The sequence below is a fragment of the Xenopus laevis genome, chromosome 6S (genome assembly GCF_017654675.1).
Source record: "Xenopus laevis strain J_2021 chromosome 6S, Xenopus_laevis_v10.1, whole genome shotgun sequence".
NCBI classification, from domain to species: Eukaryota; Metazoa; Chordata; class Amphibia; order Anura; family Pipidae; genus Xenopus; species Xenopus laevis.
Window position 1 is genome coordinate 83,024,068 of NC_054382.1, and position 216,794 is coordinate 83,240,861.

Sequence of the window (216,794 nt, forward strand, 5' to 3'; positions counted from 1 at the left end):
ACATTTAAAAGGAAAGCACAGAAAATTTGTTTTCTATGGGTTTCTAAATCTTCCTCACTCTGCTAGTTAATCCCGTGAAGAGATCAAAATCCTGCTTTGATGTAAACATTGGTTTTTATATAGGATCTCAAACCACTGCAGTCTTAATACACTGTAAAGATAAGAAGAGTTTCAGCCACATTGCTTCAAAGAAAGTAGTAGTTTTATGAGTACAGCTCATAAAATTCCCATTGTATGTTATTGACAGGGTCACATCTTGCCGTGCCTTTATCACTCCTTATACAGAATCATGTTCAATTCAGCAAATGTTTACCAAAGTGCGAATGTAAAAAAGGAACAAGACAGGCAGCTTATAAGCAAGATGTTGGTCTGTTCATGTCAGTAAATATAGAGACAACAGACTTGAACTTGTTTAGGGAGTTTGCTGTGTACAACCTTGTGCAAAGTTCTTGTGCACTTCACTAAGTCATTCAGTTAATTCTAGGGGATTGATTAAAAACAAAAAGTAACTGATTTATCTTGTAAAAACAGACATTTTATTGTTCCACAAAGAAAGCAAATTTGACAGCAACATAACACATGCACCTTCAATATTTTGGTACAGTTGATCACAGTACTCTAAAAGCTTTGCAACATTTACTAATTAAGAACATTGTTCCTGACTTTGTAATCATGTTTCTATGTTTCTAAGCATTTTATAAGAAGGAAAACAGCCTTGACATTTTACATTTTACAAACACACTATCTGGACCCTTCAATGGCTTATCACGTGTTCCAGACATTTCTGCAATATTCATGCATATGAATATATATGCTTCCATCAATCATCACTGAGACACAAATCATTAGCAGAACATGGCTACTTTTAAACCATTATGTCCTGACATGAAAAAGAAGTGAGTATAATATCCTGAAGTTCAATCATGGGTTTGATTTTAGACCAAGGCACAGTGCCAGTTCAGACTTCTGGATTTTCCCATCCTTGTTGACATCACAATGGTTTAATAGGATCTGACGGAACTTATCGAGGTCAACACCAGTGATGCTTGGCTATGGGAATAAATAAATATGGTCATTTCTTTTTTAAGAAATAAGCATTTGATACATTAAACAAGGGAAAGATAAATGGTATTGTATGTTAATATTTATGTCCACAAATACAATTAATAACTGTTCTAGTGGTTTCTTCTGAAAAAATCTCTTCTCATGAATGAAAGCCAATGATGAATTTTTTGATCCAACAGAGATACATTCTCCCAACACAGTTTTTTTTGGTAAGGTATTGGATCAATTATATTATACAGGTATGGGATCCATTATCCAGAAAACCAATAATCCAGAAAGCTCTAAATTATGCAAAAGATGTCTCCCACAGACTATAATTTAACCAAATAATCCAGATTTTTAAAAATGATTTCCCTTTTCTCTGTAATAATAAAACAGTCACTTTTACTTGATCCAAAATAAGATATAATTAATCCTTATTGGAAGCAACCCCAGCCTGTTGGGTTTATTTAATGTTTACATGATTTTATAGTAGACTTAAGGTATGAAGATCCAAAACTCAACAAGTACTCTAGAGGGGTAATTTATGATGCTAAAACAGAGGCAATTGGTGCATGCACTGACACAATTTGTCCAAAGACACTTATGGGCAGATTTACATATGGTTGAATATCGAGGGTTAATTAACCCTCGATATTCGACTGCCGAATGTAAATCCTTCTACTTCAAATATCGAAGTCGAAGGATTTACTGCAAATAGTTTGATCAAATGATCGAACGAAAAATCGTTCGATCGAACGATGAAATCCTTCGAATCGTTCGATTCCAAGGATTTTAATCCATCGATCGAACGATTTTTCTTCGACCAAAAGATTGCTAGGAAGCCTAGCTTATTGGAGGCAAAACCAGCCTATTGAGTTTATTTCATGTTTACATGATTTTCTAGTAGACTTAAGGTATGAAGATCCAAATTATGGAAAGATCCCTTATCTGGAAAAACCCAGGCCCTGAGCATTCTGGATAAAAGGTCCCATACTTGTATATATTATCCGGAATTAATGGGAATTGAGGTTTTTCATCATTTGGATCAAAAAAACTACTGCCACAAAATGCTACCAATATGGTTTTATTCAATTTAGTTACCATCAAGTAGGTGCTGATTTATTACTACAGAGAAAATAGAATGGAAACCATTAAAGAATACAATACTGTTTTTAATGGATTCATTGGAAGATGAGCTTCCTGGAGGTCAAATGGTGAAATTTTAATATTTTTTGCTTTCATGCAATTGCACAAAAGTAACACACAAGACTTAATAAATTTGTCCTATAGTGATTTTTATTGGCCTTTTCACGGATGCAAGGATAAATAATATAAGTAGCATTTTTAAAATATGGACTAAAATGTTCGAATTACACTTGAGGAGTGGACATGTCCTAATGATTCTTCCCTAGAAATGCTGTAGGGTGTGTGTTGTCAACCGCAACTCTGCTGTGTGCTGCCTATTCTCCAGCACAAAGCCTTGGACATCACCCAGCAGATAGCATGACAATGAAATAATCATTAAAGCATTAAAAAGGCCAACTTTTATAGAAACAAGCCTTCTATTGTAAGTAGTATATAATACAATGACAAATACTTATTTTTGACTGTAATGTGGTAATAAACTGTTACATTTGATACTTATTGACCAATCAGCAGGCAGCATTTACTGTTTAGCTATTTTAATATAATTTCTTTTAGCATAAGTTAGAGGTTTGTATTCTACTTATAAACATAGCTTATTTCTTACTAGTTCTATGTCTATAGAGCATCAGTGTGGCATGGTCTGTGGGCCTGATCGAAACTGCTAGCAATTATTATTTTACAACCCTGCTAAATTGGGAGATAATAACAGGCCAAAGAAGTATTGTATATACCAGTGCACTACCAAAGCAATCCATACACTGAGGGGCCGATTCACTATCTTCGAGTGAAGGACTCGAAGGAAAAAAACTTCGAATTTCGAAGTGTTTTTTGGGCTACTTCGACCATCGAATGGGCTACTTCGACTACAACTACGACTTTGAATCGAAGGATTCGAACTAAAAATCGTTCGACTATTCGATAGTCGAAGTACCGTCTCTTTAAAAAAAACTTCGACCCCGTAGTTCGCCATCTAAAACCTCGCAAACTCAATGTTAGCCTATGGGGAAGGTCCCCATAGGCTTTCCTAAGTTTTTTTGATCGAAGGATATTCCTTGAATTAAAATCCTTCGAATCGAACGATTCGAAGGATTTAATCGTTCGATCGAAGGAATAATCCTTCGATCGTTCGATCGAAGGAATAATCCTTCGATCGTTCGATCGTACTATCTGCGCTAAATCCTTCGACTTCGATATTCGAAGTCGAAGGATTTTAATTCCCAGTCGAATATCGAGGGTTAATTAACCCTCGATATTCGACCCTTTGTGAATCGGCCCCTGAGTGTATCAATCCTTTTTAAAGATGAATATACAGTACTTCAAATACAAGTGGAAAGGAGAGCACTCCAAAAAGCAGGTTAACTACTAAAGTGAGTATTTTGGGCCCAAACATTTTTCAAGTGTAACAGTGAATAGAACAAAGTGGCTATTTAAACCTACCCTCATGCCACACATCATTTGCATAACTAGTCCAAAAAGGGTGGGTTTAAATAGCCACTTTGTTCTGTTCACTGTTACACTTATTACACCAGTTTGGGGCCGAAACATGTTGTGTCAGATAGTCTGAAATAAATCTCACTTTAGCAGTTAACCTGCTTTTTGGAATGCTCTCCTTTCCGTTTGTATTAGAAGTTAATAAAAGACAGAAGAATATAACTGTATATTATACATTAAGATATATATATTATAATTTTTTTCAATTTAATACTATATATGTTTAGACCCAAAACATTTCTGTTAATCAAATGATTCAGTTTTTTCGAAAATAAGATTCTTTCATATGATACTTAATTTGAATTTGAAAATCTGTTGCTTAAGGATTCATTTTGGGGGTATAGTTTTCCGTTACGAGCAGGTAGGGGCACTATTATCTTTGTGAGTGGCATCAGTGCATGGTCCATTTTGCATCTATTTAAGCCACTTGCACTTGTAAATAAGCCTTTTTTGCATGTATTTCCAGAGTAAATCTTATTCACTGAACTGAGCACATTGTTTTTTAGGCAAAAACAGAGTTTTTATTTTGATAAGGCTATTGTTTTATACATGTCCATATATTGGATCAAAGTGCACTGTTTTGATTAAATCAGTTATTCACATGACTCATGCAGTTTCCCTGGTAATCATAGCGGTCACTACCCAAGCCATTGATATTATGCTTTACATCCTGCTGCTGTTATGTGAACATGTTTGAGATTGGCACCATGGCCAGCTGGCTCAGCTCTACTCACCTTCACAAGTTCCATCATATCTTTGACAAATCCGTCTACTTCTGGGCCCTCTAATTCTCCTGTTTTACTCTGCAAAAGTACAAACAATGATCTCTATTAATGACTTAAATCAACTTAAAGATTTGGATAGACATTTAAATGATATTAACAAAACCCCAACAAAATAGGAGCTCCTAAAACTCGTGTCTGTTCCCCTCTGAACCACTGGTTACATTGATGATGATGTACTTCCTCTTCATTCACCTCTAAATTGTGGGCATCATAAAATACATTTTTTGGGGGGGGGGTTATTTTATTTACTTCTATATAATTTTGCAGGAAAGTTCTGATGTCCTGTTACGTCAAATGTAGAAATCTGCCACTGATCAACAATGCCAACCTTCTATACTGAGACTCTTGGCACTTGGATCAATTCCTTGTGAGGCAACTTCGGACAACTTCGGAAAATGAAGCATTCTGAGTGCCATCCTGCAGTCGATTTACATTCTAGCCTGCGGGAAGGCATTTAGGGGAGATTAGTCGCCCGAAGAAGAGTCGATTTGTCGCTGGGCGACTAATCTCCCCCAGTAGCCTCGTCTGCCACCACCCTTATACAGCACAAAACCCCAGAATCGAAATGCTGATATGCTCACTTCCATATAGATTAGCTAATTATTTGTCACTAATGAGAAACGATTGTTTTTAATATAGATATTTTATCTATGGACTTGTGCAATGTATACAAAATCCATGCCCTTTATACAAACAGAGCTGCAGATAATAGATGTGATTTGATACTCACAACATCATAGTGTGCAAAGATGGTTTCAAAGTCTTTCTTTCTGTCCTCTTGGCTACTTGCCTAAAAGAGAATCACAGATCAATAGCTACACTAACAGATTGAGCGTTATGTCTTCTAAACGTAGTTTTTAAATAAAAGGACTTAAATAATTAATGCAAAACTTTCCCAGGTTAAGATTGGTGGCCGGCCTGATCAATACCAAGAACCTAAAATAGTTCAGATAATAATTTGATATTAGTTTATCTAGGTAATTCCTCTTAGCTTGAAGAAAACAATATATGTAAAAATAGCAGCTCTCCAACCATCTGGACTATCATGTATATAAAAGAATATGCCATTGCTGAATTAGGCATGCGTTAATACAGGATTTTTGAGGAGGTTTAGAACAGATTACCTAGTGACAAGTTATGTTTATTACTACTTGAAATCATTTTAATTAGTCAAATACCGTATACAGTAGGGTTGCCACCTTTTTAGTTCCTGGAAACTGGGCATGGGGCGGATAGCACCTGGGGGCAGAGAGGATGGCATCTGGGGGCGGATCAGCAACGTCGGGGGCTGACTGGTGATGTCGAGGGCGGGGATGAAGTCATTAACTTCCTTCAATGTCCTGTCCGGATTTCCTAATTCGGAAATCCGGACAGGCACTTTTTACACAAACAGCCCTTCCAAAAACCGGGCGGTCTGGGTGAAATCTGGACAGGTGACAACCCTAATCAAATACAATAAAGGAATAAGAAGAACCTCTTTAAACTGTCCAGTGAGCAGACTGCACAAGATACTGGCCTTTCATAAATGTGTGACACTGGATGCGATGCTAAATATAGATATAGATTATTTTTTAAAAAAACATGAACAGGGAATCTAATATAACAAAAGCAGGTTTCCACAGTTAATTTCAATTTGAAACAACTGGCACAATTAGTATTTATATGGCTGGTGTTGAAAAAAAAAGGACAAATGCAGTTCAACAGATTAATATGCAGTTTATCTACATAACATGGTTCCTTTCTCAAACGGGTCAGTTATGTCCTAGGCAAACTTTTTTTTTTGGGGGGTTTTCAATTTTTTTTAAAGTTGCTGAGCATTAAAAATTACAAACAGAATGGGATTTTGCTATGTTGAATTTTTTGCTGATCAACTTTTCAAGCTTTCAACACAAATTTGAATTTCGATAAACAGTGTGCGGTTTTTTATCAGCTCAAGAAATATGTGGCAACAAAAGTGTATTTTCTGAAAGATTTCTGTTTGCTACTTAATATATTGATGTTTCATACGACTCACATCCATTTTGAACTGAAGAAGGAAATTTTCTTGTAGAGCCAGGATCCTTAAAGAGAAATAATATATTGATTATTATCATTATTCTGAGCTCTTTTCTTTATATTGAATGCATCTATTATATATAATGGCTCATTAATTAATTCATGGGTGACCCTCCAAAACTGCATGTGGCCTCAAACAACATGCATTGTTGCCATTTATAAAATGTACTTATAAATGCTCCTTGCACTTGCTCGGGCTGACATTGGGCCGTCCAGTCTTCTCTGATGAATAGAGTGCAAGTGCAGATACTGATTCTGGGGAAGCCTGGAATTACAATATGTCTGAGCATGGTGGTAGTTCAAGGGTTCAAACAGTGGGTTGTGCCAATATCTAATATCAAGTAAAATGCAAACTAAGGCTGTTATTAATGCTGTCCAAAATGGTTGGCAAATTCTAGCCCATGTTAGCCCATGTTTTGCTGCGACACATGCAACTGCATCAGAGAAAATAATGTACCTACCATTATTATAGCTACATCAGAGCTACGTGACCTGTATAGCCTTCAGCCCTTGCTTTTATGTGGTCACATAACTCATTGGTGACATGTAAAAGTTACGGATTGGGGTACATTAATTATTATATAAATGCCATGTTTTAGCAAAGTCAAGGACATTTTTGTTTATATTGAAATAGTTTAAAATATGTTTTCCATTCATGTACAGTTCTCTGTAAAATAGAATATTCTATTTTAACACCTATACATATATGTACAAAGCGAGAAATGACAAGGTTACCAGCAATGAAAAGCATTTAGTCTACAGTTGTAAAAGTTTATTCACTCTCAACAATACACTGTCACAATTGTCTTTTCTCCATATAAAATAAAAGTTGTGCCAATAACCTTTAATAACGTTTATTATTCTCACTGGCTACCTACAAGTGCTGACGCAAATACACTATATAACCCATAAAGAGCACATTACAAAATTATAAATGATAAAATACGTACTTTGCCAAGTCATTCAGGTCTAGCCGGCCATCTTTATTTTTGTTGAACAGTTTCATCTGAAAGTAAAGAAATTTGAAAAGCATTTTGTAGTGTTGTTAATTTCAAAATACAGGTTAATATGTAATTATGGGAAATTCAGAAATTTGCAGGTATAGAGAAAATGTATTAATTCCCCATAGCAGCTTGGTTTTTCTAGGTTTGCATTTAATGAATATTTATAATTTTGCAGAATTGTATTACTATCCAGCCTGTCTTATCATACATTCTTTTGGTTGTTATGGAAGATAAAGACTCATCTTAATATGTGCTAAATTGCACAGGTGGAATTGGCAGTTGCAACAAGTCAGCTACAAGCTGTACAGTCTACTTCAAATTATAAGATTATAAAATGTTATTGTTGCAATTTATCACATAGTCAGTGTTGCAACATCAGGTGGGCACCAATTGTCCTTGAATAGTTCATAATTATTTAATAAGGGAAACAGTGACAAATTCACGTCACAGTAGTGTAAGGACTCATCCTGGTGGTCTAGTGGGCCTCTGCCGGGGGTGCCTGCTGCGTGCATCTGCTTGCCTTTGCTGCCGGTTCTCCTATGGCGCGCCCGGTTTTACATGATGACGTCATTGCGCATTGGCGCAAAATTCAAATGTATTTAAAGGGGCTTTTGAATGAAACTCATTGCCCTTTGTTAGGTCTAACTTGTTTAGTTCCTGGGTGCTTATTCCTTGTGAATCCTGCTTGTTTATACTGGTTTTGACCCTTGCCTGCCTGCCATATTATTCTGGACTCTCTAATCCTGATCCTTGCCTATCTGACCTTGCTTGAACTTTGCCTGAACCGACCGGGCCTATTCCGTTTGGTTCCTACTGAGTTGTGGACTTCCTTCCAAATTCCTTGGTAAACAATTGTGCCCCTTTGCTCGTCCAGAACTCTTGCTTTGCTCAAGTGCACAGAATACACTATTTTGGATTCGGCTGAACCCACGAATCCTTGGCGAAAGATTCGGCCGGATACAAACTGAATCGGAATCCTAATTTGCATATGCAAATTAGGGGCGGGGAGGGAAATCGCGGAAGTTTTTGTCACAAAACAAGGAATTAAAAAAAGTTTCCCCTTCCCTTGCATATGCAAATTAGGATTCAGATTCAGTTTGTATTCGGACGAATCTTTCGTGAATTAAGGAATTAAGACCTGCATGTCCTGAAGACTGTGATTTTGACTGCAGAAATGTTGCCCCACTGGTGTATCATATGATTTGGTGTTGATTTTATGTCTGTGATGGTTCATCCTTGTGCGCAATTTTTGTCCTGTTTCATCAATGTATATGCCTCCAGTAAAGCACCTAGTAAATGTAATCATGTATCCCACATTGGATGAAGAACACGAATATTGGTCCAGAATGGTGTATACTTTTTGTGTATTCGGTATAGCAACTTGAACTTTGCACAGGATTTATTTTACATCTTTTGCTGGGAAATGTACCAGCTTTAGTTGTTTTGGGAAGAGCACTTCTTACAATCATTTTACTCAGATAAATTGGTGGTCGATAAGACAATAGAGGTAGTTCAGGGAATATTTGTATCTGTATGGAGCATGGGTTGCAGGTCTCGGCTATTTTTCTACTAATGTTCAGTTGTAGGTTGTAGGTGACTACAATAGGTACCCTGTTGTTTTCTGTCTTTTCTTTGTAATCCAAGAGTGTGTCTCTGGGTATTTGAGTTGCTCTGTGGATTTGATCATCAATAACCTGCGAATGGTATCCCTGAGTTTTGTATTTTGTATTTTGCCTGACGAAGGGGCCCTGGTGTTCCGAAAGCGTGCAATTTATTTTTATTGTTAGCCAATATACTGTAAGTATCACTTCTACAATACTTTTTGTATTTGTTTGTTTTTTTATTTGTTAATTTAGCTACTGGCTAACACGGTACCACCGTTTTTGTATTATTGAAAGGTTAAATAAGGGGAGCAAGCATTAAAAATCACATCCAATTCATACGACAAGTCAAGATCTCCAAAATAGTATTTCTGGGATGAATCTTGCAAAATAGGGCCGTGCTTTCAAATTGGGGTTAGCGGGCAACTGGGAATGTGTTGAATAGATTTGTTCCATTTTTCCGGTCTGGGGAAACCCCACATTATCCAGTAATAGGTTTTACTGGTAGCAAAGTCACAATATCTTTATAAATCACAAATGTTCTATACACACATCAGCTCTGTTAGATTTACAATATTAAACACCATCAACTTTAAATAAAAACAATCATTTATATAAGCACACAGAAGCTTAATTGCTACAATAATTGGTACTTGCCATGGTGTCTGTATACTCATCCAATTTGTCACCTGTAAAATGTTTCTTGTGCTCTAAGAACAGATCTTGCAAGAAATTCTGAAACAACAAACAAACACAACACACAAGTATTTCCTTTATTTATTTTTATATATGTTGCAATACATTTAAAGGAACAGTTCAGCGTGAAAATAAAAACTGTATAAATAGATAGGCTGTGCAAAATAAAAAAATGTTTCTAATATAGTTAGTTAGCCAAAAATGTAATGTATAAAGGCTGGAGTGACTGGATGTGTAACATAATAGCCAGAATACTACTTCCTGCTTTTCAGCTCTCTAACTCTGAGTTAGTCAGTGACTTGAAAGGGGGCCACATGGTACATAACTGTTTAGTGAGTTTGCAATTGATCCTCAGCATGCAGCTCAGATACAAAAGCAACAGATATGACCCATGTGACCCCCCTTCAAGTCTCTAATTGGTTACTGCCTGGTAACCAGGGTAACCAGTCAGTGGAAACCAAGAGAGTTGAAAAGCAGGAAGTTGGGCTATGTTCTGTTATGTTACACATCAAATCACTCCAGCCTTTATACATTACATTTTTGGCTAACTAACTATATTAGAAACATTTTTTATTTTGCACAGCCTATCTATTTACCCAGTTTTTATTTTTACACTGAACAATTCCTTTAAATGTCCTTTTGCTAAGTGACCATATGCCTCTTCATAAAATGTAAGCTCAGTTAGTGGAGTAAGTGGTGAATAATGATTCGCTGTGTTTTTGTTTTCTTACACATTTACACAAATTGTCTTTTTGTGAATAAGTATAGATCAAAAGGGGGTCAAGCCTTTTCATCATCAGTGAATTATTGTAGCCCCATCCTCAGTTATGCAAAACTACCCCTGGTATCATGTTCCCTTTAACCATCTGGAAAACCGAAACTGGTTAAGGTGAGAAGGGCTGAAAGGAGCTAAAAAGCCCTTCACAAGCAATTACATGCAAATTGAACCCTTTGAAATCAGAAGGTATTTACTTGTCTTCGGGGGAGCGTTTGATGCTGGTTTTCATGAGGTTTTAAAGCCTATAAAGTCAGAAATTCAAGGTATTTAAGCATATAAACTCAAAAAAATTCAAGATATTCATAAAAACTTGACTCAAGGTCTTTTTAGATCAGATTTTTTCGAGTTCAATAAATAGTAAATTAGCCAAATTTTTGGATGGGTGTTAGGTCAAGCTTGTTTCTGGTAAAATTGGATCAAATTATATACTAATCAGCCTTATACTGTGGCATCTATATTATATATATTCAGTATACTGGGAGTGGGTCCCTAAGCTCAGTAAGTGACAGCAGCAAAGAACATGTGCAGTGAATCAGCAGAAAAGAAGATGGGGAGCTACTGGGGCATCTTTGGAGACACAGATCTTTACTGCTAAAGGGCTGTGGTTGACTTGGGCTGGCAAAGAAGCCAAAAACATAATGTACATTTCTGCCCTACTTTAGTTAAGCTTTAGTTCTAGTTAGAATATACTTTATACATTATACAAATATGCAATAGAAAAGTAAATCAGACACAAGTGTTTCATACAAAAGTGAGATTTATGTATACTGCCAAAATCCCAGCTAATCTACTAATGTCAGTTAGCATCACACCTTTTGTCCATAAACAGGCATGGGACCCATTATCCAGAATGCCCAGGACCTGGGGTTTTCTGGATAATGTATTTTTCCATAATTTAGAACTCCAAAGCTTAAGTCTAGTTAAAAAAAAAAAAAAAATTAAAATTCAATAAATCCATTAAGATTGTTTTTAATCTAATAAGGATAAATTATGTTTTAGCAACGAAACAGAGATTTTTTTTTTCTAAAAATTTGAATTATTTGATTAAAATGGAGTCTATGGTAGATGGTCCTCCCATAATCCTGAGTTTTCTGGATAATGGGTTTCTCTCCCTCATCTAAATAGACAAAAGGGACATTGAGGGATATTGATTTAGAAATGGCTCTGCTGCATGTTGTTCTACATTCTTCCTCCAAGTCTGTTGAACTCCATTTATTTTCATTTGCTGATGGTTTCTAACAAACAGTGCACAAAGCAAACAGTAATAGGTCCTTTGGGCAATGTGCTTCTATTCCAAACAAACACATTAATTGAATTATAAGGGGTGTATACAGTATAGTATGGTAATGTAGTGTAATTTGATTAACCATTGCAAGTAGCACACCTGCTTTAGATCAAATATATAGATACAAATGCTACACATACGCTAATTAGAAAATATGTATTTTGGTGCTGGCTGCACAAAACACACATCCTCAGGGGATTTAGTGACAGAACTGGGCACTCTTACAAAAATAAGTTTGGTAATCATATGATTATAATTCTGGTTTTCATTACTTTGTCTTGATCGTGTATACATTCTTTAAATGGTTCATTTAGAAACGCAAGTACGAATTGCTAAAATTAACACAAAATTGGCAGTAAGAACAGAGTTTGCAACTAGGGGGTAGACAAAAGAGGCACATGCCTATGAAGCCTATGAGACAAGTACTCTTTCTGTTTGCCTGACCCTAATTTAGGGTCCAGGTGAAATGGCAGATGGATCTTTGTTGATTACACCACCCCCTGCTCATCACCCTCCTGTGGGAACCGGGTGTGATCTGCAGATTGTCTTGGATTCCCCAAAACACCAGTGTTTGGTGCAGGGTTCATTCCTTGGGGCATACGTCTTGTTAAGTAAGCGCTAATAGGCATGCTCTTGTTCCCCTTAGCGCTCTAACACTTGCACTCTGAGGATCAGTAAATTACTTTTGTTATCTTTCATAGTTTTCATAAATGAGCCATTGCGAGCCTTTGCCACTATTTATTATTTACCATCTACCATTAGTGGCTTCAGTTCTTGTGCAAAGATATGTGTGACTGGGGCATGGGGTTCAGTACAATGAGGTGTACAGAAGCCCAGGACTTTACACCTGGCCTCTTATAAATCGTGGCTATGTGTACTAGTGATGTGCGAGTCGAGAAAAACTTGACCCACACCAGACCCAAACCTGTGCGCACCCACAACTTCTGCCCTCCATTTATAGACCCGTGCCAGCCTGCCCACCAATGATGTCACAAAAGGAGTGGGGCATGCACACGCCTATAAAACTGTAAGTCAGCTAGTGTAAGGTCACGGGGAGAAGAGCTCAACCTGCACCCGCCCGCGACCTGCAAACGGCACAGTGGGCCTGCACATCACTACTACTACTTTTTTATGCCAATGAAATTGCATAGAACGAAAGGATGTCTAAAAAATGCCCAAATCCTGCCAGAAAACACTAATAACAATGCAGATGCATCTTAGGGTATTATTTACAAACAGTTTTGCACAGCATGCAAAATTGTGCATCTGCTGGTACAGAAAGACCGGCCTTACACTGGAGCTGGAGCCTTGACCACATGCAGACCTGCATCCTGCATTATTACTTGTTCAGACTGTCTACTCAACCCAGTCTACAGCAGCTTTACTCACAACCCAATCCACTACTTACCCCCTTTCCCTAAAACCAAGAAGTGATATCAGTATAAACAAGTGACATCATCTGAGGGTAGAACGAAGAATCAGGAGCTCGGAGAGCTAAATTAAAACACTACCTAACCCAACCCAACCCAACCCAAGTTGGACAGTACTGAAACCTGCACCCAACACACATGTGTATTCAACAACTTCATCTGGCTAATACAGGCACTACACTCTGCAGGTACCCACAGCTACATGACCCACTGCAGCTAAAAAGCTGCTTAATCTGCTATTTCTATCCCCTGCTGATGATATTAGTGATTGCTTTTCTAACATGCCAAGTATTTCAGTAGTCACCTTTGTATTTAAGAAGGTTGTTAATATTTGTGACAATGATGTTCTTTATAATTGAGAATACTTGCTTATCAACATACTGTTCCCTTACTTTTCTTACAGCTAATAAAGTATTTCTTAGGTGGCTATTGGGCTGTTTTAAATTGGCACATTACATCCTTACCCTGAGCTCCATGGCGGAGATAAATCCACTGCAATCCTCATCAAATTTCCTCCAAATCTGGAAAACAAAACATTTTCATTTGTTAATAGACACTAGACAGAACAATAATATCTAATTAGTTCATCTTAATAGGGAACACAGTGTTCGTTTACCAGAAAAGACTGATAATTTATCTTATTTAAACATTTGTTGAAATGAAATATATTGTAAATGTTTTTATTTAAATTTCACATTGATTAATTTTTCAGCACACATTCTAGAGCTATTGTAATTGCACATGTTGGAATAATGCCTTTAGCCTCTTCGAAAGTTCGAATGTCAAAAATTTGGAAAATTCAAGTTTTTTTTATGAAATCGAAATTTTTAGTGAAAAAAAGTGAATTTTTCGAGATTTATTATACCTTGAGGCCAGCAAAAGTCAGAATCCAAAAATCCTGCATCTGAGACCTGCTGAGGTCGTATATAAGTCAGTGGGAGAAGTCCCGAAGATATCCTGATCTGTGCTGGGTTTCGTGTGGTTTTCGGGCAAAAACATTTTTCATGGTTTTTACGAATTCTTCGGGAAAATGTTTTGATTAATAAGGGCAAATAACCCGTGCGGATTTGGTCAGAGTATATTTAAAAAAAATAATGAGATTAATTCAGATTTTGATAAATAACCCCCTACAAGAATGAAGATCCCATACCTGTACTTAATCCTATACAAAATGTTTATATTTATGTTTGCTGTTCCATGCGATCGTGAACAACAAGGTGTTACAGCTGGTCAGTCATGAAAATGAAAGGAAAACAATCCAGACCTAAAGGAAATAAGCTTTTATTGCTGTTTTGCCCATACCCGCATGAACTCCACGCTGTTATCCAAGGGAGTTTCTCTGCGAAACAGCAACAGAAAATTTTCATCTTCAGGCAGAATCATGTTTGCAAGCTGGATAATAAAAAAAAGAATCAGTTTAAAAATCAGCAAAGGAAAGAAGTAGATTGAGTTATGAAGAGAGATTCCAGTACATTGGACTATAACTAAGGGAAGGCAGCAACAACACAATATGTTTAATGTAGCAGCGCACTATTTGAACAGCTCATTGGTGTCAGCTGTTACTGCCTCCATCACAATGTTTTCTAGGCAGGAGTAATGGTGTGATGGCACAAACAATTTTCATACTAGGGAGTCTCAATCTCTACCTACTGCAACTGTATGAACTATGTACCTTATCCTAATTTAGCAAATGTGCTTTTTAAACATTTTAATGATTAAACAGTATTACAATATTGGGCTTTTCTATTTTGAAATCCTATTTGGAGTATCTGAAACATTGGAAGGGAGGAAAGATGAAGAGGGACAGTCTGAAAAATTATTCCATGCAGTAATTGTAACGATTGGTCTGTGAGTAGGAATTTATGCTAATTGGTGAAGGCTCTTTGAATCGATACCAATCTCTCTCCCCCCCTTTTTTAAACATGCAAATGAGATACCTATACCTACTTTAAAGGGGAAGTACACATTTTAATTACTTTCCAGCTGCGACACAGGGAGGGCCCATTTACCAAAGGTCGAATTTCGAATTCATGTGAATTTTTTTAATTCAAATATACTCACAATTTGACTGGGAGGTTAAGAAAAAATTCAAAAGTCTAATTCGATCGCATGGTTTCAACCCAAAATTTCAAATTGTATTAAATTCGTAAAATTAGAATGTGTGAATTTTGAAACTCGAAAATTTGAATTCAGTTTGAATTTACTATTCGACCCTTGATAAATCTGCCCCAGAGTGTTGTGTTGTGAATTAATATACTACACTATATAGTTTCCTGATTTCTCTGTTGCCATAGGTGCTTCTACTTGAATATTGTGGAGATTTTACACTGCTGCATATTGTATATTTATAGAAATTTAAAAAACTGCCTTATAATTTATCACCTATGATTTTTAAATATTGTTCAACCAACTATAGGAGCATTTGATTGTTTGTTGTACTTTCACTTGCTGGCCTTTAGTTTTTTTTTTACAATTCATTCATTTTACATAGTAATTTACTACTGCTATATTTTATTATTCATTCAAATACCTTTGTACCTCAGGCTTATAGTCTAACACTGGAGCTCATATTTAAAAGCCCCCTTTTGTTCAGTTTGAGTTCACTTTTGTTGGTTGTGCAGGAGAACAGCTGCCCTTGTTTATTCATACATCCTTCCCACCTCTTCCAATGAAAACCATTACTAAGCAGAAACATCTGCCAAGATATTAAAGAACTAAAACACTTATCCTGGCATAATAATCCTTTTAACAAACAGTTTCTTATTTTTGACTAACTCTATTTTACAGTATAGTTGATGTTAAGCTTACATGCACATAATATTACCTGGGCTAATACCATAAACACAGTAACAGTCAAATATTGAGACCAGTTATTTCAGTACTTGACAGAATTGGCATTGCTTAGTGGTTGAGGGACCCAAAGCAAAATCCAAATGTAGAGCAATTTTTCTCTGGCAACTTTCTAACTTAAAGGGGAACTCCACAAAAAAACAAAACTTTTTGAAAAGCAACTTTGCAATGTACATCAATTTAAAAATATGCAGACTTTTCATGATTTTTAATGGTTTCTGACAGTTCCCTAAGCCTAGTCCCTTGCTCTTCAGCTGATCTGTCTGACTACTTTGCTGAGCTGGCTGACTACTGTTACTTTGTACCAACAGTCATCTGTCCTTAGCCTGCATCCTCCAAACCCCACAATTCCCTGCACACATGATTTCAATAAGGAATGGAACATCACAGTGCAATGCATTGTGGGTTATGTAGTTCCTACATGCTGTCTGTAAACTATGGAGAAGTTGTTACAATTTGTAACATCAGTTTTTAGTCCCTCCTTCCCTGCCAGGATTTCAAATGATGCAGAAAGAGAAGAACTGTTAACCAGCTGGATTTCAGCATAGAAAATGGTATTTATTCATACTTTTTGAAGAAACTGAAAACTGTGGCCACATTTTGAGGTGTCATATTAATTGTGATGAAGAGACATTAATCACTAAAGGATTGTTTACCCCTTTATACAATAGCTAGCAGGCTACACAGGAAAGGTGTGCTTATAAGTATGGAGCATGTTGAAGGCTGACAATCCATTATATGTTACCAGAACAGAGACCCCAAGGGTGCTATTTATTAAAGTCTGATTTTTTTCTGGTCTGACTTTAAAAGGGGAAAAACTATTTTTTCTTAGGAAAAAAAACTCAAATTTTTCAAGATTTAACCTTGATGATGCTAAAAGTCAGAATAAAAAAGTACTCCAACTCAGACTTCATGTAGAAGTCAATGTTCCCATTTTTAAGATATCATGATCTGTGCTGGGTTTCGTTCAATAATACTAAAATTTTGTGGTTTTGGGTGAGTCAAAACCGAAAAAGCGCAGGTCTCGGTGACAAATCCGACAAAAATTGTACGATTCTGATTTTTCCCAGATTTTATTGAGTCTTTCCCCGAACAAGAAATTTTGGTGAAAATGTATTGATAAATGGGGGGGGGGGTCTGTACGGATTTGGATAGAGTGGTTTTCAGAAAATAGTGAAAAAAAGTATTCTTTATTCCGTCTGAAGGAACATATGAGGGACCATCTTTGGGAGATTAAAAAGACAAGTTTGAAAGGTCAAGTTGGCAAAAATTTCCAAGCTCTGTGTGGTGTTTGTCTATATAGGCAATGAAATGGACCTTTGTTACAAGGGAAATCGAAAAAAAAACATGCAAAAAAAAATACTTGACGATACCTTTCCATTCATTGCTATTGGAATCATGCCAATCCTGTGTAATTGTGTAAAGATATGCAGTGATTTTCTTGTGATTCAACTGCTGCAAGTGTTTTACATGCAGCGTTTCCAATAGCAACAGATTTAAAGGGTATTTTTGGGTGCCTTGTTGCCATATGAGAGGTGATTTCCCACAGGTGACAAAGTTCCTGTGTTTTATTGCCTTTGAGGGAAGTGAGCTTACTCCTAAAACCAGTAAGCGGCACTGATTGCTCCTCGGGAACAAAGTGCACCATATACTTGACCTGGGTGGCCTAAATTCTGCATTGGATGTGTACTCATTTTAATTAGTTCTATCACTATTTTTCTCCTCCAGCTGAAGCAACCAACCCTTTAGCTATAAAGACTTTGAACTCTTCTCCCTGGGACAGATCTTAAACAGTCCATGTCTATTTGTTGCAGAGCAGCCCTTTAAAGGGTTATATATTCATAAAAATTTGCATAGCACACCCTTAAGTGTATTTTTGTTGTGTATCAAGGCTGTGTGTGACCAGGCTAAAACTGCTTGTAGTGTGCCCCATACCCCAGTGTACCCGTGCAACTCACATAGTTCCTCCAGGGGGATAGTAAAGGTTTCAGAGTTTTCATACACAGTATAGATAAATGAACAGCGATGAATCAGTTTCACAGGATAATTACCCTCTCACTAGGTAAGATATCCAATATTACCGAAGAGCACTAGGTCTTGGGAACCCCAACCTGGGTTCTTGTGTCTTGGTGCCCGATATGGTCCTCTTCTCACCCTTCGGGGACTTGACACCCTATCTGGTCCTCAACTCACCCATGAATCCCTGATCTAGTGGCCCAAACACCACAGGGTCCTAGCCCCGCTAATCCTCCTCGTTGGAGCCATGGCTGCTCACTAAATATCCTGAGCTCCCTTTCACTCCTAGAGCGACTATCATAGAGTTAACTACTACTTCTGTCTAATGCCTGATCTTTCAGAAACCAGAGCCCTGGTCCTGTGGCCCCTCACTGGGAGGCACTGTCCCAGGGGGAAGACCCTGAGCATGTGTATCCTTTACTATTTATACGGTTACACACTGCCATCTAGTGGTGGCTACTCCTGAGGACCCATAAACCTAGCTGGCCTGGGGAATATACAGGACCACATTAGGTTGTCACACCTGAGTAAATAACCTGAACCTCAGGGTCCCTACATTTGATTTGAAAAAAATTACATAAAATTTAAGGTAATTTGTTATACTAATTTCTGAAATATTTGCATCTCTATGATAATCCGTTGCAATTTCGAATTAGGAAATAAAAAAAAGTTGTGTTATTTGGCCAGGATTGTAATGAGTCATCAATAAATAGATCGTTTTTTGCATTATAAAAATTGCAAATAATGTAATGAGATGGTACATTTGTTCAATATAAATTTCTTCTTGTTTTGGTATATCCCAAACAATAAATAAGCATTTTCCAAGCATTCCCAACCAAACTTCCACTTGATTTGACTTTGATTTGGGCCACATTTGTGTCCATATGTGACCAGGATCTGGTCTGGAAACAGCTGCAGAAATCACATTAAAACATGCTTATGCTTTTCTCTCTGTCAATTAGCAAATGTGGACTTTGTTCCTGGTCTTGAATATAGGTAAATGAGAAAATATCATTTTCAGAGTATACATAATACACAGGGATATGAATGCAGATATAGACAAGGGGTTTTCTTGCAACCCCTGGTAATAATCTCTAGTTTATTAAAGGTAAAGTTGTTTAAAATAAGTTTGCTTTTTCGCTAGGACTATAAGAAAACCTTTTATGTGTGTTGGCCTTTTAGGGGGAAATTTATCAAGGGTTGAAAAGTAAATTGAATTTAAATTCATATTTGAATTTGAATTTTCAAAATAATTTTGTTGCCAAAATTCACACATTTCAAATGTGATATTTATCACACCTCGATCATGGAAAGAGTTCTAATTCGAATATTCACCACCTAAAACCTGCCAAGTTCATTTACAAGTCAATGGCAGAGGTCCACCATTTGAAGATGTTAATAGGCTTCCTGACATTCAAGTTTCTTTCGGAGGAAAATTTGATTCGTATTTGATTCGTAATCGTATTGTATTTGCCCAAAAAGGCAAAACACATCTGCAAATGGTTAAAGGGACCCTATGGCAATGCCTTTTACATGAATTTGACTTTTGAGGTTTAAGTTGGAGTATTGTCTTATTTTTTGCTGCTTTGGGGGCATAATAAATCTTGAAAAATTTATGTTTTTTTCTCTAAAAATTCTAGTTTTCTTAGTAAAAAAAATAGAATTTTTAGAGAAAAACACAACCTTTAGGGGTCTATTAATTAAGTGGGTAATTTATCAAGATTTGAATTAATGTCAGGATTCAAATTTTTTTTACACAAAAGCTCACAAATTTGAATTATATTTTCAAAAACTCAAATGTCTGGTATATTAAGCAAAAAAACCTCAAAAAAGTAAATGTAAAATAATCAGCAGCTAACGGCTGGCGAGTTCATGTAGAAGTCCATTGGAATTGTTCTAGGCAAAAATTCAAGCCATATTTTTTCATTTGTTTCAAGTTTTAGGGGGTTATTTATAATTATTTTTTGTGGTCAGACTTTTGAAAGGGAAAAACACAATTTTTTTGTTGAAAAAGAAACTAGAATTTTTAAACCCCGATGGTGTTAAAAGTCAGAATAAAAAAGTACTCCAACACTGACCTGCCGAGTTCATGTAGAAGTCAATGGAAGATGTCCCATTGATATCCTGTTCTGTGCTGGGTTTCGTTAAATAATCCAAAGATTTCATAGTTTTCGGGCGTCAAATCCAAAAAAGTCTGAGTTTTCAAGCATCAAATCGACAAATCTGATTCAGATTTTTTCACAAATGTATCGTTTTTTTCCCGCACGAGACATTTTTGGAAAAATACATTGATAAATAGGTGAAAAGTCTGCGTGGATTTTGACATTTTCAGTATATTGAGAGAATTTTTTTGATTTTGATAGGGGACTTTGACTTTTAAAGGGGATAATACCATTTTTTCTGAGAAAAAAAAATAGATTTTTCAGGATTTATGAAAGTCCGATGGTGTTAAAAGTCCAATGAAAAAAGTTGTGCTGGGTTTCCAAAAAAAATCATAGCTATTGGGCAATTTTACCAAAAAAACATAGGTTTCAAATGCTAAATCAAAAAAATCACACAAATCAGATTATTTAACGGTTTTATTGTGACTTTTTCATCACAAGAAAAATTTGTGAAAATGTGTGGGGTAAATAGGGAGAACGTCCGTCAGGATTTGGTTGGAGTAGTTTTTAGAAAATAGTGAGAACTTTTTGGATTTTGATAAATAACCCCCACAAATTCAAGTTTTTAAGCCTATAAACTCCAAAATTTTTACTGTTTTACTATATTCGAACAAGTTTTTTACATTCACATTTTTTCATAAATAAGCAAAATTTGAGGGAGTAGAAAAACCTCACAAACCTCAAAAATTAGATTTTTTGATAAATAAGCCCATAAAGCTTGAGTTTTGTTTTCTCTAAAAACTAAATTTTTTTGAGAAAAAACTAATGTTTTTTTTGGATTTAGGGGCAGATTTGTTAAGGTTCGAATGGTAAGTTGTATTTTTGGTTTTAAACTCACAAATTCAAGTTGGAAAAAATACAAACTTGAATTCAAATTTGAATTCGAGATTTATCATACCTTGACCCTTGAAGTAACTCGAATTTGATAAGTCACCACCTAAAACCTGCTGTGTTCATGTAGAAGGCAATGGCAGAGGTCAGTTGACCCATTTGAAGATGTGAATAGCCTTCCTGACATTCAAGTTTTTTTCGCAAAAAAACTATTCTAATTGTTTTCGAATTTGATTTGAGTTTTCAGGTTGGTAATGTTCATTAGAATTTTAGACGTTTGAGTTTTTTCTTAAATAAGATACCATTTGATTTGCGAGGAAATTCGAGTACATTCGAGGAAAAAAAAAAGCTATATCACTCAACCCCTAATAAATCTGCCCCATATTATGCCCTAAAAAAATTGAATCCGATAATACTCCAGCGAAAACTGTTGAATTCAAGCAAAAGTCAGTGCTAGAGGTCCTTTTAATCACCCAAAGATTTTTATGCCTTGATGATTTTTGATTGTTTAGTTGATTCTAGGTTTTTGAGGGTTTTAAGCCTATAAACTCGAAAAATTTGAGCTATTTGTAAAAACTCAAATGTTTTGAGTTTTTTTGATCCAAGTTAAATTATTAGTAAATTAGCCAATTTTGTGGAAGGGAGTTAGGTTGAGTTTGATGAAAACCAAGTTTTAGTTAATAATCCCCATAGTGCTATGTACTGTATAGATAATTACCTCTTGTATTTGTAGACGTCCATCAGTGGTAATGTCATACGCAGACATAAATCGATCCTTCACCCTCTGAACCTTCTCAGCTGTTATTGCATTCTACAAAGTAGGCAAAATAAATATTTTACTTAAGACCAACACAAAGGTATATTTGTCTTCAATGTCATCCCACTAGTCTTTCATTTAGAAAAACTAATATCCCAGGACTAGTTTTGTCCTTGTACAGGGCTAAAAGAAAATCATCTCCAATGTGTAAAACTAATCAAGTAAAATAAACAGGTGCCAAAATCTGTACATGCACATGACAATAACTGCATATGGTAGAACTTATATGAACTGCAGGAATCATTGGTTGGAAAGCATAGAATAAAACTATATTTCTAGTATTATAATTTGTTCTAAGAATCTATGGAAGCACAGATTAGAATACATTGCTAGAATGAGTAGACTGCCAGGTACAGAGTGTTAAAGGGCGGTTTACCCTTTGGTTAACTTTTAGTATGTTATAGAATGTCCTATTCTGAGCAACTTTGCAGTTGGTCCTTAATGTTTATGTTTTATTGGTTTTTTTTTTAAAGTATTTGCCTTTCTCTTCTGCATCTTTCCAGCTTTCAAATGGGGTTCATGTCTCCAGCAGCCAAAAGGCTATCGATTTGTGAGACTGGAATTTTATTATTAGTACTTTATATAACATATTTTCATATTAAGTCCGTCTTCTATTCAAATTCCAGTCTTTCATTCAAGCCACTGCCTGGTGCTAAGGTATACAAAATAATCATAACAACCCTAACAACCACATAGTTTCTAAAATTCCAGACTGGAGAGCTGCTGAACAAAAATCTAAATAGCTGAAAAACCACACAATAAAAAAATCAAAAAAACCAATTGCAAATGGTCTCTGTATATCACTGTCTATGTAGTGTCGGACTGGGCCACCGGGATACCAGGAAAAGTCCCAGTGGGCCCAGGTGTCAGTGGGCCCTTATGCTGCTAAACATTTGGCCTATTTCATGGTCATTCCCTATTTCTATGAGAACAAAGTGGCTAAATAGATGGAGAAATTGAGTATAGTATGTAAAGAAAAGACACTAGAAGAATAGAGGTTGAGTGAGTAGAGGAAGAAAATAGTACTAAGAGAGGGCCCCTGGTCTAAGATTAATTGGTGGGCCACTGGTCAAAGGTTTTTTGGGTGGGCCCCTGGTGTCCCAGTCCGACACTGTGTCTATGTTATACTAGCAATTCATTTCAAAGTGAACAACTCCTTTAAGAATAGATGTGACCAATTTAGGGGCTGATACCCTCTCCCATGAGGGCCTAAGTAATGCAGGGTTGGGGTTTGAGGATAATATGGTTAAGAACTGGGATGAAAAATTAGTTGTTGTCTGGGTTATTCTTGAACATATGTATAGGTGACCTATAAGGGTTCATTTACAAGCATAAACATGCTAAATAGCACAAGTGACATTGCCCATGGCAACCAGTTATCAAATAGTTTTCATAAGTAAGTTACAGGTTAGAAAAATAAAAATAAAAGCCCTATTATATTTACAATGTAGGTGACAGAATGGCTAGAATGATTACAACGGCTAGAATGATTACATTGTGTGGTGCTACTGAAGATTAGTATGTCTTGGACAGAATGTGTAGAACATTTGCAGGATATTATGTTTAGAATGGTATAGAATATTTGGTACAAAATCCTTAAAGGTTATCAAATTGCAATGTTAGAACAAAATAGGTATAGGAAATGTTATAAACATTGCTAGAATGTGCAAAGAGAATATATACAACAGAACTGCAAGAATCTATGGTGAACATGTGAGAAGCCTCTGGATCTGTAACTCTATAGGAAATCAATCGTATATCAATACTTGTCCACAAATTTTTCTTGTGCGAAAAAAGTCACAATAAAATTGTATAATAATCAGAATCCTATGATTTTTAAGGATTTTGTGCTCGAATCCTATGATTTTTTCATAAAATCACCCAAAAGCTACCGGAAACCGAGCACAACTCATCTGCCATTGACTTTTACATGTTCTCGGCGGTGACGAGAATACATTTAAATAAATAGTGACAGGCACTGTCAGCAATGGTAGAATATATGGGAGGGATTTATGATTAAAATGCGTGAGATATTATATGGATCAAAAGGTGATGAAAAGAAGGTAATGCTTAGAAAATGCAGGGTTCAGTGATTAGATTTCCTGGAACAGAATAATCAGTATGTTTTTGATATAATGGCTTGAATGGGATTAAATGATTAGTAGTGCATTAGGATGCATGGGACAAACAGGTTATATTGTGCAGAACAGATCACTTAGAATACCACAGATGGATCAGCTAAGAAACAAAACAGAAAGGTGTAGGACAGAATGGTGACAAGACATTTTATGGGATAATTACAATGTGGTCGCTGAATTTCTAGAATAAAGGGGACTATAATTAGAAATAAGTGATAAGGCACTGCTAACTGCTGAGTGATTTAGTCCAGCCAAATAAAGGAAAATAACGTACTTACTGTTTATCCTTAGAATTACAGAATTTAAAGACTTATGGAGAATGTAATATGTTTCATTAGCTCAAAAAACATTTGTAAACACCGTAGCAACCATGTTTGGGCTATTTTTGACTGATTAAAGATCTCAACGACTTTCTCGCAAAGTTTGCAATTTTTTTACGACCAAATTTTTAAAGAAACTCCAGAGCAAAATATGCTTTTTTGAGGGGGTTATTTATTAATGCACATTTTTTTCCGCAGAGTCCAATTTGATGCCAAAAACACGAAAAAGGTGCGTTAATAATAAGACACAATTTTTTTCACGATTTATTATGCCTGTACCAGGTCCGAATCCAAAAGTACTCCATCTAAAATCTGCCAAATTCATGTAAGTAAATGGCAGATGTCCCCTTCACCATTTAAAGATGTTTTAACCCTCAGAAAATGTTCGGAGTTTTCTGGGTTTGTCACTGGTTTTTCTATGGTTTTTTGGGCGTCAAACTCAAAAAACTATGGTTTTTCACGCAACAATCTGAAAAAGTTGTGGTTTTTCTTGATCCGTTTTCACTGAGTTTTTTCATTGATAAATAAGGGCAAATCGTGGATTCTAGTTTGGTTTGACTTTTTTTATTTAAAAAATCAGAGGAAATTCGGATTTTGTATTATAACCACCTAATGTTTAGAATTACTCGTACCCCATACAGTATGTAATAAAATGCCAAAGTTTGTCCAGGCACAGTAACCCATAGCAACCAATTGGATGTTTGCTTTAAAACAGCTGACCAGTATATACTACCTGCTGATTGGTGATTATAATTGTAGCAAGCATTGTACCACTTATTACATTACCCTCACAATTGGAACATTTAGCAAACTCTGCTTTTACACGACTACTTCAACAGAAACAATGCTAGTGATTAGCTAGCGCCTTCAGCTTGGTCTGCTTGAAGCTTCCTTTACTGTAGATTTACTTTTGCCTCTCTTTGGGGATCACATGCTGTTGCCACACACATGCCATTGAGAGCTTATAGGAGTTCACTATCACCTATTTTATTTTTGTGAGCTCTAACGTTCTTTGATCAGATACTGACTGGCTTCCAGCCTTTAAAAACTTTAAAATGGCATATTTGTTCTGCACATTTGTTTGTCAAACTTTGCACAAGCATTTGTACAATTTGTAAGTCTTTTCTAATGACCTGGGATCCATGTTATTGTATTATATTCAGTGCCACTGCCCAGGTTACTGTGACTGTAGGCTGGGTTATTTCTTCTTATTATTCTAAGCAAAGCTCAATGTTGCAAGAAATATTGCTTGTTATTAATCATAATAATATGTTTTTATAAATGTCATTATTATTTCACAGCGCTGTACAATAAATAAGTGTATACATTGATCATGCAGATTACATTAAAAAAACAACTAATGTAAAAGGTAAAGATGGCCTTGCCCAAATAACTTACATTAAAAAATCTTTTTAACCCCAGTTAAAAAGCTCTACTGTTCACCCTCCTGTTCATTACATCAGTACTTATGTGAATGAAATATCCTTTTAAAGGTACAATTACAGTTTGGGATGATTTCTCATTTTAAAAAAGTTACAAAAAGAACCGCTATAAAGAGAGAGTGAAACAGCACAAGAAATGTCTTTCCAACACAGCAGTTCTGTAGAGGAAATTTGGAAGCAGCGATGTTACTGACGATTATTGTACCTATAATTCTGGTTGTACTTGTACTGGGAGCTTTGCTTGCTGTTAACATTGTAGATAGAAAAATCTCCCATGATGTTGCCTGGTCTGGCAACATTCACCCCCCCACCCACCCATGCTCCCAACCCCCGGTAGGGGGGACGGGAGGGGGGCTGGGATGGAGGGAGAACGACGGAGGGATGGGTAGCAGAGGGAAGGAAGGGTAGTAAGACTGAGGGGTGAGAACACGGACTAGGGGTAGGCAGAAGACAATTTTAGATGTAGCTGCCCAGCACCCCCCTATCAGCGCCCTAGGCAGCTGCTTCTTCTGTCTACCCCTAGTTCCAGCCCTGATGCTATAGTCCTGTTCTAATACAATTCAGATACACACAGACATCTTTAAAAAATTTAAATGTTTTTTTCCCTAGTTCCTGCTACAAATATATTAATGCATGTTTATATGCATGGAGTCTCAGCCATTAGTTTTGCATAGCTGTAGCAATAACAATTGCACATGTGCACTAATTGTCTGTACAGAGACCATAAACAACATTTACACGGTATTCCCTTATATTAAGTTTACAGAGGCGATTTAAATTGTTATGATATACAGGTATGGAACCTGGTATACAGAATGCTCAGGACCTGGGGTTTTCCAAATAAGGGAACTTTCAGTCTACTAGAAAATCATAAAACAATAAATAAACCCAATAGGCTGGTTTTGCTTCCAATAAGGATTAATTATAACGTAGTTGGGATCAAGTACAAACTACTGTTTGATTATTACAGATAAAAAAAAAAATCATTTTTAAAAATTTGGATTATTTGTATAAATTGGAGCCTATGGGAGATGGCCATCCCATAATTTGGAGCTTTCTGGATAACAGGTTTCTGGATAACGGATCCCATACCTGTACGTTATACTTAAGATCACTGATATATACAGTATATACACATTTATTGCCCTGTCATGCAAAGAAAAGCATATTGTGCCTTACTTTGAATGCTAAATTATATATACTTTTACTTATATGATTGTTCATTCGTTTTTGCCGCCTAATCTCAATGCCAGGAAAATAAGACTCAGCAAATGACTGGAGATGTCAGACAAGTCTAGCTCTTGGCTTCCTAATAGGTAACTTCTGCATGGAATGAGAGAGACTGGAGGATGTTCAGTGTCAGACTAATGAAGAGGAGTCTTTGTTACCTGGGTGCACTGACAATGATTGGTAAAAGAATATAACAATGACACACAGATCCCGTACCTGGTAAAAGATTAGAAATAACTAATGTACAAACCTTGCTCTAGATATCAATGTACAACAACATTCTCATTAAGTTTTACATGGTCATATTTATGAGTCACTTTTACCCAGTGTATGTATGTCTGCCTGATTCTTTCCTTGTTGAGGGTTCTCTGAACATGCTACTAGCTTTATTAACAATATGGGGCATAGTTATCAAGGGTTGAATTTCGGTTTGAAAAAATGTCGAAATTCAAATGACCAACCGAAATCGAATAAGTCCGTATTCGGGCGAATTCAAATCGTACGAATCGAAAGTTATAGCGCATTCGATTCTAAGTTTTTCCCCAAAAAAACTTGCTAGTCCAGCAATTGACTCCGAATAGTTTCTAGGAGGTCCCCATAGACTAAAACAGCAATTTGGCAGGTTTTAGATGGCGAATAGTCGAAGTCAAATTTTTAAAGAGACAGTACATGAGAAATTTCGATATTCTAGTTTTTGCATCTTTTCAAATTCTAATCGAATTTGGACTATTTCCTAGTTGAAGTACACAAAAAATAGCTCGAAATTAGATCTTTTTTTGTTCATTCGAAAATTCACCTTGACCTTTGATAAATCTGCTCCTAAATGTCAGGGGAAGCTGATGGATATGATGGATATTGCACTAATTTGGGTATGAACTCCTATTCTTATCTTTTTAACTGGGTGGGACCAAATCTCAAATAACAAGGCTAAATGTGACTATTAATTAGTTTAGACCAACTCAGTTCAGTGTAACAACATAAAGCATCCTGTAGCAACATAAATCATCTTAATCCGTAATTGTAATATACTTAAATATAATTGTTTTATTTGTATCTGTAGGGCACAGCACATGTTCGGCCATGTAAAAGCACAAAGAACTAATCTGTGAAAGAATTAGAGTCAGTATCTGTATTACTGGTTTGTTTGTTTAGTGCATCATCATTATCCTTGTAACTCCTAAACAAGCTGAACTGCCGGGTTATATTTCAAACTAGTTTATTTTTTTTAATAAAATGACAGTAAAACATCATTGATTTGTATTTTTCTACCAGGACAGGATTTGTTTCTACCTTATTAACTTAGATCAGCACTTTTGGTAATTTCTGCAAATATTACCTCTAAATGAACATAGCATATTCATCAGCAGTATCCTTATGGAAATGAATTTGGCTGCTTACACCATTATTGAAAAATATATATGAGCTTCAGCCTCAGCCTCTAAGGTGTTAGGACAAAATGCAAAGTGACACATACAAGCATGGTCCTAGTATAATATACCTGGCCCAGGATAATAGTATGGCCCAGGCCATTAAAGAGCACATAGGGACTACCCTGGCTAGAACTCAATATACTCATTTTATTATTAGGTGAAGACTTTAGTGAATTGGATTTGGATCTATCCAGTGCTTTAATGGGGCACAGATGGAGCAATATGAGACAGCTTGGACAGACATAAAGCGGGCAAAGTGCATGTATTGATGCATGTAACAAATGCAGTCCCTCAGTGGAGCAGAAATAGTAATAAAGCCTTACATGTGAACTAATTGCTTATAAAAAAAGACAATTTCTTTGTTATTCTGTAATTCTGCTCTAAAGGGCCCCAGAAAGAAAATAATGTTGAGGTTTTAAAGGAGAAGGAAAGGTTAAAACTAAATAAGCCTTATCAGAAAGGTTCACCTAAATATACCAGTAAACCCTCAAAGTAATGCCCCTCCCTTCTATGCTGTAATCTGAACCCAGAGCTATGAGCAGAGAGAAGTGATGTCACACCAAGCTAATACTGCAGCTGCTATCCTAAACAAACAGAGAGCTTCTAGAGCTTTTTACTCAGGTATGGTAAAACATTCTACAGAATAAATATAGCATTTTAGCTTGCACTATTGTGGCTAATCTATTGGCAATAAAATGCCTCTGTAGCTTTCCTTCTCCTTTAAGCTAGATGTTCTCTGTAAACAATAATGTGTTCAAAATGTAATTACACTGCTTGATCTGATATTTGTAGCTTAATAAGTCTATTCAGCACTCAGTTATGATGCCTGTGTTCTTTGCTTCTGCTTTGATATCACAATACACTAATGTAATATCGTGAGCCAGCCAGTTGCATTTCCTCAATTACTAAGTAGGGGGTTGCTTTAGCATTTGTCATGAGCTAATACTGTCAGGCACTGATATAGACAACCTGATATATCCAACCTGATTTACTTTTTATACATTTGAAGAGCCGTTATAAGTACTTAGGAGCAGATTTATGAAAATGTGATATTAGAGCTCACCACACCACAAAAACTCACACTACTTTCTATTAATTCCTATGGGATTTTTAGAATTGTATTTCTCTATGGGTGAACATTAGAGTTCACTATTTGATAAATGCCCTTCTAAAAATCCCATAGGAATAAATAGAAAGTGGGTGAGTTTAATCTCACATTTCGATAAATCTGCCCCTTAGTTCTAGCCATAATGTAAAGTGTTATTTTAACACTAGAAATGTAAAAACTTTTAAATGAATATTTTATATATTGATTTAATAGCTCAATACAATTTGTAGGTGTATGATAGAATTATTTAGTAAAGCATACAGGTATTACATAAATAATATATAATCAGGTAAGTAGGTTTTATAGAAGCCTTCAAGTTCATGTACTGTAAAAGTGAGAGAACAATAACGGAGCTGCAGGGAACAGGAGGTGCTACTTACTGCGCCCAGTTTCTTAAGCAGATGGCAAAAGAATTCATCCAGCTCTTTGCCTTCAATGTAACCATTGTCTAAATACAAAGACAAATATTTATTATACCTCTGTGCGTTCACATAATAACACACAACAACAAATTTTTCACAGCAGTGATTACAGGCCAGTGCCTAAACCAAACCTCACCCAATAAAAGTTCTATTTCGTCTCATTATGTTAAAGGAACACATTATTTAACTATGTAGATTTGGGTTAACCATAGGAATGGCTGTGCGCCCCTTATGATCTATGTTAATAACAGTTTGGAGTTGTCCACTAATTTGCTTCCAGTAAAGTTTCAAAGCCATCGTATATATGTTGATGTAGTTCATTACTCTAGGGCAGATAATGTTAAATAAATCAATAAACAGATATGGGCAACTCCTGATAGTCTGTAGAGCTGCAGTCAGACAGGGTATAGTTATAATTCTGCGCTCTGGCTGAGAAAGCAGGAAATCCTTAATATGTGAGTTTGCTTCAAACATTGCAGGTTTCATACTGTCCTAAATGCGACAAGACTAATATGTCACTTTTCCATTGTCTATGGTCCTGTCCAAAAATTGATCTATATTGGAGGGATATCACTGGTTTTTTGAATTATCAATTGAAGATAAAGATTAAATTGTCTCCGTGCATCTAGATGATATATTGTTTTCTTCAGTTCCTAACACAAATTTTATTTCCCATGAAGATAAATCATTGACAGTTTTTTTCCTAGCTGCTTCCAAGAAAGCTTTATTTAATTCTTGGTTACAAAAAGAACCCCCCTCGTTAACAGATGCTATTTCTTTTATGAACCAGTTTAGTTGGCAAGAAGCCTTATTGTCCAAAACCAAAGGAAATAATTCCATAGACTCTTTTAAACTGATTTGGTCTCCTTATCTTGAAGCTTGTAACTCTAATACAGGTGAACAAATAGGACGGTTTCTCCAAGTGTAAGATGCGCTTTCAGACGTTCCAGTTGACGAAATGGACATTCTTCTTTCTTTCTTTCAATATGTGTACATCCACTGGCTTAGTTCATTTTAGTTAATTTCAGTTAGTTGTTGTCAGTCTCTTTAAATGGTATTAAGTTTTTAATAACACTATGTAATTGTATCGATTTCAACATGCATTTCTTCATCTGCATAATATTTGCTGTCATACTGTTATTACTTGTTTAACATGAAAATCAAATAAACATGGCAGGTGACAAAGGAGGGCTAACTTAAGTATCAGAACCTTGCGGCAGCTCACTATTTACTCACCATCAGCATCAAAGCGCTGCCAGATCTCCAAGAACTCGGCAGCGTCCAGTTTCAGGAAGGCACTGTCCATGGTGCTGAATTGCGCACAGCTGAGGAACAGAGGAGGCAGCTCCTGTCTGATTGCAGATAAATCCTTTGCTGACTCTTCTGCTACATTGACATTATATATATGTGTGCCTCACTATCCCTCCCACCCTCCCTCCCTCCCTCCCTTCCTCCCTCCCAAGAAACACTTGCTGCTGTGCTTGCGCAAGGCTGGGTCTCACTGTGTGTGTCTGTGTTTTTTGTGTGTGTGTTACACCCTCTGGCTTCTGCAGGCTTGGCTGCTGCTGTGACATCAGTAGTACAGTGAACTCCACAGAGATTGTTTGGGAACTTCTGCTGTTCAGGTTTCCATATAACTGGTCCTAATCATCTAACAACAATATCCAAACACCATTTACAATACCCACTGAGTGTACATCTCACTGTAGCACACTTTGTGTCCTTGATTTAAGACTGTAGCTAGGGTAGGCAGCTGCAGGTCATTTAGTGAACCTTATCTTAAACATGTGTATTATTTTACATACAGTAAATAATGAAATAAGACATTTCCTAAATATGATCATTTAAAACGTCTGCCTGTTTCAAATATAATCAAGTTACTTTTCACTATCTTCCTCTCTGCATCTGTGTCTGTTTATTCTCAAGATCAGAGGCTCCTTTTGCCTAGAAGTTGTATTAAAGCTCACTCTTTTAACATCATCAAAAATCGTTTCTCTCTACATGCAGAATTTGTGCCAAAGTCAGTCATTTTATTAGATTGTGTTTATGTTAGAATCTGTTACTTGAGTGAGATTTAATACATCTGCTAGAAAAGGAAGCCCCCTTTAAAGATATATTGGATCTAACTGTGAAGCAAAATCTGACACCCAACTCCTGCATGAAGAGAGACGGAAGTTGAGAGGGAGAGCAAATATTCGCTTGATTATTCCAGAAACAGTACCACATTTTTAACTGATTATATTAAGAAAGTTTCTTATATCTGTATGATGACGCGTATATTCCCTTTTAACATTTCTATATCACAGAAACAATTGTTATAGGGATACATGGTGTGTCCTTCCCTGCAAGAATAATGGATTGCAAGTTAAGTGCAAATACAGTATTATGTACTAATACAATTGACTGTAAATGCCTACACCATTTGTCTGTAAAAAGACCATTTGGGAATTTTGTGGTATGCTTTCACAAAAAAGTATAATGTTTAGAGTTTTAACACATTTGTGCTTGTGGTCTGATAAAACAAAGGGAGCCAAAGCAACTCTATTTTTCGCTTGCATCTGCTCTTACCTGCAGCCCACAAGAATGAATTATTAAAGTCACTATACTAATGGGTAGCATTATCCTCTAAGGCTTAAATAGTTTATGTATCATTTCAGGTTTTAAACAATGTACATCTGGTTGGAAAATTCACTAAGATCAGAGCAGAGTTTAGAAACATACACTATGAGTATAAATCTATAAATCAACATTCTTTAAAGGATAAGTGAATGTATAATTGACGAGGGTGTTATAATAAGCACTTTTGAAATTGATTATTTATTTTCTTTTAATTCCAAGAGATTAAGGGATAATGGAAACTGACCAGCAGGTGGCGGTGTTGTAACAAAATTTATTCATATTTACAGTACACGTATCCCTTTATATATTGGAATAAAAACAAAATAAATAATGAATGTACATTGAAAAAATTTTCCTAACAAAAGTAGTATTTTAGATCTTTAGGTACAGCCTTCTCTTTAAGGGGGGTAACTGTTTTGAGTCCTCAGATTCACCGTTTTGCAATGTAAATGCGGTTTTATTCCTTTTTTAGTTTGAAATCTGTGGAATTTTTTCCCTACAAATCGAAAACACCAATTGCAAGTTCTGGTGATTCTTCTCTCTACTGTATGATTATTTGTTTGCATTGTTGCTGATTTTAATCTCTGGGGAAGTGGAAGTTTCTGGCTGTGGTGGTGAGTTGCACCTATAACCCTAATACTGTATGTGCCAGTAGTACAGAGAAATAATCTGTTCCCAAGGATCTAATACAGGAATTGAACCCGACTACTTGAATAACAGGACTGACACATAAGGATGGAGCCTTTCTTCCCAAATTACATCAATTATTATTGTTATTTACTGTATAGGACAATCCTTTTCCATTACTTACATAGTCCCCTATTGATCTTTTTAAGTGCCATATTTTCAAACATGATTTCCAAATCTTCCACAGCTTGTTTGGCCAAATACCAAACTAAATCCAGTTATACTTATTCATATTATTATTAAAACACTTATTGATATTTGAAATAATTTTTTTAAAAATGGCATAATTTGTGAGTTAAACAAACCCTAGGTTTGTGACAACCCAAATCTTGCAAAAAACTGTTGGAATTCCATTGTATCCAGGATGAATCAATATATTTCGTCTCCTTCATTCCTTTTTTCATATTATGCCCTGGGGTTTGGGACGGATCACAGACACATGCGCTCCACCAATAAGGCGAGTTGAGGCACTCACCTCAGGCGGCAGCTCCCCCTGGTTGCCAGGGGCGGCAAAAATGTTGCTCCTGGTAAGTAAGAGCCGAATTTCCGCTTTTCAACATGGAAATTTGGCTCTTCTAGTGCAGAGAGCGCAATTGCACTAGCATCGTGGACCGCCCCCAACCCCCCCCAGGTTTGTTTTCCTCTGATAATCCATAAAAAACTCCAAGCTGCCTTTGAATATTTATTGTGCTGACACTGCTTCCTAAAAAGTTTGAGGAATGAGTGGTTCGGCCGAGGACATGTCATTTTAAATGGAGAGTATGGAAACATTTGGCGATATAGTATGTACAGTATGTATTAATGGATTGTACAATGAACTCTGCAGCACCTTATTTAACAGTAGATCCTTGCAGCCTATCCAAGGCAGTGAATATTGTGTACCTGTACTGTATATAGCAAGTCAGAGAAATCAGGGTTACCAAACTTAGCTCTGATGTGGCTGCATTAAACCTACCATCGGGCAAAACATAAGCCCATGGCTCCTTTACTTGCCCTTGCTCTCTTAAATGATGTAGAAGCTAGGGGTCAGGTAGTGGGTGGAAAAGCCCCACCCGCCAAATACAGGAGTTATTCATATCAGTCAGTTGCAGAGTCAGTTGCAGAGTCTTGCACTCTAATTGTGGGACAAGGTGGAAAGTGTAGAAAACATGGAACTTTGCGCAGATGATTTCCATTTTACACTTTGCCCTGGGATGTGCAGGTTGGGTATATGCTTCTCATGTGGAGCTCTGACTATGTTATTCATTTCTTCTACTCTAAATCATTTTAGAACCACTGAAGTCTCCTTCTATTTGCTGTTTAAGGGCAGAATGATACAGTTTATATTTTTGGACTCTTTTAAACAGGTCCGGACTAGCAATCTATGGGTTCTGGCAAATGCCAGAGGGGCTGCTGGAAGTTGCCATAGACAGCCACTATATATTGGGCTGCTGTGTGGCCTGTTTGGGCATCTGTGCACCTGAAATTCCAGGCCCTATTTTGAATCTCAGTCCAGACCTGCTTTTAAACCATCAGTACTTCTCTATCTATTGGTTTTTAGAAGTTCTGACCCCTTTTTTTACATCTTTTTTTTTCTGAGAAAGTTGAAGATCAGTAAGTGCCCAAATCCTTCAGTGTGTTTTTATCCTGTAAGTCATTTGTATTCCCTTCATTGTGGGCATGTGATAATGGGTTCTCTACGAGTCTATTCATCATCATGCAGAGAGGCAGAGCATTTCTAAATTGAAATTAAGTCTCTACATAATTCTTTTGCTTTTGTCTGTAAATATGCAAATTGTCTGTGTTTACATAAAATGTCACAGACAGTGTCGGACTGGCCCACAGGGATACCAGGAAAACTCCCGGTGGGCCCAAGTGTCAGTGGGCTTTTCTGCTCAGACAACTATTTGCCTTGTATGCCTATACTACAGCAATTGCCCCATTTCTATATAAGAATGAAGAGAAGAAATGGATGAGGAGACTGATGATAATATTTAAGGAGAAGTGATTAAAAGAATAAAGAAAGTGAATGACAAAGAAGAAAAATAATTTGGAGAGTGGGACTGTGGCCATAGGTTTTCTGGTGGGCCACTGGCATCCCAGTCCAACACTGGTCAAAGAACTCACACTCCTGAGGCAACGTGAAGTGTAAAATAGGCCTGAGAATGAATATTTCAAGTCGGACAATCAACATTAATGTAAAAATCGAGAATTACAATAAAGATGTAAAATTGTTTTATTGATACAAATATACATATGAATAAAACCCTCATAGCCGCAATATAAATGAGTATCTATTGTGTTTTCTTATTGTGTTTTCAAAACCATTTTTTTCTTTATTTACATCAGTTGACAACGTTATCTTTCAAAGTGATGTCATAAAAGCCAAATTAAAATGACATGTAATACAGGACAGAGCCACATAATATCCACAACCGACAATAACATTGTTTCTGTGTCTTTCAATTATTATTTAGATTTAACTCAAAAGGAGGCTCTGATAATATTCGGTCTCCAATGGCGTCTTATCCTTTGTGCTTGATGATAAGTGCAGGAACTGGGTTATCCCTATGTACAACTAAATAAAGGTAAAGTATATCCAAGCATCTAATATATATATATATAGAGAAAGCATTTTTTATATATATTTACCATTTATACAAATGAAACTTTCATTGGTGTGCTCTGTTAATATAATTACAATGTGCAATTGCACACATACAACTCATTTACTGATACTTTTGTATGAGTGCAGGATCTGGCACGTGTAAGTCTATAAGGACATGGACATATTATTTGCTAGCTCACTATTGCTCACACTGAAACCTGAAGGGATTTTACATGTATGAAGATCTCTAGACCCACCTTGAAAGCAAGATTGTTATAAAAGGTATTCAGTAGAAGGTGCATGGCACACAACAACCCCTTTAATACTTAAAGGAACAGTTCAATGTAAAAATAAAAACTGGGTAAATAGACAGACTGTGCAAAATAAAAAATGTTTCTAATATAGTCAGTTAGGCAAAAATGTAATGTATAAAGGCTGGAGTGACTGGATGTCTAACATAATAGTCAGAACACTACTTCCTGCTTTGCAGCTCTCTTGGTTTCCACTCATTGGTTACCAGGCAGTAACCAATCAGAGACTTGAAAGGAGGCACATGGGTCATATCTGTTGCTTTTGAATCTGAGCTGAATGCTGAGGATCAATTACAAACTCACTAAACAGTTATGTTCCATGTGGCGACCTTCAAGTCACTGACTAACTCAGAGTTAGAGAGCTGAAAAGCAGGAAGTAGTGTTCTGTTCTGTTAGACATCCGCTCACTCCAGCCTTTATAAATTAAATTTTTGGCTAACTAACTATATAAGAAACATTTTTTATTTTGCACAGTTTAAGTATTAAAGGGGTTGTTCCCCATTCAATTAAATTCTAGCATGATGCACAGAGTAAATACTCTGAGCCAATTGCAATTGGCTTTAACTTTTTATCATTTATGGTTTTTTTGAGCTGTCCAGTTTACAATTTCAGCAATCTCGTTCCTAGGGTCCAAATTACCCTAGCAACCACATTAGAATAACAACCCTAACAACACGATTTGAATAACAAACCGGATTATGAACAGGAGAGGGCCTGAATAGACAGATAACTAATAAAATGTAGCAATAATAATACATTATGTTTTTCTGATGGGGTCGGTGATCCCCTTTTGAAAGCTGGAAAGAGTCCGAAGAAGAAGGCAAGTAATTAAAAAACTATTAAAAAGAAAATGATGAAGACCAATTGAAAAGTTGCTTAGAATTAGCCATTCTGTAACATACTAACACACTTAAGGTGAACCACCACTTTAAAGAGACAGGCAGTCACTTTAATCCACATAGAACTCTAGCTCCTCACCTGAGGGTCTGATCAAATCTAAGATATACATTCTCCTCGTTCCCTTCTGCGGGGAGTATAATCAAAACCGATCAACTCATATATAAAGGTTTCTATGTTTCCAGAGCTTAGATCACTTTAGCTCCTTAACTATAAGTGGAAACATATGATTTGTATCCTTTCACAGAAACAAGTGCAGCAGTTCTGATCCCACTCAGTTCCCGGGTGCTGCGTATACTAATAGAGAGCAATTTGGGGTGTTTTGCCCATGGTGTGTGGCATGCACAGTGATGTTACAGTCAACCATAGAAGTCTTCAATAGAAGCCCATCTAAGACTAGTGCATCTGTACACTCTACTCTTTGATTCAGCTGGTATCAGTGAAAATCTAATAGATAGTAAGAAAGCCTTCACTTTCAATGTACTTGGCACTTTATGCACCCAAAAATAACATTGCTGAGCTAGCCACAGAAAACTGTTTGAGTAACCTGCATTTATACAGGGGATATATCTCAGACTTGGGGCTGATGGAGATTTTGAAGGACTGCTATGATTAGAGCTTTAAGTGCAACAGAATCGTGGTTTTCTTGGGCCAAGCAAAGAAATGTCAGACCTTTAGCCCTCCATCTGTTCCTGAATCCTCAGGAAGTAGTAGAATGAATGAGAATGCAGGGGCTTGTAGTTCAAAGAGTTAAATGGCTGGAAGTGTAACAGGTCTGGTACAGGAACAAAAAAAAAAAAAATTTTTTTAACAATGAGAAAAATATCTGAGAACACACATAAGACAAAATCAAATGATGCTAAGAAACACTGAACTTTAAAATAAACATACATCTAAATTTATTTTTATCTCTCTCTCTATATATTGGAATGTTATATAAAAACAAACTCTTTATCCACTTCCTCTCCCGAGTCACAGGATTTGCTTCGCTGTTGACCTTCTTTGCTTAAGGCCTTGGGTTTCTGCTCCGGACCCTCTGTTGGAGTTTGGCTCTGACCTTTTTTTGGCGATACCTCAGATGAGGAAGGTGGGCGTGCTGCTAGAAAATAAAGACAGTATTAAACCCCTCCAATGCACAGGACTTGTCTATAAACAACATTCTATGAGTAACAGGCATGCCTGCCCTTTGCATCTGTACCTTCTGCTGGGCAACTCACAAGTGGCTATTGGCTGTATTGTAAGAACAGAGAAACGGATTAAAGGAGAAGGAAAACTACCAAGGCAGTTTATTGCCAATAGATTAGCCACAACAGTGCAAGCTAGAACGCCATTTTTATTCTTTAGAATGTTTTTCCAAACCTGAGTAAACCTCTCTAGACACTGTCTCTGTTTGTTTAGGACAGCAGCTGCCATATTAGCTTGCTGTGACATCACTTCCTGTCTGAGTCTCTCCCTGCTCTGAACTTAGATTACAGCAGGGAGGGGAGGAGGGAGGGGGAAAGGCGCAAACTGAGCATGCTCAAGCCCTGCCCTTGAGGTTTAAGCTGAAAACAGGAAGTCTGATACAGAAGCCCATGTGTACACAATGGAAGGTAAGAAATGTGGGGGATTCTTTGAGTAGTATTACTTTTTTTTTTTCTTTCACAGAAACAAATAGTTGTTTGCATTTTTCATAAATTCAATAGCAAGAGAAAAAACAACAGAATAGACAAATAAAAATACAGGAAGTATCACAATACAGTAATGAAAATATCCTCCTCTTCCTTTAGTTATTCGGTATGAGCCGGGGGATTTGTACCATTTATACCTTATATCATATATGATATGCTATTCCTCACAGAGATAAGAAAAAAGAGAAAATCACTTGGTCAAACACCTGCCCAACATTACAATTAATTTATCTTTATTTATTCATGCTCCTAGTCCACATGTGGCTATTACTAATGTTGGCCCTGTTCCAAAAACAATACCCATGGAGACCAGGTCTTTATGAACACCTCGTGCTTCTCATGTGTATAACTAAATAGTTCCTCCATTCTCATAAAATTCCCTATTTCAATTAGAGTAGATAAAGCTTCCTTAGTTTTAACCTTTCCTTCTCCTTTAAAATGATGAATTTGGCCCTGCTCATAAGTGGGTACAGAATCTCAGCACAATCATCACCTTCCTTAAACATGAAGTGGATTGTATAGGACGGGAGTCCAAAGTACGGGCCGCGATCCATTTTTAATTGGCCCGCAGCAAATTCCTTTAGGTACCGCCTGCTGAGTCTTGATTGATGTTTCATCCTACATTAGTTTCGCTGAATACCTTGCTATTGACCAATCACAGGTTGGGAACCCGGTATCGTAGGACGGGATTGCCTAGACTGAGAGGCGCGGTTTGGTCTAGCAAGATAGGTTGCCGGTAGTGTTGTGAATGTATCCATGTGACGTCTGTGCTGCTACTGCAGTGATGGGGAGAGGGGCAGTGGCAGAACTACTGGGGGAGCAGGGTGTGCGAGCGGGCCAGGGCCATCAGGGCCCCCCCCCACTAAAATGCAGCCCGAAAATTGCATACGGAGGGGGGCCTGGCTGTGCGGCACGCACCAGGGCCCGTCCCCTCTAGTTATGTTACTGGAGAGGGTAGCGAGGCCCATGACCGGGTTACAGCGGGGGAGGTGGAGGCCAGTGATTACGTTGGATAGGCGTTTATATGGGTGTAGCCTGCTCTCGAATGGCCGTGCATTTTGCCGGGATTGGGGGTTCATAGAGGTGACCCCACCTTCCCATTTCATGAAGAGAAGAATCTGTCCTGTGACTGTCTCCTGCCGGGGTCCGGGAGCTTTGAGGTAAGAGACAAACGACACAGGCTGGCCTTATTAGCTGCTGCTTTTGTCCCTTTATAGGCCTTATATTGTATTGTGCCACCATTGTTGTGTGTGTGTGTGTATATGTGTGTATCTGTGTATCTATCTATATATATGTGTGTGTGTGTATATGTGTGTCTCTGTGTTTATTTATGTACTTTAACTCTAGGACCCTAGACCCAGGTGAGGCAATATGTACTTCACCTCGAGTGAGTGGCCTGGTTGTTTGTGTATTTTACCACATATGACTCTTGGTGAAAAAAGTTTGGACACCGCTGGTATAGGAAGCCTTTAACCAAGGAGAATGATGTTTGAGATAAAAGTGAAATATAGCTTTATAACCCAGCAATTGCGGAAATTGAAAAAAAAACAGGTTAAACAGTGAATAATATTATGTTCTACAGAGCTTATCTGCTGATCTGCTGTGTAACTTGAGCCTTTTCTACTTTAAATGGCTGCCCCCATTGCTATGCAGCAGCTAATTTATATAAACAATAGTAGTGTTTCTGAAGGAAACACAGCAGTTTGACCAGCGCAGGGCAACACTGCAGTATATTTGTATTACTTTAAAACACTTTCTTTTTTTTTGGTGTTACTGTTCCTTTAAAGAAGCACCAAAACAAACAAGAAATAAGTGACAAATAACTAATTAAGAAAATTACTCAAGAATAATGTTTACATTTTTACAAGGACAATCAATGTTAAATATGTGCTGGGGGTTGGGTGGTAGGATTACAGGAAAACTATACCCCCAAAATGAATACTTAAGCAACAGATAGTTTATATCAAATTGAATGAATCTTACCAAACTGCAATATATATTTACATAAATATTGCCCTTTTACATCTCTTGCCTTGAACCACCATTTTGTGACTCTATCTGTGCTGCCTCAGAGATCACCTGACCAGAAATACTACAACACTAACTGTAACAGGAAGAAGTGAGGAAGCAAAAGGCGGAACTCTGTCTGTTAATTGGCTCATGTGACCATACATGTGGTTTGTATGTGTGCACAGTGAATCTTACGATCTCAGGGGGCGGCCCTTATTTTTTAAAATGGCATTTTTCTATTTATGATTACCCAATGGCACATACTACTAAAAAAGTATATTATTATGATAACGGTTCATTTACATGAAGCAGGGTTTTACACATGAGCTGTTTTACTCAGTATCTTTTAATAGAGACCTACATTGTTTGGGGGCTATAGTTTTCCTTTAAGGAACTAGCACACGTGTCAAACTAAAGGCCAGCGGGCCAGAACCGGCCCACGAAGGGATTATATTTGGACCGCATGATAAATTCTAATTATTATTAGATCTGGCCTCCAGTATATTGCCTCCACACTATTAGAATTGCAAATCTCACTAGTTAGTCAATCAAAGGCGCGTGAGTCCCTGTTCTGCTTGTGTATCAGCAGTTTACCTGTGGAGCTAGCGTTACCCCTCTCCCTGAAAAATGGCAGCTAAATGGAAGGTGGACTCAGCTCAGAGCCTGACCCCAGACATAGATGAACTTGTATCCAAGATGAGACACCAAGGGAGTTATTTACTAAACTCCGAATGCAAAAATCACGAAAGGGGGTTTAATAAAATCAAAAATCATGAAAAATTTGTGATTTTATTTTTTATAATATCGGACTTTTAAAAAAATCACTAATTTTTTGGAATTGTTTTAACCCCGAGGATGGAAAAGTGAGAATCTGAAAATCCCGCATTTCAGACCTGTCGAGGATGCATATACATCAATGGGAGAAGTCCCAATGAGTTTTTGATGTGCGCTGGGTTTTGTGCAATACCCCAAAGTTTTCGGAGTTTTCAGTTGAAAATTAAAAAAAATGAAAATCAGATGGAAGAATCCCAAAAAATCGTGAAAATCTGTTTTTTTTCCCGCGAAGCAAAATTTTCGGGAATAATAATAAATAACCTTAAAAAACCCGAGAGGATTTGATCAGAGTGTGTAGCAGAAAATATTGAGATAAATTCAGACTTTGATAAATAACCTCCCAAATGTCTGGAGATAGTACTTTATTAAGCAGGAAATGTTTTCACTTTAAATTTCTGTGTGTAAACACTGCATAAAGATTTATGTTGTTTTATAGGAAATAACTTCTGTGCTGTGTTAGTTTCAGGTTCAATATATACAATAAGGTAATTTCAATTAACAGTGAACCTGTCCGGCCCTCGACTTGGAGCATTTTTTAAATTTTGGCCCAACGTGTATTTGAGTTTGACACACCTGGACTAGCAGACACATACTTTATCTATGTGTCTGTTATATGAGATAACAGAAAAATGTGAAATCACAATCAAGTTGCTTCTATACAGGTGGTTCAGCATGAGGGGCTGCTATATAAAGAAGCAATGCTCACATACAAATAATCACTGCTGTGCTTAGAGCGACACCTATTGTTTAAAAGGTGGAAAAAGGAGAAACTGAAAATCTTGCAATATCAATGTGGCATCAAGCTGCGAAAAGGATGTTTAGGATTCAGTACTTTTCAGCTAAATATGAGGATTATTTTACTTCTTTAATGCCAGGATTAAAAAGGGTGCTCAACTATAGACCTTTAGCCACACTTTTACTTTACTTTTACCATTTCAACCCTCGCATTGAACTGATGCACAAGAGCTTGTGCTCTTAACACTAACAGTTAACTGGCTGCCAGATCATCAATTTCATTAATATAGTTAGAACCTGTTTTCCCAATATATCTGTCCCACTAAATGCATTTTGCCCTCTCTTCAAGGCTGGCAAGTAGTCGGAGTGGGAATGGAAGTAATGGTGCTTTATGGGCTTCAGTACAAAAGGAGATAGTATTTCAAGGTAGTGCTGCCCCTAAGGGAGAATTGTCACTCTTACTGGGACATTAAAAAGGCCAAATGGTTTCACTGGGATAATAAAAAGGCAAAATGATTTCCCATGAAAGGTACCATGGGAATGAGAAGGAAGGATTTCTTAAAAACAAACAAACAAACCCTGCTGCAGTGCTATACACCATATCAATAGGATTTCCCTATCTGATAATAACACGTCATTCTATTAGACTGGTCTACGTTATGATTTCACACAACATCGTGTTACCCTTGGATGCACATGTACTAACCCCTGCTCACTGGTGGCTGAACCAACCAGAAGTTTCCAATATTGCATCTGCATTATAACCTTGCTTGGGCCTTGCAGCAGGCACAACATGATTGAATTTTGAGGAAAACACTGCATTGTGGGGAGAAAAAAGGAATGATTTTTGTCACCTTTTGGACACTGAGGAGCAAAGTCTTACAGCTAGATAGAGCCAGGCAATTGGTGTAACTGAAACCTGTCAGTACATGTATTTTAATGCATAACAGATATAAACCAATGTACATGTTAGGAAATCTGTTGCCTTATGGAAGGATTTTAGGGATCAGTACTTACATGTAAGGTAGTGGGTATTGCATCTAACTTGGCTTGCATTAAATATTATAAACAACTTTAACAGCTGAAACCATGCAAATATTCGATATCAGAAATGTTCCATTTCATATAAGCATCTTGTGTTACAGAAAGGTTGTGTAGTCAGGGTTAAACTGCCATTGTTCTGATGGTGGGTGTTCCTGCTCTCACAGATTAGAAGATTGATTGAAATTTCCAGCCTGGTATGTATTCAAAATACTGCCATTCTTACACTGATTAAATGCTAGCATCCATAGAGCAGTGCTGTCCAACATTTCCCATATATTCACTATACTACATGTTCTGACCAAATTAAAGTACAACGATGATGTCATACAAAGAGGTCAGATGAGTTGTGGGGGCAAATCAATTGGAGGGTCTCATCTGGCCCCGATTTAGAGAATAGACAAAGAAAACAACCTCATTATAAATACAGTGCTGAGAGATTATGGAAAAACATTCAAGAGTTGAAATTATTAATATGTTGTGATTATTAATACTTAGTATAAACATGTTTAAGTAATTAGCATGCACATAAATAATCCACTCCAATTATATCCTGTACATAAGTTCCTGACATTTTCTTTCATTCATACTTACATTCATACTCATACTCATATTTGGATCTTAATTACTTTCATGGCATTCGTGTTTTTAGTGAAATTTAGCGAGTTTAATCTTGTTTTCTAAAATCTCTAAAATTTGACCTTAAATATAAAGGAATCCGCGCTAACTAAAATAAAATTAAAGACCTCTTTATGCTCATCTCTAGTTCTCCCCATTATCCAGTCAAGCAAATATAATTAAAATGTGTTTTGCCTTTATTTGCATATATAAGTTAATATACGTTATAAATACCTGTATATTAAAAACTCTGCTATCCTGTTTATCTCCTGTTCCTATTTTTTTGCTATAACAACCAGACTTACTTCTGTTTTATGTCTGTACCAGCAAAACTTACACCTGCTAATTCCAAAAGCTGCTCCAAAACACACTTTTAAACCATCTGCAGTTTTATTTTGAAACTTCGATATCAATGATCAGTAAATGATTACTGACAGAACAGCTATTGGTTTCATTTGGAGAATGATGTGGGCTACATGTGTTGTAACTTTTTTGTTCCATTTAAAAAACTGGTATTCTGATATTTTAATCCTTTTAAATATTCTCATTGTATAGTGCAAATTCCAGCTCACCTTCATCTAGCAATGGCTTGGCAGCAGGAGAAGTGCTCATCTGTCTATCTCTCTCTTTGTCAGATGGAACTCTCTTCAGTATTGGAGGAATTAGGGAAGATTTTGGGGAACACAGCCCAGATGGAGATTCTGGTACGTCATCTAAAGATAAGTCAAATAAAAACAACATATATCACATGACTCTAAATACTAAAAGCCTTGTTATAATTCTAACAAAATGCATGCCCTCTTCTCGAATTGAGCAATCCTGGTAACTTTCTATCCTTTGGCTTCAATGTCAGGTCTAAGGTTGTGGGCACCCAAGTCAAGCCCTTGCTGAGCCCACAACCCCTGCCTCTGCTTGCACAAAGTTGTTCACCAAATCATTTGGACTTAAAGAGGGGACAAAACTAGGGGAAGGAAAAAGAGCTATGAGCCCCCCCCCCGGGACATGCCTTGTCTGCCTACCCCTAGTTTTGACCCTATCTAGCTCTTCAGATTCACTCTGTGCTTGGTGGGGTTGGGTCCAAGCCCCTTAATTTTGCTATGCTCCAGTATAATAGGAGATTATAATAAAAGCTGTAAAAAATATTAAGACTTTTATTAAGATAATGATTTTTTTCCAGTAAGTTATGTTATCACAAACTATAAACTGCATAATGTGTTCCTGCTGGTGGATAAATTGCTAAATACTTTCGGAAATTCTTAAATTACTTAAATACATACCAAAGAAATGTTGTTCCTGTAAATTAAATATAGTTAGTAAGGCACATATATTTTCCATTAAACTTTTAGAAGATTCCTTCATAAACTGGTTACTAAAGAGATTCTATGTGGGCCTTACGTGGACCATGAAAATCTGGGTGTAGAACCACAATTCTCTCTCTTTATTCCATGTACCAAGCAGCTGCTTTCATGTTACTACATAATGCATTGTTGAAACAGGCAATATATTTGCAAAGATTGTCACAATATTAAACATTTTCCTATTTTCTACTAATGCTCACAATGTTCTATGTTCTACAGAAAGCCCAATCCAAAGAGAATACTGGATGGGAACTATTGCGAAAATCATGTAATATAAGCTTCAGCATTCTGAAATAAGAAACTTTGTAAATACAATCAATTAAATATTCTGCATCGTTTCTGAAATAATCAAGCTTATGTTCACTATTCTTCTCTCAACATCTGTTGTTCTTCATTCTGTCTTCATGCAGCAGTTGGGTGTCAGATAGTCATTGGCAGTTAGATCCTATATATCTTATAGGGGGCTTCCTTTCCTAGCAGATTAATTATAGCTCATTCAAATAGCTGATTCCAGTACAAACAAAATCTAACAAAATAACTGCCTTTTGCACATATTCTGCATGTACAGAGACGGGTTTTCTGGTAAAGAGTGAGCTCTTATACATCTTCAAGACAAAAGGAGCCCCGCTATAAGATACATTGGAACTAACTGTCAATGAATATCTGACACCCAACTGCTGCAAGAAGACAGAATGAAGAGAAACAGATGCTGAGAGAGGGATAGTGAACATAAACTTGATTATTTCAGAAACGATGCAGAATATTTAATTGACTGTATTTAGAAAGTTTCTTATTTCAGTATGCTGAAGCTTATAGTACATTATATTACATTTTCGCGATAGTTCCCCTTTAATATGCCAATTGGTTTCCTAGGAGTGCTTAAAATATCCAGTGCAACAGAGACAGTCAAGGTCAGTGCATAAATCATAGGTGTGGCATCAGCTGACAGGTGTGAAGTCAGGAGAAAAACACAGGATATACATGTCAGCATGACTTTAGATAGATTAAAGGAAAACTATACCCCCCCCCAAACAATGTAGGTCTCTATTAAAAGATACTAAGTAAAACAGCTCATGTGTAAAACCCTGCTTCATGTAAATGAACCATTATCATAATAATATACTTTTTTAGTAGTATGTGCCATTGGGTAATCATAAATAGAAAAATGCCATTTTAAAAAATAAGGGCCGCCCCCTGAGATCGTAAGATTCACTGTGCACACATACAAACCACATGTAAGGTCACATGAGCCAATTAACAGACAGAGTTCTGCCTTTTGCTTCCTCACTTCTTCCTGTTACAGTTAGAGTTGTAGTATTTCTGGTCAGGTGATCTCTGAGGCAGCACAGATAGAGTCACAAAATGGTGGTTCAAGGCAAGAGATGTAAAAGGGCAATATTTATGTAAATATATATTCCAGTTTGGTAAGATTCTTTAATATGTCATTCAATTTGATATAAACTATCTGTTGCTTAAGTATTCATTTTGGGGGTATAGTTTTCCTTTAAGGGGATAATATACTGTAGTTAAATCCTTACCAGAAGGCTTAGTCCATTATTCAAACATGTAATACACATATATTTATATATATATATATATATATATATTGTTTACCAGTGCGAGAGCTGCTTCTGGGCTTCTGCGGTACAGAGGGACGTGCTGTCAGGGCTGGCTTTGTAGACTGAAGGGGTGGCTTTGGGCTGGTCGGAGTACTGGAAGAACTCTTGGACCTTACACTGCCTTCCGGCTTCACGTCACTTTTCAAGTTTTTGTCTGCAGTTAAGGCACTGGATTCTCCTCTAGCTAAAGGAAACCGGCTCTCTGTGGAATGCTGATGGAATTTGGAAACTAAAGAAAAGAAACACAGATTCAATGTATTACAAACACAATGTGCTGATAATTTAATGCAATGAGTGTTAAAAATTAAATTGACATAAGTGAAATGCATTTATTGTGTTGGACCATGTACATGAGACACAGTAACCATGTATGGGTAATCCCCCATAATTTCTGTGGATGATAAAATAAAGGTTTAGGACACTGCACTGCACGTATCTTAAAGCAAAAACACCCACAATTTTACCTGCCCCACTGCCTTCTAGTTTTTCTGTTATGATCAAACCGTCTGACGTGTCTTTGCTGCCAACATCGTTTCCGTGTTTCTGTGTATAATAAAATAAAAATGGATTTATTTTTAGAGACTTCCATGTCATAAAACAGGCATACCTCCATTCGTGCTGGCTAGGGATGGGCGAATTTGACCCGTTTCGTCGCGGCGAAATTTTTTTGACGCGCGTCTATTTATTTTGACGCACAACACCATAGAAGTCTATGGGCGTCATTTTTGTGGCGAAACAAGGCGAAAAAATTCACCCATCCCTAGTGCTGGCTCCTCTAGTAGCTGGTCTCCGCTCCAGTCAAAAGCAGTTTCAGAAAACAAAGGAGAGATGAGGAGTCTCCTCAGATCACGAGTTACAATTGGAAAAACTTTATTACCAAGTTGTATTGAAAACAGTTGGCAGGTATCATTTGTGAACTTCAGGAGATAAGTCTCACACATATATACCTGCCAATACAAGCTTGGTAGTTTTTAAATTTTAACTTGTGATCTGAGGAGACTCCTCGTCTATCCTTTGTTTTATAATAAAATAAACACGTAGGACACAGAGTTGCAAGTCATTTATGTTCCATGTACGTTTTTTTCCTAAGGCACAAGTGTCTATTGTGCTCCACAAGAACAAACAAATGTTATTGAATCACAGAGCATTTCTAAGTATTTTAATAGAGCACAAACAGCTGCACATTGAGCACAACCTGTACAACAGGGTAAGAGCACATTCTGTTTGGGGAGGCTGCCAATAGCCATCTTTCCATTGAAGAACCTAAATACCGTATATATATATATATATATATATATTTATTTAGACTGTAAGCCCTATGGGATAGGGTCCTCTAGCCTTTTGTTTCCTTGACACTAAGCACTTAATCTGTATTGTAATTATATTTTTTATATTTATGTGAATTGTATTTCTAATAATTGTTACTTTTTATTCCAATGACCCCTTGTTTGTTACTACTAATGTATTGTTTTGCTGTACAGTGTTTTGCCCTTGAGGAGCGCTTTACAAATAAAAATATACATATACATATATATATATATATATATATATATATATATATATATATATATATATATATATATATATATAAACTTCAACTCAAAGAACCGCACCATCCAGGACTTCCAATGTTCAATAAAGAGAAAAATTTATTATCAACGTTTCGGCTCTGTGTCTCGAGCCGTCTTCAGGATAAAAAAGACGGCTTGAGACACAGAGCAGAAACGTTGATAATAAATTTTTCTCTTTATTGAACATTGGAAGTCCTGGATGGTGCGGTTCTTTGAGATGAAGTTTATATGTTTTTTTTGATCCTGCACACAGGCACAAATGCAGTTTACTGTGTGCACCAGCAACTAGTTTTCTTATATATATATATCTATATATATTGGAGGTGGTCTATTTTTGGGGAATAGAGCTTTAATAGGAGAAGTAAATCAAACAAGGGTGTAATAACAAATAATCATTTGTAAAGTTCAGTGTTCTAATTTTTTAATTGTAATCGGTGCCACAAAGTTATTACTCTCATAGTTTCCTCCATATTTATAAGCAAAAAAAAGGGAGAACCCATTAGGGGAAGTATACCACCTCATCAACATTAATTCAGTAAATATACTTTTTACCTATTGTTTTCATTAGGAGATATAAATATATAACTGTAGGTGTATATGTTCATATGAGGGAAATCCACAGTAGTTTCTTCAAGCAAATTGTCAGCTGAAGTGGAGGCAGAAACATCTTACTTTATTTCATCACTTTATATTTCATAATGGCAGGATGACATTATGAAAAATGCGTAGTTAAACAAAGGCCAATGTTTTCTGTTGTAGGAAGCACTCCCATTTGGTTTCATGTCAGAATCAGGTTAAGGTTCTCTTAGCTTTGTGATAAAGAGAAAGATGCAGTTTTGTGCCTCAAGAAGTGTTTTAGAAGAGCAGGTATGATGAAGAAATGTAATATTTGGGTGGAAAAAATAAATGCAATAAAGGCAAAATGGTGTCAGTGTCAGCCCAGTTGCTCACTGGTTCATGCTGCACAGTCTACCTAAGGGAAATTATTTAGGGATTTATGCCAACCTATAACACTAGATGGTGCTATGGAATCATCAATAATTATATCAAAACCAGTATTTTAGCTACAGTGACCCTTTTATTTCATTTTAGGGGCAGCTTGAAAAAGAATAACAAAACATAGTTCTAAAATAAAAATTAAAACCAGTTTTAGAACAATACTATACTTAGGCAGATGGTAGGATTTAGGTTATTCAGATTTTCTTAAAAGCTTATTTCTTTATATCAGTAACAAGAATGCAAAATTTGAGTAAATGTAATTTGATCCACATAGCAGGCACAAAGAAAAATACATACACCATGTCCCAGATTCAGTTTAGGAGTCAGCTGAGTCCCAGTCTTTTTGCAGGAATGACTTTATGTCCGAAAGTGACAATTTTTGTTTTTTTGTATTTTGCAATTAAATTAAGGTTCAGATTCTGCAAAATGGTTTTGTGGTCGATTCAGTATTTGGTTGAATCCTAACAGTGTGGATTTAGTGCATCCCTAAAAAAAATGTGCTGGCGTAAGCCATTACCAGCTCCCATGATAACCACTGGTGTGTATTTAGCTGAGGTTTAAAGAACAGTATTTGTGAAACATCCTCTTGCCAATATTACACCTGATTAGGCATAATGCTCACTCCATAAATTGTAATTTACTGAAGAATTTCATCCAAAATTTAGGTATAGAAATGCATGCAACTGTGGAAGCAATACCATGCTGTACTACATGTAACAGCCCCTGACCAGGAAATAAATAGCGCAAGTTAAAAAAAACTTCACTCATGTCTGATGAAAACCAAAACGGAACATCTCGCACCCTGGCTCATATCTATGTGTGCTACACTAATAATCTATATATTAAATTACCTTAGTAGCTGCTCTTTTTTCCTGCTTAGCTTTCATCTCAGCTAACAGCCCACTACCCATCACTTGGACTCCATAACGCCTTCCAGATTGCGGACTACTCTTGCTGTCAGTTCGTTCATTCTTTGTATGATCATCAAGGTTCTCCTCCAAAGAGTCCGGTGTTTTCACCTCCTCTGATCTCTCAGTGCTGCTCCCAGCACTGGCACTGGAACTCACGGTCCCATTGCTCTCTGCCACTTTCTCTTTCTTTGCTGTATCAGGAGCAGGACTTTTAAGTGAGGCCTTCGGTGAAGACGGCTCCTCAGTAACTGTAACACTCTGTGATCGTTCTGACTTAGATCTAGATTTAATTAAATTGAGAAAGCCACTCTTTCTAGATTCTCTTCTCTTTTTTTCTTCCCACTCACCAGCATCTTGAGATTCTGAACTTTTAAAGGAGTGTTTCCTAACAGAGAACCAAAAAATGAACTGACAATTATAATACACCGTATACATGTTAAGCAACACAAACAGGGTCGGGTTCAGCAGCTGACAATGAACAAAATATAGAGAGAACAGGGCCAGGAAAATATGGTTAGCAATGGAGAAGAATGGAAGAACGTGTATAGATTGTGGGATGAAATGGAAGCAACTAGAGAAAACCCACACAGACAGGGTCAGAGTATTCTAACTCCATGCAAATATTGTCCAAGTCACGACTAAACCCAGATGACCAGAACTGCAATACAAATTCACGGTTGTTGGTCACCACTGTAACCAAGCTGCTTCTTTAGTTAATGATAGCTTTAATAAATCTCTGAAACCCACCAGTAAAAAGAATTCTAATGTACCCAGCAAAAAGGTGGCAAGGTTGTTTATAGGACAGTGGGGATCATTCAAAGCATATTAAACTTCAGCATTACACAGAGAAATTACCAATAACCATAATATGAAGATTATTATACACTAATTCACAGGAGCGCAGCAAAAGTGAAAGATTATACTAATGTTTATTTATACTAATGCTTTTTTAGCCTGGTCTTAATATCCTTCTATATAGTAAGCTACAATTTCAGAATTCTCTTCCTATGAATCCATTACATCCAGTCCATTATATCTGATTAATATTAAGTGCGTTCTTAGCTACTGTATAATGAAAAAACCATTGCTCATTAATTATTTAACAAACATTTTACTCCACACTAGGATTTTCCAATAATTCAACAAGTAACTAAGCAACAGAGCGAGAAGTCTTTGAGCAACAGTAAGCTCTTTTCATACTCTGTACCATTCAATATCCACTGTCAAGGTGCCAAATACAGGCCTACAACAAAATTGGGGCAGAATCGTGTATCATATGCACAGGGCTGATTTATATATTTTGAGTTATGTTAGACTTATAAAAATCTCAGCCTCTGAACTGGTTCCCCATATTCTACTGAGTTTACAGGCAGTCACCAACAGGAAAGGGACAGGACATTATTATTGTACCTCTAAGCAGAGCCCTAAGAAGAGGGTCAGTTTTTTCTAAACCTAATGTTTAAGTGACTTAAAGGGAAAGTTAAATATAATATTATATGGTTAGATTGCCTATTCTAAGTAACTTCTCATTTGGTGTTACTTTTTATGCTTTTGGGATTAATTTCCATAGTATTCTGCCTCTCTCCAGCAGTCTCACCACCACTAGCAACCAAAAAATAGTATTCTCTGTGAGAGCATTTTATTATCATGGATTATATTTCTAAAGAGGCTCTCTCATACAAATATTCTATTCTGACTGACTGGTTGTTAGGGTAAGCCGTTTTAACAGAAATTAAATAATTCAAAGCCACAAAAGACAAAATATTCAAACAAATAAAAAATTGTTTTAAAATTAAGTTTAGCATCTAGACAATATCTGTAAATGATCCTTTTCATTTTCCCTTAAAGGGATACTGTCATGGGAAAACATGTTTTTTTCAAAACGCATCAGTTAATAGTGCTACTCCAGCAGAATTCTGCACTGAAATCATTTCTCAAAAGAGCAAACAGATTTTTTTATATTCAATTTTGAAATCTGACATGGGGCTAGACATTTTGTCAATTTCCCAGTTGTCCCATGTCATGTGACTTGTGCCTGCACTTTAGGAGAGAAATGCTTTCTGGCAGGCTGCTGTTTTTCCTTTTCAATGTAACTGAATGTGTCTCAGTGGGACATGGGTTTTTACTATTGAGTGTTGTTCTTAGATCTACCAGGCAGCTGTTATCTTGTGTTAGGGAGCTGCTATCTGGTTACCTTCCCATTGTTCTTTTGTTTGGCTGCTGGGGGGGAAAAGGGGGGGGGTGATATCACTCCAACTTGCAGTACAGCAGTAAAGAGTGACTGAAGTTTATCAGAGCACAAGTCACATGACTTGGGGCAGCTGGGAAATTGAGACTATGTCTAGCCCCATGTCAGATTTCAAAATTGAATATAAAAAAAATCTGTTTGCTCTTTTGAGAAATGGATTTCAGTGCAGAATTCTGCTGGAGCAGCACTTTTAACTGATTCATTTTGAAAAATTTTTCCCATGACAGTATCCCTTTAAAGGCAATAGTAAACATTCTAAGCATTTCACCCCCATGGAGATTAGTATGGGCAGAGGACAAATTGTGGAACTCTCACTTATATGCAAGAGCAAGAATTGCTTGTTGGGTCATTGTGCTGCAATGAAACAGTTTGCATGCAATTACTCCACATGTAAATTTTGCCAAAAAGGCAAACCTACTAATTCCCTGAAGACAAACTCTGTGACCTCACTTAATAGAAGAACCAGGAAACAGAGAACCTGTACCTTTACTGCCAGCACTGTATATTCTATATGTGACACATAAAGAGTTAAGGCTGTAACAATTCTTTTTTAATGTTTTTCATTTACATATTACTTTCATTGCTACCTTCAGAAAACCATCTCCTGCACATTAATATTTTTATTCAACTTACTTTGACTCCATTTTAGTGACTTTCTTGCTGAAGAACTCATCTATACCTTCATCTACCCTGCTCATGAGTCCATTCTGCTCACCATCCGGGGGGGCTTCAGCACCAAGCTGCTAAAATAAATGATATGACGTGTTCAAGGCAGAAGTTCTTCAATAACAAATCCTGTTTTGATTCAAAGTTTATAACTTGTATTTCTGTGAGCATGTTGAAAGTTACTTATATAATAATATGAGATCTATGTTTGAGTTTAACAAACCACATCTTAGAAAAACAGCACAACAAATGTTGTACTGGATTGTTGATTCATGCCATGTAACAACTGTAGAAACTAAGGTGTGGCATACCTATTATTTAGAAAACTTCTAAATAAAAGAAATGCAGTTTTCCATAATATTGTCTTTTAACAAACTGTCTTCATTTCTGACTTATTTGCCTTTTCTCTGTAATGAGACAGCCTCCCTTTAGGTCATAACATGGTCACTCTCCTATATTTAAAGAAATATATAAGACAGTATAGCTGCCCCCAATTCCACTGGTCTGGGAGCCTTTTCCAAAAAACTTTGTTTGGACATTGAATGCCTACCTTTCTCCATACAGATCTAATCTGCCATAAGGTTTGTTAGGCGGGAGGAGACACATACATGCTCTTTCCGCTGTAGCACTTGTTCTCCCAGATATGGTAAATTATTTCTATTATGTTTTCTCTAGATTTAAATAAAGATGTGACACAGGGTTTAATGTGGGGAGTCAGACTGACTTTGTATTTCTAGATATCTTTCTGTGCATTGCTAAACAGCAGCTTTTCTTTGAACTAACACTGGACTTTAATAAGCTGCTTGTCTAATTGCAGCATACAGAGACTTATTATGTTGAGTTTGTGTTTCAGATGAGCTGATTTGCATACTTGTATTCAGATAACAATGGCTGCATTAGAGTAGAATATATTAAGATATTGCCAATTAAAGGGATGTTGTTTTTATGATCCTAATAAAAATAAATAGTTTGGTGCCTAATTTTACATTCCTGAAATAAACAGTGCAAAAGATCCACAAAAGCTAATCCTCCTACAATAAGATAATGCATTAAGAACAAGGCACTCTACAGAACAGTGCAGGATACGATCTTACTGTGGTTTTGCTTGGTTGTTGCTTCTTCATCCTTTTGGGACGTAGTTTTGTGAAATGTTCCAATTTTTTGCCTTCTCCTGAGGGTAGTTCTGCTATCGCACTAGATGTACGTTTGTCTGGCCTGCTGGATGGGTAGGGAGGGTCCTCAATATGTATCGGGACTTCTTTCAGAACTCTGTCCAAATCAAATTCCATCTCTAAAATTCAAATATCAAAAGTGATAATTAATCCTTATACTGCTTTTACACTAGCATTGGCCAAAACCAGGGATAAAATGGAGTCTATTGGAGACCACCTTTCCGTAATTCGGAGCTTTCCTGAAAACGGATCCTATACCTGTACTACATTGTTTGCCAAATGGGCTAAATAAGCACCAGAATTATTTTTCATCTGAATTAGTTGTGCGTTTCTCTCTCTCTAAGCAAACCCTATGCTATATGTGTGTGTGTGATGCTGTTATCTAGGTGCAGTAATCTAAAATATAGTATCCAATGTAAATATATATTCCAGACCAGAATCGTCAAGACAAGAATATTGTCAAATTCCTAATATGTATAAACATAAACATCATTTATTGCCAGACTAGGAAAGTTTTAAACCTTAAAGGGATACTGTCATGGGAAAAAACATTTTTTTCAAAATGAACCAGTTAATAGTGCTGCTCCAGCAGAATTCTGCACTGAAATCCATTTCTCAAAAGAGCAAACAGATTTTTTTATATCCAATTTTGAAATCTGACATGGGGCTAGACATATTGTCAATTTCCCAGCTGCCCCAAGTCATGTGACTTGTGCTCAGATAAACTTCAATCACTCTTTACTGCTGTACTGCAAGTTGGAGTGATATCACCCCCTCCCTTCCCCCCCCCCCAGCAGCCAAACAAAAGAACAATGGGAAGGTAACCAGATAACAGCTCCCTAACACAAGATAACAACTGCCTGGTAGATCTAAGAACAACACTCAATAGTAAAAACCCATGTCCCACTGAGACACATTCAGTTACATTGAGAAGGAAAAACAGCAGCCTGCCAGAAAGTGCAGGCACAAGTCACATGACCAGGGACAGCTGGGAAATTGACAATATGTCTAGCCCCATGTCAGATTTCAAAATTGAATATAAAAAAAATCTGTTTGCTCTTTTGAGAAATGGATTTCAGTGCAGAAGTCTGCTGGAGTAGCACTATTAACTGATGCGTTTTGAAAAAAACATGTTTTCTGATGACAGGATCCCTTTAAACAGGAAAAAAGGATTGAAAAATCTACCCAGCAAATGGAAACTCTCCAATGTGGGTGGCAAAGGTACTGGTGGGGAACTTGTGTACAAAGCACAATGTTTATTTCTGTAATTAACATAGCAGCATTGTGTTTTAGCTATGCAAGTGCATGATAAAAAATAATCATATTACATGACATATGCCTGAACTCCCTGACAGTTGCCAGCTTTCTCTGAAAGAAACTGTTACAGCTTTGCGACACTTGTCTACTTTTCAGAAATGATTGGAGAATGACCTTATCTCTGCTCTTTGTGAGTGGAATGCAAAATATATGTCATGTTTTCAAGACCAAGACACATCAAAGTTAGTTGGTTCCTGAATTATTTAGGCAGACATTTGTTCAGACTACTTACCAAAAGCTCGGGAAACTGGGCGAAGCATTCTGCTGTGAATGCTCTTTCTCTTTGACTTGGGCGTCATCTGGAAAAAGAACAGTAAACAGAAGCGTTACGCTTAGACCCAGAATCAATTTTGATGTTTTTTACATTCATAAAATAGCATTAATAAAAATAAGGCTACACTTACATAAAACTCTCACCCTCACGTTGGACACTTACAAAAAGTAATTACTGTGCTAACTGATTATCTGCCTCTCAGGGGGCGTCAGACTTGTGCACTAAGGTGACCAGGTTGCACTATTACTAAATACAGTTTATACTAATTGAGACCAGAGTGCTCTATAATCTAGGGGACATAAAAAATGAATAACATTCATAGTAGGCTGCTTTCTGTTGTAACCAGTTAATCCATGGAGAGTGGCAGGCTCACAATTGTAATGTAGAGAATTAATGCTAGTCCAGCTTCCATAACGTATATTGCTTTTACAAAAGAGCTCAGCCTGCCTAATTGCCTCTTATGAGCAAGGGATCTTATCAAACGTTTAATACCAATGTAAGAGATAGGCACGTATAGCTCAATTCTACAGTGGCAAATATCATCCACAGGTTCTGCCTTACTGGATGGTATTTTATGATTGGAACATATCTTTGCACTGTGTTAAAGGTGATAATTGTGATACCCAGTGGGTGGCAGCCAGTGGCTGACTGGAATTCGTTTTGGCCAAATTTTCCTTAAATTTGAATTGAAGATGTTTAACTTTAATGGGTGAAATGCATAAGAATTCAGAAATGAAATAGATATTTTCAAAAATATGAATGTATAATTGTACATTAGGCATTTGAAATTGTAATACTTGAATGTGACATAATAATTTTTGTCAGAAAATGACATTAGGAATAACATTATATAAGATGTTTGATTGCATACAGTGAGCATTGACACATTGAAATATGGTTTCCAGAGTTTTTTTGAATCTAGAAAAATATCTAGATAAATAACCCTTCTTTCCTAAATCAAACAAAGACCTATACAACAGAAATACTAAACATAGGTTTTTTTTACTCAAATTCAAATAATGCTTAACATTTTGTAGAGTCCCCTCAGACCTGACCGTGACGTTTTTACACAAACTAAACAATACATTTACATTATAAGAAGGTTCTTTGTGCTAAGATACCCCCTTTGGGCTAAAAAAAGCTTTGTACTCAGCACATTCATTTCTAGCACAGCCCTCTGCTCTCTGCTGTGCCCACCTCTAACTACTGCACTAAATGTTCTCAAAAACAAAAATGAAATATGCACATAAGAAAAACTGTTTACATAAACACATAAACATGTTTTATATATATATTCCCCCAACAGTCTTCCAATTGCCAGTGGTGCAATTGGTGGGGCATGGTTGTTTATATAAACATTTCAGAACAAACCATGAATTAACTCAGAGGATGAGAAACATTCCCCTTTTACGCATATTAACATTATCTATTTATTTGCACTGACCCATATATAGTACAGAGACTTAAGGATTTATTTACACTATTAGTAATGAAAGTAATATATTTTTCAGACAATATAACATTGTTTACCCTCTTATCCTAAAAATGAATTGGATAACAGTGTGCAATTTTAGCTTTGCCATATTTAATGCACAAGTTCATTGAAAAGGTTTTGTGATGCCCCTGAGGCCTTTTATTTTTTGTGTGAATCATTCAGGCTTCACAGACAGACTTTACTTTTATCCACAATCAGCACTGCACATTTGCATACTGTATGGAGTGGAATTTGAAGGGCAGAGATGCAATTTATTCCATTTCTAGGCTTAATAAATATGAATAGATGTTAAATGTTGATGTTAAAGAAATATTTAGTATTTAGTTATTTAGCCTACCATATTCAGTAAAGAGTGGGCAATAAGTACAATTAATTACTAAAAACAACAGAGCTACAGACTGTATTTGCAAATATTGAGAAAAATGTTATGTAAACACTAATAGTACAGATATGGGATCCGTTATCCAGAAAGCTACAAATTTCAAAAAGGCTGTTTACCATATTTAAATTTTTAAAAAACCGTTTCCTTTTTCTCTGTAATAATAAAACAGTACCTTGTACTTGATACCAACTAAGATGTAATTAATCCTTATTGGAAGGAAAACCCGCCTTTTAAGTTTATTTAATGTAATGATTTTCTAGCAGATTTAAGGCATGAAGAACCAAATTATGGAAAGATAAGTTATTCGGAACACCCCAAGTCCTGTGTTTAGTTGTAGCCTCCTATAATGTAGTCATAAGTGTATTTCTTTTGCTGTAATAAGAGTACTTTATACTTGAAATTTTGTAACTTTATGAACTTACAACAGCACTTTGACAAAGGTTTTAAACCAAAACAGAAACGTTAATGCAATGTAATTTTTTAACACTGGAATAAAAGGAGATTTTTTGAAACGGAGTTCAGCACCCGGAACCCGGTGGACAAAAATAGAGAATCCACCAAAATATTGTCACCAGAAAAAGAACTTGTGCTCTCTGTTAGAGGAGAAAAAATAAAACTTTTGGTTAATTGTTCTCATAAAACAGTCAGAGTTCTCCCCAGAAATATAATTATAGGGGACCTGACTGGTCTGTATGAAACACCTCACCTTCCCAAAGTTTATAATTGGCTAAAAAATTCCTATGAGTAAGTGCCCCAACAGGCACGAAACGCGTTAGGTTTTTGCCCAATATGTCCTAATGAATATTTTGTATTTTTTTTTTTACACACACTCACATCTATTGGTATGTCACATGGTCTGTCTGAAACACCTCACCTTCCCAAAGTTTATAACTGGCTAAAAAATTCCTTTATTTTTGGCCAGTAAAGCTTAACTACAAGTCAGAAGTGAGAAAATGTATGTATGAATAAAATGTATTAATAAATGTATTGAATATATCATATTTTCATAACTGAATTCTCTATGTGTTTTATTCACTTAGTCACTCTTCATAGTGTTCCGTTCCATCATGTCTTTCTTGTTTGCGGAGCTGAAAACTGCACTGAAAAGGCCTAACTGCTATCCTGTCATACAAGTTCATGACCAATTTAAAATAGAATTCCAACAGGTTACAAACCAACATCAATCCGACGCCTGAGGCCATGATTAAAGGAGTTACTCCCGAAAAGCGTCAGGTGATGTTGGTTAGTGACCTGTTGGAATAAACCACCTTTTTTTTATCTAACCGGAGTGCCGCCTTTCTATTCCTTGAGCAATTATTATTTCAGTGGGGACGCTGATGGCAGAGCACCCAGATCACAACAACTAAAAAATGGAGCTACACTAAGAAGATCACACAGGGGGTGAGTTTGGAGCAGCCTAAATCTTATTTGTACTGTGCCTATGTTATAAAAAGCTACAATTGTTTCTTTGCTTATCTTAAATTGTAACAAATGTATCTTTTTCTGGCATCAGTGCAGGAGATCTAAGAGAAACTTCGGACTTTTTAATAAAAATTCACAATTGCAGGCTGAGCTATCTAGAACAGATAGAGCCTTAGCCTACAGCATAATTCAGAACCATTACAAGATATAGGGTTGCGGCATTCCACTGACATCACGGGGGGGGGGCAATTACATTGTGGGCAGGACAAGGACATCCCACGGGTTGGTTGGTGGACGGAGCTATGACGTGGAGGTTGGCCAATCACCAAATCAATCCGGGTCAAATCTGGACAGGTGGCAATCCTAGCAAGCATGTAGCATGTGAACATCTGTTTTAAGATGGTTTTCACTGCATGTCTTGTATTAAAAAGGACTCTTCAGCTCTTTACCTCTTCTCAACCTAACTGTGATGATCTCAAAGATCCCTTCAGAAGCCATTTTGAATATCCTGAACTAAAGAAATAGGCTTTTGCAATTTTGAATATATGGCTCTAAAATATTAGAATGTATCTGTTCCATTACACCAATGGTTCTGAGGGAATAGTTGGCCACAGGAACATTAAGGAGTGATGTGAATGTCTTCTCCCAGGAGGGTTTAAGTCTCTCTTTTTGTGTGTAGCATGAGACATGCGAGTACATTCTGTTTTAAGATGACTTTCAAGGCATGTATAGAAAAGATTTACAAATCTTGTCTCACCAGTGACTTAAATCATAGCATTTTAACCAGTTGGCTGAAAATAGATGCTAGCTGCACACAATGCAGAAGGCTCCAAGACTCACTTGTTTTAAAAGATACAACCAATATATGTATTGCTCTCAGCACAAGATTCCTTCAAAAGCACAACCGTTTTCTGAAAGTCTATATTGATGAGTATTAATGGTGTTCTTTTAGTAACAGTGATAAAAAAAATGCCTTTGTAAAAAACCCAAGAGACAGACAGGCATGCAGCAGAAAGGCAAATAAAGCAGGATAGTCTAAAAGAAGAGACAAAAAAAACGCAAAAATGAAAATACTTACACTTCTACAGCAGAGAGTCTCCAAGCAGCAAAAAGAAAAAGGAAAGGATATGAATAAAAAGAAAAGAAAGCAGGAAACATCAATAAAGAGCAAAGAGAAGCCAAAAACGTAAAATAAAAATAATAAAATAACAAAGACATAGTAAGTAAAATGAAGGGACTGGGCTACTGCTTCTGGCCTTGTCAGAAATGATAATATTCTCAGACTCAGGGAGTATATGCCTTATGACCAACGCCACTCGTTAATTCAAACAGTCTGGCTAACAGATCTGATCTAATCAACACTGTACACACTATAATCACATTAAATAGCAGTGTTGTTATTATTCTGGACGTGCACCTGCATAGACTGGAACACACTGGCCATGACAAAGTGAGATAAAATAAAAAAGGCAGGCTTCTCTTTCTTTTCCCAACAAGGCAGGATTGTAAAATTCTTTGCTTCTTGTTTTCATTTACAGTCATACAGAATACAGAGGAAGCAAGGCAAAGTATTAGCAAAATCTCTTATGGACCAACAGAGCTTAAAATCAATTTTCTTCATCTGCCTTAGAGAATAAAGGCAGAAAACAGACACGCTACTTTGCAACACCTCAGAAACAAATCGTGCAATGATAATGGGATCACCATGCTAAAATCAAAATAATAACTACAGAACATTACAGATATATATCCCTTGAACTGTGGATTTTTCAATTTCTGTACTGGCAGCATTCTAAATTGTTCCAAAATTGCAAAACTAATTTATAGCTGATGCTAGCTTGTCAACGTTGTGCTGGCAAAGCTGGCAAATATTAAAGTATTAGTTGGCTAATAATACACTGGGTAAGAAATATTGCAGTATTAGTTGTCTAACACCAGCTTGGGAAAGAAAAGTTGGAAATACTTGCAGTATTAGTTGACTAATAAACCCAGAGGAAGATTTATCAAAATGTTGAACTCAATTTCTTGTTAACAGTAAACAAGTCCCCTCTTTTATATGGAAGGTGGTTTGCTTGGCATATCACACAAGTAATTACCGTTTTCAGTAACACCCTCCTTTGAAATAAATCACAAGGAAACTTACATAACCACAAAGAGTTATTGATATTACATACTGTTTACCTCGAGCATGTTTCGTAAACCATTACTTTACAATAGCCCTTTTATATCATGTGCCTTGCTATCTTTAAAATCACTAAAGGCATAACAACTAGGCTAATAACTATACTTTTTTATTTATATAAGTTATTATTTTCCTCTTGCTCCGCTTCTCTATCCACATCACCCCTACTCCGGAAATGAGCCCTGTTTTCCCAGTAGTTGAGGGCAGAATGCAGCACAGTGTTCCAATCAAATTAAAAAACTGCACGTCAAAATGTCAATAAAATAATTAAAAGCAGAGGCGTAACTAAAGAGAAAGCAGATTCTGTGGTCACAGGGGGGGCCCAGGAGGGGAGTGGGCACAGTGAGGTATTTATTAGAGCGCAATTGATAGAATAGGTCAACTTACCAATGTTTTAGAAACCTTAGTTGCATTTGCTATGGGAACCAATAACATCTAGTTATGCCACTAAAAGTACATTATTATAATAATAGCAGAATCAGGGCCAGAGCTAAAGGTAGGCATAAAATGCATACCCCTAGGGTCAATGGCCTGCACTGATAAGGATTTTAGAAAATACATTATTTCTTGTTTATTAGAATAATAATTATAAAATTCTTGATATTTTAGCCACTGGAGGGCACATTTCATTATAGTCTATGCATATGCCCCGGGTGTTCTGAATACATTAAATAAACAGAAATATTCACTTAGATTATCTTCCCCATGCGTAATAACTGTACACTTATAGGAATATGTATGAATGCCTTTAGCTATTCAGTTAAAAATGAAGCTACTTAACATCAATAAATAAAATGTCTTGTAAATGTAATTATGATGTGCTTTAGTATCAATCTCTCTGTTTAGAAACAACAAATACATTTATAGCAACTTAAATAGATACTTAAAAACTAAAATAGTCTGTAAAGAAATAAGCTCAGCTTTTGAGGCAGAGAGCTCATAGGACATAACTCATTGCACATAACAAAAATGCAAAAACAAGGTTCAAATGTCATTCATGGCTCTTAGGATGAAAAACCAGTAATACAAAAAAAATTAACTCCCACTGCAAATAAAGCTTTTCTTGTCAAAGCTATTTACACACACACATACTTCTGTTTTGGTGTTATTGTCCTTGTAGGCTGGGCTCAACTGAAATATTATACTGTGAACAGCCGATGTCATGCTCCATTTCAGTGCCCTACACATCCATGCACTTCCTAATTTATGATCTTCGTGGGACAGGAAGATAATGTGCTTAAGCCCTGCCTGTCAGTATGTATAGATCAATCACCGATGAGACACAACAGAGAGCAATTACATATTCTGCTTACCTACTTCTCCTTTTACAAATCCTTAATACATTTCAAGAAAGACCATCGCCTGCATTGTAGTCTATTCCCATTTAACTTTCTCGCTCTGTCCCTATGGTTTAAGAAATCTTAGAGCAGTTTCTCCAGCTGTCATTTGGGAGCATAGGGATTTGCTAATCATATTGCTTAATGAAATCATATACCCTGAGGCCATGCCACTGGCTCTATGGTTCCCTTTAATGTACCACAGCTGCCCTCAAGGTGTGAATACCATATGAACAATACATGGCACGGGGATTGCAGACAGAAATAAAAATGTTTTCATTCTGTTGCAAACTAGAAATGATATCTAATGAGATGACATTACATTGTTGAAGAGCAATATTATAGATCAGACCGACTACAAAGAAGCAAATATGCACCGAACAATGTGCATATAAATATATATATTATGAAATTATCACCCATAACTGGAAATATTCCATCTGTCCAGCTCTTAATAATCACAAATGTAATTCTGAGAGGGATTTATTCAAACATATGGTGCAATTTCTTTTAATTGTTAATAAACCTACAATTAACTATGGATGCTTTCAATTTATTTTTTTAGAGTATAAGAGGGTTATTAACTAAAATCCGTTTTTTTTCTCATTATTTTATTAAAACTATTTTGACCAAACTCCCATCCATAATTTTACTTTATTTATCAATAAATTAACTAGTAAAATCTGGTGCGGGAAAAGACTCAATAAAATCGTCAAACAATCTGAATAGTACGATTTTTTCTGATTTGACACCCCCAAAAAATTCAGATTTTGGTTTCTAACCAGACTATATTCTCCCAGAATTTCATAGGCTTGTCCAAATGTTGTGCAGCAAACTTTAAACAAAGTCTCTTGAAGTTGCCTTGCGAGGAAACTTCGGACGACTCGGAAAACCGAAGCGATCCGTATGCCATCTTGCTGGCAGGAAGGCATTTCAGGGAGATTAGTAGCCAGAAGAAAAGGAGATTTGTCGATGGGCGACTAATCTCCCAATCTCTTCAGGTGTGCCACCACCCTTATAGGCCATCGATTAGGACTAAACCAGCTGCTATTAATTTTCACTTTTTTTATATTTGATAGGGCACAAGGGGGTGGCTTTTTAAATACTGAGATTTCAGCAAGTTTCTTTGCTTTCCATGCCTTTTTGCACATCCTTTTCTTCATTTATTCAATACTTATTGCGTGTGTCACTTTATTACACATAACTTAATTTATGGATTTATTAGTTTTGAGTTATTTGTATGTGTGGATTATTTCAGTTGTTACCGACATCTGGTGTAAATTTCATGTTGAAGTTTCAATACTTCTTTTCCCTGCTGTAAATGCCACAATAAAAGGCCAGTGCAACGAGCATCATTATTTAATAATCAGTCTTGTAACATCATCTTATATTACAGGTCAACCTCATTTTCTGCTTGATAATTACAGACGACCCTTAAGCTTGGCTTCTCAACTGCTACTCAGAAACCACTGACCATGTGAGTGTCACAGACACTTTCCAAAATGGTGACCCCCTGTAACAAGTTTGAAGTTCTGGATTATTGCTGCTATTGAGACTCTGAAACCGTAGGCTGGTGCAATATGTTCGGTATATAAAATATGGCATATTTAGTAAATCCTATTCAATGCAACTGCCAACCCAGAGTCTTGGTTTCTGTGTATGGCAGCACACTACCTATGCACTTTACTCAATAAGAATAGAAGAGAGTCAGATTTATCAAAGTGAGATTACAGTTTGCCACAGAAAAACTCACCCACTTTCTATTTATTCTTATGGGATTTTCAAAAGTATATTTATCGATGGAGTTGACTGTTTTTTATTACTGAAATATATATTCATATATATATATATAACACCTTTTCCCATTCACCCAATAGTAATTCAGTTATATTCTTGTAAAACAAATCTATATTGTACTAAGCTATAGTTTTACAAAATCAAAAATTGGGATATACGCAATGCCTCAACTATTATAAAATAGTATGCATGAAAAATAACATATTTTAGATAAGAATGGTTTGCTTTTAATAGGTTTATGGTTATAGCATTACTGTAATTTTTATTAAAAATGTGGTCATAAAAACCAGAAACACTCACCATACATGTATCTAAATCCTCAAGATGGTCCATCTCACAAAAATCTTCTATTGTAATAGTGGATCTCTTGGCTGATCTTTCTTCAACTGTTTCGATTTCCATGGAATCTTGATGTGGAAGAGGCTTGCCACGTTTGGTCAGATGATCAGCCTTTGTATAATCAGAAATTTGAGGTCCTTCATTTATTAAGGTCATTATTTTTATAGAATGATTGTGTAAAAGGCTACTGAATAATATTCTCTGAACCAAAGGGGCGCTCCTTATACTACTTAGTAGAGTATCTTTGTGTGGCTAGCATATTGTTTTTGAATTATTTGACTTCCTATTATACAGCTGAATTCAGAATAATAGCAGTCCGACATCACTAACCTGATCAATCACTGTTTTTGATAGAAATTATATTTCTTCATGGCAAATAATTTACTATTAGGTGTAGTAGAGTAATATAAAATCAAAAGACCAAACAGTCATGACATGTTTGCTGCGGCTTAGCCTCCTCCAAGCCTGCTTATGAGCATCCATTGCTTACCAATTTATGATGGCTATTTGAAAGTGCATCTAGGATCTCATCAACAATCCGGTCAGAAAGGAATGATGCAACAATTAGTTTCACTTCACTGTTCAAAAGAATAAAAGAGATAGAAAGCGGTTTATTTGTGCTATCAATTAAAAAAAAAATCAAATTTCATTTTCAGATGCCAAAGGAAGAGGTAATACATTTTAGAGCTATGTTAAAGGGAAACTATATCCTGAACAAATTTAAAATAATATTGCATAAAACAGCCAATATGTAAAACACTGCTTCAAAATACAACATTTTTATAAATAAATACTTCTCTAGTAGTGCTATTGCTCATACAAAATCCAAGGCACACATACAAGCTAGGTTATTTCAGCCAAGGAATGGTCAGAGCACTGTCTTTTATGTCTATACTTATTCTTGTTACAGTTGAAGCTGCGATATCTCAGGTTCTCTCTGAGGCAGCACAGAGAATACAATAAAATGGTGGCACAAGTGAAAAGATGTAAAAGGGCAATATTTACGGATGTATATACAGTATGCCACTATGATAAGATTCTTTACTAAGTACCTAATTATAATATAAAGTATATGCTGGTTAAATATTCATTCTGAAAGCATAATCCTTTAATAATGATTACTGAAACCAAAAAAATTGTTTTTTGTATACTGTGCTTTCAGGAGACAAAAAGGCTTTCAGGTGGAAGAATGTTACTGCGATCAGCTAGTGTGACTTTTCCAGTGCATAATTATATTTAACAAGGATAAAACACAAATCACTTTCTTTAAAGGGTAAGGTAAACTGAATGTTATCTTTTAATGCAGGGATCCCCAACCTTTTGAACCCATGAGCACATTCAGAAGTAAAAGGAGTTGGGGAGCAACACAAGCATAAAAAATGTTCTTGGGGTGCCAAATAAGTGCTGTGATTGGCCATTTGGTAGCCTCTATGTGGATTGTCAACCTACATTGAGGCTCTGTTTGGCAGTGCACCTGGTTTTTGTACAACCAAAACTTGCCTCCATGTCTGGAATTCAAAAATAAGCTCCTGCATTGAGGCCACTGGGAGCAACATCCAAGGGGTTGGAGAGCAACATGTTGCTCACGAGCTACTGGTTGGGGATCACTGTTGTAATGTAAATATTTTGGCTAGAATCTCATTAACTAGTGAAATGCATACAATTTATTTTGTGTTTTTTTCTGGTAGCTTAACCCTTTTTTCAGTGGCAATAACTACAGCAAGCATCCTTCAGCCTTCTTAAAGGAGAAGGAAAGCTACGGAGGCATTTTATTGCCAGTAGATTAGCTGCAATAGTACAAGCTAGAATGCTATATTTATTCTGTAGAATGTTTTACCATACCTGAGTAAAAAGCTCTAGAAACTCTCTGTTTGTTTAAGATAGGAGCTGCAGTATTAACATGGTGTGACATCACTTCCTGCCTGAATCTCTCCCTGCTCTGGGCTCAGATTACAGTAGAGAAGGGAGGGGTGGGGGGAGAGGAACAAACTGAGCATGCTCTTGCCCAGGGCAATGAGGTTTAAGCTGAAGGCAGTAAGTCTGATACAGAAGCCCATGTGTACACAATAGATGGAAAGAAATGCAGTGTTTCTTTTGACAGGGGACTCAGAGCAGCATTACTTTGGGGGTTTACTGGTATATTTAGATGGGCCTTTCTGATGAGGCTTACTTAGTTTTAACCTTTCCTTCTCCTTTAAGTCATTCTTTCAACTTCCATATTTCATTTGCACAAATTGATGTAAATGTAGGAATTCTAATAAAATTCCTTTGTTAAGGACACTGTAAAAAGTACACTGTAATATACAGTACAAGCATTATTTAAGCCTTTGTTTCATCTGAATTTGACAGCTTAAGCTGTGATCAACCAGAGTCGTGGGTGCACTTAGCTCCTGATGATTGAATGGTTCTTTATTTAAGCCAAGGGAATATATTAGTTATATAGGGAGGAACGTATTCTAAAATAACCATAACAATTAATAATTGTTGTATCTTGCAGTGGATCTGTACAATCATACAAGCTGCAGCTGGCATGTGGAGAGGGAGTTAGGTAGGGGCTGCGTTGTGTGTCGGGCCCCTCTGAACAATTTTTGCGGGGGCCCAGCACACTATAGTTATGCCACTGCTTTCAAAGTTCAGAAATATGATACACATATACCCCAATACATTAGAACAAAGTTAAAGCTTAATTGTACTTTTAAGCACAATGAACTCTGAAGTTCTGTTTCAGTTAATTGCATTGCATATCTTATGTAACAATACATGCTCTTGCCCTGGGAAGAAAAAGACTATAAGAACATTTATCACGACATCTGAATTCTCCACTGCAGCATACCTTATTTTGTTTAGGATGTCTATTCCAGATTGTTCAAGCAAAACATTTTTTACAAAATTTCGAGGAATGGATATTTTCTCAGTGCTTGCTTGAATAAGGTCTTCCCGAATGTTGGACTTTTTCATAACATTTGGACACAGATTTTCAGCTGCATCAACCATTGATTCAAGAAGGTCCTGATATAATCAAATAAATAAGAAATCATCAGTATCACATGTGAGAGGGAATTTAAGGGTTTTATGAACTAAGGTAAAACGGTTTATACAACAGCTCAAAGTGCTTTAAATGTGTTTTAGGTGTCTTTTCACTATCAGCATCTACTGTTATTTATTTTTTTCAGCAAGTCTTTATGTCACCTAAGAATAAGGCTTATCTGGAATCAAGTGAAGTCAGCCTGATTATTACAATGGTTAAGGCATAAACTTAGCAGACACAGTCACCAAAAACAGTGTGTCAAACAGTACAACTAGCAACAGTTTATACCAGAGCATAGGTTTTTCCTTGAGAAAGGTCCTTGTGTGGGACCGAAACGTCGGATTAATAAACTTTTCTTTTTTTATCTCCATTTGTTTTTTCTAAAAATCCTGTGAGTGCCATCACTTTATACCTCCTATGATATTTTGCATGCATGAGCACCCAGGTTTCATCCATTTTCAGGGTGATATTGCAAATATCCAAACATTATATAAAGAGCTATAAAGGGCTAAATGATCATTTAGCCTTTATTGGCTAAATGATAAGCATAGTAATACTTCAGAATATTCCAGTGGCTTTTTTAATTTAAAAGTAAGTGGACTATTCACAAAGCAACTTGCAATAATTGTTATTTTAGTTAGCCAATAAAGGTATCCCCTTTATATCACTTTTGTTAATTTATATTTCAAATGGGGATGCACCGAATCCAGGATTGGTTTCAGAAATCATCCATTTTCGTCCAAATCCAAGTGCCTGGCCGAACAGAATCTAAATCTGCAATATCATGCGACTTTTAGTCACACAAATGTGCGAGGTTATCTTCACAATCACCTGGATTTGGTTCAGTATTCTGCCAAATCTCAAAATAGTGGATTTGGTGCATCCCTAATTTCAAAAGTTTTGCTCTTTAAAGTGGTAAATGTAGTTGAAGTGTGCTTTAAAAGCGGATTAGGCTCTTTAAAGTGGTGGTTCACCTTTAAAGGAGATTAAAACTCCCGTAAAAAGAGAAGCCCCATTAACTACTCTCCATCGGCCCTCCTCCTTGCTTCCTTCCCGCATAGAATATTACTTTAAAAAGTGCCCCTGGATGTAACACTGATTTATTGATGCAGAGTAGTGGAGCAGAGCTCATGGGTGCCATATTTGGTGTCTTTGGATTTCTTCACTAAGGGACCACTGACATTGAGCTTTTTAGTACATGTGCAATATTAGCACCAACTATGCATGTGCCAGAAAGCTCCATCAATTACCAAGGAGAAAGAATAGGATCCAAAGATAACGCCCATGAGCTCCACTATGTTACTCTGCATCAATAGATCAGGGTTACATCCAGTATACCGTACAGGAAGGAAGTAGGTGGGCCAATGGAAAGTAGCGGTTGGGGGCTTTTTTTTGTTCTCCTTTAATTTTAAGTATGTTATTGATTCCCAATATATATAGGAGGTATTCCTAAACTATTGGAATTCTGATGTGGGGGGGGTTATTTATTAAAGTCTGATTTCTGGTTTCACGGTTTCCGGTGACAAATCCGAAAAAAATTCAGTCAGTGTTGATTTGGAGTAGTTTCCAGAAAATAGTGAGAACTTTTTTTTTTTTTTTTTTTTGATAAATAACCCCCCTAGATTACGTGAGGCTCACTGAAATGGATATCAGTGAGAAGCAAGCTAAAGAACAGAACAGTTGATTTCATGTTGAATTTAGTTCATATGTCTGAGGAGAGCTATGGGCTGCAGATCCTTAAATTTCAGCTTGAGTTTTAACAGGTTGTGGGGGTTGAAGAACATCAACAAAGGAATTAATTTTTTTTTGTAAAACAAACCTTTAAAACACATTCTTAATAATATTTCAATGTTCCAGAACATGTTGCAGTCTCAAATTCAGTTTTGTGTGTGGTCTTTATAAAATAATTAATACTGTTATATAATTAGAATTTTCAATTATGTTTAGAGTGGACTTTCTTTTTTAGAATTAATAGAGACAAAGACAATAATATAGGTCATGCTTGCACAATTTTCTGTAAGTTAACCAAAGAGCACTGATGCATCATTTGTAGTGGGTTTTTGTACAAATTACAGCACCTGTAAGAGAATGATAAGACTGAAGGGCGCATGTAGGATATCTCCTATATACTGATTGCACTGTACAGCATATACAGTATGTAAAGTATAAACATATTAGGGTCTAGAATGGAAAGTCATAGAAAAACATTTAGCCGAAGGCTTTGCTCACAGAATCAACTATTAAAATAAATAAATAAAGAGTGACTACAGATCCATTATAATGCTGCCAGAATTTAATCAATAAAGGCACCTTTACAAAATGTCTGCCTGAGTTAAAACATCTAAACCTCTGCAGTAGGGCTGACACTGCATCCCACAAGACATGCAAAACGGCATCTAGTTTGCAGTCAGTTCAAGCCTCCTGAAAGCGAACGGAGACAGTATCGTCACGTACTATCCCTGAAACCACTGCAGAGAAACAGAAACCTGCATTCTTTCAGATCAAAATAACCAAAACTATTTTCTTTGAAATATGGCAGAAAATTTGCATTGCTTTGAAGAACCTCCTATTAATACATCCCTTTGAGTTGTCCTACAGTCTTATAATGTACGTGACCTGCATTGGCAATTCCTTAACAGATTCAGACTCTTGTTATCACATAAATATAGCTATATATCTGTAAGCATCTGTTACACAGTGGCTGCTCACCAAATATTTAACCACCTGAGCACAGCACCCTAATGGCTATCACTGTATCAAGAAGCTAAACACAAACTATACAGACTGCAAAATTATTTCCAGGAAAAATATGGGCAAATTAGTGCTCCCTGCCCTTGTGAAGAAAAACTTTTAAATTACACACCAAATATTGCAGTACCCAAAATTAATACAGTAACTCCTGTCTACAGCACAAGGTGTCAGAAGAGCTAAAAAGTTGAATTTAAAGTTACAGCAAAAAAAAAAAGGCCCTGTATACTGTTTACAACTGTACAACACTGGGCAAATCTGTGCAAACAGTATTCAGCTTTGTTCAGCAAGCTTTAGATTTAAAGCAAACATAACACTGGTTTCCATGTGTGAGTGAATGGTCCACAGTAACAGTAAAAGGGTTTGTTTGAAAATATAGACAAAATATCATGGCATAGCATACAGGCCCCTGTTGATAACTCTTAATTTGCATAATACTTGGTCCAATTCATCGAGATGCAAAACTGGAGGCTTCGTGGTCTTCTCTGCTTTAGAGACACTGGCACAGAGTCACAGAGCAGAGCTGGATATCTGTGTCTTGCCTGGTTTTCCATACACATTTCAAATTAGTCTCACCATAAGAAAAAAACAGTAGCTTTTGTGATGATATTTTTAATAAAGAAAGGTCAGTAATAGTGATGTATAAAAGAAGCAACAGGCACGTATGAAAGGGAAACACCTGCACACAATTTAGATCAAAGCAGTGCCATTTGTCACTGAAGTTCAAGGCCACAATGTTTAGGGTACAAAAGACTTTATCAGGTTAAAGGTTGAACCTCAAGAAGTGGCTATGTGCCCCATGTCATACCCTTTGTTTAAAAGATTACTTTTTGTTCAGAACAAACCTGTACAGATGCACTAAACATTATGTAGACATTTCACTCAGATGTTGTAGAACGTTTCACCATGTAATTTTATTTAAACAGATTGTCGATATACATTTTTTTAATCGTAAGGCATTCTGGGACATGCTATGCCATAATATGCCTTGTGAGTTGCGTGATGTTAAAACAATATATCCCCATCTGTACATTTTAGTGCATACAAGCCTTCTGTTTACTTTTCACTGGGTTTTGTGTTGTTCCTTTACAATTACAAATGCAATACAGAGCAGATCAGTAAAAAAACTAGCATAATAACACTGTGTGCACACTCTATTTATAGCCTGAACTTTAACACTCTATGCACCTTGAAGAACTGTAACGGCAGGTAATGTAGGTACTAACATAAGGCTGCCTTTGCAGCCCCAAACATGTCACAGGGGACATTAAAATGAAACAATGAGAAATTCCATAAAATAGTATACATACTTTTAGCTGCTCATCTACCACTCTTGTGACCTCCCCAGCCATCGATTCCAGTGTTTCTTGAATTGGAATGGGTAGACTGTTGGCCCCAGCCCATGCTGCACCACCAAGATGATATAAGTTTGGCAAAAGCTGGAAAATGAGAAAACATGTACAGGCTTTACAAAACTATGTATGAAGCTATTAACGATATTGAAAGGAAAGTAAGGTTTTTAGGGTATTATGAAGTATAGTTTTAGACATTTAAAGGGGGGATGCCATGTTTTGCAAAATGAAAGCAAATGTACATCTAAGCGATTTTTCAATATACCTTAACAACTGTCAATTAAAGTTACAGGTACTCACAAACCTAACTGTAATTGAAAGCAGTGTCTGTGTTTCTTTCTATTTTTGTTAGTGCTTGTTCTGACTAATAAGACTCCTACTGACTTCAGGCAAGACTCCAATCATCACAAAGCCTTGCATGTTCATAGCCCTGAGTAGAAGGAGAACAACAGAATCATGCAAGTCACTGTGGGAATTGGAATCTTGGCTGATGATTTTTGATTCATGGTTTCTGCAGTCAGGCAAGCATTTAAAAAAATCACAGGATAGAACAATATTAATAAAATAGCAATGCCAAGGACAATAACAAGAGCAGTTTCAGCTGCTACAATAAAAAAGGCTGTGTGTACAGCCTTACATTTCACTAACTTTTTATAGAATACCAAAGGGAAGTCAGCTCATACTTGCCTTAACTAACAACCAAACTTCATACAGCTAAATTGTCCTTGACAAATAACAATAAAGCTTACGGTTTTCGAATTCTTTGCATCTCGCATTATTCTTTCTGCAGACTTTACATCTTCCATGACAAAATCGACACCGCAGTTTCTCAAAGAGTTCAGGTGGTCTTGAACTTTGACACATATTCTGTCAATCATCTGTTAAAATAAGCACTTGAGTAAAAAAGAAGCAATAGCACCAGTGACAAAAACAGCAGTAATAAAAATAAAATCTTTATTGTCCTTCAGCACATATATTTTTAAAGCCTATACACAGAACATTACCAGCGCAATGAATCCCTGCTCTACAGAGCATAACGACAAAATGAAACAAGCTGAACTCTAGGGAAAATAGACAGAACTAGTAAAATTGCTTTTGTTCCCAATGGCAGATGAACACTTACTTGTCTAACAGACTATGATAAGAAAGTGGTTTTATACTACAAAAATGGTTTTGTTGTTGCTGTACTCTGATAACTACAGCTGATAAGAGAAGCTTTGTTTCACCATTTTTCATCTCCATGAGGCAGAACACTTTAGCTAGCGTAGCATAGACCTGTGAAACTTAGACATGCTTGTTGAATTAAATCCAATACTATTGTTACAAAAATAGAGTAAGATTATGCTTTTAGTATAGCCTTTGTCTCTCAAAGTATTAAAACTCTCATTCATGCAAATGTACTGCATATTATATGACCGGTAGTGATATTGCAGTTTTTGCTCATTGCCTTTCTTGCTACTCAAAGCTGCTTAAATTAAGGCACCCCACGCTGCCTGATAATGAAAATCAGTGTGGAGTCTTTATATTTCATATTGCCAGTAATGGGGGACTTTGGGTGCAATTATGCACTGTTTAATCCTATCTTTATAGAAGGGAGACAAGTAAACGCCATAAATCTTTAGATAATCTATAAAAAAATATTTCCAAACTGTGCTGTATTGTGGTATTGTGAAATGTATGCCTAATTCTCACTACACTGTTTTCCAGTCAGATTTCCTATTGATTTCTTCCACATCTCTGGCTTGAAAGCTAGGTGTTACAATAGGTGTTTTCTCAGCCAAATGGAAAAAACTGTGCCACCCCTAGTCCTCCCTATGTGTGTAGTAAGAGAGATCTATGGCATCCACCTGTCACAGTGCACATGAGGTGGATTTTAGCTTTTAACAAAATGCATTTTTCACTTGAATTCTGCCTTATGTGCACATTGCCAACCGACTGATTAAAGGTAAGCTTTACAAAAAAAAAATTGGATAGATGAAAATGAGAATATAATTTGAGTAACATTTGTGTTGGTTTAATGTATACAAGAGCAGGGGAATTTTGGATAAGTGAATAACCAATGGTACTAGTGAGTGACTAAAAATGCTCAACAAAGATGGTTGTGGTGAGAGGACATTTGTGGATTTGTGGTGTAGTTTAGAAGCTTTAAGTGATTAAAAGGATAAGGGTCCATTTGCAGTATTTGTGGAGGTAAAATGCAATATACAGTGCAAAAGTCTGTTAATATTTTTGCAGCTATTTTGTGTCAATTTGTTGTCTGTCGAAGGTACTATAGACAGGGGCCCTTTTGTTACCCCTATAGACGGGTTATAAAAAGTGTAAAAGGCTTAGAAGATAAAACGATAATTCAGTGTGAGGATTTCCTTTCATGCTCAACATTCTCTCAGTTGGAGTATGGATTGGAAAGGAAAAACAGGAGAAAACAGGGACCATTGAACACTAGATGAGAATGAATGAATGAAAGTGGGTAAGAAACATATCAACAAGAAGTATTTAGTCTAGAAGAAGGCGATAAACAGTTTGCCTTACAGATTGCAGCAAGTATATTTTGGCATCTAATGTGATTAATACTTTCTCTAGTTCAGTCTCTGGATGGTGATATCACCTGCTGTGTTGTACTAGTAACAATACTTTGTTGTAATCGATATGCCTGTTCCTGTAGGTACTTCCTTGTTTCATGGTTTCGCAGCAAATGGTTTTCTATCTGGAAAAAAATAGTACAAAATATCCAAATACTTATGGTATTAAAGTTACAGCATAAAGTGTTTTCAACTTCATTAGTAAGGGCTCAGTCATCAATGTGAAAAGCAAAAGGTTTTCAACATGCATGGAAGGCTTAAACAGGCATTTAATGACTTCCCAATGATTTCTCCATTAACAGTTCATTTCTAATGAAATGAAACAGCAAGTGGGCTTGGAACTGAACATAAATGTATTATTTATGCAAAATCTTATGAGGGACTGTATATTTGAGGATTCATACCAAAAGGACACCTAATAGCAACAGCAAATTAACTAAATCGTTGCCAAATTTAGTAGGCCATTGTTTAATCAACCGGAGGAAGTACATCCTAGTTTACTTTTATTGGGCGACACAACACTATTGAACCACTGGCTTAAATAAGCCAAACCAATCAAGATCAATGTAGTGTACATTTATAAAAGATGATTAATGAGCAGCAGCTTTGACATGGTGTAGTGGGGTAAACAATTGTTTTTGTACTGACAACATTAAAGTGGGGGACTTTAAAAACATTTTTGTTGTTTAGTGTTAACACTGTCCTCAGTGTGCAAACTCAACAGCTGACCTACAGCAGGGTTAAAGTGCACAGCTCCTTTCTATCCTGAGCCCACATGAGCCTAATAATGTGTGCCCCAGTTGGTTTAAAGCCACTTCAATACATGAGAAAGAAATGCTGCATAACCAAGATATTAAATCTAATGTGTAACGCCACCTGGTCAAACATAGGGCAAACATCTTATATACTTTAGTCAGATGTTTGTATATGATCTGGTGCAATTGCTGTGCAATCAAAATCGAAAACTAAGTTGGCTAACAACTCTTACTGGAAGTCAATGATGGACCTTTGCATTGTGCAAAAATCTGATAATCAACAAATGTGGCAGAGCTGTAATTGGGTAGATATTATAACAAACCTATAAATTGATACGGATGTCTGACCTTTTGCAGGGCTTCTTCTGTCTTTTCTGGGTTAGTTTTCAGAGCCTGGGAAGCATCATTCATAGGTATGGGCATATACCTCAGGGTATAATTCCTAAAATAATATTCAATGTTAACTAACATGAAACTTTATAATGTATAATAATGCTCCCTATGAAACAAGAAAAAAAAAGCAAATTGAAACTTTTAAAACCAGGAACACCATTTGGAAAACAGCTACCAATGATTGTAAAGAGATGCAAGTGAAATAGACACGAAGGAGGTTGTAACTAAATATAAATATACTAGAGACCAAGCTTTATATACAGAGATGATCCACAAAACTTACATAAATTAATTGTCTGTGCTAGATTTCAAGCTCCAAAAGAAACATTTGTTATTTCTGTGACAAACTTGCAATTCTGTCACCAACATTCCAATACAGATTTTGGTAATTCAGATTAAATTAAAACATCCTTAAAAATAAATCTGTGATAATACTACCAACAGGCAAATGAACTTGAACAAAAGAAGGCAAGCAACAAAAAAATAAATAATCTGTATTTACAAAAGTAGAAGTGGGATCCAGGAGCACCATCCTGGACCAACAGTCATGGTAGAGGATGAACCATAATAACAAAAAGGGAAATTTCAGAATTTCTTTTAAATGTTGTGCTACGGAGCATTATTAAAACATTTGGCCTCAATCTGTTATATAAAAGAAATGACCGGAATCCATTTGTGCATAGGCAGCAAAACAATTGATCCTGATGAAGTATAACCAGAACACACCAATTAAGACCAGGAATTGACAGAATAAACAGGAAAGATGACAGATTTGGCTTTGGACAGAGTAGTGTTAACATCAAAGTTCTAGGGGCCTATTTATTAAACCTCAAATTTTTCTGGTTGAATTTTTAAAGAGGAAAAACTCAAATTTTAGAGAGAAAAAAACCTTGAATTTTTCAAGCTTAATTATGACATGAAGCTGCTAAAAATCCATAAATGCTCCAGCTGAAAATCATGTAGAAGTCAATGGCAGATGGTCCCTATAACAATTGTAACATGTTTTTTACCTTCAGAATTCTCAATAAATTTGAGTTGTCACAGCAATCATTCGTTAAAGTCAAGTTTTCGGGGTCTCAATTTGAAAAAGTTGCACATTACAAATTAATGCACCAATTTTTCGTGAAGTTTTAACGGTAAATTAAGGGGATTCAAGTTATTATAAGGGGATGTTTTCAATTATAGTGAGAAAAAGTCAAGTTTTAGCAAATACCCTCCCCTAATGTCCGTCTTCAATAAATAATGTGAGTATCAATTATGTTCAAAGTTCATGGAACAATTTTAAAAATAGTAATGTTTAGTAATCCATGAATTTCATTTTCCCATAACAGTAGTATAAGGACCTTGCCAGAGTACTGATTGGATGGGCACAAAAAATAGAAACTTGCCCCTTTGTGTATAGTAAACTGCAATTACAGAATTGGCAGCAGGGCTGTTAAACCTCTACCACTATAAAAGATAAGGTCTTGTCTCTGTAGCTGGTGCAGCCCTATAGCTTATTAATGAATGAGTTAAAGTCCTGTCTCTGTGGAGATATTTTAATTGTTAATGACAAATGAAGTACAAGACATCAGCAATGAATGTCACATTGTGGATGAAATACCTTACTGAATTCTGGCTTTGAAAGTTTTTCCTCGGTATATGCTGCAACCTAGTAATTTATGTACAAATTGTGAATAGAGGTTATTGCCTTTTCAACCTATTTCCTTTGAGAGAGTGTCTCATTTATGTACTGCAACAAAGGAGTCTGTGCAGTTTGGGATGCCACAAGAATAATAGTCACCTGGGGACTCTGTCACATGAGATCTGTGAGTCTGTCTCTTTATGAGCTGTTAATGGAATAGGTTAATTTTACCTAAGGGAAAACTTACTCAGTTTATAAAAGTAAGATTTTCACATTACCATTGGAAATGGATATTCTTCACAGGCATACTTCTTTCATCTTTAAATTTGCCATAGCAGCAAATAGAACCCCAGCAAAAAACTGACCTCTGGTTGCTAGATTTTAATAAATAATGATTGATTGTGTTGTAAATTTTACTATCAATAACATTTTACCTAAGCAGCCTTTTGGCATATTAATACGAGTATTTAAACATTTATATGCCTGGCAATATGGAATATATTGCACTGATGCAAACACACCAGTGTGCCAGTAAAGTAAATTTACATTATATAGTACGAGGAATGGTGCAGAGTGTATGAAGTGGAAAAGTTAGAGAGCAGTGTTGGACTGGCCCACCGGGATACCAGGAAAACTCCCGGTGTGCCCAAGTGTCAGTGGGCCCTCTTGCTTCTAACCATTTGGCCTATTTCAGAGTCATTCTCTATTTCTTTATGGTAAGAAAAGGCTTAATAATGGAAGAATAAAGTATAGTAAGTAGATATAAAAGACTAGGAGAATAAAGAGGTTGACTGAGGAGAGGAGGAATAATAGTTTGGAAAGTTGGGCCCACCATCTAAGGTTTTCTGGTGGGCCCCTGGCATCCCAGGCCAACACTGTTAGAGAGGCTTCACAAACTTTTAATTCAATAAGCCCCATTGCCACCAGGATTATTCTCTGCCACTGTCTTTCAAGCTCTTTCATGCTCATCTGATTCTGTGCCTACTGAGAAACACTGGTGGAGAATACATCTGAGTAGAATGCTATACCTGCATCACCACCACTAAATTCAGGCGTGAGCCTATTTTATGCAAACATATTTTGGATCAAATGGAAGCAGTGCAACAATGTTTCAACTAGAAATGTACTAGATCTATCACTTATATAATTGGCTGACTACCAAATCTTCCACAAAAAAACAGCCAAATAAAATAACGTAATTTGCTTTTATTTGTCTGTTCAGTGCTTTAAATTCAAGCGGCTTTAAGGGGTTGGATTTGAATTGGCTAAACACATTGAACACACCGAATCTTGCAAAAAGTGCTAGGATTCAGCTAAATCACAAAGCTTATTCTGGACTGGGCACGTCCCTAGTTGCAATATTCAGTGGAAAGCCTGCCTATAGAAGAGTTTATGTAAAGGCAAAGCTTGGAAAAGGCTATTTTAGTATAAGAACCAATAACATATTGCTATGCTTGGGTTTGAAATAAGATAGTGTTCACATACCTATGTACACATATACTTTTGGTACTATTAAAGGAAAACTAACACCAAAAAATCAAAGTATCTAAAAAGTAACTAAAAAAATGATGTACTGTTGCCCTGCACTGGTAATATGTGTGTGTTTGCTTCAGAACCTCTACTATACTATTTTTATAAATAAGATGCTATGTAGCCATGAGGTAAACCATTCAAGATAGAAAATGGAGAATATGCACAGGTTACATAGCAAATAAAAGATAAGCTCAATAAAACATTTTATTCTACAGAGAGAATCTATTATCTTCTATGTATTATCTATTATCTTCTTTTCTCCAGCTTGAATGGCTGCCCTTATAGCTACACAGCAGCCCATTTATATAAACTATAGTACTGCTTATGAAGCAAACACACATTTTGCCAGTTCAGGGGAGCAGTACATTATATTTTAATTAATTATTTAAAACACTCACTTTTTGGGGTTACCGTCTATTTAAACTGGACATTTTGAAGGGAATACAACAATCTTCTGCATGGAGCAGTGCTTCTCCTTTCACCTAACCCCATCCCAAATATTTTAGTTTGTTAAGATACTTGCAGATGTACACTTTTTATTATAAATCTTAATAAAACTTTATTTAAAATTGTCAGCATTTAGCCTGAATGGCATGACTATACACACTATACACTACACATCTAAATCAACCACAGAACAGGATTGTATGGCATTACAATGCAAATATGAGCTGCATACAGACATGGGGGTCTGACAGGTCTACTAGCATTAGAAATTGTGATCCCTGGTCCTGGTAAATATTGCTCATTATTGTAATATGCAGAGCATCTTTATCAAACAAGAGCATTTGAAAGCACATTTGCCTTGCCCTATTATAAATCCACCCCATGCTGTTCTTTTCAGCATGAACTAAAACTACCACTTTGAAGAACTTAATGTATTATGCATAATAGTATCCAATTCAAATTTCCAAGATAAATGTCAGTAAGCTGTCGCTGGTCACTTTGGGTAATAATAAATAAGTGATATACTGCCAACCAAGATGTGTGTGTGTAAATATACTATATAAGCTATATACACTAAATATACTGTTTATACTATATATGTTCCTACTCTTGGTCATCTCTGCGTCTCAGCTCAATAAAGCAAAATTTAAATATTTCCATGCAATATGTAAATGTGCAAAACTATTGCTTGCATTTAAAGTTTAAGGCTAATGCCAGATCAGACAGTTTCTCTGGCAACATATTTTTGCTTGCAGAGATACCCCCAAACCAGGTCATGCTCCTGATGTTTTTTTAAACCCGTCACTTTTGTAAGAAGGTTTTTTTGGCCCAAAAGAAACTGTATGTTAATTTCTAGCCTTGATTAGCTGTGACAGATAATTTCCAAACTCAAAGGTGGCAAGCATATTTTTCTGGCATGTGTCCACCATTAAAATTACATCTGACATTGGCCTAAGCCCAGAACTTTCCCTTTTTAGTTATTTAAAAAGCACATTCTGAATATCATGCTGACATAGCAATAGGCTGTTTCCAATGCTTTATAAGAAGGACAAACACACATTTTCTTTTCCAGGGTGGCATTTAACCAATGTTGTGCACAGTAAGGAAGGCAAGAAAAAGCAGCTGGATGGCTGTTGGCATCCTGACTGAAGAAGAATATAGGTGTATAGGTGTACATAAAGTTTAGGCTATTGAAATAACAGGAAAATGCAGGATTAAGAGGAACAACAAAAATGGGCATATGTTACAGGGGCTTAGAATTGTATGCCCTTTCTAAAATGTCAGAATGTGAAAAACCTATTCAAAGGTTTAGCTCTATTACTGGTATAAGAATGTGCATGATATACACTTCTTAGAAAATTGCATTAGTTTATAGCATAAACACTGCAAAATGAATTAGCGGGACCCATCACCCCAAAAAATTATTCCAAATCCTATTTTATCATGTTAGTCAAGCAAAATGAACTTTAATTACACTGTATAAACTATTTGAATGTTGTTTCAATCAGTTTGGGAATTCATAATTATAGCAAGCAGGCAGGAGCCATTTTGTGGACACTGTTATTAAGGCAAGCCTTGTATCATCTCAGAATCTTGTTGTGCACCAGAATGGGGGACCTTATGTCCATCCCCATGCCCTGGCTACACAATTAAATGGTTAAGAGAACTACGCGAATGTGGGAGAGCAGTGACATCTAGGAAGTGCTGAATGGAAAGTGAAAGCAATTGCTTGCCCCGCCTCTATATGTACTCTGTTCTTTTACCAAGGATATAATGCCTTGTTTTGCCCAACATAATCCCCTTTGCCAACGGATTGGCAAAGGGGATTATAGTAAATCCCAGTTGTATGCATTATATCCAATGTCAGTTATTAACAAATTTTCAGAGTAAATGAACATGGGTCTATAAGGTACCAGAGACTTTTTGACAATTACTACCAACAATTTAATTTTGAAGGCCATTGAGCTTTTAGATAATGTTGCAGAAATGCTCAGATTAAGGGGCAGATTTATCAAAGGTCGAATTTCGAAGTTGAGAAAACTTCGAATTCAAAAAGACCAACCGAATGGTGGTCAAAGTTTTTTGGGGTCGAAGTGGGCCTACTTCGAATCGTACGTTTCGAAGTAGTACTATTTCAATTTGAAGTTTTTTTAACTTTGACCTTCGATCTCCCAAACTCCCCCAATTGCCTCCATACAGGATCTAGGAAGTCCCCCATAGGCTAAAACAGCACTTCGGCAGCATTCAAAAACATTTTCAACTTCGAATCAAAGTGGTGGTCGAAGTACCCAAAAAATTACTTTGAAATCCAAATTTTTAACTTCGAACCCTCACTTCGACCTTTGATAAATCTGCTCCTAAGTGTAACAAGTCCCAGAGCAAAATGCAAATCTTACACAGAACTGTAAGGAGTACCCTTAAGGTGAAATAATAGTAGTTTGTACCAATTACATGATATATTGCCTGTGCCTATCTAGAAGCTAATGCCAATGCAAACTTCATAAAAAGTTATGGACAAATCAGGCTAAAAAACCGCAGAAGCTTTGCTGCAAGGTTTATTTAACACAACATGTTTCGAGCATTATGGCTCTTTTTCAAGTGCTCATGTTGTGTTGAATAAACCTTGCAGCAAAGCTTCCGCGTTTTTTTAGCCTGATTTGTCCACAACTTTTTACGAAGTTACCCTTAAGGTGGCCATACACAGGCCGATAAAAGCTGCTGACAGACCCGTTCGATATCTGGCTGAAAGTCCCGAAAATCACGATGGATTGCGGACCGCATCTGAAATCCATTTCTCAAAAGAGCAGACAGATTTTTTTTTACAGATAATGAATTGAAATCTGACATGGGGCTAAACATATTGCCAGTTTCCCAGCTGCCCCCAATCATGTGACTTGTGCACTGATAAACTTCAGTCACTTTTTACTGCTGTACTGCAAGTTGGAGTGATATCACCCTCCCTTTCCCACCCAGAAGCCTAACAACAGAACAGTGGGAAGGTTACCAGCAGCTCCCTAACACAAGATAACAGCTCCCTGATAGATCTAAGAACAGTACTCAATAGTAAAATCCAGGTCCCACTGCGACACATTCAGTTACATTGAGTAGAAGAACTAAAAGCCTGCCAGAAAGCGGTTCCATTCTAAAGTGCTGGCTCTTTCTGAAAGCACATGACCAGGCAAAATGACCTGAGATGGCTCCCTACACTTAATATTACAACTAAAAAAAAATACACTTGCTGGTTCAGGAATGAAATTTTATATTATAGAGTGAATTATTTGCAAATCATTATAGAATCCCTTTATTCTGGGGCATTGTCTGCAATCTACACTTAATGTTGGATTGCAGTAATGTTGGGTGCTAGGTAGGTCTGTACTTCACACCAGCCAGGAAAGTAGTTTCATGGGGTTCTCCTGTGCCATGTGCCTGCTTGCGCTCCCTTACTTGTGCACCTAAATTACACGTGACCTTAAACATAGGCACATTTTCCTCCTGTTTTGCACTCTGCATCTTGCCTAGCAATAATAAAATTAGGTCTGTAATATTATATGGACCTAAGAAGCATGAGAGATAATATGTTCTGCAGTCATTAACGACCTGCCTTAAAAAATGCAAGATAACAAAATAACAAGGGGCCTTTAAATGTTATGTTATCTGAATAAAACTGAAGTTCCTCATTTATTAGCAGCACGTGGGTGACACTGCATGTATAGTAAAATGCCAGAACATAAGAAAAACATGAACAGAAAGAGATCACACAAGCATAGGCTATTAATAAAGCTATATGGAAATGTATCAGTCACCTTAGGAAAAACATCATAGCTAGGTACAGACATATAGTACACTTTTATATATTTTACAGAAGCCTTATTCTGTTTTTACTACATGAATAATGATGTATTCAGCTAAACAAAAACACTGAAAAGAAAAGTTGAGCAAAATGTTACTGTTGTGCAGTGGGATTCTGTTCTGAGGTATTCATATTACATTTGAGAATCAAACCTTAAAGAAATCTGAAAAATATCATTATACAGTGTAGATTTAATGCGGTCAACTTACTTTTCTAAAGCTACTGCAATATCCTGAAATCCCTGGGCAGTGATATTATTCTTGTCCCAGATCACTGTTCTGCAATAAAACAAAAATGAAAAACAAAAATCCACAACAACTTTACAAAGAAAAAGCAGAATATTGGAATTTTAATGACCTTGACCAGTGCTCAAAAGGATCTATCTTCAACAAGCAGCCCCTTGTAAGTCCAAAGTTTTTTATTTTAAAACAACTTTTGCTGTTCTAAAAAAAAAAGACTTGCATTCCAAATTCTCAGAGTGCCATAGCCCTAAACTAAGTCTAATACTGCCTACAGACATATCATCAATCTCTTAAAACAATGATAATTTAATAAAAAACATATTGTGAAAACTGCTGTAGATATACATAGTAAGGTTTTCTATTCCCATAGAATATGAGAAGTTGCCAAAATGTCCTTACATTTGCTGGCAGGTAATTTCACATATAGATTCTTAAAGGACAATATATTTTTTCTACAGTTTGCGTTCACATTTTCTTAGCAATATTCAGTAAGCACTACTGGCATATGTAATCATGCCATAGGATTTTCATTTATCTGCATATTTGTGTTTATTCAAATGTATCCATGCCATGTAGAAGTCACAAATACTGTAATAAGGTTCCATTATCAGCAAACACAAATAAAAAAGTAGTGCTTGCTCTGATTAGTTGAGTTTAACTTTTAAACAAAGCTACACGAGTCACCAAGTGTCATTCGATCTTGAAATTTAAAAATAGGGTTATCACATATTTTACGCAGCTGAGTTACATCTCCTCTTACCTTAACTTGGTATTTATCTGCAAAGCTTTGGCCAACATTTTGGCTCCCATATCTCCCATGCCATTTCCACTAATATCTACTTTCGTCAGGGACGTATTGCTACCAAGGGCATTAATGATAATTGTAACATCTGTCTTCAATTTAGAGTCGGCCAAAGAGAGTGACTGCAAAGGCTGTGGAAAGTACAAATAAATAGTCTCCAGGAGGCACATGTTTTGGGTATTATTTCATACACTGATAACAGAATGATTTAGTTCATACACAAAATACAAGCTTGGTTTATTGTATTAATATATGCAAGATACAGAGAAAGAACAGCTACTGTAGAATGAGATACTTGTTTTCTGTGATTTTGGACCTTCATCAGATTTTCATACCACATCAACATAATACTAAACTGTAGAATTAACCATTTAATTGCCACAAATGTGTTCTGACCAGGGTACTATTGAGAATGAGTCTGTATGTTCTACCCAAACTTGGGTATGGGGTTCCTCCCGTTTCCTCAATGTTAATTGGCTTTCGATGAAATTGACCCTAGTATGAATGTGAATTTAGATTATCTAAATACGAACATGGAGTTAATTGGAATGATAATCAATCTCTCTAAGAGCAATGACTGATGGGTTGCCATTGTCTGCAACAAAACTGCTTGAAAACCCTGCACTGTGGGTAAACTGTTGCTTTGTTACTTGCGTTATAACCTGGGCAACAAATTAACCTGTTTGTCTGTCATTGATGAATAAATGTATTAAACAAAGATAATAACTTAAAAAATAAAAAGTTCAGTAAACCATGTACACAAATGCATTGATATATCGGGTATGCAAAATATGTTCAATTTGGATTATGCATTATCAGTTCACTTCCAAGCATCCTGTTATTATTGTCTGATGTATTTTTACTTCACTTGTTGACATTTATAAAATATATGTCTCTCATGCACATCTATACACAAAACATTTTTAATTTCCTTTTGCCGCTTTGTGTTTTAGGCCACTTTCGGTTTACCATACCCACAATTATGCCAAATACCACATGCTCGGCTAATATGAACCTGCTGGTTTCTTGTAAGTGCATTATTATACTGACAAACGTTATACTGTATTAAGTAAGTATTAAGTAAGTTCCTTAGAAGGAAAATGGGCAGGGCCAACTTAGTCCATACAAATTCAGGAACAGAAAAGGTGCAAGCAAAGGCTAACAAAAATATTTTTTAAATACGTTTTAAATATTTCCTGAAAAAATGCAAATAAATTAAAAAATTATGGTATACTGGCCCTATAGAGAATATGAACTGTTAACAAAAAGAAACTGTAGAAAATATTGATGCCTTTTTTATACAGCACGTGGAATCAAGTTGTTCCCAACCAAAAATGGCAATACATATTCAATAGGTTGAGTATCATTTCAGATTTCAAAGGTGACAGCTGTCAACAATGCTAAGAAACTATAGTAGTCACACTCGGCATAGTGATCAAAATGCAATCAGCTGCTACAAACAGAGACAAGTCATGTTTAACAGAGATAGTTGGAGAGACAAGAATCAGCTACCAGAGATGGATAACAAGCATGAGTGTGCTTAATCAAATTCAAGTGACCATCTTCTTACTATCATATCTAGGCTGATCCCTACAACTTTCTCCAGCAGCCTTTCCAACATGTCAGTTTTTCAGAAAATAAACTATAAATATAAGCCTTCGAAACTTTAAGTTACACTCACCGATTCTTCATCTTGTATCATATGTACCAAGTTGTCCAGGACAGGGATTAAGTTCCTAAAGAATAAAAGACAATGGGGGTAATGTAATAAAAGGCACCACGTTTGCCCTGGAGCAGTAACCCATAGCAGTCAATCAGCAGGTAGAATTTACTGGTCACCTGAAAGCAATCATCTTATTGGTTGCTATGGGTTACAGCTCCTGGACAAACTTAGTGCCTTTTAGTACATATGGGGAAAGTCTGTTTTAGAAAAATGGCCAAATACATGAAACACTGAAATAAAAGGAGAAAATCTTACTTGGATTTCATGTTGTTTAAATTCTTTCCTAAAGCCAGATGCCTTATTGATCTATTTTTACTGAGCCAGACAACAAGGGTTGAGAGGTCTGATTCTAAACCTAAGTAAAACATTAAATAATCTATTAAAATGATCAAAGTAAAACTATGACACATATATATGATTCTGTTTTTTTTGCCAAAAATAAAGACAGTGGATATAAATGAGATAACTAGCTTTCCATGTGCAGTGACTTAGCAGTTCAGGTTCCCTATTTTTCATCTAGTGTATTAGCAAACGTAACCTGGTGAAATACAAGTGTTATGCTACTGGCTCTGTCGTATATTTATGTTCAGAACCACAATTTTTATCTCATCCAGCAGTTATACTCCATCCTTGAGCACAAGCTTTACATCACTGCAAGGAGTGAGGAAATGTAAATGCTATATAGCAATGCGGTTATAAAGATGTCAGAGAAAGTAAGGAAGAACTGGTACTGAGATCAGTAGGGAATATTGGAGAACATGGGAGGCATCTGAAGAATAGAGGAAAATGGAAGACATTCTGACATTTACCATAACAAACAAGGGGAAATTGCAATGAGAGTGTGATCAAAAAATGAATTAGATGAAAGTTGAGTGTAGGACTGGCCAGACCAGGGATGACTGACATAGTTGGCCAGCTTAGATATATTGCAATATATAGACAACCAATACCTGTTTTTATTTAAAGGGGAAGGCATTTATAGTAGCTTAAGGCACAAAAAATCACAAGGTCTTGGATATGTTGATAATGGGTTGAGTGCAGAGGACCTATTGTATTTGATTGTATGCTTTTTGTGGTTACAGCCTCAATGCGCCCCACTTAATGGTTCAAAAATTATTGGTCGTCACAACTTTCCCTGTTTGTTATAGTTTATACAGGAGCAGTAGACAGATCCATGTTTTCGCTTTCCAGCATAGTCAGGTGTTTCCAATAAAAGTGCAGCCATGTTTGGGAGTTTTAACTTTGAAAGCAAGCATGTTGCTGGTAAAATAGAATTCTTAATGAATCCGATGAAAGTTGAGTGTAGGATCTGGCCACACCGGGGATGACTTTGATATAGTTGGCCAGCTTAAATATATTGCAATATATCGACAAACAATCCCTGTTTTGTTTACAGAGAACATGTTTAGTAAGGCACAAAATGTCTCAAAGCCTTAAATATATTTATAATGGGTTGAGTGCAGAGGACCTCTTGTATTTGTTATTCTGGCATTTAACGCCATTTGTGCACCCAGAGCTACTATGACAGCCCACCCATGTAGCATTAGCCTTAGTGTCTCCTTCATAAAGCAGAACTTTTATTTCCTAAATCTCAGAGCTGCTACCAACTAATGTTTCATATAAACGGCAATCTCTTGGTTGCTCTTGGAATAAGCTTAAGGAATGATTTACAATTTACAGTATATAAAGAAAAGACACCATGTTAATGAATAAATTGAACTTGATAAATATCTGTTGCGCAGTCTCCAATGGAAAGTATTATTGCAAAACACAGAAAATATTGAGCTTAATGTTTCTCAACTCAAGAAACTGTTTTATTCACATAGATAGGGCATCCATCATTGAGGATTTAAATTTAGGATAATTTCTCTTTAAAAAGATCCTGTCATCGGAAAACATGTTTTTTTTTCAAAACGCATCAGTTAATAGTGCTACTCCAGCAGAATTCTGCACTGAAATCCATTTCTCAAAAGAGCAAACAGATTTTTTGTGCCCAGAATTATGCGAAACAAGTGAGAAAAAAAACTTTAATTGTATACAGTATTTATATATTTATTTACATTTTCCCTGGTTTAACTGACCCTTTAATTTAAATAAGTAAAAAAGACTACGTTTCAGTTGATACCAGACGCCAGAAATATTAAAGTCAGTTTTATATATGAATACATTTTTGTCGTGAAAACCTTACATAAATTTAATCTTTCTGTGCAATGGAATGTCGCATATCACTTACCATTGTCAGAAATATCAAGGCTTGAGATGTTATGAATTTCTGCAATGCAGCCTTCTAAAACCTGAGCTCCTGCTGATCTTAACTAAGAAAAATAAACATTTAGAAATAAAAATTACAAATGATTTACAACGATAGTAAGTATGACAGCACATCCTGGTACCACTCCCTTTGTGCACTAACTGCTCAGGTGTGAATTTTGTGCCACAAATATGCTGTGTGTGCAGTGGCAGACAAATGCCATTCATGTAATTTACTGCACAAAGGGTAGTAGCAGCATATGCGCCGCCAGTAGAATAAATGGATTGTGTGCCATTACCCTAATGCCTTAGCAATGGTTGTGCAACACAGACATCTTGAAAACTCTGTATGTACTTTGTATTACATTACAACATAATTAAAGACGCTAATGTCAAATAGAATAAATAATAAAATGTGTTTATTCATATTTGTAAACAATTTGTGAAATCGTGTGTAAAGTAGTGTAGTCTAGGGAAAAGTGAATGCAATTTTATTTTTTTGTGCTTGCTTAAGACAAGGATTTCCCAGTCAAGAAAGGAGCCAAAGTTGAAATCCTGAAGCCACGAGTTCAGTTCTACTGAACACCAATGTGTGTTTTTTTATTTTGTAAAAAACCCCTAGCCACCAATGTATTATTTTAAAACTCTATAGGCCCCTGCCACCAATGTTTTTTTTTTAAAAAACATATTCTCTGGGGCCCCAATGTTTTTTGTAAGGGGGGCCCTGGCGCCAATGTTGTTTTAAATAACTTTTATGGGGTGCCCTGACACCAACATTTTTTTTTTAACTTATGGGGGGCCCTGGCCACCAATGATTTTTAAAAAACTTTTATGGGGGCCCTGGTGCCAATGTTTTTTTTAAAAAAAAAACTTTTATGGGGGGGTCCTAGTGGCAATATATATTTTTTAAACTTATAGGGGGCCCTCGTCACCAATTATTTTTTATAACTTATAACCAATTTTTTTTAAAAAAAAAAAATTTATGGGGGCTCTAGCGCCACAGTTTTTTTTTTTAAGTTATAGGGGGGCCCTGACTTGTGTGTGGGGGGTTTTACCATTTTTAGTGCTGATGTCTGTGTGGTCTGTGGTGGGCAGGATCTGAGGTGGCACTTGGGGGCTGGGGCCCCTGAAAATTTTGTTGTACTGGGCCCTGTGATTTCTAATGGCGGCCCTAGTCAGTATACACGTGTAGAGCTGAATCGTCAGATATACAGCTACAAACAATAGAAGTCTACCTGTATTGGACGATTCAGCACAAACAGTGGCCAATGTTTGGGTGCCATCAAAGGCACTGGGCTGATCAATTGTCTCCCACCATACACGCACTGAAAATCGTACAAAGTTAGTTTCATACAATAATATCTGTGCATGTATGGCCACCTTAAGAGAATTTAACAGATACTCTATGAGCTCTCACATAAGTAGAACGTTTGAAGGCTTATGGCTATGTCACAAAGGGATATGTTTTTTTCTTTGGATCCACATTGGAAAGCAGACATTTTATTGACCACCTGCTTTTTCATATGGGCTGTTAGAGTACACTTAAATGCTAAGAATGTTAAATGCCAGCCGTCTCAAGCCAAGAAGTTGGTATTCATTCCAAAGGTAGGCTCAGAAAATCATATCTGTGTCATATAGGCAGTCATAAAGTGTATGTTGATGCAAAAAAACATGGTGCTAAATGTCTGAAAATGTTAGGTGATGTTTGAAAAAATAAAAATGGAAATGGTGTTGAGGCATGCCTGTGAGCACTTGTGGTACTGCAAGAATGGTACTTACACAGTGACCAAGCTTTGAATGCATTACAGGAAAAAGCAAATAAAATAAGTAGACCAAATACCTATGCAAATAAGCAGCACTTGATTCAATGGATTCCATGCATTCCCAACCCATAAAGAACCATCTGCTCATTAGCTAGCATTTATTTTTTTTTAATATGTAAAGGTAATTACATAGAAATCCTAAGAGGTAAATGGCAAGAACATGTTCACTTACTAAACTACACTCTACAGCACAAGCTTTATTAAAAATATATCTGCATTACACACATATTAACCCTCATTTAATTTCATTTTGGTTAACGAGATAACAGTGCTTTGTTAATTACACTCCTGTGTACACTTTTCTGTGTTTTTAAAGTTAAATGGTATCTCATTGCTTCAAAAACCCACAAATGCCTCAATGCAAGATGCTATCAATATGTACAAAAACATTGAAGATGGCTAGCTCAACAGTATGCATTTGCTTCCTGTTGGTAGTATCACTTTATCTAAACCTCATAAATTATATCAGTAGCAGAACTATATTATGTCAATGAGAAAATGTGCTTGGACAATGGAAAGTTCTGAGAGGTAGTTATTGAAACGACTGTATTCAGAGAAGGGAGGCTTTGTATTAATAAATCTAACAAATAAAAAAACAAAAATACAAAAAGTATTGTAGAAATGATACCTATATTGGCGAACAATAAAAAAATACATTGCAAGCTTTCGGAGCACCAATGCCCCTTCGTCAGGCAAAATACAAATGAAAGCTAGAAAGGCACAGCATTTATTCTGTTAGATCAGTGAAATGTATTCATGGGCAATAAATTAGGAAGTTACAGATAGATAGAGATCGAATGTACAGATAATACAATGAATTAGGGTGGGTTGTAAATAGTCCAGGAGTCTGGATTCAGTCAGGTCACTGAATACCTTTCACTGATCTAACAGTATATCCAGTATGCTGTGCCTTTCTAGCTTTCATTTGTATTTTGCCTGAAGAAGGGGCCTTGGTGCTCCGAAAGCTTGCAATGTATTTTTATTGTTAGCCAATATAAGTATCATTTCTACAATACTTTTTGTATATGTTTGTTTTTTTATTTGTTATTTTGCTACAGGCTAACACGGTACCACAGTTTTTGTTTTGTATTAATAAATCTAAAATGGATGTGTTCATGGTGGGGGTAATAGGTGTACCTCTGTTCTCAGTAAAGGAAAGAAAGAGACCTGTTTTTCCCCATGCGCATACTGGATTACTCTTATATTTGACAACATATACTACAGCCAGTCCTACTGTATGTAAGGGTCCTGTAAAATCTTGGACTATCATGGCTGCTGATGCTTCTTCCAGGGGGTAGGGTAGGGAACTGTGAGCCATGGGAAGTAGCATGTTCTTGTTAGCCATGGGTAATAACTACAAGTCCAGGCTGCCATTACTTGAGTTGTCAAAAGTATTGAGTGCAAAAAAAAAAAAATACAACTAAAATGTGATAACTTTTGAAAACACCAACTTTATCAATTAGTCACTCTGGGTAATTTCTATACTTTCAAGTGTGCCCTCTATTTTTAGACTAATTTATTGAATGGTGCAGTGCGGTCACAGAAAGGGTAGGGTAAATATGCAAGGTAGGACTAAGGTGCTATATTCCTATGTTCCAACTGACCAGGCTCAACCTACCTATCAGGCCTGGACTGACAGTCTGTGGGTTATGGCAAATGCCAGAGGGGCTGCTGGAATATCCAACTGAAAGTCACTATTTAGTGGGCCTATTTTGACTCCCAGTCCAGACCTGCTACATATTCACTGCTTTAGCAAAAGTCATAGCTAGGGTACTGCTGTTTAGGTGGAATATGTGTAGTGATAGATATATAGCATGCAAATCTGTAGTAGGCACATGCTAATGACACTGAAAAATGACATTAATGTCAAATCTACCATGTTAGCCAGTAAAAGGTATCACTTAAGCTGGCCATGCATGTACAGATAAAATTGGAAAACTATGTTTTGTACAAATTTTGGTGCTTGCATAGTGGCCTGCCTGACAAACACTGACATACAACGGATATTGCTTAGTTCATCAATCAGGCAAGTTTAAAAATCAGCAGATGAGAAGTAAAGAGATGCTGGCGGAATGATAAGAATATAAAAGGCAGCCATCACGTGTATCGTCCAACATACAGCATCTATCAGTTCAGTATGTGTAAGACGATCACAATATGTCAGATTACTGAAACTAGTTTTCCTGATAATATATCCCATACCTCTACTTTGGAATAGTGTTGTTTTTTAATCTGACAACTGCAATGAAATTTGTCTCTGTGAACATTTCAGAGGTGTCATTGTTGTCAGCTTGTCAAGAAGATGGACACAAGAACGTTACGCGATTTGTTCTTATGAGCTTTTATAACAGGTATAGTTTAATGCATCCCACCTCATGGTGACGCATTTATTCTGTACTCACAGTGGATACCAACTGTGAATAAAGGTCTGTTGTTCTCCAGATCTGTTATTCTCCATTAAGGGTTTGCATAATACCCATACTGCATGGCAAATGTACTTATAAATAATTGTGACGAGAGACATTTTCGTTACTTTGTTAATCTCATATCCCTTCAAGTTTCAGACAGTGTGTGGACTAAAACATTCCAATCTAAGAAAGATGCATCAGTAGTTTTTTCAAGTTTTATTTCGAAACAAAACAGTAGAAATGGAAAGTGGCCAACAGTCAGACATGTAATATGTAGGCGACTACATGAAACATCCATGTGTTGGACAGTACAGTGATCTGACAAATACTAAAACAGTTATATGGACGACACATTTGGAGTCCATGCAATTCTGCATGAAATAACAACTACATATTGCACTTATACTTCCTTATTATCCTAAATATTTATACAGACATAATTAACCATTTGTCTTTCCTAAAGAAATGGGACAAAAATAAAGGACTACTTTCCCCTTAAAGCTCTAGATTTCCCCTTAAACAATCATAGGGAAAATATTAATAACAACCTTCCAATCACAAGTGGGATTGGATAGCTTGCTGCTATGTTTATTTGTGCAGAATATCTCATACCTCACAGTTGCTGAGATCTAGAGACACCTCCTTCAGATTAGAGTTGCATGCCAGCCCAAGTAACAAAGCCCTGAAAGATATTAACATGGAAATCTGTCTGGGTGTTCTCAGTTTCACAGTAGTAATGGATAACATATGTCATTTACTTATTGGTAAAACAAACAGCATGTGATCTACTTTATACTTTATCTCCTTTACCCTTGAGAACAATAATTGCTATAATCCTGAATTTGTATCCTTTATGCCAGTTTGATCCATGACCACATATAACAAACATACATAAAAATACAATGATGGTATACTAAATGAATATATTTTGCATAAGTATACTACAAATTAGAGAACCTGTAGTGCTCTTCTGGACCTGCAACTTTCATTATACACCCAGCACCACAATTCATAAAAGCACACATTTGTTGTGATCTTGTATCACAGTGAAAATAAATTGTTTCCTGAAGAATTGTATTGGGCACAATCAAAACTGTGCTTTAGATGCAGCTGTAAAACAATAATTTCCTTTTATAAGTGAGGCTATTAATATTGACTGCATCTGTTAACAGTAACAGGAAATCACTACTCCTACCTCTGTTCTAGGTATGAAGGCTAACTGCTGTGTACTTCTCCGGGGTGCAAGTAATTGGTGAAAATGCACATTAATTGTGCCAGGACATAGGTGGTACCTCACTGAAGTAACCTAGAAACTAAATATGGGCTGCAAAGAGAACTGTCGCACAAGAGGAAAAGGGCTGGTAGCAGGCCTGGACTGGAAGTCAATATAGGCCCTGGCATTTCAAGTACACAGAGGCCCAACCAGCCCCCCACCATCCCACTCTACAGTGACTGTCTCTGGCAACTTACAGAAGCCCCTCTGGCATTTGCCAGAACCCACAGATTGCCAGTCCAGGCCTGGCTGGTAGTTGTTATAAATAGCTGAAGCACATAAATCCACAACACACTAAAGTCTGCGTGGTTGATGACCTTCACTGCCAATTTGGCCATCTACGTTCTGGGTGAAATTAGTCTGATCTGACTGTCCTTTGCAGGCCTGTCAGAAGAGTACATCATCAAGATGCTGCATCATTTCCTGTCCAATTGGATTTTTATACCTACACAATAGATATCTGGCCGTATTTTGTGCAGATATTTATTGGGGAGGCAAATGGAAAGGGCTTATACACAGGCAGATAAGCTGGCGACTCACTCTGAAGGGGTTTAATCAGCATCTTAAATCTGCCCTTGCATGGCCAGCTTAATAAAACCACATAAATCTTTAGCTCAGGCATAACAATATGCTTTCAATAACTACCATCTTAGGTTGATCCCAATTTCAAGTGATGCTGCAATCAAATGTCAGATTTTGTCAGATTTGGAAGGAAATTCCTACCCTCTGCTAATGGACATTTGCCTATAAAATGCTATTTTTTATGAACAAACTGGCTACTAATTTAATTCAGAAATACTTGCCTAAGTAGTTAATTTTTACGGAATACATTACAGATAAGTCTTTGAACAGGAGGTCCATTTTCTATGCACTAAAAACTTCCTCCTGATAAAACTTTCTGAGCCTCCAGTGGGTGCTGACACTAGTACTACATTAGTAACTGTGAGGTTAACAACAGAGACAGAGGAACCAATGTCTGTCTTAGTGGAACCAAGAGAATAGAAGGTCCCAGTGTAAATAAACTTGTGCAAAACAAATTATAATTTCAAACCCTTTCAACAAAATCACGACAAAGGAATAAAGGTTAAAAAAGAGAAAATAAATAAATAGCTTCACTGATACTAAAATTACATACTATCACAGCTTCTGGATTATATGCCATTTAAGGTTAAATTCTCCAAATCCCTCTGGGAATGCTACAGTACTATGGTTTCACTGTAAAAAGCAATATAACCATGAGACTAAATGAGGGCACCAAAGATCAAGCGTGATTTCCCAGAATTGCGCAAGCATTGATGATTCCTTGGGTCGTTTACTAATGCGATTACCATGGGACAAATTGCTTATGCAAATAAGTTTGATACAGATCTAATTCTGAGTCCATATGTAATTGCCTTTCTCTAAAATCAAGGCAGTTGACTTCTTTTGGTTGAAGTATTTTAATAGAATTAGGTACAATATAGATAATATTTCATTAAATGAGCATGCCAGTGTTTATATCTAAAATGAAACTTTCTCTAAAATGAACTTTTCTCTTCCAACATACTGTAGTTCTTGTCATTCATACACAATACTGCTTTATAGTAAAAATTCTTCCAAAATTATACTTAGAGATTATACAAAATTATACTTAAGAGAAAAGGATTCTAAAGCCAGAGTGCAGAAAATCATGAACTACAATTATGGATGTAAAAATAAAGAATGGCTCATTAATCAATGTCTCAGCTGGCAAGGGCAGAATTGTCATTTTTATCAAAGCCAGCACAGAGTACATAGGTCCCCTCCCACAGCAGCACATTTAGGATATTAACATAAACCCTTATAGAGTTGCTCTCAAGCAAATTGTTATTTATTGAAGCTGTATTGGATTTCTGCAAAAACAAAGCATAACACAAAAAATATTAAGGCATGACAATACATATTCTATCAAAATTCCGCTCATGTAATGCTTGCTACAATACAAAACCAACTCACTTTAGGGGCTCTGAGGACAGCTTGGTGCCTGAAAGGTTGATGTGTGTCAGAGCAAGTGAGCTGCTGAAAAACTGCTTGATTGATGGTGAAATCTCTTTTCCTTTTCTGTTGATCAAAAAATGACAAATATATGATACCAGTTACAACAGTGCACAATAACACATTATCTAGATGCTGGTGTAGATTAAGCAAGAGCAACAGAGCAAAGAGCAACACATTTGGGAAAGAGGAATACAATGTCCATCCAAAAAACTTCTTGAAATTTCTGCTTAAAACACATTTTAACTAAAAAGCAAATACATTTTGCCTAAGTGCCGTAACCCATTGCAGCCAATCAAATGTCTCTGCTGGTATGAAGGTGACCAGAAAATGTTACTTGTTAATTGGTTACAAAAGGTGACTATCTTTTATTATTGAAGTGCCATATGCTTTTAAATGGCATTTAATAAACGTGGATTTTAACTTACACAATTGTGCAAATCTACCCTACTACTGAACCAGCGACTTTTGAGTGCGCCTCCAAATGCCCTGTTTGTTACAGTCCACGGGACCAGAGTGGAATAGTCGGAATAGCTGGACGGAGGGTAAGAATTCTCATCTCACCTCATATGTGGAGCTCGGAAGCGTGTGAATGTTTTCATCTTTTATTATTGGCAGCGTATCTGTCAGTTCAAACTTTTCTTTAACAGCACTGTCACAACTTCTCAGTAATGGTATAAAAGACAGTTCCACAATACACATGGGCAAGTTAATATCTTGTGTTCTAAGTATCTATATTTATATGACTCTATAAGTATACATAGCATATAACAGGGCCTAACAAAATTAATCTCAAACTGTAAAAATTATTTAGGGTATAGGACCCCTAATCCAGAAAGCTCTGAATTCCAGGAAGGTACATCCCATTCATTTTAAATAAATAATTAACATTTTAATGTTTCCCTTTTTCTCTGTAAAAATAAAACAGTACATTGTACTTGATGGTAACTAAACTTAAAGGGGGGGGTGTAAACCCAGTCTTAAGGCCACCCCACAGCACCCCCTAGAATTCTATAAACTTTGGCAAAAACATCACCAAAATTCCAAACCAAAATTCACCAATCAGAATTCTACTGACCAAAAACTTCATTATAAATACAAAAGAACTAACCAATACGAATTCTGAATCCCAGCACCATAGCAGGAATCTTGCAGTTATCTTACATACAGAGATAATAATGTATGTTTTCTCTTTGTTATATGACACTGGAATCATACATGGGACTAAAGGGCAGACTTGTTTAGTTCTGGGAAACTAGTGTTAATGCTTCCAACTCCAGTTGCAAGAACAAAGAACATGGAGACAGATTTTTACAGTTCAACTGGGATTCTCATTGAAGGATTTTTTTGCATTATAAAGCAGTTGCTGGCTGTGGAGTTTTGGAAACGTTTCATTGTGCAATATTGCTTTAAGGATACAACCCTGCTGTTGCTGGACTACAGCTTCCACCATGCTTCAACATTTACGATAATGTATGTTACATTATTCTGGCATTTGTAGTACAGCAAGAACTGAGTAAAGTTGGTGAAATGCAGCAGGGTTTACTACCCCATTAATAAATTCATATTGGTGGCAAAACAATCTTATTGAGTTAATTTAATGTTTTAATGTTTTTTTTAGCAGACAAGCTATGGAGATCCAAATTATGATTAGAAGGTTCCTTATCCAAAAATCACCCGGTCCTATGCATTCCAGATGACAGATCATATGCCTGAAGGGTCATCTCTAAAAGCAAGCTTAAAGAGAGGAGTCATCACCAACTAATCAAGGATACTAAGAATTCAAAGTAGTTGGAATGCATCCCTAGTATCATAACAAAGAAGTTGAGTTCAAGTTAACATTTCTCTGAAATAATCACTATAGGCAAATTCTAGGCAAAAAATTAAAAAAAGGATAAAAAAAAATAGCCTGCAGAAGACAAGCCTGAACATTTATACTGTCCAAATGCAGCACAGCATGCCCTATACAGAACAATGTAATTTTATTCACAAAGCAAGGAAAGTAGGTTAAAAAGAGAATGTAGAAAACCAAATACAATTAGCATATCAAACATTTGCGAACACGAAGCTTATGTAAATTGAAGTACTGGACAAAAACCTAAACTAATACAAAAATAAAACATGGTACAGAGCATGTGAAAAATGTACAGTAAAGGGTGTAGTCGAGTTGTCTTTTAACAATGCATTGGTGCAAGATAAAAATGGTAATGCAAGATGGTCAGCGGAAGTCTGTTATTTAAGAGGTGTGTGTGTGTGTGTGTATGGAATATGATTTCAGACTATGCTTTTGGGTGTATGAATATGATAAGGACCTTAGACCATAAATACACGGGGCAGGGATCATAAATAAATGTATTAGGGCAGGGACTGGTGTACTTTGTAGTATGCCAGTGATATATCAAAAAATTATTTTAATATAAAGACGTATTAAGAACAAATGTAGGTCTATATTCTATACAGTACACTATTACGTACATTCTGAGTACATAAAGGAAAACAGACCTCTCTTAACATGTCCAGTGATAAATATCTAACAAACCTGTGAGAAAAAACGGTTCTTGAGAGGTTTAACTGAGCAAGATGCTGCAGGCCACCACGAAGAAGGGCTCCACATACCTATAACATAAATCAATAAAGTGTGAACTGCCACTGTATCAAGCTACACTGCACATTTCCACAGCTGCAAAAGTAAAGATCTCTATGACAAAACTAAGATAAACATATGACATTACAGGTCACTAGACCCTCTTTTTAACTTCTCTTTTGTATTTGCTTTATGGAAATATTACATTTTTAATATACACTGTAGTACATAGGCTATGTCACGTGTCTGACCACTCACCTACACTCTATGATGTTTCTAAACCTGTATACAGGCATTGGCCGTGATGTAGACATATGGACAGGAGATCGAAGCAAAATCAAGGGAGAATGTATTTTCACATTGTAATCTGCTCCACTGCATTTGACATTAACCTTATCCTATTTTTTTTTTAATATGACATTTGTAGCGGTAAAACTATACTAGCAGTGTTAATTTGCCTGTACTGCTGTTGTTTGTCTGGCCACAGTATTCCTAATTAAGTGTTTTTAATATATGCTATAGTACATATGCTACTTTCAGACATGGTCTGACTTAGGGTTGCCACCTGTCCGGATTTGACCCGGACAGCCTGGTTTTCAGAAGGGCTGCCCCGGTCAAGACTTATTTGGAAAACCGGCCAGGATCTCCCTTGATTTTGACATGGAAATCAGTCAATTGTTGATTTCTGAGTCTTAGCCCCACCCCTGTAATGTTGCTTGCTTTGTCCACAACGTCACTGGCCGCCGCTCTGATGTCATGGCTCCGCCCCTGCCCAGATTGTGGGCCACGGAAAGATGGCAACCCTAGCCTGACCATTCACCTCCACTCAGGTACGCACTGGCCTGGATGCAAATATATGGAGAGGATTTTGACACAGAATATTTTCAGGCTGACATTTGCTCCATCGCATTTGACTGTAGCCTTATCCTATTTTATAATACAATACCTTTAGTGGTAAAACTATATTGCCAGTGTTAGTTTGCCTGAACTGCTATTGTTTGGCTGGCCTCATTTACACAGCCCTGAGGCACATAGCTCAGGGGACGTGATTTGATATTACTAGAGTTTAGTCAACTGAACAAGGAGAGTAATCAATTTAGCCAGGTTACTACATTACAGAAGGTATGACCGAGTTTGTATTTGAAAAAGTTGCCAAATAAGGGCTGGGATATTTGGTAGTCATATGTCGACTGGCAGCCAACAGGAGTTTCTTTACGGTAGTACAAGTACACCTGGTTTTTGTAAAAAAATAAAAAAAAATTTGCTCTAAGCCAGGGATTTAAAAATACACACCTGCTTTGAGGTCACTGGGAGCAACACCCATGGGTTTGGTGAGCAACATGTTGCTCACAAGCCATTGGTTGGAGACCATTGGTATATACTATAGTGAGCACAAAATCATTATTGTATTGTTTCATACCTAAAACAGAAAATAAACTACACTATACTGTTTTTTCTAGTATTTGGGTGTGTATTGCATTCCTACTTTAAAATATGTTTGAATAACCAAGAAACTTACCATGTCAATGGCACATTCGGTGTTTGATAAATCCAGGTATACAATGGCATTTGGTTGGGCTAAAAAATTATACAGGTACTGTGGAAAAAAAGGTATAGCTGACATTTATTACTGTACTATACAATCAGGGATATACTGTACAGTTAGTTTTCATAATAAGATCTGGTTTTCAGGCTCATGTAGCACAGAGAGATAAAATGGCAATGTCACATGGCAATGCAGCACGTTACTAGCAGGGAATGATATGATTTATTACAGTAGCTTTCGTGCCAACGGCCCTTACTTAGCTTCTACTGCTTATACCACTGGGGTACATTATATATATTACAGAACATTATAAATATACTAAAACATCAAAGTTCAAACAACCAAACAAAACAAATATCATGGACAATGGCACACTACCTTTTTTATCTCAGCAAAAGCCACCGGGCATTATTTTTGGTCATTGTTCACTTGTGCTATCATAGCATCATAACCATTGAACAGGGGTATGTGCCTAAAAATTGAAAGCTAAAAAAAATAATTTGCAGTGGGCAGCCTGGAGGCAGGTTCCCTATAAAAAAAATTATATGACATTAAAAAAGCAATATTTACGGATATGTATATTCCAGTTTAGTAAAATTATATAATAGGTTGCTAATTATGGTGTAAATTATCTGGTTAAGAATTCATTCTGAATGTTTCAAAGAACTGTACCACTTTTTAAAGAGTGGTTTGAAGACATTGCAAACTTTAACCAGCTCCTTAAATGCTATTCTATCACCAGAAAGAATAAAGTCAATGTGCCAAATACAACAGATAAAGCACAAGAGAAATTGTCTGAATTTCATAGTTAAATGGGCAAACATACCGAAAGTTCATCCCCACGAAGAACATTCCCTGAGAGGTCAAGGTGTGTGAGGCTGCTTGCAATCGTCTGGTTAGCACTTAGAGACTGGGAAAGGCTATTCACCCCTAAAAAAACAGATATAAACTTCCTATTATTTAGAGCAGGACAAACTTCCCCTCTCAACCACTTTAATAATAATAGAGGTAGGCACTCAAATATAATATGGTGAAGTTCAATGACAATGCTAGATAATTGTTTCAATTACATCATTAATCGTCAAATCATAAATAAAGTATATATATATATATATATATATATATATATATATATATATATATATATATATATATATATATATATATATACACACAAAAACACACACAACTATGCTATGAAATGCTATTCAATCTTTATCTACATTGCCAATGCTGATCTGCTTTCTAAAGACTTGCAGGTTTCCCAAGAAATATTTTAATGTGTCAGTTTTACAGACCCCAGGGAGGCTGACAGACACTGAAAAATAGACCAGCAAGCTACCACTAGAACATTTTCTCCTCAGGGCTACAATTCTCTCCTGAGGATGGGTATTTGACAGGTTTTTGTTTTTTTTAAATTTTTTCAAGAAATTTACCTTTAGATGATAATGAGGTTCTGGATAAGTTTAAATGTTTCAGTCCCTTAGGGAGTTTGGCAAAATGAATACTTAAGCAATGCACACCTAAAAAGCAAAATACAGATTTGTGATAAACCAGTCTAGAACTTCATGTTAAATTCTATGAAAATGAAATACCAAATTTTAGGTTTAGGATATTTGAAAAGGCAAATGAAGTTAGTATGCTGAATTCCACAGAGAAACAAAAGAAAAGGTGTGTCTATAACCTCGCAGAAACGTACTTCTGACATCTGGATAAGAAAATAACCTTTCCCATTCAGCTGAAAGGGCTAATGTAAAATGATATGTGCGCACAGTAAAATTCTGTATCAGTTCAGTCTAAGACAAGGATATTGTTCTTCGCTTGACTGCAGAGAAAATTATTACTGTTGTATTCAGTGTACACAGCCCAGTAAAAAAAGTAATAACATGTTCTGTGCCCATCAGGCACAAGCAGATAAGCTGCATCAAATCACAGAATTTGTAAATGTTCACTGGGGCTGTAACCAAAATAATTATTTTACATCTATAGATCTGTATTTAAGCCTGATTTTCCCTGTCTATATCTCACAAAAAAACTGTAACTATAGGTGTAGGTGTAACTTATGGCTATTAGTGACATTAAGACTAAGGGGGTTATTAATGAAAGTCTGATTTTTTCAGAGTTTTAAAGGGGAAAACACCATTTATTGGAGGGAAAAAAACCAGAGGATGCTAAAAGTCAGAATAAAAAGAAACTCCATTACAAACATGCCGAGGTCATGCAGAAGTCAACGGCAGATGTCCCTTTTACATTTGGAAGATCTACTCTGGGTTTCGTACAATAATCTATGAATTCATGGTTTTCGGGTGATAATCCGAAAAAATCGTACTATTTGGATTTTTTCCCCACAATTTTGCTGAGTCTTTTTCGAGTAAATATATTGATAAATATGGTGAACATGTGCACGGGAGTTTGGTCAAAGCAGTTTTAAGGAAATAATGAGACATTTTCAGATTTTAGTTAATAACCCCCTTAGTGCCAAAAGAACTGAAACAATATCTTATTTGTCAGTTTCATTGGCTACACTGATGACGTCACTGGCATTTTCAGAATTACTATATACAGTTATCTATATTAATAAGCTACAGTGCTATGGTATCAGTACTGCAGATTTAGTCGAATCTGCTCGTGTGGACTGAACCTTATGCTGACTTCAACAGCTATTTCCCCAATTGCCATAACCCCATCTAGGGGGTATATTTATCAGAGTGAAGTCTGAGATCACAACAGTCCACTAGAGTGAAATTCTGCCACTCTCCATTCGTTTCCATGGGATTTTTAAAGGCGTATTTATCAATTGGTGAGAGTGAAAGTTCACCCTTATGCCTTTAAAACTCCCATAGAAACAAACGGAGCGGGCAGAATTTCACTCTAGAGGACTGTGGCAATTTCTAACTTCACTCTTTGATAAGTATACCTCTAGGTCCCTCCCTCATCAGTCCCATATCTCTCCTTCCCCAATCTCCACAAATCCACACACAGCTCATTCCCATATCTATTTGTGTCCAAACCATATTTTTTAAGTCACATTACTAGGCATCTCAGTGCAACTGCAATTAAGTATTTGCATAAAACATGCTCATTGCCCAGGGCACTGTCTGACTCTCTTTTGCACATAAAATTAAGAGGATCTATAAAAATCTCAGGGTAATCCCCCTCTCAAATGCCCCTATAACTCTGTCCCACTATTCATGAATTCATCCTTCTTCTTCCTCTCCCTGCAGATTCAGTGCAGATCAAAGTTTAGATGTTGATTTGATATATCAGATGTATGAGCTCTTATGCATAGGAATTTGTCTTTGTGCATCAGTTTCAAAATTTGCCAACCAAGTGGAAAAAAGAAAGGTGTTAAAGGAACAGTTCAGTGTAAAAATAAAAACTGGGTAAATAGATAGGCTGTGCAAAATACTAGTTTAGTATAACATAAACACCTCAATTACCTCTATCCTCAAGAGGGTTACTCGCAAGATTGATAGTATGAAGTCCTGAGTTTGGATTGTGTGCAAGGGCGCTGGACAGTTTCTGTGCAAAATCTCTGCAAAGGAGAAATACCTTTAATTAGAGTACACAAAACAATTACAACACTGCCATCAATTTATAATTTATTTTTCCAAATATTTTCAATACACCATCACACCTCAGGGACACCTGAGCTCTGCATTCTTCCCCCCCCCCCCCCCCAAAAAAAGAAGAAAAGAAAAAACAGTGCAGACAAGCATGAGAATTTTATTAGCTGTTAAAATAAAATCACGGGAAATATTCTTATTTGCAGTACCTCCCATTGCATGGCATTGATTTTGCTGCTATATGATGGCATGATGTATTTTAGACCAAACCCTGACAGCAACATTTTGATACACCTGCTGTGCAGAACAGACATACAGTATATATGGCTAAACACATGGATAACCAAATTGCACATTCACAGTAATATAAGGAGTAGATCCCAAACAAAACCAATGGGAGGCATTGGTTGGAATGGATTGACTAGGTAACCCTACTCTGTTCTAATGGATTATCAACAGCAAGCTCCTCCCCCACCCCCTGAAGTTTAGCATTATTTTAGATGGGAAATGTGAATGTATTTTGAGCCAGTTCAAGAACAAAGTGCAGAAGCATCCAACATTTACTATTTATTCATAATCGTTATAACTGAATAATATGTACTGAATATTACTGGGCATGTGCATATGAGAGTGCCCCATTTGCTTATTATGCACGTGTGATGCAGGATAGAGGGAAGCACCGACTGATCTACATCACATGCATATTATTATGGGTGAGTTTTGGCAACCGCTGTGCCTACTTGTGCCTCTAACAAGGTTAGAGTGCTTGATGGGACTTTTCTACTACTATACTACCAATACTACTGCCTGCAATCCCCAGAGTGCATGCACTATTAGCCACCATCTCTAGTATGGGAAACTATTTTTATTTAATGGGTGTCCTTTAGCACAATATTCAGTTGGATTACTATTATAAACAGTAGTTCTGGTTATATAGTGCAAAATCAGTATATAGTTATATGTGCAGAATAGCTGAGAGAATTATGATTATCATATCTTGTATCAAACAGATATAAATCATACCAAGATTTTTTTCACCATTAATTTATTTAATTTATTGATTTAATTTATTGATAAACTTGGATATTTTGTATAAAAACTGTAAAAATTGTACTTGCAAAACAATGTTTGGGGCATATGCATAGCATTTCCAAGGAAGTGATGTTGGGTTTCCTTACCAGATCTCTTTCTGCTTTGCATGCAAATAAGGAGAGGGTCTCCTTATATGAAATGCTTTTCTTGTAAATTAAATTTCCTGGTTCTACATTGGCTCATCAGAAAACTGTGCTCTGAACAGACGAGCCACAGTAAAAGTGAAACCTGTCTGTAGTTGCAGCTATGAGCAACTGCTCTGGCTGTATATTAAAACCCAGTGGGCACATTGTTAGGGTATAGCTTACAGGGTATTGCATGAAAATGGAAATTTAAGGAGCAATACCAGGTTTTCTTCCCAGAATGACCCCAGGTGTCTCACATTTTTCAGGCTTACATAATAAGTACCTACATGTACATAGCGCCTAATATACATACTATATAGCTATAGTTATATGTACCGGTATGTAATAACATTCCAGATAATTTATATTTTCAAACACACAGATAAAACAAGATTTAAGGACACACTATCTGAAAAAAATAAGTTTGTATTTGAGACTGATACATACATTTTATTTGGGACGGATACATAAACATAATGATAGAGTACTTAAGAAAGGTTTACTTAAACCATAAAAAAAAACTATGGTTCCTTTTGTGTTTATAAAATAATACGGCCTACTTCCTGTATCTAATAAAGCAGCAGTTCCATCTGTCTTTTTGACCGAGATTCTAGCCATCCTTATAAACAAAGCATTCAGACATTTGTCAAAGAATCCATTTCTAACATCATGGCCACTCTTATTAGTATTACTTAGAACAGTGAATGAGACAAAAAAAGTGTCAAAAGAGAAATAGAGACCACTCCATGTCTATGTCAAGCTTCATATATAATATATGAAATATATACAGAATGTACGTTCATCAATAGTAAGAGGTGCATAAAGAATTGAATACTAATGTTTGAAAAAAAATATTATATTTGAATATGTTGGCAGTATGCCAACACATAATATGAGAAATTATTAACTACCTCAATAAGCTCAGGTCTAACTGTACGGCACTTACATTCTGAGCCCCGCGTTTTCTAGAACCAATTCTTCCAACCGACTGGACTTGCTTACCACCCGAAGAATCTGATCACAGACATCAGTAGACTGGAATGCAAACATCAAAGAGACAAGGCAATGTGTGGTATCAAATGGACTATTAAGTTGTGCAATTGTGCAATACAATTTACATTCACAATTTACTCACATAAAGAGACACCAAAGGTAACTGGCATGAAACGTAATTTTACTTTCTTAGTGATTTTATGCAAGTTGTAGGCTCTTATGATGGCAATTTACCCATGGGAATTTAAAGGGGGTTTTTAATAAATTAAAGAGTGTAAAACCACTCCGTAACAGAGAGAATAGGAAGTGATTACTTAAAAAGAAGTCAAAAAACAGACAGATTGAAAAAAAGAAATGAAGTATGGCTTATTGTTACTAAGGATGACAATGAGGATTTAAAGGGATTCTGTCATGGAAAAACATGTTTTTTTAGGCATCAATTAATAATGCAACTCCAGCGGAATCCTGCACTGAAATTCGTTTTTCAAAAGAGCTCACAGATTTTCATTATATTTAATTTTGAAATCTGACATGGGGCTCGACATGTTGTCAGTTTCCCAGGTGCAACAAGTAGTCAGGTGACTTGTTCTCTGATAAACTTCAGGAGTGATATCGCCCCCCCAACCTTTCCTTCAGCAGCATATAAACAGAACTATGAGAACGTATAACAAGATAACTGCTCACTGACACAAGATAACAGCTACCTAGTAGATATGAGAATAGCACTCAATAGCAACAATCCAAGTCTGGCAACCCAAGCTGCGACTCCTTTAGAGTTGGGGCAGACTCGGGGAGATTTAGTCGCTTGTCGACTAATTGCCTCTTCTGCGGGGTGACAAACTCCCCGAACTTCCTTCCGCCTGCTTGAATGAAGAATTGCCTGTGCTAATACACTCGCAGCGCTTCGATTTCGGAAGTCGCCCCGAAGTTGCCTCACTAGGAAACTTTGGGCAACTTCGGAAATCTAAGCGCTGCGAGTGCATTAGCGCAGACGATTCTTCATTCAAGCAGGCGGAAGGCAATTGCCCCGGCGGAAGAGGCGATTAGTCACCAGGCGACTAAATCTCCCCAAATCTGCCCATCTGCCCCAATCCTTAGTGAGCAGGAGAAACAATAACCTGTCTGAAAATAATTCAAATATAAAGGGCTGGCTTTTCCTTAAAGCACAAGACCTGGCAAAATGACCTGAGATGGCTACCTACTCACCAATATTACAACTAAAGAAGAAGAATAAAATATTAAATGATAGAATGAGTTATGTACACAGTGTAATTCAGTAATAACAACTATACAATAAAATTCATGACAGAATCCCTTAAACGTTTCTTTAAGGCATGTACACATGCTTGCAACTAACTCGTTTTTTGTGCATTCACTTTGCAGTATGTCAGATTGTAGATTATACATGCCCCTCTAAATTGATGTGGAGATGGGGTGGGCACATAGGAGGTAGACTAAAATAATGTTCCCAAGTCAAATGCAATAGACATATCTTGTAATGTCCAAATGTATCAGCAACATATAGGGGGGAAGAAGAGACTTTTTTTCTAACTGTCTTAGAAGTGTATGAAAATCTTTGGGTGTGGCAGATGCAGGTGATTTTGGCTTCAAAATACAAAATGTGTGTGGTATTACCACCAAATGTTAGTCAACTAACATAAAATATAAAAGAAAAAAACATCCAAGCAAACAGACAGACGCAAATGAAGCATTTTTATTGATATTACCAATTTCAAATCCTTCGATGATAGCTTTGTAAACCATTGATTGTATTCCAGGGCAGCAACGATAGGTATTAAATCTCTATGAAACATAGATAGATATCTCAGTCACAACAACTCATCAGTGAATTTCACTCTACTTAGAATTAACAAACCATGGTACATTTAGTGCTAATGCATGCAGAGTAAAATCACACTGTAGGCTTCACATTGCATTCACAGATATATTCATTTGTATTGGATTGTACAAAACGCTGCACCTGAATGTGAAATAAAGTTAGCCTCAAGAGACACACAATTCATCATTAAAGAAACAATGTTAAAAATGGGTCTATCAACCCCAAATTGTGTCTACAGAAAAAGTTCATAGGTAGCCTTTAGTCCACATATATTACCTGGTACCGTATATACTCGTGTATAAGCCGACCCGCGTATAAGCCGAGGTACCTAATTTTACCTAGGAAAACTGGGAACCTGTATTGACTCGTGTATAAGCCTATACTACACTTTTGCCTGCAGGGTCACATTTTCCTTTCCCGGCACGGCTACATTTTACTAAAAGCTGCTCCCCCCTCCCTCCCTCCCAGACAAAAGCAGCCTCTGTAGTTTCAGGTCTCCCGTGCACGTTTCTTCATACATTCCTTTCCCTCTGTAACACCGCCTCCCACACAGACAGGCACGGGAAATAAAGGGAGACTGACCGTGTATTTGCTCCTTGCCGAACATTCTTTTCTATGCGCTGAGCACTGACACACGCGAGTATAGAAGGTGCTGTTTCAGGTGAATTAGGCTGCTTATGTGACATTTGCGCATTTGTCAGTGCTCAGCGCATAGAAAGGAATTAAGCCTACACTGAACTACATCTCCCATGATCCCTAATCAGCCAGAGGTTAAAAGCCCCACTAGACTAGATGCCTAGTTTGCGTCACATTCGCCCCAATAGCCATGAAACTGTCTGACCTTTCAGAGCCTCCTGGAGCCGGTCGACGTCCATTGCCGGAAGAAGAGGGTGTCACACACACACCGGCTGCCTCCCATTGCTCCTCGCTCTCAGCCCCATCCGTAATCGCTTCCTCCGTCACAGTGAGGGAAACCCACAGGAGGGAACGAGGTCCAGTCCCCTGCCTCCGGTGACCATGCTAAGCGAACTGAGATCCCAGAAGCCGCCGCGCAATAATGGCGCTCGTGACGTCACCAGAAGGAGAGGCTGGAGTAGGCAGCGGCTTGTCTGCTACTGGGCACGAGCACGCAGCAGCAGGGGAGAGACTCGGTACTGAGACCCGCGTATAAGCCGAGGTAGACTTTTTCAGCACATTTTCAGGGCTTATACGCGAGTATATACGGTAAGTCAAAATCTGATCAATGCAGTTATGATTTTTTTAAGAGATGCTAATGACAATACAATTCAGTCAGAGGCTGTACCTCCTGCAGTCCTGTCCCTCTTAGGGTACGACTACATGGACGATTTCCACGCAATCTAACGCACTGCGCAAAAACACAGGCGTCACGTCGCATGTGACAGAAATAAGGTAAGTAATAGTATTGTCGGATGGAGTCGCAGACGCTTCGTCTGCATCTGACTGTCGTGTCGTGTTGGATCAATGATGCCACTTCATCCGACATTTCCATTACTTACCTTATTTCTTTCGCATCAAACATGACGCCTGCGTTTTTGTGCACCTCGTCGGATCGCACGGAAATCGTCCATGTAGTCCTACCCTTACATTCCAAGTAGTTTAAAGAACAGTCACAATTGCCAGGGAGGAATTTGGTTGGGCCTTGCTAGGCATTATCAGGTGCTACAGGCATTACAGCGGAATGATTACGGTGTGGAAATTAGGAGGATGTGAAACCTTAAAGGGATACTGTTGTGGGAAGACATGTTTTTTTTCAAATTGCAGCAGTTAATAGTGCTGCTCCAGCAGGCTTTTGCACTGATATCCATTTTTCAAAAGAGAAAACTGATTATTTAATATTTAATTTTGAAATCAGACATGGGGCTAGACATATTGTCACTTTCCCAGGTGCCCCCAGTCATTTGACTTTTGTTCAGATAAACTTCAGTCACTCTTTACTGCTACACTGAAGGTTGCAGCAGTAACCTTCAGTGAGTGATATCACCCCTCCCCCCCATCAGAACAATGGGAAGGTAAACAAATAACAGCTCCCTGGTAGATATAAGAACAGCACCCAATAGTAAAAATAAATGGCCCACTGAATGGTCCAATGAAGCCTTGCAGGAAGTAATCAAATAAAATTAAATTAATAAAAATTGTGACAAATTGTCCCCATAGACTTAGAGCATCAGACCAGGATGTGTGGTAGTTGATGCAGTTACTATGATATTGAGTTTGTTTGTTCTTCTCTGACTGTGTGTTGTTTTTTTTTATACTTTGAAAACACATTAGCTGGCTCCTCAAAAAATGGAATCTAGGATGAGAATGAGATAGGAATCTTAAACTGTAAATTACAGTTGGGAAGGTCTGAAGTGTCTAATTAACAATCGAATATAAACCCAATGAAAATGCATCAGCACTATATAAGTAATACATATTGTTATTAAAAAAGAAAAAAAGTATGCTGTGTTGCACACTATTTTGTTCAATTGTCATGCTCTATGCTAAAGCAATATAAACAAAAGCTAACTAGCTTGGGTATGGTAAAGGAAACTACAAATTACAAAATGTAATCACTAAACACTGAAGCAAACAGCTGGTTTCTCAAAAGCATTAAAAGCAACCTTCCTGCAGAGCCTTCTAATCCTAATGTGTTCGCCCAAGATAGATCAGCTGTGGCAGGGAGCTTTAATATCTTCATCAGCACATGCACAGCATACAAATACCCTTATCTTAAGGAAGATTCAACAGAATGGGAGTTTCTGATGGTGTTTGGAGGAAAGGAATGCTACATAGATTCTCCTAATTAGGTAAAAAAACATATTTAAACTGCCAAGCACACAAAACAAAATACCAATAGATATGCTCACATCATGGCATCACACGTGTCAGTTATATTATAATTTGGCAGGAAAAGTAATAATTCAGAAATCGGAAAGCACCCAATTTGCTAATATGCTGTTATTTATAATAGCTAAAGAATGCATTAAAAATTATGAATACCATTACTTTGCTATTCTAGCAATATAAATCATATTTTGTCTGGTGTGGAATCAGTATCACCTCACTTGTATTTGTAGGTCACATGTATGTTTGATGTATATACCCTTTTGTTGTAAAGCACTGCAGAATATAATGGTGCTATAAAAGTACATGTTAATAACAATAATCAGACTGCTACAACCTTTACAGTCTTTTCACCTGCCTTTCGAATATAGCGGGGTAACGGAACTAGCCTCCCATGGACATTATTGATGGCATGCACAATGTTTCCTGCCTTTTGCTGGCCCCAAGGGGGTGCAGGACACCTCTGGTAGTTACACTACTTTAAGATACTTGCAGTAAATACAGTGGAGCTTATGGCATGGCTCAACTTATTAAAGTGCATACATGGACATGTTCTATAATCTGGTTTAGAGAAGAAATAGGCAAAATTCCAGTTGTTTCGAAGTAGGATGCCCATCTCAGTACAGGTATGGGACCTGTTATCCAGAATGCTCGGGACCTGGGGTTTTCCGGATAACGGATCTTTCTGTAATTTGGGTCTTCATGCCTTATGTCTACTAGAAATTCATTTAAACATTAAAAAAAAAAAACAATAGGCTGGTTTTGCTTCCAATAAGGATTAATTATATCTTAGTTGGGATCAAGTACAAGCTACGGGTTTATTATAACAGAGAAAAAAGAAATAATTTTTAAAAATTTGGATTATTTGGATAAAATGGAGTCTATGGGAGTCATTCCATAATTCAGAGCTTTCTGGATATAGGGTTTCCAGATAAGGGATCCTATACCTGTACTATTTTACTAACCAATCGGAGACACCCCTGGAACTTGCAGCTCTAATAAAAATCACAGTACAGAAAATACTGGCTCTTTTTTTGTATGTGTGAAAGCATACAATAAGGAAAAGCTCTGAAGGAACAGAAAATAAAACCAGTACAAGAAATAACACCTGTTTTTTAAATTACACAAGTGATTGGTTGCTATGGGCTAATAGATCAGGTGCAAGCTTTGCAGTTTTTATTACATTACCCACTGGGGAGGTACATTTATCAAGGGTCGAATTTCGTATTCATGTTTTTTAAAACTCCCATAAATTCGACAATTCGAAATTTGTTAATAAAATCGAATTTTTTTAAACTCGGACAAATTTAAACGATCCGAAAAATTTGAATACAATTCGATTCAAATTCGATCAAACTCGATTCGAGTCCAAATTGATCCCTGGGCCTCTCCCATTGACTTAAACAGCAATTTGGCAGGTTTTATGTGGCGAATAGTCGAATACGAGTTTTTAAAGGGTCAGAGAATGATAAATCTCAAGAATTGGATTCAATTTTTTTTTAAAAAAAACTCGAATTGAATTTGTTTTACTCCCTGGTCGAATTTGACAGTTTTGACCATAAAAACAAATTTCAAATTTGAATTTCAAATTCTCAATTCGACCCTTGATAAATCTGCCCCATACAGGCACATTTATCAAAAGTCGAATTTCAAATTCATGTGAGTTTTTAAAAACGCCCCTAAACTCCTATAAATTCAAAATTCAACCAACTGAAATTTATGAATTAAATATACCCAAAAACTCGAATCTAATTCAATTCAAGTTTTTTCACCGAAAAAAACTTGAATGTCAGGAAGACTGCAAACAACTCCAAATTGATCCCTGGATGTCTCCCACTGACTTAAACAGCAATTCAGAAGGTTTTAGGCGGCGAATAGTCAAATTCGAGTTTTTAAAGAGCTAGAGTGTGATAAATCTCAAAAACTGAATTCAAACTTTTGAAATTATAATAAAATTTGAATAACTCCCTAGTTCAAAAATTCAAATTTTCAATTTGACCCTTGATAAATCTGCCCCTAGTGTATGATTTTAATCATTTATCCCCTTTTGAATGAAGCATGGATTAAACATTTTACCTATGATCGAGATGGCTGAAGTCTTGCAAGTTTAACTCCCTGGTATCTTGTGTTAAATATATTGTGTCCACATCCTATAAATAAAAGGAACAGAATGTAATTAGGTTGTTACTGAAGAGAAATCCACTCTTGAAACCTTGAAAGAATTATGCTTACCCACTGCACTTCGTCTCTGTACGGCAACCCTAGCCAATCGCAGACACATGCGTACATCTGGGAAAAACCCCCTAGTGGAAAAATGCCAGAGAAATAATTACTTGGTGGTATGTTTGCTTGAGCCCTACAGTTATGCTATTCAGCCTTCTACAAATGGCAGGTTAAAATCCATCATTTGAAATCCATTTACAGTACACTTTTTCAATCATTATTATTAAATTACCATTCTAGTCACATACCACATGGGCCTACTTCTGTCACAGTGTGGCTGTCCCACAGAGCCTGCAGATTTGCTAGTCTGTCTGGCGGTTCCATGGTTACCTTTTTTATAATTTTCCTGAAATAAATGCAAAGGAAAATCCACTTCTTTTCAACTGTTTGATGTACATGTACCACTGTTTAAATCATTACTGAATTAATTATTAAGCTCTGTCATTATAAATATCATAAAATGCTTTATTACATTTCTGAACTCAGTATGAACAGTAGATTGCAAAGAACTTTCACTTCACAGAAGACATGCATATTTTTGGCCCTATTTTTTCTATATCTTCAATGCAATTTTTTCAATCTTTTGTTATTGTTTCATACTGTCTTACTAAGGTGTGTCCAAGTGGACAGCTGCAACCACCGTGTTCTACATTTTAGAGATAAATAGGTTGCACATGGTCTCTAAGCTTTAATTATTAGGCTGGTGTTCCAAAAACTGACTTGTGTTCTCTTGTAGGAATCGTCAATATTTATTTGACTCATGAGGCTTCAAAAGGTTGTTAATCGTCAAAACAGTTATTTTATTTACAGTATTTCTGGTGAAAACACCTGAATTGAATACTTTTATCAACTGCTTTCTACTTAATATTCTTGACTGTTTTATCTAATGTTGAAATTTAATTTTTCATGTCTTTCTGGAGCATCTCTGGGAGAGGGGTACATTGTTCTAATGTCATGCAAAGTTCCTGTAGAAGAGGCTGACATTATTTCTTGAACCAAAGGTTGCACCCTCCATGGTTTCTAATTAATTAATTTTTCTTACACTGGTGACAATCCTGGAAATATCTTTCGAAGACATGTGCCTACATGGGCTACAACTTCATTTACATCTTCTGAGGAAGACATCTTCATTGACAAGTTGCATTTTTCAGTTTCAACCACCAGCTGAAAGACACATGTTTAAGAATAGAGGCATTGATATGCAAAGGAATACTGCAACTTAGCTACCTGGGCACAGTCTCACAAAATATCATAGGTTAAAAATCCTACTGTTCTTTCTTACTGAAATTGGTGCTACCCAATAAGTATAGCATTTTCTACCAATAGAGTTTGATCTAGTCACAACAGTATCGTGTTGTTTAGAAACCATAGCCTTAGGTTACTCTTTATTTATCATTATAATCAATGTAACTTGAGGGATGTACAGGCATGTCAATTCAACTGACAGTAGCCACCCTCATTTAAACCTCCTCATCTGGTCACGCACAGAAATAACCATTTTTTCCTGATCCCCTGAGAAACGTAAAATGGGGGTTCTACTGTAATTTGCTTAAAATGGACTCTTAGGAGATGGTGTCCTGTAAGTTGGAGGTTTTTAGATAACAGGTTGAAAGGGATCCCTTACCTGTGGGGAATGCCTTTAAAAGTTGTTTGTACAGCTTTATTATTTTGCCAAAATCGTGCTAGCAGCAGAGAGCCATTTCACTTACTCCTGGCTGCTTTCTCAGGCTGTAGGAGACTGAACTGTTGAATGACAGACAAGGGTGATTCTGGCCTTTCTGCTGCCTGAGGGCGAAAGCATGGCAATGCACCCCCTGTGCCACGCCCCCACACCACGTCAGGAATGAAATTTTATATTGTATCGTGAATTTTATAAAAAATAAATAAATAAAAGGCTACTAGAAAATGAGGTGTATTCCAACAAGGCACTGCTTCCATATGACTGAATGCTGTGGCAATAATGCCCTACCCTTGACTTTCGTATGAAATAATGCCTATTATTTATTTAGAAAATTTCCCAAAAATGGCAAATTAAAACTTTTTTTAAAAACAACTTTTTTTTTTTTAGCAATGATTTTATTTGTAAAAGATTTCCATTCACAAAACACTATTCATTTCTCTCCTTCTATCTTATTCGAACGGGCAAACAGAAGTAAAACAGAGCTGTGTCATGGGACCAAACAGACAGCAACAATCAGCACAAGAATTCCAGAATAACGTACTATAAATGGGTATTTTTACTGTCAGTCATTAAGGCAGCCTGTCTAGCAAATCAAGACTTTGGGGAATAGTCTCAAAATAAAATGATTTTGTTGGAGGTGAAAATATAAAACGCCAAACACTGCTAGGTCTTCTGTTGTTTGTTGGAAGCCAAGAGAACTGAATGAGATTTGCATATTTTAGCATTTTCATCTTCATCATTATCATCCTATGTATTACTTGTTTCTACTGAGAAAGACTGACTAGACAACATTTTGTAGGAAGAGATAGGAGTAAATGCTACATATGGTTAGATTAAAATACACAAGGCACACAGACGAATTCAGTTTTAAGTACCGTTGTCTTTCCATTGGTTTATTTCAGAACAGAAGTAATGTCGATAGAAAACAAAAAGTTCACAGAGCATTAATTAAAGTATAACAAAGGCTACCAAATTGGGGTAATTTGGGCAGCAATCAAAAGGTAGAATTCTGGTGTTCACTGCTTAATTGCAGAGTTCCAGGCGACTGAAATATATAAAAGGGATTTATGTTTCATACATCTTTAAAGGAGAACTAAGGCTAAACTAAAGAAGAAGGCTAGAAATGTTGCACATTATGTTTTGAGCTTCTAAACCAGCCAAAGGCAACCACAGCCCTTTAGCAGTAAAGATCTGTGACTCCAAAGATGCCCCCAGTAGCTCCCCATCTTCTTTTCTGCTGATTCACTGCACATGCTCTGTGCTGTTGTCTGTTGCTGAGCTTAGGGATTGCCTCAAAATATACAATTCACATATGGGGGAATGTAATAAAAGTCTGTAACGGTTGTGCGAACAAATTTTTCTTTTGCGCAAATCTAATATTTTTGTGAATTAGGAAACTGTTTAGTGACCTCTTCCAACAGTGGAAGAAGATTTGTGGATTTTATATTTTGCCCCGTTGCGCAGTGAATGTAATAAAACTTCTTACTGAAAAAGTTTGCTCCAAAAGATTAGGACCCCTTCGACACTTATTAAAAGTGGGCACAAAGCGCAATTAAAATTCAGTTTTTAATAATAACAACAGTTTAAGGAAGAATACTACATTGCAAAATGCGAATTTTTATTTTTATATGTGCAAATTGTTTTGCTATTTGCAACTTTTATTACATTCCCCCAATAGAATATAAATGTCATACTATAAGGTTGTTTAGTAATTAATAAAGATAACTAGAGAGGTACATTTCCTGAAGAAAATGTGAGTGGTGCTTGCCGTGGCAAAACTCAGGCCCAAATCTGATTGGCTGTTGTTGCCCCGCCCCTTTTTTTCCTAATTGTGAACCACAGTCACTCAGTGACTAACATACCAAAGTTTGGGAATGCTGTCATTTAATGTGTAAAAATGGCAGCATTTCTATTTTTTTCTATTGAAAATCAATGAATGAAATTTGATTGGTTGTTGGTGGCTCCGCCCACTTTTTCTAAACTTGAAGTGGAAACCCCCAGCGACCACATTTGTGATATTCAAGGTCCCTGACATCAATACTGAGAGAATGGCAGCCTTCTTAATTTTTCCCATTAAAACCAATCAAAGAAATCTGATTGGTTGGTTTTGGCTCCACCCACTTTTCTTAATTTTAATCCCAGTCCCCCAGTGACCAACTGTGCCAACTTTGAGGAGGCTGCCATTAACCGTCTAAGAGCGGCAGCAGTTTAAAATTTTCCTATTTAATTGAATGGCTGAAATTTGATTGGCTGTTGTAGACTCTGCCCACTTTTTGTAAATTTTGGCTGCAGTCACCCAGTGACCCACGGTGCCAAGTTTGGGAGCTCTGGCTTTATTACTGTGAGAATTACAGCTGTTTACATTTTCTCATTGAAGTCAATAGGGAAAATCTGATTGGTTGTTTGCGGCTCCGCTCACTTTTTTGGGTCCCCAAAATAGGACAGAAAAGTCACAACACCCCATTCCCGAATAAGCTGAACGGTTTGACACCTCATTCATGGGTCTGCGACAAACTAATTATTCGATAAATTCCCCATTATAAGTCAATGGTGCAAATTTGGGGACCTCTCCTGCCCCGGGGGTAAAACTTATACCCTCGTGTGGGGTATCATCTGACACAGGTCGCAAACCTCTTCAAATGTGGTAAATTTAACGTTTCTACAAGATTCCCTCTCTGCGCTAGAATCCGTCAAAAGTTGGCCTCAATGTTAATCTATGGGACTTTTCGGGGTGGTTAATTGCCCCCGCAAGGGGCAATTAACCACCCACCCCTTAGAAAAGTCATACCACCCCATTCCCGATTAAGCCGCACGATTTGACACCTCATTCATGGGTCTAGGACAAACGGTGCGGGACTAGTTACGCGCCAAACTTTCATACGGAAGAAGAATAAAAATAAGTTTGCAAGATAACAGTAGTGATGCTTTGCTTCGCAAGCACCACTAATTAGTACATGACAGCACAGAAACCAGTGCAACTAGCATCAGAATTTCATAATCAGCCTTGTAACATCAGTTTATATTACAGACCAACTTCAGTTTCTGCTTCATAATTTTGAACGGCCCCTTAGCTTAGCTTCTCAACAGCTGCTCAGAGCCCAATGAGCATGTGAGTGTCACATTTTCCAAGATGGTGACCCCCTGTAACAAGTTTGAAGTCCTGGATCATTGCTGCTATTGAGGCTAAAATTTTAGGCTGGTGCAATAAGCTCAGTATGTTAAAAATTGCATTTTTAGCCATATTCATTTTTAGGGTTTCGTTTTTATTTGAGACACAACATGCAGTAGTCCTGTGAGTACAAGCAAAACAAGAATGGGCTTGCTTAACACATGCATTCCAGTGTGGGTGGAACACATTAAAACGTAAAATGTTATAATCCATTCAAAAATTAATAAAATTGGCGCAAACAGAGATGGAACGCACAATGTTTTATTATGTCAGGCATCCCAAATTTCTTATGTCAGAAAAGACAGCCTGACACACAATGATTCTACTGCTGCAAGAAACTCTACTCACACAATTTCAAACCATTCCAATTATCTATAATTGCCCAAAGCTTAAAACCGCCTGTCAAGCTACACAAAGAGTATGCCACTTAATACTGAAGTAGTCATTAATTTTTTTTTCATGGCCCCAAATGCCAATTAATTTAGGAAGCAAATACTTACATGGCCGGGTTTACTGCAAACCACCCCTTGAATTTCCAGGTAACTGAAGGTTAGTTCAAGCTGTTAAAGAAAAACACAGTTTAATGTTGAAAATGCAGCAGTAACCAAATAAGCTGTCAATATAATAAAAGGTTGTGAATTCTTTGGATAAATATTTGAGCTTATGTAAAAAAAAGGTGATATATATATATATATATATATATATATATATATATATATATATATATATATATATATATATATATATATATATATATATATATATATATATATAACAACATACCGGTGCACTCAAAAATCCTCAGATAGTTACTGCTTCAGGACTTCCTGAAGACGGCTTGAGTTTAGAGCCGAAACGTCGAAATAAAGATATTCTATTTTTGTACACTTGGAACAAGTCCTGTGAGTGCGGTTCTTTTTGCAGCTCTATATATATATATATATATATGTATATATATATACACGCAAAGGCAATCTTGTTAAGGTAATGGATAATTAACTCTGCCAACCTAAGGGGGGGAAAGATGGTCTTCTGAAGAATCATCTATCATCATCATGTCTGTGTAAAAACACAAACTCTTTTACATAAGCGTGAGGTCTTATGGATTTTATATTTACAGACACACATACCGTTGGAGATTTTAATTTTTATTTTAATTTTGTTGATGTGACTTGCTTTGTATGATCTGGAATTTTGTGTTCAGTGGCATAACAACATATACTGCAGACCCTTGGCCTGGGCATCAAGAGGGCCAGACCATAGGATCTGCAGTATCATTTTCCCTTCCCCCAACTGCACTCTTCACAACAGCGAATCGGTACCCTCCACCATTTAATTCACACTGAAAATAAGCCCAGGGGGATGGGCTGGGGAATTGGGTCAGCAGTTTATTAGGGAAATAGGGACAGCATGGGGACAGGCAAGTAGGTTCTCTCAAAATTACATTGAGGTATTCAAAATACCTGCTGATATGGAAAGATTACTATATAGAAACATAGAACATATGCCTTATTCACAAGTAGATCATTCGAGAGGACCAAGTATCCATTGAGATAAGCAGAAAAGACTGGGAATGTCTTAGAATGAGCTTTTACATTGAAAACTGTAGTAGTACAGGTATGGGATACATTACAAATTCGGTGTGTCAAAAAAAAACGTTACGCATCAAAATTGCCACTCTGCAAAATTATGCGGACGCCTGTCGACTTTAATGCATTTTCTCAAAAGAGTCTCGCGTGTAAAAATTGTTGAGCGCATAAAAATTGTCATGTGTCAGAATTATTCGCCAATTGACTTTAATGCATTCGGACAAAAAAAGTTGCATGTATAAAAATTTTCGCTAGCGTCAAAATTATTTTGACGACCATTGTGTTTCTCGAATTTTTCGAGTTTTGCAAATTTTTCAGCGAAGCACCCCACATACTTACCCGCTTGGACCGGCTACCCGACCCATACCTTTTCCGCAACCTGATGACCATCAAGAAACAGGAAGTGCTGTCATTGTAAACCGTTAGTGACATCATTAGAAGTAGGCATGATCAGAAAAAAAGGAGTAAAACAGGAAGCGCTGTCATTGTAAACCGGAAGTAACATCATTAGAAGTAGGTGTGGTCAGAAAAAAAGGAGAAAAACTCGCTATTGAGAAAACTCCCGACCCGCAAACCCGGAGAACCACGGACCCGCATCTATACCCACTCCCGAAACTTCTACCTGCAACCCGCAGGGTACCGCAGATTTTTGCGGGTAACCTGCGGGTACCTGACATGCTGCAAGACTATACCACTCTCCCATCCCTTCACTTTGATCTTCTCTGCACCTTTCTCTAAGGGCAACAGCACATGGGGTTGATAAAATGCTCAGAATGATACCTCAATCTTTTCCACTGCAATTGCATGACCCTGCCTAATAAAAATCACGTACGATTGCCCTAACCACCTCCCTATCTCCCTAACTTTGCAACACAAATGTACATGATGCAAACTAGACACAAAGTAAAGTACAATGTAATTAAATTGTGATTCTAAGGCATTATATTTATAGGGGATGTCAGTATGAAGCAGAAAACGTAACAAAGACAAACTGTAGGATAGGTTCATAAAACAAATGGTACCTTGCACAGAAAATCACATTGGTGCCATGATTTTCCCCTACTGCAATACTATGATTTAAATAAGCAGTCCAGTTTTAATGCTAACATTTTAACTGCTGCATTGCCTGGGTCCTGCCAGTAGTCATTATATTCAACCTGTGCTTGCATACACACTCAAAAAAAAGCAGGCAGGTTAATTGGCTCCTGATAAAACTGTCCCTAGTGTAAGTAAGTGAACGTGAGTGACCTCCATTAGGGAAGGGACTAAAGTGAATGTATAATTTCCAAATAATGAAGTAGCACTATATAAATAGGATAGGTATAATAAGATTTGATGCTCTGCCTAATGAAACATGTATTTGGATTAAAATTGTAATATGCCTCTTCATAATGTTATTAAACTAAGCTTGGACGACAAGCATTCAGAAATAGAACTAAAACAAAAGAACAAAGCATGCAATTTAAAAATCGGCTAATACTCTGAACTAAAGATCTGGCTGTACCTAAAGCTGGCCACAGATGTAAAGATCCGATCGTACGAATCAATGTACGATCGCACTTTTCCATCTCCCGACCTGCCACTAACCATTCAGATCAAAGTCTTACTATTCCGACCAAATAAAGTAGTTAAAGAACAGATCAGCCGATGTTCTGCCCCTGACAGCAATTATACGATAGACAAAGCTGGTGACAGTCTCCCACTGAAAATCGTACGATCGGCAATACACGCAGAGATATTATCGTCAGCCGCCAATTTTCTAACCTGTCCATTCAACCAAATGACCGATCTCCGCTGGACGAAAAATGAAGGGACTCTCCAAACACGTTCCGAAAATCATACGAATCCTCGATTCGTACGATGAGATCTTTGCGTCTGTGGCCAGCGTTACACTATGTTGTGATCTCTTTGCAAACTTTACCTGTACAAACTCAATTCTGTGACAGTAGAAATGCAAACAATGAACTGCACAAGGGCATGCAAGTTGCATTCAACTTTGCACAATTCCTTTGGCATCTGGCACAAAATGATTACAATGAGAATACAATGGATGCATTGCAGGTTAAAAACACAATAAACAGAGTCAAAGAGTTAACATGATGCAGATATAGTACACAATACATTTAAATGGGATCTAATCACAAAACATTTATAGATGTAAACTAACTTACTTTTACAATATACATTCATTTTCTATATTTAGCGGTTTCTATGACCGCTGAGTATCAGCAGTGTATGTTGGTATGTTAGTAACATTAGGGTTAACGGACTATACAAGGATGTGCATAGACTGGATTGCTGACACTCTGACATTCAACAATAGCTGGTATTGGCAGCAACACCCAAAAACTGCTAATATCTCAGAAACCACTAAAACAGATAATTAGGGGCAGATTTATTAAGGGTAGTAAATTCGAATTTGAATTTTGGAATTAAATTTTTGGTCAAAACTCACAAATTGAATTGGGAATAATCCAAACTCAATTCATATTTGAGATTTATCAAACCTTTACCCTGGGAACAATTCAAATTTGACTATTCGCCACCTAAAACATGTCGAGTTCATGTAAAAGTCAGTGGGAGAGGTCCAGTGACCCATTTGAAGATTTTAATAGCCTTCCTGACATTCGAGTTTTTTTCGGATAAAAAACTCGATTCGAGTTTTCAAGTCTGTAATATTCAATCGAGTTTTAGACGTTCACATTTTTTCTTAAATAACCTCCCATTCAATGTACACTTTAGTTTATTAGAGTAAAAAAAAAATCACATGAATTCAAGATTTTGATTTCATAAATGGGCCTCCCCATGTAAACTGTAATAGTACTTAGAGGTCAATTGAGAAAGTTTAGATCATTCTATTTTTAGCTTTAGATCTCCTTTATTAATGAGCAAAGGCAAATAAATCATGCTTCACATGTACAAATTATGCACACACTCATTCCCATTATTTTTCTATACACAGATTAGCAGCTCTGGGTTATGCTGGCCTTTGCTGATTATGTAATTGGTTAGTTCCCCTTTTAAATAACTTTGCTACGGAGAGTATCACTGAAAAATCACATGTAGTTTTTAAGTTTGAAAAATATATATTTTTTTTAATTCCGCAAGTAAGAACCAGTTTTGCATTTCAGTTGCTATCTAGGGTTCTTGATCCTAGCAACGCGGATGAAACAATGACACATTTTTTGTTAAAAATAGATGGAACGGTTTTATTTTTTTCTTACATTTGAATAAGCAAATTAGGATTCCGTTTTAGTTTGGTATTAAGTGGAATCCTTTGTGGAGGATTTAGAATCAAAAGCCAAATACAATAGATTTGAATTCTGTGCATTCCTAATTATTATACATTTTAAATCACTGTTCTGAATAATGTAAACTTTAATGCTTCTTTTGCATAGGTTATATACATACTGTATTTTTTTTACTATGTTGCCAAGCAAAGGCACAAACAGATGTTGAGGCTGAATGATGTGTTGCCATAAGGGAATACTGACACTTCATAGGCCATATAAATCACAGGTTTTTTTGTTTTTGTTTTTTTTACTATGTTGGCAAGCAAAAACACAAATAAATGTTGAGGTTGAATAATTTGTTGGCATAAGGGAATACTGACACTGGTATATTCATAGGCAGCATAAATTGGGCCTCAATTATACCTTAACATAATGTAAAGAAGACTAAAATTGATATTTAAAGGGGAACTCCACAAAAACATAACTTAAGCTTTTTGAACTTTTTAACCCTTTAAGTGCCACAGAACGTAGAATCTACGTTCTGAGGCAAAGTAACTTGAAATGCCACAGAACGTAGATTCTACGTTCTGCAGCATTTCCCCCAGGCCAGGAAGCGATGCGCAAAAAAAACCGGCGCATCGCTTCTAACAGGCACAGATCCCCCTAGGCAACGAGCAGAGGCAGTCCACTTACCGGATCCCTTCGTCGATCGTCGCAGGCAGCCAATGGGAGCAGTGGAGACCACGAGGAGCACACTGATGACGTCTCCACTGCTCCCCCTATAAATAACTCCCCCCAACTGTCACACCTTCCCTCCTGCTGCGAACTTATGGTTGCTGGAGTTCCCCCTGCTGCCTGTCTGAGCTTTGATCGCTGGATTGGTCGCCTGGATTGCCTGGATTCAACATTGTGAGCTGAACTGCACCTCTCTACACCCTTTACTTTACATATTCTCTCTAAAAAAAAAAAATCTTTTTTTTTTCTTTTTTTTTCTTCTGTCTTTGGCCTTAGCACACTTACAGGCAACTTTGCCAAGCTCACACTCACACTCCCACACTCCCACACTCACACACACACACTCACACTTACACACTTACTTTCTTACTTTTTATCTCTACTTATTTTTTACTTTGATTTCTTTAGTCATTTGTCTTTATTTGTTGCTCAAACTTTATTTCTGCTCTGATTTGATTGCGTTTTACTGTTTTTTGGCCATTTTCATCATTGGTTTGTGATTTTATTGCACTTTTATTGCGCTATTACTTGTTTTGTTCTCATCCGTTTCTGTTTGCAGTGACGCTGGTGGATCTAGATTTCTGACCACCGATTTCACTCCAATAACTTCATTTTATTGCTTTTAGTGATTTTATTACGTTTATTCTTTATATTTTTCTTTACTGCTGGTTTAGTTTTCTAGAAAAGTTTTCCCCTACCCAAATAACTGTTCACTGTATTGCTTTTGGTGGTTTTATTACGTTTACCCTTTGCATTGTTCTTTGCTGCTAGTTTAGTTCCCCAAAAAACTTTCCATTTGCAGTGACGCTGGTGGATCTATAGTTCTGACCACCAATTTCACTCCAATAACAGTTTTTTTATTGCTTTAGCTGTTTTTACTGCTTGCTTAGTTCCCCCGAAAAAGTTCCCTTTGTAGGTCACTAGTGAATCTAGGACCCTTGACCGCTGATTTTAGTGTATTCGCTGTTCTTTTATTGCTTTGAGTAGTGTTGCATTTTAGTGATTTTTCAGGAGTTTTCTTTGCACTGTTTATTGCACACTTTATTGCTTGTTTAGTGCCCCAAAAGATAGTTCCCTTTGCTGTGACACCATTTAGTGGTCTTATTCTGTTTTCTGATTTTAGGTGATTGTTCCAGAAAGTCAGGGATTACGTGGATTGTAAACTGTGCCATATCTTTATTCCATAGCATTCCATAAGGTTCATTTGTTCAAGCTCAAGGTTTTTTCCTTCTGCTTGTTTGTATTGGTCATATCTTGCTGCCTTGCTTTTTTTTTCTTCTTCTGGTTGTTTCTGTTAGCAGGGGTTAACTGTTGGTCATATCTTGCAGCCTTGCTTTTTTTTTTTCTTCTGGTTGTTTATATTAGCAGGGGTTAACTGTTGGTCATATCTTGCTGCCTTGCTTTTTTTTTTTCTTCTGGTTGTTTCTGTTAGCAGGGGTTAACTGTTGGTCATATCTTGCTGCCTTGCTTTTTTTTTCTTCTGGTTGTTTATATTAGCAGGGGTTAACTGTTGGTCATATCTTGCAGCCTTGCTTTTTTTTTTTCTTCTGGTTGTTTTATATTAGCAGGGGTCTCAGTCATCTTGCTGTCTTGCTTTTTTTTTTTTTTTATTCTGGTTGTTTCTGTTAGCAGGGGTTAACTGTTGGTCATATCTGGCAGCCTTGCTTTTTTTTTTTCTTCTGGTTGTTTATATTAGCAGGGGTCTCAGTCATCTTGCTGGCTTGCTTTTTTTTTTTTTTTTCTTGTGGTTGATTGTATTAGCTTTTTTTTTTATTTGTTTGACTTGCCTATTGATTCTTAGCCTTGTAGTTGTCTGTAAATTTCTGGCACAATGGCCAAACGGTTTTATACCGCTGAGGAAGCGGCTAGGTATTGCGAGGACTCCAGCTCAGAGGAATTTAGTAATTCCGATTCTGAGTATGTCCCATCTGATGACTCTAGTGAGGAATCAGAGATTGGTGATAGCAGCACTATTAGCGCAGAGGCTAGTAGTGGCGGCACGCTTACTGCTGAAGAAGCAGAGGAAGAGCAGAGGCAGAGGCTGGTGGCAGTGTGCCAGATGCACCCATGGAGGTTGAAGAGGGTGAGGGTAGTGATGATGCAGCAGTTGGAGCGCCTATGTGGGGGCCTCCCTGTAATTATGCCCCCGAAATTCCCCCATTCACTGCAGTCGCGGGCGTCAAGGTGGACACCACTAACTTTCAAATCATAGATTTCTTCAATCTTTTTATCACAGAGGCCATCCTACAGGACATGGTCCAGTACACAAATTTATACGCTGAGCAGTATCTTGCCAGCCACCCTTTACCAGGGTATTCAAGAGCCCAGGCGTGGTATCCCACTACTGTAAATGAAATCAAAAGATTCCTGGCGCTCACATTGGCAATGGGACTCGTAGAACGCAATACCTTAGCTTCATACTGGGATACCACTACAGTCCTTTCCATCCCTCTTTTTTCAGCCGTTATGCCAAGAAACCGCTACCAAATTTTACTGCGGTTTCTTCATTTTAGCAACAATGCAGCGGCTGTTCCCCTAATGAGCCCGGTCACGACAGGCTTTACAAATTGAGGCCCCTTATAGATAGCCTGTCTCAGCGCTTCGCAGAGGTCTACACCCCCTCCCAAAATATATGTGTGGACGAGTCCCTTTTGCTCTTCAAAGGGCGCCTAAGATTCCGCCAATACATCCCTAGTAAGCGTTCTCGCTATGGGATGAAATTTTACAAACTCTGCGAAAGCAGCACGGGCTATACTAATTCTTTCATGTTCTATGAGGGAAAGGACACTAATTTGGACCCCCCCGGTTGTCCCTTGATTTGACTGCCAGTGGTAAAATTGTCTGGGAGCTCATATCTCCACTGTTGGGCCGAGGTTACCACTTATACGTGGATAACTTCTACACTAGCATCCCCTTATTTAGAACGCTTTACTGGTTGGACACCCCAGCCTGTGGCACCGTTAGGCAAAACCGCAAAGGACTGCCTAAGGAACTGGTGCAAAAGAAATTAAAACGTGGAGAAGTTTATGCTCTTAGAAGTGATGAGCTCCTGGCACTAAAATTTGCAGACACAAAAAATGTTTGTATGCTTACTACTATCCACAATGAGAGTGTAGTTGTCCAACACAGACGTGGCAGGCCCGCAAAATCAAAGCCACTCTGTTGTAAAGAATATAGTAAGCATATGGGTGGCGTTGATAAAACAGACCAAATTCAAACTTACTATGACGCCACCAGAAAAACCAGGGCCTGGTACAAAAAAGCAGCAATTTACATGATTCAAATGGCCCTTTATAATTCCTATGTCGTTTACAAGGCGGCAGTACCAGGCCCAAAATTGTCTTTATACAATTATCTGCTGCAACTGCTCCCTGCCCTTTTGTTTGGTGATGTACAGGAGGTTCCAGAAATGCCTGGCAATGACAATGTTGCCCGAATGGTGGGTAAGCATTTCATTGCACAAATTCCACCAACTCCTAATAAAAGATATGCCCAGAGAACTTGTAAGGTTTGCCGTTCCAGGGGTGTTCGAAAAGATGTGCGATATTTTGTCCCAAGTGTCCTAGCAAGCCTGCTTTGTGTTTCCAACCCTGTTTTGAGGTGTACCACACTGTGGTACACTACGAGAGGCCATGAGTTGTGTTGGTAGGTTAGGGTTCTCTGGTTTGTTGGTGGTAAAAGGATGTAGTAAACTTGGCATGCTCTGTTTTTATGCACATGCTGGCAAAGTGATGCTTTTTATTTCGTGTTTTTTTGAAGTTGTGATTGTGCAGTGGTTTTTTCAGGTTCAAGCCCCTTTTGAGATATAACATTTCACACGCTAGGTGTCTATGCACACGCTAGCAATAACTGGTTAGGTGTGCTGGCAAAACGATGTGCTTTTTCTTTTGTATTTTGTGCAGTGGTTTTTCAGGTTCAAGACTCGGCAGACAGACGGCACTTCTGGAATAGGTTTATTGGGTTGCTGCTGTAAAAACCTAACGTGTTTCGGAGTAGATCCCTTAGTCATAGGTCCTATGACTAAGGGATCTACTCCCGAAACGCGTTAGGTTTTACAGCAGCAACCCCAATAAACCTATTCCAGAAGTGCCGCCTGTCTGTCGAGTTTTTGTAGCGTCCACAGTGGGGACACTGTTTGACTGAGCACCTGGATATAGGCAAGAGCGGTGAGCAGTAGCGGTCCTTCTTTGTTCTTTATTTTCAGGTTCAAGCCCTTATTGAGATCTAACATTTTACGCTCTAGGTTTTTATGCACACGCTAGCGATAACTGGTTAGGTTGCTGGCAGAATGATGCGCTTTTTTGTGTTTTGTGCAGTGGTTTTTTGGATTCAAGCCCCCCATCGAGTTCTAACATTTCACGCTCTAGGTTTTTATGCATGAACTAGCAATAACTGGTTATATGTGCTGGCAAAATGATGTGCATTTCTTTTGTTTTGTGCAGTGGTTTTTCAGATTCAAGCCCCCCTTGAGATTTAACATTTTGGCAGGTACCTACTTGGCTTATAACTAGGTTATAGATATTGGTAATCTATAGATATTGATAAAAAAAGTTTGACGATGCAAAAGTTGGCATTTTTTTTTCTGTATAGTAGTGATCTTGGTAGTGATTTATGGTGTAGAATTTGGCACAGGGTGAGCAATTTTTTTGTGCAGTGTAGCAGTAAAAACAATTGTATGTAGGTTTGTTCTTAGTCTATGCATTCAGCTTTTGTGTTGAGCTATGGTGCTTTAGGCCAGTTGTAGTTTTATGGATAGCATTTGTATTGCGCTGGTGCTATAGCAAACTGAGGTGCTGGTTGGTCGAAGAGGGCGCACGATAGAACTTGTGGTGTGTGATGAATACATGGGATGATGTGCATCTCTAATGCTGATGCCACAAGTTTTTTTTTTTTACTGGCACCTCAAAAGCTCCTCTATCAGCGCATTTATCTATAGTTTTGTCTGTATTTCTGGGCAACATTTGCATTTGTTTTTGTAGATTTAGGCATCTCTGGATTTGTGGGTAGCATGTCTTCAGTTTTCGGTTTTTGAGCACAGGGTGGCGGAACACTATGGTCTTCCATTTAGAATTGTTTATAGTGTAGGCATTCAGAATCTTTTTCCCGAAAAGTTGTGGTTGGAACAATCCATTTTTTTTGTAATTGTAGCGCACATTGAATATTTATGCAGTAATTAGGTTGGACAAGTTGCAGTGGCTCTCTGAATAGGAATAGTACTTTGATCACGTGCCATGTCTGCCACCAGTAGGGCACCAGCTTTTTTACAAACTTCTGGTGTGCACTTCTTAGGACACTTGCATAATTTATGGGTCAAATGTACTATGGATTCTTTGCAAAAATTAAGTTTTGTCCAAACGATCTCCACCTGTGTAGCTCACTTTCCTACTCAGGCCACACCAGCCAGGCCAAACTTTTACTCATGCAAAAAATGTAGGATAGGAAGGAGCATTACAATCCGCAGACTTGGCTGCAAAATACCTTTATTGTCACAGCATGTTTCGGATCATCATGGATCCTTTTTCAAGTGAGGATCCATGATGATCCGAAACATGTTGTGACAATAAAGGTATTTTGCAGCCAAGTCTGCGGATTGTAATGCTCCTTCCTATCCTACATTTTTTGCATGATTACTATGGATTCTGTTGGTAAATATATTTGCAAATGTGGGTACAGATTTTGTCATTGGTGAAGTGTAGGAAGAAGCACAACAGGACAGATGAAGTCGTTGCACAACAGGACAGATGAAACTCAGACGCTCCACTAAATCGAAAAGGGTGAGTGAAATATATTTTTGGGGTAGTGGGGCCCAGATGCAGATCCATCAGAGTAGTCCCAAATTATTGGGTATAAATCTAACTTTGTAAATTGTCTTTTCCTTTATTTCAGACCAAAGCACTGAGTTCTACAAAGGATTGTGGCCACAATTATCCACGTAGTAAAGCAGGAATGGCATCTCTGAATAGTTTGAAGGTGTTTATTTTCAAGAAATCTATAGTTTGTGGGGGTTATTTTATTGTTTAGGGACAGTTTAGGATAAAATATGGATGCATTCACATAACTTCACAGCCCGAATATTATGCATTGTGCCTGTGTTGGGGTGTTGGGTGGCTGCGTCTCTATGTGTATCCATACATATGGGGTATCGTTTTATTCAGGGGAACTTGCAGATTGCCATTGAGCAGGTTTTTGTTAGTTGTCATGGAAACTTAGGGAGAAATCGAACTTTGTAACTCTCTTTTCCTTTATTTCAGACCAAATCGCTGTCTTCTACAAAGAACTGCAGCCACAATTCTCTGTGTAGAAAAGAAAGAATGGCATCTTTGAAAAGCTGAAGAAGTGTACTTTTAGGAAATAGATGGCTTGTGGGGGTTATTTCACAGGTAAGGGGCAGTTTAGAATGAAAAGAGTTGAGAACTGCACATAAATTCACAGCCCCAATATTATGCATTGTGCCTGTTTTGAGGTGTTCGGTGGCTGCGTCTCTATGTGTATCCATACGAATGGAGTATCGTTCTATTCAGGGGAACTTGCAGATTGTCATTGAGCAGGTTTTTTTTAGTTGCCATTGGAAACTTAGGAAGAAATCGAACTTTTTAACTCTCTTTTCCTTTATTTCAGACCAAATCGCTGACTTCTACGAACGACTGCAGACACAATCCTCCATGTAGAAAAGCAAGAATGGCATCTTTGAATAGGTGAAGAAGTGTACTTTTCGGACATATATGGTTTGGGGGTTATTTCACAGTTTGGGGGGTGTTTAGACTGAAAAACTACAAGTAGTACACATAGAGAGCAGCCCCCAGATTTTCAACTGCAATTGCCCTTATGCGTTGCTCCTGTTTTGGGGTGTTTGGGGGCTACGTCTCTATGTTTATCCATACATATGGGGTATTGTTCTATTCAGGAGAACTTGCAGATTGTCATTGAGCAGGTTTTTTTTAGTTGCCATGGAAACTTAGGGAGAAATCGAACTTTGTAACTCTCTTTTCCTTTATTTCAGACCAAATCGCTGACTTCTACGAACGACTGCAGACACAATCCTCCATGTAGAAAAGCAAGACTGGCATCTTTGAATAGGTGAAGAAGTGTACTTTTCGGACATATATGGTTTTGTGGGGGTTATTTCACAGTTTGGGGGGTGTTTAGACTGAAAAACTACAAGTAGTACACATAGAGAGCAGCCCCCAGATTTTCAACTGCAATTGCCCTTATGCGTTGCTCCTGTTTTGGGGTGTTTGGGGGCTACGTCTCTATGTTTATCCATACATATGGGGTATTGTTCTATTCAGGAGAACTTGCAGATTGTCATTGAGTAGGTTTTTTTTAGTTGCCATGGAAACTTAGGGAGAAATTGAACTTTGTAACTCTTTTTTCCTTTATTTCAGACCAAATCGCTGACTTCTACGAACGACTGCGGACCAATCCTCCATGTAGAAAAGCAAGAATGGCATCTTTGAATAGGTGAAGAAGTGTACTTTTCGGACATATATGGTTTGTAGGGGTTATTTTACAGTTTGGGGGGTGTTTAGACTGAAAAACTACAAGTAGTACACATAGAGCGCAGCCCCCAGATTTTCAACTGCAATTGCCCTTATGCGTTGCTCCTGTTTTGGGGTGTTTGGCGGCTGCGTCTCTATGTTTATCCATATATATGGGGTATTGTTCTATTCAGGATAACTTGCAGATTGTCACTGAGCAGGTTTTTTTAGTTGCCATGGAAACTTAGGGAGAAATTGAACTTTGTAACTCTTTTTTCCTTTATTTCAGACCAAATCGCTGACTTCTACGAACGACTGCGGACCCAATCCTCCATGTAGAAAAGCAAGACTGGCTTCTTTGAATAGGTGAAGAAGTGTACTTTTCGGACATATATGGTTTGTAGGGGTTATTTTACAGTTTGGGGGGTGTTTAGACTGAAAAACTACAAGTAGTACACATAGAGCGCAGCCCCCAGATTTTCAACTGCAATTGCCCTTATGCGTTGCTCCTGTTTTGGGGTGTTTGGGGGCTGCGTCTCTATGTTTATCCATACATATGGGGTATTGTTATATTCAGGAGAACTTGCAGATTGTCATTGAGCAGGTTTTTTTTAGTTGCCATGGAAACTTAGGGAGAAATTGAACTTTGTAACTCTTTTTTCCTTTATTTCAGACCAAATCGCTGACTTCTACGAACGACTGCGGACCCAATCCTCCATGTAGAAAAGCAAGAATGGCATCTTTGAATAGGTGAAGAAGTGTACTTTTCGGACATATATGGTTTGTAGGGGTTATTTTACAGTTTGGGGGGTGTTTAGACTGAAAAACTACAAGTAGTACACATAGAGCGCAGCCCCCAGATTTTCAACTGCAATTGCCCTTATGCGTTGCTCCTGTTTTGGGGTGTTTGGGGGCTGCGTCTCTATGTTTATCCATATATATGGGGTATTGTTCTATTCAGGAGAACTTGCAGATTGTCACTGAGCAGGTTTTTTTTAGTTGCCATGGAAACTTAGGGAGAAATTGAACGTTGTAACTCTTTTTTCCTTTATTTCAGACCAAATCGCTGACTTCTACGAACGACTGCGGACCCAATCCTCCATGTAGAAAAGCAAGACTGGCTTCTTTGAATAGGTGAAGAAGTGTACTTTTCGGACATATATGGTTTGTAGGGGTTATTTTACAGTTTGGGGGGTGTTTAGACTGAAAAACTACAAGTAGTACACATAGAGCGCAGCCCCCAGATTTTCAACTGCAATTGCCCTTATGCGTTGCTCCTGTTTTGGGGTGTTTGGGGGCTGCGTCTCTATGTTTATCCATACATATGGGGTATTGTTATATTCAGGAGAACTTGCAGAATGTCACTGAGCAGGTGTTTTTTAGTTGCCATGGAAACTTAGGGAGAAATTGAACTTTGTAACTCTTTTTTCCTTTATTTCAGACCAAATCGCTGACTTCTACGAACGACTGCGGACCCAATCCTCCATGTAGAAAAGCAAGACTGGCTTCTTTGAATAGGTGAAGAAGTGTACTTTTCAGACATATATGGTTTGTAGGGGTTATTTTACAGTTTGGGGGGTGTTTAGACTGAAAAACTACAAGTAGTACACATAGAGCGCAGCCCCCAGATTTTCAACTGCAATTGCCCTTATGCGTTGCTCCGGTTTTGGGGTGTTTGGGGGCTGCGTCTCTATGTTTATTCATACATATGGGGTATTGTTCTATTCAGGAGAACTTGCAGATTGTCATTGAGCAGGTTTTTTTTAGTTGCCATGGAAACTTAGGGAGAAATCGAACTTTGTAACTCTTTTTTCCTTTATTTCAGACCATATCGCTGACTTCTACGAACGACTGCGGACCCAATCCTCCATGTAGAAAAGCAAGAATGGCATCTTTGAATAGGTGAAGAAGTGTACTTTTCGGACATATATGGTTTGCAGGGGTTATTTTACAGTTTGGGGGGTGTTTAGACTGAAAAACTACAAGTAGTACACATAGAGCGCAGCCCCCAGATTTTCAACTGCAATTGCCCTTATGCGTTGCTCCTGTTTTGGGGTGTTTGGCGGCTGCGTCTCTATGTTTATCCAAACATATGGGGTATTGTTCTATTCAGGAGAACTTGCAGATTGTCATTGAGCAGGTTTTTTTTAGTTGCCATGGAAACTTAGGGAGAAATTGAACTTTGTAACTCTTTTTTCCTTTATTTCAGACCAAATCGCTGACTTCTATGAACGACTGCGGACCCAATCCTCCATGTAGAAAAGCAAGAATGGCATCTTTGAATAGGTGAAGAAGTGTACTTTTTGGACATATATGGTTTGTAGGGGTTATTTTACAGTTTGGGGGGTGTTTAGACTGAAAAACTACAAGTAGTACACATAGAGCGCAGCCCCCAGATTTTCAACTGCAATTACCCTTATGTGTTGCTCCTGTTTTAGGGTGTTTGGGGGCTGCCTCTCTATGTTTATCCATACATATGGGGTATCGTTCTATTCAGGGGAACCTGCAGATTGTTATTGAGCAGGTTTTTGTTAGTTGCCATGGAAACTTAGGGAGAAATCTAACTTTGGAACTCTTTTTTCATTTATTTCAGACCAAATCGCTGACTTCTCCGAATGACTGCGCCCACAATTTTCCGTGTAGAAAAGCAACAATCGCATCTTTGAATAGCTGAAGAAGTGCACTTTTAGGACATATATGGTTTGTGGGGGTTATTTCACAGTTTGGGGGTGTTTAGACTGAAGAACTGCAAGTAGTACACATAGAGCGCAGCCCCCAGATTTTCAACTGCAATTGCCCTTATGCGTTGCTCCTGTTTTGGGGTATTTGGGGGCTGCGTCTCTATGTGTATCCATACATATGGGGTATCGTTTTATTCAAGAGAAGTTTGTCTTTCAAATTGTCTGTAGTTATAGCATTTAGAACGGTGTTATTTTGTCAGATTTACATTTGTTCCTGCGTCTTAGTTTGCATTTTAGAAAAAAACTAAAAATGCAACAAAAAAGCTCTAAATATCATGATGCACTGGTAAAATGTGTTTGAATTTTGAGTGAAAACTACACCACCCCTAGAAACCTGAAGGTCTGTAGTTTTTAAAAATACCAAACATGAAGGGATAAGTTAGATTTACATATAAGTTATGCAGCATCAACTGTCACGTGTGCTTATCTACTTTGTTCTGGTGTAAAATTATACAAACTGTTGTTTTAGTTTGGGGGTTACTCCTGGACAAAGAAAGTGGGTTACTGATACATATTTGGTATCGTTGGACTTGGCAGGATCTGGGCTTTTAGAAACAGAAAAAAAATTCATGTAAAATTAACTTTTCTGTGGAAAAAAAACTCAAGATATACACAATTTTTTAACAAATATTTATTTTTTTTACATATTTCACCCAAAATATACATTAAATCTCCTGAAAAGTCACAAAATTCCACTTGCATGTCGAAGCCCAATTTGTAACGAAAAAAACAATATATAATTTTCCTAGTTTCGTGGAGGTTTTCCTACAATTAAACCTTGTTAATCTGAACAAGTACAAAATGCTTAAAAACGGCTGGCATTTCGCGTAACCAAAATGTGAAATTCTGCTGGCACTTAAAGGGTTAATGGTTTCTGACAGTTCCATAAGCCTAGCACCCTGCTTTCCTGCTTATCTCTCTGACTACTTTGCTGAGCTGGCTGACTACTGTTACTTTGTATCAACAGCCAGCTGTCCTCAGCCTGCATCCTCCAAAACCCACAATTCCCTACACACATGACTTCAATAAGGAACGGAACATCACAGTGCAATGCATTGTGGGTTATGTAGTTCCTGCATGCTGTCTGTAAGCTGTGGAGAAGTTATTACAATTTGTAACATCAGTGTTTTAGTCCCTCCTTCCCTGCCAGGATTTCAAATGATGCAGAAAGGGAAGAACTGTTAATCAGATGGATTTCAGCATAAAAATTGCATGTACTTTTTGAACTGTGATGGGTTTATCAGGGGGGTGCGATCAACAACACTGCATTTTAATATATATATATATATATATATATATATATATATATATATATATATATATATATATATATATATATATATATTGTTTTTGTTTTGTTTTGTTTTCAGCCTTTAACCCTTTAAGTGCCACAGAACGTAGAATCTACGTTCTGTGGAAAAGTAACTTGAAATTCCACAGAACGTAGATTCTACGTTCTGCAGCACTTCCGGGTTCTGGAGCGGAGGAGCGGCTGTTAGAGCCGCTCGCTCCGTTCCACATCGATCCCCTGCCCCTAGGCAACGAGCAGAGCAGGGGATCGAGTGGCCCCTGGGGCGCGATCGCCGAGGGGCCCAAAAACAGCAGCAGGCACGTGTAACTTACGTGTCCTGCTGCTGCAGCCTACACCGCGCTGGATATCTCCGCCCCCACAGCACAGGCACACAGAGGACGTCGCAGATCTCTTCCTGAGGCCCTTCCAGATCGCCTGCAACAGTCTCCAGCGATTTTTTCAGGTTAGTGCAACAATTACACACACAAACACACCAACACACACTTATTACAGTAATATACACTTAGATTCACACTTACACACACATTTTTGGGGATTGGGGGGGTCACTTACACTCACTGCACTTACACACATGTGCACACGCACACACGCGCACATAACATGTAATTTACCATTTGTACACACGCACACGCACATACATGGCATTGTGGCTTTTTTTTTTTTTTCTTATCGCATCGTTTCTTTTTTGGCTGAAAAAAATGTTTTATTGCCATTACGAATAGCGTATTCGCTAACCGTACTGTGCAATATCTTTTTTATGTTATTTCGGTGATTATACTGCAATTTTGGGTATTTTGGTGCATTTTTAGCCATTTTATTGAATTTTTAGCCATTTTATTGCATTTTCAGCTCTGCGTATGTTGTGTTCACTTGTTTCTAGCCGTATAACCTGTTTGGCCCAGCTAAAATATTCAAACTGTGATTCTGACGGCCGATAACACTAGTCTGGAAAAAAAACATTGATTTTTGTGGTTTTATTGGATTTTTTTGCATTTCACTCTTTACTGCCTTATTTTGTTTTGCCTTGTAAATTTTATTTACTATATATCCATTTGGGGGTCTCTGTGCGCTACATAGTTTGGTATATCTATGCATATTGGGCATCAAAGTGTTCAGTAGACCCCTGGCGTTCATATTTAGGATGTTTTATGCTGATACGTTACGAAATGTGGGGCATATAATGGGGTAAAATTCAAGCTTTGTGACGATTTTCAGAAATTTCATAAAAACCGTTATGTTCAGCATTGCTTTGCAGTTTGGCAGTTTACAGTAGAAACATTTATTTACCCATATTGCATTCGTCAGAATGTGTACTTTCTGAAAATATATGGTTTTCTGGGGTCTCTGTACTGTTAGGGGGGTCTAATGTCGCATAATACAAACTCCAGGTGCTCATATTGCAGCAGCCAGAGCGTCAGCCGTGAAAATGTATATACACTATTGTCATTTGGGGGTCTCTGTGCGCCACATAGTTTGGTATATCTATGCATATTGGGCATCAAAGTGTTCAGTAGACCCCTGGCGTTCATATTTAGGATGTTTTATGCTGATAAGTTACGAAATGTGGGGCATATAATGGGGTAAAATTCAAGCTTTGTGACGATTTTCAGAAATTTGATAAAAACCGTTATGTTCAGCATTGCTTTGCAGTTTGGCAGTTTGCAGTAGAAACACTTATTTACCCATATTGGATTCGTCAGAATGTGTACTTTCTGAAAATATATGGTTTTCTGGGGTCTCTGTACTGTTAGGGGGGTCTAATGTTGCATAATACACACACTAGGTGCTTATATTGCAGCAGCCAGCGCGTCAGCCGTGAAAATGTATATACACTATTGTCATTTGGGGGTCTCTGTACGCCACATAGTTTGGTATATCTATGCATACTGGGCATCAAAGTGTTCAGTAGACCCCTGGCGTTCATATTTAGGATGTTTTATGCTGATACGTTACGAAATGTGTGGCATATAATGGGGTAGAATTCAAGCTTTGTGACGATTTTCAGAAATTTGATAAAAACCGTTATGTTCAGCATTGCTTTGCAGTTTGGCAGTTTGCAGTAGAAACACTTATTTACCCATATCGGATTCGTCAGAATGTGTACTTTCTGAAAATATATGGTTTTCTGGGGTCTCTGTACTGTTAGGGGGGTCTAATGTTGCATAATACACACACCAGTTGCTTATATTGCAGCAGCCAGCGCGTCAGCCGTGAAAATGTATATACACTATTGTCATTTGGGGGTCTCTGTACGCCACATAGTTTGCTATATCTATGCATACTGGGCATCAAAGTGTTCAGTAGACCCCTGGCGTTCATATTTAGGATGTTTTATGCTGATACGTTACGAAATGTGTGGCATGTAATGGGGTAGAATTCAAGCTTTGTGACGATTTTCAGAAATTTGATAAAAACCGTTATGTTCAGCATTGCTTTACAGTTTGGCAGTTTGCAGTAGAAACACTTATTTACCCATATTGGATTCGTCAGAATGTGTACTTTCTGAAAATATATGGTTTTCTGGGGTCTCTGTACTGTTAGGGGGGGTCTAATGTCGCATAATACACACTCCAGGTGCTCATATTGCAGCAGCCAGAGCGTCAGCCGTGAAATGTATATACACTATTGTCATTTGGGGGTCTCTGTGCGCCACATAGTTTGGTATATCTATGCATATTGGGCATCAAAGTGTTCAGTAGACCCCTGGCGTTCATATTTAGGATGTTTTATGCTGATACGTTACGAAATGTGTGGCATATAATGGGGTAAAATTCAAGCTTTGTGACGATTTTCCGAAATTTGATAAAAAACGTTATGTTCAGCATTGCTTTGCAGTTTGGCAGTTTGTAGTAGAAACACTTATTTACCCATATTGGATTCGTCAGAATGTGTACTTTCTGAAAATATATGGTTTTCTGGGGTCTCTGTACTGTTAGGTGGGCTAATGTCGCATAATACACACACCGGGTGGTTATATTGCAGCAGCCAGCGCGTCAGCCGTGAAAATGTCTATACATATTGTCATTTGGGGGTCTCTGTGCGCCACATAGTTTGGTATATCTATGCACATTGGGTATCAAACTGTTTAGTAGACCCATATGTTTATATTTAGGATGCTTTATGCTGGTAATGATACATGGACAATACGATGCTGGAAAGTTGAAGCTTTGAGGCAATTTCCAGATATTTCACCAAAACCGACAACTTTGGGAAAGCCTTGCGACTCAGTAGTTTGGAGCAATAAGGCATGGGTACCCATTTTAGATTCTGTAGAATGTGTACTTTCCAAAAATGTATGGGTTTGGGGGGTAAACATATATTTCTGTGTTTTTACCCCACAAAAATGCAGTCAATGTGTTGATTTTTCATTAGCTGAAGTTACCCACGGGACTGTTTGTATGCGCTAACTTCATTTTGGGGCCTCTAAATGCCAGATACTTTGGTAAACCTATGAACAATGGCCACCAAACTGTTCGGAGGAACCCTGGCAATCATATTTAGGGTGCTTTTTCTTGGTGCATAACGATACATGGGTGATATGGTGCTGAGAAGTTGAAGCTTTGAGGAAATTTTCAGATATTTCACCAAAACCGACAATTGTGGGAAAGCCTTGCGACTCAGTAGTTTGGAGCAGAAAGGCATGGGTACCCATTTTAGATTCTGTAGAATGTGTACTTTCCAAAAATATATGGGTTTTGGGGGGTAAACATATATTTCTGTTTTTTACCCCACAAAAATGCAGTCAATTTGTTGATCTTTCATTAGCTGAAGTTACTCACGGGACTGTTTGTATGCGCTAACTTCATTTTGGGGCCTCTAAATGCTAGATACTTTGGTAAACCTATGAACAATGGCCACCAAACTGTTTGGAGGAACCCTGGCAATCATATTTAGGGTGCTTTTTCTTGGTGCGTAACGATACATGGGTGATATGGTGCTGGGAAGTTGAAGCTTTGAGGCAATTTTCAGATATTTCACCAAAACCGACAATTGTGGGAAAGCCTTGCGACTCAGTAGTTTGGAGCAGAAAGGCATGGGTACCCATTTTAGATTCGGTAGAATGTGTACTTTCCAAAAATATATGGGTTTTGGGGGGTAAACATATATTTCTGTGTTTTACCCCACAAAAATGCAGTCAATGTGTTGATTTTTCATTAGCTGAAGTTACCCACGGGACTGTTTGTATGCGCTAACTTCATTTTGGGGCCTCTAAATGCCAGATACTTTGGTAAACTTATGAACAATGGCCACCAAAATGTTCAGAGGAACCCTGGCAATCATATTTAGGGTGCTTTTTCTTAGTACGTAATGACACATGGGTGATATGGTGCTGGGAAGTTGAAGCTTTGAAGCAATTTTCAGATATTTCACCAAAACCGACAACTTTGGGAAAGCCTTGCGACTCAGTAGTTTGGAGCAATAAGGCATGGGTACCCATTTTAGATTCTGTAGAATGTGTACTTTCCAAAAATGTATGGGTTTGGGGGGTAAACATATATTTCTGTGTTTTTACCCCACAAAAATGCAGTCAATGTGTTGATTTTTCATTAGCTGAAGTTACCCACGGGACTGTTTGTATGCGCTAACTTCATTTTGGGGCCTCTAAATGCCAGATACTTTGGTAAACCTATGAACAATGGCCACCAAACTGTTCGGAGGAACCCTGGCAATCATATTTAGGGTGCTTTTTCTTGGTGCATAACGATACATGGGTGATATGGTGCTGAGAAGTTGAAGCTTTGAGGCAATTTTCAGATATTTCACCAAAACCGACAATTGTGGGAAAGCCTTGCGACTCAGTAGTTTGGAGCAGAAAGGCATGGGTACCCATTTTAGATTCTGTAGAATGTGTACTTTCCAAAAATATATGGGTTTTGGGGGGTAAACATATATTTCTGTGTTTTTACCCCACAAAAATGCAGTCAATGTGTTGATTTTTCATTAGCTGAAGTTACCCACGGGACTGTTTGTATGCGCTAACATCATTTTGGGGCCTCTAAATGCCAGATACTTTGGTAAACTTATGAACAATGGCCACCAAAATGTTCAGAGGAACCCTGGCAATCATATTTAGGGTGCTTTTTCTTAGTACGTAATGACACATGGGTGATATGGTGCTGGGAAGTTGAAGCTTTGAGGCAATTTTCAGATATTTCACCAAAACCGACAACTTTGGGAAAGCCTTGCGACTCAGTAGTTTGGAGCAGAAAGGCATGGGTACCCATTTTAGATTCAGTAGAATGTGTACTTTCCAAAAATATATGGGTTTGGGGGGTAAACATATATTTCTGTGTTTTTACCCCACAAAAATGCAGTCAATGTGTTGATTTTTCATTAGATGAAGTTACCCACAGGACTATTTGTATGCGCTAACTTCATTTTGAGGCCTCTAAATGCCAGATACTTTGGTAAACCTATGAACAATGGCCACCAAACTGTTTGGAGGAACCCTGGCAATCATATTTAGGGTGCTTTTTCTTGGTGCGTAATGATACATGGGTGATATGGTGCTGGGAAGTTGAAGCTTTGAGGCAATTTTCAGATATTTCACCAAAACCGACAATTGTGGGAAAGCCTTGCGACTCAGTAGTTTGGAGCAGAAAGGCATGGGTACCCATTTTAGATTCGGTAGAATGTGTACTTTCCAAAAATATATGGGTTTTGGGGGGTAAACATATATTTCTGTGTTTTTACCCCACAAAAATGCAGTCAATGTGTTGATCTTTCATTAGCTGAAGTTACCCACGGGACTGCTTGTATGCGCTAATTTCATTTTGGGGCCTCTAAATGCCAGATACTTTGGTAAACTTATGAACAATGACCACCAAAATGTTCAGAGGAACCCTGGCAATCATATTTAGGGTGCTTTTTCTTAGTACGTAATGATACATGGGCGATATGGTGCTGGGAAGTTGAAGCTTTGAGGAAATTTTCAGATATTTCACCAAAACCGACAATTGTGGGAAAGCCTTGCGACTCAGTAGTTTGGAGCAGAAAGGCATGGGTACCCATTTTAGATTCAGTAGAATGTGTACTTTCCAAAAATATATGGGTTTGGGGGGTAAACATATATTTCTGTGTTTTTACCCCACAAAAAATGCAGTCAATGTGTTGATTTCTCAGTAGCTGAAGTAAAGTCCTGAACAATTTGGATGTGCTAACTACATATTGGTGTCTCTAAATGCCAGATACTTTGGTAAACCTATGCATAATGGGTATCAAATTGTTCAGTGGACCCCTGGCAATCATATTTCAGGTGCTTTTTCTTGGTACCTAATATAGTTTGGGATATGCAGAGCAGCAAAATAAAACCTTTGAAATGATTTTTCAGAATTTTGAATTTTTTGTTGAAAAACCGCTATGTTCAGACAAGCTTTTATGTTTGGTAGTTGGGAGTAGAGAGACATAGTTACCCATTTTGTAATCGGCAGAATGTGTACTTTTCAAAAATGTATGGTTTTCTGGGGTAAACCTACGGTTTCAGGATTTTTTGCCTTGGAATCTAAAGCATGCCGTTTTCTGCCTTAGTGCTTTCAAAATTCGGTAATATACTGCCGGGAGTTTTTGCTGTACAGAAATCCTAAATCTCCCTAAAACTATACATATCTGGTATTGGCACGTTCGAGAGACATAAGGCTTTCTAAATCAGTTGGATTTTCATCCGTAAAATGAAATATTTTTCTGGTATAAATTGATATACGATGAAAAATGGTAATTTTTCATTTTTTTTTGGTATTTAGCACTATAAATTTTTTTGCACAGGTGGAAATACATGAAAACTCAGGCAGATTTAGAAAGCTCAGTTTCTACCGAAAAAAACAATGTATAGTTTTCCTAGGTAAACTATAGGTTTATAGTTTTTAGAAAATGCCCCTAAAGTGAGAGAGCACAAAATGTTTCAAAAACGGCTGGCATTTCGCGTAATTTTGATTTTGATAAAATGGAGTCTATGAGAGACAGCTTGTCCGTAATTCGTAGGTTTCTGGATAACGGGTTTCCAAAAAACTAATGCGACAACTGTATTATATTTGCTATATATATATATATATATATATGAAACTGCCGTTTTCAAAGTAACACAGGTGAAAGTGTGTATGCTTTCACCTGTGTTACATTGAGAAAGGATAGGGTACTAGCCGAAACGCCAGTCTCCTGCTATTAAAATTGCAGGTGGCAGGGAGCTGGTATCTGGTTACTTTCTTATTGTTCTACTGCTGGGGAGGGAGGGATATCACTCCAACCTGCAGTAGAGTGACTGAGGTTTATCAGAACACAAGTCACATTTATACGAGCACCTGGGAAACAAACAACATGTCTAGCCTCCTGTCAGTTTTCAAAATGAAATATAAAAAAAGTCTGTTTGCCCTTTTGAAAAATGGATTTCAATGAAGGATTCTGCTGGAGAAGTGCTATTAACAGATGCATTTAGTAAAAAAACATGTTTTCACAGGACAGAATCCCTTTAACAAACTCCTTTTTATCTAAACACTGCATTATTTCACAGTCACAATACAGCAAATGTGTCCAACAAAAAAGGAAAACTTATCATTGCCATTTTACTGCAGTCTTTTGCAATTTATCATAAAGCTAAACTAAATATGGATATCAGCCAGCATTATGATGAACAAGCAGCAGCATTCATTCACATGCTGCAGTGTCAAACTTCACAAATTATGAGCGATGAGTCCAAAACGAATCATACATTCATTGCACCACATGAAAATCAATGGGCAGCACTTTCAGATGAATAAATTACTATGAGTAGCTTGCTTTTGCATTTAGTGGGATGTTAAATTTGTAGATGGGACAACAGTGGTAAAAGGATGCCAGTAAACACAAAAATGAAACCTAGATATATACTGTTTATGGACATTCCAGGAACCATCCAAGCATGAATTATGGATAGCAGTAATAACGAACTGCAGTACAGGTATGGGACCTGTTATCCAGAATGCACAGGACCTGAAGGTTTACTAATAACGGATCTTTCCTTAATTAAGATCGTCATATCTTAAAAGAGAAAGAAACCCTTAATAAAAAAAAACCCTACAACCCTATCCTACATAGACCCTGCCGTGAACTCCGCTGGACAGAATCTGCATGAAGGGGTAAGTAAAGAGTTAGGGGCATTTGCCCAGGGTAGAAGCTAGGCTGGGAGGGGGGGTCTATGTAGGGGAGGGGGGGGGGTTTATTAAGGGTTTGTTTCTCCTTTAAGTCTTCTAGAAAAATATTTAAACATTAAAAGAATACTGTCATGGGAAAACTACTGTCATGGGAATTCTGCACTGAAAAAGAGCAAACAGATTTTTTTATATTCAATTTTGAAATCTGACATGAGGCTAGACATATTATCAGTTTCCCAGCTGCCCCCAGTCATGTGACTTGTGCCTGCACTTTAGGATGGAACTGCTTTCTGTCAGGCTGTTATTTCTCCTACTTAATGTAACTGAATCAGTCTCAGTGGGACTTGTCTTTTACTATTGAGTGTTGTTCTTAGATCTACAAGGGAGCTGTTATCTGGATAACTTCCCATTGTTCTTTTGTTAGGCTGCTGGGGTGGGGGAGGGAGGGGGTGATATCACGCCAACTTGCAGTACAGCAGTAAAGAGTGACTGAAGTTTATCAGAGCACAAGTCACATGACTGGGGGGCAGCTGGGAAACTGAAAATATGTCTAGCCCCATAATTTAGAGTAGTTTGATAAAATGGAGTCTTTGGGAGATGGCCTTTCCATAGTTCAGAACTTTCTGGATAACAGGTTTCCAGATAACGGATCCCATACCTGTATAAAATACATTTTGCAGACATGCTAACTGGGTAAAAAAAAAAAAAAGGGACACAGCCTCTAATAGGCATTTGACCCACCATAACATATCTACTTGTTATATAAGTTGTGAAAATATAGCACTATGACACAAAAGTATGATGGTTAGCACCAAATAATCAATTTTTTTTAATTCAAGGGGCAGATTTATCAAAATATGAGATTAGAGCTAACACAAATATATTTTCTTACTTTTTTAGCAATTTTTAGAACTGTATTTATCAAATGGTGAATGCCAACTCACCCACTGAAATGAATTACTGCCTCAAGGTGGCCATAGACATAACAATTGCAATCTTTCTTGGAAAAGATCTTTCCAAGAAAGATTGTTTGTTTCAATACAAATGTGTAGAGCTGAATCGTCAGATATACAGGTAAAAACAATAGAATTCTACCTGTATCTGTGGATTCAGCACTAACAAAGGCAGATGTTTGGGTGCCTTCGAAGGCACCTGATCAAAATTGTCCGTCCAGCCCGATCGAGGAGCCGACTGATATCCAAGTCTTCTGCCGATATTGGTTGGCTTTTTTTCCACCATACACGCACCGAGTATCGCACGAAAATTTTTTTGTACAATATTATCTGTGAGTCTATGGCCACCTTTAGTCTGCAATTTCAGGTCATTCAAGAGAAAACACTCTCACATCCCCATGTGAAACTGTCCAAAGCTGCATTGTGTTAAGTGTCCAAAAAATGGTAAGAAGGCTCCAAAATCCCACAACATTGTCTCCAGAGACCATAGTTTCAAAAACATATATGTGTATTGCATTATATGCCACTTAAAAAGTAATGTGCCTTTAACTTTTGCATTTTGTAAAAATGGCTGCACTGGTGGTATGTAGACTTGGTAGGGAACTACAAGGTATTTTTCCCTGTTTAAGGGCTGTGATTGGATAGCCATATCCTCCGGAATTTTTGGAGACTGAAAACACACCTATCACTCATTAGACAGACATTACCTTTGAGGCGTTAAAAAAATGTGTAATTTTTAACAAACTCTTTATTATTTATCATTGGTCCCATTTAAAGGCATACTGACACAAACCACCATCTACATGCTAACCCCAATATCCTGGGAATGACATCTTTTTGCAGCTTCTGTGGTATAGCCTGAACATCGAATTTAAACACTGAGTAAGTAGTGTTCAGCTATCTGACTTCTTACAATGATTGAGACTGATCATTCAGCCAGCTTTATCAGCTAAATGTATTTTGTTTTTAAAAAAATTAATACCAAGAAATCTGGTACTAGGGATAATACAAAGATTTTTTTTTAAATGGGGCCAGTACCACTTTAAATACTATATGATATGTAAAATGAAGAAGGGTGCACCATATCCAGGATTAGACTGGTATTCTGGGTAAATTAAAAAAAAAATTCAGTATATTGTTTAAGTGTTAAATTGAACTACCGTAATTGCCAACTCAAATTGTGATGTAAATGTAGTTCTCTAGATCAAACCCCCCCCCCCTCTACAATAAAACCATTTTCTCGTTAACAGGTAACTTTCAATTCAAGTTGGTATTCAGATAATTCAGTGTTTGGCTGGAAATGTTAGATTCAGTGCATCTCTTGAAATAAAGGAAGGGGCTGTAAAGCAGAAGCAGCAGAGAATGATGCAAATCTTTACCTTTGTAGGAACCCGTGCTGTCAGAATGAAAGCGCGACATGATGTAAGCACCTGCAAAAGAAAACAATTTAAAGTGAATCCATACTAACCCATCCAGGGCTCTGTATTCTAGAGAAACAAAATTACAAAAACAAAATAGTTTTCCTATTAACTACTCTAAATTAGTTAATGTTAGATACTTATTCCTTTTTTTAAACTACCTATTGTCAGTAACGTAACTACAGTAGGGCGGGCCCTGGTGCGGGACGCGCAGCCGGGCCCCCCGCCCCCTCCGTACGTGATTTCAGTGGAGTGCGAGCTGCCGGGGGGCCCTGAGGGGGTGCGGGCCCTGGCCGCTCGCACCCCCTGCTCCCCCGGTAATTCCGCCACTGCCTATTGTAATGTCTGTGTGATCATGTCCATACACAGAAATATTTTCAAGGTGAGCAAAGTCATTAAGCATAACAACCTACTTTTCTATGACTAAGCTTATATAAATAACTAGGTGCCAAGTTTGTAGGAAATCAATTTATTGATAAAGCGACTTACAACTTATATAATTGTATAACTAGGGGGCTGTTTAAGTAGAGAATATAAATAATGAAAATATAATGTGTGCAGCGCTGCGAAAATTGTTTGGCGTCATGCACTTTGCGAACACACCCCTAAATATCAAACACATTTTACCAAAACATACCCCAGACGTGCCAGTATACAGTAATTGCTATAGAAAATGTATAATCTGCATATTAACCTGAAATGTGCCAGCATAATTGCTACAGAAAATGTATAATCCACATATTAACCCTAGACGAGCCAGTATAATTACCACGGAAAATGGATAATGCGCATATTAACCTGATGTGCCAATATAATTACTACGGAAAATGGATAATCCACATATTAAAATGGAGTGTGCCAGTACAATTGCTATATAAAATGGATGACTATTATATTAACCTCAGACGTGCCAGTACATTTACTATGGAAAATTGATAATCCCCATATTAACCCCAGATGAGCCAGTATAATTTCTGATGAGAATTATAATCACTGCAGAAATGGCCAATGAGCACTCCAGACATGCAATAATGGATAGACATGCAGAAATAGATTGATTGACCCCTCAAAGGCATCGGAGTTCACGGGCGCCATCTTCTTCTCTTCGGCAATCTTCGGGTCTTCTTCCAGCGCTTCGGTAATTTCCTCGGCTTTCTGTGCATGCACAGTTCTTCAGGACCGGCAGATTGTGCAAACTGTGCATGTGCCGATATGGCATTTACTTCCTGAACATTACCGAAGAGATGAAGATCCCGCACATGAACTCAGATGCCCTGAATCTGCACCTAGGGGTAAGTAAAGAGTTAGGGGCATTTACCAGGGGTAACAGCTAGGCTGGGGGGGAGCTAGGATGGGGGTCTATGTAGGGTAGGGGGGTAGGAGTTTTTTTAATTAAGGGTTTAGTTCTACTTTAAGATACAATATATTCCAAATTTTGTCAGCTTCACCATGAATATATTGTAAAATGGCAAGATAACATGTTTAAAATGGGAACAAACCTAAGCCTTAATGCAGTCATGACATTAACAGTGCATCACATGACAAGTTCAAATTCTATGTACATATATAAATATTTTTATTTCCAGGTGTTACTAATGCAGTGTACTTTACAGAGTAACCCTGCCTGACCTGCAGAAAATCATAACTTGAGTCACCAGGTGCTGCATAGCCTCAGGAAATGTGGTGTTTGCAGTAGATCACTGCATGCCAAATACTTGGGAACAACCTTTTTTTTTTTTTTTTGCCACAATCAAAATAGAAAACATAAACATAAATATTTCAAATTACTATTAAATACTACCAGGAAACACATATTATACCTAGAAAATGCATAAATCCTGAATTGATAACAATTACAGCACAAAGGATTTCATATACTGTATAAATGAGTAACAGGTCCACCTGAATTCTATTTAATGCTAGTTTTACTTTTGAATAAAATTACTTTGCAAATCATTATCAAACACTTTTTTCTTAAGTTTTAACAAAGATTATTAGAATAGAAACCTCAGTGTTAAAATACTACACATTATTATATCCTAGAACACTTTTTTTCAATCTCTAGCAGAGAATTTGTTGGCTGATCTGCATGTAATGCTCTAAAGCCTACAGACAAGGCAAACCACTATGAATAGGAATAATGGCAGGGAAATAGATTCAGCGAATATCTCAATAGTGATTTCATGAAGAAAGACTATACTCTTCTTAATTCTATAAAAAATGTGAATTACTGTAATGCCAGGGTCTTAAATGGCAACTCATAGATGAATATGTTTGTATATATATTATTTATGTTATATTTATTGTATGAGTAAGAATATATTATGTATGTTGGAAGTGTTGAATTTTTCAACTCAATGGAACTATATATTACAAGCTAGTGCGATAAAATTCCATGTGAATGTGGGCAAGTATTTACATTACTGATTAAAGGAGAAGGAAAGCTCCAAACCAAGAGGGGAGGCCAAATGTCAGAGCTACCCCCAAATATGTATGGAAAAATATCATTTTTCCATGATAAGTTCACCTTGAGGTGGATGATAGTTGGATGCTTTGATCATATGGCCTGATTGGCCCACAATGATATGCATATAGGCTGTCAGGGGGAGGGCTACATTAACAAAGCAGCATTGCTTGGACAAGATTTTGAAACCTGTCTGATTGACCTGTCTGATCATACACGAGCAGATAAGATGGAGACTCGCACTAAAGGAGCTTAGCTGATACCCCTGGCCAGTGTTCCTGTTAGAAGAAAACTGCACTAGCCCAGGGTACCTGCAAACGAGCAATCCTCTTACTCCCACATTCACCCTTTAAAATCCAGCAGCCAATGCATGCGCAGTAGACAGAAAAACATGCCTTATTTGTTAAAGACCACATTTTAACTATGCATGCACGTCCATGTAAAGAAAGTAGGAATGAAGTGGATTGCGGGATACTGTGCAAGTCATTAAATCCTTGGGGGGTGGGGGGTAGTATTTCTAGCCTGCTTCTTTGTTATAGTCCTCAATAATATATAAGAGGAGTTTAAAAAGAAAAACTGAATAAAGGTCTATGGATACATATACAGTATTAGGAAAGATACTTGCATTAAGTTGTTGTGTAATGTGTACTATGCAAATGATCAAACACAAGATATTCCGGTGTTTGATGTGATATTATGGACATATCCAGAGTAAATTTCATTATGTGCAGTAGAATCCTAAAGTTTATACACATCATTTATCATTTTTCCATGATATGTCCACCTTGAGGTGGGTGATATTTGGCTGCTTTGATCATGTGGCCCGATTGGCCTACAATGATGTGGATATAGGCTGTCAGGGGGAGGGCTACATTAACAAAGCAATGCGATCATTTTGAAACCTGTCTGATCATACACAAACTGATAAGCTGCAGTTTTTATGAAACCAAAACATGCCTTCAAGCCTGGAATACAAAAATAAGCACCTGCTTTGAGGCCACTGGGAGCAACATCCAAGGGGTTGGAGAGCAACATGTTGCTCACGAGCCACTGGTTGGGGATCACTGCCTTACATTGTCAGTGTTAAAGTCAAAATGCAGTTGTTGACTTTCTTTCTATGTGAAGTTATCTTAAAGTAATAAATTAGAGTGATTTATTTCAGCTTTTATTTACCTTATTGGATTTCCTGGGGTCAGATATTTACATTCACAACAATATGTTGCTGGAATTTTTGCCCATTTCTCCTGAGAGAACTTATGGAAAACATGAAGAAACTCAAAAGCTAGCCATAGACTATAAGATCTGCCCTAATGATCGGCGTACAATGACAGGAATATGAGCCGTTGAAGCAAGGACAGCATTAATGAGCTAATGTAGCCCTCGATCCAACAAATCAAGTCAAACCTAATCTAACCTATACAATCTACATCTGCCCAATTTCTGCCCAGATATTGGTTGTGTGGACCTGTTAAAGGACCCCATGCAAGTCCAGATTATATGACTAATTGGTCTGAATGGCCCAAATCAAATGTAGAGACCACTTTTTACATAATACAGCCAATGTGCAGTAACATGATCAAGAGTGAAGTTGTAAAAAAAAATTATGTAAACATCTTTAGCATAGATGTATGTAAACTTTAGAATTGAACTGTGTATAAATATACTGTTATGAGCTGTGAAAATAGGACTTCAATCATGGACACAGAGTCTATGCTTGTATTTGGGCAAGAGTAAAAATGATGCCCTGTAGTGCAGTGATTCTATTTATCTTTCTGACTTTCATGAGAATTAGCTTTATTCATTTTAAATGATAGCACCAGAGTTTAATAGTATTCTGCTTGCATCCCAAACTATAGCTGAAAATAAAGCCTGTCAAAATACTGGAGAAAATGAAGCTCAGCACATCATTATATCTGTTGAAACAATGGTATTAGTAAGCTGTCTACTCAAATAAAGCTCAGCTTGCTGACTTCAATACATCCACTTAGTCTTTCCCGCTGATTTCACATTGCCATCTGGAACATGTCGGATCTAGAACCAAATTGTAATTCAATGGCCTCATAAAATTCTCTACTTGAAATCAATAAACATGCTAATCCCGAAAGAACCTTTTGTTTCTCATATTTGGAAAGAAAACACTGTCGATATATTTATAAGCTATATGATATTTTTTTTGCTATAATACTGAATAAAGTAGATGTTTTATTAGTCAACAGTACAGAATAAAATGCTGCCATAAATGTAGACGAAAAAATCTACACGAGTTTCAAAAAGTAAGAAACTAAAGCATCTTCAATGCATAAAAGACTTAACTGCCATAGTGTTAATAATGTATTAAAAATTATATGGGGTGAGGCACTGCATGCTGGATAATATTTCATAGGGTAGTATTGCACTCTTGACCAGCGATTTAATACAAACAATATGTGGCCCTAATTCATATAAAATTTGAATAAATATTGGTAAAACAGGTCAACCTAGACAGTGTGGGGGCCTGAAAAATAATTTGCTGTGGGGCCCAATAATATCTAGTTATGACACTGGCTGTGGTCCCAGTACCTCCTGTTTTACTTAAATATCACTCCCAGTGTCTTGTTTTTTGCCCAGGTGATGCTGTTGCCTCTTCTGTTTCCCAGAAGGGACAAAGAATTTCCACTGATGAGATCTAACAAGACTGAAACAGGCTGTCTGCAGGTTTGATATATGGCTCTGAACTATTAGGCTGTATCTGTGCTATAAAACCAGCGGTTCTGGATGCAGAGTTGGCCACAGGGACATAAAGGAGTGATTTGCATGTCTCCGCCCATAATTCCTTATATGAGAATTAAAATCTAATTTCTGGTATGAAGGCAGTGCTATGTGTGTAGCATGAGGCATGTAAATACCTTCTATTTTCAGAATGCTTTACACTGCAGCTCTTCTACAAAAAGTTTAACAGACATTGATGGCTGATATGCCTGTCCCTTCTGCATTGAAGGATCAATTAATCACATTCATTATGCCACAGAATAAAATAAAGCCAACTGCTTCTTTATTTACTTTTCATGATTTGACCAGTGAAAGGGTAGCACAAATTTGAGGCTCACCCCTGCAAGGAAAAATTATGGCATTTTATATGCAAGAGTAGTGGCTATAGTTATAGCATATTGACTACACAAGCATATCTTTCTTTAAATTAAAAAGCAGCGTCAGTTAGGTGATAATGTTAAGGCTAATAGATTATTCATTGATCTGATCTATTCATTGATTTGCATGAGCAAATGGATAACCTATGGCACTCTTTTGCTGTGTGACATTTAGATCACTGTGAGGTAGAGAGAACTAAAGACAAGCCTGTTATTCGTACAGAAACTAAGGACAAACAAACTTTAATGTCTCCAAGACATCTGCCTAAGGCATCCCAAAAGACTCTGCACAGCTGCTAGTGGAGTGGTGCCAACTTACACCCACTAGCACAGCAGTTAAAGTTGTACTAAGAAAGCATTCATGTGCACAGTCTCCTCAGAGCTCAAGTCAACAATGTCAACCACTACTAAATTTCTCGCAATTCAGCTCCTAAGGTTTCAGTCACCTGTGTAGTGATACCTGACTTTACTTAATAGTACAGGTATGGGTTCTATTGTCCAGAACGTGTTTTTTCCGGGTAACGGATATTTCTATAGTAATATCATACCTTAAGTCCACTAGACAATCATGTAAACAGTAAATAAACCCAATAGGTTGATTTTGCTTCCAATCAACCAGCAGAGAGTTTTCACCTACAGCCCCCTTATAAACAGATAGGAAGCAGTCTGTGCAATTTCTAGTTTCAAATCTGCCATGCAATAAAAAGATTCCAAGCTCTACACAGCTTTCAGGTTCACTCCTGGTTACCATGGGTCATTCGGGTCTTTTGTAATGTAAGGTCAAATCAAGTTAAGGGAAAGGTATTTAGAGATTTGTTGCCCCCAGGGTAGCACCGATTATCTGTGGGTATCATTGCCATTAAAACTTGAGGCAGTACTTACCTTAGTGCTACCCTTTCCTTCTATAGTGGTAAGATAAGGATATCTGTTACCTCTAGCATGGCTGTTATTTATGCTTCAGATGAAGGTGGCGCCATGCTGCATGCTAGTACAGGAAAAAAGAAACATTCTAGCAGTGGTAATATCATAGAACAGCAGTTAATTCAAAATGTCATAACATTTGATAAGAGACTGGCTTTTCAAAATTCAAGTTTGAAGTTATACACACTGCATACATGGATTGATGTTGTAATAGGCTGCAAGGATCCCCTCAATCTTCATTTGGTTAATGTAGACATCATTCTAAATACATATTAAAGGGATTCTGACATGATTTTTATTATCTCTCCTAGGAGACCGCTCAGCCTCCCCTCCTATAGCAGCTTCTGTTCCTCTTCAGGGGTGCTCGGTCCGCAGCGTCCCCACCGCTTAACTCAAAATGTGCCAAAGGAATGGACGGCACTCCACATGAAGAGGGAAAAAGTCTTTATTACAAGCTAAAAATAGGGATCAAAGGCCCTACGCGTTTCGGGATACAATCCCTTAATCATAGGCATGATTAAGGGATTGTATCCCGAAACGCGTAGGGCCTTTGATCCCTATTTTTAGCTTGTAATAAAGACTTTTTCCCTCTTCATGTGGAGTGCCGTCCATTCCTTTGGCACATTATGATTTTTATTATGTCGTTTTTATTTCTAAATTACACTGTTTACACTGCAAATAATTCACTCTACAATATAAAATTTAATTCCTGAAGCAGCAAGTGTATTTTAGTTGTACTATTGGGGTGTAGACAGCCATTTCAGGTCATTTTGCCTGGTCATGTGCTTTCAGAAAGAGCCAGCACTTTAGGATGGAACTGCTTTCTGGCAGGCTGCTGTTTCTCCAACTCAATGCAACTGAATATGTGGCAGTGGGACATGGATTTTACTATTGAGTGCTGTTCTTAGATCTACCAGGGAGCTGTTATCTTGTGTTAGGGAGCTGCTATCTGGTTACCTACCCATTGTTCTGCTGATGGGCTACTTGGGGGGAAAGGGAAGGGAGTGACATCACTCCAAATTGCAGTACAGCAGTAAAGAGTGACTGAAGTTTATCAGAGCAAATGTCACATGACTGGGGTAGCTGTAAAACTGGCAATATGTCTAGCCCCATGTCAGATTTCAAAATTAAATATAAAAAAAATCTGTTTGCTCTTTTGAGAAACGGATTTCAGTGCAGAATTCTTCTGGAGCAGCACTATTAACTGATGTGTTTTGAAAAAAACTTTTTTTCCCATGACAGTATCCCTTTAAACAAAATTATAGATTGAATGGCCAAACCATATCCCACACAGTGTATCTCCAGTTTTACAGGGCTCACTAGAGGAAAAAAATAAATGCAATATTTAAACAATGAAATAACTACTATAAAAAAAATTGGAATTTTAATATGTCAATATACTTGAGGGTCAGATTCATCAAAATGTGAGATTATAACTCACCACAAAAAACTCACTCACTTTCTATTCATTCCTATGGGATTTTTTGAATTGTATTTATCAATGGAGTTCATCATTTCATAAATATACCTTTAAAAATCCCATAGGAATGAATAGAAAGTGAGTGAGTTTTTTGTGGTGAGTTATAATCTCACATTTTGATAAATCTAACCCTCAATAAATACATCACCACTTCATTGCCATTATATATCTAATCACTACATCACTGACTGCTTTGATTTTTGCAGTATAAAAGTTGGCGCATTCCCCTTACAAGTTATAAAAGTAATTAGCAATGGATGTATTGGGCTGCTTTGAATTGCTATAATTTATTTATCACTTTCTGTGCTTCTGTTCACTTCCGTTATCACTTAGAAAGGTCAGCTTGGCAGTAACAATGCTAAATAGTATCAAAATAAAAGCCATAACAAAACATCACACATTTATAATCCAGTTAAAAAAGGGGTAGCATAGACCTATATACTGTACAAATTAGTTCAACAATAATCAGGACATATTTTCAAACACATATTTTCCTATTATAAACCACAAATCACTGTAATTTTTTACTTTTATATCCTTTACTTCTCTTCCTCTTTAATTAGGCTTGTTTAAATAGAGCTAATGAGCACTGCATAACCAACCCCCTCCCATCTCCCAGCTGCAGGATACATCAGGCTTTCAGATAAGGAGGAGCTCAATTTGTGGACTGGTAATTTAATTAACTGCCTTCCCTTCTTTTACAGATGCTTATAAGAACCAGAACCTGTGGTATACACAAAATATCTGATGACAAATACACACCTGAGAAGCATTTCACATAAAACATATTCTAATCCAGTTGCTGTATAATAAAAATATAAAAGTGTGTCTTACATGCACTGAAGCAGCAATCTCTCAGACCAAGCTTCTATCCTTCAGAGTGTTCAATGTATAAGTGAAACCCAACACCACTGGACTTATCCACTAAGCCTTGTCTTGATATGTGGGCCTTAGAATTAGTTTACATAGTTAATTGTAAGACACATTAATGAAATGTAAAATAATATTCATGTTGCAGAAAGTGGCAGTATGTTTACTTGTGCTTCAGAGGACTCACGAATGTGTTTAAAACTTATATGTGTTCTCTTAACTTGAATACACAATATTTCCTGAGCTGGGACACATAAGCCTTATAATTCATCAACCAAGACCTATATAGCCAGGGCCAGATTTCTAAAAGGTGCGCCCCTACGCTGCACACCTCCCTGCCCAGACTGCGCTCACCCCCCACCCGCTCATCCCTGCACTGCTGACCCGCTCGTCCCCCCATTGCCGGCTAGTTCACCCTCCGACCTGCTCACCTCCTTTGCAATTCTCCAAATTGCCAGCACTGGGAGGGCAGGTTCAGATTCTGTGGCGGGAAGGTTCAGATTACCAGGTGAGGATAGGTTCAGCTGCGGCCAACGGCCTATGTGGCCTGCCTACAAATCCGGGCCTGTATATAGCTCCAAAAAACTAGAGGGCAGATTCACTAAGCTCCGAATTTGCGCTAGCGTCCACTTCTCTCACATCGCAACACTTTGCCAGGTGTAAATTCACCAGAACGCTAATTCACTAAAATCCGAAGTTGCTTCCAGGGCGCTGAACGATGGCAAAGAAGCGATAGCAGCAAGCGAAGTTGCGCTAGCGTTGGCTAATTTGCATTCTGCGGAAAGTTAAAGTTGAATGGACTTTTACTTTTATTCGCAACTTGCAGCCAATACATTAGACTACACAAGCCTGGGAAACCTTAATAAAAAAAAATAGAGTTGTTATATTGCCTTACACATGATCCCAGTGTATAGTTTATGTGCCATATGTTAGGAAATGTAGGGGGTAAGCTATTTTGCATCCTATCACCCTGAAAAATGAAGTCGTCAGGGTTTTTTGGGACTTAAAAAAATTTTCAACTATTTTTTGAGGAAGTCCTATCTAGTCTATTGCACTTCGCCTGGTCTGAGGCGAAGGCAAGTCTGGCACAAGAGGTAACGTTTAGTAAGATCCACATCTTCGTGAATTTGCATAGTTACGTCCCTTCCCCAGAGCGCAACTTCGCCAATCTATCTCCTTCACTAGCGAAGTTACACCTGCCCCCGTTAGTAAATTGGCGAAGTAATGAAATGACGTCACGCTGGAGATTTTTCGCATAGGTTAGTCACTTCGCCCTTTAGTGAATCTGCCTGATTGCTAGGTAAGCTGTTACCTAGCAACCAGCTGTTCTGTGATCTCAGTGCAGTAGGAAATGACACAGCAGCCTGTGCCAGTGGCTGGCAGAAGAGAAAAGCCTGGCAGAGAGAACTACATGGTGGACAGAAAGAGAGAGAGAGACCAGAGAGCTGCCGGTGGGCCCAGAGAGCTGAGAGACTTCACCATAAGCATTCATTTGCATCAGGCTGGCATAGGGAAGCCAGATCCTGTGCCTGGAGAGACTTGGAGAGTGTGTGAAAGGAATCCAGCCTGGAGGAACAACCAGCAAGGGGCTGGTATTCGCATTATATGGCTGACTGTTCTGGACTCGCCTGAAGAGACACTGTAAAGCATCCGAAGAGTATTTGGAGTGAGTATTGATATTAAAAGTGACAGCGTAATAAAAGAAGATTTCTACAGATTTGTTTTAATTGGATTGTGAGGAGCCATCCATTACTTTAATGGACTTGACCAGTTATTTAGTCAGACCCCTATTGCCACCAGTTAGGAGTGCTGCATGTATTAGTTACCCATTTATTTTAGATAAACATTTATTCTGTTTAACCAATACTGTGTGTGTATTAGTGGGGCCACCCGTAGGTGCATTCCCGAATCCCACTAGATGGAGGCACTGCGCTAGTAAGTATACCTCCCAACAGAGGGACAAAAAATTTTTCCGCACATAGCGCAGTGAAAATTTTTACCACACCCCTTTCTGTGGTCACACCCCCTAATTACCATGTTCATTTTACAGAAATTTGCAGGTTATGAAAGTTTGAAAATAAATCTCCTTATCTAAACCGGGTTTTTTTGTATCTCAAAATTGTTACAAAGTATCTTATTAGCACCTGTTAGCTGTTCTGTGCTCTCTGCTAAAAGCCAATAAAGTTAGAAACTTTGTTTCTTTTTCTGGTTGTTCAGGGCAGAGAAAATAGGGACTTTCCAGTAAAAATGAGGGACTGCAGGTTGAGCTGTCAAAAGAGGGACTGTCCCTCCGAAAAAGGGACAGTTGGGAGAAATGGTAAGTACCAGGTAACCAGTCTCTCCCAATACCACTGCGGAGTGGCTAAGGTTTGTCCTGTGCCATCATGTAGGCGTGTAACACCAACAAGGTGTCAAAAAGGTTACACTATATTTTAGATTACAAAGTATTCCTTTGTGTTTGCCAAATAGAAATTAACACATCTCATTAAGGAATACTTGCAATTCAGTATCAGGTTATCGAAGGTAGTGCTATGGGATCTCATCCAGAAACTTGATATCCCAAATTACAGGAGTGCCATCTTTCAGAATCCACTTTAAGAAAAAGCTACAGTACAATAAAGCTTTATAAACATACCATTAACTGTTTTTGTGTTTTCTGCCTTAAAATAAATAACACATGTTAACTAAATATGCCTCTCCAAAATGGAAGCATATTTTAGTAAGCTAAATTAGCTGCCACATCATTGATTCACCTCTTCCCTGAGCATTTATCACGGATGGCAAGTTAATACCACTAGGGCTCAGTAAATGATGCCCATGATGAAACCTTTTCTGCACATGTTAATCTGCTTTCCTCTGCTTTCATCATTACACACATTTGGATTAAATATCAAGTACAAAGTGAGTGGAAAGGGACATGTCTGGATTTGCATCGCACTGCTTAAAAAATTTTATTTTTACAGGGCCAAAGAAATTCCACGAGAAAGTACAAATGCTTTGCAGGGCTGCTGATGACTTAAGGAGTTTAATTAAAAATTTTCTTAAAATATACAATACAGAAGGAGGACTACAGGACTATTTTTTCCCCTAGTCTTTTCCAAGAATCCTCTACAGTCGATATACTTTTTAAAGATGTATTAGCTGAATAAAACACACTCAGTAAAGCAGGAGGTGGGAACATTGTAACAGGAAGGTCCCCACAGTTGTAATTCCTGGAGAACTGCGACATTTCATGTAATTTCAAGGTTACAAATGCCAATATAAATAGGCGGCACCTATTAAATGTCTTTAAAAAGGGGGAGGGGGTTAAATATATATCACTATGATTTATTAACTATTATTAATTACACAATAGCCCAGTGGTTTCCAAACTGTGGGGTTATGATTGAGATTTAAGAAGAATGGTTATTTGCACAAAGATGCACATGGAGGAATTATTTGAAGGTTTAATGTGAGATTTGGAGTGAACACTCATGTCCTATAAATATTCTTAAATGCCTGATTCAGCAATGTTTTCATTTTCTATAATGAGCTAATGGGGGACACAGACCAAACATGAGCAAAAAAAGTAAAATCTGTTGCAACAGTCCATAAAACATTTTGTAGAATGGATATTGTGCAATATCAATATCCATGAGATACGCAAACAATGTTTTTTGGTTTGTTTGGGCCAGTGGATGACACAAGTTGATTTGAGGCGAAGTGAGGTAATTGTGGCGTCTGCGGATGCCTCATCCATTCTCCAAGAAGTGGCATCAGATAATGGCATTTGCAATTTGGACAGGCAAAATTTTAAGCAGGCCATAATTACTCAGAAAAAAAAAATTACATTGTGGAAAAACACAAGGCATACTGGCAGAAGTTTTGCATTTTGCCCTCCCACATTTAAGTAATATGATACAGAATGTTTTTCTTCCAGAATGTCCATGTCGAATAAAGTCAAATTGAAAATAAAACACACCTTTTTAATGTGGGTTTCATAAGCCATGCTGCATGATGTACATCATTAACAAATGTCATTAAAATTAAATGCAGCCTTGAGAAGCAAAGTCTATTGAAAATAAATTAGAGACATAAAATGGGTCAGCAAAAGGAAATAGACATGAGACAAAAACAAAGCAAACATTGTCCTATTGATAAGTCACGGATCCAAAGCTAATTTAGCTAAATGCCTTAATTACAGCATTTCTTTTCTTTTTACATATCACATGGATGCAGCTTTTTTGTTGCTCAAATATAAACAAGTTATTAATTAACGAATCCTAAAGTTGCATTGAATAAATTGAAATTAAATATTGAAATTTAAAATATAAATCATGTAGAATTCAGTTGTAGAGGCATGGCACCCAAACTAGTGGCAATAAAACTGCTGTCTGTGCCTTAGCAAATAAGTTCTATATTGTTGTGTTATAATATAGCTTTACTGTACAAACAATCACTAAATGTGTTGGCTATGAAAAGGCTGTCACCTGCCACCGATAGCCTTTCCCTTTTAAAGGACATGTAAAGCCTACAGTTTCCTACCATGTATATAAGTTGGGCATATCTTCTCCACCCAACATTATTGCATATACCCCATCCATTTGCCAAAGCCATCACATTTTCCCAAAACAAATAGCAGTTTTCACCAGGCGGCCATTTTCCCTCTGACATATCATCAGTAACATTGCAAACAGCACTGTAATCAGTAACATTGCAAACAGCACTGTAATGGTTAAGCTGAGCTCAGGAGAGGTGGATTGGAGAAAATAAATAGGATCAGACAGCTAGAGTTTCTATGGGAACTAGCAATGTTATCTCTTCATTGGCTGGAGGGTGTGTTTAGTAATCTGATCTGAGAAGAACTGAGCATGCTCATAAATCAACAGCCAAAGTAAATTCCTGAGGGAGAGGGCAGACTGGGTCAGAGGAGGAGAAGGATTTTTAAAAGTTTAAGGGGATGCTGCAGCTTTATTGTTAATATTTTAACAACCAGAGTGGCATTTATCTAAAGATTTCAAAGAGTCTGTTTACTGATTACATTTTTGTGTGTGTGTGTGGGGGGGGTTGGTTACATGTCCTTTAACTTAATGGAACGAAGAGTAGTCTGGTTCCAAAGATTATTACTCACAAATGTGTTCTGTACAACTTATGCCATTGCCCCATAGAGTTCAACTTGGCTACCTGTTCTGCACAGTTCCTCTGAGAAATCATTTTGCAAACATTAGGGATACTTTGGAATATCCCCAAAAAGTAACTAGCACTAGGCCTGTAATAACATCTAAATCAGCTAAAAGACATTCAGCACAAGTACTAACATTTTGTCATTGTTTCTGAATATTACTTTATGGCCAGGGCATGCAATTTGGGACGTTTCTCTGATTCAGAGGATTCTTTGCAGCTTGGAGAAACATTATTGTATTTAGATTTCATTGAATCCTCTCTCTTCGTCCCTAACAATTTGTTGAGTTTCACTTAATAAGAAGAAACAAAATCTATTCTAAAAAATATACTAAATAGAAAATATACATGCCTATAAATCTCTGCTTAATTTGCCCCTGAGCTAGGTTTCCCTTACTACAGTATACATTTGGACTATAGGAGGAAAGTCCTACATTGTGCTTTAGGGTGATGTAACACCCTACTGGAGGGGATTGTGAAGTTGACAAAATATAATCGGAAAATACCTTTGCACTGGAAAAATAATTTCCAATTCTGCATTTTCCAACGTTTATGCATTCCAAATGGTTAACCACTGGCAATTGACACTGAGACCAACTGACATTTTGTTAGCCATGCTGGAGAAAATGAATCACAGGTAGGGTTGCCACCTGGTCGGTATGTTATTAAAGGAAAGGCAAAAAAAATAAAATCCCATTTTTACTTTCTTTAATGAAAAAGAAACCTCCAATATCTCCAATAACCTCCATCTCCAATATACTTTAATTAAAAAATGTGTACAGTTTTTATAAGAAACCTGACTGCATGCAGTGAAATTCTCCCTTCATTTACTGCTGTGGATAGGAATTGTCAGATGGTCCCTAACTGCTGAGCAGGGAAACAATCATACTTATGAACAGCAGGGGGAGCCCCCACCTTACTTACCAGCCATGCAGAATTCAAGCAGCTTTGTTTAGGACGATCCCTAAGCAGCCCAGACCACACTGAACAAGTGCAGGGTGGGTCAGGGTCAGGCAAAGATGTTTAACAAAGTTACAAGATGACAGTACCCTGTGGCCAACTTTGAAAGCATAAATCATTTGTTTGATTAGGCTTTGTGGTGCAGTAAGTTCATGCTTATGTTTAGTATACAAAATACAGCATTTCTTGCATTACTCTATTTTAGACTTTCCTTGTCCTTTAATAGTAAAAAAAAGTTAATATATAGGAAGGCTGGTATTTTTTTCCAGAAAAGGTGGCAATCCTAATCACAGGTGACAAAATGCAGAGTTTACCATTGCCCTTAAAGGTTTAAATTGTAAATAGTGGGATGGCACTGCATATAAGAGAACCTTAGAGCACTCCACAATTACAAGGCAGACTTTGTTTGGCTTTTTGGAAAATGTCATAAGTTTTTTCAGCATCAAATATTTACTTATGACTATGAGTAAAACAGAGACTTTAGGGAATGTTTTAGGAACAGGCATAGTGTGGGAGAGTCACTGTTGTGTGTTTATACAATAATAGAATTACATGCTTGAAATCCTTTTCACAGTTTGGGAGGATATACAACCTGCAAAATCACTCTAAAAGCAAAATGCTTTACAATACTAAGCCCTCAGTGAATTAGGTGGTTCCCAATTGTTACTGATAATTTTGTTTGAAGACCAAATCCTATTTAATACCTAGATGGTGAGGACTTCATTCCCTACCTCCCTATTGAACATCTTGGTAACTCACATACAAGTGATTATTACTGGCAACTAGTGCTTCTAGGAACATTTACTGGCTCTGAAATAATCACAGACTATAGCAAACCATGACACAGCAGGTTTCCTCACAAACAGCGATAGACAAAAGTATATTTCAGCATTGGAAGGGAGTTGCCTAATAATCCCACAACATGGTTCCACAGAACACGTCAAATTTTCTCCCAAAGAGGAGGCTGCACCCAGTCTACTATTAAACTGTTGTGAAAATCATATGTATTTGTTATGCACAGGCACAATATATTCTTCTGAAAGGAAAAAATGTTACAGAAAATACATTTCTAAATAACATTATTCAGAAGCTGAATCAGGCTCAGTGTAAACATTAATCAGTTACACACATGCTCTTACATGTCATTGTTATATATTTTAGAAACAAATCTGAAAAACAATAACTAAATCAGTGATACTCATTACACAGATATCTGGGCCCTACATTTACATAATACAACATAAAGTCACTTTTTGAAAGAACAATTAAGTAGGGGCGTAAAGGAATTTTTCAGTATAAAAATAAAAACTTGGTAAATAGCTAGGCTGTGCAAAATAAAAAATGTTTCTAATATAGTTGGTTAGCTATAAATGTAATGTATAAAGGCTTGAGTGACTGGATGTCTAACCTAATAGCCAGAACACTACTTCCTGCTTTGCTGTTCTCTTGCAGGCAGTAACCAATCAGTGACTTGAGGGGGGGGGCACATGGGTCATAACTGTTGCTTTTGAATCTGAGCTGAATGCGGAGGATAAATTGCAAACTCACTGAACAGTTATTTGCCATGTGCCCCCCCCCCCTCCTTAAAGTCGCTGACTAACTCAGAGTTAGAGAGCTGCAAAGCAGGAAGTAGTGTAGCCTTTATACATTAAATTTTTGGCTGATCAACTATATTAGAAACATTTTTTATTTTTCACAGCCTATCTATCCAGTTTTTATATTTACACTGAACTGTTCCTTTAAGAGGAAGTAGTTACTGGGGAACAGGCTATACCAGTATAAAGGGAAAGCAGGCAAATTGCAATAACAAAGGGGCAGTATAACCACTTGTGTAACATGAGCTCACCAAACAGGGCTCATGATGAACATGCTTTTTGTTTCTTGTTTTGATCCATGTTTTTTTATATCTTGAGCTAAATTGGACAAATAGAGTAGCTGAAGATACGCCATGCTTGGTTCTTGCTGGTACATAAATAGATGACCAGTGCTTGCGTATCTATTTAACACACTGTATAAATGTCCAACATATAAAGAGTGCTAGTCCTAAAATAATTTTTTTGATGTACAGGTATAAGACCTTTAGAAGTAGTTATTTCTGCAGCACTGTATCAACAGCATTGGCAAAGGTCAGAAGCAGCCTAATCACTGACCCATGCTGAAAGAATTTTACTAGATCCATAGAACTGGCTGACATCTACTATAGCAGAGTCTTACAGCATGTATCAGATATTTACAACATGAACACTAGACTAATCATTATAACATAAAACATATCACAGATTAGTTATATCAATGTAACAGAACTTTACATAGATAACGAAGATGGTGACAGAACACAGGTGGATCTTTTAACTTAAGTTAAACTTCCCTATACTTATAGTGTTACCTTGCTCTGTTCTTCTAAACAATAGTGCACTGCTTTATGCTATACATTTGGTATGTACATGTATTGATTATTTTTGACTGTAATTCAATCTTATTATCTATAACCCAATATAAATTTCAGGGCACAGCCTTTAGAATGCTTTCCTATCATCAGTCCCAATCCACCTGCTTGCATTGCTTCCACAAACTCCCTCTTTTAGCAACATCTATTTCATTCAAAAGTTTCTACGTGTGTTGGCAGGGCCGCCATTAGAAATCACGGGGCCCCGCCCACCCAAGACCTGCCCCAGGTCCCGCCCAGGCCCGGACTGGCAATCTGTGGGTTCTGGCAAATGCCAGAGGGGCTGCTGTATGGTTCTATAGAAAGTTACCATAGAGTGGGCTGGTTGGGGGCTGTTTGGGCTGGTAGGGGGCTGTTTGGGCCTCTGCGTACTTGGAATGGCAGGGCCTATTTTGACTCCCAGCCCAGGCCTGGTCCTGCCCACCCCACCCCACAGTTAAAAGATCATATAGACATTGGCACTAAAAACAGTAAAATTCCCCACACACGTTATAAAAATCCATTGATGGTCAGGGCCCCCCATAAGTTAAAAGAATGATGGCGCCAGGGCACCTCTTACAAGTTAAAAAAGAATTGGGGCCCCCAGAGAATATTTAAAAAAAAAAAACATTGGTGGCAGGAGCCTGTAGAGTATTAAAATAATACATTGGTGGCTAGGGCTGTAAAAAAATAAAAAACACACATTGGTGTTCAGTAGATTTGAACATATGGCTTCAGGACTTCAAGTTCGGCTCCTTTCATGACTTTGGGTCTTTCCACAGCTTCAGGACTTCAACTTCGGCTTTTTCTGTGACTTTGGGTCTTTTCGCGGCTTTGGGACTTCGGCTCTTTTTGTGACCTCGGCAGTTCATGGGTTCAGGGCTTTCGAAAAGGCGGCATGTTTTCGGCGCTGCCAAGGGGGGCCCGGCTATTTCAAAAACCGTTTAGGCCCGGTACACTTGTACCCCCAGTGCCCTCCCGATGGCGGCCCTCAATATGGGTAAAATACCCTGTGATTTATTCAGACACCATTTAAGGACATAAACTTGACAAAATATTGGGATTGATTTTAATATTCTTTGCCTTGATCAAGTTCCCCCCCCAAGAAAAATGTTGCATCTCCTCAGCTTTTAGGCGGCAAGATTTTTATATATTTAAATTTTTTTCTTAAAAAAAAAAACATGCTAGAGAAGAAAAAGTGGGAAAAAATTGGGAGAAAAAAAACACAAATACCAAAACACTTCTAAAAAATAAATAAATCAGCTTTATTTAGCACCAACTGAAATAAACATGGGTGGTTGCCTATATTGAGCAGTTACTTGATTGGGAGATGCCAACCATCCCTATACTTTGCACCAATGTGGAACTGCATTATTTATGCGGGAGCAGCCATGACTGTTCTGATGCGGTTACATTCAAAAAAACGAACAAAATATGGATTGAACATCACATTGGGTATGGGAGTACCACTATTTCAAGTCACAGATCACCTTCTACATCTATCATAGGTTACTACAGTGATGATTCTGCTTTTTGATTTAGAGCGTAAAGCATTCCACCAGCAGGCTTCTTGTGACCAGAATACTGACATTTATGCCACACTAGAATTTAACGTTTTTCAGAAAGCATAAAATATAAATTTTTAACAGCTCATAATGAATAACTGTAGCAATATCAAGGGTGTCGGCAAACCATTTCACGTCTATAGGTTCTACACGTCAGGTTGATGGTAGATGTAATACAGCATGGTCCTTTACTTATATACAAGTCTACAAAGTATTATGTTACACTGCCATGTCTTTTTTAGAAATGCTGGGGATAAGGACAAACATAATGACACTGCTAATCCTTCAAAAGTACTGGAAATTATTATACGTATTTAGCAAGAAATCCAGAGCTCTGAGCTACGGAAATGATCCATTTACCGTGAGCAGGATATTCATTCCTAAGCATATTTTCACATGTACATAGTATTTTACAGCTCATAGAGTTATGAGCAAGCTGCCTGTCAAATTTCATAGGTTTTGAAGTAATAAGACAGTGCAGATGAGGGATGCTGGCCTGTCTGTGTTGTTTACAGATGAGCAATGAGCGGTGCTTTGACTATCTTCTGACAGCAAAGGGATTTATACTGATCTTTTCATAAGGGCAGCTAGTGACCCTAGCACCAGTACCATGTGAAAATACATCTTAGAACAAAACAGATGCCAAGCCCTGAACACTAACAAGTGACACTGGATAAAAATTACATGTTAATTGAAAGGATGGAGCTTCAGGGAATGACATTCCTTTCAAAAGCTTAACATTAGACAGGTTGAAATCTTGTTTGCAAACCTTGTTATTCAGAAAAAAATGGGTAAAAATGCATTGAAATGCATACATGAGCATTCAAGCAGTAATATACTGGGTGTTTTTTTAACTGGATTTTGTTCCCAGATGCACCCGGTAAAGGAACAGTTCAGTGTAAAAATAAAAACTGGGTAAATAGATAGGCTGTGCAAAATAAAAATGTTTCTAATATAGTTAGCCAAAAAATGTAACGTATAAAGGCTGGAGTGAGTGGATGTGTAACAGAACAGAACACAACTTCCTGCTTTTCAGCTCTTTAACTCTGAGTTAGTCAGCGACTTGACGACATAGAACATAACTATTCAGTGAGTTTGCAATTGATCCTTAGCATGCAGCTTAGATGCCAGGTAACCAATCAGTGGAAACAAAGAGAGCTGCAAAGCAGGAAATAATTTTCTGGCTATTATGTTAAGACATCCAGTAACTCCAGCCTTTATACATTTTTGCCTAACTAACTATATTAGAAACATTTTTTTATTTTGCACAGCCTATCTATTTATACAGTTTTTTTTAAATTTTTATACTGAACAATTCCTTTAAAGTTAATATTGAAGGAGACCATGTCCCAATATCTATATATTGAAAAAATGGAATTCTAAGTAACTTTTCATTATACATTCATTAAATATTGTCAATGGTATTAAAGCTATTTGTAAATATAACTATTAAAAGCAGCATCTCTTTTTGTTGTGCACTCTAAGCACTCCTCCTTCTGACTTCTGTAACAAAGTAGCGGAAGCCAGCTGAAGATCAACAGGAGCACTTACTTCTTTTTTTATGGTTTAAATCCATACCCAAAGAAGAGAAAGGTTTAACAAACACTGCTTTTAATTACAGTTACATATACAAATAACTTTAAAACAAATTAAACACTTTAAATAATGTATATTGGTAAGTTTCTTAAAATAAACCTTTTTAGGCAAAAGCTTTTTTTGGGTGGCGGACCCCTTTAAGAGTAAATGGAATGTGCTGTTTTAGAAGTTTATAAGTTAAGCTTATATACAGAACTGACATTAAGGAATCAGTTAAATTTACGAATGCGCAGGTCTGTGTTAAATGTTGACTATAAAACTAGAACTTCATATGTTTCATGTTAACAGTTGAGACTTTCTTAGCTTTCATGGAATTAGGAATAGAACTCACCCACTATCCCTGGCATTTTGCAGCGGTGCAGAACCCCAGGACTACATCTGGTAGCATTTGGGTCTAAATTCACACACCCCCAAAAAAAAATATTTTTGTAGAATCAAGAAGTGAACTGAAGGGCCAATTAAGATAGAAACATTATTTTTTTCAGTGTATTTTCACAGAGAACATCAAAACTAAAATCTTAACCTATATTGTGTTTCTTTTACTTTAGGTTCAAATGTATTTCTCTAAAAATGTCAAGGCTTAAAGGGCACCTGTTGGGCAAAAATATTATCCCCAACCAAAGGATTCTCCAAACCAAATGATTCTCTGAACCGAATCTGCAAATCAGTGAGGGGTGGGAAAAAGAGAGCACACCGGGCACCTGTTGGGCAAAAATATTATCCCCAACCAAAGGATTCTCCAAACCAAATGATTCTCTGAACCGAATCTGCAAATCAGTGAGGGGTGGGAAAAAGAGAGCACACCGGGCGGCAATAAATTTCTTCCTTGTTTTGTGACAAAAAGTCTCATGATTTTAAGGATTCAGATTAGGTTCGGCCAGGCACCAGGATAGGGCCGAATCCTGCTGAAAATGGCTGAATCCTGGCTGAATACCGAACCGAATCCTAGATTCGGTACATCCTTTGTGACAATCCATTAGCATCAGCAGTGTTGGCACTGAAATCATTTTGTAACACATTCATAGAAATCTGTGGGAAACAATGAATTTGAACAGGTAAAACCTTCAGCTGACAGACGTTGGATTCATATAATTTCAACGACACAGAGATATAGTACACTTTTTTTTAAAAGTAAGTCATCTTGCAGGCCATCATAACTTGTTGTAAAAGTAATTTGGGTAAAAAACAGAAGTCCTTTTTTTAGCATAGTTATTTTCTAGTTCAGTGATTTCATAAATATATGTCATCTTGTTTAACCAAGTCTCCATGAAGTAATCTCTATTAATTGAACCAATTATTATCGTTACCCATACCTAAATGTGACCGGATTAAGACACAGCCATTTGTTTATTTAGTATAACAGCAAGCACCAGATGTGCAGTATATGTGTATTTTTTTGTTAAACTTTGCTTTCAGATCTGTATACTTTAATGTGTTTATTACATTCATTTTGGTTCATGCACCCTATAGGTCTCATCCAAACACTTTTACCAGGCACAAAATAAGTACAAGGCACAGTGGTGTCCTGTAGATATCAGTTTTTTAAAAGATTAGCATATGACCTTATCTTTTAAAATCAAAATGCTGCAGGTGCTTATACTATGTTCAAAATATGCACTGTAGTCTGTAGTATGTATCAGATAATTCACAGCAAAATAACAATAATAATTCAAGCAATAATATGGATGCACTGAATCCAGGATTTGGGGTTTTTTCAGCAAGATTCGGCTGAATCCTTAAAATCACGTGCCGTTTGGTTACAAAACAAGGAAGTTGATATTTTTTTAACAGTGCGCTCAAGTCCCATCCCTGATTGGCATATGAAAATTACGGTTCGGTATTCTGCCTAATCTTTCACAAAAGATTTGGGGTTTGGCCGAATCCCAAATAGAAAATTCAGTGCATCCCTATAAAACAGATAAGGTAAAAACCCTAAACTGCAGGTAACATTTTGCCTGTTCGGTTTAAACTTGTGATGCATATTTCTAAAGGATTATTTATTTATGGCGATAATTTACAGTGCAGTGGACTAAGGCAGAAGAGCTAGTGTCAGTGGGCACAAGCCAATCCTCTCCTTACCATCTGCCACAGGGACACATTGAAGAATCCTTCAGTCACTGCATCCTAACTTGCATGTTTAAATAATGTGTATCTTTTTTTTTTTGCACACTGTCTTCCAATTTGTAAATAATCCCTTATGGATCAGATATAAACTTTGCTTCCTGTTTTGTCTGATATTTTGCTTCACTCCCTAAGCTTAAAGATAGTCAACTAAGAAAACTTATAGGTTTGACCAGACATGACATTTACTACATTAAAGTAGAGAATCTTATATGTATTCATGTAGTTACAAAACTACTAATGTAAAAATGACTAGAAAGGTTAGCGTTAATGTTAATATTCCAACTTATACCAGTATGAAGTGTGCATTCCTTTAAAAAGCAAGAAAGTGCTTCTTAAAGGAGACATATAGGGTAAATGAAAAAAAACTAATTTTATAGGTAATTATGAATAATATATGGTGTTGGTTTCACATTGTGCTAAAAATTTAAATTATCTACAGTAGGAGGGGAAAAGCCAATCACAGCCCTGCAGTCAAACAAGCAAAGACAGGCTTCAGTTCCATATCAGGTCAGCCTAGCTGCTGATTGGTTCCTTACACAGCCAGACAATTCAGTCGGAGGGAACAGACTGAACAGAAGTGGAACAGATGGCGGGACTAGTTGGGTTTTGGGGGAATTTCTCAATAAATCAGCCCCTACACACATTTTTTAAGCATACTCCTTTTATAGTAAGAAGAATATAATGCACTGGCAAATTTCATTTTTACGCGATATGTCTCCTTTAAACTTAAATTCAGAAAGTTACTTTGATAAAACAGGTATGTGGCAGAATCTTTTTTTTTACATATTAGACAAACTTTATGAACCTGTGCATTTTGCCAAAAAAAGTGTAATATTAATCTGCCCTCAAGCCAATTACTGCAAGTGAATTGCATTTAATTTTTTTTAACAGCTCTGCCTACATTCAACAAACTGGATATTGGAACATGCAAAAAATTCAGCAAACTATATTTAATATATAAAGAGATCAGTACATGTTCCTGGAAGAAATAATTTTTGTGGATTAAAATATGCTCAATATAAATAAGGCAGGTGTATTGGAAAGTGTGCCCTTACTAGGAAAATAAAGGGAGCCTCCCTTAAAGCTGAACTGGAAAAAGAATGCAACTCTTTGAAGCATGAATAAATATGTCTATGATTTGCTAGGGTGTGGAAAGGAAATAAAGGCATATAAAAACGAATATTTTGTTCACTGTCCAGCATGCTTAAAATTATATTTTTTTCTTAGAATATTAGTAATTAGGCTGAGAACCTAGTTTTACCACCAACCTACTTTGGTATATGACATGGTAGCTCATCAGCCCTGTCAATGATGTACAGTAGAACCCCCATTATACGTTTCTCAGGGGACCGGGAAAAAATTATTTAAAATCCAAGAAAATGTAAAATCAGGGAAATGTTTTAAAGTAACTTTTTATTCATGTACTGAAAGGATATAAGCACAGGAGTCCATTTTACTTTGAGAACAATATTTACTGTGTTAATAACAAGGGTTAAACATTGCAATATTAATGTTACACTATGGGGGGCATGTGCAAGGCCTGTCAGTCACAACGTAAAGCAATAGTGATAGGTGCAGGCAGGCCCGGATTTGTGGAGAGGCCATCAAGACCTGGGCCTAGGGCGGCAGGATTTTAGGGGACGGCATGCTGCCCAACCACACCCACATTAGTTCAAAAACACTGGGGATAAGCAGGAGATACAATAGTTTTAAATTTCCGGTCCTGACAGCGGGCCTAGGGGTGTCTGTTATGTAAATCAGGCCTTGGGAGCAGGACTATATAAGGAGCAGACTAATTAGAATTGAACATTTACAGGCAGAACCATGACAAAATATACATCTGCTTAGTATATTTTAAACCACTTTATTTCGCAAATAACATTCATAGAGGAAAAAAAACAGTTTTGGGGAACACCGGGATAAAATTTGGATGTAAAATCCAGGAAAACAATACTTAAAATCAGGGAAATGCACCCATTGAAATGCATTATAAATTGGTGGGACCACAAATACAAAATGTAAAATGCAGGAAAACTTAAAATCAGGATATTTAAAATCGAGGTTTCACTGTTGTTATTTTCTCTACAATGGGATAGCTGAATATGCTGTTTAGGGGCTTTTTGCTGCCATATTGGCTGGTCAAATGGCCACAACATTGTCCAAAAACTCAGAAAAGAAATGGCAGTTTGTTATACTTTCTGGCAAAAGCAGTTCCACACAACAGAACTGTTGGGCAGATGAGCAGAAAAATTGGGAGAGAAAAAAAAATTGTAGGAGATGCTATAGGAGGACATTTTCACCAGGGACAAGGGTCTTGAAACAAGGCCTGCCCCACTAAAACTGGGACTGATGGTAGCCCTACACTTATGAACAATGTTGGAAGCATTTCCCTATCTGAAGTTTTTTTCTGGAAACATGTTGAACTTTGCATGCACAATGCCAGCCTTTCTCCAGCTAAACAAGTACAGCCATGCGACCAGTTATCCAGAATGCTCAGGACCTGGAGTTTTCTGGATAACAGATCTTTCTGTAATTTGGATCTTCATAACTTATGTCTATTAGAGAATCACGTGAACATTAAATAAACCCAATAGGCTGGTTTTGCTTCCAATAAGGATTAATTATAACCCAATTGGCTGGTTTTGCTTCCAATAAGGATTAATTATATATCTTAGTTTGGATATAGTACAAGGTACTGTTTTATTATTGCAAAAAAAAAAAAAAAGGAAATTGTTTTTAGGTATTTGAGCAAATTGGAGTCTATGGGAGATGTCCTTTTCATAAGTCGAAGCTTTCTGGATAATGGGTTTCCGGATAACGAATTCCTTACCTAAACTAAACTGCTTTATTGTGAGCATCTGCACCTGGGATTTCAGTGATGTCCCAACAGGGGCTATCATGCCTGAATACAGTAGTCATGTACCTAAGCCCACTGAATTTTGTGAATGAAGCTTTACTTCTCACCAGATGAAGCATAGTCAAATAGCTTAGTAGCAAACAATTTCCATAATAATTTGGATTTTTTTTTTAGGTTATATTTAGGGATAATATTCACTCAAAGCATGTTACAGAAATCAAGGCATTAAACTTTGGGTGTACTACATGCATTTGGATAATTAGGAAATAATATGTTTATTGAATAACATGTGTAATATCGTCAATGGCTGTTAACAATGATAAAAATTTAATCCTTTAGCTTTGATTGGCATAGTATCAAAAATTATTTTTTGGCATCATGGACGGAGACATGCAAATCACTCCTTTATGTCCCTTTGGCCAACTATGCATCCAGAACGGCTGGTTTTATAGCACAAATACAGCCTAATAGTCCAGAGCCATATATCCACACTTGTGTGTATGTGTATATATATATATATATATATATATATATATATATATATATATATATATATATATATATATATATATATATATATATATATATATATATATACTATTAATTATATATCAAGGGAAGCCATTTTCAACTGTGTTATGTCCAGTTTAAAAAAAATCTGTTTCATCAATGATATACTATGATGAAGTATAGACTGTGCTATTATCAGTGGTTTTAGTTATCCTCCTAAATCTTGGCCAGTGCTTTCCTGTCACATTATCTGTGTAGAAGTCCATTTACTGTAAGCAATTCCCAAGATCCAGTAACCCAGTTTTATTCTCTTAGTGGGATCTCAGTTTACACAACGTTAGCACCAGTATTCAGTTACTCTGCTGATTTCTCTTTCAGTACTTCACAATTTGTGTAAAACCAGAAGCACAGGACCACTGCACTTTACAGTATGCTGAATGCAGGAACATTCATTCATTCACTAAAAAAATGAAATGAAAGCTTTTACCCTATGAACATACATACTGATAAAACACTAGTGGGAGTGACACCTCGAGAGAAAAAAAAAAGAAAATTAAAAAAGAAAGAAAACAAACAGAACTTAAGTGCAGATACAAAAATATCTTAAAATATATTAAAGGGATACTGTCAAGGAAAAACATGTTTTTTCCAAAACACATCAGTTAATAGTGCTACTCCAGCAGATTTTTACACGGAAATCAGTTTCTCAAAAGAGCAAACATATTTTTTTTTTATATTTGATTTTGAAATCTGACATGAGGCTAGACATATTCAGTTTCCCAGCTGAAAAGTAGAAATAGTGGTCCAGAAGCACCAGGTCCTCAGCTCGGGGAGCGATAAAGTGGTATTCATGCAGATAGAAGTGGGCCTCGGCACTTTAGGGGTATATTTCTTATGCTGTGTAAAAAAACTGTGGGATAATACACCACACATCGGCAGGGTTTACCATGTAAAAAAAAGCATAAAATGTTTTACATATTTTTTCTTAGAACCAATTTAAAATAACGGCATAAAATCTGGCATCCACATGGCGGAAAACTACATACATATACATATATATATAATATTTAAATCTGAACACAGTGGACAGGTGGATCCACAAAAATCAGCGGTGCAGCTTTAGCATATTTTAGTGTTTGCGCAAACCTCGAGCCCACACAATAGGAAAACTACATACGCCTTTGCCATTCATTTTACACAGCTTTTTGCACTTTTTTCAACAAATTCCATTTCACACAGCATAATAAAAAAATTATTGGCCATATGCGTTTTTGCCAAGTGCCTACTGGACATGAAATGCATAGGGCCTATGGAGATGTTTACATTTTAATTTTTTACAATAAAAACATGCTTTTACTTTATATCAATGGCCCTGTAGATACCGAGAATGCCGAGAGGCTCAATTCTGTCTGCATGAAAAATAAGCATATCTCTCACAAGTCCCACCTGTTACTCATCAGCAACAATTTTCAGCTATTGACCTAAGTCTTTGGAGGCAGGGCAAAAACCTGATTGGCTGAAGCACCAATGTAAACAATGACCCAACCAATCTGTGTTTCTGTATCACCCCTCCCAAGCCCCTTATAACTGCTGCGTCGACAACCATGGTAGGTAATAGGTATTGGTACCAGTATGCTTTCTAAAGTGATAATAATATGTTCCTGTAAAAAACTGATATCAGTACCACTACAAGACTAGCCATTATCAGACGCCCATTTCTTTAAATTCAAATAAACAAATGTACATGTGATACTGCCCTAAAAGCAAACAATTCTTTTAGTACAAAAAGAGAAAGGGTTTTTTTTTCCAGATGCTTCCTCTTTTTCCCTTTATATGACTCATTCAGCAGTGACTCTATTCACATTTATCTGGCTGGCCAATATTGGTGTTATTGTTACTAAACAACATCCAGCTCATGTAACAGTCTGGCTTGCTTGTTTTCTTTGGCAGTATCAGCAACATCAACAAGTGGAAAGCTTATGTCGGAACATGAGGAACATTGACTAAAATAGTATTACCAAATCATGGGTTTTATGACGAAGAAATCACAATGCATTTAAATGTAAAATTATAAACATGACTGCAGAAACCTTATCTGTCAATTACAGACTTTTGATTTTAAATATCAACTGTTCTTATAAAAAAAAATACTATAAAGTAAGCATATACCAACTGCTCTACTTACTGTTTTTGTTGTATATTTGTTATATATGTTAGGAAGAAATCAAGAATACATAGCTCTTAGGACCCAATGTTATATAAAGCACTATAACAAGCAGAAAAAGGATGTTACCGTATCACATGTAAATCTAAATAGTGAGGCATTTAACTTGGCAATCCCTACTGTAAATATAAAAGTAATGTATTTTCCACATTGTTGCTAATGTTAGGAACCAAAGCTCCTATTGTAAGTAATTTGTAACCAAATATCAGCTTCCCCATCATTAAATGCACAGAAGTGTCAACAGGACTCTCAGAAGGAGTCAGAGCACACAATTTTGTGAGGGTGTGTAGTGATGTGAGAGTGGCCAAGACAAACCTGAATCTGAAAGGATCTGGGATACTTTCTCTGGTCCAGTGATGAGCTACCTCTACTCTAAGGAATCATTTATGTTGTATGTGTTTATTTCAAGTTTCAAGGGTGGTGACTGAACTAGATCTGTGCAATGCGGCTTCTTTCTTGCACTTCCCTTTAGATTCACCATGCAGTGAATCTAGATCCTTTAATGTCCCCTATATATTCATGCCAGTTTACTGGATTTAGGGAGATAACCCGAGCACGAGGAAGAAATACTTACATTTAAGAGGAGATCATTCATGCTTATCTGCTGAAATTCAAGATCGCTATGGTACAAGGCTAGAACCACAACCATAAGACAAATAATTTTATATTCTTCCAATTTTTCTCTCTCTCACAAGATTCATATGATAATGCAGAAACACACTAGAAAGGATGTTCCTATTAATTACCATCATAGGCAACAGCAAGGTTACATCAACACACAAGTCTTTGGGCAAGAGTCATTATGTCCGAGCCTTCAGATATGTTAAACCACTTATGGGTTATTAATTACAAAGCTGTATGCTTCAGAAGCTTTTCTGTCACTGATTTTTTATTTTTACGAAACTCCTGTTTCAGGCTTAGAATTCTCACTGAGCCAATGTAGCTTATTGACATTCCAGAGATGGGTGAACCTCATTAGCTGCTGAAATTTGAGATGATCCCTAAGCTTAGATTTTCAACAGCAGCCCAGACCACACTGAGCATGTGCGGTGTCACTGACATGCAAAAGATAGCCGAACAAAATCAAAAATGGGGTGCGCCTCTGTACAATTTTAATGGTCTCGATCATTGCTGTTGTAGGTACGTACAAACTTTAGGTAGGTGCATTATGTATAGTATACTATTTTCCCCTAATTTATGTGGGTCAATAGTACTTAATTAAACAAATGTACAGCTCTGTACAGTAAATTATATAGAATGTATAAACACAGGAATTTTAAAAAGGTTTGAGGTTTAATGTCTGTACTAAGTCACAAGTCAGTATCATGTGACAAGGATTTTAAAAACGTAGACATTGCTCCTTTTCAATTCTTATTTTTTATTGAAAGTATGCTGCAGTCACCAATATCTGAAAGGCATGGAAGTCTATAGAACACATAGCACATCACAGTGTCCCCCTCCCATCCAATACAGTTCAGTTCAAAAAGAGAAGAACATTTTTATGTTTTTTTAAGTTTTTATATATGGCATAACCGGATCTTATTCGAACACAATCTGTATATTTATTTAAAGATTTTTTTAATGAAATATTTTGGAACAAAAATAGTGTACTAGTTACTATTAGAGGGAGGGAATGCTAGTGTCTGGGAACTATGTACTGTTTCAATGCCACCCACCCACTGATGGAATTATTACAATGGTTTTCAGTACAAAGGGAGAATCGCAAATAACAAATCTTGGCCTTTATTTGCACATCATACTGCAGTCAATCAATGGGGTCTGATCATACAATGCTTATTAATAGAGATATATGTTTGGACACCCCACTTCATAACCAAAAGTTTCTGTACACAGTTAACATTTCTACAATCATGTGCTCATTTCAAAAAACTCACTGCCGAGTTCCTGAACATCATTGCTGCATTTCAAACTGTCTAGGGAACAACTAGGCAATATGCTTTTTTTTTGGACACAAGCCTTAAAATACACTAAAGGTGTTTGTAACTGGACTTGACCAAGATAAGCCTGGGTTTGGTAGAAGGAGAACACTACCTGTTTGAATGTGTGATGAACACTGTTTCAGCAAGGAATATTAAAGATCTAGGGCTAGCACCCTGAAAAAGTTCCAGAAAATGTTACGTTACTGCTACACTTTACAATAACATTCTTGACAATTCAGCGCTTTCTACTTTGTGGCATCAGTCATAATCGGCAACTTTAATCTGTCCATGTATGAACACCTTAAAATATAATTAATATTTACTGGAAGCAAAACCAGCCTATTGGGATTATTTAATGTTTACATGATTTTCTAGTAAATTTAAGGTATGAAGGTCCAAATAACAGAAAGATCTGTTATCGGAAAACCCCAGGTCCTGAGCATTATGGATTAAAGGTCCCATTATTTGCAGTGAGTTCTTGTCAGTGCTGATAACAAATAACAATTTGTGCAATAGGGAAACTCCCAGCACAAGGCACATACAACTCTGCGGTTCAATTTTGAATACTGTGGGCAAATTTGCTTCAGTGCCTCGGTGTTAAGATACTCGGATCTGTGCTTGAAAAAACAGTCCTAGTGGTATTTTTATATCAGACAGTCACTGCTACTTATCCCTAAGAAGTGTCAGTGTCCGTTTAAATCTGCTAAAATTACAATAAGATTGTTGTTAAAGTAAAGCCACATTGTGTTTTTATCTTACTGTACTGCACTAGAGAACATCAGGCTACTTTTTTATTCCTAAAACAATAAATGATATTTAATTCTAACAGTTTATTAACCAAATCACAAAATGTTTCTGTTTTACGGCATTCTCAATGATTTCTCACTCATAGACTTTCAATCGCAAACTGCATTAAAGGGTTTCCATATTGTGGCTGGACAGATGATACAGAAAAGTGTATTTTGTTCTGATCAATATTGTTTTCTAGATAATAGGCATACATTCCTGCAATGCTTCCCTGTATTGACTTGCATATAACCTCCCATCTTTCTGAATAAGGCTACCATGTACCATATACAAAACAAAATTATATTTTTTTTCTACATTGTTTCAAGTGTTGGAGGTTATTCCAATATTACAAGAATCATATAAAAGAATATGCCAGGAGTTACAGTTTATAGGTTTTCCCTGACACAGTCACAAGGTTAACTGTGATGGAACTGTTTTTCCAACAACAGGTTAATACTTTCCTTGTATGGTAGTTATCAGAGTCTTTTTGAGGGAAAAAATGCAGAAGAAGCCGTAGAAAACATTAAGTTCTGAAGGTATTACGCGACATTTTCTGTCTTTGTTGCTTTGCACATTTCTGTTGCCATTGGTTATGAATAAGAAACACTAAAAAAGAGAACTAAAGAAAAGGCCTATTGAAGCAACCCGCCCAGGCTCTGCCAGACATTACAGGATAGTCTGATGCTTGAGCCAGTTCTTCCTGTTTATACTCTGGGAAAGGAGGCCACTAACAGAGTCTTACTTCATTCAACTGGCCCCACTGATTAAAGCCTGTTAAAATGCGTTCTACACACTCACATGGATATAATGCATGAATAGGTGGGAATATACAGAAACTCCAGTAAGAATTGACAAAATATTCTCACATAACCCAAAAGAAATGTTTCCTTATAATATGAACTGTGCTGGCATTCGGTATTTACATAAACTATAAAAATATGCAGTGACTACATGTACTCTGGTTAGGTGGGAACACCATATTTGTATAACTTTATTTAAATAGCACTACTGGGAAACAGAGAATTGAAATTTTTATTGTAGAAAAGTACACACAGAGAGAAGAAGCAGTATATTCTAATAATAAATAAGTAAAATAATATAATATAGAAGTATAAAATATACAGAGATTAGGGGGCAGATTTATTACAGTTCGAATTGTAAATTTGACATCTCTAATTTTCTTTTTGGTCAAAACACAAATTCGAATTTTAAATCACCAAGTCGAATTAGAATTTGAAATTTATCACACCTTGACCTTCGCCACCTAAAACTCGCCGAGTTCATGTACAAGTCAATGGCAGAGATCCGTTGAACCATTTGAAGATGTTAAGAGCCTTCCTGACAGAGTTTTTCAGAGGAAAATTTGAGTTGAATTTTCGGTAGTTCGTATTCGATCTAATATTAGACATTCAAGTTTTTTCATACATAACCTCCCACTCGAGTTGAGAGTGCATTCAAATTTATTCAAAATAAAAAAATTTCCCATAACTTCGTAACTCGACCTTTGATAAATCTGCCCCTTTGTGTCACAGTTGAAAGGAGGTCCCTGACCCATGAAGATTATAGTCCAAGTTTATCTATTTATTCACTACATAGACCATTATGCCAACAGATGGGTTTGATAAACGTTTCACAAAAGTGCAACATAGACTAAGGTGCAATATGAAAAAAATCACAATCCACAGACTTCAAATCTTCATCCATACCTTCACACCTCCATATCCACACTGCAACTATATGCCTATATTTACGTTCTTCCTTCATTATTCTAAGTATAATATCTCTTTAAGCAATGCCACAATACATTATATATATTTTTTCCCATGCACGATTGCTATTCCAATCTTTAAAGGAATAAAACAGACCACTGCCAGCATTAATTGCTGCATTTCAATGCAGTTGGGAACCATAAGCAAATAAAACAAGGAGAAATGCTATCTATGTACAAAGAGAAAACATTGCTTAGCTAGGCCTTTGGATTCATGCCAGTCACTCTATTCATCTCCTGAAACCACACATTTTTCAAGTGTGGCTGTGCTACTAAATTACTGGAGTACATGCTAGAACAAGCCCGGAGCGAAGTTAAAGGAGTGCTAAATGGATCTGAGTTTGTCTTTTTTTTTTTTCAGGTGACAGAAAGGTTCATGATGAGTCAAATAGTGTTCATATTTTCAAAAAACATTGAATCGGTAAAAAAGGGAATTATTGTATCAATGCTAAAAGCACCAATCAATGATATGAATAAAGGAGAACTGATACTTCACTCACATCCTGACCTTGAGTTGTGAAGTGGCCATTGATGCAATGATGTTTCAGTGACAGGCAGCTGTATAGTGAGACCTTACAAATAGTATAAAGAGAGCCTCTCCTAGACATATACCGGATGTTTTGCTTTGTGAAACTTGAAGTTATTTTTCTATTTCTTTCCCTTTAGAGTAAGGGGCAGATTTATTAAGGGTCAAAGTGAAAATTCTAATTTTCAAATTTTTTTTTGGCAAAACTCTCAAATACGAATTGTGAATTATCCAAAGTCGGTTCGAATTTAAATTTGAATTTTGGGATTTATCATACTCTGGCCCTTTAAGAACTCAAATTTGACTATTCACCACCTAAAATCTGCCGAATTACTGTATAAGTCAATCAGTCCAGGGATCAATTTGGTGATGTTTCTGGCCTTCCTGACATTCGAGTTTTTTTTTTCGGAGAAAAAAAACTTAAATCCTCTTTTTATAATCCAATTTGATTTGAGTTTTTCTGTCGTTTAAATCTGTTTGAGATAAAAAATTTGATTTTATTAACGAATTTCGACTAGTCGAATTTCAAATTTATGGGGGTTAAGGGGAGTTTAAAAAACTCACATGAATTCGAAATTCGACCCTTGATAAATATGCCTCTAAGTGTATGTACCTGTTCCTCCCATGAAACATGCTAAATTATCTATCTAGTTATATAAGGCAGAGACATCAAAGGATGCCAAACAAGGGTCAGTTTCTGGTTAACCTACCAACTAACCTACTGCCCAACTGGTTATATATATTACAATTTGAACATGCACATAGACCGCTAAATTGTAGCACAGACATGGTTGACATCGATTTTCACAGGAAGCAATGGTAAGGTGAAGCACTGTTAACATTTCCATCTACCACCTCATCATGTGCAACAGGAGGCAATCCAGACAAATCAATTATGATACAATAGCCCAAGGGGTCAATCTGACAAACTGTGCAACCATTTTCCAAATTCCCTCAAATACACATTTTGTTTAACTTGCTTCAGTAGCTCCTAAATGTCTATGTACACATAGACCTGTGGAGACATGTCTCTACGTGGTTGAAATTTTACTCTAGTTCAGCTCTAAATCCTAAAAATGAATTCTTTCATAAGTGCATTTTTTCCTGTTGGGTAGGGGAAAAAAATACATGAAGCAGTATTTCAGAAAGACAAAAATTAACCAGAAAACACATCTTTCTAAATGAAAAGCACTAAGCAGTAAAATTGCTTTCACAGTGTTGACTAGACAGGCCTAATTATCTGTATGTATAGTGTTATGGTATTATTACATTTCTCCAGTCATTTTTTTTTATTCATTAGTGCTTGCAGAACCATGGTGGTTTCAGGATACACAAGTAACATGGAGTTGATCAGAACATTACAGAGAAAGGTTTATCTGACAAGAAAGGATAATAAAGTAGCCAGGTAAATTATACAATTTCACATTTATTTTTAAAATGTATGAACTATAAATGCATAGGAACCAGGCAGATATCTCCCTGCATGACTGAGGTAAGAAGGAAACGCTAGCTTTGGTGTTTTAAATGACAACAATAAAAGGCACAGGGAAATAATAACTTTCTCTTCATGTTTGATTTGGAATAGAATGTGCAGTGTTCCCAATTTGTATGTATGGAAATAAAAGCCATTATAAGGATTCTGAGCTTTATTCACTTTTTTTTAACACAACTGAACACAACTGTAAAGCAAGACAGCTCTAATTTAGACAAAGGGTATTTGGATCTGGTTAGTCTTGCAGGAAACTTAGACACTCAAGTGTCCATAGGACCAAGTACAATCAAATACACTTCATCTAAATAGGTCATTCAATGCATTTTGATAAAAATTTGATGGAATTTGGATTAAAACTGACCGCAGGTGTGTGGATAATCTCTTTGTAGTTACTGAAAGAATTAACTGAGTTGGTAATGCTTGATTCCAACTAATGTCTGAGACTACAATTTATTTATATACTGCAAGATTTCACTACAGATTACCATGGGAAGTGCTTTTCAGTTAGGGGAATCATTATAGTTTCCATGTGAGGAACAGCTATAGCCCTATGTGTCCTAGAACTGAACAACACAGTGGAAGTAAAAAATGGTAAAGATAGTACAGTTATGAGATCAGTTATCTGGAAACCTGTTATACAGAAAGCTCCGAATTAAGGAAAGGCTGTCTCCCATAGTCATCCAACTTTTTAAAAATGATTTCCTTTTTCTCTGTAATAATAAAATAGTACCTTGTACTTAAACTAAGATATAATTACCGTATATACTCGAATATAAGCCGACCCGAGTATAAGCCGAGGTACCTAATTTTACCTACGAAAACTGGGAAAATTTATTGACTCTAGTATAAGCCTAGACACAACTACAGCCCTGTCTCCCAGCAGCGCACATTCTGCCAAAGCGACCCCCCCAGCGATCAATCGGACTTCTTTGCAAAGTTGATGGTGACAGAGAATTGCCAAACGGATTACTGTGTGCATTGTCCCACTGTCCCACTACCATGTGCAGAGGGTGCTGTTTGATATTGCCATCACTGTTAATCTTTCGTATAACCAACAGAGGGCACTGTGTGATATTGCAGTCACTGTTATTCTTTCATATAACCAACAGAGGGTGCTGTGTTATATTGCAGTCACTGTTAATCTTTCATATAACCAACAGAGGGCACTGTGTGATATTGCAGTCACTGTTATTCTTTCATATAACCAACAGATGGCACTGTGTGATATTGCAGTCACTGTTATTCTTTCATATAACCAACAGAGGGCGCACTGTTATTCTTTCATATAACCAACAGAGGGTGCTGTGTGATATTGCAGTCACTGTTATTCTTTAATATGACCAACAGAGGGCACACTGTTATTCTTTCATACAACCAACAGATGGCGCTGTGTGATATTGCAGTCACTGTTAATCTTTCATATAACCAACAGAGGGCGCACTGTTATTCTTTCATACAACCAACAGATGGCGCTGTGTGATATTGCAGTCACTGTTATTCTTTCATATAACCAACAGATGGCGCTGTGTGATATTGCAGTCACTGTTAATCTTTCATATAACCAACAGAGGGCGCACTGTTATTCTTTCATACAACCAACAGATGGCGCTGTGTGATATTGCAGTCACTGTTATTCTTTCATATAACCAACAGAGGGCGCACTGTTATTCTTTCATATAACCAACAGAGGGCATTGTGGGATATTGCAGTCTCTCCCCAAGTGTACTGTTGGTATAGGAATGATTAAAAGTGACTGCAATCTCAGCTACTCGGGTCGGGTACCGCTGACCCGACTATAAGCCGAGGTAGACTTTTTCAGCACATTTTGGATGCTGAAAAACTCGGCTTATACTCGGGTATATACGGTAATCCTTATTGGAAACAAAAACAGCCTATTGAGTTCATTAAATTTTCACATGATTTTGTAGTAAACTTAAGGTATGAAGATCCTTACGGGAAAGATCTGTTATCCGGAAAACCCCAGGTCTCAAGCCTTCTGGATAACAGGTTCCATACCTGTATAAGCACTAGTTATTTTCTGCTGTATTACCTTGTTTTTAACCCACAAAGCTTGCCACCTGTCCTGACCTCTTGCCTGCCTAGTTTATGAGTCTACAATTAACCTAATTAGTACCTTTGTCTGTGCAGTCTTTTCTGAGCAGTGTTGCGGGTTTTCTCCAGGTTATTAAGTTAGAAGGTTCTGGGCCCATAAAGGGTTTGGATGAAGGCCACTGCTGGCAGTATTACATCCCCTTCACTAAGGAGTATAAAATTACAAGATACCTTTTCTGGGTTCCCAACCAGTTCACATCCTTACAATGTTTATTTATAGACAAACTATGCAAAGGGAAGAAGCACACCAGTTCACACAGGCTTAAGCCTTCATCTTATTTATTGCAGACATTGTGGCACAAGCTTTCGGGGACCCACCCCTTCCTCAGGTGCAAATACCTTAATTTTCATTATTTATAGACTAAGCCAAGCACACCAATATTTCGTATTGGTACTGTTCTGTATTGCTACTAGGCTATCCTACAGGTAGTTTAGAAATATAATTTTTTAAGGCCTGAAAATTAATCCTAAACTTTTTACACCAGCCAGAAAGATCAGTATCTGAATATTAATATGTGAAATAAATTTGTTTTTGGTATGAGAATAGCTGCCTGCCCTAAATGCAGACTGCACATCAACATTCAGAGAAGGCAGATATTCTGTTGTCCATACTTACAACAGACTAATTTCAGCATTTCACCTAACTGAAAAATACCTGCATTATGTCAGTACAAAAGGATAATTTTAGGTGAAAAGCCAGGAACGGCAGCTCAATATGACCCTGTATAATTTGAAGATCCACTCATAAATAGATGTTAATCATATAATGTTGCAGATAGAAGTCAAGTACTGGGTAATATTCACATAATTGCACCGACAACAATAATTATCATTTCCACCAGCTGCTTTTCTAGACATTTTTTTTAAACTTCTAATATTATAACTATTATAGAAACAGAGGGTGGAACTGTACACAAAAGAATAGGAAACTGATTGATGCACTCCTGCAGCCTGTCATCGCAGTTAGCTACAAGAGCAACTTAAAGTCCTTACAATAATGATAAGCTCTTCACCATCAGCGAAATACACAATGAGTAAAACAAGTGTGAGTTAGTTATTAATATGAGAAGAATCAAGAACCCCAGCAGAATCTTCTTCCTTATTGTTTAGATGTGGGTAGAAAAGGTCCTTCTAAGCCAAGAACCTGTGTTACTTTGATTCAGTTGTTGAATGGTTTAATATAAGTTAGGGAAAGAACATTCAATGGCAAAAACTATGCTTGCCAAAAAGCAATACACTGGAAGTGTTACGATTGTACAGTACTACCACAAGCTCAGAGATAGCTGCCATCATGAAACCTGTTCAATGCCATACAGCTTCCAAGTTTTAACACTGATGATCCTGGCACTGTTTTTGCAACAAATATATAAAGCATTTCTATTCTATTCTTGTGTTGTGTTAAACTGGCCATAAACGGGCAGAATTAAGCTGCTGATTCGGTCCTTTCAGACTATATAGGCAGCTTATCTCCCAGGGCATGTGCCCTCTGACTTCCTCCCTGACAGGTTTCTGCACAAAAACTAGCCAGATAAGTATTAGGCAAGTTTAAAAATACCTCAGAGCGAGAACAGTTTCAGCACATTGAACTATTAAGGTCAACGTGGGAAGCACCTTGGTTGAACAGGCAGTTGTCACCCAAAAACATACACTTACATTTTTTATATTTTTACATTTCATATACTATTCATTATTTAAGTATTATTTGTGTTTCGATGGTCACTAGGGTGAAGTAAGATGATAATGCAATCACAAATGCTAGGAAAACAAGAGCATTACTTGCTAACAATATAAATTGGAAACAGGGGAGCTGAAGTCGCCATGTATCACAATGCTCTACATATACACACTGGTGGGCTGCATGCTGGATTTCCAGAATACCATCAATACAAATTGAGCAAAACAAGTATCAAATTGTATTACGCCAAAGGACTAGGACATGCATTATTTCAAGATTTATTTCAAAGCTTTTGTGGTGCAATTCACCTGTGGATTAGTGCTTAGCCAGCATCACAAAACAGCATACTGTACTTCAGGGACAGCAAGAGGGGGCTGGAATGTGGGAGTGAAAATGACAAGTGGAGACACATAACCATACCAATCTCCCTTTAGGACTTGCTTATTTTGCTTCTACCATCATGATTTCCCTGCTAATAACATTCCCCTGTCTCCCTCTCACTTCTAAGTAACAAAACAAAGACTAAAACCATAGGGTATTGGATAGAGCAACAACTTTTCATATACTATACATAAAACAAATTGTGTGTGGTTTTCATTTATGGCTCCCAGTTGCATCCTCATTTTATGGCTCCCAGTTGCATCCTGTAGGGAACAAGCTGGAATTCTGCTTAGGCCTGCATGCTTTGTATACTCAAAGGCCTTTACACAAATCAATCTCACTTTAAAACCTTAGAAAAACCATAATAATGGTACAGTCATTAAAATCATATAAAAATGTAAACAAAAGGGTGATAACCTCATTTATGCTAGTGCTAGTAGGATATATTTTCAGCCTAACAATTATCTCTTAATTGGCATGGAATTAGGGTTGCCACCTTTTGCCCGATCTGACTCCAGGAAGGGGGCGGGGAGTTGACTTAACGGGGGGAGCCGTGACGCCCTGGGTCGTGACATCAGGGCCAGGGCTATGACATGGCGATTGGCAGATCCACGCGTCAATCATAGGGAATAGGCAGTTTTAACCAGGACAGCCCTTCAAAAAACAGGGCTGTCCGGGTCAAAACTAGACAGATGACAACCCTACATGGAATGATGTATGATTTAGATGATACCGTTTCATATTCATTACATTAAAACAGACCAGACTTTTTTTTTTATTACAATCAATGTATTGTTAAACTGTTTCTCTAATTTCAATATGCAAATGAGGGCATGGGTTTGGTATATGATCAGATATTTTGTGAAGGATTCAATACTCAGCTGTAAAAAAAAAAATTTCATTCAGTTTATCATGTAAAGGTTGCTTCGTAACACCTGTTTTTTTCTGTTTCCTTAACTTTTAGAAAATTATGTTTTTACTAGGTGGAAACAGAGAGACAATGAATACCTAAGCAACATTCCCCAATGCAGACCCTGAGGCATCTGAACTATGAAAGCATCGGATGCTGCAGACCCAATCAAAAGATGCAGCTAGGCAGATAGTGTTCTGATGTATGGGTGTGTTTTCAGGCAACAACTGTGTAAAAATTGTCCATGCTAATACTGCAGATTATGCCACTGCTACATATAAATAAAGGATAATAACAGTAATAAAAATATTTTACTTTTGATTCCCATAAGTAGTAGGGGCTGATTTTGGTCATAGAAAAAAATCTCAGAAAAAGTGTAAAGCAACCAAATCTTCCAAGTTCCCCTCCCCATTGCTCATGTCCCTGCAAATATTAAGTACAAACTCACGCCTCTGCAGTACAGGAAACAATGGATATGCTGAATAACAACAACAATATCTTAATACATACATGCTCAGAGAAGCATTCAAAACAAATTAAAATTATAAGGCATTAGTTTTTTTTTAATTACTTATATTAGATATATAAAGCATTGGGTACATCTTAATTTAATTTGATGGACCCTAAAGTAGCAGGAGAATGTTTTTTCATATATATATCAATGAAAGAAGTTATTCGTACCTACCTGTCATATCTCGCTTTTTTATTATTCTGTCTCTATATTTTTCTTTTTGACCATTAAAACAATACTGTTCAACATTTTTCTCTTACATAAATGTTGGCTTATAGATGAAATTTTCTGCTCATTTCCTACTCTGCCTGCCAGATAACATTTTTTTTTTTTTTTATGAAAGCAAGTTTGCCTGATGTGAAAATATAGGAATCTAATTCTTTTGTAATACAGGTATGGGGCCTGTTATCCAGAATGCTCCGGACCTGGGGTTTTCCAGATAACGGAGCTTTGCGTAATTTGTATCTTCATAAGTCTACTAGAAAATCATGTAAACTTCAAACAAACGTGATTGGCTGGTTTTGCTTCCAATAAGAATTGATTATATCTTAATTGGGATCAAGTACAAGGTACTGTTTTATTATTACAGAGAAAAGGCAATTAGCCTTTCCGTAATTCAGAGCTTTCTGGAGAACGGGTTTCGGAGAACGGATCCCATACCTGTATTGAAAATAACAATTATCATGTAGGCAATGATGAATGATAAATTGCACCTGATATTAATCTGGGCTAAAAATATTTAAATGGCAACTTTATTGGAGTTCCCTATAGAAACTCTTTGGTCTAAGTTAAAATGATACGGTCATCAATTTTCATTTTTTACAGGCTCTTCATAATACAGTACATGCATTATAAACAACAGTTTTGCCAACAGTTAAGCTATTGTTATAATGAGTATTTTTTAGCATATCTGCCATCTCTGTTCATTATGCATGAAAGCCATGTGGCAAAAGTTGCATGAATAGCATAATGCGCATTCCTTATGGAAAATAGTAGCCAAGTTGCTCTACTGTTCAGTTTTTATACAATGGGCTGATAAACTCTGTCCCTCAAGACTCAGATGGCAACTTATTGTGCCTTGTATGGGCCTTTGGAAGGGCCTGTCCAACACATAGTTGGCTGAATATCAGGGAGATAACTATAGGTGAAATCCATGTCAGACAAGGAACATGTGTTGATGCAGCCAATGTCCGATGGTTCTCAGTATGATAAATTTAATTTGGCAATGGACATAGATGGAAGACCTTGACAAACTAGCAAATCTCAGTGTATGACCATCTTTAAACCCAAAATCTCAGAAGTATGTAGGTAACCAATCTTTGCTCTGAAAGGATAATTTACGTCTAGGTTCATCCAGCTGCTGTTTAACGGGCATCCTAGAGAGCCAAGTGCTGTGAGCCAAAGGTTCTCCTGCACAGCTTGGGAAAGCAGCCAAATAGGAAGCGGATGGAGAGTGCCAGCAAGGTTTTTGGGAACATTTTTATTAAAGAACCACAAAAAGGAACTTTAAAAAGGTATATAATACAATATCAATATTTAACACTATGCCCCCTTCATAAGGAAAGTTCTGCTTTAAATTAACTTTTAGTATGTTGTAAATTATTTAATTCCTATCATAATGGCATTTAACTTTTAGGGTAAGGTCACACTGGGAGATCCGCCCCGAATCTCCCAGTTGGTTGGTTGGATATTTTGCAAAATTTTAATTTTTAATGCAAAACAACAGTTCGTGAAATAAAATAGCAGTTGTGAAGCAATTTATAATACTTACAAGAACTTTATTTTCAACTCTATCTCCCTTGAGCTCAAGTTTTACTTTCTTCCTTACAGCAATCTTAATTTTTCTTCCAATTATATCCCGGATGCTTTCTATAAGAAAAAAAATGAAAATAAAAACAACTATTTTAAAGTGGACCTGTCACGCAGACATAAAAATTTGTATAATAAAAGTCCTTTTCAAATTAAACATGAAATCCAAATTCTTTTTTTTATTAAAGCATTCATAGCTGTTGTAAACTCGTTAAAAAATCTCAGCTGTCAATCAAATATTGGCTGCCCCTCCTTCATGCCTTAGGCATAGAGGCGGGGAAACCAATAACTTTCACTTTCCATTCAGCACTTTCTAGATGTCACTGCTCTCCCCACATTCCCCAGTTCTCTTAACCATTTAATTGTATAGCCAGGCCATGGGGATGGACATCATGTCCCCTATTCTGGTGCACAAACAAGATTCTGACATGATGCACGGTTTGTCTTAAAGGAGAAATCAACCTGTTCTGGAAAAAAACCATACCCCCCACCCCAGGTGTACCCCCCACTCCAAGTACACCCCCTCCCTCCTCCCCCCAGGCTAACTACCCCCCCCCCCAGGGAGATGCCCCATACTCCATACTTACCCCTCGCCGCAGATTCTTCCAGCAAACTTCCACAAGTCCATCTTCTGCGTCCTCGGTAAGCTGACTGCAAGATCGGTATGGAAGTATGGAATCTGCAGACAGGGGTAAGTATGGAGTATGTGGCATCTCCCCGGGGGGGTAGTTAGCCATGGGTATATTATGGCAAGATCCGCTCCTTTGGCAATCTCTCCAAACGAGCACAAAGAGAAAGAGAAAATTTGCCAACGCACGTTTACCTTTAAAAATAATTATTACAAAAAATTAGGTGTTAGTAGCACACTTTGGCCAAAATATGTAAGCTCACGTGCCACGTCAAGGCCCCTCATTGTATATGAGTGAGTTTGTAGTGCATTTAAAATCAAGTCACCCAGTAGACAATGTGATGGAGTAATAAGACCATGGTGCACTTCCCCATAACTCAGGGGCTATAATCAAAAAGAAAGGAGCTTTTGGGACCCAGCTAATTAACATACATCTATTAATAATTCCCTGTTTTAAAGCTGAATGGCAGCTATAGGCAATATTTGGCTACAATTTGTACATGAAAACCAAAAAGAAATCACCAGCACTCTGTCTAACTCACACTGTGGTGTTGACCAGCTGCTATAAACACCATTGTGCCAGCAATCCGTCTAACCCATATTCTGGAGTTGACCAGCTGCTATAAACGATAAAACTCCAAACGAGCATATATGCCCATGTATGACCACCTTAACAGAACCTGTTTTATCTGTATGCACAAATCTGTCACCTTTCTGGTTTTTAAAAAAATACTGAATGAGGCCAAGATCTCATATTCATGCATAACAATTAGCATGATACCTTTATCGTTATCTTACAGTACATTTTACATTTCGTTGGAATATTTAAAATTACATAAAGCAAATTATCTGTTACACAACTGGTGAAACAACTTTGCTGAAAAGATTTGCACAGGTGTTAGCATTCACCCGTCACCTGTTAAAAAACTTGTTGAATAGTTGGTACAGGTTACTAGAGATGGAGCATACACAGCAGTTTTGGACTCCAGTCCTTAAGAGGGATATAAACGAGCTGGAGAGAGTGCAGAAACGTGCAACTAAATTGCAAGCGCCTTTTTTCCAGAGAAAACAACCCCAACCTTGACAGTCTACCCTCATAATTTGTTTTCTCTGGAAAAAAGGCACTTGCGAGGGGACATGATTACACTTTACAAGTACATTAGAGGACATTATAGACAAATAGCAGGGGACCTTTTTACCCATAAAGTGGATCACCGTACCAGACGCCACCCCTTCAGACTAGAAGAAAAGAACTTTCATTTGAAGCAACGTAGGGGGTTCTTCACAGTCAGGACAGTGAGGTTGTGGAATGCACTGCCGGGTGATGTGATGGCTGATTCAGTTAATGCCTTTAAGAATGGCTTGGATGATTTTTTGGACAGACATAATATCAAAGGCTATTGTGATACTAAGCTCTTTAGTTAGTATAGGTATGGGTATATAGAATTTAATTAAGAGTAGGGAGGGGTGTGTGTATGGATGCTGGGTTTTCATTTGGAGGGGTTGAACTTGATGGACTTTGTCTTTTTTCAACCCAATTTAACTATGTAACTATGTAACTGCCCCTGTTATTGGTACACTGGTTTACAGCATTTTATATGATAGAAATGGAGACATTACTTTTTTCTCTTAGCTCACTGAAAAAAACCTGTTGAATTATCATCAAGATTAATAGACCTGTATGTATAAACTGCTACATTTGTTGACTAATTGAAGAATAACAAATATCTTCAGGAGTTTACCTTTCTGCATGGATGGAGTTGTCACTTGAAATGTGTTAATGAGCCTTTTCTCTTTGAAATGATTTATTTGAAACAAATTTCCTGACACATTTAATCTCTTTCACTTCTGCCTACCTGGATTATCAAGGGTTCCTTATTTACATTAGACACCAGGGTTTAATTTTAAGAATGACCCATGCACAGTGCCTTGCAAAAGAAATAATAAGATTGACCAATCGTCAAATATTACTGAATACCAGATTTTTTCTTTAACAGCCTTGGTCATCAATGTTTTTACTTTAAAAGTAAACAAACAATTTTACAACAATGCTTAAGTATAAAATGTAATTTATATACACATAAAAACTGCACTATATTAAAAGAGCAGCATATGCCTATACAGGTATGGGACCAGTTAGCAAGCTTCTAAACCTAGAAGCTTTGTGCTTCCCTTATCCATGAAGTTCAGAATTATGGGAAGGCCATCTCCCGTAGACTCCATGTAAAGCAAATAATTCTATTTTCTTTTTTTTTAATTGATTTTCTTTTTCTATGCAATAATAAAACAGTGACTTGTACTTGAGGGTAACTAAGCTGCTTAAATCCATATTTTAGGCAAAACAATACTATTTGGTTTATTTAATGTTTAAATTATTTTTAGTAGACTTAAGATACTGAGATCCAAATTAAAGAAAAGTTCGTCATACAGAAAAACCACAGGTCCAAAGCATACTGAATCATAGACCCTATACTTGTATATGCTTATGTTTTATGGATGCCTTAATGACAGGTCATTTGTAATATGGAAAGACAGAAGTCACAGCAAATACCCAGAGGTGCTTGAAGCCATAAGGCACAAAGTATGAGTCATAAATACAAAATTACAATTAAAAGTTTCAAACCAAATGTGCTCTCCAGTTCAGCAACTTCAAAACTTTGAAGGATCTGGGAAGAAAAAGTCCAAATTTGATGTGCAAGCCTTTATTATGAACGTCTGTGAGTATAATCAAGCACTGAAACGGGGACACAGGCCGTGTGGGTATCCCCTTATACTCTAACATTTTCAAAACCTGTAAAACCTCTCTCTCTTACTCAGCACAAACGCACTTTAACTTGATGGTGATTGAAGTATGTATCACTTACACTAAAGCTGGCCATAGACGCAAAGATCCGATCGTACGAATCAACGTACAATCGGACTTTCCCATCTCCCGACCCTCCACTAACCATTCAGATCAAAGTCTTACCATTCCGATCAAATCAGCTGATGTTCTGCCCCTGACAGCAATCGTACGATAGTTATGTCTGACAAAGCTATTGACAGTCTCCCACTGAAAATCGTAAGATCAGCAATACATGCAGAGATATTATCGGCAGGCGACAGAAATTTTCTAACCTGTCCGATCGACCAAACGACCAGAAGAAAAAATGTCGGGACTCTCCACACACGTCTATGGCCAACTTAATTCCTTTTCTCTTGGCAATTTGAGCAACTCACTGATAGTGTGTGAATGTAATCACTTTGAGGTGTAAATTTAATCAAGAACGCTAAATTGTATATTTTTTCTTGTTTTTTCTCTCCATATCCTCGTTCGAGGTACGATCTGTGACTTTCTCCTGGAATTTTTGAACACAGTATGAGTCATCTCTGACTCATTTTAGTTGCCTGCAGCACAACATCTGACAATGGAATTACTGCTGGGTTATATAACATTTCTATGCCAGCAAGTTTTAGGGTAAGCAGATGAGCCAAGAATTGGAAGAGGATGCACTTTAATTAAAATGTCCGTACTCCTTTTCTCTCTCCTCACACATGAAGTATGCTACTGGACTCAGAAGCACCCTATACAGGGAAGATTCCACTTATTTAGTTCAGTGTTAAAGCGATTTCTTCCCATACAGAAAACACAGTAGAGTTTAGTAACAATATTAAGCTGGCCATAGAAGCAAAGATCTGATCGTACGAATCGAGGATTGGTACGGTTTTCGAACCGTGTGTGGAGAGTCCCGACATTTTTCGTCCGGCGGAGATCGGTCGTTTGGTCGATCGGACAGGTTAGAAAATTTCTGTCGGCTGCCGATAATATCTCTGCGTGTATTGCCGATCGTACGATTTTCAGTGGGAGACTGTCACTAGCTTTGGTTGGACATAGATATCGTACGATTGCTGTCAGGAGCAAAACATTGCTGATCTGTTCTTTAACTATCTGACTGGTAAGACTTTGATCTGAATGGTTAGTGGCGGGTCGGGAGATGAGAAAGTCCGATCGTACAATGATTCGTACGATCGGATCTTTGCATCTATGGCCAGCTTAAGGTCTGTTTATTATAGTATATAGCATGTGATCAGAAAAGAGCAGAAGAGGGTGCCAAGTCACCTCAGATGAGCACTCTAAACTGGCGGAGCAATATTTGATACCCGTCTGTGCTATGTGTCATTTAAATAAATGAAAATTGCATTATTTCTTGAACTGAAGACATGCAATTTGAATTTTTCTGGAAGAAAACAACCATGGTTGACAGGCAGTTTCCTTTGAGGTGAAAAACTGGCAGCAGAAAAGGGTATTGAGCATTTGCAAAATATAACCCCACAAAACACTGCCACTATTACACTGTGCAATAGACTTACACCATTAAGCTGAAGGCAGAACATCTTGTAAGTAAGTGCACTGACAGGCACAGGATCAGCCTGACAGCACACAAACAGAAAGCAGATTGTGGAGCAAAAATTAATACTTTTCCTCCACTGGTGTGCACAATGCACAAACATTTTTCATACAAAATCAAAAGAGATATATATATATAGATATATATATATATATATATATATATATATATATAAACATATATATAAACAAGAACAGATCCGGCCTGGTGCACTCCCAACCAACTTGGTCCAATGCCTGGGTGCAGGCTTCCACAAAATTATATATACAAATATTAACAAACCGCACTCCAGGGTCTTTGTCCTCTGTGCAAAAAGGTGAGACTTTATTTCAACGTTTCGGCTCCATAATTCGGGCCGACTTCCTGATGACGGCCCGAATTATGGAGCCGAAACGTTGAAATAAAGTCTCACCTTTTTGCACAGAGGACAAAGACCCTGGAGTGCGGTTTGTTAATATTTGTATATATATATATATATATATATATATATATATATATATATATATATATATATATATATATTCTGACAGCAAAAAGTTAAGAACCACTCAATCATTGATCATGCATGCTGATCTACAGAGAAAAATCAAGAAGAGCTTTTGAATTTTGATAAACCATCTTAAAGACTAAATCTAAATCTCACCTTCATGGGACTTTGACCCCCCCCCCCCAGGGAGCCGTAAACGTGTCCAGTACATCACAGAAACACAACTGAGCATGTAAACAAACATGTCTGATGTGGAATGTCTGATTTGCGTGTTACACTGTCGCACTACAATACCCAGTTGGGGAATGATGGGAAGTTCAAGCTTAACAGCTGGAGAGCCAGAGCTTGGACATTTCTTAATGAAGAATCTCTTTTTTTTTGCTAAGTGTGCCTAATCTATAGTAGATTTCTGCCAGCAATTTATTTGCTGCAGGATCTTCCTACACACACAGGATAATATACACTGGCACCATTATCCTCATGGAGCTGCTCAGCATTGTTATTAAGTGCCATTAGCAGGAATCCCCATAGGGGGCTGAGACTGTTATGTTTACAGAAATCCATTCTGATCCCAAAATAAACTCCATGCTGTTACTACTGTAGATTTACAGTGCTGTCAATACATTTCATCCATGCGGCTCAAACATTGGTGAGGTTTTAGTCCCCAGCATACAAAGGTGAGCAGTCACTCCCACTTCATTAACCCATTGGGCACTGAAAGGGGCAAGTGGAGGTGCAGTCAGTCACCTTCAGTCAAAGAACTTAATTACAGATGTGCCAGGCAAGCCAGTGAGCACGTGCCAGTTGCACCAATAGGTATATTAACCTTTTTTTTGACTGGGGCTTAAGTCATACAACAAGAGTGGCACCTCCAAGATATCTATTATAAATATAAATAAATATATATATATACATATATATATATATATATCCACCGTTGAAGACCGCACACGTCATTCACAAGTCATTAGCTGGGTGCTGTGTGTAGATTGTGAAATCCTGTACTCCAAAAGTTACACGCACAGCGAATCAAATCTCTTTTAAGGTTTATTACAAAAATTGTTGATTATACATCACATCGACGTTTCGGTTCATGGTTTAGAACCTTTCTCATGGATAAGCATCTGGAGAAAGGTTCTAAACCATGAACTGAAACGTCGATGTAATGTATAATCAACAATTTTTGTAATAAACCTTAAAATAGATTTGATTCGCTGTGTGTGTAACTTTTGGAGTACTATATATATATATATATATATATATATATATATATATATAGAGAGAGAGAGAGAGAGATATAGAGATATATATAGATATATATATAATTATAACAGATATGTTGGAGGTGCCACTCTTGTTGTATGACTTAAGCCCCAGTCACCTATTGGTGCAACTGGCATGTGCTCACATAGATATATATACAGACACATAGTCAATGTATGCAATAGGGGTAGGTGGGTGCTTAGTGTGATACATCCAGGAAGAGCAGTCTTACCTAGCAACTCTCTGGGGACCTCGGAGGTTTCTTCTGTCATTCTGTCAGCCCCTCTTGTGTTTGATGGTTGAACAGTAGCAGGCAGCCAGCTGCTCCACCACACAGATCCCTCAAGGTCTCACACAGCAAATCCGATGCACAAGGGGCAAATGATGTCACTGCGTACTGTACATACCCCCGGCAGCAGCCTCCCATGCCCCAAATTAATAGCAGAAAGCAGGAAATACACTGTATCCCGGTTCAGAAAATCCCATGCACTGACTAGTGGGAGAGGCTTAAAGAGCCAGAGAGAGGGGGGTGGGGTGTGAAAGACAGATAGGAGGAGGGGAGGCTGATAACAGCAGGTCTCTGTCTGTCTTCCCTAAAGCTGGATTTCCTCAGCAGTCTCTCTTTCACTGGGCTGCACTCGCACACACGCACCTTGTCTCTTCGCAACAGCGCCCCCTTCCTCGCTTTTGTGGGAGCCGCTACAGGCAGCACACCTACAGGCTGAAGGGTGTTCCATTAGGAGTAAGCGACGGGCGGAGGGAGGGGTGGCACCCTGAGCTGGTCCCTCACCTGCACCCACGCCGTAGCTCGCGAGACTTAGAAGGGTGGGAAGGAAAAAGAGCAAAAAATACCTCCTCAGGGTGCGAACTTCATGGCTGAGTGAGCAAGCTGAGCGCCGGAGTTGTGTATTAGATAAACTCCACACTTAAACTGTAGACATGAATAAAATCACTGCCCACGGTCAAACTGTAATATCCCTCTGCTTATACCTGGGTAACATAACATACAACGTTTATAGCCTGCTAGTCATGGATTAAATGACTTTTGTACAACACTGTACCAAGCAATGACTAAAATGTAAATAATGTAATAAAGGTGACATAACCAGAGGCCAGCCACCCCCTATTGCAACTACAAAATAAAGACGTTCCACAGTGGAACACAGGGCCGCCATCAGAAATTGCAGGGCCCCATACGACGAAATTTCCTGGACCCACCTGGGCTGTGCCCTCCCCACCCCACAGGCCCACCCCCACCACACAGTAGAAAAAAAAAAACATTGGTGGCTAGGGTTTCCACATATTAATAAAAATATATTGGTGGTCAGGGCCCCCCAATAAAAAAACGTTTGTGGTCAGGGCCCCCCTTAAACATCCATGTAAATAACTTGACCCCCCCCCCCAGAAATTTAAAAATTTGGGCTCCACCACACAAGGACCACAAAGGGTTACCTTTAGGGGAGCCCTGCCATTCTGTACTTACTTCATTAGCTTGGCCCACCTGCTGTCAGTGAGCTGCCAACTACAGAAGGGAGGAGGGGAGCACAGGTGACAACATTTTCTTCCCTTATCGGTCACAGAATTTCAAGTCCCGGTAAAGCTGCATGGTGATTGGATGAGCTGGAGGAGAAGTTCAAACCTCAGCTATCCAATCCCTGAGCAGCTCAACAGAGACAACTCTGTGACCAATAAGGGAAAGTAATGGACAGAAGATACCTCCCCCTGTGCTCCTGCCCTGCCTTCCCGAAGTCGGCAGCTCTCAGAAAGCAGGGGGGCTAATCAAGTAAGTGCAGTGTGGCCGGCCCCCCTTACCCTCGGGCTCCCTACATCTCTCCCCCCTGTCCTCCCCCTGATGGCGGCCCTGGTGACCATGTTTAATTGTTTTGTGGCCTGATTGATACTGGACAGTAAGTTGAGGTTGTTGTGAGGGGCAGGGGTGGGGGATTTTGATGTAGCAGCTGGGGGTGGGCTTGGGTACCTAGTGGGTGATTTCTATATTTACCATCTAGGCATTGTGACCAACCCAAAGGCCGGTATTAGGTGGAACAAAGTTGGCAATTCTAATAACTGGCATAGCCAGTAAAATACCAGCCATAACTACTAATTCACCAGAATATAGTTGCCAGCAGGGTCGTATTTACATAGCGGGCACCCCTGGGCCCGCTGTTGTTCGTCACCCCTGTCCCCTCCCTTTTATTCGCTGAAATTTTTGTCATTGGGACCAAAGCAATGGGGATTGGCGCGCATTAAATTTGAAAAACTATCGCATCCCCAGGGTTTATGAACCAATGTGGGTGTGGGTGCATGCCTCTCCACAAATCCAGGCCTGGTTGCCAATATATTTGTAATACTCTGTTGCCTATGATGCCTCCATGCGTGGCCCAGTCCCGCTGCCCCCTCATGACACAACTCCACCCCCTTACTCAACTAGCACAATGATGGAGAGCTCGGTCCTCTGGATATAACACACTTGTGGTGCTTATCCAGAAGACCATTCACCTGCACAGGGGGTCAATAAATATAACAAACATGGGAAAGTCGTGCTCACCAATAATTTTAAACCAGTAAGCAGGGGTGCAATGAGTCTGTGACCACAAAATTCTTACAGACAAATACAAGAGGTCCTCTGTACTCAACCCATTAGTGAGTAATGTAAAATAGTATGCAATCAATGTCTCATAATATAAGAGTTCCAAATTGAGCCCAACCCTGCCTACTCTCCAAATCTAAATCACTTCACCCAGACCCACCTGCAGCCTCATGCCACAATGCTATGCTACCCCCAAAATGGCTACCCCATGGCCCTGAAACTTCACAACTCTGCCCTCCTATGTCATTGGCCGTTTCGCCCAAGAATAAAGAACTGTAGGGCCTCCCCTAAAGCTACTACTCTTGGCATGGGCCCACGGGTGCCTATATGGTAGACAGAGGACAAGTTGCATGGAACTCTGGCTTCTAATAGCAAGGGTTGAATAATACTTTATAATCTATAGTGCCACCTTTACACACTTACTCTGCTTACAGCCCACCACTAACTATTGCTTTCCTTTGGACCCACTAATTTCCCCCTATGCATCATAACAGTGCCCTGTAACTCCTTATTTCAATTCCATTTGGTTTGAAATATCATTGGGCCCTGAAACAACATCTATAGAGTGGGTTGCAGAGCACCAGTGCACTTACTGATTGGCTCCCTTTATGTCATGGGGGGAGGTTGAGACAGTAGTGGCACATTAGTGGTTCATAGCACTAGTGTGGGTGTCTGTTTAAGTTATGAACTGCACATCCTGATGTCAGAACTAGATGTTCAAGGGATATAATAGATAGTAATAATAGTATATCCAATCATATCATTATAAACGGTGCTCAATAGTACCTTCAATAATAATCAGTGCTTAATGATATCATTTCTATGCAGAATGCTAGGGACCTGGGGTTTTCTGCATAAGGGATCTTTCCGTAATTTGGATCTCCGTACCTTATGTCTACTCAAAAAATCATTTAAACATTAAATACACCCCCAATAGCATTGTTTTGCCTTTAATAAGGATTCATATCTTAGCTTGGATCAAGTATGAGGTACCGGTACTGTTTTATAAATACAGAGAAAATGGAAATCATTCAAAAAATGCTAATTATTTTATTAAAATTAAGTCTATGGGAAACAGCCATCCCATAATTTGGAACTTTCTGGATAATGAGTTTCTGGATAACAGATCTCATACCTGTAACAGAAGTCACAGTGATGTTCCATGACCTGTATATACCTGTAGCACTTGCATTGACATGCATCTTTACAATAGATAGTATATTATTCACTATAGAAATACAGGTATGGTATCCCTAAAATTGTACTTGATTCTTATTAAGCTGCATTAATCCATATTGGTGGCAAAACAATGCTATTTTATTTATTTAACATTTCAACGTTTTTAGTAGACTGAAAATATGGAGAACCAAAATCCCTGCTCCAGAAAATCCCAGGTCCAAAGCATTCTGGATAGAATGTTCCATAACTGCATACATGTGTGCGAGGCCGGAACTAGTGGTAGGCAGAAGAGATATATGCCTAGGGCACAAAGGTGAAGTGGGTGCTGGGCACGCACATACCTCTTCCATCTGCTTACCCCTATACTGTACTAAGCTTGCATTCACTCCCAGCTCTGCATTAGTGTATTACAGATATGAGTATAGGACCTGTTATACAGAATGCACAGAACCTGGGGTTTTCCGGATAAGGGATCTTTCCATCATTTTTGGACCCCCATACCTTAAATCTGCTAAAAATAATAATAAATAAAGGAGAAGTAAACCCCTTATTAAAAAAAACCTACCCCTACCCTAAATAGACCCCCTCCCTCCCTAGCCTAGCTGCTACCCCGGGCAAATACCCCTAATGTTTTACTTTCCCCTTGGTGCAGATTCACGGTCTCCAACGGGAAGTAAGTTCCCTATCGGCACATGCGCATTTGGAGCAGTCTTTGGGTTTTTGACAATGCACATGCGCCGAAAGTCATGATAATTGTTGCATCGCCAGAAGAAGACCCGATGAAGCCCAAAGAAGAACAAGATGGCACCTGTGAACGCCGATGCCGTGAATCTGCACCGAGGGGTAAGGGTTTTTCTTTAATAAGGGTTTTACTTCTCCTTTAAACATCAAATACACCTGATAGGATTGTTTTGTCTTCAAGAAAGAAAACATATTTCTCAGTTGGGATGATGTACAAGGTAAGTCTTATTTTTATAGAGAAAAAAGAAAATCATTTTTAAAAATGTGAATTATTTGATTAAAATGGAGTCTATGCGAGATGGCCTTTTGGTAATTCAGAGCTTCCTGGATAATGGGTTTCAGGGTAATGCATCCCACACTATTTAGCTGAATAGTAGTTACAGTGACAGTTTTACCTCTTTGGTACTAGGCTAATGTTCTCTAAAACCACAACATTCAGTTAAAATATCCCCCCACAACATTCTCTCTATGTATTAAACAGTCTGCAGCAATCCATGGGACCTCTGGTACTGGCCCTATTGACATGCCAGCCTAGGCCTGGCCTTCCTTTCCTTGAATACATTCCTGGGTATGAAATTATGCTTTATGCCAGTATTAATAATAGGCTAAAATATAGGAAGGCTACTATTTTTGCTATTAATGGTAAAAATGTATATTTCCCCATGCGAGAAACACAGCAGCAGAGTGCCACACGTTGTCCCCTCATTGCCCTATTGCCTTCTATGGGATATTATCCTTTACTGGCTTTACTGAAACAAAGATTGGGTGTTTTATGCTAAATGCACCCTTGGTACAAAAAAAGTAACTTGGATGAGAATTTCCTCTCTTCCACTCAAAATTGTTGTCCCTATATAGAAAGCTTAGTATAAGATTTGAACTATTCCACTTTTAATGCAAAGTAATGAGACAAATGTAAGTCAAGTGGCAACAAAATCACATTTATAAACATTAATCTTCATTTATATATAATGATCATATCAAACCATTTGATACAGCTGGCTTCTACGCCTCCCCACTTTTATTTAGATCTAAGAATGTTCTTTAAGTATGTTGTAAAAAAGCAATGTTTTTGTAATGTGCCATATGCTGTTGTGAATGTGTCAGTTCTGACCCAATATTAGCAGCTCTCTGGGCAGGGGCTTGGAGCCATCTGCTGGTGCAGTTAGGATGTATCTCCCACTCTGCTTGCGTTTGTTTTTATGCCACTTCTTCTCAGTTATTAAACGTTAAACAGAGAGCAGATGGAAAGACTGATTCACAGGGCAGACACTAAGCATCAAGCCTGCAAGTTCCTATATTTTCAGCTAAATAGTTTTCTGTTGCTAAATTCCTGTGAGACTGAGTCAAAGCATTGGATTAAAAAGTATGAGCCTTAATTGACATTAACATGAAACAAAGGTGGATGAAGATATGTGCACATGTGATAATGATGTCTGAGACACAAAATCAGTTTCCGTTGTGTAAGATTATAGTTAATTTAATGATAATTAATTATAAAATATTTTGGTTGTGCCTGTCTCCCAGATCAGTTTCCACCTTGGTCCAAAAACCCTTAAAAGGACCCAGAGGTCCCACAGTGGTCTGTAAGCGACCCTGGTTCCAAGAAAACCATGACTGTGATAATATAGTTGTCTTTACAGCCCTCAGTTTCAAAAATCTGAGCTCACCCCACACGCAAAACATTGCTCTGCCCACAAACTCATTGGTTCAACCCGTTCTCTGATTTTTGAGATAAAAAGTGGCAACCCTACTTGGAAGTTTTATGAAACATAATGCAAAAGGCTTGTACATTTCTTGGAACTTAAACAGTTACATTTTATCCTATTTTCACAAATGTATTTCTGTGGTACAGTTTCTTTTGAAAATATTATGTTTAGCAATTACAATTTTTGTGGTCCAATTTTTATATTAGGGATGCACTGACTCTAGGGGGCAGATTAATCAAAGGTCGAATTTCAAATGTATGTGAATTTTTTTTTTTTAACTCTTATTTTATCATCTAAAATTCGATCTAATGGGAATAACCCGAAAATTCCATTCGTATTCAAATCAGATATGAACCAAAATTGAATCGAATTTGAATCAAACTCAAATGTCAGGAAGGCTATTAACATCTTCAAATGGGTTAACGGAACTCTGCCATTGACTTGTAAATTAACTTGGCAGGTTTTAGGTGGCGTTAATTCGACATAGAACTGTTTCCTTGGTTGAGGTGTGATAAATCTCACATTCTAATTTATATTTCAGTTGGTTCTTTAAATTAGAATTTGTGAGTTTTGACAGAAAAAAAATCAAATTTAATATTTGAACCTTAATAAATCTGCCTCTACCTCAACAGTAACTTTATTTTTCTTCTTCCATGAAGGAGCATCGTCAATTTTTTTCTTGATTATATACTCATAAACTTTTTGCAAAACTTGTGAGTACCAAAAATCTTCCATTGAGTTCATAGGCTTTGTCATTTAATCTAACGGGATATCCATGAACCCACAAAAAAATTCTGCCGTTCTCAATTGGCCCATGCCCTCTAGTTGCAAAGCTGTACAGAGGTTTGTGGGCTTTGCCAACTTCTATCGGAAGTTTATCAAGAACTTTTATAAAATCGTTGCTCCTATCACTTCAATTTACCTCACTTTTTCGGAAGTTTTTTCCAGAAGACCAAGGAAGAGAGCAGTCAGCCCGGCCTCTTGGTTTTCCCCTCTCTGGAAGTCAGTAGGGGGAAGAACTGGCTGTGGGAGCCCAGAGCAGGGTCCTGGGAGCCTTGGGGAAAGAAGTGCCTAGGGCAGGGTCCCAGGAGCCTTGGAAAGAGAAGTCGTCAGCCTGGCCTCTCAGTTCTTGCAAGGACACAACGCTCTCCAGATGTCGCCAGGGGGATGAAACAGCCGCAGGAGCCCAGGGCAGGGACCCTAGATGGGGAACCACCATATACCTGGGTGGGTAAGATGGCAGAGTAATGGCAAGGTCTTGACGGAGAACCCCTGCTTAGGACAGGGTCCTAGAAGCCTTGGGGATGAAGCTCTTGGTTCCTGCCAGGGTATGCTTCTCTTTAGGGAAGCCCCTCTCCGGTCCCCAGGGTGGGGTCCCAGGGGCCCTGCAGAGAAAAGTGCCCAGGGCAGGGTCTCAAGAGCTCTGGGGAGAGAATCTGTCAGCCTGGCCTTCAGGTCAGCCTAGTTTTTCACCAGTGGACACCTCTCTATGAAAGCGGGAGCCCAGAGCACAGTCCCAGGGGAGAAGAAGTGCAGAAAATTTCCCAGGGCAGGGTTCCAGGAGCTCTGGGAAAAGAAAGCATCAGCCCGGCCTCTCGGTTCCTGCCAGGAGTTGCCCCTCTCTGGAAGTCCCCAGGCAGAGGGACCAGCTGCAGAAGCCCAGGGAAGGGTCCCAAGAACCTTGGGGAGGGAAATGGACCCTGGCTTCACTCTATCGTCCTTCATCCCCAAAAGTCTTGAGCAAGTAGGCAGCCAGTGTCTCCCCATGGCACTTCTGGAGGAGTTACAAAGGGCACTATGCTCTTTCTACTGTAGAGTAATGGTTAAGGTATTCACTTGTGGCACAGGGTTTTATCCTGTAACTTTGGCTCCACTGGTGCAGAGAGCACTATTGTCTAATTGCACTAGTGATGCGGCCCCCCTTTGACCCCCTCCAGGCTGATGTTTTAAGGGTAGGGCGGCATCGGGCCTCAGGGTCACCCCTGCATATGCTATTGTAATGATCAGGAGCAGAATCTAGTGGTTTTGTCTGTTTTTTTTATATTCTTGGGGCAGTGAAACCTCGCATTTCAACTTGTTTTCTTGCAAGGCCTAGAAGGGCTAGTTGCCCCTGTAGTATAATGGCCAAAGTGCCCACCCCTAACATGCGAAGTCCTGAGTTTGATTCCTGCTACTCTTCCAAGTGCTGTACAAAACATCACCTTGGGTAACATGGTCCCAAATATTTTTCCAACTCTGTACAGAAAACAGTCCACAATTCACAACATGAGATAACACAAGCTGTCACGTTTGTTAGGAGTTTAATTTTGTATGTTGTTCAGGAGAGGTGGGTGTTTTTGGTCCCATACAGCCAATCAGTCTAGTAACGAAAGGCAAATTGGCAGCTAATATCTGCATGTGTATTGGCATTTTGAGATAGATAATGCTATATTCCCCCAGCAACTACATCCTAGCAGTGCAAGTGCTGGAAAATATTCCCTTACAACACAGCAGGAACAGGAATCAATAGTCTAGTAATACAGCACTTTAAATTGCATTTTGGAATGTTAAGGGGATAAATTAACTGGATCACATCTGCCCTCTGCTGGTGTGTCCAAAGAATAAAAATGATGCACAACTGATGTAAATATCCATGATTTCACAGGGTAAAAAGTGACATTTACTTAGTAAAATATATACTATTTTAACATACAAAACTACAGCTCTGTACCTAGATTTTTAATGTAACACAGGAAGGGGGTTTACCATTCTGTGTGCACTTGTGTAGATTCCCCAGTAAAGCTTTGTATTGTGCATGCTTTAATTTATCTTCTGACCCACTGACTTAATGCTTTTGTTATTGGCAAAAGGTTTTTATACCTGTATATGCATTCCTGTCTGTAATATTCATATGCTAATTCCACTGGCCCTTCATGCAGTCCCTGCCGTGCATTTTCTTTGCGTAAAATAAAACACACCTTGATAAATTTGGCGTTTATTTTACAAAGCAAATTTTTCATTGTGATTCATATTACAAACATCAAGTGCATTTGATTACACTAAGCACTTTATTTGGAACAAAGAACACACAAGGACGAGCACTGTAAAACCAATATCAGGAAACCTCCGAATTACAAGAAGGCCATCACACATGCACTCCATTATAATCAAATAATTAAAAATGTTTATATTATTTACTTTTATTCTGTAATAATAAAACAGTACCTTGTACTTGATCCAAACATAAGACATAATTAATCCTTATTGGAGGCAGAGAAATTCTATTGGGTTTAATTAATGTTTAAAATATTTTTTACTAGACATATGATATGGTGATCCAAATTACAAAAATACTCTTTATCTGGATAATAGATACAATACCTGTACTAAATTAGAGTGTTTTCCTTCTTCCCCTTTTCATCGTATTTCTTTATTTATCCCTCTCTTTTGTTTTTTTCCCTTTTATTCTCTTTATTTCCCATTCCCATTGACACCTGTTCTGAAAGTCTGTCCAGAAGGAGACACTTCTGGTCCTCGGATCAGTTATTTGTAAAGTATTGGTTGGGGTGGGTATAGATTGTGTGACAAAACCTATTTAATGGGACATCTGCAAAGTGTTAAACTAGGTAACTAGGTACTTAATATGATCATTGAAAATTACAAATGTAATATGCTGTATTATTAACCCTGAGTTTATAGTATAGTAAAGTATCAATGTCATTGTTTGTTTGTATTTGTTAATGAGAAAATGAGAACATGGGGTAAACCAGAAAGAAAGATGAAAGCTAATTTTGGTCAATATGTTCCTTCAACAGGTTCTACTGTGAGAACTAAAGGTACCAAAATGCATAAAAATATTTTTTATATAAAGGGGTTCACCTTTAAATTAACTTTTAGTATGATGTTGATATTCTGAGATAGTTTGCTATTGGTTATCACTTTTTTTTTTTTTTTTTTTTAAACTTGTTTTTTATTGGAAATGTCAAGGTACAATCACAATATAGTTTTATACATGGTTCCATGAAGCGGAGAGTACAGTAATTGTGATTTTAAACATATAGCATTTCAATAACATTTTAATAACAATATAAACATTCAACTCAGTCATGGCTTATAGCTGTGGGGGGGTAAGATCCATGGGGATTAGTTCTGATAGGAGGTTAGTAGTCTGTTGGTTAGATGGCTTGTGGGAGGCGCGGTATCGGGTCTTGGTAGCTCTTGTTGTAATGTTGCTAGATATTGGGATGATTCCACGACCAAAGGGTGATCCTTGAGAAGTTCCATGTCATACCATGACGTATGTCTAAAGGTATAGATTGTGAGGTATTTGATGTGTTGTGGGAGGTGTGCTATGTAGGTAGACCAGGTGTTAAAGAATTTTGATATGTTGTGTTCCTTCCTGGTTATAGTTTCCAACCAGTCCATATGGAAAACATGGTGCAGCTTTTGTTTCACCAACGTCATTGGTGGGGGGTCGGTGTGTAGCCATTGTTGCAGTATCGTTTTCCTGGCAGCTGCTGCCAATCTGCCCATGAGGTGTTTGTCAGTTTTCGTGATTTGTGGAAATGAATCAAGAGTACTGAACAGGGCCCATGCTATGTGTAATTGGAAGGGTTTCCCTAACATCTGTGCACCATATGAAGCGACTTCTTCCCAAAAAGATTGCATTAAAGGACAAGACCACATGGTATGGATTAAATTTGCTCCAGGAGCATGGCATTTTAAACACACATCTGAGGAGAGGTTACCCATCTTAAATCTTCTGAGTGGGGTAAGATACGAGTTGTGGAGAATTTGCAATGACATTTCCTGAAACCTGCTTGCCGGAAGTAATGTCATAATTTTAGTGTGTTGTTTCAAGATGTCTGATTCTGTAGTATTAGGTATCTCCTTAATCCATTTAAAATTAAGTTTATCATCGTTATCTATGTCTAGAAGTGGGTTAATGGTTTGATAAATGTGTGAAGTTGTGAGTTTCTTATTTTCGTTCTTCCAGAGTTGGTTGAATAAGCTATTTTTGTCAGGATTCGCCAGGAGTTTTATTGTAGCGTTTGTGAATGATCTGTAGACTTAGATACAAATGGGTGTGGGTAAACGGAAACTTTTCTATCAGTTTATCTAAAGAGAGCACGGAGTAGTTGCTGTCTAGTATATCGTGTATGTTACGGAGGCCGTTAATACTCCAGTTATGCAGTATGGGATTGCATATACCTGGTGGAAAGTTTTTATTATCAATCCAGGACAAGTAAGGAGAGGAAAATCGTGATAGATTTTGGGTTTTCCTAACTGAGTGCCATGCGTTATATGTGTCTAGGAATAATGGATTATTTCTAATATGCGGTGGAATGTTCTGTATGGGCGTATGTAATAGATAGTTGAGAGAGAGGTTATCGGTACAATTTTGATCCAAAGAGAGTGTAGTGTATAAATCTCTATTTAGAATCCAGTCTCCTGCATATCGAAGAAGGGCTGCTTCGTTGTAGGCCTTAAAGTTAGGGAAGTTGAGTCCACCTAGGGTTTTAGGTTGTTGTAGTTTAAAAAGGCTAATGCGTGGGCGTTTTTTATTCCATATGAAAGTTCTCAATATTTGATTTAATCGTTGGTTATCACTTTTTATTATAGTGTTTATTTTAGTTCCTTAGATTTTTGTTTGGCAGCTCTCCAGTTTGGAATCTCAGCAGCTATGGGGTTGCCAGGGTCTTATTTACCCTTACAACCAGGCAGTGATTTGAATGCAAGACTGGAATATTAATATTAATCTGTTGCTTAAGTATTAATATTAGAGGCATAGTTTTCCTTTAATTTGCTATCTTTCACAGATGAGCATACAAACATAACAAATTGCATTACCAGCAATGACCGTTAGATGTCAGAATAATACTTACACATTTTGTACACATGACTTTTAACAATTACATTTGTATAAGCTACAAATCTCTGGCCTGTCCAGGTAGTGATAACAGTGTCACAATGAAGAATACACTGGAGACTGCCTGAATGAAAAGATATTTAATAAAAAAAGAAATATTTTCATCTCCAGTTAATAAAGTTCTCTAGTTAAATCACAAATAGAACATACCTTTTAAGGGATTATGTACTTCTTCCAGCCTGCCTTCTTCATGGTAACAGGGCCCTTTTTGTGAACATTTCTGCATATGTTGGCATTTTATAAATACTAATTGATCATTTAAACAAAAAATAATCAGTGCCTCATGGATGTGGTAATACTAGTCTTTTAATCTAAACTGTGGCATTATATTTGCAGAGGTAGGGACACTGCTGTGAACAGTCTTTACAGAGTTAAATAAATCTACTGCAATGCACATGGCCAATTAATGTTTTTGCATATCATTGTTATGGATAATATTTTGTCTACATTAAAGAAAATTTCTATAGGAACCATTCTGACATCGAATGGTCACAAGTAGTACTACATATTCATTAATTTTCTACATTGAATAAGCAGGGTCCAGTATATACTGCCTTACATTATTGTTTGAGGAAGGGTTAGCCACAAAAAATGTTACACACACAACTTGATCTCACTAATAATTTGTGTTCCAGTGGTTATTAAAAACTAATGAATCTCTTTATTGATGGTATAGCTTTGCAGTCTTTTGGTAGTTGCTGAAATTGTGGTATAGGTATCAGTCACTTTACAGTTGCTTCAAATACTTTCATCCCTCAGATGTTACTCATACCATCTCAGCTATAGTGTTCACAACACCCCAGAGGTAGTACTCACTGCCTTGATGAAACAATCCCCAGTGCTTTATGAAGCTCACTATGGTGTATTACTCCTGGAATCTTTTCTATTGCTGAGCCTAATCAGTTTGGTCCCTTTACTGGAGAACACCACAGGATACTAACCCTTCCTGGCTTGTTTGTTGGGGCCACTGACTGCACTTCTAACTACCTTGATCCTGTCTCATTCCGAGAGTGAGCTAATGCAGCTCTTCCTAACTGTCACGGTCAGCACCCTAAACCAGAACTAGTGCCAAGCTCCCTGGTCTCAGCTTGGCTTCACCAGTAGTGCGACTGCCTTTGGGAGGAGCCCTCAGCATACTCAGATGCCACCTGGACTTTTCGAGAGGAGCAAGGCGAGGAGTTCTGGCAAGCAAAGGGGCACGACAGTTGTTAAAGTCAGTTAGGCCGAAGGTCGTGGTACAACAACGTAAGACAGATTCGTGGTTAGACTGGCCGGGTCGAGGCAGGCAGATAGCTAGAATCGTCAGGCAGGCAAGGGTCAAAACCGGGTAATCAATTAGATGGGATGAGGCAGAATCGGAGTCAAATAACAGGCAGAAGTCAAACCAGAACGTCAAACAGAAGGGTTAAGCAGAATCAAGGTCGGTTTCAGGCAAGGGTCAGATTCCAGAGATTCCAGTAGTCAAACAGCCAGGCAGGGGTCAAAACAGATAATCAGAATCAGGTTCAAACAGAATAGCAACAGCTAACAGCACCAGGAACAAATCCTACAAATTCTTAAAGAAAAAATGTCCCTTTAAATGCTATTTGAATTTCGCGCCATTGCGCGCTGACGTAATCACGCCAGCGCGCATGCGCCTATAAATTAAGGAAGTGCGTGCGCGGCGCGTACTAGGAACCCAGCAAGGAAGGAGCAGGACGGCGCGGTGGGCATCCCCGCCGCACCACCACTAGACTACCAGGGTGAGGATTCGTTACACTAACACTTACTGGAATCTACATCCATTCCAGGCCCTCCAGCACCACAACCTTCAGTAATTGGGAACCAAAAGAGGCCAAGCACATGTTGGATTCCTTTTTTTATAACTAGAGGAATTCTGACACACTCTAGGCATTTACTAAACTACCAAGAAAATAATTTAATCCAGGAATGAGAAACAGTTCTCCCTCCAAACTGTAAATCAGGACCAGCTGTCCATAAACTTCCCAAGGAAATACCTTAAATAAAGGTTGCCAAACCCTTTACCCTCCACATACTGGTAGCATTTATTGGGCAAATGTCTTATTGGTTGGTTTCGTTGCTGCTCCTGGGTAAACTTATATTCTATTTGGGGAAAGTCCTTCACCCTGCAAATTGTAGCATCAGCTACAAAGCCTAACTTTTTTTTTATTTAGGATAGTTGCAGAGTGCATAGGAATGATTTATCATTTTGTAGTAAAGTTGTACAGCATAACCAGGGGCGTAACTATAGAGGAAGCAGACCCTGCACCTGCAGGGGGGCCCAGGAGGTATAGGGGCCTCACGAGGCCCTAATTCATATACAGTTTCAATAAATATTGGTAAAACAAGTCAACTGCTAAAAATTTTGGGGGCCTGAAAAATAATTTGCTGTGGGGCCCAGTAATATCTAGTTACGCCACTGAGCATAACATTTCTCTAGTGCGGTACAGAGTGACATTTAGCATTTGAATCAGGCAATGTACTACTTATTTAATACCAATGTTATAGAAAAGATCCATCAACTTTTTGTAACCAAGAATTAACATAGGAAAAGAAACAGAACACAAAGTAAACATGCAATCTGTCTATATATATCAATAAACACAATGCCCAAAAAATCATATTTGTGTGCACAGAAAACCCAGAGTAATTGTTGCACAAATTAAAAATGAAAAATGTTTTTTTGTATGCATTAAAGGAGACACTTTGATTTACTTATACTTTGCTATAGCATTTGATATAGTGCCACACAGAAGGTTAGCGGTTAAATTAAGGAATGTTGGCCTGGAACATAGTATTTGTACCTGGATAGAGAAAAGATAGACTACAAAGAGTGGTGGTAAATGAAACATTTTCTAATTGGACCAGTGTTGTTAGTGGAGTACCGCACGGGCTCTGTACTAGGTCCCTTGCTTTTTAACTTGTTTAGTAATGACCTGAAGGTGGGCATTGAAAGTACTGTTTCTATTTTTGCAGATGATACTAAATTGTACAGAACTATAGGTTCCATGCAGGATGCTGCCACTTTGCAGAGTGATTTGTCTAAATTGGAAAACTGGGCAGCAAACTGGAAAATGAGGTTCAATGTTGATAAATGCAAGGTTATGCACTTTGACAAAAATAATATAAATGCAAGTTATACACTAAATGGCAGTGTGTTGGGAGTTTCCTTAAATGAGAAGGATCTTGGGTTTTTTGTAGCTAACAAGCTGTCAAATTCTGCTCAGTGTCATTCTGTGGCTACTAAAGGAAATAAAGTTCTGTCTTGCATAAAAAGGGCATTAACTCAGAGATGAAAACATAATTATGCCTCTTTATAGGTCCCTGGTAAGGCCTCATCTGGAGTATGCAGTGCAGTTTTGGACTCCAGTCCTTAAGAGGGATATAAATGAGCTGGAGAGAGTGCAGAGACGTGCAACTAAACTGGTTAGAGGGATGAAAGACTTAAATTATGAGGGTAGATTGTCAAGGTTGGGATTGTTTTCTCTGGAAAAAAGGCGCTTGCGAGGGGACAAGTACATTAGAGGACATTATAGACAAATAGCAGGGGACCTTTTTACCCATAAAGAGGATCACCGTACCAGGGGCCACCCCTTTAGAAAGAAAAGAACTTTCATTTGAAGCAACGTAGAGGGTTCTTCACAGTCAGGACAGTGAGGTTGTGGAATGCACTGCCGGGTGATGTTGTGATGGCTGATTCTGTTAATGCCTTTAAGAATGGCTTGGATGATTTCTTGGACAGACATAATATCAAAGGCTATTGTGATACTAACTAACTCTATAGTTAGTATAGATATGGGTATATATAATGTATGTGAAAGAAGGTCCGCCATCAGGGGGGGGGACAAGTGTCCCTGGCCCAGGCATGAAGGGGGGCCCGGCAGTGCTGCAGTTTAGAAAGAGCCAGGCCCCCTTGCCAGCGCCGAAGATCTGTGGCCAGCCAAACAGCCGAACAGTGGAAAATGCGGAAGTGCCAAACTCACGAAGCAGGGGGGGGCCTGGCACCAATGACCCCCCCATTCCTTACAAAATGTAATGATGCAGAAAAAAATGGTTTGAAAGCATTTTCCTTTGTAAAAATGTTAATATATCAGAGCTGTAGACAGATCCTTTCTGTTCAAAGGGTAGGCTGAAATGAGGGATGGGTGTGTCTCTTCATTTTCCCACAAGCAATGGTCATAGCACTGACTGAGGGACTGAACTCTGTATTAGCAAGTGTGATCCAGTCACAATGGTACCATGATTTTCATTAACTTGATTGATTTTCAATGTATAGGACTGGAAGTGTGAATTGTTGTGAAGCTGCTGGGGTAAGGATGTAAAAGTGACATTGTATGTTGATGTTGATGACCTACAACATTGCAAAGTCTATGGGTGAAATTAAAAAAATTATGGTATATGTCCCCTTTAAAACTTACTCTGACCCATGTCATTTTGTCTAGGTTAATGGCATGGGGTCAGTGAAGAGTTTAATAGATATGCCATAAAAATATTTTGATTTTTAGTTTGTGCAAGACTTATAATTAACAGTCAGGCGTTATTTTCTAGGATATGTACACTGTCATTAATAAGAGTAAAAAGTACTGTGTACAGTTCTTCTTACCAGTTTTGGCCAGTCTTAGTACTACACATAATTTTACATAGACCTAATGACCCGATTTAATGCAGTAATTTGCAGTATTCAGCAAAATCTCAATATATCAGTTTAACAACAATGTCCTCATCCACTACTACTTACATCCTCCTAGAGGCAAGGGAGAAAGTTTTGTTTGGGGAGGCTACCAATTGGTTTTCTCGGGAAGAGCTTATAAGTATATAAGTATATATCTATATACAGTGATTACTCCTTCCTAAACTTTCCGTATTATTATTGCTATAGAAACTAATCAGATTTCTTTATATAGTCATGCTTAGACTCTTTGTAATTACTTCAATACCTAAAATATATATCATGTGGCACAGTGATATCTCTTTCAGGTTGTGTTTGTGTTCCCATTGGAAACAATTACAAATAAGTTGCTGTGTTCTTTTTATGAGGGCAGGTTATTGTCATTGGAATACATGGGTCAGTTTTACCATAATCACCAATTCCCTTTGCCTTTTCCTGCCTGTAGTACAATTTCACTGTTCTTATGGTTAAAGGAGAAGGCATAGTGCATTTGCGGGTGCCAAATGTTTGGCACCCCCAAGTTATTGCATTGACTTACCTGAAACCCCAGGCTCCTATCAGCAGAAAACTGCACCAGCCCGGGATTATACCAGTGAACATCGCAGAGCGATCCTCTTTCGCCTTCCTTTGTCTTCAAGCGGCTGTGCATGAGCAGTGGAATGAAAAGCCGAACTTTAACTAAAAAGTCAGCTATTTCGTTCAACAGCGCATGCGTTTGGCCCCCCCCCCCCCAAGTGCACAAAGCCTTTCCTTCTCCTTTAAGGCTTGTAGGAATCTAGGTTGGATAAACTTTTTGCGCTCTTATAAAACTTTTATTAACTCAAGTAGCCACTGATAATTTAATCAAACAGAAAGTGTTGCACACCTGATTATTGACCCAAAAGGGTTCTTCCGTTAATTACATTATTTTTTTCAAATACACATTCTGTAGCCAGGTGTCTTTTTCAACTTCACAAATAATAGACAAAATTGTATGTTATAGCTAAAAGCAAGAAGATGAATAAAGGTAGCTTTATCTATGTTAATCCTCTCTGGATTATGTTCTCTGATTCTTTTCCAAAGCCTACCAAGCATGTAAAACAACTCCTGCATGGCTTTCCAGTATGACCTTTGTCAGCAACATCTCCAAACCATAAATCTTAGTTCGTCATTTATTTTACACAGCTTTCTACACAGTTTTTCCAGCAAATTTCATCTTACACAGCATAATAATAGGCCCCTAAGATGTATTAACACTACCTTATCTGCATGTGTTGTGTTCTAATGGTGAAGTAAGAAAGCGATAGCAGCTCACTCAGGGCTTCTTGTTCACATTGTATCCCATGTGATGTCTGTGCCCCTGTGTGGACTGCACTGCTACTGAATGCCCTTTTTTTTTTTCTCCTTTTTATTCGCTCAAATTTCCATCATTGGGACTATTGTATCTCCTGCTCATCCCCAGTCTTTCTGAACCAATGTGGGTGTGGTAAGGCAGCATGCCACCCTCTAAAATCCTGCCACCCTAGGCCCTGGCCATGGTGGCCTCTCCTGGTTCCAAATTACCCAAGCAACCATCCATCAATTTGAACAATAGATTGGAATATGAATAGGAGAGGGCCTGAATAGAAAGATAAGTAATAAAAATAGCAATAATAATACATTTGTAGCCTTACAGAGCAGTAATGCTGGGGTCAGTAATCCCCTTTTTAAAGCTAAAAATATTCAGAAGAAGAAGGCAAACAATTAAAAAACTATAAAAAATAAATAATGAAGATCAATTAAAAAGTTAATTAGAACTGACAATTCTATAACATATACAGTATAGCCCTCTTCTGCTACTGTAAGAAATCTAGCACTGATTTCCTTCCTTGTGGCGCTACAGGAGTCTTCTGTCTCCGCTACAGGGAAGAGTAGGTACATTATAAAATGGCATGCCTCCACCAAGGGTCAGGACAGACTGGGCTGTAATACCCCTCCCTGGGAACTTCTCTGATCCACAATAAAACAGAGGAAAGATTGAAAGGTTTATTTGTAGAACACTGTAATTATAAATAAAATGCAGTGTGACGGGGTGTTCTGGAAACACCACTGTCTTGCAGGAAAGTGCCCTGAAAAGAGTGCATTTAAGTTGCATAATATGGGTTGCAGAGGAATACTCTGCTCAGGTAGGGTTAATATTCCGTCTGAGCAATGTAATTAAGTGACAGCTGAGAGAGGAGCTACCTAGGAAAGGTAAAAGGGCTGTGTTACCACACCTGAGAGCTCTCCTAAAACCTCTTAGAGTGGTGGGAAGTGGGTGCTGCTGGGAGAGGCTGCAGCGAGCCTAAATCCCTGAAGAGGAGAAGGGACTATCAGAGGCTAGTGAGCCTGAGTCCCAGGAGGGGAAGCCAGCAGAGCTGAGTGAGAAGCCCAAAGGCTCTGAAGTGTGAGAGTTTCCCTTGATGGTAATTGACCAGAGGGGGGAAACCCTGAATGTTTTGTTTTGAACAAATCCTACGCTACCTGCCTACCAAACGATTATTCCCCCATAAAAGTGCATGTGTAGGCCAATGGCAGGTCACAGCAGAGATATGAATCTCTTTACAGTTTCTCTTTGGTAGGTGCTGTTTATAGTCACACAAATGATAAGTAAGTGATTCCAACAAATACTCACAAGCTTCAGGATGAATGTTCCCCCAGAGGTAGCAATGCCTGTCTGGTGCACAATCCCCACTCAAGGCGAATCTCACAGGGGTCCGTCCCATGCTTCAAGGATTTCTATACCTGAGCCTAACCACTTGAGTGCCTAATCTGGCGTCCTTGACACTGCAGGGTACTAACCCTCCTGGTCTCCTCATCGGAGCCTCTGGCTGCTCACCAAATAACTCCTGATCCTGTCTTTCACTCCTAGAGTGACCATAACAGAACTGCCTTTGCACTTGCTTCACCTATTCTGGAACCTCCCTTTGTTCCAGGCCCCATGGAACCCCACTGTACTTTCTTCAGCATGTGTGCAGCCCAAAGAGACTGAGCACAAGGAACAGATAATACTTTTAGATTAAAATTGTGATATAAGAATACAGGGTTTCAATGAGGAATCATGCTGTCCCATATGTTTGCCTGCCCATGCCCCCAATCTGTCCAAACCCTGCCCGTTCTGGCTCATTTAGAGGAATCCCAGTAGACTTTGCTGCAGCCCTGTTCCCCTGGTTGGACTCCTGTCTGTCCTGCCCTTTATGACAGCCCTGTAGGGATATACATTTAAACCATCGCTAGTGTGTATTATTTATTTCACATTTTCCCAATAAATTAGGGATGCACCGAATCCACTATTTTGAATTCGGCCGAACCCCGAATCCTTTGCGAAAGATTTGGCCGAATACCGAACCGAATCCGAATCCTAATTAGCATATGAAAATTAGGGGCAGAAAGGGGAAAACATTTTTTACTTCCTTGTTTTGTGACAAAAAGTCACACAATTTCCCTCCCCGCCCCTAATTTGCATATGCAAATTAGGATTCAGATTCAGTTTGGCCGTGCCGAATCCTGCCGAAAGGTGCATCCCTACAATAAATTGATATTTTCTTCTCCTGTAAAAAAAAAATCTATATTTAAATGTATTCACCAAAATTAACTGTACTGTAATATTATCCATTATACAAGCTCAAATATAAAATCAAAAAGGGGTAATCACAAATTGCCAATAATAACTTACCCTTTAGGTCTGTGGCACATATACTCCAACAGACACACTCACTTTTACACGGCACTTATCTAATCTATTATTGATCAACCAGAACTGTAGGACATGAAATGTAGATTTGGCTTGGTATATTATTAAACAATATTATATGAAACCAATGTGTTGGACCTTTGTGTATATATAATATTTGTGTATGTATTTTCTTCGGGATCTACCTTCACAGATCTGTATTATTTGTATGACATTTATATTATTTGTTTCGTGTATTTTAAAACAAAGATATAAACATTTAAATTGAAAGCAATTTAATTTTTAAATATATCTGCCAGGCTTCCTTTAGGGTAAGGCCACACTGGGAGTTTTGGGGAGATTTGGTCGCCTTGTGACTAATCGCCTCGTCTTTTCGGCGACCAATCCCCCCAAACTCCTTCCCTCGCTCTGTGCCAGCTTAAATGAAAAAACGGCGGCGCTAATCACATGCGGTGATTCATTTTCCGAAGTCGCCCGGTTTCCAAAATGAAAAAACACCGGCGCTAATCACACGAGGCAGTTCATTTTTCAAAGTTGCCTCACGCGGAAACTTCAGGCGACTACAGAAAACGAATCGCCGCATGTGATTAGTGCCGAATTTTTCATTTTAGCCGGCGCAGAGTGAGGGAAGGCGTTTGGGGAGATTGGTCGCCGCAAAGACGAGGCAATTATTAGCCAGGCAACCAAATCTCCCCAAAACGCCCATTGTGGCCTTACCCTTTAGAGCTGGAGGTTATCAGCAGTTTTGGGGGTGTTGTAGTACAACAATAGCTGGAAAAAGACAATAGAGTCCACAGAAGAGCCAGTTGCGGTTACCATTTGTGCATCTTCCTGTATGAATATATCAGAAATCATTCCCTGCTAGTTGGATTTTACTAAGCCTAAACCTTAAATGCATTATATGTACATTAAAATGTTTTTCTGTGCTTTATAATTTGTGACTGGTAAATGACATCCCCAACAATGCCTGTCAGTGCCGCATTTTACTAAAGAACATTTGTTCAAATAGATTCTTTGATAGATCTGTCAGGTGGCGTGTGGTATTGTTTAGGAAAGAATTGCGTAATGTTTATATTACAGATTTGAACCAGATGGGAACATGATAGAACAGCAAAATTGCTAAATAATAATGTCCCAGGTCTATAATATGGGGGCACTGAGTTTGCTTTAATAACGTAGAACTTATTATAAAGTGAAAGGGGATGTTTTGATAAATGTAAGTGCTATTCTAACTTTTTATTGCTTATTTTCTTTTCAGGCCCTCTCCTATTAATCTTTCATTCTAACTTCCAAACCGCAGATTGGTTGCTAGGGTAATTATGTTGGAATATATCATCAATAAATCAGAAGGCATAAATACAAATTTTTAGCAATTGCCATGCAATCAACTATATTTACAACTTTGCTGGGGGTCAGTGTGAGTTGTTTAAGATGCCTCAAAATAGTAATTTGCCTGAAATTACCATAAAAAAGGGAAATATGTTCTATTTTGTCTTAAGACAGCTGTCATGCAGTAGTTACACCATTGGTCTTCATTTTTAATTCTTCCTTTTTTTTTAATTTTAATTTCTGTTGCAGGATAAGGGCTGGGTGTTCATTATGATATGTATTGGATGCAATAATGTACAAAATGGTACTTAGAGTACTTTAGTCTGCTGCACCATTACCTTCCCCCTAGAGGAAGCCATACATTTCAACATTTCCCATATTTACTTTCTAAATGTCCTGAAAGGGACCGAGCAAGTCTTTTTCTTTCACAAACTGCCAAACCACATTTACATATTTACCGTATCTGGTTAAAGGAACCTTTCCTTACTATTCCACCTGGGATTTCTAAATCAAATTATTCCCATTGCAAACCAATCATCATATAGTAAGTGTACATAATAGTTTCTGCCTCAGCATGTATTATATATTCCCTACATAAATAGAAACCTCCATAGGGTGGTGGTATTGGTTTGGATGCATAGAACATCATACAACTAGTTGTTTTCAGATAGATCACCAGAAATAATGACTTTTTTCCAATTACTTTCTATTTTCTATAATATTTTCTAATATTGAAGTGTAAAGTGTCATT

The 216,794-nt window shown here is 37.6% G+C and overlaps 2 protein-coding genes across 7 annotated transcripts; both read right to left on the reverse strand.

Annotated features, from left to right (window-relative positions):
• Positions 1-513: 513 nt before the first annotated feature.
• scgn.S (secretagogin, EF-hand calcium binding protein S homeolog) lies at positions 514-31,475 on the reverse strand. The gene is made up of 11 exons (XM_018269525.2): positions 31,321-31,475; positions 30,043-30,110; positions 21,896-21,988; positions 14,621-14,710; positions 13,783-13,839; positions 9,787-9,864; positions 7,475-7,530; positions 6,484-6,529; positions 5,200-5,259; positions 4,419-4,487; positions 514-1,050 (listed from the first exon to the last, which is right to left on the reverse strand). The coding sequence occupies exons 1-11, from the start codon at positions 31,388-31,390 to the stop codon at positions 922-924; spliced, it is 816 nt and encodes a 271-aa protein (XP_018125014.1). The 5' UTR covers positions 31,391-31,475; the 3' UTR covers positions 514-921.
• A 6,489-nt stretch (positions 31,476-37,964) lies between these two features.
• Positions 37,965-195,752, reverse strand: carmil1.S (capping protein regulator and myosin 1 linker 1 S homeolog). 6 transcript variants are annotated; one of them, XM_041567768.1, is made up of 38 exons: positions 195,714-195,752; positions 187,427-187,524; positions 145,232-145,282; positions 118,189-118,248; positions 113,881-114,002; positions 113,087-113,184; positions 112,848-112,918; positions 112,692-112,765; positions 107,659-107,734; positions 105,885-105,973; positions 103,596-103,690; positions 101,592-101,678; positions 100,982-101,085; positions 100,129-100,206; positions 98,565-98,641; positions 95,987-96,091; positions 93,352-93,421; positions 88,492-88,573; positions 86,514-86,613; positions 86,217-86,271; positions 84,494-84,666; positions 83,701-83,769; positions 75,993-76,086; positions 74,916-75,014; positions 73,060-73,188; positions 72,269-72,397; positions 68,016-68,191; positions 65,673-65,760; positions 65,144-65,293; positions 60,606-60,623; positions 56,187-56,253; positions 54,560-54,756; positions 53,433-53,542; positions 50,492-50,936; positions 47,535-47,613; positions 47,066-47,299; positions 44,666-44,806; positions 37,965-38,284 (listed from the first exon to the last, which is right to left on the reverse strand). In XM_041567768.1, the coding sequence occupies exons 5-38, from the start codon at positions 113,967-113,969 to the stop codon at positions 38,118-38,120; spliced, it is 3,915 nt and encodes a 1,304-aa protein (XP_041423702.1). In that variant the 5' UTR covers positions 113,970-114,002; positions 118,189-118,248; positions 145,232-145,282; positions 187,427-187,524; positions 195,714-195,752; the 3' UTR covers positions 37,965-38,117. The 6 variants fall into 6 exon arrangements, with proteins under 6 accessions (XP_041423702.1, XP_041423699.1, XP_041423698.1 ...); XM_041567765.1 differs by lacking the exon at positions 195,714-195,752 and adding an exon at positions 194,463-195,008 and having other exon boundaries at positions 53,433-53,539; XM_041567764.1 differs by lacking the exon at positions 195,714-195,752 and adding an exon at positions 194,463-195,006 and having other exon boundaries at positions 37,965-38,281.
• Positions 195,753-216,794: the final 21,042 nt, after the last annotated feature.

Coding starts and splice junctions, on each gene's coding strand:
- scgn.S (XM_018269525.2), bottom strand. CDS start 31,390: ATGGACAGTGCCTTCCTGAAACTGGACGCTGCCGAGTTCTTGGAGATC. Junction 14,711..21,895: donor GACGTCTACAAATACAAGAG/GTAATTATCTAT, acceptor TTTATTATCCAG/CTTGCAAACATGATTCTGCC. Junction 6,530..7,474: donor GACCTGAATGACTTGGCAAA/GTACGTATTTTA, acceptor TTTCTCTTTAAG/GATCCTGGCTCTACAAGAAA.
- carmil1.S (XM_041567763.1), bottom strand. CDS start 194,502: ATGACAGAAGAAACCTCCGAGGTCCCCAGAGAGTTGCTAG. Junction 114,003..118,188: donor TTTGCAGTAAACCCGGCCAT/GTAAGTATTTGC, acceptor TGTGTCTTTCAG/CTGGTGGTTGAAACTGAAAA. Junction 100,207..100,981: donor TTCGTGGGGATGAACTTTCG/GTATGTTTGCCC, acceptor TTTTTTCCACAG/TACCTGTATAATTTTTTAGC.